We start from the raw sequence: 288,358 nt of genomic DNA, 5'->3' as shown, positions 1-288,358 counted from the left end.
TCTTGGCTTGAGATTGTACTAGTGTTCAATCCAAGCCCAAGGTAAATTATAGTCAAACATTACATAAATTTCAAAGAAAAAATTTTAGCTTTAAGGTGATTAACTGAGCTAATTTGGGGACCCTATTACTGAACTTGGATGTTCTTGTTTACAGCAACTATGATAACTAAACTAAAATAATGTTATTAATTGGGGAATGAGGTACCTAACAATCTCAGTTTGTTTATGTTTCTTCTTTATATTCTAATAACTCCGCAAACCTTGTGGTCCCTATGGATTTTCTGCTTCTATTTGAGTTACAAATTATTGAGTACTTTTGGATTTTTTTCTTTTTCATTTTCATTTGTAAATTCTATTGATTGTGCAAAGCAAAAGTAGTTCTAACTATCCTATTCTAAATATGCAAATGAATTTTTGGAGGAATTTGTAAAACAAAATTTTCTTCCTCTATCCGTGCCTATAAACCATGACACACTGAAGTTGCTGAAAGATGATAAAAGGAAAATTGTTCTAACATTGGTGGAGGATGAGGCTGATGAGAAGTCAGAGAAATTGATCAAGCTGTTGAAGGCTGCTGCTTCTGCAAATCATGACTTAGTTTTTTCATATGTTGGAATTAAACAGTGGGGAGGCTTTGCTGATACATTTGGGGTCAATAAGAAGTCAAAATTGCCAAAAATGATCGTTTGGGATGGCGACAAGGAGTACTTAACTGTAAGTATTTAATTTTGAAATCTCTCTAACTTTCTTGCTACAAGTTTCTGAATGATAACTTTTGCATTCCTGTAAAATAAATAAAAGAAACATGAAACTTTATGGAGTACTGAGTTATCAATTAAAAAAAAAATTAAGTCATAGTGCATAATTGAGAGAGAACCCTCTTGGCTGAATAATTTTTTTTTTCCTGATGTGTTGGCATTATTTTCTTAGACACATAAACCAGAATACATACTTATATACTACATTTGTTTTATGGAAGGTTGCCCCCTCTACTATGCTGACATTGTTATTAGCCTTTCTGTTTATATTTTAAGGTGATGGATTTGGCAATGTCTAGTAACCTGTGAAGTTGGTTTATGTCGCAAGTGAGACTTCTTTTCTCTTTTTCTTCATTTATTGGAAGAAAATAACTCAAGTTCCCTCTTATTAATGTTTGACAAACCTTATGATCAAATACTTATTGTTTCACTTCCAAGAATATTTTGTTTTGTGTTTTTTTTCTTTTACTCTACATTATAGTATTGCAATATAATTACTTTACCCATGTAAAATGGTGTGTTTTTTATTATATGTTGTATAGTTCAAATAGGGTTTGAGCTTCATTATTTCCTATTGAGGTTGAGTTATAACTTAGAAACTTATTGTTGCTCTTTTAAATTATTGGATGCAGGAAATTTTGGGCAAGGTTTTACTCCTCATGCATTAGTGTAGCTGTTGGTGAGGTATGCATTATCTGAGTATCTAAATTTTCTTATGTTGAGGTATATATGTATTCAATGCTTTAATTGTATGAACACACAGTTTATGTATAGAGTTTGATCTATCTTCAAAAGTTTTTAATTTTTATTTAAATTGTGTAGCATGACATGAAATATATCTGAGTAGGTCACTCTACTGTCTTTGTAAAACTTTAAAGGTTTTGCACTATACCATAATAATGTGTTCTTTGTTATTTAATTGAGTGAAGAAAGATTCTTGATGGTGTGCAAACTGTAATCTGCAATTTTGCAGTCGACATTTTTGCAAAAATGTTCTTTGCAAATATTATAATATTGTAACATATATTATAATGATATAATTTGGAGATAAGATTTGAAAATATGATCTTTAAACTTGCATGGTGTCATTTTTTAGAACTAGTGATCGTGAAGTTGAAGATTTAAACATGTTCTTTTCCTTTTTCTTTTGCATTAAATATTTGTGGTGCTTTTGTCTTAATCTTTTCTTGAATTTACAATATATATGTGTTGTCATCTTTGAGAATATACATGGAAATTGAAGATGTTTTTTGCATTAATAGTTTTGTAGGTTGTGAAAATGCAAGAGTACTTTTTTGATAAAGCACAATTGGGAGTGGAAGATGGTATGCATGATGATTTTTGTTGTTAGAATTTTTTGAATGATTGGAAAGTATTAACTATTGTTCATAGTTAATTTTCCAATCATCTAGGTATTATAATGTCAAAATGATTGGCGCATATTTGTTAGGCATATATAAAGCTTTTTGTATATGAAGATTTATATGTTACAAAATATGAATATGAAGCATATTAGATTTTATGGATGTAAAGGATGTTGGGTGCCTATTTATTAGGCATATAAGCAAACTTTTTGTATATAGAGATTCACCATCAATGAAATGTTCTTTAGAAAATTAGTGTATCATTGTTTATAATTTGTATTATTAAAATAACAATTGTAACGGTTTTTATATATGCTGTAACAGTTTTTATATATGCTATAATAGATACATTGATAGCGCTTTTAGAATGTTATAGAAAACTAAACTGTAACAGGTTAAAAATGTTACAGAAAACTTATTTATAACATTTTGAGAATATTACAGAAAACTAAACTGTAACAGGTTAAAAATGTTACATAAAACTTATTTATAGCATTTTGAGAACAATAATGCTACAGACATCGAAAAAATTACACCGAAATCGTGTACCGGTCTACGTGTAACACGTTTCTCACTTTTTTTACAATTTTTTTCTCACATGGACGGGCGTCCATATACAAGGGACGGGCGTCCCCATTTAAAGGACGCATGTCCATAAGTAAATTATGAAAATAAAAAAAAAAAAACTTTGGGAATGGCCGTCCATAAATTATGGACGGCCGTCCCTTACATTTGGACGGACGTCCATTCATCCATACTTTAAAAAAAAAAAAAAAAAAAATTTGGACGGGCGTCCATTCCTAATGGACGCTCGTCCATTATTTTGGTTTCTACAAATTACCAATGGCTTCTTCAATCACCAATGGCTTCCCAGCTTCCCACACCACAGCAACTACATAAAAGAAAACAAAACTCATTAGTTACAGTAACAAGTGATAACTGAGACACATAAAAATCTTAACTCGAGTCCACATTAAACATAAAATTCTTGAACTGTATTCATGGAAAAAGAAGAAAATGACGTACCTTTGCAGTGAATGACCTGACTAGCAGTGCATGCCATCTCTTCTTAAACTTTGAAATTGAGAACAAATTAAACACAGAACTGAAAGACTAATTTCTTATAAGCTTTATGACTCTTTTTGTTTCGGTGGGTAATGGTTCCAGTTTGAGGGGATATTTATACTCCATGAAAGTAGACAAAGAGTTAAATTGAAGGTAATATATTAATGAGATTCTTACTAGCTTAATTTAGACTTTTCAAATGAACAGTTTTTTAAAACAACATGCAATTGGCGGTTGTGACAAAACCATTCCAAGATGNTGGTTATTAAATTTGAATTGAAAAATGTCATGTTTGGTTGCAAAAGTAATATATTCCAATATCCAATTGGAATAGAGTTTTAGTCTACACTATTTAAGTGCAACTTTTAGTGTGCACTATTTAAGTGCAACTAAAATTAATTCATTAAGTTGAATGAAATAATATATTGCAACAAAAAAAAGAAATCCTAGCCTCCTCTCTATCTCTCAAAACATGAGCCTCCATTGGTGAGAGAAGAATTTTTCTCTCAAAGAAAAAATCTATAGTTTTTATTCTTTTAGTTGAGTGAGTTACCTAGCTTAATAATTCATCAACGACGTTTGTCCTGTCTTCGTGTGGATACCGAGAGTTCATTCATAACTTGGAGTGTGAGCGAATCACATCAATCGGAAGAGCCTCCAAACGTTGGTATGACATTTAACTTGATTTAAATATTTTTCTTGTATTAAAATGATGTAGATTCGTAATTGGATCATTGGTTTTATGGTTTTTGTGATCGAAATTTTTTTCTATTTTTGCGGCGTAAATGATCCTAAAACCAACAATTGTGGTGAAAACAACTCCTTGCTGCGGCAAAGTCTGGAAATTTGCTCTTCATGCTAAACTTCAATTTTTCACCTGAAACACTAAAAGAAAAACAAAAATTAATTACTTTCTAAATCAAATAAAGCATAAACAAACTAAAATCACACAAAATGAAAAATGCTTGGGTTGCCTGCCAAGAAGCGCTTGTTTATTGTCAAAAGCTCGACTTTCTCCTTGGATCTCATTTTGGAATGTCAAGCTTGATGCGCAATGTATTGCAACTCAAAGCTCCATCAATGTATGGCTTCAATCTCCGCCCATTGACTTTAAAAATGCCTTTTTGCTCATGAAAAATCTCAATTGCTCCATATGGATGCACTTGAGTAACTATGAAGGGTCCAAACCATCTTGATTTAAGTTTTCCAAGGAAAAGCCTAAGTCTTGAGTTGTAGAGCAAAACTTTCTGGCCCACTTCAAAGTTCTTCTTCACTATATGCTTGTCATGCCACATTTTGGTTTTCTTCTTATAAATTCTTGCATTTTCATATGCTTGGTGGCAAAACTCATCCATTTCATATAGTGGAAGCGTTTTTCTTTCTAGCGGCTTGTAAATCCATATTTAGCATTTTCATTGTCCAATAAGCCCTATGCTCCAATTCCACAAGCAAATGGCACGCTTTACCAAAACAAGACGATATGGGGACATTCCAATGGTATTTAAATGTTGTCCAATATGCCCACAATGCATCATCTAACTTCCGTGACCAATCTTTCCTCGATGCATTTATCGTCTTTCTAGAATTTTCTTCAATTCCCTGTTTGACAATTAACTTGTCCCCTGTTTGAGGATGGTAAGGTGTAGCCATCCGATGTGTCACCTATTTTCCCATAGAGCTTCAAATTGCCGACTGCAAAAGTGCGTCCCCCATCAACTTATAATAGCTTGTGGTACTCCAAATCGAGAGAAGATATTCCCTAACAAAGCTTACCACTACTTTAACATTATTGGAAGGTAATGCAACTGCTTCTACCCATTTTGACATGTAGTCCACCGCAACCAAAATGTAGGTGTTCCAAAATGAATTTGGGAAGGGTCCCATGCAGTCAATCCCCAAACATCAAAAAGTTTCACAACCAAAATATTGTTCAAGGGCATTTCATTCCTCCTTGAGGATATTCCTACTCCTTTGACATTGGTCACACTCTGAGAAAATCTAAAGGCATCCTTGAATAGATTCGGCCAATAGAATCTAGATTGAAGGACTTTAGTTATAGTTCTGTTCCTCCAAAGTGACACCAACTTCCTTTTCGTGACAATGCTGGAAATATGTTTCCATTTCTTCTTCTGGCACAACCTGGTATCATTTGATCCACACAATGCTTATATAGAAAAGGTTCTCCCAAAAATAAAACTTCAAATCAGAAAGAACTCTTTTTGTTGGAAAGTCATATCCATCGGAAGCACTCGAGATGACAAGTAGTTTGCCATATCAGCATACCATGGTGCTTCTTCAATTTTCATCAATTGTTCATCTGGGAATATGTCTTGAATTTGGACCTTTCTCATCCTCCTTTCCGGTTGCTCAGTCTTGACAAGGGATTTCCACCACATTCTTTGACCTTTTTTATCCCGGATTTCCAAATCAAATTCTTGGAGTAGAATCCATCATATAAGTCTGGTTTTGCTTCTTGCTTTGCCAAAAGATGGTGACCACTGAATGATCCGTGTAGATAATGACCTTGGCACCAACAAGTAGAGCAAATTTTTCAAATGCACAAACCACTGCCAAAAGCTCTTTTTCAGTGGTAGTGTAATTCAATTGTGCATCAGTCAATGTTTATTGGTATATTGTATCACATGCAAAACTTTATATTCTTCTTGCCCTAAGACTACCCCTATTGCATAATCACTAGCATCACACATTAGTTCAAATGGAAGTTCCTAATCAGGAACTGCAATAATAGGGGCAGATACTAATAATTGCTTAAAAGTTTGAAAAGCATGCATGCAATCATCATTAAAATCAAATCGTGCATCTTAAGTACAAATTGCAAAAGGGTTTGGAAATCTTAGAGAAATCCTTGATGAATCTTTTGTAGAACCCCGCATGTCCCAAGAAACTCTAGATAGATTTGACATTTGTTGGGGTGGCAACTTTTAATCACTTTGTTTTGGCTCAATCCACTTCAATCCTTCTTGAATCCGATGCCTAAGAACTACGCCCTCTTAAACCATAAAATGACCCTTCTCCAGTTAATACTAAGTGTTGACATCACTGCAAAACAAAAGAAAGGTTAGAAAGACAATCATCAAAAGAAGAGCCAAAAATAGAGAAATAATCCATGACCACTTCGAGAAATCATTCCACCATATCACTAAATATGGACATCATGCATTGCTGAAAGGTGGCTGGTGCATTACACAACCCAAAGGGCATCCTTCTATATGCAAATGTACCTATGGACAAGTGAATGTCATCTTTTCTTGGTGTCCAGGAGCAATGGAAATCGGTTTACCCTAAGTAGGAAACAGTAATAGGCATGTCCCACTAGTCTTTCAACATCTAATCAATGAATGGTAGCGGAAAAGGATCCTTCCTTGTTGCTTCATTCAATTACCTATAATCCTACACATCCTCAGCCCGTAAATGTCTTGGTCGGGGTCAATTAATTGCTCTCATTTTTCATCACCGTGATGCCGCCTTTCTTTGGAACCTTGTACAGGACTCACACAAGGACTATTCTGAAATGGGATATATGATTCCGCATCTAAGAGCTTTACCACCTCTTTCCTTACCACTTCCTTCCTAGAAGGGTTCAATCATAGTTGTGGTTGCACTCTTGGCTTGATATCATCTTCCATAAGGATCGTGTATGCAAAAAGTGAAACCCCCCTCCAGTCAGGCATCCTTTGAAATCCCTCAATGAGAAACCGAGGATACATGTTTGGAGAACGAGTTGTATTTAGAAAAAATCTGTATAAGGATAATAATAATAATATCCAAAACATGCATATAAAATATCACGCAGGATCTAAACTATAATTTCAAAACTTTAAGAAATTAAACAATCAAAACATATTTATAGGGTGGAAGCTTCCAAAGGTATTTCACAAATTTATCATTACATATTTACATCAAGATAAAAACATCGAGATGATAAAATCATCTCCCTCACGTGGTCCGCTGTCTCTAGCATCCCTCGCTTCTAGTCTACCTGCAAAGCAATCAACAATGAAAGGGTGAGCGCTAATGCTCAGTAAGGAATGATCCGTTTCATTCTAAATGTACTATTTGATCTTATTTAAACATATCTATTAACACATCTTATCTTTTACATCTAGGGATACTTCCCCTTTATTACTAATTCATATGTTTTCACCATTTTATCCCATGGCTATATAAACATCCATGTGTACACACACATCATATATCAGACATAACATCTAAAATCATCTAACATGAGTATAAATCATCTCATGATGTAAATAAAATCATAACTCATGTAATGCAACTAAATGCATATGAAACATTAACGTCTAGCGATCGGACCTTTCTTAGCATCTTAAGCACTTCATATCATCTAGCCTCGAATTTCATCTAGAGCTCATATCATCGGGAGGCGTGCTTACACGTTATTTAGCATCTAAAGCATATATTCATCTTTCCCCAACCGGTATACGAGGATATGCTACGCGTTTTCCATCATGTCTATATGCATATCTATCATGTCTATTTGCATCTCTAACATCTTATGGCATGTAAATACATATTTTGGTGAGCTAATACTTTTAATTCATCTATGGATTATCAATCATTTATTACTCTGCTCACATACATCATCTTAAGCATGTATTATATTGCATCCTCATGCCATTTCATAACATTAATCATGTATTGACATCATGACCATGTATATCTTTCAAAGATCATCTAACTAATGGTTAAACATTAGTACATGGCATACTTACAATAATACGAATAATCAATTCATAATCATAAGAATTGATCATGTTAAATCTTAAACTTTAATAACCAGTTTATACTTCAGGCCATTTTCCATCCTTTCTCAAACGAATTGGCTTGGCTTAAACATAAAAGTTATAGGTCTGTGTCTTAGCTTTCTAATGCTTTAAGAATCATCTCATTTCGATTTTTAAACTCAAGTTATGGTCGAAATACAGAAGCAGGGTTAACAAAACCTCCAAGCTCACTAAATCCGAATTTTCATATTAACTATGCCACATCAATTCCTATTAACATTAACCAATAGGTTAACTATGGATCAAATAAACCTCCCCTTAATAGTCTTTAACATCTTAAAGGAAGTGTAAAATCCCATTCCATAATCATCCATATTGACTAACATTGTAAGCTAATGCAAACAACACATCAACTTCAATAGCAACCATTCAACACCATGTGGCTCCAATACTACAATTTTTGCCACAATCAGTATCCACACTTCATTTTCTTCAATCAAACATCACAACTCATAAAACATAAATAGCAATAACTTCATGTAAATGAATTCAAGGCAATAAGTAGATAAATGAGTTCAACTACACTTGCCATCAACTATTCTATGCCTTAAAGCCTTAATTTAAGGTTTCATAAAAATCTACAAACCCTAGCATAAACCTAAAGTCATGGGAGGTTCTTCCTTACCTTTTTAAAGACTTCCTCCAACAAATCCTTTGCCTTTGACTTCTTTTACACCTTAATCCCATATATAACATATACCTCAACATCTACTTCAAATCTTCAAATCACATCAAAACTAAAGTTTTAATCCTTACCTTAAACCCTTCTATTGAAGATCCAAGGGCTATCTTGTTCTCCTTGAAAAATTATGCAAAACTCCTTGAAAACCTAGAGAAAGAAAGCTTGCTTCATGGAAGATTTGAGAGAAAATGGAAAAAAATGTTGAAGAAGGCTCTCTCCTTTGGCTGAACAAATTCTTCATTTATAGGAAAATATTTCATTTATTTTCCAAAATTATGCAATTGGCCCAATTATTTTAATTGTATAACTCATAAGTCCTTAATTCTTCATATAAGGGCATTTTGGTCATTTCACACTAGACATAATTATTACTTAATTAATGCCATTAAATGCAATGAAGCCTACTCATCCTTGACTTTTTCAATGCTTATCCATAGGCAAAATAACCATTTTTCCCCTAAGCCTCTTTATGGATAATTGATTCATACCGTTCCAAATGAATTGACTATTTTGCCCTTAGTTAGATTTTATGCTTTTTAACATAAAATAAACATTTAAAGGACTATTTTGAGTTAGGAACATACCTTTGACATCTTGGGTATTACAAAAAGATGGAGAAATGCCCTTTATATCTGAAATGGTCCATCCAATTGCGCATTTGTACTCTCTCAACACCCGAATCAATTTCTCTTCCTCCAAATTACTTAAGTTTGCATTGATAATCACTAGAAAAGAATCAGATTCATCAAGATACACATACTTGAGATGAGACAGTAAGAGCTTCAATTCAAGCGTGGGAGGTTCTTCCAACTTTGCCTTGTTCTTCTCCTTACTCATGTCCAAGTCTCCAAATTCTGGATCCTGGATGGTGCTCATTGATTGAGGTGCTTCCAAATATGTAGCACGCTCATTCTTCCTTGGCTTATCTTCCTTGGTAGTTTTGGATTGGGAAATGCATGCTTCAAGAGGTAGTTGAGGATTCATCTCTACAAATGTGTCTTTTACTACTCTATCAACCACATCAACCCCGAAATATGACTCTACTTTTGATGGAAATTTCATGGCCTCAAACACATTAAAAGTTATCGTTTCATCTTTGATAATCATATTTTACACTATGATTTTGCATTGAATTTTGATAGGATTTAGGATACTTTTCATACAATTTAGGCCATAATTGCTACCTAATTCTATTAATTTGTCTTGACAGGCCCAAACGATGATTTTTAGCATAAATGACAGTTTTGAGCATAAATTGTCTAACTTGAGCTTGGAAACTCGGAATGACCTGAATTTAAAAGCTTTGGAAAGCTAAGGAGAAGAGCTATAACTTTCATGTTTTGGGTTTTTCCTAATTCTGACTAGACAAGGGCAAAAACTTGGCTTGAAGTCGTGAACAATACGCTGGGAACTGAAGAAAAATGTCTTTGGACATGCTTCAGTTTTTTTGCCATAACTTGAGCTGTAGACCTTGGATTGTACTGATTCTTGAACGAGTAGAAAGATGATTTAAAGGGATACAATTAATTAGTTTAACACTTCTTCATATTCGGACTCTATCATGCTCACATTTGGCCCAAACGTCTTCGCCATGGCGAGGAAAAATCTTCGCCACGGCGAAACCTGCATCAGATGTAAAAATAAAACGATGCGTTTTGGCTTGCTAGGGCTTGGTCCTTAAGTGAAAGAGGTATAAATTAGAGTGAAAAGGAAAGAAAAAGAGTCTTGGTTCGTCATTTGGGAGTCAGTTCATGGAGGGAGAAGATTATTGAAGATTTGGGCTTCAAATGAGAGAAGATTTCTCCATCTTTTGCTTGTTTTTCAATGATGAGTCTTGATTCAGTTTGTTTTTGTTATTTTAATTCGTTTTTGAGTATGAACTGAGTTGTTTAGCTAGGGTTTGATGTAACCTTGATACAATGATTCAAATTTATATGAATTGATTTACTTTGAGTTTTAATTTCATGATTGAGTGTTTATCTCTTTGCTTAATGACTTTTGGATGTTTGATCACCATTCAAATGTGTGTTGTTCATAATGAGACTAAGAAGTGATTTCTGATTGTGCCTCTTGGGATAAATACCATAGATTAGGAAATGCTAGAGATAGGTTTAGCAATCTATGAAATCTAGATAGAATTCCATAAAGCTTAAAAGGCTTTGAACTGTTAATCTTCATTTTGTTGGGTGCGGAAGCTTAATAGGGGTGAGTAGGGAAATGTAGCCTAAGAAGGTATGTTTTACAACTTAGAGAATTCGATTTTCAATCAAGGAATTAGAACTTGGGTAATATATTCTATGAATTGGGTTAGCATATCTAGGTGAAATCAACACCCTAACATTTTTTAGCATTGTTTAATTAGTTAAGTTGTTGGGTTTTGCTTTAATTTCATTATCATTCATTTATATTTTGTTAATTTGTTTTTAGTTGTTAATTTTCCATCAATCCAATTTATTGTTGCTTTAATTAGGACTTAAACTAAGGAAATCGGTACTTAGTAACACTATCCTCGTGGGAACGATACTCACTCATCACTTTATTACTTTGTGCGACTAGTATACTTGCTATTTTTGCATGTTGTAGTTCAACGCATCAATCTTCGACCCTCAAAATCAATTTTTCTTCCTGTACATCAATTAAAGTTCTTCCCGTAGCAAGGAATGGTCATCCCAAAATGAGCAGAATCTCTTTGTCTTCCTCCATATGCAATACAACAAAATCCGTAGGAAATATTAATTTATCCACCTTGACTAGCCCATCTTCAATAATACCCCGTGGATGTTTGATCGATCGATCGACAAGCTGCAAGGAAATCATTTTAGGTTTCACTTCATCGATCCCCAATTTCCTGAAAATAGAAAAAGGCATTAGATTTATGTTAGCACCTAAGTCACACAAAACTCTATCAAATGTAACATCTCCTATAACACAAGGGATAGTGAAACTCCCTTGATCTTTGAGCTTTGGTGGTAAATTCTTCTTCAAAATGGCGCTACATTCCTCTGTAAGCATCACTGTTTCTTCCTCTTCCATCTTCCTCTTGTTTGAAAGAATTTCCTTCAGGAACTTAGCATAACTCGGCATCTACTACAAGGCATTTGCAAAAAGAATGTTAATATGCAGTTTTTTGAAAACATCAAGAAATTCAATAAACTACTTATCCTGATTTTGCTTCCTTAATCTCTGAGGGAAAGGAACTGAAAGAGTGTGGTGGGCCAACTCTGGCAGTATTTCAGGAAATGGAAATTTTTCCTTCCTTGTCCTTGGTATCTTATCCTTCATTGGTTCTTCTTTTCTTGGACTTGTTGGCTTCTCTTCAACAATGATCTCTTCATCAACTTCTTTCTCTGATTCTTCATTCTTCTTGGGCGGGTTCTCATCCTTCCCTTTTGGTTCAACTTCTTCTAAGACTGTTCCACATCTTAAAGTTATGGCATTTGCTTGTTCACATGGATTTGTCACTGTGTTACTTGGTAAAGAACCTTGAGCTCTCTTATTCAATTTTTTTTTTTTTTTTTAAATTTGACCTAATTGCACCTCCAAGTTTCTAATAGACACACCTTGATTTTTGAAATTTGACCACGTTTCATTCATAAAACCAGTGGTTTCTTGCATGAATTTCCTAAACATGTCTTCTAATTTTGACACTTTTTGGTTCAACTGGTTGAAAATTCACCCCTAGTTGATGGTTTAGCACTGTCCTTTGATTTAATTGATTGTTTTGATTGCCCTAAGACAAGTTTGGGTGATTTCTCCAACCAGGATTGTAGGTGTTGGAGAATGGATTGTTCTGCTGTCTCTAATTCCTAGCCAAATAGTTGATTTGCTCTGATGATGAGGAGGATGAGGCAAAGGTGTTTCCCACTTGGCAGTCAATGCTTGCATGGTTACCTGCACAAAAATCACAAGATACTTGAGGTGTCTAAATAGAATTAACACGCCTACCTCCTATTTGTTTTTTAAGTGCGGCAAGTTGGGCTGAAATGGTTGTGTAAGCATCAACTTCATGAATACCCATGGACTTCTTAGGCACTGTTCTCTCATCCAGTCTTTGGTAGTTGTTACACTCTAAAACTTCAAGTAACTCTTGAGCTTCCACCGGTGCCTCGGTCTATAAAGCTCCCCCAGCTACTGCATCTACCATTGTTCGAACATTTGGTAGCAAACCCAAATAGAATGTTTGGACTTGCATCCAAACATGCAAACAATGGTGTGGACACTTCCTTGACATTTCCTTGAATCTCTCCCATGCTTTATATAATGATTCATGGTCGCCTTGTACAAATAAGGTGATGTCATTTCTCATCTTTGTCAAAAGAGTTGTGGGTAATACTTGTAAAGGAACTTCTGTGCTAGATCATTCCATGTCATGATAGTTCCAACAGGTAATGACATTAGCCATCCTTTTGCCTAATAGCATCATCTGTCACCCCGTTGTGCTTGAATGTGACACAGATTTCCAAGAAGCTGACTATGTCCAGATTAGGATCATCTTTTGGATCACCCCCAAATTGTACTGATTGTTGAATCATCTGGATTATAGCCGGCTTTATTTTAAAGTTATTTGCCTCAACAGACGGTCTCGTTATGCTCAGACTACACCCATCAACTTGTGAAAATGAAAACTCCCTCAAGGTTCTATTTTCAACCATCTCAATGATTCTTGCCTCTCTTTCACTTCTCTCTCTGATAAGTCTTCTCGTTGTTCTTTCAATCTCTGGATCAATGGGAACCATAGGATGATTTCTTGCTTTTCGCATAAACTACAAAGGAAAGAAAAAGAGCGTGAGATCACAAGCAAACAAAAATTAAACTAAAATAATTAAAACTGAAAATTAAAATTCTATTTAGCAAAAACTAGAAAACTTCAATATTAACACAAAATCAATCCCCGACAATGGTGCCAAAAACTTGATGCGTGAATTGACAAACATGCATGTATATCAAGTGTACTAGTCACAAAAAGTAATAATATGATGAGTAGAGTATCGTTCCCACGAGGATTGAGTGCTAAGTACCGATTTTCTTAATTTTATAAATAATTGAAGAACACAAAAATGTTGGATTTAAAGGAGCTAATAAAACTAAATTAAAACAAAATAAAAGAGACAACTAAAATTAACACAATAAAAGCAATTTAACAATGAATTTCAATTCACGAAGAGAGGTTAGGGTTTCGATTTCACCATGTTACTCCAATTCAACCCAATAATCCTATTATCCTCAAATTCACATGCAAGGATTACAAATGAGGCTCCCTAGGTTGTAAAATATGCCTTTTCAGACTATAATTCACTGCTTATCCCTATTAAACTTTCACACCCAACAAATTGAAATTCAATAGTTCAAAGTCCTTTAAGCAAGTGGAATCCTATAAAGATTTCATAGATCGTGTTTGTCTATCTCTTGTTTTCACTCAATCTATGGTGTTTATCTTAAGAAGCTAACACACGAATCACTTTTTAGTCTCATCATGCTCAACACTCATTTGAATAAAAAATGCCAACAATCAAATGCATTAAGAACAAAGATAAACACTTAATCCATGCAATAGAACCCAAAAACAACAAGATATTATAGATTAGATCATTGTAAACTAAGATCCATCAAAACCCTAACCCAAAAACGAGTTAGTTCATGTTCAAAATGGAAATAAACAGCAAATACATAAAGAAATCAGAGTTCAACATCATAAAAGAAGAAAAGGAAAATAATACTTCTCTATTTTGGAGACCCAAATTCTTCCAATCTTCTTCTCGTCTCCCTATTTCCTACAATGTCGACCTTCCTCTAAAAAATGGGCTAACTTTTCTTTAAATAGTAGCCAAAAACCCTAGGACTAAAACACTATAGAAGGAAAACGTATCATTTAAAAAAAAAAAAAAACATATAATTGCAGTTTTTGCTGCAGCGAAGAAAAAATCTCGTTGCGGCATCGACTTGAGTTGATCTGCTTCGTGATTCTAGAGGCTAGCTTGCCACGGCGAACTTTTGATCTTCTTTGCTAAATTTATAGAACTGCCCTCCGCTTGCTTCTTCACTTGAATCTTCGATCTTTTTTATCTCTTAAAGGAACAAACTCCGAGGGTGATTCCAATCAGCATCAAAATTTTCCCGATCTTCTAAATTGCGCTCGATTCCGGGTCCAGAAACTCATTTTTGCTCTATTTACCTCCAACTGTATGTTTTGGCCTAAAACATAAAATATGCAGAATTAAGTAACAATTCATGCACAAAACTCATAAGAAGTATCCGAAAATTCTACAAAAATCATATAGAAAATAGTATAATCCTAAGATTATCAGTTTCACACTAAGCAATTTGAAGGGAAAAGGGTAAAGAAAACTAGTGGTGTTTTGGTAAAAGGAATGAAATAATTGAACTTCAATATTTGAATGAAAAACAAATTGTGTTATTTAAATGTGATTGGTGGGATGTTCATGGGATTGAAAGTGGTGTGAAGAACGATAAGTATGGTTTTGTTAGTGTTAATACAACTTGAAAATTATATACGGATGAACCATTTGTGCTTGCATCTCAAGCACAAAAAGTATTCTATGTTAATGTTGGTTCCAATCCTAATTGGCTTGTTGTTTTAAAAGGTCATCCATATAGCTTTTATGACGTACCATGTGGTGAAAAATCATCTATTGATGAAGAAGCTTTCCAACAGGACAGCTCTGAAATAGATCCTCAAATTAAAAATATGTTTGAAGATGATGGTGACTTAATCAATTGGAAGAGAAATGAGATATGTGCTTCTAGTAGTGCAGTTGTTGATAATGGTCATAGTATTGGTGAAGAGAGAGATGTTGAAGACATTGATGATAGAGACATTGATGATGAAGATTTGCTCATATAGATTATTTGATTGTTTGTTACATTTTTTTAATCTTTCATATGATGTTTGTTTAAAAGCTTTGAGATTTCTGATGAAGTTTTTTTTTTTTTAAATGATTGTGCGACTTGAGTTCAATTCCTTTATTTTACAAATTATGCTTTCAGTTTTATAAAATTTTATGGTTATACAATTCAATTAATTTGCTTTGCACATTAATACTTTGTGAAGAGAGGTAGGTTTTGATAAATATATTAATGGTGGTTTTGGTTATTTCGATATATGCACTAGGTTTTATATAAAACTGATCTTCCATACAACCAAACATTCTTTTTATCAAACATATAAATAATTTAAATAGGTATTACATAAGCTTTCGATGTTCTAATTGTTGCTATTGACATCTCTGATCAGGGACATTTGTGACTCCACCATTCTTAATCTCTTCTTCTTACTTTATTCTTTTACAATAGTCTTGTACCATTGTATTAAATTTTTTATGAAAGTATTAAACCAAACACATGAACAATGAAAAAGTTTTAAGAAGGTAATTTTACAGTATTTTATATGATTTAATTTGTATCATATCTCTTATAATTTTAACCGTATTTTATATGATTTAATTTGTATCATATCTCCTATAATTTTAACTGTGTTTTATATGATTTAATATGTTTTTTTCTATTTTCTTGCATTTTCTATATATCATTAACAATAAACAAATGCTATCATTCTCAAATATTACTAGTATTATTAACGCTATCATCGTCATCATCTAAAATATACATACAAGCCCATATATACAAATATGTAGCATTACCAATTTTTATAATATCTCACATCTCATATATAAAATCATCTATATTTCATAAAATGTTAGTTTTAAATCATCATAGAAAAGACAAAAACCTCAGAGATCTTGTAAAATAAAATTCTATTTTACAAAAGCCCACACTCTTAGCTCGATGAAGAGTTCTTTTAAGTTAGCTATTGATTAAAGGTTTCATTTACTATTGACCTTAGCGGTCTGATTAATACTATGTTTGATTGTAACTATTTAATTCATAAATAATAAAAAATATAATTACTCACAGGATAAATTAGAATATCTATAGTTGCATACTATAAGGATTGTGGCAAATTAATTTTCACATTTTTTATTTGTTGCAAATTCAAATAATTTATAGCTAATACACACATATTAGCTATATATTTAAACTAGTAGCAAATAATGATACTATAATATTATTACTACCATGAAAATAAAATTTGTATATCTAGATAACTTAATTAGCTACAAATTTCAATATTTTATTGCCAATGCACAAATAATAACTATATAGTTAATCATGTAGCTAATAATGATACTATATGTCATATAAATAAAATGTTTATAGCTAATGACGTTAATTAGCTACAATGTTTTACCATAGCTAATACATTGTAGCTAAATGACTAGTTATTGCTATGATTTTAATAAGTTAAAACAAGAGATGAATATTAGCTTTGAGGGAGGAAATATTATCACGAAGGGTGCATTTGGTTAAGGGAATATTGGATTACTGGGAATGTTATATAAATAGAAAGTTAGATTACCTCGAAGATTATTAGTAATCTTTAAGGAAATGTGTTTGGTTAGTTGGAATAAATTGGTGGATATGTTATGTTGAGATGTTTGGTTGGGAGGAATAAATTGGTGGGTATGTTACTTAAAAGATTGGAAAATATGATTATACCTAACAGCAGCATCACCAACGATTCTGATCGCCATACTCGTAGAGACACTAGCGAGGCCATAAGCGAGACCAGAAGAAAGATGGGCATAGCCATCAAAGAGGCAATAAGATTTAGCCTTAGGGTTAATCCTAGTACTAATAATAACAGCAATAATCAAACCGTAAATACCCAACACTCCACAGCAATTCTGGCCTTATCACTGCCACACTTACTCCATTTTTCACTGTTTATATGCAGCTCCCATACCTGCGGTACACCCAATTAAAACCCCAGATCAAAACCTAAATCAATCACTAAAAAACTGGATTAATTTGATATGTGTTTGGTTTTTACAGGAGATGACGATGGCAGTAGCAGCGCCGAGGAAGCCAAAGAAATGAGCAGTTTCGTCGCCACTGAATGTTGAAGACATGTTGATTTAATTTGATGATTGTAGAGAGATAGATCAGATCTGAGAATGTTGGTCTTCAGTCCCTCTACAGAGAATGTCTTCGAATTGAAGTCTTTTCAACCCTTTTTTTTTTCCTCAGTTGTCGTTGTATACTAACCATCGCAAATAAAGCCCTTTGTAAGATATTTTAAAAACTGATTTTCAAAATAAGAAAGACAAATAAAGCCCTTTGTAAGTTACCAAATTATAAAGTAATCTTATTAAAAAACCAAATTAAACAAATAAATTAAGTTAATCATTCTTTTTTTTTTTTTTTTTTTTTTTACATTATAAAAATTGGATTACACAATGGCAATCACTGTTAGAGCCAACAATGACTATCTGGCTCTGACAAGCCACTACCATATTCCGATTTGATGTTTGATGCAGGCAGAGGAAATATATTTGCCAGCTACATGCGCTCAACCGCCACATCAACTTCTAGCAAAACCATTGGGCTTACATAGATCGACATATTCCAATCCTAACAACACCAACTGTGTTGTTGGATGTGCCCTTCAGTGGTAGCCAAAAGTTGATCGTCGATGGCGATTACCATTATGCAGACCAATTTTTTTAAGTTTTATTTCTATAAATTATTATATAAAAATATTTATCTATAAAATGAATTAAATAGATTTATTAAAATATTTATCCAAATACTATTTATAGTTATAAATGTATCTAAGAAAGAATATATACTTTTTGGTCATTATACATATCATGCTAATATGAAAATCTAATTTACCAAACACATATGTGGTATATAGCTTTTGAAACTCATGACAATATCAAAAAGTAAATTTACCAAACACATTTCTAATTATTTTTAAAGTTTGGTATAAACTGATTAAACTCATAGCTACAATAATCTGAAACTAGCCCTTAAATGACATATTTTACTCATAAAAATATATGTATAATCATAAAATATACTTTAGTATATATTTAATAAATATTAGAAAATATACTAAAATAATTTTTCTTAATTAAAATTTATTAAATCAAATATTAAAAAAAAATCATTAGAAAATAGGCTGGTCGACAACCAAATGTTAGAATTCGACAATAACTTGTCGAAATCAAGCAATCTCTGACAAGACACATCAGCATCACAACTAGTCGTCTAAGGATCGACATGAGCTGACCTGTCGAAATTTGGTGGTTTCATCGGATTCTGACAAGTCATTTGGCCACAAAAGGCGATCGAATGTTTTGCCGCCTTTTGTGGCCAAATAGCTTGTTGTAATCCTTTTATAAATCAGATTATTTCATAATCATCTTTAAACTTGATCAGTTTTAAAAGTTATTTACTAGATACTTTTATTGTTGTAGCTTAAAACTTAATTGATTATTTTTAAGCTACAACAATCTCAACCACACTCTTACTTTTTTTTCAACTTAATTACAATTTTACCATTTTTAAAAATTATAGGATATAATTTTTTTATATATATAATTTGTAGCTAAATATTATAATTATTTGCAGTGGAACAAATAATCTATATCAAGAATATATAATTTATTGCTTTGATAAAATTAATTGTAACAAATATTGCTATAATTAACAAATTTAATAATAATTACAAATTTATAGCAATATTTTTATATTAAATAGATAATGTGACGCCATAAGAAAAATTCTAATATAAAAACTAAGACTTTAATAAAGTCATTTTCAATTAAATAATTGTCTACTCATAAAATCCTTCATCCTAGTAATTTAAAATGTTATCAACTAATTCTTTTACAAAATATGAATGCTTCAATGTCATTCTACTAGCCTCAATTTAAATAGGTATTAAATCAGATGTCGATTTTCTAGTTGCTACTATTGCCATCTCCGGTCGCTAACATTTGTGACTCCACCATTATTAATCTCTTCTTCTTACTTTATTCTTTTACAATAGTCTTGTACCATTGTATGAAAATTTGTATGAAAGTATTAAACCAAACACAAACAATGAAAAAGTTTTTAAGAAGGTAATTTTGCATTATTTTGTATGATTTAATTTGTATCATATCTCCTATAATTTTAATCGTATTTTATATGATTTAATTTGTTTTTTCTATTTTCTTGTATTTTCTATATATAATTAACAATAAACAAATGCTTGTTATTCTCAAATATTAATAGTATTATTAACGCTATATATAATCATCATTATCTAAAACATACATACAAGTCCATATATACAAATATGTAACATTACCAATTTTTATAATATCTCATATCTTATACCTAAAATCATCTATATTTCATAAAGTGTTAGTTTTAAATCATCATAGAAAAGAAAAAAACCTCAGAGATCCTTTAAAATAAAATTTTATTTTGCAAAAGCCCACACTTTTAGCTTGTTAAAGAATTCTTTTAAGTTAGATATTGGTTGAAGGTTCCAATTTACTATGGACCTTAGTGGTGTGATTTACATTATGTTTGACTATAACTATTTAATTCATAACTAATAAAAATGTAATTACTCACAAGATAAATTAGAATATCTATAGTTGCATACTATAAAGATTGTAGCAAATTAATTTTCACGTTCTCTATTTGCTACAAATTCAAATAATTTATAGCTAATACACACGTACTAGCAATATATTTAAACTAGTAACTAATAATGATACTATAATATTGTTACTGCCATGAAAATAAAATTTGTATAGCTAGATACCTTAATTAGCTAGAAATTTCAATATTTTTTAGCTATTGCACAAATAATAGCTATGTAGTTAAACTCGTAGATAATAATGATACTATATGCCATGTAAATAAAATGTTTATAGCTAAATACATTAATTATCTACAATGTTTTACCATAGCTAATACATTGAAGCTAAATGATTAGTTATTGCCACGATCTTAATAAGTTAAAGCAATAGATGAATATTAGCTTTGAGGGAGGAAATCTTATCACTAAAATTATTTCAATTAGATATAAATATTGACTTTTATAGTTGTAAATATGTATTTGCTACAGTTTTCATTTCTGCAGCTAATTTTCGCAGCTATATGTGTATAATGTTCTAGTGACGACTCGTGCAAATTGCTTCCTTTTTTTTTTGGGTTAGGTTCCTTGAATTTTTCTCCACCACCATGCAAAAAACTAGATAAAAATGAGAACCTTCGAAAAGTTCATACCTTGGTGTGCACGCCCTTGCCGTGCACCAAAAACCTTCTTTCCAAAAGATCATACCCCACAAAGTTCAAGATCTCCCTACCAAATGTATACACCAAAATTCAAATAGGGATTTTAGGAGTACAACAAAATAAACCCCGACCCAAAATGCATAGTATGTGATTTTTTACGATTTTCCAAAGTTTTAATATTAAAAAAATCATTAAAAAAAATGGCTTGTTCAAATTGCTTCCTTTTTTTGGGCTAGGTTACTTGAATTTTTCTTCACCACCATGCAAAAAACCAGATCAAAAGGATAACCTCCAAAACAATCATACCTTGGTGTGCATGCCCTTGCCGTGCATCAAAAACCTTCTTTCCAAAAGATCGTCCCCAACAAAGTTTAAGATCTCCCTACCAAATGTATACATCAAAATTTAAATGGAGATTTTAGGAGCACAACAAAACAAACTACGACCTAAAATGAATAATATGTGATTTTTTACTATTTTCCAAAGATTTAAAATTCAAAAATTAATTTAAAAAAAAAAAAAAAAGCTATTGCAAATTGCTTCCTTTTTTTTGGGTTACGTTGAATTTTTCTTCACCATCATGCAAAAAACCATACCAAAAGCACAACCTCCGAAAAGAACGTTCCTTGGTGTGCACGCCCCTACTGTGCACCAAAAACCTTCTTTCCAAAAGATCATCCCCCAGAAAGTTCAAGATCTCCCTACCAAATGTATACACCAAAATTCAAATGGGGATTTTAGGAGCACAAAAAAAAAAAAAAAAAAAAAAAAAAAAAAAAAAAAAAAGGGACCCAAAATGCATAGTATGTGATTTTTTATGATTTTCCAAAGTTTTAATATTCAAAAAATCATTAAAACAACGGCTTGTGCAAATTGCTTCCTTTCTTTTGGGTTCGGTTCCTTGAATTTTTCTCTACCATCATGCAAAAAACTAGATCAAAAGGACAAACTATGAAAAGATTGTACCTTGGTGTGCACACCCAAAAACCTTCTTTCCAAAAGATCGTCCCCCACAAAATTCAAGATCTCTGTACCAAATGTATATACCAAATTTCAAATGGGGATTTTAAGAGTACAACAAAATAAACTCTGACCCAAAATGCAAAGTACGTGATTTTTTACGATTTTCCAAAGTTTTAATCTTAAAAAAATCATTAAAAAAAACGGCTCGTGCAAATTGCCGCCTTCTTTTTGGTTAGGTTCCTTGAATTTTTCTCCACCACCATGTAAAAAACCAGATCAAAATGACAACCTCCGAAAAGATCGCAACCTGGTGTGCACGCCCTTGTCGTACAATAAAAATTTTCATTCCAAAAGATTGTCCCACACAAAGTTCATGATCTCCCTACCAAATGTATTTACCAAAATTCAAATTGGGATTTCAGGAGAACAACAAAACAAACCCCGACCCAAAATGCCGAGTATATAATTTTTTACAACTTTTCCAAGTTGTCATATTCAAAAAAATAATTTAAAAAAAAAAAAAAGGCTTGTGCAAATTGCTTCCTTTGTTTTGCGTTAGGTTCCTTGAATTTTTCTCCACCACTATGCAAAAAACTATATCAAAAGGACAACCTTTGAAAAGATCGTACCTTGGTCCGCACGCCCTTGCTGTGCAGCAAAAACCTTCTTTCCAAAAGATTTTCGTCCCCTACAAAGTTCAAGATCTCTCTACCAAATGTATATACCAAAATTCAAATAGGGATTTTAGAACCACAACAAAACAAACGCTGACCCAAAATGCATAGTCTGTGATTTTTTTATGATTTTTTAAAGTTTTAATCTTCAAAAAATCATTAAAAAAGGGGGCTCGTGCAAATTGATTCTTTTTTTGGGTTAGGTTCCTTGAATTTTTCTCCACCATCATGCAAAAAACCAGATCAAAAGGACAACCTCCGAAAGGATCATACCTTTGTGTGCATGCCTCTGCCGTGCACCTAAAACTTTCTTTCCAAAAGATTGTCCCCCATAGAGTTCAAGATCTCCCTACCAAATGTACACAACTTGGTGTGCACACACTTGCCGTGCACCAAAAACCTTCTTTCCAAAAGATCCTCCCTCACAAAGTTCAAGATCTTAGTACCAAATGTACACAAAATTCAAATGCAGATTTTAAGAGCACAACAAAACAAACCCCGACCCAAAATGCATGGCATGTGATTTTTTACGATTTTTTCAAAATTTTAATCTTAAAAAAATCATTAAAAAAGAACGGCTCGTGGAAATTGCGTCCGTTTCTATGGATTAGGATCCTTGAATTTTTCTCCACCATCATAGAGAAAACCATATAAGAATAACAACCTCCGAAAATATCGTATCTTGGTGTACACGCCCATGCCGTGCATCAAAAACCTTCCTTCCAAAAGATCGTCCCCCATAAAGTTCAAGATCTCCCCACCAAATGTACACACCAAAATTCAAATGGGGATTTTAGGAGTCCAACAAAACAAACCCCGACCCAAATGCATAGTATGTGATTTTTTATGATTTACCAAAGTTTTAACCTTCAAAAAATCATTAAAAAAAGAGGTTCGTGCAAATTGCGTCCTTTTTCTTGGCTTAGGTTCCTTGAAATTTTGTCCACCAACACACAAAAAACCAAATCAAAAGAACAACCTGCCGAAAGATCATACCTTGGTGTGCACGCCCCTACCGTGCACCAAAAACCTTCTTTCCAAAAGATCATCCCCCATTAAATTCAAGATCTCCCTACCAAATGTACAAACCAAAATTCAAATGAGGATTTTAGGAGAACAACAATACAAACCCCGACCCAAAATGCATAGTATGTATTTTTTACAATTTTTCAAAGTTTTATTCTTCCAAAAATCATTAAAAAAAGGGCTCGAGCAAATTTCTTCCTTTTTTTTGGGTTAGGTTCCTTGAATTTTCTCCACCACCATGCAAAAGACCAAATCAAAAGGACAACTTCTGAAAAGATTGTACCTTGGTGTGCATGCCCTTGCCGTGCACCAAAGGAAGGTTGTTTGCAACAGATCGCTCCCGACAACATTCAAGATCTCAGTAACAAATGTACAAAATATTCAAATGTGGATTTTAGGAGCACAACAAAACTAACCCCGACCCAAAATGCATAGTATGTGATTTTTTACGATTTTCCAAAGTTTTAACCTTGGAAAAATCATTAATAAAAGGGGTTTGTGCCAATTGCGTCCTTTCTTTTGGGTTAGGTTTCTTGAATTTTTCTCCACCACCATGCAAAAAAACAAATCAAAAGAATAACCTCCGAAAAGATCGTACCTTGGTATGCTCGCCCTTGCCGTGCACCAAAAACCTTCTTTCCAAAAGATTATCCCCCACAAAGTTCAAGATTTCCTAACCAAATGTACAAACCAAAATTCAAATGGGGATTTTGGGAGCACAACAAAACAAACCCCGACACAAAATGCATAGTATGTATTTTTTATGATTTTCCAAAGTTTTATTCTTCCAAAAATCATTAAAAAAACGGCTCGTGCAAATTTCTTTCTTTTCTTTGGGTTATGTTCCTTTAATTTTTCTTCACCACCATCCAAAAGATAAGATCAAAAGGACAACCTCCGAAAAGATCATACCTTGGTGTGCCTGCCCTTGCCGTGCACCAAAAACCTTCTTTCCAAAGGATCGTCCCTTACAAAGTTCAAGATCTCCCTACCAAATGTACACACCAAAATTCAAATAGGGATTTTAAGAGCACAATAAAACAAACCCTGACCCAAATTGCATAGTATGTGATTTTTTACGATCTTCCAAAATTTTAATTTTCAAAAAATCATTAAAAAAAAGGCTTGTGCAAATTGCTTCCTTTTTTTGTGGTTAGGTTCCTTGAATTTTTCTCCACCACCATGCAAAAAACCAAATCAAAAGGATAACCTCTGAAAAGGTCTAACCTTGGTGTGTAGTGCTGTACACCAAAAACCTTCTTTCCAAAAGATCATCCCCTAAAAAGTTCAAGATCTCACTACCAAATGTATACACCAAAATTAAAATGGGGATTTTAGGAGCACAACAAAATAAACCCCGACCCAAAATGCATAGTATGTGATTTTTTACAATTTTCCAAATTTTTAAACTTCAAAAAATCGCTAAAAAAAGGGCTCGTGCAAATTCCTTCTATTCTTTTGGGTTATGATTCTTGAATTTTTCTCCACCACCATGCAAGAAACCATATCAAAAGGACAGCCTCCGAAAAGATTGTACCTTGGTGTACTGTGTCGTGCATTAAAAACCTTCTTGCTAAAAGATCGTCCCCCACAAATTTCAAGATCACCCTACCAAAGGTATACACCAAAACTCAAAATGTGATTTTAGGAGCACAACAAATCAAACCCCAACCCAATATGGATAGTATATGACTTTTTACGATTTTCCAAAGTTTTATCTTCAAAAAATCATTAAAAAAAAACGACTCTGCAAATTTCTTCTTTTTTTGGGTTAGGTTCTTTGAATTTTTCTCCACCACCATGTAAAAAGCCAGATCAAAACGAGAACCTCTGAAAAGATCGTACCTTAGTGTGGACGCCCTTGTCGTGCACCAAAAACCTTCTTTCAAAAAGATCGTCCCCCACATAGTTCAAGATCTCCCTACCAAACGTATACACCAAATTTCAAATGGGGATTTTAGGCGAAACAAAACAAACCCCAGCCCAAAATGCATAATATGTGATTTTTTACGGTTTTCCAAATTTTGAATCTGCAAATGATCATTAAAAGAAAACGGCTCGTGCAAATTGCTTCCTTTTTTTAGGGTTAGGCTCCTTGAATTTTTTTCCCCACCATGCAAAAAACTAGATCAAAAGGAAACCTCCAAAAAGAGCGTACCTTGGTGTGCACGCCCTTGCTGTGCACCAAAAACCTTTCCAAAAGATCATCCCTGACAAAGTTCAAGATCTCAATACCAAATGTACACAAAATTGAAATGCGGATTTTAAGAGCACAACAAAACTAATCCCGACCCAAAATGCATAGTATGTGGTTTTTTACAATTTTCTCAAGTTTTAACTTTAAACAATTCATTAAAAAAAAGAGGTTCATGCAAATTGCATCCTTTTTTTTTGTTAGGTTCCTTGAATTTTTCTCCACCACCACGCAATAAACCAAATCAAAAGAACAACCTCTGAAAAGATTGTACCTTGGTGTGCATGCCCTTACCATGCACCAAAACCCTTCTTTCCAAAGGATCGTCCCCCACAAAGTTCAAGATCTCCAAACAAAATCTACAAACCAAAATTCAAATGGGGATTTTAGGAGCACAACAAAACAAACCCCAACACAAAATGCATAGTATGTATTTTTTACGATTTTCCAAAGTTCTATTCTTCCAAAGATCATTAAAAAAAAAAAATGGCTCGTGCAAATTTCTTTCTTTTTATTGGGTTAGGTTCTTTTAATTTTTCTCCACCACCATGCAAAAAACCATATCAAAAGGATGACCTGTGCAAAGATCGAATCTCGGTGTGCAGTGTCGTGCACCAAAAACCTTCTTTCCAAAAGATCGTCCCCCACAAAGTTCAAGATCTCACTACCAAATGTATACACCAAAATTCAAATAGGGATTTTAGGAGCACAAAAAAAACAAATCCCGACCCAAAATGCATAGTACATGATTTTTTACGCTTTTCCATAGTTTTAAACTTCAAAAAATCATTAAAAAAAAAAACGGCTTGTGCAAATTACTTCTATTCTTTTGGGTTATGTTTCTTGAATTTTTCTCCACCACTATGTAAGAAACCAGATCAAATGGACAACCTCCGAAAAGATTGTACTTTGGTGTGCTATGTCGTGCACCAAAAACCTTCTTGCCAAAAGGTCATCCACCACAATGTTCAAGATCTCACCACCAAAAGTACACCAAAATTCAAAAGGTGATTTTAGGAGCACAACAAAACAAACCCCAACCCAAAATGCATAGTAAGTGATTTTTTACAATTTTCCAAAGTTTTAATCTTCAAAAAATCATTAAAAAAAAGGGCTAGTACAAATTGCTTCTTTTTTTGGGCTAGGTTCCTTGAATTTTTCTCCATCACCATGCAAAAACCCAAATCAAAACGAGAACCTCCGAAAAGATTGTACCTTGGTGTGGACGTCCTTGTCGTGCACCAAAAACCTTCTTTCCAAAAGATCGTCCCCCATAAAGTTCAAGATCTCCCTACCAAACGTAGACACCAAAATTCAAATCGGGATTTTAGGAGAACAACAAAACAAACCCCAACCCAAAATGAATAGTATGTGATTTTTTACGATTTTCCAAAGTTTTAATCTTCAAAAGATCATTAAAAAAAAATAATAATAACGGCTCAGGCAAATAGCTTCCTTTTTTTGGAGTAGGTTCCTTGAATTTTTTTCGCCCACCATGCAAAAAACTAGATCAAAAGGACAACCTCCAAAAAGATCGTACCTTGGTGTGCACACCCTTGTTGTGCACCGAAAACCTACTTTCTAAAAGATCGTCCCCGATAAAGTTCAAGATCTCAATACCAAATGTACACAAAATTCAAATGCGGATTGTAGGAGCAGAACAAAACTAACCCCGACCCAAAATACATAGTATGTGATTTTTTACGATTTTCCAAAGTTTTAACCTTAAAAAAATCATTAAAAAAAGAGGTTCGTGCAAATTGCGTCCTTTTTTTTTGGTTAGGTTCCTTGAATTTTTGTCCACCTCCACACAAAAAACCAAATCAAAACAACAACCTCTGAAAAGTTCGTACCTTGGTGTGCACGCCCTTGCCGTGCACCAAAACCCTTCTTTCCAAAAGATTGTCCCCTACAAAATTCAAGATCTCCCTACCAAATGTACAAACCAAAATTTAAATGGGGATTTTAGGAGCACAACAAAACAAACCCCGACATAAAAAGCATAGTATGTATTTTTTACGGTTTCAAAAGTTTTATTCTTCCAAAAATCATTAAAAAAATGGCTCGTGCAAATTTCGTTCTCTTTTTTAGGTTAGGTTCCTTCAATTTTCTCCACCACCATGCAAAAAACCAAATAAAAAAGACAACCTCTGAAAAGATCATACCTTGCTATGCACGCCCTTGCCGTGCACCAAAGACCTTCTTTCCAAAAGATCGTCCTTTACAAATTCAAGATCTCCCTACCAAATGTACACAACAAAATTCAAATAAGGATTTTAAGAGCACAACAAAACAAACCTCGACCCAAATTGCATAGGATGTGATTTTTTACGATTTTCAAAAATTTTAATCTTCAAAAAATCATTAAAAAAAAAACGGCTCATGGAAATTGCTACCTTTTTTTTTGTGATTAGGTTCCTTGAATTTTTCTCCACCACCATGCAGAAAACCAAATCAAAAGGATGACCTCCGAAAAGATCGTACCTTGGTGTGCAATGCCATGCAGCAAAAACCTTCTTTTCAAAAGGTCGTCTCCCACAAAGTTCAAGATGTCACTACCAAATGTATACACCAAAATTCAAATGGGGATTTTAAGAGCACAACAAAAAAAAACCCTGACATAAAATGCATAGTATGTGATTTTTTACGATTTTCCAAAGTTTCAAACTTCAAAAAATCATAAAGGGGGGGGGGGGGGGGGGGGGAAGGTGCGGGCTTGTGCAAATTGCATCCTTTCTTTTGGGTTAGGTTTATTGAATTTTTTCTCCACCACCATGCAAGAAACCAGATCAAAAGGACAACCTCTGAAAAGATCGTACCTTGGTGTGTTGTGTAATGTACCAAAAACCTTCTTGCCAAAAGGTCATCCCCCACAATGTTCAAGATCTCACCACCAAATGTATGCACCAAAATTCAAATGGTGATTTTAGGAGCACAACAAAACAGACCCTCAGCCAAAATGCATAGTATATGATTTTTTACGATTTTCCAAAGTTTTAATCTTCAAAAAATAATTAAAAAAATAGCTCGTGCAAAGTGCTTCTTTTTTGGGGTTAGGTTCCTTGAATTTTTCTCTAGCACCATGGGAAAAACCAGATCAAATAGAGAACCTCCGAAAAGATCGTACCTTGGTGTGCACGCCCTTGCTGTGCACCAAAAACCATCTTTCCAAAAGATCGTCCCCCACAAAGTTCAAGATCACCCTGCCAAATGTATACACCAAAATTCAAATGGGGATTTTAGGAGCACAACAAAACAAACACCGGCCTAAAATACATAGTATGTGATTTTTTTATGATTTTCCAAAGTTTTAATCTTCAAAAAATCATTAAAAAAAACGGCTCATGCAAATTCCTTCCTTTTTTTTCGGGTTAGGTTCCTTGAATCTTTCTCCACCACCATGCAAAAAACTAGATAAAAAGGACTACCTTTTCATACCTTGGTGTGCACACCCTTGCCGTATGCCAAAAACCTTATTTCCAAAAGATTATCCCCCACAAAGTTCAAGATCTCCCTACCAAATGTATACACCAAAATTCAAATGGCGATTTTAGGATCACAACAAAACAAGCCCCTACCCAAAATGCATAGTATGTGATTTTTTACAATTTTCCAAGGCTTTAATCTTCAAAAAATCTTTAAAAAAAAAAAATGGCTCGTGCAAATTGGTTCCTTTTTTTTGGGTTAGGTTCCTTGAATTTTTCTCCACCACTATGTAAAAAGCAAATCAAAAGGACAACCTCCGAAAAAATCGTACCTTGGTGTGCACGCCATTACTGTGCACGAAAAACGTTCTTTGTATAAGATTGTCCCCCACAAAGTTCAAGATCTCCCTACCAAATGTACACTTTGAAATTCAAATGGAGATTTTAGGAGCACAACAAAACAAACCCCGACAAAAATTGCGTAGTATTTTTTACGATTTTCCCAAGTTTTAGTCTTCGAAAAGTCATTATAAAAAAAGGTTCGTGCAAATTTCTTCCTTTTTTCAGTTAAGTTCCTTGAATTTTTATCCACCACGTGCACAAAACCAGATCAAAAAGACAACCTCTGAAAAGATCGTACCTTGGTGTGCACGCCCTTGTCGTGCACTAAAAACCTTATTTCCAAAATATACTCCCCCACAAATTTCAAGATCTCCTACCAAAAGTATACACCAAAATTCAAATGGGGATTTTAGGAGCATAACAAAACATACCTCGACCCAAAATGCTTAGTATTGTGATTTTTAACGATTTTCCAATGTTTTAATCTTCAAAAAATCATAAAAAAAAAAAAAGGCTCGTGCAAATTGCTTCCTGTTTTTTGGGTTTGCTTCCTTGCATTTTTCTCCACTGCTATGAAAAAAAAAACAAATCAAAAGGACAACCTCTGAAAAGATCGTGCCTTAGTGTGTCGCATGCACTTGTCTTGCACAAAAAGGCGGTTTTTGCTGCACACCAAGGGTGTGCTCACCAACTGTACACAACACAATTTAAATGGGGATTTTAGGAGCACAACAAAACAAACCCTGACCCAAAATGCATAGTATGTGATTTTTTTACGATTTCCCAAAGTTTTAATCTTCAAAAAATTATTAAAAAAAAATTGCTCGCACGAATTGCTTCCTTTTTTTTGTGTTTGGTTCCGTGCATTTTTCTCCACCAGGACAACCTCCAAAAAGATCGTCCCCTGGTGTACCACATGCCCTTGTCAATCACCAAAGGAAGTTTTTTGTGGCACACCAAGGGTGTGCACCAACTGTACAAAACACAATTCAAATGGGGATTTTAGGAGACCAACAAAACAAACCCCAACCTAAAATGCATTGTATGTGACTTTTTATGATTTACCAAATTTTTAATTTTCAAAAAATCATTAAAAAAATTTACTTGTGCGAATTGTTCCCTTTTTTTTAGTTTGCTTCCTTGCATTTTTCTCCACCACCATGAAAAAAAAAAAAGATAAAAAAAACCTCCGAAAATATCGTCCCTTGGTATGCCACATGCCCTTGTCGTGCACCAAAGGAAGGTTTTTGCTGCACACATTTGCGAGGGTGTGCACAACAATTGTACACACCACAATTCAAATAGGGATTTTAGGAGCACAACAAAACAAACTCCGACTGCAAATGCATAGTATGTGATTCTTAAAAAAAATCTTTAAAAACAATCCACTCGTATGAATTGCTTCCTTTTTTTGTGCCTGGTTCCTTGCACTTTTCTCCACCACCATGAGAAAAAATAGATCAAAAAGATCCTCCCCTGGTGTGCCCCACGCCCTTGCCATGCACAAAATTAGGGTGTTTGCTACACACCGAGGGCGTGCACACCAACTATGCATACCACAATTCACATGGGCATTTTGAGGAGCACAACAAAACAAACCCCGACCCAAAATGCATTGTATGTGATTTTTTACGATTTTCCAAAGTTTTAATCATCGAGAAATCATTAAAAAAAAATCCGCTCGTGCTTCCTTTTTTTTGCGTTTGGTCCCTTGCATTTTTCTCCACTACCATGAAAAAAAACAGATCAAAAGGACAACCTGCGAAATGATCTTCCCCTGGTGTGCTGCACGCCCCTACTATGCACCAAAGGATGGTTTTTGCTGCACACCAAGGGCGTGCACACAACTGTATACACCGCAATTCAAATGGGGATTTTAGGAGCACAACAAAACACCGACCCAAAACGCATAGTATGTGATTTTTTACAATTCTCAATAATTTTAATCTTCAAAAAATCAATAAAAAAATTCCACTCATGCAAATTGCTTCCTTTTTTTTTTTTTTTTGCGTTTGGTTCCTTGCATTTTTCTCCACCACTATGAAAAAAAAGGGATAAAAAAGACAACCTCCGAAAAGATCATCCCTTGGTGTGCCGCACACCCCAACTGTGCACCAAATGAGGGTTTTTGCTGCACACCAACTGTGCACACCACAATTCAAATGGGGATTTTAGGAGCACAAAAAAAATCCCAACCCAAGATGCACAATATGTGATTTTTTACGATTTTTCAAAGTTTTAATCTTCAAAAACTCAATAAAAAAATCCGCTCGTGTGAATTGCTTCCTTTTTTTTGCTTTTATTTACTTGCATTTTTCTCCACCACCATAAAAAAATAGATCAAAAGGGCAACCTTCGAAAATATCATCCTTTGGTGTGCCACACATTCCTGTCGTGGACCAAAGGAAGGTTTTTGCCGCACACCAAGGGCGTTCGCACGAACGGTACACACCACAATTCGAATGGGGATTTAGGAGCTCAACAAAAGAAACCCCGACCCAAAATGCACAGTATGTGTTACGATTTTCCAAAGTTTTAATCTTCAAAAAATCATTAAAAAAAATTTGCTCGTACGAATTGCTTCCTTTTTTTTGCGTTTGGTTCCTTGCATTTTTCTCCAGCTTCATGAAAAAAAAAAGATCAAAAGGACCACCTCCAAAAAGATCATCCTTTGGTGTGTCGCACACCCCTTTCGTGTACCAAAGGAAGGTTTTTGCTGCACACCAAGGGCGTGCACATCAATTGTACACACCACAATTCAAATGGAGATTTCACGAGCACAACAAAACAAACTGCGGCCCAAAATGCACAGTATTGGCTTTTTACGATTTTCCAAAGTTTTAATCTTCAAAAAATCATTAAAAAATCTGCTCGTGCGAATTGCTTCCGTTTTCTTGCATTTGGTTCCTTGCATTCTTCTCCACCACCATGAAAAAAAATAGATCAAGAGGACAATCTCCAAAAAGATCGTCCCTTGGTATGCCGCACGCCCATACCTTGCACCAGAGGAAGGTTTTTGCTGCACACCAAGGGCGTGAATACCAACTATATAAACCACCATTCAAATGGGGATTTTAGGAGCAAAACAAAACAAACCCCGACCCAAAGTGCACAGTATGTGATTTTTTGCTATCTTTCAAAATTTTAATCTTCAAAATATCATTAAAAAAAATCCGCTCCCGCGAATTGCTTCCTCTTTTTTGCATTTGGTTCCTTGCATTTTTCTCCACCACCATGAAAGAAAACAGATCAAAAGGATAGCCTCCAAAAAGATTCCCCTTGGTGTGTTGCACGCCCCTACCGTCCATCAGAGGAAGGTTTTTGCTACACACTAAGAGCATCCACAGTAAGTTTACGCACCACAATTCAAATGGGGATTTCAAGAGCTCAACAAAACAAACCTCGTCCCAAAATGCATAGTATGTAATTTTTTATGATTTTCCAAAGTTTTAATCTTCAAAAAATCATTAAAAAAATCCGCTCGTGCAAATTGTTTCCTTTTGCGTTAGATTCCTTGATTTTTTCTCCAATACCATGAAAAAAAAAACAGTTCAGAAGGACAACCTCCAAAAAGATCATCCCTCGATGTGTCGTACGCCCTTGCCGCGCACCAAATGATGGATTTTGCGGCACACCAACTATACACACCACAATTCAAAAGGGGATTTTAGGAGCACGACCAAAAAAACCCGACCTAAAATTCACAGTATGTGATTTTTTACGATTTTCTAAAATTTTAATCTTCAAAAAATCATGAAAACAAAAAATCCACTCGTGTGAATCCAGTATGTGATTTTTTTTTTTTTTTTTTTTTTTTGCGTTATGTTCCTTGCATTTTTCTTCGCCACCACGAAGAAAAACAGATCAAAAGGACAACTCCGAAAAGATCATCCCTCAGTGGGCTGCACACCACTATCATGAATCAAATAGGTTTGCTGCACACAAATGTACATACCACAATTCAAATGGGGATTTTAGGAGCACAACAAACTAAACTGTGATCCAAAATGCAAAGTTGTGATTTTTTACGATTCTCCAAAGTTTAAATTTTCAAAAAAATCAATTAAAATCCACTCGTGCGAATTGCTTCCTTTTCTTTTTTTTTTTTTTTTTTTTTTTTTTTTTTTTTTTGCATTAGGTTCCTTGCATTTTTCTCCACCACAATAAACAGGACATATCAAAAGGGCAACCTCCGAAAAGACGTCCTCAGGTGTGCTGTACGCCCTTACCGTGCACCAAATGAAGGTTTTGCTACACTCCAAGGGAGTCAACACCAACTATGCACACACACAATTCAAATGGAGATTTTAGGAGCACAAGAAAAACCCCAACCCAAAATGCACAGTATGTGATTTTTACGATTTTCCGAAGTTTTAATTTTCAAAAAATCATTAAAAAAATTGATTGTGCAAATTGCTTCCTTTTTTTTTTTTTTTTTTTTTTTTTTTGAGTTTGGTTCCTTTAATTTTCCTCCACCACCTCGAGGAAATAGATCAAAAAGACAACCTCTGAAAAGATCGTCCCTTGGTGCGTTGCACACCCTTGTCGTGCAACAAAGGAAGGTCTTGCTGCATACCAGGGCATCAGACCAACTGTAGACCCCAAAATTCAAATGAGGAATTTAAAAGCACAACAAAACAAACACCGACCCAAAATGCACAGTATGTGATTTTTTACGATTTTCAAAGTTTTAATTTTCAAAAAATCATTAAGAAAAATCCGCTCTGCGAATTGTTCCTTCTTTTTGCATTTGGTTCCTCGCATTTTTCTCCAAAACCATGAAAAAAAAAATAGATCAAAAGGACGAAACCGAAAACATCATCGCTTGGTGTGTCGCACGCCCTGTCGTGTGCCAAAGGTAGGTTTTTGCTGCACACCAAGGGAGACCACACCAACTGTACACATCACAATTTAAATGGGGATTTAGAAGCACGAAAATAAACCCTGACCCAAAATGCAGACTATGTGATTTCTGTGATTTTCCAAAGTTTTAATCTACAAGAAATCATTAAAAAAAAATCGCTCGCGGACCTGCTTCTTTTTTTTCATGTTTGGTTCCTTGGATCTGTCTCCACCTCCATTAAAAAACATATAAAAGAGACAACCTCGAAAAGATCGTCATTTGGTGTGCCGACACCTATCGTGCACTAACGGAAGGTTTTTGCTGCACACAAGGGGTGCGCACCACAATTTAAATAGGGATTTTAGGAGCACAACAAAATTAACCATGACCAAAATGCACAGTATGTAATTTTTTACGATTTTCCAAATATCATCTTCAAAAAATCATTAAAAAAATCCACTCGTGCGAATTGCCCCTTTTTTTTGCGTTTGGTTCCTTCCATTTTCTCCACCACCATGAAAAATAAACAGATCGCACGCCCCTACCGCGCACCAAAGAAAGGTTTTTGCTGCACACAAGGGGTGCACACCAACTATATGCACAACATTCAAATGGGGATTTTAGGAGCAACAAAACAAACCATGACCAAAATGCACAGTATGTGATTTTTTTACGATCTTCCAATTCTAATCTTCAACAAAATCATAAAAAAAACCACTCGTGCAAATTACTCCTTTTTTTCGCGTTTGGTTCCTTGTATTTTTCTCCACCACCATGAAAAAAAAAATAGGTCAATAGGACAACCTTTGAAAAGATCGTCCCTTGGTATGCGACACGCCTCTACCGTGCACCAAAGGAAGGTTTTTGCTACACACCAACTACACACACCACAATTCAAATTGGGATTTAGGAGCACAATCAATAAAACCCGACCCAAAATGCATAGTATGTGATTTTTTACGATTTACCAAGTTTTAATCTTCAAAAATCATTAAAAAATACGCTCGAGCGAATTGCTTCCTTTTTTTTTTTTTTTTTATGGTTCCTTGCATTTTTCTCCCACACCAGGGAAAACACACAGACCAAAAAGACAACTTCCGAAAAGATCATCCCCTGGTGTGCTGCACGCCCCTACCGTACACCAAAGGACGGTTTTTGCTGCACACTAAGGGCGTCCACACCAACTGTACATGTCACAATGCAAAGGGGATTTTAGGATCACAAACTAAAAAAATCCCCGACCCAAAATGCATAGTATGTGAATTTTTACGATTTTCAAAGTTTTAATATCGAAAAATCATTAAAAAAGATTGTCCCTTGGTGTGTCACACGCCCCTACCGTGCACCAAAGGAAGGTTTTTGTTGCACACCAAGGGCGTCCACACCAACTGTATACACCATAATTCAAATGAGGATTTTAGCAGCACAACGAAACAAACCCCGACCCAAAAGTACAGTGTGTGACTTTTTACGATTTTCTAAAATTTTAAATTCAAAAAATCATTAAAAAAAATCCGCTCATGCGAATTGCTTTCTTCTTTGCGTTTGGTCCCTTGAATTTTTCTCAACTATCATGAAAAAAAACAGATCAAAAGGACAACCTCTGAAAAGATCGTTCCCGGGGGGCCACACGACTGTCGTGCCCCAAAGGAAGGTTTTTCTGCACACAACTATACAACCACAATTCAAATGGGGATTTGGGAGCACAATAAAACTTCGACCCCAAAATGCAAAGTATGGATTTTTTAAGATTTTTCAAAGTTTTAATCCTTGAAAAATAATTAAAAAAAATTCGCTCGTGTGATTTGCTACTTTTTTTCATGTTTGGTTATTGCATTTCTCTCCACCACCATGAAAAAAAAAAAAGATCAAAAGGAGAACCTCCGAAATGATCGTCCCTTGGTGTGCAGCACGCCCCTGCCGTGCGCCAAAGGAATGTTTTTGTTGCACACCAAGGGAGTCTACACCAACTATGCACACCACAATTCAAATGGGGATTTTAGAAGCACAACAAAACAAACCCTGGCCAAAAATTACAGTATGTGAATTTTTACGATTTTCCAAAATTTTAATCTTCAAAAAATCATTAAAAAAAATTTGGTCGTGCGAAAAACTTCCTCTTTTTCGCGTTTGGTCCTTGTTTTTTTCCCCACCACCATTAAAAAAAAAAAGATCAAAAAGACAACTTTCGAAAAGATCGTCCCTTGGTGTGCCACATGCCCCTACCGTGCACTAAATAAAGGTTTTTGCCACACGCAAGGAGTCCACACCAATGTGCACACCACAATTCAAATAGGGATTTCAGGACGCACAACAAAACAAACCTCAACCAAAATGCATATATAGATTTTTTTAGAATTTTTCAAATTTTAATATTCAAAAAATCATTAAAAAAATCCGCTCGTGTGGAGTTGTTTCCTTTTGCATTGATTCCTTGAATTTTCTCCACTACCATGAAAAAAACAGTTCAGAAGAACAAACTCCAAAAATATCGTCCTTGGTGTACCGTACTCCCCTATCGTGCACCAAAGGATGGTTTTGCTGCACACCAATGTACACACCACAATTCAAATGTGGATTTTAGGAGCACAACAAAACAAACGTGACCCAAAAGGCAAAGTTTGTGATTTTTACGGTTTTCCAAATTTTAATTTTCAAAAAAATCAATAAAAGAAATCTGCTCGTGCGAATTGTTTCCTTTTTTTTGCATTGGTTCCTGCATTTTTCTCCACCACCATAGAAAGAAATATCACAAAGGCAACCTCCAAAAAGATGTCCCCTGGTGTGCCGCACGCCCTGTCGTGCACCAAATGAAAATTTTTGCTACACACTAAGGGAGTCTTTCTTCTTTGGGTTAGGTTTTCCAAAAGGAGAACCTCCGAAAATGACGTCCCTTGGTGTGCAGCACGCCCTGCCGTGCGCCAAAGGAATGTTTTGCTGCACACCAAGGGAGTCCACACAAACTATGCACACCACAATTCAAATGGGGATTTTAGAAGCACAACAAAACCAACCCGGCCAAAAAATTACGTATGTGAATTTTTACGATTTTCCAAATTTTATCTTCAAAAATCATTAAAAAAAATTTGCTCGTGCGAAATACTTCCTCTTTTTCGCGTTTGGTCCCTGTATTTTTCCCACCACCATTAAAAAAAAAGATCAAAAAGACAACTTTCGAAAAGATGTCCCTTGGTGTGCCACATGCCCTACCGTGCACTAAATAAAGGTTTTTGCACACAGCAAGGGAGCCACACCAATGTGCACACCACAATTCAAATAGGATTTCAGGAGCACAACAAAAACAACCTCAACCCAAAATGCTACTATATGATTTTTTTAGAATTTTTCAAATTTTTAATATTAAAAAATCATTAAAAAAAAGCCGGTGTGAGTGTTTCCTTTGCATTTGATTCCTTGAATTTTTCTCACTACCATGAAAAAAAGTCAGAAAGACAACCTCCAAAAATATCGTCCTTGGTGTACCGTACTCCCCACGTGCACTAAAGGATGGTTTTTTGCTGCACACCAACTGTACACACCACAATTCAAATGTGGATTTTAGGAGCACAACAAACAAAACGTGACCCAAAAGGCAAAGTTTGTGATTTTTTACGGTTTTCCAAATTTTAATTTTCAAAAAAATCAATAAAAGAAATCTGCTCGTGCGAATTGTTTCCTTTTTTTTGCATTTGGTTCCTTGCATTTTCTCCACCACCTGAAGAAAGACATATCACAAAGGAACCTCCGAAAAGATTGTCCCCTGGTGTGCCGCACGCCCCCTGTCGTGCACCAAATGAACATTTTTGCTACACACTAAGGGAGTCCACACCAACTGTGCACACCACAATTCAAATGGGCATTTTAGGAGCACAAAAAAAAAAAAAAAAAAAAAAACGACCCTAAATGCACAATATGTGATTTTTACGATTTCCGAAGTTTTAGTTTTAAAAAATCATTAAAAAAAATCCGCTTGTGCATATTGCTTCGTTCTTTTTTTTTTTTTTTTTTTTTTTTTTTTTGTGTGTGTTTGATTCTTTTAATTTTCGTCCACCACCATGAAAAAACCAGATCAAAAAGACAACCTCTGAAAAGATTGTCCTTTGGTGCGTTGCACGCCCATGCCATGCAACAAAGGAAGGTCTTTGCTGCACACCAAGGGCGTGCAGACCAACTGTACACACCACAATTCAAGTGGGGTTTTAGGAGCACAACAAAACAAACCCCGACCCAAAATGCATAGTATGTGATTTTTTATGATTTCCAAAGTTTTAATGTTCAAAAAATCATTAAAAAAAATCTGCTTGGGCAAATTGCATCCTTTTTTTAACGTTGGTTCCACGCATTTTCCCCACCAACATGAAAAAAAAATAGATCAAAAGGACAAACTCAAAAAACATCGTCCCTGGTGTGTCGCATGCCCTTGCCGTGCACCAAAGGTAGGTTTTGGAGACCACATCAACTGTTACACACACAATTTAAATGGGGATTTCAGAAGCATGACAAAACAAACCCTAACCCGAAATGCACAATATGTGATTTTCTATGATTTTCCAAAGTTTTATCTTCAAAAAATCATTAAAAAAATCCACTGCGACTTGCTTCCTTTTTTTTTTATGTTGGTTCCTTGGATTTTTCTCCACCAGTGAAAAAAAAAAAAAAAAGATAAAAAGGACAACCTCCAAAAGATCTTCCCTTTGGTGCCACACGCCCCTGTCGTACACTAACAGAAGGTTTTTGCTGCACACCAAGGGCGTGCTCACTAACTATGCCACCACAATTTAAACGGGGATTTTAGGAGCACAACAAATAAACCACGACCAAAATGCACACGTATGTAATTTTTTACGATTTTCCAAATTCTAATCTTCAAAAAAATCAATAAAAAAATCCGCTCATGCGAATTGCTCCTTTCTTTTGCGTTTGGTTCCTTCCATTTTTCTCCACCACCATGAAAAATAAACAAATCAAAAGGACAACGTTCAAAAATATCGTCCCTTGGAGTGCCGCACGCCCTTGCCATGCACCAAAGAAAGGTTTTTGCCACACACCAAGGGCGTGCACAACAACTCAAATGGGGATGTTAGGAGCACACACAAAAACAAACCACAACCCAAAATGCACAGTATGTGATTTTTTATGATTTCCAAATTCATATTCAAAAAATCATTAAAAAAATCAGCTCGTGCAAAGTTCCTTTTTTTTCGCGTTTGATTCCTTGTATTTTTCCCACCACCATGAGAAAAAAACAGATGAAAAAGACAACTTCCGAAAAGATCATCCCGTGGTGTGCCGCACGCCCCCTGTCGGGCCCAAAGGAAGCTTTTTGCTAAACACCATGGGCGTGCACACCAATTGTACATGTCACAATGCAAAGGGGGATTTTAGGAGCACAACAAAAAAATCCCTAACCCAAAATGCATAGTATGTGATTTTTTACGATTTTCCGAAGTTTTAATCTTTGAAAAATCATTAAAAAAAAAAATATGCTCGAGTGAATACTTCTTTTTTTTTTTTTTTTTTTGGTTCCTCGCATTTTTCCCATCACCATGAAAACACAAATCAAAAGGACAACCTCCAAAACGATCGGCCTTGGTGTGTCACACGCCCTTACCCTGCACCAAAGGAAGGTTTTTGCTGCACACCAACCGTACACACCAATATTCAAAGGGGATGTTAGGAGCACAATAGAAAAATCCCTAGCCCAAAATGACAGCATGTGATTTTTGACAATTTTTCCAATTTTAATCTTCAAAAATCGTTAAAAAAAAATTGCTCGTGTGAATTGTCCCTTTTTTTTGCATTTGGTTCCCTGGATTTTTCTCCACCACCATGAAGAAAAACAGACCAAAAAGCTACCTTCGAAAAGATTGTCCCTTGGTGTGCCGCACGCCCCGACGTGCATCAAATGAAGGTTTTTGCTGAACCAACTGTATGCACCACAATTCAATTGGGGATTTTAGGAGCACAACAAAACAAACCAAGACCCAAAATTCACGTATGTGATTTTTACTATTTTCCAAATTCTAATCTTTATAAAATCATTAAAAAAATCTGCTCATGTGAAATGTCTTGTTTTGCGTTTGTTCCTTGAATTTTCTCCACCACCATGAAAAAAAAACAAATCAAATGGACAACCTTCAAAAAGATCGTTTCTACTCTGCCGCACGCCCTTGTTGTGCACCAAAGGAAGGTTTTTGCTATACACGGAGGGTGTGCACACCAATTGTACCCACACAATTCAAATGGGAATTTTAGGAGCACAACAAAAAAAAAAAAAAAAAAAAAACCCCGACCAAAATGCACAGTATGTGGTTTTTACGGCTTTCCAAATTTTAATCTTCAAAACATCAATAAAAAAATGCGCTCGTACGAATGCTTCCTTTTTTACGTTTGCTTCCTGTGTTTTTCTCCACCACCATGTAAAAAAAACAAATGAAAAGGACAACTTCCGAAAAGATTGTCCCTTGGTGTGTCGCACGCCCTACCCTGACCAAAGGAAGGTTTGCTGCACACCAAGGGGTCCATACCAACTGTACACACCACAATTCAAATGAGGATTTTAGCAGCACAATGAACAAACCCCGACACCAAAATGCACAGGGTGTGACTTTTACAATTTTCCAAAATTTTAATATTTAAAAAATCATTAAAAAAATCCGCTCATGCGAATTGCTTTCTTTTTTTGCGTTTGGTCCCTTGAATTTTTCTCACACACATGAAAAAAAAAAAAAACAGATCAAAGGACAACCTCCGAAAAGATAGTCCCTCGGTGCACACGACCTGTCGTGCCCCAAGGAAGGATTTTGCTGCACACCAACTATACACACCACAATTCAAATGGGGATTTTGGGAGCACAAGTAAATAAAAAAAAAAAAAAAAAAAAAAAAAAAAAAAAAACCCAACCCAAAATGCAAAGTATGTGATTTTTTAAGATTTTTCAAAGTTTTAATCTTCGAAAAATAATTAAAAAAAATTTGCTCGTGCGATTTGGTTCTCTTTTTTTTTTTTTTTTTTTTTGTGTTTGGTTTATTGCATTTCTTTCCACCACCATGAAAAAAAAAAGGATCAAAAGGAGAACCTCCGAAATGATCGACCCTTGGTGTGCCGCCCGCCCCTGCCGTGCGCCAAAGGAATGTTTTTGCTACACAACAAGGGAGTCCACACCAACTATGCACACCACAATTCAAATGGGGATTTTAGAAGCACAACAAAACAAACCCCGGCCCAAAATTCACAGTATGTGAATTTTTACGATTTTCCAAAATTTTAATCTTCAAAAATCATTAAAAAAGATTTGCTCGTGCAAAATGCTTCCTTTTTTCCGCGTTTGGTCCCTTGTATTTTTCCCCACCACCATTAAAAAATCAGATCAAAAGGACAACCTCCGAAAAGATCATCCCTTGGTGTACCGCACGCCCCTGCTGTGCACTAAATAAAGGTTTTTACTGCACAACAAGGGAGTCCACACCAATTGTGCACACCATAATTCAAATGGGGATTTTAGGAGCACAACAAAACAAACCTCGACCCAAAATGCATAGTATGTGATTTTTTTAGAATTTTTCAAAGTTTTAATATTAAAAAAATCATTAAAAAAATCAGCTCGTGCAAATTGTTTCCTTTTGCATTTGATTCCTTGAATTTTTCTCCACTACCATGAAAAAACAGTTCAGAAAGACAACCTTCAAAAATATCGTCCCTTGGTGTGCCGTACGCCCTTGCCGTGCATCAAAGGATGGTTTTTGCTGCACACCAACTGTACACACCACAATTCAAATGGGGATTTAAGGAGCAAAACAAAACAAACCGTGAACCAAATGCAAAGTTTGTGATTTTTTACGATTTTCCAAAGTTTTAATTTTCAAAAAATCAATAAAAGAAATCTGTTCGTGCGAATTGCTTCCTTTTTTTTGCATTAGGTTCCTTGCATTTTTCTCCACCACCATGAAGAAAGACATATCAAAAAGGCAACCTTCGAAAAGATCATCCCCTGGTGTGCCGCATGCCCTTGCCATGCACCAAATGAACGTTTTTGTTGCACACCAAGGGAGTCCACACCAACTGAGCACACCACAATTCAAATGGGGATTTTAGGAGCACAAAAAAACAAAAAAAAACCCAACCCTAAATGCACAGTATGTATTTTTTACAATTTTCCGAAGTTTTACTTTTCAAAAAATCGTAAAAAAAAAAAAATCCGCTTGTGCAAATTGCTTCCTTTTTTTTTTTTTTTTTTTTTTTTTTTTTTTTTTTTTTTGCGTTTGTTTCTTTTAATTTTCATCCACCACCATGAAAAAAATAGATAAAAAAGACAACCTCCGAAAAGATCGTCCCTTGGTGTGTTGCACGCCTATGCCATGCAACAAAGGAATGTCTTTGCTGCACACCAAGGGCGTGCAGACCAACTGTACACACCACAATTCAAATGGGGTTTTAGGAGCTCAATAAAACAAACCCAGACCCAAAATACACAGTATGTGATTTTTTAGGATTTCCAAAGTTTTAATCTTCAAAAAATCATTAAGAAAAATCCGCTTGTGCGAATTGCATCCTTTTTTTTACGTTTGGTTCCACGCATTTTTCTCCACCAACATGAAGAAAAAAAAAAATAGATCAAAAGGAAAAACTCTGAAAACATCGTCCTTTGGTGTGCCGCACGCCCCTGCCGTGCACCAAAGGTAGGTTTTGGGGACTACACCAACTGTACACACCACAATTTAAATGGGCATTTCAGAAGCATGACAAAACAAACCCCAACCCAAAATGCACAGTATGTGATTTTCTACGATTTTCCAAAGTTTTATCTTCAAAAAATCATTAAAAAAAATCTGCTCGTGCGACTTGCTTCCTTTTTTTGTGTTTGGTCCCTTGGATGCTTCTCCACCACCATGAAAAAAAAAAAAAAAGATAAAAAGGACAACCTCCGAATAGATCGCCCCTTTGTGTGCCACACACCCCTGTCATACACTAATGGAAGGTTTTTTATGCACACCAAGGGCGTGCTCACTAACTGTGCACACCACAATTTAAACGGGGATTTTAGGAGCACAACAAAATAAACCATTATGATTTTCCAAATTCTAATCTTTAAAAAATCAATAAAAAAAATCCGCTCGTGTGAATTGTTCCCTTTCTTTTGCGTTTGGTTCCTTCCATTTTTCTCCACCACCATGAAAAATAAACAGATCAAAAGGACAACGTTCGAAAATATCATCCCTTGGAGTGCCGCACGCCCCTACCGTGCACCAAAGAAAGGTTTTTACCGCACACCAACTGTATGCACAACAACTCAAATGGGGATTTTAGGAGCACAACAAAATAAACCACGACCCAAAATGCACAGTATGTGATTTTTTATGATTTTCCAAACTCTAATCTTCAAAAAATCATTAAAAAAAATCTGCTCGTGCAAATTGCTTCCTTTTTTTCGCGTTTGTTTCCTTGTATTTTTCTCCACCACCATGAGAAAATAACAGATGAAAAGGACAACTTTCGAAAAGATCATCCCGTGGTGTGCCGCACGCCCCTGTCGTGCACTAAAGGAAGCTTTTTGCTAAACATCATGGGCGTGCACACCAACTATACATGTCACAATGCAAAGTGGGATTTTAGGAGCACAACAAAAAAAATCCCCGACCCAAAATGCATAGTATGTGATTTTTTACGATTTTCCAAAGTTTTAATCTTCGAAAAATCATTAAAAAAAATACGCTCAAGTGAACTGCTTCCTTTTTTTTTTTTTTTTTTTTTTCGTTCCTCGCATTTTTCTCCATCACCATGAAAACGCACAAATCAAAAGGACAACCTCCAAAAAGACCATCCCCCGGTGTGCCACATGCCCCTACCCTGCACCAAAGGAAGGTTTTTGCTGCACACCAAGGGCGTCCACACCAACTGTACACACCACAATTCAAATGGGGATCTTAGGAGCACGACAAAATAAACCTTGACCCAAAATTCATAATATGTGTTTTTTTATGATTTTCCAAAGATTTAATGTTCAAAAAATCATTAAAAAAATTCTACTCGTTTGAATTGCTTTCTTTTTTTGCGTTTAGTTCCTTGCTTTTTTCTCCAATGCCATAAAAAAAAAAAAAAAACATATCAAAAGAACAACCTTCGAAAAGATCGTCCCTTGGTGTGCCGCACGCCCCTACCGTGCAACAAAGAAAGGTTTTTACTACACAACAATTCAAATGGGGATTTTGGAGTCCAAAAAAAAAAACCATGACCCAAAATGCACAGTATGTGATTTTTCACGATTTTCAAAAGTTTTAATTTTCAAAAAATCATTTAAAAAAAACTCCTCATACGAAATGCTTCCTTTTTTTCGCGTTTGGTCCCCTGTATTTTTCCGCACCACCATGAAAAAAAACAAATCAAAAGGTTAACCTCCGAAAAGATCGTCTCTTGGTGTGCCGCACACCCCTACTATGCACCAAATGAAGGTTTTTGCTACACACCAAGGGAGTCCACACCAATTGTGCACACCACAATTCAAATGGGGATTTTAGGAGCACAAAAAAACAAACCCCAACCCAAAATGCACAGTATGTGATTTTTTACGATTTTCCAAAGTTTTAATTTTCAAAAAATCATTAAAAAAAAATCTGCTCGTGAAAATTGCTTCCTTTTTTTGCGTTTGGTACCTTTAATTTCCTCCACCACCATGAAAAAAACATATCAAAAGGAAAACCGCCAAAAAGATCATCCCTTGGTGTGCTGCACGCCCCAGCCATGCAACAAAGGAAGGTGTTTGTTGCACACCAAGGGCGTGCAGACCAACTGTATACACCACAATTCAAATGGAGATTTTAAAAGCATAACAAAACAAACCCTGACCCTAAATGTGCAATATGTGACTTTTTACGATATTCCAAAGTTTTAATCTTTAAAAATCATTAAAAACAATCCGCTCGTACGAAACGCTTCCTTTTTTTTTTTGCATTTAGTTCCTTGCATTTCTCCCCACCACTATGAAAAAAAATATCAAAAGGACAACCTCCGAAAAGGTCATTTCGTGGAGTACCGCACCCCCTCACCGTGCACCAAAGGAAGGTTTTTGCTGCACACCAACTGTACACACCACAATTCTAATGAAGATTTTAGGAGCGCAACAAAACAAACCCCGACCCAAAATGCATAGTATGTGATTTTCACGATTTTCCAAAGTTTTAATTTTCAAAAAATCATTAAAAAAATCTGCTCGTGCAAAATGCTTCTTTTTTTTCGCGTTTGGTTCCATGTATTTTTCCCTACACCATGAAAAAAAACAGATCAAAAGGACAACCTCTGAAAAGATCGTCCCTTGGTGTGCCGCACGCCCCTATCGTGCACTAACGAAAGGTTTTTCCTGCACACCAAGGGCGTGCTCACCAATTGTGTGCCCCCACACTTTAAATGGGGATTTTAGGAGCACAACAAAATAAAAGACGACCCAAAAATGCAAAGTATGTAATTTTTTACAATTTTTCAAATTCTAATATTCAAAAAATCATTAAAAAAAAAATCCACTCATGCGAATTGCTTCCTTTTTTTTGTGTTTAGTTCCTTCCATTTTTCTCCACCACCATGAACAATAAACAGATCAAAAGGACAACCTTCAAAAAGATCATCACCGTGGTGTGCCGCACGCCCCTACCGTGCACCAAAGGAAAATTTTTCCCACACACCAACTGTACGCACAATAATTCAAATGGGGATTTTAGGAGCACAACAAGAAAATCCACGACCCAAAATGCACAACATATGATTTTTTTATGATTTTCCAAATTCTAATCATCAAAAAATCATTAAAAAAAATCCGCTTGTGGATATTGCTTCCTTTTTTTCGTGTTTGGTTCCTTGCATTTTTCTCCACTACCATGAAAAAAAAAAATAGATCAAAAGGACAATCTCCGAAAAGATCGTCCCTTGGTGTGCCGCACGCCTCTACCATGCACCAAAGGAAGGTTTTTGTCGCACACCAATGACGTGCACACGAACTGCACGCAGCACAATTCAAATGGGGATTTTAGGAGGACAACAAAAAAAAACACGACCCAAAATGCACAATATGTGATTTTTTACGATTTTCAAAAGTTTTAATTTTAAAAAAATCATTAAAAAAATCCACTCGTCCAAATTGCTTCCTTTTTTTTTTTTTTTTTGTGTGGGTGTTTGGTTCCGTTCCTTGCATTTTTCTCCACCACCATTAAAAAAACAAAGATCAAAAGGACAACCTCTAAAAAGATCGTCCCGTGGTGTGCCGCACGCCCCTACCGTACACCAAAGGAAGCTTTTTGCTACACACCAACTGTACATGTCGCAATTCAAAGGGGGATTTAAGGAGCACAAGAAAACAAACCCCAACCCAACATGCACAGTATGTGATTTTTTACGATTTTCCAAATTCTAATCTTCAAAAAATCATTAAAAAAAATCAGCTTGTGCAAATTGCTTCCTTTTTTTCACGTTTGGTTCCTTGCAATTTTCTCCACCACTATGAAAAAAAAAAAACAGATCAAAAGGACAACCCCCGAAAAGATCGTCTCTTGGTGTGTCGCGCCCCCTGCCATGCACCAAAAGAAGGTTTTTGCTGCACACCAGCGGCGTGCACACCAACTGTACACACTACAACTCAAACAGGGATTTTAGGACTGCAACAAAAACAACCCCAACCCAAAATGCATGGTATGTGATTTTTTTATGATTTTTCAAATTTTTAGTCTTCAAAAAATCATTTAAAAAATTCGCTCATGCGAATTGCTTCCCTTTTTTTTTTTTTTTTTTTTTTTGTGTGTGTGTGTTTGGTTCCTTGCATTTTTTCTCCACCACCATGAAAAAAAATAGATCAAAAAGACTACCACCGAAAAGATAATCCCTTGGTGTGCCGCACACCCCTGCTGTGCACCAAATGAAGGTTTTTTACTGCAAACCAAGGGTGTGCTCACCAACTATACACACCACAATTCAAATAGGGTAAATAGGGATTTTAGCAGCACAACAAAACAAACCCCGGCCTGAAATGCGTAGCATGTGATTTTTTACGATTTTCCAAAGTTTTAATCTTCACAAAATCATTAAAAAAATCTGCTCTTGAGAATTGCTTCCTTTTTTTTAGTTTAATTCTTTGCATTTTTCTCCACCGCCATGAGAAAAAAAAAAGATCAAAAGGGCAACCTCCGAAAAGATCAGCCTTTGGTGTGCCGCGCGTCCCTACAGTGCTACAGAGGAAGGTTTTTACTGCACACCAACTGTACACACCACAATTCAAATGGAGATTTTAGCAGCACCAAAAAAGAAACCCCCACCCAAAATGCATAGTATGTGATTTCTTATGATTTTCCAAAGTTTTAATATTCAAAAAATCATTAAAAAAAATCTGCTCGTGCGAATTGCCTCCTATTTTTTGCATTTGGTTCCTTGCATTTTTCTCCACTGCCATGAAGAAAAACATATCAAAAGGGCAACCTCCGAAAAGATTGTCCCTTAGGTGTGTCGCATGCCACTCCGGTGCACTAGAGGAAGGTTTTTTTGCACACCAAGGGCACGCGCACTAATTGTACATACCACAATTCAAATGGAGATTTTAGGAGCACAATAAAACAAACCCTAACCCAAAATGCATAGTATGTGACTTTTTTACAATTTTCCAAAGTTTTAATCTTAAAAAAATCAGTTAAAAAAATCCGCTTGTGCAAAGATCTTACTTTTTTTGCATTTGGTTCCTTACATTCTTCTCCACCACCATGAAAAAGAACAGATCGAAAGGGCAACCTCTGAAAAGAACGTACTTTGGTGTGCTGCACAGCTCTGCCAAGCACCAAAGGAAGGTTTTTTGTTGCATACAAAGGGCTCGCACACCAACTGTACATACCCCAATTCAAATGGTAACTTTAGGAGCACAACAAAACAAACCGCAACAAAAAATGCATAGTATGTGATTTTTTTACGATTTTCCAATGTTTCAATTTTAGAAAAATTGTTAAAAAAAGTATGCTCGTGCGAATTGGTTCCTTTTCTTTTGCCTTTGGTTCATTGCATTTTTCTCCACCACCATGAAAAAAAAAGTTCAAAAGGACAACCTCCGAAAAGATTGTCCCTTGGTGTGCCACATGCACCTGCCATGCGTCAAATGAAGGTTTGTGTTGTACACCAAGGGCGCGCACACCAACTACACAAACCAGAATTCAAATGGGGATTTTAGGAGCAGAACAAGACAAACCCGACCCAAAATGCACAGTATGTGATTTTTTACAAATTTCCAAAGTTTTAACCTTCAAAAAATCATTAAAAAAAATCCGCTCTTGCGAATTGCTTCGTTTTTCTTGCGTTTGGTTCCTTACAAAAAAGATCAAAAGGAGCACCTCTGAAAAGATCGTCCCTTGGTGTGCCGCACACCCCTACCGTGCTCCAATGGAAGGTTTTTGCTGCACACCAAGGGCACGCACACCAACTGTATACACCACAATTCAAATGAGGATTTTAGGAGCACAAAAAAAACAAACCCCGACCCAAAATGCATAGTATATGATTTTTTTCAATTTTCCAAAGTTTTATCTTAAAAAAAAAAAAAACCATAAAAAAAACCGCTCAGGCGAATTGCTTCCTTTTTTTTGCATTTGGGTCCTTGCATTTCTCCCCACCACCATGAAAAAAAAAACAGATCAAAAGCACTACCTTCGAACAGATCGTCCCGTGGTGTGCCGCACACCTCTATTGTGCACCAAAGGAAGGTTTTTTTCTAAACAACAAGGGCGTGCACACCAACTATACACACCGCAATTCAAATGGGGATTTTAGGAGCACCACTAAACAAACCCTAACCCAAATTGTATAGTAAGTGATTTTTTACGATTTTCCAAAGCTTTAATCCTCTAAAAATCATCAACAAAAATCCGCTCATGCGAATTGCTTCCTTGCATTTTTCTCCACCACCATGAAAAAAAATAGATCAAAAGGACCACCTCCGAAAAGATCATCCCTTAGTGTACCGCACGCCCCTGCCGTGTACCAAAGGAAGGTTTTTTCTGCACACCAAGGGCGTGCACACAAACTATACACACCACAATTCAAATGGGGATTTTAGGAACACAACAAAACAAACCCCACCAAAAATCCATAGTATGTGACTTTTTACGATTTTCTAAAGTTTTAATCTTCAAAAAATCATTAAAAAAAATATGCTCGTGCGAATTGCTTCCATTTTTTGCGTTTGGTTCCTTGCATTTTTCTCCACCACCATAAAAGGAAAAAAAGATCAAAAGACAACCTCCGAAAAGATCGTCCCTTGGTGTGCCGCACACCGCTATTGTGCACTAAAGTAATGTTTTTGCTGCACACCAACTGTACACGCCAGAATTCAAATGGGATTTTAGGAGCACAACAAAACAAACCCCAGCCCAAATGCTTAGTATGGATTTTTTACTATTTTCCAAAATTTTAATCTTAAAAGAAATCATTTAAAAAAAAACCGCTCAGGCCAATTGCTTTTTTTTTTTTTTTTTTTTTGCGTTTGGTTCCTTGCATTTTTCTCCACCACCATGAAAAAAAATAGATCAAAAGGACAACCTATGAAAAGATCGTCCCGTGGTGTGTCACATGCCCCTGTTGTGCACCAAAGGAAGGTTTTTGCTTAACAACAAGGGCGTGCACACCAACTGTACACACCATAATTCAAATGGGGCTTTTAAGAGCACAACTAAACAAGCCCTATGTCACGGGCTAGGAGTTTCACACCCAAAAGGCTAACCTATTACGTGGAGGGACTCCCCCCATTTATAAGCCCAAGACCTCTCCAATACACTTCCAATATGGGATTTGTTACATTCTCCCCCACCCAATCCTGTGACGCCCTCGTCAGAGGTAGGGCCCCCTACCTACCCATCCACCTCATTCTTGTGTGGACCCACAATCACACGTGGACGCCCCTGCGTGGGCGCTTAGTAGGACATCGAAAGACGGATTGGGTCTGCTCTGATACCACTTGTCACGGGCTGAGAGTTTCACACCCAAAAGGCTAACCTATTAGGTAGAGGGACTCCCCCCATTTATAAGCCCAAAACCTCCCCAATACACTTCCAATGTAGGTTTTGTTACACCTGGCCCAAATTCAATAGTTTCTGATTTTTTACTATTTTCAAAAGTTTTAATCATCGAAAAATCATTAAAAAATCCACTCATGCGAATTACTTCCCTTTTTTTGTGTTTGGTTCCTTGCATTTTTCTCCACCACTATGAAAAAAACCAGATAAAAAGCACAACCTCTGAAAAGATCGTCCCTTGGTGTGCCGCACGCCCTTGTCGTGCACCAAAGGAAGGTTTTTGCTACACACGAAGGGCGTGAACACCAACTGTGCACACCAAAATTCAAATAGGGATTTTAAGATCACAACAAAAGAAACCCCAACTCAAAATGCATAGTATGTGTTTTTTTACGATTTTCCATAGTTTTAATATTCAATAAAATAATTTAAAAAAATCCGCTCGGGCGAATTGCTTCCTTTTTTTTGCATTTGGTTTCTTGCAGTTTTCTCCACCGCCATGAAGCAAAAAAGATCAAAAGGAAAACCTCAGAAAAGATCGTCCCGTGGTGTGCTGCATGCCCCTACCACGCACCAAAGGAAGGTTTTTGCTGCACACCAACTGTACACACCACAATTCACATAGGGATTTTAGGAGCACAACAAAACAAACCCCGACCCAAAATGCTTAGTATGTGATTTTTTATGATTTTCCAAACTTTTAATCTTCAAAAAATCACTAAAAAAAATCGGCTCATGCAAATTGCTTCCTTTTCCTTGTGTTTGGATCTCTACATTTTTTTTCCACCACCATAAAAAAAAAAAAAAAAAAAAAAAAAAAAAAAAAAAATCAAAAGGAAAACCTCCAAAAAAGTCATCCCTGGTGTGCCGCCCGCCCTAATGCACCAAAGAAAGGTTTTGCGCACACGAGGGCGTCCACACAAACTGTCCCACCACAATTCAAATGAGGCTTTAAGAGGACAACAAAACAAACCCTGACCACAAGTTCATAGTATGTGATTTTTTACGATTTCAAAGTTTTATCTTCGAAAAATCATTAAAAAAAATCTGCTCGTGTGAATTTTTTCCCTTTTTTTTTTTTTTTTTTTGCGTTCGGTTCCTTGCATTTTCTCCACCACCATGAAAAAAAAAATCAAAAGGACAACCTCCGAAAAGATCGTCCCTTGGTGTGCCGCACGCCCCTGCTGTGCACCAAAGGCGTGCACACCAACTGTACACACCACAATTCTAATGTGGATTTTAGGAGCACAATAAAACAATCCCCGACCCAAAATGCAAAGTATGTGATTTTTTACGATTTTCCAAATTTTTAATCTTCAAAAAATCATTAAAAAAAATCCGTTTGTGCGAATTGCTTCTTATTTTTGCATTTGGTTCCCTGCATTTTTCTCCACCACCATGAAAAAACAGATCAAAAGGACAACCTCCGAAAAGATCATCCCTTGGTGTGCCACACGCCCCTACCATGCCCCAAACGAAGGTTTTTGTCATACACCAAGGGTGCGCACACCAACTGTATATACCATAATTCAAATGGAGATTTTAGGAGCACAACAAAACAAACCCTGAACCAAAATGCATAATATGTGATTTTTTATGATTTTTCAAAATTTTAATCTTCAAAAAATCATTAAAAAAAATATGCTCGTGCGAATTTCTTCCTTTTTTTTTTTTTTTGTGTGTTTTTCGTTCCTTTCATTTTTCTCTACCACCATGAGAAGAAATAGATCAAAAGAGCAACCTGTGAAAAGATCGTCCCTTGGTGTGCCGCACGCCCCTGCCTTGCACAAAATGAAGGTTTTTGCTTCACACAAAGGGCGTGCACACCAACTGTGCACACAAAAATTCAAATGGGGATTTTAGGAGAACAACAAAACATACCCAAACCCAAAATGCACTGTATGTGATTTTTTACAATTTTCCAAAGTTTTAATCTTCAAAAAATCATTAAAAAAAATCCGCTCGTGCAAATTGCTTCTTTTTTTTTTTATGTTTGATTCCTTGCATTTTTCTCCACCACCATGAAAAAAACATATCAAAAGGAAGGTCGTCCCTTGGTGTGCCACATGCCCTTGCCATGCGCTAAAAGAAGGTTTTTACTACACACCACAATTCAAATGAGGATTTTAGGAGCACAACAAAACCAACCCCGACCCAAAATGCATAGTGTGTGATTTTTTACAATTTTCCAAAGTTTCATTTTTCAAAAAATCATTAAAAAAAATTCGCTCATGTGAATTGTTTCCTTTTTTTTTTTTTTTTTTTTTTTTTGCGTTTGGTTCATTGCATTTTTCTCCACCACCATGAAAAAAAATATCAAAAGGACAACCTCCGAAAAGATCTTCCCTTGGTGTGCCACACGCCCCTATCATGCACCAAAGGAAGGTTTTTACTGCACATCAAGGGTTTGTGTTAGCGTATGTTAGTGTATGCCCTAGAAACCATTCGTATTATCGGTTTCAGAGCATTTTGTCTTGTATCAGTATATCATAAATAATAGAAGAAAGGGTTCTTCAATTCATATATATAAATTACTTCCTTTATTCAGTCATGCATTTAAAATAAAGTATGCATATGAATTGTCTAGATGATTCATTTAATCGGTAAATGAATTTATCAAAAAGTTCTCTACGGAGGCAATATAATTTGGGCAACTATATTGCATAGTAGGCATACTGGATGCCTCCGAAAGATATCATGAGTTGATATAAGTACGGATGACGATTATAGTCTTGTCGTTGGGGCATTAGTATGGATTAGCGGTTGGTGAACTGTTTTTCAAACATGATCGATTAATGACAAATCACTTGGAAAAACATGTAGTCAATGATTTATTGTTTGGTTATATCATTGCACAATGTAGTCGTTTGATCTGAGACATTATGGTCAGATCCGATACGAATGTGTATAGTTCATACGGTGTATAAGTACAAGACTAGTCATGTTTCGTATGATAATACCTATTTGGTCATGCGTTGTTCATATGCGGAAATGAACGATGGTCAAGAAGGGATCCATTGACTAGAAAATATAGGATCAGGAGTACTGCTAACTCCATCCGGATTTGAGTTTCTGGATGAACGTCAATAAATGTTGAAAATCAGAATCTCTGGCTAGAGTCTATTATTAGTCATACGAAAGCAAGCTTGTGATAACAAGTTTCGGACATATTGATCGATGATTAGGTAGAAGATCGAGTTTAGGATTTCGGCGTTCCATCAATCCGTACTCAATCAAGATATACAATGGAGGGACTTTACCTACATGGTACATATGATCTGAAAAGGGTTCAATGAAGTATTTCTTCATCGTGGTTTGGAGACTATGGCACATTGCTAGATGTTTACCATAGTTGTTGGGCCTTCGAACAGGTTTCCAAATTCATCCAAAACCGGCTTACGGCTAATCCACAGTGGACCTACATGGTCACACCAATTGCCTTGAGAAGTTAGAGAAGGATAAGAGCGAGAGATGATTATCCGAATAGGGCTAGCACCTTCCGAGGGTAATGACAAGATTTCTATTGTAATAGTTACATAGCAAATTATTTGTGACATTTTAAAGGTTAAAATGGTCAAGCAATAATTAATTGTATTTAATTATTATATATTGACACGTTAAGATAAATGAGATGAACTAAAATAACCTTTTAATAGTTAAAGGGCAAAAGGGTAAACTTATGGGTTGTTAGTGTAAACTAGTTTAGTTTACATAGGCCCTTGAATAATATTGATTATTCAATGGGCAAATTAATAAATGCGTGGGCTCTTTTTAGAATAAGATTTTATTGGGGCATGCAAGTGAAAAACAAGTAATTACAAAATGACCCATGTATATATAAATGCAAATGGTTGCATTTTAGGTTAAGTGTTCATTTGTTCACTCAAAAGAAAAACAAGCTCTCTCTCTTAGGTTCAGCCACTCTCTCATTCTCTCAAGGTGAAGTGTGGAGGATTCATACTTTTGAATCTTGGCTTCATCAAACCTAAGCACTAGGAGAAGGTATAATGTTTTTATGCTTTATTTACGGTTTTTGAATCCTATTAATCCATATCTTTGCATGCATGTCTTGTTCACATGCTTCCCATCAACATTTTCCACCACCTCTTCATGGTTCTTTCATATGGTATCAAAGCTTAAAAGCTACTTGCGTGTTGGTTTTGAGCAAAAGTCATGTTATTCCATGTGTTCACATGTTCATCATACAAGGTTGAGTTTGCATGTTAGTGCTTTGGTTCAAAAAATGAGTTTTCCATCCCAACTCTTTACATGCATGTCTCGGCCACAGCTAGATCAAAGGTAAATGTTTGTTTTTCATGTCATTCTCATGTGTTTTGAATGATAGTAATGTTGATAATAAGCATACCTTTGTATTGAATGAGTTGTTAGTTGGAATAAGCATGTTTGATGCATGTATATGATTCAGCCATCTCCTTACTTTGTGAAAATGTGTTTTTCATCTTGCTCTAATATGATTAGATGTGTTAAAATGTGATAATGTATGCATGGATGATGGTTATTGCATGAGATGTATTGAGAACTACATGCATGTGTTATGTTATGGCTTTCTTCTTTGTCATGTTCAGCCATGACTATTTTTTGGGAAAATAATACAGTCACCAACGGTAGTGCACCGAATTTGTGCACTGAATGACATGGCAAAATCCTGACCGTTGATTAATTTTAACTTAATATTAATAAACTGTCAGGATTTTGTTACGTCATTTGGTGCACAAATTCGGTGCACTACCGTCAGTGGCTGTAGCATTACTCCTATTTTTTGCCATAAAATTTGTCATCTCATTCATGCTTTGATGAATAAAGTTTTGGGAAATGTTGCATGATGATTTATTTGAAGAAATAATCATGCATGTTCATTTCCATGACTTTGATTAAATTGTTTATGCTTTGACATGCTAAAAGTGTTATCCTTTAATTTGACTAAAGTGTATTTTGTATGAAGAGTATGCAAGTGTTGCAAGTGTTTAATGGTGGAAAATAATGTTGGCATGAAGTTATGGATTATTAATTCATGTGATGAATTATGATATTATGTATACATGATGATGATAATTACTCTTGAAGTAATAAAACTCATTTATCTATGTCATGCATGACTTTTCTGAAAAGTCTTAAAACGATGTTAATAGTTAAATAACAAAATCATTATTATATCTTTGGGTGGAATATGACAAAATGTTTGTGTAATGATTCCCTTGTGTAATTGTTGCGTGCCCCAAAGTTATGATAAAGTTACCACATGCGTATATATAATATCTATTTATATATGAGATATATGTGTGTGTGTGTGTGTGTGTGTGTGTGTGTGTGTGTGTGTGTGTCTATGTATGTGTATGTTTTAAATTGTTTATATTCATGCCTTTAAATAATTGTTTATTATATTTGGTATAAATGTTTAATATTTACTTATGTGATGGATGAATATTAGATTAGAGGGTTGATCATGGGTGCCATTTAGTTTCAAAATATTCAAAAGTGTTTGTAATATTCTTTTATTAAATGGCTTGTAATAGTTAAATTTTATTTATTTATTTTAATCGGGCATGCATGCCTAAGATCCAATTTGTAATTGAATCGGCTAGACGGGAACCCGAAGAGCATCCGGATGACGATCTGATCAAAGATATAGGATTAGGGTAAAGTTTACCTTTAGGATGTATTTTCAAAAAGCCCAATGGTCAACCCACATGCTTTAATTTATGCATATATGTGATATGTATGGAAAGTTAGTTAAACATGGCATGTTAAAAAAAAAATTAATTAACTAAGGTTAAACCTAAATCTCCCCAATTAAAATTATTAAATCCAAGTCTCTCATTATGGGATAACTAAATTCTTTAATACAAATTTTAATATCCCAAGATTTCTATTATGTGAGGGATATGATCTTTATATTATAGAATTAAGTTAACCTTGTTCTTGGATGGATATTTTCACCTTGACCAAGATTTCTATTATGTGAGGACATGATGAAAAATGTCATCCTAAGAAAGCACAATGGTTTGGATTTAACTAGCCTAGGGTACCAAGAATTCTATTATGTGAGGTATCTGAAGCTAGGACAAGGAATATGGATCAAATCTTATATAGTGATATAAAAGGAAAATAGTTTCCCACTTATTAGACTTAATTGACCAAGAATTCTATTATGTAAGGTTAATTGAATTTAACAAGAAATTGATTCCCCACTAAGAAATTTAATCCAACGAAAATTTTCGGATCCTATCTAAGGGAGTGTAGGACTCGAATAAAATAGTGAGAGCTAATTTGATTATGCAATAAAAGGTTTAAAAGTACTACAAGACACTAATAAAATTATTTTTCTTTGCAGTTTCATCTTTGTGATATATAATAAAAAAAATGGCCATCAATGTTCTCCTAAGGATAATGGATAATAACATGTTAACCAGACCCAACCTTAAGGATTGGCTAAGAAATCTCATAATCGTTCTAGATTTCGAAAGGATTGCTTATGTCTTGGAAGCACCTCTTCCACTTGATATTGGACCCGATGCTCCACAAGCTGAGCTTAATGCTTTTGAAAAATGGAAAGAGGATAGTAGGAGGGCTAGAAATTACATGCTAGCCTCAATGAATAGAGAACTTCAGACTAAGCATGAAAAGGTTTCGAATGCTTATGATATCCTAATAGCTCTAGAAGAGTTGTACAGCAAAAATCCAAGAGTGGTTAAGTATGAGTTATGTGCATCCCTCTTTAGCATGAAGTTAAGGGAAGGGGTACCTCCAGATGATCATACTATTAAGATGATCAATGGATTAGGTCGACTAGATGGATATGGGGTGGTCATGCTAGACCGCCTCAAAGTGAATTTGATTCTACAATCTCTTCCTTCAAGTTATAAACAACTAACTACAATCTCAATATGATTGAGCAAAACCTCTCTGAATTGCTAAATGAGCTTCAAGAATTTCATAGGCAGAATGTGAAAGGGAAAGAACATGAGGATGTCTTTGTCGCCTCTACCAGCAAGGCCAATAAAAGGCCCAAAAAGCAACAAAAGAAAGGTCCAAAAGTTGGACCCAAGAATAAGAGCTTTAAGAAGCCAGCTGCAAAGGCAAAGAAGGCCAATGCAAAAGGAAAATGTTTCCACTATGGAGAAGATGGACATTAGAAGAGGAATTGTCCTTAATACCTAAACAGTCTGAGGAAAGGCAAAGGAAAAGTAGATACGAACCAATGTCTTATGATCGAATATGAATTAAGTGTTAATTCAGATAGTCATTCCTGGATATTAGATTCAGCAGCAACATCTCATGTTTGTATGTCTTTGCAGGTACTTCATAATATTTTTTAGGTGACAAAGGGCGAGATCATTTTGAGAATGGCAAATAGGGCACGAGTTGTAGCCGAGGCCATGGGGACTTGCCCAATAGGACTACCTTCAAGACATGTTTTGAATTTATTTAAAGTATTGTACTTTGAAAAAGCCACTAGAAACATCATTTCTATTTCTGCTTTGTGTAAAGCAGGTTACCATGTACTGTTTAATGGAAATGAACGTTCAATACATTTTGGAAATGTTTTAGTTGGTAAAGCTATGAATAAAAGTGGTTTGTATATCTTAGAACTAAATGACTATGCTTCAATCAATACCATCTCCAATAAAAGAACTCGATTTGAATCAAATCCTAAAATTCTATGGCATCATAGATTGGGTCATACAGGAGAGAGAAGATTAGTACAACTTGGAGAAAGTGGGATCATGAACTCATTGGGTTCTGAACCCTATCCAACCTGTGAATCGTGTCTCCAAGGAAAGATGACCAAGTCTCCCTTTAAGAATAAATGACAGCAAGGAATCATACATACAGATGTGTGTGGACCATTCAGTACTTTAGCCATGGGAGGATTTGAATACTTCATTACCTTTACAGATGATATGTCACGATATGGGTATTTGTATTTAATGAAATATAAATCTAAATCCTTTGAAAAATTTAGAGAATTCAAGAACGAAATAGAAAATCAAACTGGAAAAAGTATTAAAATACTACGATTAGATCGTGGGGGGTGAATACTTGAGTACAGAGTTTCAGGAGTTCTTAAAAGAAAATGGGATCATCTCACAATTGACTCCTTCCTATATACCCCAGCTTAATAGAGTGTCTGAAAGGAGAAATCGTACCCTCTTAGATATGGTACGATCAATGGAAAGTTTTACAAACTTGCCAATGTCTCTGTGGGGGTACACTCTTCAGACCGTTGTGCACATCCTTAATAAGGTCTTGTCTAAAACTATCCAGAAAACACCGTATGAGATATGGTATGGAAAACGTCCAAGTTAGAATTATGTGAAGATTTGGGGTTGTCCAACTTATGTTAAATTACTTAAATCTGATAAGCTGGATGTTAAATCTAAGAAGGTTCAGTTCATTGGATATCCTAAAGATTGTTTAGGATATTACTTTTACTTCCCAAGTAATCAAAGAGTTTGGATCAGTAGAAATGCGCGCTTCCTCGAGAACGATTTCTTGGAGGAAGGCGGTGTTAGAAGAAATATTGAACTCAAGGAAGAGTTTGAAAAGCCAAGAACCGAGATTGTTGAAGCTGGAATGTCCACTCAGCGAACCTCAGTATCAGATACTATGGTTCCAATGCGAAAGTCTTCTAGAATATCAAAACCTCCAAAAAGATATGGGTTCCTACATGAGCAAGATTTTGAATCTTACTTAGTGGGAGTAGATAATCATGGTGATGATCCTAGAAGCTAAGAAGAAATAATACTGGATAGAGATTCAGGAAAATGGCTGGAAGTGATGGATTCTAAGATAGAATCAATGCATGCCAATCAAGTATGGTCACTTGTGGATCCATTAAAGGGAATAGTTCCTATAGGTTGCAAATGGATCTACAAGAGAAAAGTTGGCAAGGATGGGGAGGTAGAGACCTTCAAAGCTCGACTGGTGGCAAAAGCTTATACTAAGAAACAAGGATTGGATTATGAGGAAACCATCTTACTTGTAGCTATGATTAAATCCATCCGTATAATGCTAGCCATCGCAACATATCATGATTATGAAATTTGGCAGATGGATGTCAAAACGGTTTTCCTTAATAGGTTTATTGAGGAAAACATCTATATGGAATAACCAATAGGTTATGTATCCTCTACTGAAAAGCATAAGGTATGCACGATCCATTTATGGATTGAAGCAAGCTTCAAGAAGTTGGAACATTCATTTGACGACATAATCAAATCGTTTGGTTTTGTCAAGAATCCGGATGAGCCCTGTGTATACAAATGGGTTAAAAATCATGCCATCACATTTCTCATATTATATGTAAATGACATACTTTTGATGGGAAATGACGTAGGCATGATGACAGAGGTTAAAGTTTGGTTATCCAAAACCTTCTCAAGGAAAGACTTAGGAGAAGCGACCTATGTCCTTGGCATTCATGTCTACAGAGATAGAACAAAAACGGTAATTGGATTATCCTAGAAATTATACATAGAGAAAATGCAGAAAAGATTTAGCATGGAGAACTCTAAGAGGGATCTCTTGCCCTTCACTCACGGTCTTTATCTTTCCAAAAAGATGGGTCTAAAGACTGATGAAGAGTAACAGCGGATGTGTAATGTCCCTTATGCGTCTGTCTTAGGCACCTTAATGTACGCAATGCTATGTACAAGGACTATCTATAAGTGTTATGAGCATATATCTGTCAAATCCAGGGGAGAAACATTGGTCGGTTGTAAAGTCGATCCTTAAGTACTTAAAAAGATCTAAGGATCTAGTTCTGAGTTATGAATATTCAGAATTAAACATTCAAGGATACTCAGATTCTGATTTCCAATCAGATATTAATAATAGAAAGTCTACATTAGGGTATATTTTTATATGTAATGGAGGTGTTGTTAGTTAGAAAAGTTTCAAACAGACAACTACAGTGGACTCCACTGCAAAAGTTGAATACATTGCTGCTTCAGAAGCAGTAAAGGAGGCTGTTTGGATGTGAAAGTTCATAACTAAACTTGGTGTGGTTCTGAACATGGCTTACCCGATAAACATGTTCTGTGACAATATTAGAGCTATTGCACAGGCAAATAACCAAGGGCATACCAAAAATCCAAACACATTCAGCGCAAGTATCACATTTTGAGAGAATTCATTGGAGCTAGAGAGATTATAATTCTGAAGACACCTTCAGTAGAAAATGTAGTTGATCCACTGACTAAGGCGATGACACTGAAGCAATTGGACCATCATCTTGAGAAGATGGGTAGGAGATACAACAACAAATAGCTTTAGTGCAAGTGGGAGTTTATTAGTGTATGTTAGTGTATGCCCTAGAAACTATTCATGTTGTCAGTTTCAGAGCATTTTGTCTTGTATGAATATATCATAAATAATAGAAGAAAAAGTTCTTCAATTCATATATATAAATTACTTCCTTTATTTAGTCATGCATTTAAAATAAAGTATGTCTATGAATTGTCCAGATGATTCATTTAATTGGTAAATGAATTTATCAAAAGGTTCCCTATGGAAGAAATATAATTTGGGCAACTATATTGCATAATAGGCATACTAGATGCTTTCGAAAGAAATCATGAGTTGATATAAGTACAGATGACGATGATAGTCATGTCATTGGGGCATTAGTATGGATTAGCGGTTGGTGAACTATTTTTCGAACGTGACCAAATAACAACAAATCACTTGGAAAAGCTTGCAGTCAATGATTTATCATTTGGTTAAATCACTGCACAATGTAGTCCTTTGACCTAAGACATTGTGGTTGGATCCAATACAGATGTGTATGGTTCATACGCTGTATAAGTACGAGACTAGTCATGTTTCGCATGATAAATCTTATTTGGTCATAGGTTGTTCATATACGGAAACGAATGATGGTCAAGAAGGGATCCATTGACTCGAAAATATAGGATCAAGAGTACCGCTGACTCTATCTAGATTCAAGTTCCTGGACGAATGTCGCTAAATGTCAAAAATCATAATCTCTTGTTAGAGTCTATTATTAGTCATACGAAAGCAAGTTTGTGATGACAACTTCCGGACATATTGATCGATGAACGGTAGAAGATCGAGTTTAGGATTTTGACGTTCCATCAATTCGTACTTGATCAAGATATACAATGAAGGGACTTTACCTGCATGGTACATATGATCTGAAAAGGGTTCAATGAAGTATTTCTTCATCGTGGTTTAGGGACTATGGCACATTAGTAGATGTTTACCATAGTCGTTGGGCCTTCGAACAGGTTTCCAGATTTATCCAGATCTGGCTCACGGTTAATCCACGGTGGACCTATATGGTCACACCAATAGCCTTGAGAAGTTAGAGAATGATAAAAGAGAGAGATGATTATCTGAAGAGGGCTAGCACCTTCCGAGGGTAATGACAGGATTTCTATGGTAATAGTTACATAGAAAATTATTTGTGAAATTTTAAAGGTTAAAATGGTCAAGCAATAATTAATTGTATTTAATTATTATATCTTAAAGCGTTAAGATAAATGAGATGAACTAAAATAACCTTTTAATAGTTAAAGGGCAAAAGGGTAAACTTATGTGTTGTTAATGTAAACTAGTTTAGTTTACATGGGCCCTTGAATAATATTGATTATTCAAAGGAAAATTAATAAATGCTTAGGCTCTTTTTAGAATAAGATTTTATTAGGGCATGCAAGTGAAAAACAAGTAATTATAAAATTACCCATGTATATATAAATGCAAATAAGTGCTCATTTGGTCACTCAATAGAACAACAAGCTCTCTCTCTTAGGTTTGGCCACTCTCTCATTCTCTCAAGCTGGTGTTAAAGTGTGGAGGATTCATTCTTTTGAATCTTAGCTTCATCAAACCAAAGCACTAGCAAACGTTTAGTTTAGTTTTTATGTTTTATTTAGTTTTTATGCTTTATTTATGGTTTTTGAATCCTATTAATCCATATCATTGCATGCATGCCATGTTTACATGCTTCCCATCAACATTTTCCGCCACTTTTCATGGTTCTTTCAGCGTGCACACCAACTGTACACACCACAATTCAAATGGGGATTTTAGGAGCACAACAAGAAAAACCCCGACCCAAACTGTATAGTATGTGATTTTTGACAATTTTCCAAAGTTTTAATTTTTGAAAAATAATTAAAAACAAATCTGCTCATGCAAATTGCTTCTTCTTTTTTGCGTTTGGTTCCTTGCATTTTTTCCACCACCATGAAAAAAAAATAGATCAAAAGGACAACCTCCAAAAAGATCATCCCTTGGTGTGTCGCACACCCCTACTGTGCACCAAAGAAAAGTCTTCGTTGCACACCAAGGTCGTGCACACTAATGGTACACACTACAATTCAAATGGGGATTTCAAGAGTACAACAAAACAAACCTCGACCAAAAATGCATAGTATGTGATTTTTTACGATTTTCCAAAGTTTTAATCTTCAAAAAATTATTAAAAAAATTCGCTGCTGCGAATTTCTTCCTTTTTTTTTTGCATTTGGTTCCTTGCATTTTTCCCACCACCATGAAAGAAAACAGATCAAAAGGAAAACCTCCGAAAACATCATCCTTTTGTGTGCCGCACGCCTCTACTGTGCACCAAAGGAAGGTTTTTGCTGCACACCAAGGGCGTGCACACAAACTGCACACACCACAATTCAAATGGTGATTTTAGGAGCACAACAAAATAAACCCTAACCCAAAATGCATAGTATGTGATTTTTTATGATTTTTCAAAGTTTTAATCTTGAAAAAATCATTAAAAAAATCCACTCGTGCGAATTGCTTCCTTTTTTTTGCGTTTGGTTCCTTGCATTTTTCTCCACCACCATGAAAAGAATCAGATCAAAAGGACAACTTCTTAAAAGATCATCCCTTGGCATGCTGCACGCCCTTGTCGTGCACACCAGTTGTACACATCACAATTCAAATGGGGATTATAGGAGCACAACAAAACAAACTCCGACCCAAAATGCATAATATGTGATTTTTTACAATTTTCCAAAGTTGTATTCTTCAAAAAATAATTAAAAAAAATTCGCTCGTGCGAATTGCTTCCTTTTTTTTTGTATTTGGTTCCTTACGTTTTTCTCCACCACCATGAAAAGAATCAGATCAAAAGGACAACTTCTTAAAAGATCGTCCCTTGGCATGCCACACGCCCTTGGTGTTCCGCACGCCCTTGGTGTGTCGCACGCCCCTGCCGTGCACCAAATGAAGGTTTTTGTTATACACCACAATTCAAATGGGAATTTTTGGAGTACAACAAAACAAACCCTGACCCAAAATGCATAGTTTGTGATTTTTTATGATTTTCCAAAGTTTTAATCTTCAAAGAATCATTAAAAAAAATCCGCTCGTGCGAATTGCTTCCTTTTTTTGGTGATTGGTTCCTTCTATTTTTCTCCACCACCATGAAAAAAATCAGAACAAAAGGACAGCCTCCAAAAATATGATCCCTCGGTGTGCCCCATGCCCCTACTGTGCACCAAAGGACGGTTTTTTCTGCACACCAACTATACACACCACAATTCAAGTGGGAATTTTAGGAGCACAAAAAAAAAACCTTGACCCAAAATGAAGAGTATGTGATTTTTTACGATTTTCCAAAGTTTTAATCTTAAAAAAATCATTAAAAAAAATCTGTTCATGTAAATTGCTTCTTTTTTTTTTTGTGTGTGTTTGGTTCCTTGCATTTTTCTCCACCACCGTGAAAAAAGTCAGATCAAAAGGACAACCTCCGAGAAGATCATCCCTTGGTGTGCCGCACGCCCCTGTCGTGCACAACAAGGGCGTGCACACCACAATTCAAATGGGGATTTTAGGAGCACAACAAAACAAACTCTGACCCAAAATGCATAGTATGTGATTTTTGGCGATTTTCCAAATTTTTAATCTTCAAAAAAATATTAAAAAAAAATCGCTTCGTGCAAATTGCTTCCTTTTTTTTCGTTTGGTTCCTTGCATTTTTCTCCACCACCATGAAAAATATTAGATCAAAGGGACAACCTCTGAAAAGATTGTCCCTTGGTGTGTCGCGCGCCCCTGCTGTGCACCAAAAGAAGGTTTTTGCTTCACACCAAGGGCGTGCACACCAACTGTACACACCATAATTCAAATGGGGATTTTAGGAGCACAACAAAACAAACCCCTAGCCAAAATGCATAGTATGTGATTTTTTATGATTTTCCAAAGTTTTAATCTTCAAAAAAATATTAAAAAAATCTACTCGTTCGAATTGCTTCCTTTTTTTGTGTTTGGTTCCTTGCATTTTTCTCCGCCACCATGAAAAATATTAGATCAAAAGGACAACCTCTGAAAAGATCGTCCCTTGGTATGCCGAACGCCCCTGCCGTGCACCAAAGGAAGGTTTTTGCTTCACACCAAGGGCGTGCACACCAACTGTACATACCACAATTCAAATGGGGATTTTAGGAGCACAACAAAGCAAACCTAGATCCAAAATGCATAGTATGTGATTTTTTACGATTTTCCAAAATTTTAATATTCAAAAAATCATTCAAAAAAATCTGCTCATGCGAATTGCTTCCTTTTTTTTGTGTTTGGTTCCTTGCTTTTTTCTCCACCACCATGAAAAATATTTGATTAAAAGGACAACCTTCGAAAAGATCGTCCCTTAGTGTGCCGCACGCCCCTGCGGTGCACCAAAGGAAGTTTTTTGCTTCACACCAAGGGCATGCACACCAACTGTACACACCACAATTCAAATGGGGATTTTAGGAGCACAACAAAGCAAACCCCGACCCAAAATGCATAGTATGTGATTTTTTACGATTTTCCAAAGTTTTAATCTTCAAAAAATCATTCAAAAAAAATCTGCTCGTGCGAATTGCTTCCTTTTTTTTGCGTTGGTTCCTTGCCTTTTTCTCCACCACCATGAAAAATATTTGATCAAAAGGACAACCTTCGAAAAGATCGTCCCTTAGTGTGCCGCACGCCCCTACGGTGCACCAAAGGAAGTTCTTTGCTTCACACCAAGGGCATGCACACCAACTGTACACACCACAATTCAAATGGGGATTTTAAGAGCACAAGAAAGTAAACCTCGACCCAAAATGCATAGTATGTGATTTTTTACAATTTTCCAAAGTTTTAATCTTTAAAAAATCATTAAAAAAAATATGCTTGTGCGAATTGCTTCCTTTTTTTTTTTGTGTGTGTTTGGTTCCTTGCATTTTCTCCACCACCGTGAAAAAAAACAGATCAAAAGGACAACCTCGGAAAAGATCGTCCCTTGTTATGCCGCACGCCCCTACCGTACACCAAATGAAGGTTTTTTCTGCACACCAACTGTACACACCACAATTCAAATGGGGATTTTAGGAGCACAACAATACAAACCGCGACCCAAAATGCATAGTATATGTTTTTTTACAAGTTTCCAAAGTTTTAATGTTCAAGATATCATTAAAAAAAAATCTGTTGATGCGAATTGCTTCCTTTTTTTTTTTTTTTTTTTTTTTTGTGTGTGTGTGTGTGTGTTTGGTTCCTTGCATTTTTCTCCACCACCATGAAGAAAAATAGATCAAAAGGACAACCTCCGAAAAGACTGTCCCTTGGTGTGCTGCATGCCCCTGCCGTGCACCAAAGGAAGGTTTTTGCTACACAGCAACTGTATACACCACAATTCAAATGGGGATTTTAGGAGCACATTTCTCCTCAAGGTACCATTCTTACTCTGATTTGTTTACATCTTGTACCTCTACCTCCATCTCCTCCACATATGCATCTGTGCGCTTGCTACATGCTTTTGGTTGGCCCACAGGCGCATGTCTATCGGCATAATGCTTGTACATGTTAGAAAACTCTGATAGAGTATTATGTAAATTGTTTTATAAGATTTAAGTTTTTTTATTTACATTTTGAGTTGTATGACTGTCATTAAAGTTTTATGAATGGAGTTTCATAACTTGTTTTTTGAAAAAATTTCACCCTCCTCTCAAGATCATGAGTCCTTTGGCGCACCTGAACCCAACATAATAGAGACCACCGGGAGGGATGTGACATAATCCATATGTGTTGTTCTCTTAAAACTCATAAATTGAAAATAACAAGACTGTTTAGTTATTTTTAAACTGGGCATCTATCCGTCTATAGAGGAAAAAAATAAAGCTTTCAATTTAACAAAGATCCCAATCATCATAGTTTGAGAAGGAATGGGCAAAACATCCCCCGGATCCTACAGTGCAAGGCACCGTATGCACCCATACAATTAATGGGGAAACCAACTCAATAGCCTAAGCTAGTAGGTGGTAAGGTTGAAGAGGTATACCGTATACAAAACTATAAAAAACTAAAGATTTTAAATATGTGGTATTTCCAAACGAGCCTTCTAAGATGCAGGCCCAGATTAAAGACATATCTAACATATATAGCATACAAATAAGGGAATAAATTATCTATGAAATGTGTTTAACAAAAATGATAACATGATGGAGCAACCAATCCAAAAGTATTCAGTTATAAAGACCTTAGAACACCAATTATAACTATATAATAGTAGTTAATACATATACGTATTATATGTTCTAAGATATGAAGACCTTAGAACATTAGTTATGAACCTCAAGTCCAAGATTCCCATGGACAGGACCACAATCAGTATTCAATCATATGTTTTTATTATGCCTAAAAAATAAAATAAAACTTCACATTATATACTACACTTACAGAGCTCCAGTAATTGCCTTCCTAAGGAAAAAGCAAAGTCAAATGCTCACTCCAACCTCTAGACCAAGGGCACGACCAATGGGATAATGAGTAATGCTAGGTCCACAACCCAATCTCACAACCTTCTTTCACAACCCCCGATGTGGCAACTCGCTATTGGTCAATTCACAAAATGGGTCTCACCTACTTTTATGGGTCCCACGTCAGAGGTTGTGAGTAGGGGTGAGCAGTTTCGAGTACCTTGCATTTTTGGGGGGAATCAGAACCGAAACTAGAACCGCACAGTGCAGGTTCCCAAAAAGAAGGAACTAGAACTGGAACTGACAAGTTTTGATTCCTAAATTAAAGGAACTGGAACCTGAAATGCAGGTTCCGGTTCCTTACCGAGGTACCTTGCAAAAAATTAATTACCCTCCTATTAGTTTAAAAAATGACAAAAATACCTTAAAAGTTTACAAATACACCTCTAACAAATTAAGAAAACCTACATTTAGTAGCTTTCAACTTTTGATTACTCATTCATTTGTCTCCAATGTGACTCATAAATCCTCTAATCTCTAGGCAACACTTGAATTCAATCAATTCATCACAATTCACATAAACTTTCTCAATGAAAGCCAAAACACAAATAGGTTCCAAGTAGGTTCCAAGCAAGTTCCAAGTGGGGTACCCGCTTCAGTTCTTTTCCTAGGTTTTGGTTCTAGTTTTGAAACCTGTAGGAACCGAAACTGGAACCACACAGTGTCGGTTCCAATAAAATGGAACCAGAACCTACCCTCACAGTATTGGTTTCAAGTAGGTTCTGATCTACCCGCAGGTTCCAGTTCTACCTGCTACTCGTGCTCACCCTTAGTTGTGAGATTAGGTTGTGGACCTGTCATTATTGATGGGATAATATGATCCTCCACCTTGCAAGTGAAAATTCGAAAAGCAATTAGTAGTCAAACCAAAATGAAATACTTAGAAAAGGTGTAGTAATTTCTGAAACCCAATATAGAAACAGGAACAAAGTACAAGTAAATTATCAAAAGAAAAGCATTACCCAATTACACCAAAATAAAGTATTCTTGATAAGAAACAAAACTTTGATTAGATGTATGAGAGATTACCAAAGGGAGTAACCTATCTAGAAAAACCATGATCATGTTAACAAAAAACACATTTGGACAAACCTAAATCAAAATAAAAACCCTAAATAAAATTTTTTTAAATTCTATTCATACCTTCGTTGGAGACAATAGCAAACTGGACGAACAATGAATAGGAGAGAATGCTAAAATGGACGAACGACGAATGGGAGAGAATCTAGACAGAGTGGACGAAGAACGACGAACCTATATATATATATATATATTCTCTCCCAGAGTGGACGAAGAACGACGAACCTATATATATATATATATATATATATATCTATATTTATTTATTTATTTATTTATTTATTTATTTTGTGTTTTCCCCAAATGTTAATCGAATTCTAAGACCCACCATTTTTTAATACTATTTCATTTTAGTCTCGATTATTAATGGGTTCCGGGTCTGGTTCTGATCGAACGCTAATGGAACCTATATCGGACCTATATAGTACCAATTCCACCAAATAGGAACTAAAAACCGACCACGAGTGGGTCGATTCCGGGTAGGAATCGGAATCGGCACCCTGAGTACTAATCGGTTCCAGTTCTACCCCATTTTCATGCCAACCCCTAACTGGAAGCAATATTGACTTGTGTTTTTACTAAAAAGGAATCATTCTTTGCAACAGAACAAATTGTTTGGGGGAGAGATTACGATCTCAATAGTGACAGTTATTAAGCTAGCAATATTTTAAAGAGTAAAATATGTCCTTTTAAGTCATTATACATATAATTTTTTTTTTTTTTAAATGTCCTTTTAAGATTATGAGTTATCAAATATATTTTAAATTATTTCTAAAACTATTTAGTTTCACTACAATAATCTCAAATTAGTCCAAAGGCTAAATTATATTCTTTATAAACAGATCAAACTACCCTGAAGGATAAGTCATATTGTTTACAGACATATGACATCTGTCACTTATTAAACCCATACATTAAAAATTTTGAAACGTGTAATAGAGGTGGAGTTTGAAATTTTAACACATACAGACACCCCTAAAAGCCCAATCCGTCTTCTTAATTGTGAGACTAGGGATGACAACAGGTGGGACAAGGCCAATTTCCCAATCCCCGTCCCTGTCCTTGTTAACTAAACCCATTCCTCGTCCCCCAAGGGTGTAGCCAAAGTATACTCAATGGGGTCACTTGACCCCACTAAAATTATGAAATTATTAAAAATAGGTATATATTTTACAGTAATTAATAATTTTGACTCCACTAAAATTTATATTAACCCTAATAAAATTACTTATATTTTATTAACTCCACTAAGATATTTCCATATTTTATTGATCTCGAGATTTGAAAATACCCTTTTTTTTTTTTTTACGTTTTCTTTCTTTCTCAGTTCCTCTCTTTTCTCTTATACTTTCATCTTCCTTTGGTTGGATTAATCAAGAAAGACTACTCTTTTGGAGGTTACAAGGTAAGATGATGCTCATTTTTTATTATTTTGCTTTAAAATGTCTTCTTCTACCTTTCTTAATTAACGAAAGATCATGAGCTTTGTTGTCATAGGTTGCTTTTATCATTTTATGTATGTAATTTACATAATTGTATGTTGAATGCGTTGGTTTAGTTAATTTTGCATAATACGTTTTGTTTTTGTTGAGTTTAATAAATGGGTTTGAAATTAGAAGATGAAATTCCTTTTTGATATGAGTTTTGATTTAATCTTGTTTATGTTGAGGTATGGATATACTAGTTGTTGTTTTAAGTTGAGTTTGATAAATTTTGGTTAGTTAGTAAGTTAATTTTAAATGGGTTTAAAGAACTGATCAAACCCTAAGTTGAAAAGATTAGATTTGGTTTAATTTTGATATATTGGTTAATTGCTTGATATTAGAGTTGGATTTGATGAGTTTTCAAAGGGTTTATGAGTTGAATTTTATTGGGCTAGTAGAAATTGTTTGAAAAGCCTAACTTATAAGTTTTGGGGCTTCGGTTTATAGTTGTTGATTTTGATAAATTAAGTTGTAATTGTTGTTTAAGTTGAGGAATTGGAAGGTTTTAAGGTTAGCCCATGTTAATTCTTGGATTTTGTGTTGGTTTTTTTGGATTTGTAATTGCAAATTAATTATTTTTCTGATAATAAAAAATCTTTTCTTTTTTTAGTTATGAAAAAGTTTGTGGTCAAAAGAAGGTTTTTTTAATGAGGAACCATTAATTGGACAAAACATAAGGCATCACAATAGTGTTCACAATGAGCCTATGGAATCTAGCTCAAGACAAAAATATGTTGAGCTTAACTTGAGTGGTCTTCCTTATATGTTGAGTTTAACTTGAGTAGTTTTCTTATAGATCATGGATTGAGGATTAAAATTTTAGAATATCATCTTAATAATAGAGAAAAAGTGAGAAGGGTCTACTTGTAAAAAGGATCTTGCCAACCACACAATCATAATTTTAAAAAACAAAAAACTAGGAATTTAATGCGTCATTTTAATCCTAATCGGTATAAAGAATATGCAAATTGGTTGGAGTGCAGTGCAGAAAAGGAGGTTGCTTTTTGTTTGTGTTGTTATCTTTGTAGACCTGAGATTGGAAAACAAGCAAGCGGTGACTATTTTATTAGTGAAAGTCTTGATGCTTGGAATAAAAAAGGTAGATTGGATAGGGGTGGGAAAATCCGGTTAATTGAACTAGTTTGGGCATTTTCCAAACCGAACCAAAAGCCGGTTCAAGACAAAAATCCAATCCAATCCAAATCGAACCAAACCGAATTATTGATTGAACCGGTTTTAAACCGAACTGAATAACCAGTTTGGAAGACCGGTTAACCAGTTTTGAATCGATTTTTAAATAAAAAATTAGTTTCTAATTTTTTTATAGAAGATTGGTTAATTTATATAGTGACAAAATTTAGAGAGTAAGCATTTAAATAACTTGTAAACTAGTAAGGAAGAAAACACAAATGAACGTGTTTGCTTAAGAGGTTAAAATGGAAGACTTCACATAAGAGTGCGTGGGTTCAAACCCCACAACTTGCATTTTTTTTTTGAAAAATCGGTTTTTAAAATCGGCTTCTGTTAACTGGTTTCAAAAAATGACTGAACTGATAACCCAATCAGAAAATCGTTTAAGCCAATTTTTTGAACTGATTTTCAAAAAAACTAGTTTTTCGGTTTGGTCTCGATTTAGTTTTCCAGTTTGGTTTGGCTTTCTGTTTTTTTTTCCACCCCTAAGATTGGATATTCATATAGGAGGTCCTAATAGTGCCCACAATCAAGCATAAAAAAAATGTGAAGCTTTGATGAGACAAGATCAACATATTGAAGTTGCTCTTAATAGGCATTCCAACCAAATGAGAAAAAAATATTGACATCATTTAGGTGCCTCAGTCGATTGTCTTCGGTTCCTTTTACGGCAAGGTCTTGCTTTTCATGATCCATGATGAATATGATGATTTAAAAAATTAGGGAAATTTCCTTGAGCTTTTAAAATTTCTAGCTATGCATGATGAGGAAATTGATGGTGTTCTTGGATGAAATGCTCTAATTAATTTTAATCTAACTCCCATGATATTCAACATGACATTATTAATGCTTCTGTTTTTGAAACTATTAATGCTATTATTCATGATCTAGGAGATGATTTGTTTGCAATTTTGGTGGATGAATCTCACGATATATCTATGAAAGAGAAAATAATTGTTATGTTACGTTATGTTGACAAAAGAGGACATGTAGTTGAGAGATTTCTTAGCATATTGTTCATGTTAATGATACAAATGCTTCTCTTAAGTTATCAATTGATTCATTATTTTCCAAGCATGGACTTAGTATATCAAGGATAAGAGGGCAAGGTTATGATGGAGCTAGTAACATGAGAGGTGAAGTAATTTGGTTAAAAAGTTTGATCATGAGGGAGAATGAATCAACATATTATATTCACTAGTTTGCTTATTAGCTTCAACTTACAGTTGTTGCTATTGCAAAAATATGATGTTCAAGTTGGAAGTCTTTTCAACATTGTAGCTGATCTAGTAAGAGTTGTTGGAGCTTCTTGTAAGCGGCGAGATATCCTTCGAGAACGTCAAACTGCTTATGTTTCTGAAGCATTAGCAAATGGTGAACTTACAAACGGGCATGGACTGAATCAAAAAGCTACGCTTAAAAGAGAAGGAGTTACATGTTAGGGTTCACATTATGGTACGCTTGCATCTTTGATTGTTATGTTTCCATCTTGGTAGATGTTTTTGATAATGTTGTTGAATATAGTTCAGATCCTAAACAAAGAACTCAAGCTTCTACTTTGTTAGAGTTTATATAGTCTTTTGATTTCATTTAGCTTACATTTGAAGAAGATTATGTTAGACATTACAAATGAATTATCAAATGCCTTACAAAGAAAAGATCAAGATATCGTTAATGCCAAGAAATTAGTGAAGTTATAAAAACAAAGTTACAAATGTTAAGAGATAATGGATGGAATGGTTTGTTAAATGAAGTTTCTTCATTTTGTAAAGAAAATATATTATTGACTCAGATATGAATGACAATTTTCAAATGAAAAGGCGATCATGACACAAAGTTCATCAAGTTACAAATTTACATCATTATCAGGTGGAATGTTTTTATGCTACCGTAGATTTACAACTCCAAGAGTTTAACAGTCGTTTTAATTAGTGAATACAAAGTTGCTTCTTTGTGTGGCATGTTTAACTCCAAATGATTCATTTTCTTCTTTTGACAAAAAGAAGTTGATTTGTCTTGCTTAGTTTTATCATGTGACTTTTCACCAGTGGAGCTTGTGTTACTAGACCATTAGCTGGATACTTATATTCTTGACATGTACTCTAATAATGAGTTTTGGTCATTAAATGGAATTGGTGCTCTTGTTGAAAAGTTGGTTCAAACAAAGAAGATCATGTGTGTATCAATTGTCACTTTATTTATTTATTTGTGAAATTAGCATTGATATTACCTGTTACAACTGCAAGTGTTAAAAAAGCATTTTCTGCAATGAAGATTGTGAAAAATCAACTACGGAATCGAATGGGAGATCAATTGTTAAATGATTGTCTTATTGCATATATTGAGAGAAAGATATTTGATGACATTGTCAATGTAACAATTATGCAATATTTTTAGAATATGAAAAATTGTTGAGGACAATTATAGAATTGATAATTTGGTATGTATAACTTTTAAAATTATATTTTTAGATTATATTTTTTTATGCTTATTACTTCAGTATATATTTATTGTAAATTTATCAACTTAGATCTTTTGACCCGTTGACTAGAAATCCTAGCTACACCCCTGTTGTCTCTACTATAGGGATGATGAGGAATCCCCATCCTTGCCCCGCAAGGAAAGAATGCCCCACATCCCCCCTTCCCCACTCCAAACTAGATAGGGATTTTCCCTACAATTCGGGCCTTCTTGTGGCCTATTTTGTTATTTTTGTCGTTGTTCTGGCTATTTTTGTACGCTAAACCAGCCGTTTTTCTTCTCCAATAACCCTACCCAGCAACTATTGTGCCATCGATCTGAACCAATTTTTGCCTACTGCCCTCTCCACTCTCTATCACACACCAGTAGCCACCAATCACCCTAACCACGCCTTTCACTTGCTGCCTATCCCCATAGGCCAGCCAACTTATAATAGCCATTGCCCACAACCACCCACTGTTGCACCACCTTGACCTATCCAACTGCACACGATTCTCGACAACCCACTACTACTACAACCCCCCCTCTCCCACACACTTTGCAGCCCAGCAACACACAACTTGTCCCTGCCTCCCCAAAGCCGACCGCACACTATAGCCTTGAACAACCTACACACCCGCATGTACAACCACACAACTACACCAACTGCAATTTCCTACAACCTAACTTTTTTCCTAGCCATACACAACCTACAACCCTTCTCTCAAAATAATCGAAACCAAGAGACTTAGATTTGAAGACGGAAGCAATAAAAAAAGAAAAATAAGGAGGAGAAGCTGAAGAGGAAGGACGATGTCAACCTGGAGCAGTGGAGCTAGAGGTGAGACTGAAGCGGCTATTGTGGAGGTCTAGGGTTGGGTGTGTGGAAAAATTACATATATACACATAGGGCATTTATGTAATTATATAAATATATAAAGGGTAATTTTGTAATTTAACTAGGTTTAGGGTAGGGCAAGGTAGGGCGAGGAGGCATCTATCCTTGTCCCTACCTGTCCCTGTTTTCGGGAATAAATCCGTCTCTATCCATGTCCCCACCAATTTCTGTGAATCCTCATTCCATAAAGGCGGGACGAGTCCCCAAAATTTCGGGGCCCATTGCCAACCTCATGTGAGACCATTTGGTACAACATGCTTTTATATTTAGATTCTCTCTTCATTTCACTTATTCCAAAGTGTACTACACCCACCCCATCCGCGAGTTGCTGCAAAAATTTCTCAAATATAATACATGCATGAAACAGTTGGCAAAATGTAAAAGAATTCCATATAAGATACTTTTCTATACTTTGACTTATTGACTCATAGTTCCCATTTCATATTATCATATTATAAAGAGAAGTTATATCAAATGTCCTTAACCCAAGGACTATATTGAAATCTAGCCAAAAAAAAAAAAATTCTTACCAAATATCTCTTCCACTTTTTCAAAGATCATAATACCCCTTGATATATAAGTAACCCAAACTTACCCTAACCCTAACTTTCTCCTTACATTCAAACTCTAAACAAATTCAAACTCTCTTCATTCACCAATCGGATTTTTTCCTGTAATTTGAAGTGCATGCATTTGGTGGAGATTAAATGAAATCAATCTGCTTGATTTAAAGAGTTTAGGTTAAGATTATGTTAGGTATAAATATGGGCAATTTTTAATTATTATTATTATTATTGAATATTTGTTTCATGGTTTATTGCTTGATTATTGTGATTGGGTGTTTATGAAGAAGTTATTTTATTGGAAAAAACTAATAAATGGGAGTGATAGGAAGCCGTGAAAAATTGCGAAACGAACTGCAAATTTCACCTGGTAGCATTTATCGAGCACAATCAGGTTATCGGGTGATGATTTGAAGTGGTGACAACACCCCCACCGACCCCCCCCCCAGGGCGGAAGGTTTATCGAGCACTTGGTATTCTCTAATTTAGCCCAATGCCTTTTGATATGATCCTATCGGGCATTGTAGGGCATTTTCAAAAATAACCAGATATGGGTATCAAGTGGTTTAGGCCATATTCGGGCACTTTACATGTTAACAAATGGGGTTAATCTGATGGTATAGCGTATAGGGCATGTTCTAAATGGCTAGATAGGGGAATATCAAGTAGTTTAGGCCCCTTAGGGCATATTCGGGCACTTTTACATATTAGTAGGTGAGGGTGATTGGGTGGTTTAGGGCATTAAGTAATGACTTGCTTAGGGGTACTGGGTGGTTTCCATCATATTCGAGCACTTTCATATGACATTATTACCTGTTTGAAACTATTTTTTTTTTTTTTTTATGTTTATTTCCAACATATATGTTATTATAAATTGTTTTCATGTGATTACTAGAAGCATAAATTACTACTTTGTAGGGTGTAAAATGACAATTATTAAGATTATTTTCGTAACACCAGAAGATGAGGAATACTATAAAGCATATGTTACCAACCAATGCAAGTTATCATTCCTTGCTTGTTGAAAAAGATTAGTTACTTTGAAAGGTACCCAAATCATGATTCAAAAATGGAAGAATTTGAGGTAAAGAGTTTACACAATGACAAACCACTACAAGATACAAACTTTAATGATTGTGGCACATTTACATTAAGTTTATAGAGTATCTTATGCACAACATCCCGCTTTCCTATATTGAGAGACACGATGGACCCAAACTTAGGATACGTATTGTGTATTCTATTTTTCCATAGAGTAATGCTTCTATAGTATTAAATTAATTAAAATTGTAATTGTACATGCTTTTATTAAAGTTTGATGATAATATTTGCTTTTGTATTGGCACTTATATAAGTTTATTGTGTTTACAATGCTTTCAAATGGTATGATTAATTATAATTACATATATCAATTCTTTTAAATTGAAAACTTATATTTACATTGATTATCATGCTTTATTGGTTTACAATGTTATAGATAATGATCATTACAGGGAAAAATGCATTCAAAATACAAGCTACAAAGCATTAATCACACCGCTTTTGTATGGTTAAAGTATAAGTAATCAATACATTATAAGCTACAAAGCATACTCATTAAAATGTAAGTCATTTATACATAGCAATCTTTAAGAAAAAATCTTCCCTTGCCATATTGTACTGAACCATCGGGCTTAGATTCCTAACGTCCTCCATACTTCACAATAACCCAAATAACATCCATATTTTTACGCAAAATTAATGTAAGAGATTAATATATGCACAATTATAAACAATTTTTAAAATTCAAAATATAGAAAAGATAAAACAAAGTAGCCATTCAACCCAATAGTGCCTGATAGCGTCTAATACATATCAATCTGGTATTTTTCTAGAACCCATAATACCCAACATAAGCCAATATTGTCCAATCAACTTTGTCAGGTGTTTCTATTTCAAATGTGTCCTATACCCTCTTATTGGGCGTTTATCGGGTTGTTGAAAATGTATGCTCGATAGTGCCTGATTGTCGAGTATTGAGCATTAGTTGTCTTCTACCTCTAGCGTACACCAAGCTAAAACTACTCAAAATTCACAACCTTAACTATATTATATACATTTATACTTACAAATTAACATAGCAAGCATATATATTATCCAACCCAAGCTTATATACAATATTTAGGATCAAACCTATAAGAAAATTTCAATTACATTCAAATTTTCCAAATTCATATCATAAATAACATTCATTTTGGATTGTGGCACCTAATGGATGGAAAACTCAACAAATGAGCTAAATAATGTCTTCTTCTCAACAAATTAAGCTCTAATAACGTTGGATGGTGTGAGAACTTGTTGATTAGAGAGAGAAATTGAGAGAAGAGAAAAGAGGTGTTAATTGCTAAACTAAATGTTACTAGGAGAAGAAAGAGGCAATTTTGTGCAAATTAAGAACTAAATATGTGAAAGGAATATTTTGCGAGAGACTTTTTTTGGGCTATTTTTCAATTTAGTCCGTCAGTTAGGGACGTGTAATATAATTTCTCTATTATAAATAATAATGACATTAGCATCATATGTTCAAAATCATAGATGAATATCTCCAACAAATAGTATCTTTGTTGATATAACTGTACGAGATTTTTATAAATGACATTGATGTCAAAATTGCCATTTTTTTTTATGTGCAAATTAACTTATTGGAATCTCCAGTGCACAATAAATAGACTTGCCTCTCCTCAGTATATGAACAAGCAAGTGGTTGCCTTAAGAGTCCTCTTTAAAGCAAATATGATTGAGGTATGATTAGCATTAATTAGGCAAGCTGAGAGAATCGACTTCCCAAGAGTTTCCCATTAATATTATTGTTATGCCAAAAATACACACTGATGTCAGCACCATCAATTAGAGCTCAACAAGCACTTAAAGGCAAAGTGGTATTAGTTGTCAAAACCCAAACCGCCTCAAAGAGATATTATATAACACATGTCCCACCTTTATCAAAATAAAGGATTAGGATGAATAAGAGCTCTCCATGTGTCAAGGTAACTTGCAAAAACACTCATTACATTGAGCTCAAAGGTATAAATAGGTACCTCTTTTAATTAAATGAAGAGGTTGAACATATGTGAGCTGAGCATACATTTGAGCTTCAACCTTTATTTTGATTTGTAAAAAAAGTATTACTCCATCTTTGTACGCCTCAAAGGCAATATCAGAAAAATAGTCAAAAAAAATAAAATCACAGTGGATGTAGGATTCGATTTAAGCAGCCAAACCATTATAAAAATCTCTCTTATCAATCTTTTATTTATGTTTCTTCAAACATATATCATCTCAACACCATAATCAACTCTCATAATCATTTCACGTGTAATTTCTAAGACTTTCTTAGCACTTTGCACATGCAAAGTCATTGGTGTAAAAATCCAGCATCAACAGTTTGACACTAGAAGGAGGGTATATGATTCACATCAGCTCTCCATGTTTTTCCAACAAGTCTCAACTTCTTTCAGTAAGTTTTAACTTCTTTAGCAAATTCAGTTTCCTTTTCTAGAATCACGTTATCAGATGTGAAAATTTGAGTAGGATAAAGTCTGAATCTAAAAAAGCAGTAAACACAAGAATTGTAGCCCTTCGAGTTAGCTTTCCGGTAGTCTAATAATCATCCAAATACGAGGTCTACAGCTCAAGTTATTGTGAAAATACTTAAGCCTATTCCGTATCAGCTCTCAGATCTCTCAGATCATGTGCATCAGATCACTCAACTAGATTGCCTAGATCGCATGCAACATAGCTCTTAGTTCACGTGGTCAAATCGCCTAAATCACGCGCATCAAATCTCACAGAACATGCGGGCAAATTGTTGAGATCACATGCATCAAATCTCTGAAATTGCGCTTCTGAGTGCCCAGATCATGCGCTTCCAATCATTCAGATCGCACACTCAAATCACTTAGATCATGCATTCAAGATTGTTCAGATTACGCGCCTTATGCTTTCTAATTCGAGCTCCTTGTGCTCTTTGATCAAGATCTGTGAAGGTTAGTTGAGGATTTCCTTTTTCATGACTAACTCATGATCGCTTTCTGTTCTGTAGGCTTCTTGTGCCTTGAACGTTTACTTCAACAAGACAAAGCTCGATGCTTGAGAGAAGAGCAGCGAGGAGTTCATGAAGGAAGAACTCATGAAGCTGAGAGGAGCTCTCACAACAACTAACATGGTCGCAAGAGAGGCTTAGGATCTGACTAGGAAGCGACTAACAGAAAACACTTATCTTGCCTCAAGCTCTCAGATCGAGCCCTTATCAGATCGTGATAAGCTCTTAGCTCTCGAATCACGATCAACTCTTAGCTCTTAGACTTTAAACATCCCCGGATCGTGTTCTTAGCTCTTCGATAGCAATCAGTTCCCAGTTTTCATATTGTGATCAACCGCCAGCGTTAGGAAAAAAAGCATAGAAAACTTGAAACAACCCCAAAACATGCCGAAATTATGGATTTTGGCCCCGAAAATGACCCTAACCAAGGTTTCCAGTTGCCACAATATAGAGCTTAGAACGAGATTTTCGTGGATATCTTACGGGCTCCAAAACTCCTCCTAGATCAAAAGTTATGGTTGTTTTATGTTGGCATGTCCATTTAGGACCTTTGAGCTATGTGCTTGGGCTTATCTGACGCTCTACTCTCTCTAGGAATTTATCTACTTGACGGTTTACTCAATTATTAGATCACACTCAGTTTCAGATCGCTCCTAGCTCTCAGATTACAGTCCTAACTTTCAGATCGTTATAGCAGATCGAGTCTTAGCACCCGATCACGCTAAGTATAATTCAAGCTTAAGACTGCAACCTGTAGTGCAACAACCATTTAGACCAAAGACATGAGTTTTTGAAGTGCAATTACACACTAAAAAAAAAAAAATTGTTTGGGCCGGGGGGGGGGGGGGGGGGTGTTTCTGTTATGCCAAAAATACACACTGATATTAGCACCACCAATTAGAGCTCAACAAGGACTTAAAGGCAAAGTGGTATTAGAGTGGTATTAGTTGTCAAAACTCAAACCGCCTCAAAGAGATATTATATAACACCTATCCCACCTTTATCAAAATAAAGGATCAGGATGAATGAGAGCTCTGCATGCATCAAGGCTACTTGCAAAAGTACTCATTACATTGAGCTCAAAGGTATAAATAGGCACCTCTCTTCATAAATGAAGAAGTTGGATATATGTGAGCTAGACAAACATTCGAGCTTTAACCATTATTTTTCTCTGTAAAAAAAGTATTACTCTATCTTTGTATGTCTCAAAGGCGATATCAGAAAAATAGTCAGAGAATAATAAAATCACAATGGATGTAGATTAGATTTAAGCATTCGAACCACTATAAAAATCTCTCTTGTCAATCTTTTATTTACTTAGCACCATAATCAACTCTCATAATCATTTCACGTGTAGTTTCTAAGACTTTCTTAGTGCTTTGCATGTGCAAAGTCATTAGTTTCAAAATCCAGCATCAGCAATTAACTTTACTTAAAATTGATCCATTGAATTATTTATATAGTAAACATTACACGTTATACTTATAAATCCAAAACACATGAACATATTCAATTTATAGTGTATAATGTATAGTGTATAGACACACAAAAAACCAGTGTTCTAAAACCCGACCTAGGGTGTCACTCGACCAAGGGGTCGGGTCTTGGGTTGATCGGTCCGACTGGTTTAACCGGTAGTCTGTTGGTGATTTAGCAAGTTTGAAATCTAGCAAACACACCCTTGATAAATACGCATTAGTCCCTATAGGTTTGAAATCCAACAAACATAACCTTGTGATCTGATCGCACAGTTATGGTTTCGCTTTTCTAGGCCAAATTTTGGTTAATTCTGACGGCCAAAATTCAATCAGATACTACCATCTGAACCACCGGCCTCCACTCTATAAAATCCCTCTAACCTCGGCACTTGGTAGCCCCCCATTCGTTAGCCATGACTCGCATATACCATTGTGATTGGGTTGATTTTTCTAGCCAAATTCTGGCGTTCAAAATTCAATTCGACACCACCACCTGAACTACTAGTCTCCACTCTACAAAACCCCTCTAACTGCGACACTTGGTAGCCTCCCGTTCGCCAGTTGTGACTCGCGTATACCGTTGTGGTTTGGTTGATTTTTTCACCTCGATTCCAGTTGTTATTGACACCAAGGGGTGGCAGTGGTAAGGTGAGAGTGGGGGGTGAGTAGGAGGGGACAAGAGGCATCAGAAAGTAGCTAGAAGTGGTTGGCTTCCAGGTTAGGGATTTTGAAATAGTGGAAAGTAGTAACCCAACTTGGAGAAGGCCTGAGTCCAAGTCCAACAGGTAAAACCGGTCGGGCCTGGCCAGGTTTCATAACAGTATAAAAAAACCACAAATTTATATAAGAAAAACAAAAATTTGCATATAAAAGGTTGTTTTGAGAAGTGAACTTAACAACCTTGTCACTACAAGAATTTAGGCTTTTCGCAACAAAATAATGTCACTATAAGTATCAAAATTGTGACAATTTTGCTAATGTGATTAGTCACTAGGTTAGTCACATTAAGCTCGTACTTTTAAGTGTATGGTGACGAAAGAGCATTTGGTAACCATAGCCTAATTATTTATTGTGACAATAATAATTTGTCACTTTAAACTAGTTTATTATGATAAATTATTTGTAACAATAAAAGACAATTTTTATCACTACAAGTAATATTTTGTCACAATTGATTTACATTTAAAGACCAAATGATAAACTTTATGGTGAGAAAACAATATATTATGACAAAATTGATTTTGTCAAAATTGTAAATAATGACTAAATTATTTGCTCATAATTTTAATAATGACAGAAATTTATTTGTCATTGACTTTATTGTGATAACATTTATTTTGTCACATGTTTGTTTATATAACAATATTATTTGTCAAAAATTGTATAGTGACAGAAATAATTTTTGTAAAATCTTTTTCGTGAAAAGAATATTCAAGCGAAAAAAATAATTTATGCGGAAATTAAAATCGCGATAAAATATATTTGTCAAATGTTGTTAATAAGGGCAAAAATATTATTAAGAAAGCTTCCTTCTTCTTCATCATCAAGAACATTTTTTCTTTTAAACTTCCTCTTCCTCCTTAAAATTATTATATCTATATTCTAAGAGTAATGCTACAGTTACCAAAGGATGCGCATCGAATGACTTGACGTTATCCCGACTGTCGATTAATTATGAATTAATATTAATCAACGGTCAGGATTACGCCACATCATTCGGTGCATCCTTTAGTAACTGTGTTATTTTCCATATTCTAATACTTTTCTTATAGCAAACTATCAGCCTCCCTTGTTTTTATTTTTTTCATACCCTTCTAACCTTGAAATTTCTTTTCCTTTTCTAAAAAATTCCCAAAGAACAACACAAATTATAAAAGACCTAAAAGTTGAACAGTTCAATAAGTCCACTCCTGCGGCAACCAAATCTCATGGCTCATTCCTTGCTGCTGCAAGAGATTGCGCTTCTGATAACCATTTTGATACCTCCAATTAGCATCTGCAAATTCAAAATAGGTACCCAAAAACAATCAATAAATAACGTATAATAAATAATGATTACCACAAATATCAGAAATGAAGATTGGAAGAGCATAATACTACCAGTTTCCGATGCAAGGCTGAAACAATGCACAAATGTCGTCGAAATTCAGATTTAAGGCCTGCACCACTTTAGCGGGAATTAACACCATGGAACAAGCTGTTAAAAAGAGAAACAAACAAATACCATCAAGATACTTTTTACATTATGGTCCTACACTTTTAATATAATTGCATTATGGTCCTACACTTTTATACTGATGTGCACTGATGTGGTACGGTTGTGTCTCTTCCCTTGAGCAGTTGTCTTTGATGGAAAGACAACTGCATAAAAGGAGACTTTACATGTCCCCATTTGACGCAGTTTTTATTTTTAGTTTCAAAATCATCACTCCAAAAATTGCAGTCAGTGGAAGATCTTGTAATTTATAAAGGAGCAAGAAGAACAAACAACAATTGCTATGGCTGGAGGTTTGTCATTTACTTTCGCATATATTCCATGAAGATTTTATATTGAAATTGATTGTATTATCACTTTTATATGAATATTGGAATATGAATGTATTTTACATTTAGTATCAGAGCCATTATTTGAATCTCTGCCTAGCATGAAGTTGTTTGTTGCAAATCTGAAAAATATTGCATAAAATTTGGGATTTTTTCCATTAAAACCTGTACTGTAAATCAAGCATAACTTTTATTATAAATAGAATCTATTTTCAATTTTGGTGTCATTGGAATCCTTGTTGAAAAAGCTTTCCAACGGTATATTATTTGTCAAAAATGAAGTTCTGGATGCAAAGTTATGCTAGTTTAAAGTTTTGGTTAGAAATTATTGTTTGGGTGTTTTCGGAAGCCATTTCCGGAATCGATTTAGGACGAAATTGTTATTTGGGATGTCACCGATTTAGGTTATATGGCCACATTCAAGTTTCCCGTCGAAAACGCCAGAAAAATGGCCAGAAACGGGCTATTAAAAATCTGAAAAAACTAGGTAAAAAGTTTCTCGACCTGGTCAAAGTCAACAGTCAAAACGGGTCAACCAACCCAGTCAAACAAACCCAAAACCCGTTAGGTCAACCCAACTCGGTCAACATGGTCAATGGTCCAGACCAATGGTCCAGACCTGTCAATAAACAGATCGACGGTCCAGACTGGTCAATGAACCAGTCCAATGGGCCAATCCGGGTCAACATGACCAGGTCAAACGGGTCAAACCGACCCACATTTAGACCCGACGTGTGCTGGCACGTGAGGATGTGTGCTCAGGCACGTGTGAGCACGTGACGGCGCGTGGTAGCGCGTGAGAGAGCTTGTGATTGTGTCAGGCGCGTGGGAATGTGTCCTAGGCAGGTGCTAGAGCGTGAAGGAGCGTGAAGGAGCGTGACGATGCGTGGTCGTACCGTGTGGGCGCGTGACGGCACGTGGGAGTGCGTGCTACCTTCTGGCGACGCGTGTAAAGCATGTGGGGGTGATTTATTATTTGTTTTACATTGGTAAACTTATAATTGTTATTGATGGTTTGTGCCTCATAATTTATTTAGTGAGCATGTCTATTGATATACCTACAGTTGGTCAAACTTTGATGATGGTTGAGGATAAGGTTCCTAATTTAAATGGTGATAACTACAAATCCTGGAGAGAAGTTGTCCTTCTTCATTTAGGGTGCATAGATCTTGACTATACTCTTCGTAAGGAAGAGCCACCTACACCTACAAATACTAGCTCTCAAGCTGAGATTGCTTTGTATGAACAGTGGGAGCGATCCAACCGTTTAAGCATGATGTTTATCAAATCTCACATTACGACTAGTATCCGTGGGTCGATACCGGAGTGTGAAAATGTCAAGGATCTAATGGATACAATTCATGCACAGTTTGAAACATCAGACAAGGCATTAGGTAGAATCCTAATGAGTAGATTAACATCCATGAAGTTGACTGGTATTAAAGGAGTCCGTGAGCATATTATGAAAATGAGGGACATAGCTGCTCAGTTGAAATCCCTTCAGATGGTGATTAATGATGATTTCCTGGTGCATTATGTCCTGAACTCTCTCTCGTCTCATTATACTCCTTTCAAGATATCTTATAACACACAGAAGGATAAATGGTCAATCAATGAGCTTTTGACCATGTGTGTTCAGGAGGAGGAGAGACTGTTTCAGGAAGTGAATGAAACTACACATCTGGTGACAGGAAATGTCAAGTACACTTCAAATAAGAATAAGAAGTAGAAGAGAAAAGGCAAGCTGCATGAGGTTGTGAGCAAAGGTAATAAGGACAATATCAGGTGTTTTTTTCTGTAAAAAGACGGGACACATGAAGAAGGATTGTCCTAAGAGGAAGGCCTGCCTTGACAAGAAAGGTAACCTCTCATCTCTTGTGTGTTATGAATCTAATATGATTTGTGTTTCACATAATGATTGGTGGATTGATTCTGGTTCTACAATCCATGTTTCTAATACCATACAGGGTTTTCTAGATCAAAGGAAGCCTTTGGGAAGTGAATGCAGCATCTATTCAGGAAACAGGTTGCCTTCACGTGTTGAAGCTGTTGGAACATTTAGACTTATTTTAAGTACTAATTATGTTTTGGATTTGGAACGAACCTTTTATATTCCTAGTTTTTCTAGGAATTATTGTGTTTCTAAACTCATACCTTGTGGATACTCTTTCAACTTTTAGGTAATTCTTTTAATTTAATTAAGAACTCATCATTGTTGGAAATGGTACTTGGTTGATGGTTTGTTTAAAATTCATTTAAGTGATACTATTCCTTATAGTCTAATGACTTCACATGCTACACTGGTATGAAACGTTATTATGTATGAAAACTCTTCCTTTTTGTGGCATAGAGATTAGGACACATCTCCAATAGGATTAAAAGGTTGATAAATGCCGAGTTCTTGAAACTCTTGACTTTACTGACTTTGATACTTGTGTAGACTGCATTAAGGGAAAGCAGACTAACAAATCCAAGAAGGATGCCAAAAAGAGTTCTGAACTTTTAGAAATCTACACACAGATATTGTTGCCCTGACATGGCTCTAGTGGTCAGAAATATTTCATCACCTTTATTGATGATTACTCACGATATATGTATCCTATTTGCTTTATTACAGGATGAAGCGTTGGATGCTTTCAAAATATATAAACAGAATAGAGAAACAATGTGGAAAACAAATTAAGATTGTGAGATCTCGATAAGGTGATGAATATTATGGTAGATACACTGTTACAGGACAAGCACTTGGTCCATTTGCTAAATTTCTTCAAGAGCAAGGTATTGTGGCTCAGTACACCTTGCCTAGCACACCATCTCAGAATGGTGTAGCAACGGAGAATAGAACATTATGATATGGTACGGAGTATGCTGAGTAACTCCAACTTCCTCATTCTTTATGGATTGAAGCTCTCAAAACTGTAGCGTATTATTAAACCAGTTCCAACTAAGGCAGTTCCCAACGTCATCGAATTATGGAAAGGTTGGAAACCAAGTTTAGTCATTTACGCATCGGGGGTTGCCAGTTGAGTTAGAGTTTATAATCCACAGAACGGAAGTTAGATCCTAGGACTATTAGTGCATTTTATTGAGATGCAGAAAAACCAAGGGATTAAGTTTTATTGTCCGAACCATTCCAGTAGAATGTTGAATCAAGAAATGCCAAATTTCTTGAAAATGATGTGGTCGTGGGAGTGATCAAATCAGAGACTCAATCCTGAGAAAATTGATGTTTTAGACATGCTCCTACATTCAAGTAAGATTGGTTGTTCATCTAAACAGGGTGAATAATGAGGAACCACTTAATCAAAATCCACATTCTGATGAGATTGTTTTAGAAGATCATTTTGAACAACCTCCACTACAGTGGAACAACCTCTACTAAAAGTGGAACAACCAGTTGTGCAATAGTCTCAAGAGACTGCTGATATACATTAAAAGATCTACTAGAACAAAGAAATCAGTAATTCCTACTAATTATGAAGTGTATATGCAAGAGCTGACTGTGACATAGGTATTGAGGATGATCCAGACACGTTTTTACAAGCTGTGAACAGTAGTAAATCTGAATTGTAGTATAATGCCATGATTGACGGATGAATTCTATGGCGGATAATAAAGTTTGGGACCTTTGAGTTACCTACTAAAAGAAACCTATGGTTGTAAATGGGTATTTAAAACCAAAAGGGATTCATTAGGCAACACTTGAGAGTACAAGCTAGACTTGTTGTTAAGGGGTTCACGCAAAAGGAAGAATAGATACAAGAAACATTTTCTCCAGTTTCTAAAAAGGATTCCTTCCGTATCATAATGGCATTAGTTGCCCATTTCATTTAATTTACATCAATGGATGTTAAAACAGATTTTCTCAATGGAATTTGGAGGAAGAGGTTATATGAAACAACCTGATGGGTTCATTTCAAGTGTGGTGAGCATTGTTTTGCAAGCTAGAAGTCCATTTATGGACTTAAACAAGCCTCCCGACAGTGGAATTTATGATTTCACACTGTTATCTCTCATTTGGTTTTGTAGAGAATGTCTGGATCAGTGTATATACCACAAGGTGAGTGAGAGTAAAATCATTTTCTTGTTTTATATGTAAATGATATTCTCCTTGCAACCAATGATTTGGGTTTGCTACATAAGTGAAACAATTTCTCTCTCAACTTTTAGTAGGAATGATATAGGTGAGGCACTTATGTTATTGGCATTAAGATTCATAGGGATAGGTCTCAACATATTTTAAGACTATCTCAGGAAGCCTATATTATAAAATTCTTGAGAGATTTAGATGAAAGATTGTTCACCCAGTGTTGCACCCATTGTTAAGGGTGATAGGTTCAATCTGAACCAATGTCCTACACTTGAGATTGAAAAGGAATAAATGAAAAATATTCCTTATGCTTCAGCTATTGGAAGCCTAATGTATGCTCAGGTCTGTACCAGACCTGACATTGCTTTGCAGTTGGCATGTTAGGATGATATCAAAGTAATCCAAGTTTGGATCATTGGAGAGCTGCAAAGAAGGTCATGAGTATCTTCAAGGAACTAAGGGTTTCATGCTTACTTATAGACGGTCAACATTTTAGAAGTCCTCGAATATTCGACTCACTTTGCTGGCTATGTTGATTCTCGCAAATCAACATCCGGATATTTTTTATGCTCGCCGGAGGTGTTGTATCTTGGAGAAGTGCCAAACAATCTTTAGTTGTGGTGTTGCTGTCGTAGGCAACCAAGATTAAAAACCTTCCTAACCTAACTACTGAACTGTAAATAGGGTAAGCAGGGTCGATCCCACGAGAGTGTCTAGTCGAATTTTCGATGATGTGAACAATGGGTTTTTGAGTAAAATAGAAACAATCTTAGCAAAAATAAAAACAAAAACAATTCAAATCGAAATCAATTAATAAACAAAACTGGTCTCAGTCAACATCCGCCATCGGAATCTTACAACTGATCATTGATGCAAAATTAAATCAATTCATACCTGAATTTCACCGTTGGAACTATTTTCCTATCTCTCCTTAATTGTAATTAATTAAGAAACAAGCGATCTTAATTAATCTTACCACTAAACAACCCTAGACAAGCACTCAAGATTTAATCTAGTGGCAGCCTTAAGAATAGAGAAATCGATAGCTAAACAATACAAACTCAAGCGGTTGAATTTAATTTAGTTGAATGTCTTCTTAAGATTACTAATTCCTGACGCAGCAAATTATTAACCCTAATTGCTTCACAAGTTGAGGGATCAAACAATTACGATTTGATATCTAACTTAGCGGTAGATTGCAACAATTAATAAACTAGGGCCTCCCAGTAATTAAACAAACAATCATAAAATTAGGCACAGAAGAATATCCAATACTCAAACACGAAAATTGAACACTAAGAAAAATATATAGATCTCACAGTTTATTGATTCCGAGGCCTCTGTTTCCTTCGACCAAGTTATAAAAATTAGCCTCACATCCATAAACAAAAACTCAAAAAGAAAGAAAAATTCCAGAGAGGAGAAGAGAGGCGTGGTCCCCCCCTTTAAAACCTAATCTCATCTCTCCTTTTAAAATCCAATTCAAATCTAGAAAAAACCACTCAATCTCCTAAACAATTCTAATATCCTAAAATAACACTTATCCTAATCTGATTAATTGGAAATAAAATAGAGTCCTAATAAAATAGGAAATTGGTGTTTCCAGCTGTAATTTTCGTGCAGCATGTATGTCTTCAAAACGGCAATAATAGACTGACTTGCATGACAAGTCGAATGCTCCAGGACATCCAATGCAGATGCGTCAACTTCAAGCCCGATTACAACCTTGTGCAGCGAGTACTCTCCAAACTCAAAACTAAAAAGTTGTAGATCTCTTTCTTATGGTTTACAGCATTTTGAATCATCTCAATCGGAGCTCGGATGAGAGAGTTATGCCCAATTACGAAACAATGTCGAAACTGTCCGAATTCACTTAATTAGTTCCGTTTTGCAATTAACGCTCCCATTTGCTTCCTAAATCAAAATAGAATATAATCAATACATTTTAAGAAACAAATAATGTAAAGACTAGACATTAAGAGGGGTAAATATGACATTCGCATTCTCATCAAGTTGTTACTTCTACCATAGAAGCTGGATTTGTTTCCTGTTTTGAGGCCACTACACAGGGTATTTGGTTGAGAAGTTTCATTTCTTGGCTTGGAGTTGTTAGTCTATCTCTAGGCCAATAAAGTTATATTTGCAATTCAGCTACTGTATTCTTTGCTAAGAATAATAAGAGTGGAAGTCGAAGTAAACACATCGACATTAAGTACTTAGCAATAAGGGAGCACGTTAAAGCCAAAGAAGTGCTCATTGAACATATACATATCGAGCATATGATTGTTTATCTTTTTACAAAAGGCATGCCACCAAAGACGTTCAAGGATCATGTTGTTCAAATGGGACTATGTCCTGCTTTGTCATTATGAGAGGTAATACTTTCATTGTCTGAAACCTTGTAATTTAGTTTGTTTTCTCTTTTACGTTGTATACATTTTGGTTGGAGACAAACAAACATTCTAGAGGACCTAGAACAAACATTTGAGGTTTGTTCATAAAGTGTTATTCTACATTTAAGCGTTTATTTAGAAAGAGAAAAATTACATTGTAATACATGGAAGATAATACTTGTTTAAAAGGACTTACTGCTATGATTCATGTAACTTTTCCTCTTTCTAAATTGAACATACCGCATATACATCTCTTGTGTTCTGGATTATATTATAAAAGTTTGGACCAAGTGGGAGAATGTTAGACTTTTTACATTATGGTCCTACACTTTTAATATAATTGTATTATGGTCCTACAGTTTTATACTGATGTGGACTAATGTGGTACGGTTGTGTCTCTTCCCTTGAGCAGTTGTCTTTGATGGAAAGACAACTGCATAAAAGGAGACTTTACAGGTCCCCATTTGACGCAGTTTTTATTTTTAGTTTCAAAATCATCACTCCAAAAATTGCAGTCAGTGGAAGATCTTATAATTTATTAAGGAGCAAGAAGAACAAACAACAATTGCTATGGTTGGAGGTTTGTCATTTACTTCCGCATATATTCCATGGAGATTTTATATTGAAATTGATTGTATTATCACTTTTATATGAATATTGGAATATGAATGTATTTTACATATCTCTCTCAAAACGACAATAAATCAACTAATAAAACCAATTTTAAAACATTATTAAAAAATGGTAATAAATCAACAATCAGATTTGTGAACAAAACGAGTAACTAATTTGGTAATGAATCTTCATTGTACCTGCCTTCTTGCGGGTCTTAGTAGGCGTGTTCACACGACGAGGCAAGAAAACACCAGTACCAGCACATTCTCTTTTACCATTGGGAGCTTCAGGAAACATAGCTCCAAAAGTCTGTAACGAAATATTGTGATAGAAATATGTTTCTTCACTATATTTATTACATTTTTTTTTATTTTGATAAAGTATTATGATAATATTTTTTTTAGTCACAATATATTTTTTTTGTCATACTTAATATTGTGAAGTTTCTTTATTTTATCATAATATTTATATTATTCGTGACAAAATAACTTTTGATAAAATTATTTTTATCATAATATAATAAATTTCTTGTAATGTGTTTGTAAAATTTAAGAAATTGATATAAAAATGATTAATAAATTGAACAAAAAGTCTTCAACGGAGCTTGGATTGAGTATTTAATCAAAAGTAGTTCTTTCAAGTTGGTAAATGATGTAATGATAAAACATACTTTTGAATTTAAAATTGAATGAGCCCTAGTACAGTACATCACTAAGGATAGAGGTGTCTTTACTACTTTCTAGTTTCTAGATGAAGCAGATGATGAGAAAAATCTTAATTGATCTTACAACCTACAAGGGTTGAAAATGAAATAAACCCTATTTTTCATTTTGCAATAATAAACTTGACTCGACAAAACGAGTAAACGACCGCATATTCGTTGAATAAATATGTGTATTGTATCTTCGAGACCGGTCCGAGCCAATCTTAATCTTGATTTGTTAAATAATAATTTATAATCTTAATCTTAATCCCTCACTGACTCAACCCCCTTAAGAAACTCGTGTGAACTCCGCAAAACAAACGACAATCCAAACAGATTCAATTTGCACTCGAGGTGATGACCGATCTCTCTCTTTCTTATTTCATTTTCTGTTTGTTTCTCGAGAAAACGTTGGAATTTTATTTTCAATTTTCGCGACTGAATTCCTCTTCTCATGTTTTCATTACGCTTCGTTTAAGTTCTAGATTCAAATTAGGGTTTATTGCGGTTCCAATTAGGGTTTGTTGTGGCTTTTTTTGTGTTACCGAGATGTTTCTAAGCTTTTTTTATGAATTGCAGGTGAAGTTATGTGTTGAGGAAGGTCCTGGAGAGTTCGGGAGGTTTTCTGAGGAGAGGGTTCAGCTGAATTATAAGTGATGTGGACCAATGTTTTCAGAATTGTATGTGTTTCTTTCTTGCTCTGATTGTTGAATTTGGTTTGTCTGTATTGATTTAAGTTTGTAGTGGTTGTGGTGTTGGCGAAAAAGCTGTCTGCTTTGCTTGCGAAACTTATATAGGTTTGTTTGATTAGACTATGAATGTGGTTGAGCATTGTCTCGTCTTTCTTAGGAGTTTATTGAGTGACTAACATCAGGTTTTGATCAATATGACTGGAGTTATGGTGTTTTGGGGTTTTAGATTGTCTGGGGATGGGCCGACCAACAAACTAACTAACTGTTTAGTATTATTTTTAGTGTGTAAGAGGTTTATATATAGTTGGGAGATTCTAGTTGCTGCTTCTAGATAAAGCCAATTTTTGCATATTAATTGCCACACGTAGAGCTGTCAGTTTGTGGTGGTAGACTACAGGGTGATTTGTTTGGGATCAGCTGAGCATAAGCACATTACGCCCATTAGTGTAATGACCAGTTAATTGCAGCATGTCTTTTTGAGAAGGCTTAACTATTCTTGTCATTATGAATCCCAAGGGGTTGGGCTGGTGACTGTTCAACCTGGATCCAGGCTTTCAATGCAGTGCAGTGAGAGTGAGGAGATTGCTTATGCCAGCTATAAAAGTGAAAATTTTCATGCTCCTTATTTATTTTATTTTTTTTCCTAAATGGGGATGGGACCTGTGCTTGAAATGGACAGGTTTATAGATATTGAATATTGATCGGTTATAAGTTAAAATTTCATCTCAATATTGGTAGATGTCATGACTTTATGAAAAATTAGGCTGGATGCATTAACAGAAACCATCTTTATGTGAAGGGTCTACATCTTGGTCAACAAAAGATTTTACTGATTGGTTCTTTCATTCTTGAGAAAAAGACTAATTAACTAAAAATGATAGCCAAAATAGGGAAAAGCATCATGTATAACATGTGTAAGCTTTGCACATATGGATAAATCTAGGATATACTTTTGCTGGAGATTGAGGCTTAAGCATTTGAAAGAGTTTTGACTACCGGATTGCTTATTTATGACAGTTTTATGTGTAATGAATATGGAAACTATAAGGAATACAATGTTCTTATTACTTGGGGTGGTCATGTATGACCTTGTAATCTGACTTATTAGTTTTAAATGTTTCATCAGTGTTGCCATTATGTGCATGTCTGAAATTTGTTGTGATCTAGTCGTATCAACTTTTAATACATCTTCTTTTTATCAATATAATAATACTTACGATTTATACAGGGAGGTCTTCATCATGTATCATGGTTCCAGTTTCTCCCCAATGAATCTGATGTGAATACTCTTCCTGATAAAAGGTTGGAACCTAGGGGTGATTTATATCCTCAGTTATTTTTTATTTCAAGTGAAATGAATAATGAGTAGGTACTTCCTTTTACCTATTTGAAAGACCACTAAAGTTAGATTTCTTTTGAGGTGCAACAGTGTGAAACTGGACCAGAAAGATGCTGCTACCTTCCTGGTACTTACTTCTCATCTTCAGTTGCAGAAGGAGGGATTTCTCAGCACATGGACAAATTCCTTTGTTGGACCTTGGGATCCATCTCAGGGTCTGCACAATCCTGGTAAGAACTGCAGTTAGTGGTTATCAAACAACTATGTTTTTTCTGTAGTCTTGATTTGGAGGAAAAAAGAAATAACTGAAACTTATGAGGATTTTTGTGCTAAAGTTCACAATACTTTTAAATGTATCCTTGGAAGAGAAAAGAAAGAAAAAAAGGGGGATAATTTACCCTTTTTGTGCTATTCCTAACCATTGTTGTTCATCATGTATTTTTGCATAGATGAAAAGATTAAGCTCTGGCTATTTCTTCCTGGGCGCCACTCATCTGTTTCAGAAACCGCTCAAGCTGCTGTATCAAGATTAAGAGGTATTATGTACTTCTGAGTAGTTGTTAATTTTTTTTTCTCTTTATTTATATATATAGTGTGTGGTTTACTCAAGCTCGCAAAAAAAAATCCTCATATTTTCTTTTTTGTTTTTGATAAAGCAATATATCATTTCTAGTTATGGTCTGTGATGGTGATTATATTTTATTTTATCCTCAATTCAATTTTGTGAAGTTGTTGCATCTGGGCTTTGGGTTGCTCCTGGGGACTCAGAAGAGGTTGCAGCCGCCCTTTCTCAGGCTTTAAGGAACTGTATAGAAAGGTTTGTTTTTATTTATTTTGCAGATACTAATCGGTAAAATTTGAACATTGTAATCTCATGACAACTATTATATTGGAATTTACAGAGCACTTATTGGACTTTCCTACATGAGATTTGGAGATGTATTCTCAAAGTATCATCAATCTCAAAGTGAAGAATCTTTCAGGTTTGTTATTGTTTGTTAATTAGTAGTACTATTAAAGGTTGAAGTAGAATTGAATGGAGACATGAATTTTGGCACGAGACTTGAAAATAGCATGTGTTGTCATGGAGTTTGATCTTTCTTTGGTCCCTGTAAAAAACTGATTTACTTCTGGATGTCGTTGTTTTCATTGTTTCTTATACTTTGCTTCTGCTAGCTTTGCTGGCTTACTATGTCTGTGGTAGTTGAATTCAGCAGATAAGGTCAAAGTTTTTATTTGGCTTATTTTTGGCTGGTATTTTTTTAGGAGAGGCCATCCAACAGTTGAGTTCGTCTTTGCTGCCACTGAAGAGGCAATCTTTGTGCATGCTGTAGTATCTGCAAAGTTCGTGAGAGCTGACACTTTTTTTTTTCTTGAGATCCTGGCTTTATAGTGTTGCATTTGGTCTGGTTGATATTTTTCCTTCTATGCGTGTCAAATTGATATCAAGATCTTTGTTTATTTCTAGGCATATACGTGCGCTTTCCGGTGGTGATGTGGAAAGAGTATTAGCACATTCATCTAACAGCAGTTCCAATTTCAAACTTCCAGGTCAGTATACAGTTTATGTTCTTGAATTGAATTTCAAACAGTCTTTTTTTGCCAGGTCATGTTAGTTTACAGTTTGCAAATTCTTTGAATAATTGGTGACATACTGACTTGGTGCAAGTTTATGGCACTATGTGGAGAAAAAAGGCGGAAACGAGTATTGGTTGTTCTGAAATGGAAAATTATGTATTTTCTGTTTAGTAAAAACTATTGTCCTTTGTCCTTATACAATTGTGAAAGAGACTGATTTCAGTGGACCTGAGTAGTTGGTTTTGATGTTCATCATGTCTTTGTGATGTTCAACTATAGATATCTCTGTCATTCTGATGTACAAACCTTTTTTAGTTTATGATCTTACTGATTTCTCAGATCGCAAAATACTCCGCCTCCTATGTACATTTAGCCTAACTTTTGCACCTTTTCATTTTATGTGCTTGTAAGAACTTTTAGCACTTATCCCTCACTACAGTGAGATGACATTTTTATTTCTAGGCCTTCATTCTTTTTTCTACCTCTCTTGGACCTCCTCTTTCCTAATAAATAACGAGGTTGGTCATCACATAACTGTTATCATTTAAGGGAAATTAAAAGGTCTTTGTTTCCTTGTCACCTTCATTGTGTTTAAAATGTTTGCTACTATGCTTGCAGTGATAGTTTCTCCTCATGGTATGCGTGGTAGGCTCACTGGATTTTGTCCGAACGATCTTGTCAAGCAAGTATATTTTAGGTGAATGATTTCTATTTTTTTTATCTGTAAAATTTTCACACCTTTACATTTTTCTTCTATTGGATCTATTTATAAATTATATGTCTCTAATATATTCTTCTACTGTTTTATCTTCTTAGTGCTGGCAAGTCTAGGACTACAAATGGATGTATAGGTCTACCATATAATGTTTCACAAGGTTCTGGTTGCCAGCTGAATGGGCAAAATTGCTACGTTGAAGTTACCCTTGGTTGCCCTAGATCTTGTAGTGATAAAACATCGCAAGCAAACTCAAATTCAGTAAGGAATTTACCCAAGCATAACTCTGCTGAATCTCCTCCAGTTGGAAGAAGTGATCAGAAGGGACCACCAGATCACTTATCGGTGTATGAAAAGACATTTATCTATCCAGTTGAAGCCGTGCTTGTCCCTGTCTTGCAAACATCATTCTCCAGATCTTCTTTGAGAAGGTACAATAAATTCTGTGCTAATTCTGAAGCAGTTTTATTGACTTGTTTAGAAGCATTTTGGTGCTTTTTGGCTAGATATAGTGCTGGTGTTTTTGAAAATTTTGTTAGAAGAACTTCAGGGTCTTGGCCCCAGATTGAAGGCAGTACCTTTGGTGGCACTACCGAAGGTGTCTGAGTGGGCACTCATCCGCCCCTCCCCCCAAAATTGTCTCAAGGCTATTAAGAGTGCTTGCAGTTTAGCTTCATTGCCTTGTCCCTCTGCTTATTCATATAAGTTCTCTGTTTATCACCTTGTTATCTGTTTTGTTGCATCTTTTCTTCCTCATTTTTGTATTCACTTTTCTTATTTCTTTCTTAACCAAAATGCTTTGCCTCACAATTAAATCAACCCAGTGTTTCGTCTTCATGCCAATTATATTTAATCTACTTATCGTTCTTAAACTTCTCGAGCATTGTTATATTTCGAATTTTATATTGAAATTTTTAGTCTTATATTTGTTTCTCGTGTTCTAGGGAATTGATAAATTATCTGGTTTAGATTTAAAATGTCATTCTTGTTATATTTATTCCACTTGGTTAAGCATATGTGATTTTGATTCTTAATAATTGATATCTATTTTTGTTTCCGTATTTTTGAGATCTCTTGGTGATTAGTTCTTTCTTCATTATTTTTAATTAGATAAATTTTTGTTAACTTTCTCTCAGAATTGTTTGTCTTCTATTGATTTTGTATATGCAATTATAACCACAATTTTTTTGCTGTGCTCTATTTTGTTTTATTTGATACTAAAGAAGAGATGCATATGATTTGTGGTTTTGAGTACTTTGAAACAGTCATTTATCTCATATATTTGATTACTTTTTTGAGTTTTAATATGATTTTTTTTTATGGTGGTTTGGATGTTAAATGTTGATGACTGTATGAAAAGGTGATGCTTTTTGGATGGCTATTGAGTTTAAACATTAATTTGGTTTGGTATTTATCGTTTGTTATGATCAGTTTTTTAATCGATATTTTCGTTGTTACAAACAGAGAACTGATTGTGATTTTCTTATTTCTGTATTGATAAATTATACATCAATATATAGGAAAATAAAGAACTAATCTAGGAAACAATTAATCTAATCTAGGAATTGAATAATCTAACTTCCTATTTTGCAGATTTGTTCCTAATATATATTGATTACAATCCTAATATCCTATTATAGATTTATACACTTAATCATGTAATATCTGTAAGATTTTGCATGATTATCTACAACACTTCCCCTCAAGATGGAGCATAGATGTTAATCATGCCCAGCTTGTTACAAATATAATCAATCCGAACCCCATTCAAAGCTTTACTGAAAACATCTTCTAGTTGCTCTCCAGTCTTCACATATCCTGTAGAGATTAAACCTTGCTGTATTTTCTCACAAATGAAATCACAGTCAATTTAAATGTGCTTAGTTCGTTCATGAAATATGGGATTAGAAGCAATATGAAGAGCGGTTTGGTTATTACACCACAATTTCGCTGGCAAAAAGGTCATAAGACCAACTTCAGTCAAAAACTGATATATCCATAGTATTTCACACACAGACTAGGTCATGGCCTTATATTCCGATTCTGCACTAGATCGGGACACAACTGTTTGCTTCTTACTTTTCCATGAGACCAAATTTCCACCAACAAAAACATTGTAGCCTATAGTGGATCTCCTATATATCTTGGAACCCACCCAATCTGTGTTAGAGAAGCACTCAATATTATTATGTCCATGATTTCCGTACAAAATACCACGTCCTGGAGCTCCTTCAGATAACATAGAATCTGTTCTAACACTGCCCAATGGTCAACCTTAGGAGAAGACATGAATTGACTTACTACACTGATAGAGTATGCAATATCAAGATGAGTGACTATTAAATAGTTCAACTTTCCAACCAGTCTTCTATACCTCTCAGGATCTTCAAACAGTTCACCATCTTTGGTAAGTTGCGAATTAGGAAGCATTGGTGTACTGCATGACTTAGCTCCCAATCTTCCTGTCTCAGTTAATAAGTCAAGTATATATTTCCTTTGAGAGAGGAAGATGCCTTTCTTTCTCCTTGTTACCTCGACCTCCAAGAAAGATTGTTTTAAAACCCGACCCGACTTGGTCGGTTGAGCCGGTTTAACCGGGACCCGGCAGCTTCAATGGGTCGGGTTTAACTTTTCCAATTCACCCCAAAAACCCTAAGATTTGGCAGGATGATCGGCGAACAATCGACGGCCGGAAGGTTAGGGCTTTTGAAGACTAAGTTTTGGTGAATGCAATGGTGGTGACGACGTTGATTTCCGATGAGTAAATCGACCGGAAATCAAACAAACCTGGCAGCGGCAACAATGGGATTTTTCTGGCGATTGGCAAGGCTAACGAGGGTGGGGTGAGGTGGGTTTTGGTCGGGAGGAACAAGGGAGTAATTCCTGGGTGATGGGGAGGTTTGTCGCCGCTGACGTGGATGAGATCTGGCCTGAAATACCCACGCCAGCGTCGGTGAGATCTAGCCGAAATCGAACCTATTTCAGCCAGATCTTGGGTAGATTTTAATAGAAATGGGCTCAGGGGACGATTGGGGTTGCATCTGGGGTGTTGTCGCTGCCGATCAGTTGCCAGTCGATTTTCATTTGGGGTGTGTTTGATAAAGTTCAAACATGTAGGGACTTGCAGGTAATTTTTAGGGCCGTATTTATTGAGTTTTAAAATTTTACTGGGACTTGGAAACTTTGTCGGGTTTCACCCTGGGTTAGGTTTTAAAACATTGCCAAGAAATACTTCAACACTCCTAAATCTTATGTATGAAACTAGGTGTGAAGAAAAGACTTAAGTAATGGAATCCCTGTAGTGTCACTTCCAGTGATGATAATATCGTCAACATGTATGACAAGAAGAATTATGCCCATTGCCGATTGTTTGTAAAAGACTGAGTGATCAGACTTGCTCTTTGTCATTTTGAACTTTTCAACTACCTGATTGAACTTTCCAAACCAAGCACGTGGACTCTGTTTCAAACCATACAACGATTTGTGAAGATGACAAACTTTCCCATACTCCATCTGAGCAACAAACCCAAGTGGTTGCTCCATATAGACTTTTTCTGAAGGTCACCATGTAAAAAGGCATTTTTTATGTCCACCTGATGTAATGACCAAGAATGAGTAGCCGCCATAGAGATAAATAAGCGAACAGAAGTCAATTTAGCCACAGGGAAAAAATATCAGAATAATCCATTCCATAAGTTTGAACATAGCCTTTAGCAACAAGACGAGCTTTAAGCCTAGCTACTGACCCATCAGGATTTACTTTAACAGCAAACACCCATTTGCATCCAATATCTTTCCAGTAGGTAAGTCAACCGAGGTCCAAGTACCATTAACATCTAAAGCATTCATCTCTTCTATCATAGCATCACGCCAGCTAGGATGAGATAAGACTTCATGAACAGTTGTAGGAAGGGAGACAGAGTCTAGTGAGGCCACTAAAGAACAAGAAGAATATGATAGGTGATCATAAGAAACAAATGAAAAGATAGGATAAGTACACTGACGTTTACCTTTTCGAAGAGCAATAGAAAGATCAAGATCAAGATCACTCAAGGCTAGATCCAATGACGAAGAGTCTTGGGCAGGACATGAATTCTGAGGGTCTTCTTGATGAGGAGCACAGGTATCAGGATCACTGGAGATGGGATCTGACGACGAAGGGACTGGTATAGGAGGTTCCTGTCAACGAGAATAGACAATGCGAATTGGAGATAGTGGACGGACAAGAGGTGGTGCTGGAGGAGGAACAGTAGGTGGGGAAGCCTCAGGTGTAGCAGTAGCCGGTAGGGATGTGGCAGTGTAGATTAGTAAGTCATCGTCCTCCCTCTGACTTGTATAGGTAGACGAAGTAGCAAAAAAATGGGTGTTTTCTAAGAAAGTTACATCAGGTGACACCAGATATCTATTAAGACTAGGACAATAGCATCGATATCCCTTTTGAAGGCGAGAGTTACCTAGAAAAGCACATTTAAGAGATTTGGGATCTAACTTGGTTACCTGGGGTCGATCATCACAAACAAAATAGATACTACCAAACATCTTTGGTGCAATAGGAAACAAAGGCTTAGACGGGAAGAGGACACTGTAAGGAGTGGAACCATTCAGGATAGATGAAGGCATGCGGTTAATTAGAAAACAAGCCGTGGAAACTGCATCGGCCCAAAACTGTTTAGGAACTTGCATTTGAAATAACAGGGCTCGGGCGGTTTCAAGAAGGTGCCTATTTTTTCTCTCAGATACTCCATTTTGGGATAGTGTGTCAACACAAGAGGATTGATGAAGAATGTCATGCTAACTCATATAAGACTGAAAAGAACTCGAAAAATATTCTTTGGCATTATCGCTTCTTAATGTCTGGACAGAAGTATTAAATTGAGTTTTAACTTAAGCACAAAAGGCACAAAAATGAGAAAACAACTTAGAATGTTTTTCATTAAATAAAGTTATGTTACACGAGAGTTGTCATCAACAAAGGCAACAAAATATTTAAATCCAGGTTTAGACATTATAGAACACGGACCCCAAACATCTTAATGAACTAATTCAAAAGGGACACTAACCCATTTATTGACTCTTGGACTTGAAGGAAGACGGTAGTGTTTGGCAAATTGACATGACTCACAATCTAACAAAGATAAATTATTAAACTGAGGACATGGTTTCTTTAACAATGGTAAAGAAGGATGTCCTAACCGACAATGCGCATCAAAAGGGGTCGAAATACTGGAACATGCAATGGTTTTGGGCACCTGTGTGTCAAGGATGTAGAGCCCTCCAGATTCATGTCTTTTACCAATAATCTGCCTCGTCGTAAGATCCTGAAACAGGCAATGATCAAGGAAAAATGAGATGCAACATTTAAAAGCATGAGTGAGTTTACTCACATAAATTAAATTAAAAGCGAACTGTGGTAGACTCAATACAGAGGAGAGGGAAATTAACGGAGTAGGGTTAATAAACCCAAACCCAAGAACACAAGAAGTTGACCCATCAGCTAAAGTAACATTAGACAAGGAATTATGTGACTGATATGTTGAAAAGAGACTAAGATTACCTGTCATATGATATGTGGCACCAGAATCAATGACCCATTTGGAGGATGAGGAAATAAGATATGTATTTGGTTTACCTGATTCGGCGAGAGCAGTGATGGAAGTAGATGAGGACTTCAATGATTCTTGATACTGAGAAAACTTGGCAAACTCATTAGATGAAATCATAACCGTTTTCTCAGAAGTATCAATAGCGGCAACATGAGCTGTCTGAGTGTTTTGGGCCTTACTTTGCAACTTTCTACACGTGCGCTTTGTATGACCAGGTTCATGACAGTAGTAGCACACAATCCCTCCTGACTCTTGACTCCAATTATCACGATTATTCGAACCCTTTCCTCTATTATTGCTCCTGTTATATGAACGTCCGGTGTCATTATTCTGACTTACAAGAGCACTACTCAACTGAGCAGATGGCGTGCTCTTTGTACGAAGATTCCTAGTAAATATGTCTTGGAGGGAGGTGATCTCAGAACTGGCGAGAACCTAAGATTTAGCAGATTCAAACTCAGAAGGGCGTCCAGCTAGGAAACTCATAATCGCCATTTTCTCTCGTTGAGCTTGTTGACCTTTCACATCAGCACTCACTGGTAAACGGACGTTAAGTTCTTCATGTATCCTTTTAAAGTCCATAAAATAGGCCGTAAGAGACATATCTTGTTTCTCAGCTCGATAAAAGGCTTTGCATACATCAAAAATACGAGAAACATTCCTTTTCCCATAATATAAAAAATCTAGATAGTCCATCAACTCTTTCACATATTCACAATGATTAATTAAACCAAGTACTTCACTGTTGATGGAGTTCTGTATCTGCAAGAACAACCGGGCATCCTCTCTCAACCATATTTGCTTTGAATCGTCTTCTGACGGATCTTTTGTGAGATGATCATCCTTACCAATGCTTCGTAGGTAGAGATGAATTGTCTTACTTCAATCAAAATAGTTGTCAGACCCATTAAGCTTATGTTCCGTAATTTTTGACATTACAGGAACCATATCAGTTATAGGCTTATCAACCATGGTAAGAAGACGAAAAAATGATCTCAACACAACTTACAGACGAAAATCAACAAACTGATATCAACACAAATAGCCAACAAAACTCTTCAAAGAAGAAATCTGATGCCAACAGAAATCAACAAAACTGATCTAACCTAGTTGAGATATTGAGGAACTGATCACACAGACTTGTCGGAAATATCAAGACGAAGCCGGGAAGGGTGATCGGGGCACTATCCTCCATCACACGTGCCTCCACGCGCTGGCGCGTGAATATTGCCGTAGATGAAAAGGGTGGCGCGTGAGACTCACGCGTTGCTCCTTTGGTGACCGGACTTAAGGGAATGGTCGATCGGCAGGAGGGGCTTCTTCCTAGGCAAGCGGTGAGAAAAAAAAAGGCCACTCTACAGGGTGACTCGCAAATAATACTCACTTGGGCAGAGAAAAAAAAAACGAAACAACCTAGAATTGCTCTAATACCATGTTACAAACAGAGAACTAATTGTGATTTTCTTATTTCTTTATTGATAAATTATACATCAATATATAGGAAATTAAAGAACTAATCTAGGAAACAAATAATTTAATCTAGGAAATGAATAATCTAACTTCCTATTTTACAGATTTGTTCCTAATATATATTGATTACAATCCTAATATCCTATTATAGATTTATACACTCCTATTTTACAGATTTGTTCCTATTACGTATTGATTACAATCCTAATATCCTATTATAGATTTATACACTTAATCATGCAATATCCGTAAGATTTTGCATGATTATCTACAACAGTCGTAAAGCCTGCTTCTATTTGTTCTTCAAATATTTTTCTATGTTCCTTAAACTGACACAGATGATGTAAATTGCAGATTTTGGCTGCAAAATTGGATAGGGCCATCAATGGCTGGTTCATCTTTCCTCATGCATTGGTTAGTGTTTGAGTCATCAGTTCTCACTGTTTGTTTTCTTTTCCTCGTCACTATAAATGATAATGTTGAGAGATGGTCCCTGAATTTTTAATTTTCTGTCATGTTATTCTTTTCTGCAGTTTTGGTAATTTAGACTCAATGGAAGGATCTTGGGTTGAAACCAATGGAATGCATACTCGTGGTTATAATAGTAGTAGCAATAGCAATAATAGTAGCTTTAACTCCGTAAGTGGCAGCTCCAGTGATAGTGATTACAAGATGACCATAGGAACTGGTGATCTTGAGGCAGATGCGGATTCTTTAACGTGTAGGCAGTCTGGTTTATCTTCTAGTAATCAGCTACAAAATGATGGCCCTAAATTGGTACTACTTTCTATCTTCATTCATCAAGTACATTTATTTCATCTTTGATATTAGTACCCTTACATGCTTATGACAGTAGAATCTGTTTTTGCAGTTCAATTGTATTTTTATATATAATGTTTAGATGTGATTCTATGTTTGCAAGAAGCGGTACCTGTTCGTTGTTGGGAATGGGAATTAGGGAATGGTATTTTAGATTTAGTAGCTTGTTTTGTTAAAAAATTAAGGGCAGTTTGTCTTTTCTCCTTTCTACATTGGTTTGGGTAAATGGTGTGGCTATTAGAAGTAGATGTAGTTCGAAACAGGATGTGCTTATCACGTATTTTGCTGTAAATTGTAATTTCCAAGTGGGTATCCATATCCTATTGTTGTGCCTGGGCAGGTTGCCTGCTCTTTTATGTTTCTTCAGGAATAGGGTTGATGGAAAATCTTAAGAATTTGTTCACTAAATTTTCATGTTTTTTCTGCCTTCTGTAGAGATTTATTATTTTAATTTGTTATTGTTATGATTAGAAGTATGCAGTTGGAAACGTCAATACTGTTTTCTAAGTTCTATTGTTGTTTATTTACAATTATTTTCAGATAATCAGCATAATAAATCAGCTGTAATTTCTATGCAGGGTTCTAAGCGCCCTCGAATGGGGATGGCAGACTCATTTGGTCAACTGGGTACAGTTACAAATGCTTCTGATTTAGGTTCTGTAGAAAATAATTCAGGGATTACTGGAGTTACAAATGATCAGATCTGGGACTGGGATGATGATGACAGAGGCAATGGCATGGATATCCAAGCTCTTCTATCAGAGTTCGGAGATTTTGGTGACTTTTTTGAAAATGATGCCTTGCCTTTTGGGGAGGTGATTTCTTTTCTTTTATCTATTTCAAATGTTACCTCAAAAATAGTGCATGCTTTTAAGATATTATATTTCCTCTGCTTCCTAAGAGTTTGTGTCCTTAAAAATAAAACCCGTCTCTTTCAAGAAGAATTATATGTTGTAATAATTCTTCACTTCGATTAAGTTCTTTCAAATCTTACCTGTGATGGTTGATATTCTAATAAATTAATATTCTGAGTGATGAGGTTGGTATTATAGAGAGGGTAATGTGCAAAACTAAAAGGGTGTTGACTTTCTTCTGAATGGACTGGTGTTATTGAGTGGGGGTGGATGGGTATGGGACTCTATTCATGGGTTACTTAATATTGTGGTTTCTCCTTAAAGTTGGGAAACCTGAACGTCAGAACTTAGAACTCTTACTGTAACTGTAGCTTGATTGGGTTTGAAACTAGCCAGTACATGCATGTTGAAATGAATTGACTGTGTTTAGCCCTCTCAGAAGATTTGACATGGCTGAAGTGTGACTCTTTTGACATGGTTGAAGTGTGACCCTTGTTCTCTGGTTGCAACACAACATCAATACTAGGTTCATGTTTTATGTTGGCAATGCTAATCAGTGTTTTGAAAACCGGACCGAACTTTGACTTGGTCAAGAGTCCGATTCCTGATTTGACCGGTCTAACTGATTCGACCGGTCGGTTGGACCGCTGACATCATTAAAAAAAATAATTTATTGAATACATAAAAAGTTCAATCTTTTTCACTTTCTCCTTCTCACTCTTTCTTCACCATTTCTCTCTCTTTAATTAATTTCTTTTCAATACATATTCCCAAATCCCAAGTCCCAACACTTTTTAATTTCAAATCTCTATTCTCCAGCCGCCTCTTTCATGCAAAAAGCCTCTTCTTTTTCTCTCTCCTTTCCTCCACCACTCATTCTTCTCTCTCATTAATTAATTTCTTTCTTTTCATATCCCAACACATTTCAATTTCAAATATCCAAGCTTTTCCCTTATATCAATAAGTAAAAATAAAAAAAGCAACAATTGTCAATTAATTTTCACGATGAAGACTGAAGAACGGAGAGGGAAGTGAGAAAGGAAGCCAGGGGAGGCGCGTGGATAAAAGGTGAGGGGAAAGTTGGGGTTCATTTTACAGATTTGATGGCTTCTCTTGTATCAATCAATAAAAACAAAAAAAACAGCAATTAGTTCTCACAAGGAAGATTGAAAGCAGCAAACGGAGAGGGAAGTGAGGAAGAAATGAAAATAGAATCCATGGGAGAAAGAAGCTAGGGGAGGCGTGTGGATAAAAAGGTGAGGGGAAAGTTGGGGGCCATTTTACAGATTAGTGAAAATTTTCATGGGGAAGACTAAAATGGGTAAGTTCTGAGAATTGGAGAGAGTTAGGAGTGAAGATGAAGATGAAAGTGGGCTTTTCCTTAGTGACCCAGTTTGTCCACTGGACTGGTTGGACCGGCGGTTCGACACTGTTCCACCGATTCAAATCCGGTCCAATCCGAGCCAAATGTTATTATGTCTTAGACCGGATAAAGGACTGGTCGATGGTCCAACCGACCGGTCTGGTCCGGTTTTTAAAACATGGATGCTAATCTTTATGACATGAATGTAGGTTCATATATGTTATTGTTATTCTAGGATGTGTACTCTTCTTTTGAAAAGTTGATTGCTTAAAGTTCTATTTCAGTGAAATTTGGAATCTTTTTTGTTCTTCTGTCTGTTTCCATCTTGTTCTTATCTTTAACTTTTAGAAGTTGATGTGGCATGCCTCCCGTAATCTTATGCCTAACTACTATGCTTTCTTTAATGCTTTTTATTTTGATTTCGTTTAACTTTCTTTCAATCTCATTATTGCTCTTTGTTCTGTGAAGCCCCCAGGAACTGCAGAGTCTCAGGCTCTTATTTTTTCTGCTCCAGACAGTGGAGATGTAGGTAGCAGTCCAGTTGTGCTAATGGATGTTTCAGATCAGATGCTAGTGCCTGTTAATTTTCCCTCTTTTGAGAGCTTTAATTCGCAGCCTCCAGTGGCCATAGAGGAGTGTGTCAGCAAAAGCCAAGAAGTCACGAACAGTGCTCTGACATCAGGTCCAGTGAACCATACTCCAGCTTCTTCCACGGGTGAGTTTGATCATCTAATGAAAGCTGAAGCACTGATGACCTTTGCACCAGAATATGGAGCAGTTGAAACTCCTACAAGTGAGTTGTCCTCAACGATCTTCAGAAGCCCATATCATCCTAAGTCTCATAAAGTAGAAAGTTCAAATTCAAGCACAAATAATTATGTATATGGTGCAACCCCACCCTCCTCTCCTTGCATTGATGGATCAGATGAGAAGAATGGCATGCCTGTGAAGTCGAAACCAAGTACTGGAAAGCATGATTCAAGTGGTTTCCTCCAGTCAAAGAAATATTACACTCATGTGGAGAGCTCTAGAGACCAACATGACAGGAAATCATTAACACATAAAGACAGCAATGCTCCAAGCGAGGGGGTGCTTTTATCCCCATTCTCTAATTTCAGTTCTACAAACGCTGTCACAGCTGTCTCAAGGAAAATGAATGAGGGCACATTAGGAGCGGAGCATTTTTTTATGCCTCTGAAGAATGTGCTTGCAACTGAAGTTGAATGCATTATGTTCCAAGCTTCCATGTGCAGGATACGCCATGTACTTCTATTCTCCAGTAACCCTTCACCTATGAGCTTGAGTAGGTTCGCTGGAAGCGTGGTGTTGAATCAGTTGCCTGGTGACTCAAGTACCATGACAGAAAGCATGTCTGGCAGGTATGAGGTCAAGAAGAAAGAAAACATTCCTGTTAGGATTGCTGGTGATATTGATGGAGGAATACTTGATGGGCACCTTAATGCACCTGTTGGTGTATGGCGTACTGTTGGAGTTACTAAAGCTTCAAAAGCTACTAATTCACCAAGCATTGAAGCTAGTCCATCTATGCCTCATAATTCATTCAGTGAGGAAGGTATGCTCTCCTATGGGCATAGGCAACCCCTTCAAGAACTTCTTGATGGCATGGCATTTCTTGTCCAACAAGCTACCTCCTTTGTTGATGTGGCCCTGGATGCGGATTGTGGTGATGGTCCTTATGGTTGGCTTGCATTGCAAGAGCAATGGAGGCATGAATTTTCTTGTGGACCTTCCATGGTCCATGCTGGTTGTGGAGGGACTTTGGCTTCTTGTCACTCCTTGGACATTGCTGGCGTGGAGCTAGTAGATCCACTTTCTGCTGATGTAAGTTTCTTTGTGTCACTGAAATCCTATTTATGCTGATCGTTGTTTACCAATGTAGTTGATTTAACTTGAGCTAAAGATCATATTGACAGTGATATCTTGTAAACATCATTGTCAGATTGCATGGATAGCTTTTAATGCAGCACTGTGGTAGAACATGAATTTGTATTTGTTAGTAATTGTTATGTGTTACTTCCCATTACATCCCTTTTTTGTACCTTTCCTACATTTATCAGTTTCCAAATCATGTGTAAAATTTGGAAAGTGAATCTATTATACATGGTTAGAGTTTTTCATTATTACATTAAGTTTTTATTATTACATTAAGTAGAGATGTTAATCACTATGAAAGAAAAATGAAATAAAATAGTTTACTGATTTTGCTCATTTTGAAGAAAGCACCCTTGCAGTTTGGTTTTGAGATCTTAATTCTTTTTTATCTTTTAATTTTATTAATTTTCTGTCTGGTATCATATGTGTGTATTTGTGTATGTATTAATTGATGTTTCATCACATAGCTTTCTTGATCTTCACCACATAATGTTCCTTCATTTGCTTTTTCAGATTCATTCTTCTTCTGTAATTAGTTTGCTGCAGTCTGAAATTAAATCAGCCTTAAAATCTGCTTTTGGCGTTTTGGATGGTCCGTTGTCTGTCACTGATTGGTGCAAAGGCCGTGCTCAATCAGTTGATGCAGGAGCCTTAGCTGATGGATCTGCTGAATCTATTGTAAGTGAAGGCAGAGATTCTTCAAGTACTGTTACTTTATCTGTAGGAGAAGCAATGAGTCCATCCCAATCTTCTGGTGGCGGAACTAAGATGGATGAAACAAGCCAAAGGAGATTAAACCAAGATATTGCCAATTCAGAGTCAGAACAACAATTGTCTGCCCGTTTAAGGCCCACACTTTATGTCCTTCCTTCACCTGCTATACTCGTTGGGTATGCATCCTGAATTCTTTATGATTAAATTTGTGCATAGACATCTGAGAAAATATTAAGGAGCCACAAACTTGTAAAATAGAAAGAAAAGAAGCAAAGTAACAAGTAGGAGACAGTAATTGTTCATATTGATAAGTGCTCTAATGTAATGACATTCTTGATGCTTGTTTGTTCATCTATTTCTCTTTCCAAAGGGGGTAGGGGAAGTGGGAGGTTGTTTCAGATAGATCTCTGGTGATCACATTGTATGTTTTTGGGATTATACTTGGATTAAGTTTGATGCAGTGAACTGAAATTTTTATGCAAAAGTAATAAATTTGATGGTTTACTTTATGTATAGAGAAACAAAAAATTCAAAAACAGTGTACAATTAATGTTGAAATAATAAATTTTTCATGATTTATTGGGTTAATTTAGAATTATTACTCGGTATTCTATCCTAAGATGGCTTGCATTTGTTAGCTTAAAGGTTAAACTGTTAATGTATGTAGAGATCACTAATATGCCTTTTATCAAGTGCATGCAATCAGCTGCAAGCATCAGTTGTATCATTTGACTTTATCATATTTTTATCATGCCCAGAAGTTTAATTAGTGACTTTTTGTGAATAGGTACCAGGATGATTGGCTTAAGACGTCAGCAACCTCTTTACAGTTCTGGGAGAAGGCACCTCTTGAACCATATGCTTTACCAAAACCAGTAAGATTCTTGAAAGCAATTACAAGCCACATCAATGAAACACTATTGCTATCTGTTTTTCATCCTTTTAACCTTTTTGCTGAATGAATTTTAAAAAATTGTTTTCCTCTGGTTTGTGCATAAATTGTTGCAGGTCACTTATAGTGTTATATGTCCAGACATTGATCCCCTTACTTCTGCTGCGGCCGATTTTTTCCAACAACTAGGAACTGGTGAGCTAGTGAGATTTTTGCTTTAGTTATATGTATAATTGCTGTTTTTGAAATTAAACATGATATGCAGAACGTTTGTGTATTCGCTCTTCCACTTGTGCAAAACAAAGGAGGTTTTGTATTTTTGTTCTACCGTGGATGCATCAATTGAAACATTCTTTTTGAACTTAGTAAAATACTTCAATCTTTTCTCTTAGAGAAGTGAATCTGCTTTGCCTCTGCCTGATTAAAAGGAATTATCTCTAACATAAAAAAGTCCCTATTATTAGCACTTCATTTTCAACTCTGGGTTCTATGCTATAAGTTTAAAGCATGTGTGCACTTTCCCGTGACTGCCATGACATTGCAAACCAGTAAAACACATCAATTATGTGCTCCCAGGTTTTCACACTTTTCCCTGAGTGCTGATACTTTTTTTTTTTTTTTTTCTGTTGATAATGTTGCCCTTTTTCTTTATTCAGCAGAATGAAAATGAAATGCAATGATTATTTCTTCCTTACTCTTACAATTTGTATTTCTCCCATTTAGTTTATGAGACCTGCAAGCTGGGAACTCATTCACCACAGAATTTGGGAAATCAAATGGAGATAGATTCGGGGAAATCACCATCTTCGGGTTTTGTTCTACTGGATTGTCCTCAATCAATGAAAATAGAAAGCAGTAATGCGTCACTTGTGGGATCGATAAGCGATTATTTTCTCTCACTGTCCAATGGCTGGGACTTGACAAGCTTTTTAAAGTCTCTCTCGAAGGCTCTCAAAGCTTTGAAACTTGGTACAAGTTTGTCCACAAACCTAAAAGAAGGAAATAGTGGTCCTTGTACGGTGAGTTTAAGTTCTCTAATTTCTTCTTGCTATTGTAGTTTGGAGCGCATGTGTCTTTAAAGGGTTCCCACTGGTGTATTTCTCAAGCAGTTGTGAACTTGTGATGCATGAAACATCATTATTGATTATGCTTTGTTATTGATTGAAACCAGGATTTTCATTTGCATTGAGTATCATTATTATTGCTTAGCTTTAATGTAATTTTTTAACAATTATATATGTGGAAACTTTTTCCTTAGAAGGTTAGCATTTTGTATGGACCCATGGTACCTGGAACACTGATATGCTCTGTAGAAAGTATGAAGATACCGGTTTCAGATGCTAAAAGTTTTGCAATTTTTAGTTTTATTCAATAGTCACTTGGTTTGTATCCGACAATGGGCCTATCAAAAAGTTGAATTCTGTTTGCTTGTTTATGGATGGATAGTTTCATACCACCTCTATTACATGTTACAGAATTATCATATTTATTCTGAAGCTTTTGTGTCATACATGCTCTTTATTACTAGTTTATGGCTGAATGATTTTGGTATTGCCAATTATACATCTTTTATATATGTTTAGGTAATCTACGTGGTGTGCCCCTTCCCGGAGCCTATGGCCGTTCTACAAACTGTTATTGAATCTTCTGTTTCTCTTGGATCAATTACAAATTCATCTGACAGAGACAGGAGATCTATTTTGCACAGTCAGGTTGGGAAGGCATTAAGCTGCTCAGCTGCTGTGGATGAAGCATCTGTATCCAATGTTCTAGTGATTTCTGGTTTCAGCATTCCCAAGTTGGTACTGCAAATTGTGACAGTTGATGCCATTTTTAGGGTTACAAGTCCAGGTTTTAATGAACTTCTTGTTCTCAAGGAGACTGCATTCACCATATACAACAAGGCTCGGCGAATTTTACGAGGATCCTCTAATGATATGGTTAATACATCATCATTTTCTGGTAGATCTCATTCGGTTTTAACTCAAATGACTTCTATTCCAGGGATGTGGAAGGATTGTGTTGGTTCTCGAATGACAGGACCTCCCCTTCCTAGAGAGGGTGAAATCGATGCTACCTTGAGGCCTAATACTTGGGATAATTCCTGGCAAACTAGAACTGGTGGATTAAGTTGTGATCCTAACAGAAACGGAGATTTTATTCTTCAAGATGAAATTCGTTTTTTGTTTGAACCACTTTTTATTCTTGCGGAACCTGGCTCCCTAGAGCATGGACTTCAATCTACAGTTTTTGGTAATCCAACTTCTGAATCATCAAAGCAATTGTCCGATGATGTTAGTGGAGGCTTCATGCCTAGTGGAAGTTCGGTGGGAAGTGTTGAAGCTGGATCAAGCTCTCAGCTTGATGGATCTGAGTCTGATGGCTTTGGGTCTGCCCATCAAAAGACTCTTCCAAGCCTACATTGCTGTTATGGGTGGACAGAGGACTGGCGTTGGCTTGTATGCATCTGGACTGATGCTAGGGGAGAATTGCTTGACAGCCATATATTTCCATTTGGTGGAATCAGTAGTAGGCAGGACACAAAAGGTCTGCAATGCCTATTTGTGCAAGTTTTACAGCAAGGCTGCCAGATATTGCAGACATGTTCTCCTGATTCCGGTGCTGCAAAGCCAAGAGATTTCGTGATTGCACGCATTGGAAGTTTCTATGAGCTTGAATACCTAGGTATACCTTTTTTCTTCTCATCATCTTATATTCCGGCTTTCCATATTTTTGCTGATCAATGCAGGAATGATCACTGCCATTTACTTGGTAGCTAACCATGGAATATTATTCAATAAAACTACTATATGATGTAGGACAAGGAGAGAGGTAAGAGAAAGGAAGAGAACAGATAAGAAAGAAGAGAGAAATTTAGAAGAAAATAGAAAGAATTTAGGGGAGGGAGTTTTCAATAATTTGTATTAATAATCAAAGTCCGAATAACATATAAATCTAAGGCCTATTTATAGGCTTGAAATCACACTACTATTAATAGAATATGAAATCATTATTCTAATAGAATAAAAAATCACTCTCCTAATAGAATAGGATAACCTAAAGTAAAAGGAAAACAAGCATAAAATTAAATACTAAAAGAAATAAAATCCAAGAACCTATAGAATCCTGTAACATATTTACTACTATAGCCTTTCCTAATGTCTTTAGGCGGGGGATCTACATCACTGTGTTTTTACTCTTGGCTGTTTTTCACCAGTCACATGCTTTTCATGGTAAAAAAAAAATGAGTTGCCACTTCTGTTCAACAATTTATCACCATCAATGTCAACCGGCAACTTAGAATATTCTCTTGTGAAACCTTCTGCTATGCCATTGGAGACTCGTCACCCACTTAAAATTATTTGTTTAGCCTATGAGGCAACAAATAGTGTTTCTTTCTGTTTTCTTGGCATTGAGTTGTGTCTAATTTGGTGTGTCATATGATTAAACAGAGTGGCAGAAAGCCATTTATTCAGTTGGTGGGTCTGAGATGAAGAAATGGCCTTTGCAACTACGTCGATCTGTGCCTGATGGGATGCCTTCAAGCAGTAATGGCACGTCCTTGCAGCAGCAGGAGATGAGTTTGATCCAAGAGAGGGCACTGCCATCCTCACCTAGTCCATTGTATAGCCCTCACTCAAAATCTTCTGGCTTTATGAAAGGTGGTTTAGGACAACCTGCCGCAAGAAAACAGCTTATTAGTGGACATACAATGGTTGACAACTCAAGGGGGTTGCTTCAGTGGGTACAGAGCATCAGCTTTGTTGCAATTTCAATCGACCATTCTTTACATTTAGTTCATCAAGCAGATTCACCATCTCCTGGTAAGCTTTCAGTCTTTCATCATTTTAATTGTTTGCATTCAGCTGCTGTGAGAACATTAAAGTATTATTGTTGAACTCCTACCTAATAGCTTATGCTTTTGGGTTAACTGGTACATTAACGAATTAAAAGACAAATGCTTAGAAATTTTTAGACATCCTTGGATTTTTGAAATCTGAAGATTTATTTTAATGGCAAGCAGTTTCCATTAACATTTTCTTATAAAAGATATTCAAGTATGATGCTGGAAACAAAGTTCACTCTTATATCAAAGATTGCCTTAAGAAAGATTTTGAATTCTAGTTTCCAAAATGATGTGCTTAACATTTTTTTAAGCACCTTGTTGGCGTTCCCTTGTACCAGCACAGTCATGTAACTTCTTTTGCCTTTTAGATGAACATAATATTCTGCATGATGATGCATTCTTTTGTTTTCTGAATTCCTACCTATATTTCTGCAGGAGGAAGTCAAGGTAGCAGTGCTGTGGGCCTGTCAGGCTATTTGGAAGGTTTCACCCCTGTAAAGTCCCTCGGTGCTTCATCTGCATCATACATATTGATCCCATCACCCAGCATGCGCTTCCTTCCTCCAACACCTCTCCAGCTCCCCACATGCCTTACTGCCGAGTCTCCCCCCCTCGCTCATCTCCTTCACAGTAAAGGCTCTGCAATTCCCGTTTCCACAGGTTTTGTGGTCTCCAAAGCTGTACCATCTATGAGAAAAGACCGCAAGAACAACTTGAAAGAAGAATGGCCTTCTGTACTTTCAGTTGGTCTAATTGATTATTATGGAGGTAATAACATTACCCAAGATAAAATCGTAAGGGGAATTATCAAGCAGGGAAGAAGGACTGTAAGCTCAGAAGCTAAAGATTTTGAAATAGAGACCCATTTGATTCTCGAGTCTATTGCAGCAGAACTTCATGCCCTGTCATGGATGACTGTGAGCCCTGCTTACTTGGAGCGTCGAACTGCACTGCCTTTTCACTGTGATATGGTTTTAAGATTGAGAAGGTTGCTTCATTTTGCTGATAAAGAGCTTACACAGCAGGCAGATAAGTCACAAGTGTAGGATAGTCTGATAGCAGCACATCACACGCTTGTTCTCTTACTGCATTTCTCAATGAAAGGGGAATGTACAAGCTAGCTCTGTTGGTCATGCGAGACTGCTTTTATGCTTGGATGTCCAATAACATGTACATGTATTTATGTATTTAATAGTATCTCACTGATCAGTAGTTGTGCTTTTAGAATTTCCAGAAAGAAATCAGTCTAGGAAGCGAGATAGTTAGGCCTAACTTATGTAGTTACAGTTATCAGATTACAGAAATGTTAATGAGCCTTGTTGGAAAGCTCTATTTTACTCTAATCACTGTGATTAGTAGATTCGCCCATTTTTAAGAGATCTTGTATCATCCAATTTTGTTACTCAATTCTTTCATAGATGTTTGTAAGAACTACAATAATCCTTTTCAGAATCGGCGATGGGTAATCTTATCAGGTGATTATTTAGAGGTCAGAGAACCTCACATTTTCGCCGAATTTGTACTTGATGCTCCTTTGATGGATAGGTTTTTTTTGAAAATGATATTGAAGACCTGAAACAGTCTTCGGTTCCGAGATTATGTCTATGCATGATTGACTTGTCGATCAGTGGAATCACCCCTTTTATGCCTAACATGTGAATCATATTTTGTGAGTGTAGCTGAAGCAGAGCCAGCCATGATTCAGATCACATTATTCTTCAAGGCTAGGGTCCATCTGAGCTTAAATCCAACAAAATATCAGGTACTCATTTTCGAAACACCTTTTCGTAATTAGCCTAATAAAGATGGTAGTTTACTTTAGTTTGAAGATTAATGATGTTGGTCACCAACTGGGTTCATTTTCCAAGTAAGCCTCCTAGTTTCTACTAAAGATGAAGAAGAGAGTAATTAGGAGGAGAAAAAGTACAGGGACATGGGGAAGCAAAGGAACATGAATGACATTGATTTCTGGGTCCCATACAAGTCTTGGAGTATAGGCAAAGGTTACTTCAACCAACTCTTTCTTTGCTGTTCCTGCGGTATTTTCTGCCTTTGATGGGGGCCATGTGCAAAGCATATGATGTGATTTGGCAGGTGTCTGTTTTTGTTTAGTTATTCATATGGAAACAAACTAGAAGAAATATCCTCTTTGATTAGTACATGTGGTGGTTAGAGTCTATAGAAAAATGAGTTAAATCCCTGAGGTTTAGTGTAAGTAACGTTAGAATCTGAAAGGAACACTTGGGTCTTCATCAGTTAACAAAAAATACCCCTAAATCTTGTCTTATATTAAAAACAAATAGAATTACAACAATTAGGGGTATTTTAGACTTTTGGAAAAATCTTTAAATAGTTGATGACTAGTAAGGATCTAAGTGTTACTTTCAGATTCTANCATAAAAGTGTTAGAGATTGAATAAGGAATTGGAGGAGTTTATACAGAAGAAATTAGGTAGCCTTATTATACAAAAACGGTTGTAAGCTAGTAATCTAAGTAACAATCACAATCATCTTTCGATGCCAGTGAACAAAAATCAAAGCAAAATTCATGACAGATGAAGACCATGCAAGAATCAACTTGGAGAAGAATATGTCAATGCGTGAAGAGGAGATGAAAATAGTTGAAGAGAGAAAAAGGGGTTTGGATTGTCGAACCGTGTCTTGAAATATCAAAGATGAGTTTGAGCAAGTGGAAAATGAATGGTTATACACTTATTGGAGGGTGGAATGAAGTGAAGAAGAGGAATAAACTGAGAAAAAACCAGATGATTCAAATTTGGTCTTTTCGGGTTGATGAAATGCATGCTTTGTTTTGCTTTTGTGAGAGTGAGTAAGAAGGGTGAAATTGCTGCAATTACAAGTCGAAGTACAGGATTCATAGAAGCTAAGTGTCATTCACCTGAAACGCACATCTATTAAGTTAAAAAGACATTAAACTGGCCTATAATGGAAGCATAGAGGACTCCCAAATAACTACCAAAAGCTAAATTTAGTTAAAATCCAAAATCTGCTCCATCTGAACTTTTGTACACTATTGGCTTGAGGCAGTGATATATTGTAAATGCAAAGTTTACATAAAAAGAACACAAACAGAGAAAATTATGAAACTTCCCCTGTTGATACTTAACCGTGCTTATACTTGCTTCTATAAAGGCATCTCATGGAAACTAAAGTATATTGTCCTCTATTTTTGTGTTTTTTGCTTCTCCAATCAGTAAAGATTTACATAAACTGTTGTTGTTTCTACTTTTAGAAATTTTCACAATGAATATCACTTTTTCTTTGTAATAAGTACTGCTACATGCGCATAACATGCGAAGAAGACTTTATTCCATTTTCAGAATTCAGATTTTACAACAATATATTCTGGATTTATTGTTACAACAAAGTTAACACTTCGAAATTAAAAAAAATACATTTCCAGAATTGAAACCAACAACATTCTCAACAAACATACTCATACAAACACATCAACTCAAATATAAAACCATGACGAGAAGTTCTTGGCTGCCTTCCTGTCTCAACCAAACATCACCTGCTGAAAAAAACAAAATAAAAAAATTACTCTGGCTTCAACCATTCTTACGAGCCACCAAGGTTTACCCGTTGAGAATACAATGTATCCTATGGACAACCCAATCACCACCCCACTTCCATAACCCATCATCGCAATTTTCCAATCAAATTCACTTGTATTATCATCTTCTCCTTCTGAAAATGCAGGTGGTAATTGCGGCCTCGGATCATTGTTGCATTTCGTTGGCAATGGCCTTCCACACAATCCTTTGTTCCCGATGAAGTAATCACTTTCAAATGTCTCAAATTGACCGCCTTGAGGGATGGGTCCCGAAAGTTGATTATGTGAAAGATTTAATAATGAGAGGAATGTAAGACTTACCAATTGCACAGGAATTCTTCCACCAAGTTTGTTTGAAGAGAGATCTAATGATTCAAGAGCAATTGAATTCCCCAATGAAGATGGAATATTACCCGTTAGGTTATTGTGAGCAAGACTGAGCACTATGAGTGATTTGAAGTTTCCAAGAATTTCAGGAATCTTTCCCTCAAAATTATTTTGTGACAGATCAATGGATGTAAAAATCGTTAGTATCCTAGTCATTTCAATATCCCGCCCTTTCATTGTCACAACTACAGAATCTTCATAATAATCATCTCCAATAAATCTGACGTCAGCTTCATTATTCGAAACAAGCATCATTGTTCCCAAAGTTTCAAACAATTTTCTGGGCAAAAAACTTTTGAATTCATTGTGAGAGAGGTCTAGAATCTGCAAGTTGGAGAGATCAAATTAAGTTTTGGAATCCTGTATGGGACCATATAAAATCTATTAGACCTCAAGACAATAACTTTCAGATTCCAAAGAGTTCCAAACCAATAAGGAAATATATCACTTATCTTGTTATTTCCTACATTCATAACCTCCAGTGGGCTGCAATTTACCAAGGATCTAGGCAAACGCCCTTCCAACTCATTACCATGTAGATCAAGACTCACCAACGAACTTCCCTTTGCAAATGTATCGGGAATGCTACCATGAAGATTATTCTGCTGCAGGTGCATCAAAACAAGCACAATGCTCCACAAACATTGTGGAATTCTTCCATTCAAACTGTTATTAGACAAGGAAAGATACACAAGGGAACTCAAATTGCAAATAGATGGAGGAATCAACCCAGTCAAGTTATTATTAGAAACTAGGAAAATATGTGTTCCAGGTGGTGGAGCCAAAAGTGATCCTTGGAGCATGTTGTTTGAAAGATCAAGAATTTGAATATCTCTCCAAGGGTGGTCCTCTATATATGTCAGGAAATTGTTGGCAAGATTCAGAGAAAACAAATTCTTAAATCCTCTCGACTCAGATTTCAAAATCCTACCGCGAATGTTATTGTTGGAAAGATCTAAATACAACAAATTCTCTAAGGTTCTCAAGTTACTCGGGAATTCACTTATGTTGCAAGAAGACATTTCGAATGATTTAAGAATGGATGAGGTATTTTTGACACGGTTGTTGGAACTTAATGATAATAGGCTATTATATGAAAGAGAAATCTGCTGAAGGTATGTCGGTTGTAGTAATATGTCCAATTGGAGAGTGCCACTGAAGTTATTTGATGAAAGATCAAGAGAAGTGAGTTTCTCAAGTTTAAACATGGAACTTGGAATTAAGCCACTTATCTTATTATTACTCAAATCAACATCAGACAATGAATTAGACGGCTCGAATTGGTCAATAGGAGCGGAGAATGTATTATCACTGAGTACTAAACTCTCCAAAGATGGCAAACTGAACAACTCCGGTGGTACTTTACCGCTGAGAAAGTTATGAGACAAGTCTATGTCAGTTAAATACGGAAGACGACTCACATGATAAGGGAGAGGACCACTAAAATTATTCCGTGAAAGGCTTAAAAATGTCAGCTTACTAAGGTTACCAAAATTTGGAATCTGACCTGCCAACGAGTTCCATGAAAGCTGTATATGGGTAAGCTGCTCTAGCTTTGATATTGATGATGGGACTTGATCGGTTAAAGCATTTTCATCGAGGCACAAAGCGGTGAGTTGAGTGAGGTTCCCAAATGATGCTGGAATTGGCCCTGTGAAAGAACAATTTGAAAGAAATATTCCTTCCAAGAATTTTAAGTTTCCAATTGAATGTGGTATTTCTCCTTTGAAACTTGTGTAAGAGAGATCCAACAACCTAAGTGGACTGCTCCAATTGGACTGCGGAAAAAACCCCGTTAGATCGCTGTTATAAGATAAACGGAGTATGTGAAGGTTTGGTAGGCGAAAAACATTAGCTGGGGTTTTCCCATGCATTGTAGTGTCGTCGAGTGAGAGAGTTGAAATCGAAGAAGATAATTTCGATAACAAAACAGGAGATACTAAAGACATATCAACACCAGTAAGACAAAAAACACTTAATTTTGTAAGATTTTGCACCAGCAACGCGAAATTTTGTGGCTCAAATCTCAGCGAGCGGGATTGAAGGTTATCACTAAGATCAAGTGAAACCAATTTGGATAGGTGAGATATTTCAGAAGGTACTAGGCCAGAAAATCCAGAAGTAGAAAGGTTAAGATGCGTCAAATCTCTTAACAAACCAAACACAGATGACATTGGGGAAACTTCAAAAAAATTATAATCAAGATTGAGCCATTGAAGGTGGGAAAGTTGGAAGAGAGTGTTGTTGTCGAGGATGGTACCGCTCAAACAACTGGAACTGAGGTCCAAGCCAATTACATTACCTGTTACATTATCACATGTTACTCCTTTCCAAAAGCAGCAATCTGTACCCTCCACCCAAGAGAGTGTCTGAGGAGTACAAACTTCTTTAGGATAAGTAGACACAGTAAGATTAAATGCATTGGTGTTGTTAAATTGGAGCAAGGCAAGACTCTCTTTGGGATTGCATATGACTGTTGGATTGACTTCAAAATCAGCATACAAGAACAAGAAGAGGAGGCAGAGAACTTGATTATAATGAAATTTGAATCCCATTATTCTTTGAGAATTCAAGAGAAAATGGCAAGTTATGTTTAATAGGTAAATGAGATCATGGAGTTTAGATATGTAATTTTATAAGAAGTGTGGGATGAAATGTTACTGTATCATTGACTTAAAGAAGACTTGATACAAGATCCTCCATCACGTAAAGAAGACATACTGCAAACTTTTTGACTTTTTGAAATTTTGAAAGGCTGCAGGAAATTCACTCATTTCAACTTTTCATCTTTTCCACATTGAACGTCCTTTCCATCAATCGATTTTTCATCGAGTAAATTAAGAAATGCTTATTGATATTCATTTCAAAATTAAAATAATATTAATCCATTCTAAATGGAAGCACAAAGGACTCCCAAATTATTTTCTCTGGTTCTTGTTGCTGTAGAAAGAGTTTTTATCCTTATTTTGGAACATAATTATCAATATCTTCATGTGTATGAAGTTGAAGCTGGCTGGACAGAAAATACGATAAGGTTGTTTCAATAAATGTGAAATCATCATACTTAGAAATTGTCAATTTTCTCTATATAATCAGTTTATTTTTTATATAATAATTCAAAAAGAGTTGTGAATTTTTAAAATGAATAGTAAATGTTATTCATATTATGATTTAATATGAACCTAATGTTTCATAATTAAACAGAGACGTGATCCTTTGATGTGCAATTAATATACTCAGTAGAAAATCGATTAATTAATGCTAATGCATTCTATATGTGGGAAACAAAAAATGAATAATTAGAATAAATGAATTTCACAACAGTAAAAAAGTCACACCATAAAAAGCAAGACCTAGTAAAGTGGATAGATGATTGTCAAAAAGTTTGACAGCAGATTCATAAATTTCCAATCTTTCACACAGACTTGGGAATTATTAATTCCAAGTGATATTCATTTCTGAATGTTTGGAAATTGGAATGCTAGCTGCAGGAAATTCCATTCATTTCAACTTTTCATCTTTTCCACATTACACATCATTTCCATTGATATTCATTTCAAAATTAAATTCATATTAAACCATTCTAAACGGAAGCACAAAGGACTCCCACAATATTTTCTGTCGTTCTTATTACTGTCAAAAGATTTTTCTTTTTTTTAAAGCAATAAACACGTGTGTCATGAACTATTACCGTATCTTTGACCTTAAGGAGACTTCATACAAGATCCTTCATCACGTAAAGGTTGTTCAGTGTCTCAAGTCTTTGCGAAGACTGGAAATCACCTATCCACTTTATTAAGACTTGAAATTTGCGCCATCAGACTCTGTGTGTTGCAAGAGTTCATCAATTCAGGACTTTTTGATTGTTCCGAAGCATGTTGGAAATGTCAAGGAAACTGCCATTAACAACTCCAAAATCAGCTCCACCGGCTCATTGTAAAAAACAGAAGGAGGATGAACATGATCTCCCAAGTTTGAGTCTCCACAAGAGCAAGAAGAGGATTTAACATAGTTTTCCGAGTTCAAGTCCTCACCCGCGTGCCCTAATAGGGGTGGCTACTGAAGAGATTTACTCTATTGTTAACTTTAGGATCTTGGGATTAGTTGAGGTGCGTTCAAGCTGGTCTTGACACCACCGGTGATAATAAAAAATGCTAATTGATATTCATTGCACATCAAGGATTACTTCTCTGTTTAATGAAAAATTAGATTCATATTTAGACCATCAAATGCTTATTGATATTAATTGCACAGTAAGGATTACTTCTCTGTTTAATGAAAAACTAGATTCATATTTAGACCGTCCCGAATGAAACCGCAAAGGACTCCCAAATAATTATAAAAAATTAGGGGTTGTTTGGTACATTATTTAAAATATGATATTTTGAAAAACTATTTCTGAATAAGATAGGATATGATTAAATCAAATAAGATAGGATTCTGAGAATGTGTTTAGTACAATATCTGAAAATTTATCAGAATAAAAATATAAAATAGTTGTTTGGTACATTTTCTGAAAATATTTAGATTTTTTTGACCCCTTATATTTGTTAATTTAGCTAAACACCCCTCACAACAAAAGTTTATAAATTAACAAAAATAGCCACACCCATCTAAGCCACTGCCGGCAATCGGCCACCACCGCCGGGCGATAGTCGGCTATCGTTGGAATGGTGCACGATTGGCTGGATCTGGTCTGTCGTGCTTCAATCTAGCCTTTTCCAGTCAAATCTAATACCCGAATCTGGCTGTCGTTGATGGCCAAGATATGACCATCGTCAATAGCCAAATCTCTGGTCGTAAATCTAGCTGTTCTCAATCAAATGAATCTGGCTGGAAACAACCAAATCGACGCACAACTTGCCAGATCCAGTCGGTCATGCGTCGTTTCGGCATCGACGCACAACCAGCCAGATCTGGCCAGTCATGCGTCGTTCTGGCATCGACGACCGACGGTGGCAATGGCAACGGCAACGACTGGTGGGCAACGGTGGTTGCTAGTGACCGACAGTGGCTTGGGTGGGTGGGAGTGTTTTTGTTAATTTATAAACTTTTATTGTGAAAAGTAATTGTTAAATGTTTTAAATTGAATATAATTGAATAATAGAAAACAAGTCCCACACTTTTCCAACTCTAGACAAAAAATCATATTTGAGTTAGATTAATTTTCTGAATGAAATGACCCAATAATTAAACAAACACATATTCTGTTTTTCAATCTAAATAGGATAACAGAAAAGTCACTCGAAAAGAGTGAAACAAATAGGCCCTAAATTTAATCCAATTCCAAAATCTGCTCCACATGAACTTTTGTACGCTACTGATTTGAAACAATATTAAGGTTACATTAAAAACCCAAATGAAAAATTATAAAAATTCCCCTCTAAGCACTAAACTATGTTTCTACTTGTTTCTATATATAAAGGATCCCACAGAAAGGAAGTATATTGTTTTAATTATCAATATTTCTGTAAAAAAAGTTTTTCTACTGTCCGATTATATTTATTTTAAAATATTATATCAATATCTTCATGTGTATGAACTCCAATGGAAGTTGTGTTCATGTGTATATTGTTATTTATCTTTGAGTTTTTTGCTTCTCCAATGAGTAAATGTTTAACACTTTGTTGATGCGTGATTTTTGGCACCAACTAATCGACACTTGCGTAACGTTGATTGGTCAAGAGACACACGTGATTATGGGTTGAATGTAGAGTAAATGCAATGAGAGCCTTTTAAAGTGGATCGGATGCTAAGGTAGCAAGTCCTACGTCCACTGATTTGTATTAATATAGTGGGTCAGGTCGCAACAGCGGACTGACTTACAAATGATTGGTAAAAAGTAAATACAAAGTTATCAGAGAGAGAGAGCTAATTCCAAATGTAAAATAGCCGAATCCCCTTAATGAAGGGGTCTTCCCCTTTTTATAGTGAGGTGAGTGCAAGTAATCATCATTAAATCCATGGGTTGGTGTGAATGTCAGGATTAAATCCGGCTTTATGTCACATTTCCCACCTTCCAAACTGATTTCACGCGATTTGGAGCAGGGAAAGGGACACGTGGGAGCTCTGTAGCTATTGGCAGGCCTGACGTGTGCTTACCATTCTGACAGAAGCAGGTCAACCCCCGCCCCCCAATCACGTGATCTCCTACGTTAGCCCTTGGATTTCCAGGCATAACAGAAGTCCCCTAGTTTTTAAGGTTTGAGGATCGAACCTTGGAAACTAAATCATGCCGCAATTAGAGGTTCGGATAATTTCGACCCGAATGGAAGGAGCTCGGGACAAGGCCTTTTGTGAACACATCCTCGCACAAACTTCGCCCGAACGACCTGACAATCATCCCCTAAGTGACCTAGCCTCATCGGGCACTCCTTACTGCTTTAGAGATGAACTAAATGAGGTCGTCTCTACGCTGATAGGCGCTCTGCGCATGTCAGGCGTCTGTCAAGAGCATTAAATGCGTTGTGTGCTGACCCAAAGTTGCTTTGACAGAGCATTAATTGCGCGATATATTCGAAACGACAACCCTCATCACAACATTGAATGCGACGTGGGGCGCATTTAATGTGGAGAGAGAGAAGCGCGTCGTTTCGATTCTGAGGGGTGGTAACCATCGATTCATAGTCTATATATAAAAGCCGAACTTTTTTCAGATGATGCCACCAGAACCCTTTTTGCCTCGAGTGAAAGACTTTTGCAAACCGAAAGTTCTTCTTTTTCGATCAGCATCTCTCCGATATCTGAAACAGGAACTGTCCTCAGTCACGTGCCCCAGAAGGTAAGGTCTTTTTTTTATTTTATTTTTTTTAATTTGGGGGTGCAACGGCGTTGGGTCTCCTGGTGTTTCATCAGAGACACAACGCCGGAATCAGGTTCGAGTCGTGAATGGTGGCTCGAGCTACTGTTAGGGTTTAGGGACTTTGTTCCACGCCGCCGTGCTAGGCAACGTGCGATGGCTAAAATGACTTTCTGTCTGTCGGTGTTGCAGACTCTAGAATGGAACTTTCAACGTCCCGACCCGCGGAAGGAGCCTGTTCATCTTCGCGGGATTTTCCCACGAACGCATCCCTCGATGTCTTCTTTGTTCTCACCCGAGAAGAGTTTGAGAGGATAAAAAGACAGTTCGACGTCTGAGCAGAGGTGTTCCTCAACGCCACCCGGTCGTCGCGGCATCTTGCTGATGGCCTAGCCGCGATCTCCGAAGAGATCTTCAAGGGTGGGGGGACGATTCCTTTCCACCCTTTTGTTAGGTCGGTCCTGGATCACTTCGGGATCGTACCAATGCAGTTGACGCCAAACGCGTATGTCATCGCAGTCGCGATGTACATCGCGTGCCGCGAGAGTGGCTTGGGCGAGCTACCGGCAGCAGAGCTTGGCGTCGCATACTTTCTTAAGAAAAGTAAGGACAAGGACTCCTATTACTTGTCCCGGTGACCTACCATCGCCGAAGGGATACATAGCTATCCCAGCAACGCGGGGGCCTATGAGACGAAGTTCTTCTTTTTCTGCTACGACGGCCACTGCCACTTTCAAAACCCAAGTAGGTTCTTCTTCGCTAGGTTCATTGGCTGTAGGCCTCCTTTTATTCTAACGACCTGCATTCTTTTGCAGTTAACAAGACGACCAGCCAAGACTTGCACACCGACCAGGACAGGCTCGTGTCTTTTGGAGTCCTCCTCAAAGAAAGCTAGGACGCGAGGAAGCTCGTGACGACCGCGAACTTGCGAAAGTACGATTTTCTTAGTGAGAACGCGTCTTTAGAGTCCCCAGAATGTAAGTTACACTGATCCCCTTCTGGTCGTAGAATAGTTTTTGTTTGGTTACTAACGTACTTACATGCAGCGACCATGCCTCCGAAAGAGTCCGGACAACCCCGACGAGCACCATTCAATTTCCCCCGATCGAGGAGAGAAAGGGAGGCCTAAGCTGCTCTCCCCACGACGGTACAACCGACGCGAACTGCCGTGCCTTCCCAGACTCGTCCTGAGCAAGAAGCGACTATAACAGAACAGGTCGCACAACCACCACCTGTTCACCCGAAGCGGAAGGCTCCGGCCCAGCGGTCAAAGAAGAAGAAGCAGATTCAGGCCGACGAGTCAGAGACCGAGTCTGAGGAAGAACCACTGAGGTCGAGGTGGGACTTCAGAAGGAGGTCAGGCAAGGAACCCGAGGAAGAGATGGTGGCCGCCGACAAGGCGAAGGACACACTAGTGCTAGACGCACTTGGGAACCTACTTGAATACCTGCAGCCGATAGTCTACTCTCTACTTGAGTGTAGGCTATCGGAGTCATATGATCAGTTCGTCGATTCGGGCGACGTCGACCTGATGACCACGTCGTTTCAACATTTAAGCAAGGTAAACGAATTGTTCTTGTAAGAATGTCTGCCTTCTGCGTTCTAACTCTTTTTTGCTCGCAGGCTCTGCTCGCCATGAGAATTTCCTTGGAAAAGGCTCGCCTAGGGGCCGCGAAGGGAGAAAACGACCTGAAAGATGAGATCGCGAAGCTCAAACAGAGCCTAAACAACGTCGAGTCGGAAAGAGCACTGTCCACTGAGGCAGCGAACAGATATCTGAACCAGAAGTTGGCCGCTATGCGGACAGTTGACTTCCAAAAAGCGGAGCTTGAGCGACGTGCGGAGAAAATAAAAGAGCTCCAGAGGACAACAGCTAGGCTCTCCAAGGAGGTCGGAGAGAAAGACCAAGAGCTCCAGACGACCTTCACACGGGCTCAGCGAGCAGAGCAAAAGAGAGAGGCCTCTGAAAACGAAAAGCTAGCTCTCGAAGCTGAACTCCAGGAGAGTCGGGGAAAAATTGCTTCCCTGACCGAAGAAATACGGATTCAGTCCGAGGAGATCGAGGATAAGGCCGCCGACTGGGCGATCGGGTCCATTTATACGCTGCGACCAAAGAACTCAGATCTGGATATGTCCGACCTCCCACCAGGGTAGCAAGAGACCTTGCAGATCTTGGCGAGGGAAGTTGATGAAGCAGCAGCAGCCGCCGCCCGGGGATCCGACCAGGCAGAAGGTTCGGGTCTTGCTTCGAAGGATCCCTCCACCGACCAGGCATAACGTAATGAGACCCCCCCTTTTTGGAATTAACAGGGTCTTAACAATTTTTGTTGTACATAAATGAGAATACATTTAGCTTTCAATTGTTGTTCGCTTTATCATATATGAGTGTTATTTACAATTTAGTTTATTTACATAGGCAATATTATACGCGAATTGCTACAAGCGAGCAGAATAAATTCGAACTGTTGTAAGCGAACAGAATAATACTTTACAATAAAAAGGAACTAACAAAATCAAACTAATTTATAACGAGGGTTGAGTTCTGGATTACTGATAGTATGGTCGAAGGTGCTTGGCATTCCAAGCTCGGGGTACTTTGGAACCGTTCAACCTTTTGAGATGGTAAGTCCCCGGTCTGATCACCTTGTCGACTCGGTATGGACCATCCCAGTTAGGTCCTAATACCCCCGCACTTGGTTCCCTGGTTCCAATGGGAACTTCTTTTAGCACAAGGTCTCCAACCTGGAAGTCTATTCGCTTGACCTTTGAATCGAAGAACCTCTTCGCACGTTGCTGGTAGGCTGCTATCCTTAGCGAAGCCTTGGTGCAGTGCTCTTCAACAAGATCCAGACTCGCCCTCATAAGTGCTTCGTTTTCAACCTCATCGTACAAGTCTCTCCGAAGAGAACCAGTTCCCACCTCCACGGGAATCATTGCTTCACAGCCATAGGCTAGCGAAAAGGGCGTCTCTGAGGTGGAGGTTCTTGGAGTTGTCCTGTATGCCCATAAGACTTCGGGGAGATCGTCGGCCCAATTTTCCTTAGCTACCCCAAGTTTGGCCTTTAGAGTGTGCTTGATGGTCTTGTTGACAGCTTCAACTTGGCCATTTGCTTGCGGTCTGGCGACTGAGGCAAATTTTTTATGAATGCCCAGCTCGTCGCAGAAGAACTTGAACTCCTTGTTGTCGAATTGTTTCCCATTATCCGAAATAAGGGTGTGAGGAATTCCGTAGCGGCACACTATGTTCTTGAAAACGAAGTCTTTTAGCTTTCTGGTCGTGATCGTTGCCAGTGGTTCAGCTTCCACCCATTTTGTGAAATAATCTACCGCGACCACGGCATATTTAACTCCTCCCTTTTCGACCGGCGTGGGGCCGATAAGGTCGATCCCCCACATAGAAAATGGCCAGGGGCTAGACATCGTTACCAATTCGTGAGAGGGGGCTCGTGGAATGTTCGCAAACCTCTGACACTTATCACACCTCTTGATAAACTTGTGGGCATCTTCTTGGATTCGGGGCCAATAATATCCTTGGCGAACAACCTTGTTCGCGAGAGATCGTGCGGCGGTGTGATTACCGCATATCCCTTCATGGATTTCTCTCATGATATAATCTGCCTCTTCGCTGGTTACACATTGGAGGAGAGGGGCACTGAATCCCTTCCTGTACAGCTGATCCACGATGAGCGTGTAACGAGCAGATCTTGTTCGCAGGACCCGTGCCTCGATCTTGTCATCGGGCAAGATGCTATCCTTGAGATACCTGTAAACGGGCGTCATCCAGGAGTTTGATTGTGTTACATTCACGGCATGTTCGATTGAACTGATGCTCGGGGTCTCGATGAATCGAACAGGAATGCTATCAGGTGCCTCAAAGTCCAACGACGAGGCTATTTTTGCCAAGGCGTCAGCCACAGAGTTGCTATCTCTAGGGATCTGGGTGATCATGAAATGCTTGAACTGCTCGAGCGCGGCCTTGGCTTCTTTTAGGTAACGGATCATGTTCTCTTCCTTGGCTTGGTATTCTCCTAGGATTTGGTTGACGACCAGCATAGAGTCGTTGTGAACGCTGATTGTGGTTGCGCCCATTTCTCTGGCCAACCGTAATTCGACGAGCAGAGATTCGTACTCAGCTTTGTTGTTGGTCACCTTGAATCCGAACTGCAGGATGCCGTGAATGCGAGCCCCTTCAGGACTCAACAGGAGGAGGCCTGCTCCTGCCCTTTTTCGGGTCGATCATCCGTCGACATAGAGGTTCCAGGTCGATAGGTTCTGGATGCTCTCTTGGATGACTTCACTGGGCTGTTGGTCTGACTCATTCGGGAGATAGGAGAATTCTGAAATAAAGTCAGCGACAGCTTGTCCTTTGATGGTCGACCTGGGCTTGTACTTCAGGTCAAACTGGCTTAATTCCATTACCCATTTGAGCAGTTTACCCAAGGCTTCCGGCTTTTGGAGGACCTATCTGAGGGGGTAATTAGTCATTACATGGATTGTATGGGCGTGGAAGTAAGGTCGTAGCTTTCTGGAAGCGATCAGCAGAGCATAAGCTAACCGTTCCATTTCAGGATACCGCATCTCGGCATCCGACAGACGCTTGCTCGCATAGTAGACAGGCCATTGAACTTTTTCTTCTTCTCGAACTAGGGCTGCACTGACCGCGGACTGCGAGACGGACAGGTATAGAGGCAAAATCTCTTGTAGGAGAGGCTTAGAGAGGAGAGGTGGCTTCCCGAGGTGTTCTTTTATACTTTGGAACGCCTGTTCACATTCGGGAGTCCATTCGAACTTCTTATTGGCCTTCAAAACATTGAAAAACGGCAAACAACGATCTGTTAGTCTCGATATGAAGCAGCTTAGTGCAGCTATTCGCCCATTTAGGCTCATGACCTACTTTTTGCTAGTCAGACTCTCCATATCAAGCAGAGCTTGAATCTTCTCAGGGTTTATTTCTATCCCTCGCTGATTAACCATGTATCCTAGGGACTTTCTTGATGATACCCCGAATGAACACTTGAGAGGATTCAGTTTCATTCTGTAGAGCCGAAGGATGTCAAACATCTCAGCGAGATGTTCAATGTGTTCTGAGGCGACCTGGGATTTGACCAGCATGTCGTCCACATAGACCTCAATTGTTCTTCCGATCTGGTCAGAGAACATTCGGTTAACCAGCCGCTGGTAGGTTACGCCAGCATTCTTGAGGCCGAAAGGCATAACTTTTTAACAGTACAGTCCCCGGTCTGTAATGAAGGACGTGTGTTCCTCGTCTGGGCCATACATAGGGATCTGATTGTATCCCAAGTATGCATCCATGAAACTTAGCAGCTCGTGCCCCGAGGTGGCATCCACGAGCTGGTCGATTCTCGGCAGAGGGAAGCTGTCTTTCTGGCAGGCCTTGTTGAGGTCGCTAAAATCAACGCAGGTCTGCCATTTTCCGTTTGGCTTCTTCACCAGTACCCGGTTGGCAACCCACGTCGGGTAGAGTGCCTCTCGAATGGATCCGTTTCGGATGAGGTTTTCCACTTCTGATTTCAATGCAGTATACCGCTCCGAATCCATTACTCTTCTTTTTTGGCGAACTGGCTTGGTCTCGCTGTTGATATTTAACGCATGGCAAATAACGTCCGGGCTGATCCCGACCATATCTGCATGCGACCAAGCAAACACGTCGATGTTTTCCCTGAGGAAACCTGTCAGTTCGTTAGCGAGCTAGGGGTTGAGATTTTTACCGACTCTTAACACCCTGCTTGACTCTTTCTGGTCGACCTGAACTTCAGTCAGGTCCTCAATTGGCCCATTGGAGGGGTAGTCTTGAATGCGAGGGTCTAGGTTGTCCTCAACCGGGCCAGGTCATGGATCGATCCTGTTGATCGCCATGGCCTGGCGAGGTGCATTTCGTGGAATGCCCTTTCCTTTGTGCGCCATCTGGACTGATTTTACATAGTAGTCACGCGATGCGCGCTGAGTGCCGCTGACTTCCCCGATCCCCGTCGGGGTGGGGAACTTCATTTTCAGATGGTAAATTGAAGTGACCGCTTTGAACTGTCTTAGTAGAGGTCACCCAAGGATCCTATTAAAGGCTGACGGGCAGTCCACCACTAAGAATTCAATCATTCTGGTCACTTCGTCAAAATCGCCCAGCGTGACTAGGAGTGAGATTGTTCCTTTGGGGAGTAGATGGTCTCCTGTGAATCCGTATAGCGGGAACGAGGCAGGCTTTAGGTCGGCCTCGTCCAAATTCATCCTTTCGAAGGTGGATGCGAACAGGATATTCACAGCACTCCCGTTATCCATCAACATTCTCTGGGTGTTATAGCGCCTTATCAGGGGAGTGATTACAAGGGCGTCATCGTGGGGATGGTGTAACCTGGCCGCATCCTGCTCGGAGAAGGAAATCTCCTCCTCCCGACGAACCTTTTGTGGTCGTCGATCCGTACTTATCACTCTAATGGGGTCATGATGAGCTTCACGAGCATACCTTTCTTGGGCACCTCGTGAATTTCCAGCGAATTGCGGTCCCCCGAAAATCAAGTTGAGACCGAGCACCCCTTTCTAATCGCGATGCTTCTTACTTGGCTCCCCTCGATCTTTTTCTTTTGAGGGAGCAGAGTCATCGATGTATTCCTTGAAGTGCCCCTTCTTGATAAGTTCTTCGATTGCTTGTTTCAAGGCTCGGCACTCATCAGTATGGTGCCCATTGTCCCGATGATAGCAACAGTACTTTTTATTATTTCTAGCTATCGCAGGGGTTTTCATGGGTTCGGGTTCTCCGAGCAGACTGGCTTCTTCGGATTTATCAAGAATGGCAAATACAGAGGCATTCAGTGGAGTATATTAGGGCCTGTCGCGGTCACGATGAGGAACCGGGGCATAGGATTTGTTGTGCTCGTAGCAGGGTTTCTTTCCTTTTCGCTGATCGTCAATGTCTCCTTTGCGATCAGCTCTTCTACTTTCTCCCCGACCAGACATACTGCCCGAAGATCCGTGATTGCGACGTCGTAGTGTCGCCAATGAATTTTCTATGCGGAGGTACTTTTCCGCGAGGTTATAGAATCTGGTGAGGGAAACATCGTCCTCAGCCTATAATTCTTTCCACAGGTCAGTTTACGGGCGAACTCCGGCTATTATGAGAGTTCGGATTGACTCTTCGGGGGCGTGAGCCACCTTGTTGAGTTCCCTGTGGAAACGGTCGATATAAGATTGTAGGGACTCATCCCTTTCTTGCCTTATATTGCTGAGATAGCTCTAAGGCATCGAGAACTTTCGATTTGCTTGGAAATGCCGTAGGAACGTCGTGCTCATCTGAGGCCACGAACTGATCGTTCCCGCTGGGAGTGACCTTAGCCACCGCTTGGCATGAGAGGTTAGAGTCACAGCCAGGCAACGGCATTTTGCAAGATCCGAAACCTGGTGGAGCTCCATCAGGTCATTGAACTCATACAAATGATCTTGCGGGTCATGGTTCCCATCGAACGGCCGCATGTCGGGCATTTTGAAACCTGGTGGGAGTGGAGCAACTAACACTTCGAGAGAGAAGGGGGATGCAGAGGCGACCTGGGCCTGCTCGTTCTGCTGCTCTCTCAGCCTGTCCAGAGCTCACTGTAACTCCTCAATTTGCGGTAACGGAGCCAGTTGGGGATTGCTTTCACCCATGCAAGTCCGGCCCTCGTGATTACGATTCAGGAGAGTCCGAAGGTCAGACTCCTCTTAGCCTCGGCCGGCGTTTCCAGCTGCTCTCGACACACGCTGGCTAGAGGCGTGTGAAGGCGATGGATAGTGCGAGGTATTTTCACGACCCTCGCGGTGGTACGAACCGCCCCGCGAGGTGTAAAGACCATCCTCACAATAGCGATCAGGATCGTTCCACTGGCGGTGATAAGAATCGCCCCGCCCAACACTTTTGTTTGGGTTCACCTGCAACGTGGCATGGGACAGCTCGGGATTTATTTTTTCACCGAGTCTCAGTTTTGCCGGCGCCCTGCTCAGGACACGGTTTGTGTTCGCTGGCCCTTTGGAGCCTGTAGGCTTGCTTTTTGCCACTTGCTTACCCTTACGTCTACACGCTGCAGTGCTCGCGGCACGGGCTATTTCCCTTTGCCACGCTTTCACGTGACCTGCAGGCGTTTTTGGCGGTTGCACCGCCCCAACTGTTCTAGATCTGTTGCTGTAGGACCAGTAGGTTAGAGATTCTCCTGATGAAGGATGAACACTAAATCTGGCCCTCTTTCTCGCGCCAAACTGTTGATGCGTAATTTTTGGCACCAACTAATCGACACGTGCGTAACGTTGATTGGTCAAGAGACACACGTGATTATGGGTTGAATGTAGAGTAAATACAATGAGAGCCTTTTAAAGTGGTTCGGATGCTAAGGTAGCAAGTCCTATGTCCACTGATTTGTATTAATATAGTGGGTCAGGTCGCAACAGCGGACTAACTTACAAATGATTGGTAAAAAGTAAATACAAAGTTATCAGAGAGAGAGAGCTAATTCTAAATGTAAAATAGCCGAATCCCCTTAATGAAGAGGTCTTCCCCTTTTTATAGTGAGGTGAGTGCAAGTAATCATCATTAAATCCATGGGTTGGTGTGAATGTCAGGATTAAATCCGTCTTTATGTCACATTTCCCACCTTCCAAACTGATTTCACGCGATTTGGAGCAGGGAGAGGGACACGTGGGAGCTCCGTAGCTATTGACAGGCCTGACGTGTGCTTACCGTTCTGATGGGAGCAGGTCCCATCCCCCCCCCCCCATCACGTGATTTCGTACGTCAGCCCTTGATTTCCCAGGCGTAACACACTTGTTTCTACTTTTAATCTGAATTCATCATACTAAGAAATTGTCAAAATGAATCTCAGTTTTCTCTATGTATTCAGTACTGTTACATGGCCATAACATGCGCAGACTTTATTCCATCTTAGGAATTCAGATTAATTTTACAACAATGTATATATTTTGGATTTATTAATATCATAAAATTAACAATTTGAAATAAAAAAAAAAAAAAAAAAAAGACACTTCCAGAATTGAAACCAACAACATGCTCAACAAACATACACATACACAGACAAAGACATCAACTCAAATACAAAACCATGACCAGAAGTACTAAGTTCTTTTCTGTTACATATGAAAGTCGACTCACGTGATAAGGGAGAGGAAAACTGAAATTATTCCATGAAATATCTAAATAAAACATCTTATTAAGGTTTCCAAAATCCGTAAGCTGCTCTAGCTTTAGTATTGATGATGGGACTTGACCGATTAAAATATTGCCATTGAACGACAAAGCAGTGAGTCGAGTGAGGTTCCCAATTGAGGCTGGAATTGGCCCTTTGAAATGATAATAGGAAAGAAATATTCCTTCCAAGAATTTTGAGTTTCCAATTTTATCTGGTATTTCTCCTTTAAATTTTGTGTGAGAGAGATCCAACAACCTAAGAGGAGAATTCCCATTAGATCAACGTATAGATGCAAAAAATCTACCGTCATGAAAATAGGGTCTGATCCCATGAGGTTGAGGCTACTGACAATCTACTAGACCAGCACACATGAAAGGACAAGCGTGAAGCTTACGGAAAACACCGGGGTGGTGTTTGCCGTAGGCACTCCGACGCTCAAGTCAGCAAGGCTAAAAGAGATTATTTGATAAGAATAAAGGAGAAGAATGATTACCATGAGTCTTGTCGGAGGCTAGGACTACAGCGGAGGCGTCGAGTTCTTGAGAACAAGAACTTTAGGAGCAAATAAATGGTTTTGAGTAGTATAGATTGACTATGGGAGATTCCTCCCATAATGAGAGGGCAGACCTCTGTTTTTATAGTGAATCTAAGGGGTTGGAATCCTAGTAGGACACTAAGTCCTATTTTGGGACATAATCCCTAGCAGGACAGAAATATGATTTCTTGACTTTACGGGGGCGTTTGGTTCAGGAATGTTAAATTACTGGGAATGTTGGATTACTGGAAAGATATATTACCTTGGAAGATTACTGGGAATCTTTAAGAAAATGTGTTTGGTTTTTGGTGGGTATGTTATATTAATATGTTTGGTTATGGGGAATAAATTGGTGGGTATGTTATTTAAATTACTAAATTGTCCCCCTTTTAAATATTAATATAATATTATTTTTATTATTAATTTTTGAATAATTCTTTTAATCCCCAATATTTCAGATTTAGCTAAAACACCCCCGCTTATATAAAACTTTAATTTATGACAAAATCACCCCCAGCTCTTGCCGCCACCGTAAACCACCGTCGGAAGTTTCCGAAAGTCCCCGTGAGTACCTCGCCGTGACCAAGAGGCTCCGATATGGTTGTTTCTAGCCATATTGATGGCCGAAAATGGCCATATCAGGCCAGATCCCTGGCCATTATCGGCCAGATCTGGGCGAGATCTGGCCGTTAACAGCCATGGACCTGGCTGTTAATGGCCAGATCTCGCCCAGACCTGGCCGTTAATGGCCAGTTCCATCGATCTGGACGGAAATGGCCAGAATAGTTCTGGCCATTTCCGGCCAGATCTTGCCTGATATGGCCGTTTTAGACCATCAATATGGCCGAAAACGGCCATATAGAAGCCTCCCATAGAATCCCGTTCTTATTTAGGGACTCTGGCAATTTTCTGGCAGCGTTCTGTGGTGGTTGGCTCGCTGTCGGCAGTGGTGGCTAGGTGGCAGTGGTGGTGGTGGTGGTGGCTAGGATCAAGTGGTGGTCTATAAATTATTTTAAATATAAGGGCATTATTGTCTAAAATTTTAATTAAACAAGGGTAAAATTGAAATAGGATATTAATGTAAATTTGTTTTAAAGTAGGGGTATTATTGTCCAAAATTTTTATTAATAAGGGATAAAATTGTAACAAAAAAAGATAACCCTGGTAATCTCAGAATACCTAAGAAAATGGAGGTAATCAGATTATCTCTGATATTACCAATAGTAACCACTATTGGTATTTGAAGATTATCGGTATCTTATATTGCTTGACAACCAAACATGGTAATCAAGTAATATAAGATGACATAACCCCAATAATCCCACATATCCCCCAACCAAACGCCCCCTATCAAGTTAAGTTTAATAGTTTGAGTAAGATTTGGAATCTTAGTAGAAGAGGAAATAGAATGGGATTCTGATTTCCTATTTATAGACTGTTGCAAGCTAATGGGCTGAAACCCAATTTAGCTTAACTTATAGGATAGCTCAACTCATAGAGTGGGTAGTTCACAAGGTGATTTTAAGCATAGGCCCAATTGGGATTGGGCTGAGGCCTTGGGCCGTGACATGTTTATTTCGTTATTGGGTCTCATCATGCTCAAGACGATTTTTGGCCCTAACACAATGTTGGCAAATAAATCGAGTGTGTGAAGGTTTGGTAGGCAAGAACCATCAGATGCGGTTCTCCCTTCCAGTCAGTATGTCGAGTGAGAGATATGTAATCGAAGAAGATAAGTTCAATAGCAAATTAGTAAAAACCAAAGATATATTTTTATCTTTCAGATAAAGAAAACTTAATCTTGTAAGGTTTTGGACTAGCAACGCGAAAGTTTGTTGCTCAAAGCTCAGCCCATAGGAATCACAAAGATCAAGTGAAATAAATTTAAATAGGTGAAATATTTTAGAAGGTATGAGGCTAGAAAATCCAAAAAGAGAGAGGTTAAGATGCGTCAAATCTTTGAACCAACCAAAGGCAGATAATAATAGGGAAACATCAAATTGATTATAATCAATATTAAGCGTTTTAAGGTGTGAAAGTTTGAAGAGAGTGTTGTTGTTGAGGATGGTGTCACTCAAACAACTGGAACTAAGGTCCAACCCAATTACCTTACCTGCTACATTATGACAGGTTACTCCTTCCCATAAGCAGCAATCTCTACCCTTCACCTGTAACACCACGACCCATAGTCGACCTAACACTGTCTAGATATTATCCACTTTGATAGCTTGGGTGGCTCGACTTCAAAGCCTAACCCCTTACGATTTTGTTTTCAAGACCAAGAACCCTTGTTTAAGCCCAAAATGCATTTTGACATTTGAGAGATCTCTTGGTATTTAACTAGCTTAGGTATCTCTTTCCCTCAAACAACATCTCCCCCGCCCACACCCACCCCCCCCCCCCCCCCCCCCCCGCCCGGGGCTCTCAAATAATCCAATGTCCTCACTGCGATCCCTCTTCGGTCAGGCGAGACCTCTTGACCATCCGTACACTTCTGGTTGAGATTGGCTCTGATACCTCCGCACACCTCCAATTGGGATTGGCACTAATACCAATTGTGGGCTTGGATTGGCTCTTATACCAATTGTAACACCCCTACACACTTCCGGTTGGGATTGACTCTGATATCAATTGAAACAACCCAGCCCACAGCCGACCCATCACTATCAAGATATTGTGTCCAATACTATTAAAATATTGTCCGCTTTGGCAACTTGGGTGGCTCGACTCTGAGGCCCAACCTCTCACGGTTTTGTTTTTAGGCCCAAAAACTCTTGCTTAAGCTCAAAACACATCCCCCTCACGGTTTTGTTTTTTGGCCCAAACACCCTCGGTTAAGCCCAAAACACATCTTGACATTTGGGGGAATCCCTTAGTATTTAACCAGCTCAGACCCCTCCTTCCCAAGCAATGTGGGATGTCTCATCACCTAAGAGAGTGTCTTAGGATTACAATGATATTTAACAGAAGAAGACACATTAACATCAAATGCATTGGCGTTGTTAAATTGGAGCAAGACAATACTCTCTTTGGGGTTGCAAATAATTGTTGAATCAACTTCAAAACCAGCATGCAAGAAGGAGATGAGGAGACAGTGAACTTGATAATGAAATTTGAATTCCATAATTCTCTCTCTGAAAAATCAAAAGGAAATGACAAGGAGATGAGACTCATATATATGTTATTTATTAGTCTTATCCATATTCTTAACAGGACAGTTGTGTCTCCATTGCCAAGCAATATCACAAGTTTGAATGCTAGAATCCTTTGTGCATATATATGAACAATAAAGACAACATGCTGCAATTGCAAGTCTGTGAAGACCCACTATCAAACCTTTTGACTCTCATCTAAACACTTTATTAGTATTGCATTTACACCACCAGAGTACTTTTCGACTGTCAGTAACAATGTGATAAAAGAGATTGGGTTAGTGATGAGACCATTAGATATTTGGTATACAATAAGAAATCCAAGAGAAGCAAGTAGGAGATTAGGTGGGGGATTTTGTGCGTAACAAGAAGATTCCAACGTATGAGGTGTTAGGGTGAGGTGCTAAAAAATCAGTTTTGGGATGGACAGATGGCCGCAAGATATGGGATGAAGGAATAATTTTGTTAGGTGAGAAATAGTATAAAAAGAGAGGCAAAGGGGCGGTGAAGGCATCAGAAAATAGATGGGAAAATAGGGGAGGTGGCTGACCCTCGAAGCTCAGCGGGGATGGAAACACTTCACTGTTAATTTCTTGTTTTTTTGTTTTATTGTGAATGAAGGGTTACTGATTCCTACTCTTGAATCAGTTTTAATCCACATCTTGTTAATATATAAAGCAGTTGCATTTCCAGTTCATTAATACTGTCATAATCCATTTCATTATCTTCATTTTTTGTCTGATTTAATTGCCTTAATATTGCTGTATTGCTTGAATTCGTGAGGTCCCCAAGAGTTAGCCATTTAATTATGTAAATCAAAGTGTGTTAACAACATTACACGAATGCCTGTAGCCCAAAAGCAGGCAAATCTATTCCTTTTATTAACCATGAAAAGTGTTCAAAACCTACAACAAATTTAAAAAAAAAAAAAAAGACTTTCCTTTCTGACAAAAATTACAATTTCAGTATAAGGAATGTAAGATCCCACGGGATTTGGGTTAGTGCTCCTTGAGGAGAAACAATGACTGTGTTGTGTGTATCCTAATTCATGAATTTTCGACAATTTGGCGCTTTACATAAACACGGGACTTTGGATTCATCAGGCTCATCAGGATCAAACAAGTAGTCATACCTGCCAAATACAATAACATAATCAATAAGAGTAGTGAAATTTCTCAATACAATTTTTGATAGAAGGGGAGAGAGAAATACGTTAGCTCGTCACCAGCAGATACACTAGTCTTGGCAATGAGGACAATCCGACTCTCATCATCACCCACACTCATAATCCTCGCATAGCAGTTGGGCATACACTGTATCAATAAAGGGAATTAGGGACCCATAATAAGATATGATAACTGGTAGAGAAACAAGTAGCTATCTCAGGGCTGGAGATTCATAGCAAGGAGGTGAAATCCTGCATTATATATTAACTTAAATATGCATAACTTACCGAATGATTGATTAAGCGAGCTATGTTCCCTTTATCAGTGGCATCAACAACTACCTCTTCACTGATCTTGAAAAGCTGCAAAATAAAAGCTTGCACATTTTATCTCATAAGAAATAAAGGGGCAGATGACAGAAAAATTGTTTGCTGTTTTATGATCATGTTATGTTTTCTCAAAGGTGCCAAAAGAGTGAACTCAGGGACTCATCTCAACATCAACACAACTTCTACATTTTAACTTAAAGAGAAAAACTTGCAGATTACAAGAGCATAGGAAAGTTAACTCACATAGCAGTCTTTTCCTTCTAATCTGTAGCGGACCTCTCTCAAGTCTGCAATACTGCGCCTCACCTGTTCACCACGATACTCAAGAACCTGAAAAAGACATGTGGCTGTTAATCTGTTTAAAGGAATCACATCAAAACAAATACAAGCATAAAAATAATCTGTGTTCCATTCACACAGTTTCTCGTAGCTAGGACCTCTGAAATGGCACATCAAATATGTTTTGGTAATGCTACTAACAAACAATAGAAGAATTCCAAGCCATTGGACCTTCACTGACACCATAGACCATGATAGAAACATGAGAAATTCATCCCAGAGAAAGTTTCCTTAGCAAACAAGCACTTGAAAAATGAAAAACATGCTTTTAAAAACCATAAATTGTTGACTCTTTTAATTCACACACCATTTCTCCTTCTTGAATATTTCTACGCGCAAAGAGGCCCCAGCCATGTATCCCAGATCTACCAAAGCAAACCCGGTCATTTTCGGTTCTCTGAAGAGGATGTGTATCCATAAAATAGTTAGAAAGACAGCTCAATGAGATAATAATTAAAGAGGTAAACGGATGAAGATAAATATTTGCCTGTAAGTGGTAAAGGCGTTCACGAAAAGAGGAAAAACTTTTAGGCTCCTCTACCACCTGTAAGAGGAAAAGAAAATGAGCAGAAAGCAGAAAACTACCATATTAATTTCTAGAAAATTCCAAATTTAAACAGCAAATGAATGAAACAAACAATCACATAAAACATAAAAGGGACAAGACATTTACTCTGAATGTGTTCAAACTTTGTATTGTGCATAAAGGATGATGGCAAGGTCCCATCACTTGGTGGGATGTGGCTTCTTCTTCTGCTCTCTAGCAAACAGAAACAAAATGAAGGTGAGAAGAAGAAACAGGTATACATACGTAGTCAAACAGATAAAACTTTCAATACATTACAAGTGTAACAACCCGGCCCACTGTCAAGATATTGGTACTCATGATTCATTTCTAAAGATGAAGTCCTAAGTTCCGAATCAAGAGGATGTGTATAAATACACAATATCTTGACAATGGACTGGGTTGTTACAATAAGACTCAAAAATGGTAGATGACTAAGCAATTAGCTAAGCATACAAAGATGAAAAAAAGTGAGAATTCATGAATAACACCACACAATTTTCATCATAAAAATAAGGATAACCACACTACATGAATATGATACCACACAAGTTCTATAATAGCCACAAGGATAAACCGCACTTCATGTATGATACATAATAGTTATTTCAGCACAATAGGGAAAACTAAATTAAGCTGCATGTTTTATTAGGATTGTCTTCTACTTGTAGATCTAGTTTGACATTCTAATGTCATCCATCAAAACAGATATTCATCCTCTGTTTGATTTAGATATTGACTAAAGAAAGAAAATCAACTTCATGTTCTACTCTCCTATCAGAAAAGCTTAAAGAATTTTCTACTCCCTTTTATTCCAATTAACCAACCAGAGACCTAAGATCATCTCTTAGTTGATCATAATCTGGCAACATCCACAGAACTCTTCCAAAAGGCAATTCCAAAATCAACCTCAAGACCCCAAAACCCTAAAAAATAAAAACTTAATAACAATATAAAGAGGAAAAAAGAAAACACAGAAGAACAAAACCCAGTAGCACCCTTTGGACATAATGTACAATACAATATAGAATATTTCTTAAACTAAAATATTCTTGGAACTGAGCCTCTGGATTCTATAATTGCATGATCATTCACCGAAAAGAGGGAAAAAAGAAAAAAGAGTAATATGCTTAAGCCTTAAACAGATATAAAAATGTTAGCTACCTTCTTATTATTATTCGATCTTTTAAATACACGGCACCTAGCAGCAGAGAATGGCTCAATCTCAGCAGATTCCACTGGAGAAACCTCTTCGAGCTTTACTCTGTTAGATGAAATAAGCCTTGAACCAGCCTTCTTCTTATTTTGAACAAGGTTTTTGGCAGAGAAGACGCCTAGAGGAGTTTGAATAATTAAAACAGTATCCGGATTTGGAGCCCTGCATCAAAAACAGAACCATGAAAATGAACATAGAAATAGATACACACATATATTTCCATGTAAATATGGCCCTTTCCAGAGCAGTGAAGGCAAACCTGTGATAAGCGCAATATGACACCATTTTTGTGATCTGTCTTCCATTTTTCTCCAAGGAGTGCAACTGCAATTTAAACAATATAGATGAATACAATGATTATTGAAAGATCAGCTAATTGATTTGACATTTGAGACAAACAGATGCATTCAGCAAGAGCTGTTGAAACCAAATTAAAAGTACACAAAAACTTAAGAAAAAATGAGGGGTTACAAATATACACTAAATAAGTAGTGCTTAATATTATTTTGTTGCAGATTAACAAATCCATCACATTATTGCTGCAGTATTACGGGCTTGTCCATACGTTAAATAATATATATCTTTTGTTTACGAAAAATTTTCATGTTGTTTCACATTTATTTCAACATTATTTCATTCTTTTAGTTATATATAACAACCATTACAATTAAGACTATAAGTGATTCAGCAAAAATAAAATGAAATAAAATAAAACAAAAAAGTACACTTGGAGACTAAAGAGAAAGAAACACAATTTCATTGACATGGGACCTCCATATAACCCTTCACAATATTGTCTAGTCTATACTGAGTTATCTTTCCATAATTTTTGTTAAGGGTCACATGAAATGAATAGCAGTCAATGGCTTCTATTTTCTTAGTAGATGGCTTTATTTCATCCCATTAGCATTTTAAACTTCAAGAAGATATTGCATACCAACAAAGCATCCACATCTATAAGTTCAAAAATAAAATAACACACCAAATGAACATGTCTTGATGTCCAGAAATGAGAAATATGATCATCAATACCTTCAAACCTTGAAAATTTTACAAAGGTAATGAACAAAACAATAGTTTCAAGCAACTATGACTAGAAACAAGAAGCACTGAGCAACCCACCTCCATCCGGTACCCAGCCCTTGATGCACACATTGCATGATAATAAGTAGAACACTTGCAACATTGTGTGCACGAGCCATGAATTTGTTTACAAATAACACAAATCTGAAACAAGATAATTCAGAATGCATTAGCTATATTAATCTACTCCATTCTCAAAAACTGCCAGCATCACAGCAAAGGCCATCTGACTCATATCTAAGAGACGGCAGTTACAAACATACATAGACTAGGGAAAAAGAAACTTTTAAACTTTCTTATATTTCTTTAAAAGATGATTAACAATATGATTTGGCTGCAGGCAAGCCCAGTTACTTTAAATTTACAAAAGAGCCTGAGCAGGCTCCATCAGAGAAAAGAATTTGATGTAATACTCAAAAAACTTTACCTTTACAAAAGAATTTGACGGAATACTTAAGATCCCAAGAGCAGGCTCCATCTTCTCATCACTTGCAAATGAGACTTCAGGTTGGAACCATGCGCAAGTCACATGAACCCACAACGTATCAACATCAGTTGGCTTTACAGCACCGCCTGATGAGAAAGAAAATACAGATGTAGAACCATAATAAGGTCACTGAACCCACTCAAAATAGAAAATTGCTTCAGTAATAATATCCACACAAAATGACAACTTTTTGGCAAAGAAGTTGTATAAAAGGAGTTCCAAAATCATCTTTAAGGGAGAATATGTACTTATTGCATAACTTCAATCGTTGTAAGTAATTCAGCAGTTATTACAGGCTCAACCCAGATGAGGGGAAATTGTAGGAAATGCAGAATATAGCTTATAGTGAAGATGTATGACACCACAAGAAACAGGTGCTTCATTAAAGACAACTTTATCTGGTATCATACTACACAGACATCAACAACCTAAACACACAACAAAAAAATTGATGACACATGAAATTCCAAAAATCTAATAGACTTACCTTTAACAGGACAAAGACAACACTCCCGCTTAATATCAGGTGTTTCACAGGCTTTGCAAACCCATGAAGTGAAATCCCGAACATTTCTTGCCCCATAGCATTCTTGATGTACTGCTATTTGACATCTGATAAACATATAAATACCAAAATATCATTAATATTACAAAAACTTTGAAAATACAAATATTAGAATCTGCTGCCAACAAAGACGACTTGCTTGCTCAGCAAATATGTTGGCGAACTATCTAAAGGAATAACCTTTGCTAAAACATCATTCTGTAAGACTATACTGTAAAAACGTGGCTGACAGCTCGCAAGCAAGTGTAAGTGCAATATGCCACAGTTAGAGTAATATAAAGCATGATGATGATAATGTGAAAGTGTCACTGTCAATACCATGCCAGATTATCTAATCTCAGTGCCATAAATCATCAATGTATTAGGTGCCCCTGAATGGTGCTAAATCACCATGAAATAAGACAAAACCCCCATTAAGAATACCTGTTGCAGATAATGATTTTGTTGTAGTCCCAATCTTCAACCCATCTGCATACAGCGCAGCGTTCTGTTGTCCATTTGGCATAAACAGGTTCATATTTCTCTGTGATAGAAGAAATAAGAGTTAATACAATCAACAAGAAGAAAACTTTGAACAGTGCAACAAAACAGAAAATACCCTTCTAATTTATCTATTTGTCAAATTTATATATTTTAAAGCCCAGAAGTACCTCGCAGAAAAGCCAGCAACTTCTGCTTCCGCTCTTTTATAGAGGGTCGCTTATGAGGTTTGACAGAAACCAGAGCACTTTCATGGAACTCTGCCAACTTCAACATCTGCAAGGTCAAACAAGAACTTATTTTATTCTTTTCCAGAATAAATTGGGGCTTTTTGCAAGGAAAAGAAGGGGCAGCCAGGCAGGAGCAAAATTTATACTGAGAATGCTCCAAAAATGGAACATGAGAGTTGAATGCCAGAGATATCTGTAGTTATCATGTTAATTTTCAACCTATTTTACATCCTGTGATCAGTAACCATTACAATGGATTTGCTTCACAGATCTTCAAAGATAGATACTATTTCAAGAATGATAAGAATTCACCTAAAAACCTTTATATGTAAAAACAAATAATAATAATAATAAGTTTGGTGCTTTTTTCAGGACTTCTTGGTGATTCAAATCAAAGGCACTAGACCAAGTTACACCACCACCATAGCATTAGGCCCCCATACTTAATGCAAAACACACATTATGGATTTACGAGAAATCAAATATATATAATTTTTTAACTGGAGATACCATACATGTCAAAAGATAGCACTGTCCATGACAGGGATCTTGATAGATCAATATTTTATAAGGGTCTAACCAAAAGACTATCCTCAAATGATACATATACCTCCAACATGTAGAATTTGACAACTACACCATCAGTCAAAAATATTTCGATATTATATAACATGATACCGCAACTTTGAACCTAAAGCTAACATTATTACATAAATCAATAATAACTATTAAAACAATTATTTTTTAGCACAGAAATGATTATGTCAACTAGCTATCCATCCACAATAAATTCAATTTCATATAATTGATCATTCCAAACATCTAGAGACATGAACTTGACCAAGTGATAATCAATGTGAATGAATTTAGAAATAAATAAAGAATTGCTGTACAAACCCATTGTTCTAGTGGTAGCATGGAACCTTTCACCCTAACGCTAATCCGCCAATTTCTCAATTTGGAACCTGTATGTCTTTCCCATTCACTGAGAGCTAGTTTTCCTGTTCCACAAGACCCACATTTGCATACAACTCTGAAACAGAAAATATAAAAGTGAACTTAGAACACACAGACTTTTCTAGGTAGGGCAGCTAAAGGCCCAAAAAGATAAACCAATCATTATAAGATACTAAAAGCCATTAAATTATTTTTTCCTTACGAGTGAAGACTTGGATAGTATATGCCTTCCACACCTGAGCAGAGAACAGTAACCTTATTGGGTAGTGCCAATTGATCATTGTTTTTGTTGCATCTGTATCAAAGACTCTACAATTTTCAGATATAGAATGGTAAAATAAAGCATCCAACTTCAGTCAGAATGCCACACAAAATTTTTCAGGAAAAATATACAAGATCATGGCTTATGGATCTACAATCATTAGATATCGATGCAAAGGAAAACAACCAACTTCAAACAAAAATCAGATCACATATTGCTGGGAAAGAGAATGAAATAAGATGATGAGTTCAAAAATAAATGTTAAATATAGATGACATAAATCACTTACTTGACTTTTGACTGCCATTTTTCCGAATCTGATAATTCGAAGTTAAATTTTGCTTTGCAAGCAGGGCAGTAATAATCAGTGCCCACCAGATCCTTTAGAAAAGAAAAAGAAAACCTAGTCAAGGGAGTCTGAATTCATGCGCTAATCTTGCAGGCAGAACATGACAGTTACACAATATTTATACACGATGAACGGACCTTAAAACGGCTGCCAGAAATTTTGTCACATGCAGCATGCACCCAAACTTTACAACCATCACAGCGCACCTAATCCAGTGAGAAGATACAAACAATAAATAAATAGAAATTTGCCATTCCATTCAAGAAAAAAGAAGAAGAAAAAACCACAACTCTAAACAGACAGTAGATTGCCTCACCCAACTCCCACTATCGGAATGGTTCCAAACTTTCTTGCATATGCCACAAAAATGTTTTGACTTTGTTAACTGGCATAACAATGCATATGGTTGTGAGAAAATACAAAAACTAAGCACAAAAACGACTTGAATCATAATATAGGCACATTATACTTTAATAAGGTAAGCAAGATGATAACACAGCTACTACATACCTTAGCACATGTTTTACATAAAAATTGGCCTCTAATAGTTGAAGCCTTCATTTTCTTATTTGATTTAAAAGGAAGGCTCATGCCACAGCCATCACAGGGTCTTGTATCTTTACTCTTTCCAAAAACACCCTGCATGGATAGAACTAAATTCAATTTAAAGATGCTAAGGCAGGAAATTATTTCATGAAAAACTGAATGCCACCCTCCAACTGGATCCTTAAATAATGGAGTAAACAAAGGTTTTAAACTATAGGGTAAAAACTGTAATGCCTACTATAGAAACGGAAACTCCTAAGTAGAAAGAAATAAATATTACATCTGATAGAAAAGAAGTATTTTTCTCAGATCCCAACCAATAAAATGTTCAAAGTTTTCTGGATGAAAAGATGTTTCAGATTTTTAGGACATTGCTTGATTTTACTCTCAAATACCAATTAGCCAACGCATGTTTCAGAAACTGATGACAGGAAAGAGAATAAAAATGTTATCTTAGCAGCTTTGTTCTTATTGAGCATTTGTAAGAAAACAAAATAGAAGAACATCTCTTAAATGACCCTCAAAATTTTGGTAGCACTATTCCTGAAACCAGACAGAGTTTATAGCACCATCATCACTTTAGTTTAGAATTCTACGATATAACGTCCAAGCAAGTTTGAGGTAACTATCATACATAGAAAAATTTTGTAATACAGGGTTGGCTGAGGTAAGTCAAGCGACTCCATAAATACAGTTACTAGAAGTTAAAAAGAATAAGGTCAAGAAAAAGACAACACTACATAGACACTTGCCTGGTTTGAAAAGGGATAGTCCAGATCCTGGTTTGAACCAGTAGCCTCTTGAACCCATCGAAGAGCGGATTCATCATAAGTAGGGTTCCCAGCTGCCATGTTTATATCATGCATCAACTTCTCTATAAACCCCTGATCTGCCAAAACAGCCTCCTCGAGTGCCATCTGGAAGTCACTGGGGTTGTAGTCAATCAATTCAGACTGCTCTTGGAACCTATATCAAGCAAATTCGCACCTAAGCACAAAACGACATAACCATAAATTAAAACGTTACATGAACCGACACTGCTGCCCACCTGTCCATGAAGTCTACAAATGGAAATATCATTCCTCGTTTGACCCAGGCATAATCCTGTTCATTGATCATTCAATGCACCACAATTAAAAGCCAAAATCTCCTAAACATATTAATAACATCATACAAACTCATAAACTGAAAAGGTTAAACATAAAAAGCAATACCCTTTGATCTTCATTCCCCGCATGCCCGAAAAACATCACACAAGCTGCATCGGGTATGCAAGACCTCAAAACCAGCTCTGGCGCTTGAGTCATTGGATCAATTACAATAGCCGGCCAATAAGGGTCATTCTTCCCTGACTTTGCCCACACTATGTCACACGAATAAAAATCCTCTGGCCCATATAACCCATCATCTTTTCTCTCACCATTCAAAAAAGCCTCCTCACTCGTTAAATCAACAATTTCCTCAGGTTGGCACTTGTCATTATCAACATCAACCAACTGTTGCTCGTGTAACGACGTCAAGGAACTTCGAGAACTTGAGTACTTCCTAATATCAAAACTCTTACTAAACCTAACTTCATCCCCCTCCTCTTCTTCACACAATGTACCATATCTACGACTCTTACACCCAACTTTATCTTCTTTCAATTTAGTCTTCACATTGTGACTATAACTCTTAGGTGTTTTAAAACTAAATTTTTCCTTTTTACATTCAGTTTCATCATCAAGACTATAATCACGCAAGCTAGTCTTACTCTCCTTCTTCCAATTCTCAATAACCGAATCATTAAACCGTGAAGGAAGTACCTGAACTCGCCCACGTGACGTTCTCACCAACGGCGGTCGTGAAACCTCCACTGTCCGCTTCTTCAATTTCCTCGAATCTGAGACCTTCGACTTCGACACCACCTCATCCGGAGAACAGGATACTTCAGTGCACCAAGACGCAGCAAATCCTTTCTCAGCCAGAGCACCGTTAAGAATTCCGTGAAAACTGACCGGAAGAATACCGGCAGCCACCTCACCAAGTAGATTAAGCGGATAGTAACCATTAGTTTTGCGTTTCTTCCTCTTTGCTGAGTTCTCATCGTCCTCTTTAGCCGAGACGCCGAGTTTACACCGTTTCAAACTCGGCATTTGAGATTTTAAGTTCCGCTTGATTATCATTCTCGAAACAAAACGATCAAACCAATCACCACATCAATCAAAAACCAAAAGGACCTCGCTTCTTCCCACTCCCCCGCAATTCCAAACCCTCAAAACCCCACTTCTACGAATTCGCAACGTAAACCCTAAATTCCAATCGGTTTGGCCTTCAACAGCAATAGAGAAATCCAAAAAAAACGACGCCAAGGAGACAATCTCTCTCAGTCAATCTCCAAAACAACCACACTAGAGCTGAATTGAAAAGGAGAAATCAAGATTGCGAGAATTTGAGGAGAAATAGATGGAATTTCAAAGATTCAGAGAGATCTGTTTCGTCGAGTCGACGAGCCTCTCCATCTAACTGCTTTAAAATAAAGAATAAAATAAAATTTAGACGATAATATTCAGTAAAAAATTAACTGAAATATATAGGGGTTTAATTAATAATTAATTTTTTGAGTTTTGTTTGTTTAATAGGCAAGTTTTTTAGAGAGAGAAAATAAGGGAGGAGTGACAGAGAGATGTTTGGGTCGGGCGTTATCTAAAATGGTGAGATGTGAATGAATATTTAAACATGTGATGGTTTCGGTTTTGGTAATGGGCTGTGGCTAATTTGCGCTATGTGTTGAATGCGCGCATTTCTTCTTCCTCTATCTCGTGTGTATTGGTGGATTGCTTTATTGTGTTGTGTTTCTTTTTTTTGGTTATGGATTTTGAAGTGTTGTGTTGGTGTGTGGTTGGTTCCAAGAAAGTTGGAAATATGAGAATTCGACATGTCGGGTTTTATTAGTGTTTTAAGGTTTGGACTATTTGATTTGGTGGTGAAATTTGTTGATTTAATGGAAGGAAAGATGATGTTTGTGAATTGTGACTTTGAGGTGGATTTGTGTGTTTATTATAAGTCTGCAAATTTGAATATGGCGAAGGTGGAGGGGGCCAAATTTTGTGCAATTTTTTGTATTTTTTTTGGTTTGGTGGGTGTGGGATTTTTTGCAATTTTGAGATAATTACGATATGGGTTTGGGGTTTAGATGTAGTGATTTTTGTGTTGAATTTTCTGCAAGATTTGGATATGGAAAGAAAGATGATGGCCACTGTGAACGAAGTTCAAATGAAAAGGTCGCTTTATATGAATATGAATTTGTTTTTTAATTTATTTTTTTATGAAGTATTGGCTATTATGTCCTTTTGCCATTATTGGGTAATTTTTTTTTTTTATATATATAATATGAACGGGATGATCTTGATGTTGTTTATGTAGTGAAAGATTTTCATTGTTTCCAATAGATCTTGACATAAATCCGATTCTTGGAAGAGATGTGCGATGGAATTAAGGAACTTCAACTATCATGATAAATTTGGGGGGGCTTTTTGATATATGGGTTTATGGATCTGTGTTACTCCCAAGTCTGGATATGATATGAAGAAGACAAATCGACAAAGCATTTGAAGAATACAGGAGTAGTCAGAATAGAATAGTGAAGAATCGACGTCTGTTCAAATTTTATGATGCTGGAATGATTGAAAGTAATTAGCTATTTCATAAATGGGTTTGTTTTGTTGAATTAATTTTATGGTGGATGTTCAGGGAAGAGAGAGAATGTGATTTGTTTGTTAAGTGGTACCACCTTTATTATGTGAATTTTTTGTTAGGTATTTTGGTAGATGGGTGGGTGTATTGTAATTTTGATGGCAGAAGCATAAGGGATTTTGTTTTTGAATACAGAGAAAGTCGAGCAAGAAGAAGGAAGAACTGTAGCATCTGTTGAAGAGGAAGAGGAAGAAGAAGAGTAATTAATGGGTTAAGTTGGGGTAAACAAAACGAGGCAGCCGGCCAACAAAATGGACTTCGTAAGTTTCAGACCTGAAAAAACAGCTGATTTGGGCGGTGAAATAGCCGGGAAGTAGTTGGTGTTGCCGAACATCGATCCATAAGTGGCACATATTTCCGTGGTTTTACTACTTCAACTTCTTGTTCATGTTGATATTTACCCTTTGGATACGTGTATTATATGATTTGTTATTTTAGTTGCATATAAAGTTTGGATGATGAAATCATGAAATGTTTTGATAGTGAAAGCATGTTTTTGGTTCTGCTTATGCTGAGAAGCAGAAGCAATGGAAGGAAGTGATTGCGAGTGAGATGAGTTTTCTACAAATTGGGTTTCAAATCTTTTAACATATGTTTAATGTTTATAATGTTAATGAATAAGAAAAGAATTTGGAAGAAGATAGAAATAATAGATGAAGGGAAGAAAGAGTATTCAAGGAGAAGAGAAGAAGATGGTTTGGTTTTGATTGACCAATGTTAAGATTTGATTATGCTGCAAACCACGATTTAGCCAATGAATCTGCAACTTGATTACCCAAAAATCTTCATTTATTTATGAGTAAACGACATTTTCCCACCCAAGGTTTGGAGAATCTAAAGTTCCCACCCCTGGTTTCATAAATTACAGATTCACACCCTTAAATTAACAGATAACTGTTTAATCTAACAGTTAAAAGGGTAAGATGGTCATTTCAAAGATGAAAATTTCAAAATAACCCTTCACTTCTCTAATTCACCGCACTAGTGATTTCAAGTCATTCCGACCTGTTTCCAGCACAATTGACCCCTCTTGACACCACTATTACAATCCCCTTAACCCCCACATCAAAACCCTTAACCTCCCCGCTTAATTAAACCCCCCAATCGTCGACCGTCGCTTTTAGTGTCAATCAACATTTCATCCAAATTATGGCAAGTCCCTACACCGAAAACCACCCCTAAGACCACCAATAGCATCGTCGGCTTCCCCCCACCAAAACCTCCAATATTTCCGACTGCAATTGCCCATCGATCGCTGTCGCCTCTCCCTTAAGTTTTTACATTTTTTTGCCCTTTTTCAGCCAAGAATCAGGCCAGATTCTTGGCTTGGCCGGGATCCTCTAGGGGTTATTTGAGAGAAATTTGAGATTAAGGGGTTATTTTGAGAAAAAAGTAATGGCATTAATTTAAGAGTGGGAATTTGCAATTTATGAAACCAGGGGTGGGAACTGAAGATTCGCCAAACCTTGGGTGGGAAAATGTTATTTACTCTTTATTTATTTAATACTTTGGAAGTGAATCATTGTATAATGAGACCAGCCCAATTGCAATCTTGTTGAAGAAATTTATAACAAGACAAATTAATTTGATTTGGCTTTAATACATGAAAGCAACAATAAGGGAGAAGAGACCAACCAATGAAGCAAGTCAATTAACTTAGACTTGTCTCCATCTCTTGGTTATTATAATTTTCCTCAATACAATTTTGATAGCAAGGGGAGAGAGAAATACGTTAGCTCGTCACCAGCAGATACACTAGTCTTGGCAATGAGGACAATCGACTCTCATCATCACCCACCATCAAATCCTCGCATAGCAGTTGGGCATACACTGTATCAATAAGGGAATAGACCCATAATAAGATATGATAACTGGTAGAGAAACAAGTAGCTATCTCAGGGCTGGAGATTCATAGCAAAGAGGTGAAATCCTGCATTATAATTAACTTAATATGCATAATTACCGAATGATTGATTAAGCGAGCATGTTCCTTTATCAGTGGCATCAACAACTACTCTTCACTGATCTTGAAAAGCTGCAAAATAAAAGCTTGCACATTTTATCTTAAGAAATAAAGGGGCAGATGACAGAAAAATTGTTTGCTGTTTTAGATCATGTTATGTTTTCTCAAAGGTGCCAAAAGAGTGAACTCAGGGACTCATCCAACATCAACACAACTTCTACATTTTAACTTAAAAGAAAAACTTGCAGATTACAAGAGCAGGAAAGTTAACTACATAGCAGTCTTTTCCTTCTAATCTGTAGCGAGCTCTCTCAAGTCTGCAATACTGGCCTCACCTGTTCACACGATACTCAGAACCTGAAAAAGACATGTGGGTGTAATCTGTTAAAGGAATCACATCAACAAATACAAGCATAAAAATAATCTGTGTTCCATTCACACAGTTTTCTGGTAGGGACCTTGAAATGGCACATAAATAGTTTGGTAATGCTACTAACACAAACAATAGAAGAATTCCAAGCCATTGGACCTTCACTGACACCATAGACCATGATAGAAACATGAGAAATTCATCCCAGAGAAAGTTTCCTTAGCAAACAAGCACTTGAAAAAGTGAAAAACATGCTTTAAAAACCATAAATTGTTGACTTTTTTAATTCACACACCATTTCTCCTTCTGAATATCTACGCGCAAAGAGGCCCCAGCATGTATCCCAGATCTACCAAAGCAAACCCGGTCTTTTCGGTTCTCTGAAGAGTGTGTATCATAAAATAGTTAGAAAGACAGCTCAATGAGATAATAATTAAAGAGGTAAAGAATGAGATAAATATTTGCCTGTAAGTGGTAAAGGCGTTCACGAAAAGAGGAAAAACTTAGGCTCCTCACACCTGTAAGAGAAAAGAAATGAGCAGAAAGCAGAAAACTACCATATTAATTTCTAGAAATTCCAAATTTAAACAGCAAATGAATGAAACAAACAATCCATAAAACATAAAAGGGACAAGACATATTACTCTGAATGTGTTCAAAATTGTATTGTGCTAAAGGATGATGGCAAGGTCCCATCACTTGGTGGGATGTGGCTTCTTCTGCTCTCTAGCAAACAGAAACAAAATGAAGGTGAGAAGAAGAAACAGGTATACATACGTAGTCAAACAGATAAAAATTTCAAACATTACAAGTGTAACAACCGGCCCACTGTCAAGATTGGTACTCATGATTCATTTCTAAAGTGAAGTCCTAAGTTCCGAATCAAGAGGATGTGTATAAATACACAATATCTTGACAATGGACTGGGTTTACAATAAGACTCAAAAATGGAAGATGACTAAAGCAATTAGCTAAGCATACAAAGATGAAAAAAAGTGAGAATTCATGAATAACACCACACAATTTCATAAAAATAAGGATAACCACACTACATGAATATGATACCACACAAGTTCTAAATAGCCCCAAGGATAAACCGCACTTCATGTATGATACATAATAGTTATTTCAGCACAATAGGGAAAACTAAATTAAGCTGCATGTTTATTAGGATTGTCTTCTACTTGTAGATCTAGTTTGACATTCTAATGTATCCATCAAAACAGTATTCATCCTCTGTTTGATTAGATATTGACTAAAGAAAGAAAATCAACTTCAAGTTCTACTCTCCTATCAGAAAAGCTAAAGATTTTCTAATCCCTTTTACTTCCAATTAACCACCAGGACACTAAGATCATCTCTTAGTTGATCATAATTTGGCAACAGCCACAGAACTTCTTCAAAAGGCAATTCCAAAATCAACCTCAAGACCCAAAACCTAAAAAATAAAAACTAATAACAATATAAAGAGGAAAAAAAAAAACATAGAAGAACCAAACCCAGTGACACCCTTCGGACATAAGTACAATACAATATAGAAATTTCTTAAACTAAATATCTTGGAACTGAGCCTCTGGATTCTATAATGCATGATCATTCACCGAAGAGGGAAAAAAGAAAAAAGAGTAATATGCTTAAGCCTTAAACAGATATAAAAATGTTAGCTACCTTCTTATATTATTCGATCTTTTAAATACACGGCACCTAGCAGCAGAGAATGGTCAATCTCAGCAGATTCCACTGGAGAAACCTCTTCGAGCTTTACTCTGTTAGATGAAATAAGCCTTGAACCAGCTTCTCTTATTTTGAACAGGTGTTTGCAAGAGAGACGCTAGAGGAGTTTGAATAATTAAAACAGTCCGGATTTGGAGCCCTGCATCAAAAACAGAACCATGAAAAAACATAGAAATAGATACACACTATATTTCCATGTAATATGGCCCTTTCCAGAGCAGTGAAGGCAAACCTGTGATAAGCGCAATATGACACCATTTTTGTGATCTGTCTTCCATTTTTCTCAAGGAGTGCAACTGCAATTTAAACAAAATAGAGAATACAATGATTATTGAAAGATCAGCAATTGATTGGACATTTGAGACAACAGATGCATTCAGCAAGAGCTGTTGAAACCAAATTAAAAGTACACAAAAACTTAAGAAAAAATGAGGGGTTACAAATATACACTAAATAAGTAGTGCTTAATATATTTTGTTGCAGATTAACAAATCCATCACATTATTGCTGCAGTATTAGGGCTTGTCCATACGTTAAATAATATATATCTTTGTTTACGAAAAATTTTCATGTTGTTTCACATTTATTTCAACATTATTTCATTCTTTAGTTATTATAACAACCATACAATTAAGACTTAAGTGATTCAGCAAAAATAAATGAAATAAAATAAACAAAAAAGTACACTTGGAGACTAAAGAGAAAGAAACACAATTTCATTGACATGGGACCTCCATATAACCTTCACATATTGTCTAGTCATACTGAGTGATCTTTCCATAATTTTTGTAAGGGTCACATGAAAGAATAGCAGTCCATGGCTTCTATTTTCTTAGTAGATGGCTTATTTATCCCATTAGCATAAACTTCAAGAAGATATTGCATACCAACAAAGCATCCACATCTATAAGTTCAAAAATAAAATAACACACCAATGAACATGTCTTGTGTCCAGAAATGAGAAATATGATCATCAATACCTTCAAACCTTGAAAATTTACAAAGGTAACGAACAAAACAATAGTTTCAAGCAACTATGACTAGAAACAAGAAGCACTGAGCAACCCCCCTCCATCGGTACCCAGCCCTTGATGCACCCATTGCATGATAATAAGTAGAACACTTGCAACATTGTGTGCACGAGCCATGAATTTGCTTACAAATAACACAAATCTGAAACAAAAAATAATCAGAATGCATTAGCTATATTAATCTACCATTTCAAAAACTGCCAGCATCACAGCAAAGGCCATCTGACTCATATCTAAGGGACGGCAGTTACAAACATACATAGACTAGGGAAAAAGAAACTTTTAAACTTTCTTATATTTCTTAAAAGATGATTAACAATATGATTTGGCTGCAGGCAAGCCCAGTACTTTAATTTACAAAGAGCCTGAGCAGGCTCCATCAGAGAAAAGAATTTGATGTAATACTCAAAAAACTTTACCTTACAAAGAATTTGACGGAATACTTAAGATCCCAAGAGCAGGCTCCATCTTCTCATCACTTGCAAATGAGACTTCAGGTTGGAACCATGCGCAAGTCACATGAACCACAACGTATCAACATCAGTTGGCTTTACAGCACCGCCTGATGAGGAAGAAATACAGTGTAGAACCATAATAAGGTCACTGACCACTCAAAATAGAAAATGCTTCAGTAATAAATCCACACAAAATGACAACTTTGGCAAAGAAGTTGTATAAAAGAGTTCCAAAATCATCTTTAAGGGAGAATATGTACTTATGCATAACTCAATCGTTGTAAGTAATTCAGCAGTTATACAGGCTCAACCCAGAGTGAGGGAAATTGTAGGAAATGCAGAATATAGCTTATAGTGAAGATGTATGACACCACAAGAAACAGGTGCTTCATTAAAGACAACTTTATCTGGTATCATACTACACAGACATCAACAACCTAAACACACAACAAAAAAATTGAGACACATGAAATTCCAAAAATCAATAGACTTACCTTTAACAGGACAAAGACAACACTCCGCTTAATATCAGGTGTTTCACAGGCTTTGCAAAAAATGAAGTGAAATCGAACATTTCTTGCCCCATAGCATTCTTGATGTACTGCTATTTGACATCTGATAACATATAAATACCAAAATATCATTAATATTACAAAAACTTTGAAAATAAATATTAGAATCTGCTGCCAACAAAGACGACTTGCTTGCTCAGCAAATATGTTGGCGAACTATCTAAAGGAAAACCTTTGCTAAAACATCATTCTGTAAGACTATACTGTAAAAATGTGGCTGACAGCTCGCAAGCAGGTGTAAGGCAATATGCACAGTTGAGTAATATAAAGCATGATGTGATAATGTGAAAGTGTCACTGCAATACCATGCCAGATTATCTAATCTCAGTGCAAAATCAATCAATGTATTAGGTGCCCCTGAATGGTGCTAATCACCGAAATAAGACAAAAACCCCATTAAGAATACCTGTTGCAGATAATGATTTTGTTGTAGTCCCAATCTTCAACCCATCTGCATACAGCGCAGCGGTCTGTTGTCATTTGGCATAAACAGGTTCATATTTCTCTGTGATAGCAGAAATAAGAGTTAATACAATCAACAACAAGAAAACTTTGACCAGTGCAACAAAACAGAAAATAACATCTATTATCTATTTGTCAAATTATATTATTTTAAAGCCCGAAGTACCTCGCAGAAAAGCCAGCAACTTGCTTCCGCTCTTTAAGAGGGTCGCTGTGAGGTTTGGACAGAAACCAGAGCATTTTCATGGAACTCTGCCAACTTCAAAATCTGCAGACAAACAAGAACTTATTTATTCTTTTCAGAATAAATTGGGGCTTTTGCAAGGAAAGAAGGGGCAGCCGGCAGGAGCAAAATTTATACTGAGAATGCTCCAAAAATGGAACATGAGAGTGAATGCCAGAGATATCTGTAGTTATCATGTAATTTTAACCTATTTTACATCCTGTGATCAGTAACCATTACATGGATTTGCTTCACAGATCTTCAAAGATAGATACTATTTCAAGATGATAAGAATTCACCTAAAAACCTTTATATGTAAAAACAAATATAATAATAATAAGTTTGGTGCTTTTTTCAGGACTTCTTGGTGATTCAAATCAAAGGCACTAGACAAGTTACACCACCACCATAGCATTAGGCCCCATACTTAATGCAAAAAACACATTATGGATTTACGAGAAATCAATATATATAATTTTTTAACTGGAGATACCATACATGTCAAAAGATAGCACTGTCCATGACAGGGATCTTGATAGATCAATATTTTATAAGGGTCTAACCAAAAGACATCCCAAATGATACATATACCTCCAACATGTAGAATTTGAAAACTACACCATCAGTCAAAAATATTTCGATATTATATAACATGATACGAAATTGAACCTAAAGCTAAATCATTCATAAATCAATAATAACTTTAAAACAATTATTTTTAGCACAGAAATGATTATGTCAACTAGCTATCCATCCACATAAAATTCAATTCTATAATTGATCATCAAACATCTAGAGACATGAACTTGACCAAGTGATAATCAATGTGAATGAATTTAGAAATAAATAAAGAATTGCTGTACAAACCCATTGTTCTAGTGGTAGCATGGAACCTTCACCCTAACGCTAACGCCCAATTTCTCAATTTGGAACCTGTATGTCTTTCCATTCACTGAGAGCTAGTTTTGTTCCACAAGACCCACATTTGCATACAACTCTGAAACAGAAATATAAAAGTGAACTTAGAACACACAGACTTTTCTAGGTAGGGAGCTAAAGGCCCAAAAAGATAAAACAATCATATAAGATACTAAAAGCCATTAAATTATTTTTTCCACGAGTGAAGACTTGGATAGTATATGCCTTCCACACCTGAGCAGAGAACAGTAACCTTATTGGGTAGTGCCAATGATCATTGTTTTGTTGCATCTGTATCAAAGACTCTACAATTTTCAGATATAGAATGGTAAAATAAAGCATCCAACTTCAGTCAGAATGCCACACAAAATTTTTCAGGAAAATATACAAGATATGGCTTATGGATCTACACATCTAGATATCGATGCAAAGGAAAACAACCAACTTCAAACAAAAATCAGATCACATATTGCTGGGAAAGAGATGAAATAAGATGATGAGTTCAAAAATAAATGTTAAATATAGAGACATAAATCACTTACTTGATTTGACTGCCATTTCGCAATCTGATAATCGAAGTTAAATTTTGCTTTGCAAGCAGGGCAGTAATAATCAGTGCCCACCAGATCCTTTAGAAAAGAAAAGAAAAACCTAGTCAAGGGAGTCGAATCATGCGCTAATCTTGCAGGCAGAACATGACAGTTACACAATATTTATACACGATGAACGGACCTTAAAACGGCTGCCAGAAATTTTGTCACATGCAGCATGCACCCAAATTTACAACCATCACAGCGACCTAATCCAGTGAGAAGATACAAACAATAATAAAATAGAAATTTGCCATTCCATTCAAGAAGAAAAGAAGAAAGAAAAAAACTACAACTCTAAACAGACAGTAGATTGCCTCACCCAACTCCCACTATCGGAATGGTTCCAACTTTCTTGCATATGCCACAAAAAAGTTTTGACTTTGTTAACTGGCATAACAATGCATATGGTTGTGAGAAAATACAAAAACTAAGCACAAAAACGACTGAATCATAATATAGGCACATTATACTTTAATAAGGTAAGCAAGATGATAACACAGCTTACATACCTTAGACATGTTTACATAAAAATTGGCCTCAATAGTTGAAGCCTTCATTTTCTATTTGTTTAAAAGAGACTCATGCCACAGCCATCACAGGGTCTTGTATCTTTACTCTTTCCAAAAAAACCCTGCGGATAGAACTAAATTCAATTAAAGATGCTAAGGCAGGAATTATTTCATGAAAAACTGAATGCCACCCTCCAACTGGACATTTAATAATGGAGTAAACAAAGGTTTTAAATATAGGGTAAAAACTGTAATGCTTACTATAGAAACGGAACCTCCTAAGTAGAAAGAAATAATATTAGATCTGATAGAAAAGAAGTATTTTTCTCAGATCCCAACCAATAAAATGTTCAAAGTTTTCGGATGAAAAGATGTTTCAGATTTTAGGACTGCTTGATTTTACTCTCAAATAACAATTAGCCAACGTGTTCAGAAACTGACGACAGAAAAGAGAAATGAAATGTTATCTTAGCAGCTTTGTTCATTGGCATTTGTAAGAAAACAAAATAGAAGAACTCTCTAAATGACCTCAAAATTTTGGTAGCACTATTCCGAAACCAGACAGAGTTTATAGCACCATCATCACTTTAGTTTAGAATCTACGATATAACGTCCAAGCAAGTTTGAGGTAACTATCATACATAGAAAAATTTTGTAATACAGGGTGGCTGAGGTAAGTCAAGCGAATCCATAAATACAGTTACTAGAAGTTAAAAAGAATAAGGTCAAGAAAAAGACAACACTACATAGACACTTGCCTGGTTTGAAAAGGGATAGTCCAGATCTGGTTTGAACCAGTAGCCTCTTGAACCCATCGAAGAGGGATTCATATAAGTAGGGTCAGCTGCCATGTTTATATCATGCATCAACTTCTCTATAAACCCCTGATCTGCAAAACAGCTCCTCGAGTGCATCTGGAAGTCACTGGGGTGTAGCAATCAATCAATGTCAGATGCTCTTGGAACCTATATCAAGCAAATTCGCACCTAAGCACAAAACGACAACCATAAATTAAAACGTTACATGAACCGACACTGCTGCCCACCTGTCCATGAAGTCTACAAATGGAAATATCATTCCTCGTTGACCCAGGCATAATCCTGTTCATTGATCATTCAATGCACCACATTAAAAAGCCAAAACTCCTAAACATAGTAAACATCATACAAACTCATAAACTGAAAAGGTTAAACATAAAAGAAACATAACCTTTGATTTCATTCCCCGCATGCGAAAAACATCACAAAGCTGCATGGGTAGCAAGACCTCAAAACCAGCTCTGGCGCTTGAGTCATTGGATCAATTACAATAGCCGGCCAATAAGGGTCATTCTTCCCTGACTTTGCCCAACCTATGTCACACGAATAAAAATCCTCTGGCCCATATAACCCATCATTTTCTCTCACCATTCAAAAAGCCTCCTCGCTCGTTAAATCAACAATTTCCTCAGGTTGGCTTGTCATTATCAACATCAACCAACTGTTGCTCGTGTAACGACGTCAAGGAACTTCGAGAACTTGAGTACTTCTAATATCAAAACTTTACTAACCCAACCATCCCCCTCTCTTCACACAAGTACCATATCTACGACTCTTACACCCAATTTATCTTCTTTCAATTTAGTCTTCACATTGTGACTATAACTCTTAGGCGTTTTAAAACTAAATTTTTCTTTTTACATTCAGTTTCATCATCAAGACTATAATCACGCAAGCTAGTCTTACTCTCTTCTTCCAATTCTCAATAACCGAATCATTAAACGTGAAGGAAGTACCTGAACTCGCCCACGTGACGTTCTCACCAACGGCGGCCGTGAAACCCACTGTCCGCTTCTTCAATTTCCTCGAACTCGAGACCTTCGACTCGACACCACCTCATCCGGAGAACAGGATACTTCAGTGCACCAAGACGCAGCAAATCCTTCTCAGCCAGAGCACCGCTAGAATTCCGTGAAAACTGACCGGAAGAATACGGCAGCCACCTCACAAGTAGATTAAGCGGATAGTAACCATTAGTTTTGCGTTTCTTCCTCCGCTGAGTTCTCATCGTCCTCTTTAGCCGAGACGCCGAGTTTACACCGTTTCAAACTCGCATTGAGATTTTAAGTTCCGCTGATATCATTCTGGAAACAAAACGATCAAACCAATCACCCCATCAATCAAAAACCAAAAGGACCTCGCTCTTCGACTCCCCCGCAATTCCAAACCCTCAAAACCCCAATTCTACGAATTCGCAAGTAAACCCTAAATTCCAATCGGTTTGGCCTTCAACAGCATAGAGAAATCCAAAAAAAACGACGCCAAGGAGACAATCTTCTCAGTCAATCTCCAAAACAACCACACTAGAGCTGAATTGAAAAGGAGAAATCAGATTGCGAGAATTTGAGGAGAAATAGATGGAATTTCAAAGATCAGAGAGATCTGTTTCGTCGAGTCGACGAGCTCTCCATCTAACTGCTTTAAAATAAAGAAATAAAATTTAGACGATAATATTCAGTAAAAAATTAACTGAAATATTTAGGGGTTTAATTAATAATTAATTTTTGAGTTTTGTTTGTTAATAGGCAAGTTTTTTAGAGAGAGAAAATAAGGGAGGAGTGACAGAGAGATTTGGGTCGGGCGTTATCTAAAATGGTGAGATGTGAATGAATATTTAAACATGTGATGGTTTCGATTTTGGTAATGGGCTGTGGCTAATTTGCGCTATTGTGAATGCGCGCATTTCTTCTTCTCTATCTCGTGTGATTGGTGGATTGCTTTAATGTGTTGTGTTTCTTTTTTTGGTATGGATTTTGAAGTGTTGTGTTGGTGTGTGGTTGGTTCCAAGAAAGTTGGAATATGAGAATTCGAATGTCGGGTTTACAACCCAATTACCTTACCTGCTACATTATGACAGGTTACTCCTTCCCATAAGCAGCAATCTCTACCCTTCACCTGTAACACCAAGGCCCATAGTCGACTTAACACTGTCAAAATATTGTCTATTTTCGGTTTTGTTTTTTGACCCAAACACCCTTGGTCAAGCCCAAAACACATCTTGACATTTGGGTCCTTCCTAAGCAATGTGGGATGTCTCATCACCCAAGAGAGTGTCTTAGGATTACAATGATGTTTAACAGAAGAAGACACATTAACATCAAATGCATTGGTGTTGTTAAATTGGAGCAAGACAATACTCTCTTTGGGGTTGCAAATAATTGTTGAATTAACTTCAAAGCCAGCATGCAAGAAGGAGAAGAAGAGACAGTGAACTTGATAATGAAATTTGAATTCCATAATTCTCTCTCTGAAATATCAAAAGGAGATGAGAATCATATATATATATATGTTATTTATTAGTCTTATCCATATTATTAACAGGACAGTTGTGTCTCCATTGCCAAGTAATATCACGAGTTTGAACGCTAGAATCCTTTATGCATATACATGAACAATAACGATAACATGGTGCAATTGCAAGTCTGCGAAGACCCACTATCAAACCTTTTGACTCTCATCTAAACACTTTATTAATATTGCATTTACACCACCAGAGTACTTTTCGACTGTCAGTAAGAATGTGATAAAAAAGATTGGGTTAGTGATTGAGACCATTAGATATGTGGTATACAATAAGAAATCCAAGAGAAGCAAGTAGGAGATTAGGTAGGGGATTTTGTGCGTAACAAGAAGATTCCAACGGATGAGGTGTTAGGGTGAGGTGCTAAAAAATCAGTTTTGGGATGGACAGATGGCCGCAAGATATGGGATGAAGGAATAATTTTGTTCGGTGAGAAATAGTATAAAAAGAGAGGCAAAGGGGCGCTGAAGGCATCAGAAAATAGATGGGAAAATAGGGGAGGTGGCTGACCCTCGAAGCTCAGCGGGGATGGAAACACTTCACTGTTAATTTCTTGTTTTTTTGTTTTATTGTGAATGAAGGGTTACTGATTCCTACTCTTGGATCAGCTTTAATCCACATCTTGTTAATATATAAAGCAGTTGCATTTCCAGTTCATTAATACTGTCATAATCCATTTCATTATCTTCATTTTTCTGTCTGATTTAATTGCCTTAATATTGCTGTATTGTTTGAATTCGTGAGGTCCCCAACAGTTAGCCATTTAATTATGTAAATCAAAGTGTGTTAACAACATTACACGAATGCCTGTAGCCCAAAAGCAGGCAAATCTATGCCTTTTATTAACCATGAAAAGTGTTCAAAACCTACAACAAATTTAAAAGAAAAAAAAAAGACTTTCCTTTCTGACAAAAATTACAATTTCAGTATAAGGAATGTAAGATCCCACGGGATTTGGGTTAGTGCTCCTTGAGGAGAAACAATGACTGTGTTGTGTGTATCCTAATTCATGAATTTTCGACAATTTGGCGCTTTACATAAACACGGGACTTTGGATTCATCAGGCTCATCAGGATCAAACAAGTAGTCATACCTGCCAAATACAATAACATAATCAATAAGAGTAGTGAAATTTCTCAATACAATTTTGATAGAGGGGAGAGAGAAATACGTTAGCTCGTCACCAGCAGATACACTAGCTTGGCAATGGGGACAATCCGACTCACTCACCACACTCATAATCCGCATAGTAGTTGGGCATACACTGTACTCAATAAGGGAATAGGGACCATAATACGATATGATAACTGGTAGAGAAACAAGTAGCTATCTCAGGGCTGGATTATGCAAGGAGGTGACATCGCATTATATATTAACTTAAATAGTGCATAACTACCGAATGATTGATTAAGCGAGTGTATGTTCCCTTTATCAGTGCGCATCAACAACTACCTCTTCACTGATCTTGAAAAGCTGCAAAATAAAAGCTTGCACATTTATCTCATAAGAAATAAAGGGGCAGATGACAGAAAAATTGTTTGCTGTTTTTGATCAGTTATGTTTCCAAGGTGCCAAAAGAGTGAACTCAGGGACTCACTCAACATCAACACAACTCTACATTTTAACTCTTAAAGAGAAAAACTTGCAGATTACAAGAGCATAGGAAAGTTAACTCACATAGCAGTCTTTTCCTTCTAATCTGTAGCGGACCTCTCTAAAGTCTGAATACTGCGCCTAACATGTTACCACGATACTCAAGAACCTGAAAAAGACATGTGGCTGGAATCTGTTTAAAGGAATCACATCAAAACAAATACAGCATAAAAAATAATCTGTGTTCCATTCACACAGTTATAGCTAGCTAGGACCTCTGAAATGGCAAATCAAAGATGTTGTGGTAATGCTTACTAACAAACAATAGAAGAATCCAAGCCATTGGACCTCACTGACACCATAGACCATGATAGAAACATGAGAAATTCATCCCAGAGAAAGTTTCCTTAGCAAAAAGCACTTGAAAAATGAAAAAACATGCTTTTAAAAAACATCAAATTGTTGACTCTTTAATTCACACACCATTTCTCCTTCTTGAATATTTCTACGCGCAAAGAGGCCCCAGCCATGATCCAGATCTACCAAAGCAAACCCGGTCATGTTCGGGTCGCTGAAGAGGATGTGTATCCATAAAATAGTTAGAAAACAGCTCAATGAGATAATATTTAAGAGGTAAACTGATGAAGATAAATATTTGCCTGTAAGTGGTAAAGGGCGTTCACGAGAAAAGAGGAAAAACTTTAGGCTCCTTACCACTGTAAGAGGATAGAAAATGAGCAGGAAAGGAGGAAAACTACCATAAATTTCTAGAAAATTCCAAATTTAAAACAGCAAATGAAGTGAAAAACATAAAATTCTCATAAAACATTAAAGGGAACAAGACATTTACTCTGAATGTGTTCAAACTTTGTATTGTGCTTAAAGGATGATGGCAAGGTCCCATCACTTGGGGGATGTGGCTTCTTCTTTGCTCTCTAGCAAACAGAAACAAAATGAAGGTGAGAAGAAGAAAAGGTTACATACGTAGTCACAAACAGATAAAACTTTCAATACATTACAAAGTGTAAACAACCCGGCCCACTGTCAAGATATTGGTACTCATGATTCTTCTAAAGATGAAGTCCTAAGTTCCGAATCAAGAGGATGTGTATAAATACACAATATCTTGACAATGGGAAGGGTGTTACAATAAGACTCAAAAATGGTAGATGACAAAGCAATTAGCTAAGCATACAAAGATGAGAAAAAGTTGAGAATTCATGATGACACCACACAATTTATCATAAAAATAAGGAAACCACAATACATGAATATGATACCACACAGTTCTATAATAGCCACAAGGATAAACCGCACTTACATGTATGATACGTAATAGTTATTTCAGCACAATAGGAAAACAAATTAAGCTGCATGTTTTTAGGATTGTCTTCTACTTGTAGATTCGTTTGACATTCTAATGTCATCCATCAAAAACAGATATTCACATCCTATTTGATTTAGATATTGACAAAGAAAGAAAATCAACTTCAAGTTCTACTCTCTATCAGAAAAGTCTTAAAGAAGTTTCTAATCCCTTTTATTCAATTAACCAAACCAGAGACCTAAGATCATCTCTTAGTTGATCATAATCTGGCAACATCCACAGAATCTTCCAAAAGGCAATCCAAAATCAACTCAAGACCCCAAAACCCTAAAAAATAAACTTAATAACAATTAAAGAGGGAAAAAAGAAAACCCAGAAGAAACAAAACCAGTAGAGCACCCTTTGGACATAATGTACAATACAATATAGAATATTTCATTAACTAAAATACTTCTTGGAAACTGAGCTTGGACTCTATAATTGCGCATGATCATTACCAAAAAGAGGGAAAAAAAAAAAAAGAGATATGCTTAAGCCTTATTAAACAGATATAAAAATGTTAGCTACCTTCTTATATATTCGATCTTTTAAATACAAGGCACCTAGCAGCAGAGAATGGCTCAATCTCAGCAGATTCACACTGGAGAAGCCTCTTCGAGCTTTACTCTGTTAGATGGAAATAAGCCTTGAACCAGCTTCTTATTATTTGAACAGGTTTTTGGCAGAGAAGGCCTAGAGGAGTTTTGAATAATTTAAAACAGTATCGGATTTGGAGCCCTGCATCAAAAACAGAACATGAAAATGAACATAGAAATAGATACACACATATATTTCCATTAAATATGGCCCTTTCCAGAGCAGTGAAGGCAAACCTGTGATAAGCGCAATATGACACCATTTTGGATCTGTCTTCCATTTTTCTCCAAGGATAGCAACTGCAATTAAACAATATAGATGAATACAAGATTATTGAAAGATCAGCTAATGATTTGAATTGAGACAAACAGATGCATCAGGCCAAGAGCTTTGAAAACCAAATAAAAGTACACAAAAACTTAGAAAAAGATGGGGGTTACAATATACACTAAATAAGTAGTGCTAATATTATTTTGTTGCAGATTAACAAATCCACACATTATGCCGCAAGATTACGGGTTGCCATACGTTAAATAATATATATCTTTGTTTACGAAATTTTACTGTTGTTTCAAATTTATTTCAACATTATTCATTCTTTGTAATATAACAACCATTACAATTAAGACTATAAGTGATTCAGCAAAAATAAAATAAAATAAAAAAAGTACACGTGGAGACTAAAGAGAAAAAAAAAACACAATTCATTGACATGGGACCTCCATATAACCCTTCACATATTGTCTAGTCTTTATTGAGTTATCTTTCCATAATTTTGTTAAGGGTCACATGAAAGAATAGCAGTCAAGGCTTCTATTTTCTTGTAGATGGCTTATTTAATCCCATTAGCATTTTAAACTTCAAGAAGATATTGCATACCAACAAAGCATTCCACATCTATAAGTTCAAAAAATAAATAACACACCAAATGAACAGTCTTGATGTCCAGAAATGAGAAATATGATCATCAATACCTTCAAACCTGAAAATTTACAAAGGTAAGAACAAAACAATAGTTCAAGCAAACTATGATAGAAAACAAGAAGCACTGAGCAACCCACCTCCATCCGGTACCCAGCCCTTGATGCACACATTGCATGATAATAAGTAGAACACTTGCAAATGTGTGCACGAGCCATGAATTTGTTTACAAATAACACAAACTATGAAACAAAATAATTCAGAATGCATTAGCTATATTAATCTACTCCATTCTCAAAAACTGCCAGCATCCAGCAAAGGCCATCTGATTCATCTACGAGACGGCCAGTTAAAAACTAACATAGATAGGGAAAAAAGAACTTTTAAAATTTTATTATTTTTAAAAGATGATTAACAATATGATTGGCTGCAGGCAAGCCCAATTACTTTACAGTTACAAAGAGCTGAGCAGGCTCCATCAGAGAAAAGAATTTGATGTAATACTCAAAAAAACTTTACTTACAAAAGAATTAGACGGAATACTTAAGATCCAAGAGCAGGTCCATCTTCTCATCACTGCAAATGAGACTTCAGGTTGGAAACCCATGCGCAAGTCACATGAACCCACAACGTTCAACATCAGTTGGCTTTACAGCACCGCCTGATGAGAAAGAAAATACAGATGTAGAACCATAATAAGGTCACTGAACCCACTCAAAATAGAAAATTGCTTCAGTAATAATATCCACACAAATGACAACTTTTTGGCAAAGAAGTTGTATAAAAGGAGTTCCAAAATCATCTTTAAGGGGAGAATATGTACTTATGCATAACTTCAATCGTTGTAAGTATTCAGCAGTTATACAGGCTCAACCCAGATGAGGGAAATTGTAGGAAATGCAGAATTAGCTTATAGTGAAGATGTATGACACCACAAGAAAACAGGTGCTTCATTAAAGACAACTTTCTGGTTATACTACTACACGACATCAACACCTAAACACACAACAAAAAAATTGATGACACATGAAATTCCAACAATCCAATAGACTTACCTTTAACAGGACAAAGACAACACTCCCGTAATATCAGTGTTTCACAGGCTTTGCAAACCCATGAAGTGAAATCCCGAACGTTTCTTGCCCCATAGCATTCTGATGTACTGCTATTTGACATCTGATAAAAATATAAATACCAAAATATCATTAATATTACACAAAACTTTGAAAATACAAATATTTAGAATCCGCTGCCAACAAAGACGACTTGCTTGCTCAGCAAATATGTTGGCAAACTATCTAAAGGGATAAACTTTTGTAAAACGTCATTCTGAAGACTATACTGAAAAACGTGGCTGACAGCTCGCAAGCAAGTGTAAGTGCAATATGCCACAGTTAGCACCAGAGTAATATAAAGCAACGATGATGATACTGTGAAAGTGTCACTGTCAATACCATGCAGATATCTAATCTCAGTGCCATAATCATCAATGTATTAGGTGCCCCTGAATGGTGCTAAATCACATGAAATAAGACAAAAACCCCATTAAGAATACCTTGCAGATAATGATTTTGTGTAGTCCCAATCTTCAACCCATCTGCATACAGCGCAGCGTTCTGTTGTCCATTTGGCATAAAACAGGTTCATATCTCTGTGATAGAGAAAAATAAGAGTTAATACAATCAACAAGAAGAAAACTTGAACAGTGCAACAAAACAGAAAACAACCTCTAATTTATCTATTTGTCAAAATTATATATTTAAAGCCCGAAGTACCTCGCAGAAAAGCCAGCAACTTCTGCTTCCGCTCTTTTATAGAGGGTCGCTTGAGGTTTGACAGAAACCAGAGCACTTTCATGGAACTCTGCCCAACTTCAACATCTGCAAGGTCAAACAAGAACTATTTTATTCTTTTCCAGAATAAATTGGGGCTTTTTGCAAGGAAAGAAGGGGCAGCCAGGCAGGAGCAAAATTTATACTGAGAATGCTCCAAAAATGGAAATGAGAGTGAATGCCAGAGATATCTGCATTTACATGTTAATTTTCACCTATTTTACATCTGTGATCAGTAACCATTATAATGGATTTGCTTCACAGATCTCCAAAGATAGATGACTATTTCAAGAATGATAAGAATTCACCTAAAAACTTTATATGTAAAAACAAATAATATAATAATCGTTTGGTGCTTTTTCAGGACTTCTTGGTGATTCAAATCAAAAGCACTAGACCAAGTTACACCACCACCAAGCATTAGGCCCAATACTTAATGCAAAACACACATTATGGATTTACGAGAAATCAAATATATATAATTTTTAACTGGAGATACCATACATGTCAAAAGATAGCACTGTCCATGACGGGTCTTGATAGATCAATATTTATAAGGGTCTGACCAAAAGACTATCCTCAAATGATACATATACCTCCAACATGTAGAATTTGACAACTACACCATCAGTCAACAAATTCGATATTATATAACATGATACCGCAACTTTGACTAAAGCTACATTATTACATAAATCAATAATAACTATTAAAACAATATAATTTTTAGCACAGAAATGATTATGTCAACTAGCTATCCATCCACATAAATTCAATTTCATATAATTGATCATTCCAAACATCTAGAGACATGAACTTGACCAAGTGATAATCAATGTGAATGAATTTAGAAATAAAGAAGAATTCTGGACAAACCCATTGCTTAGTGGTAGCAGGAAACTTTCACCCTAACGCTAATCGCCAATTTTCAATTTGGAACCTGTATGTCTTTCCCATTCACTGAGAGCTAGTTTTCCTGTTCCACAAGACCCACATTTGCATACAACTTGAAACAGAAAATATAAAAGTGAACTTTAGAAACACACAGAGTTTTTGGTAGGGCAGCTAAGGCCCAAAAAGATAAACCAATCATTATAAGATACTAAAAGCCATTAAATTATTTTTCCTTACGAGTGAAGACTGGATAGTATATGCCTTCCACACCTGAGCAGAGAACGTAACCTATTGGGTAGTGCCCATTGATCATCTTGTTTTGTTGCATCTGTATCAAAGACTCTACAATCTCACGATATAGAATGGTAAAATAAAGCATCCAACTTCAGTCAGAATGCCAACACAATTTTTCAGGAAAAATATACAAGATCATGGCTTATGGATCTACAATCCTTAGATATCGTGGCAAAGGAAAACAACCAACTTCAAAACAAACAATCAGATCACATATTGCTGGGAAAGAGATGAATAAAGATGTGAGTTCAAAAATAAATGTTAAATATAGATGACATAAATCACGTATTGACTTTTGACTGCCATTTTTCCGAATCTGATAATTCAAATTAAATTTTGCTTTGCAAGGCAGGGCAGTAAATCAGTGCCCACCAGATCTTTAGAAAAGAAAAAGAAAACCTAGTCAGGGAGTCTGAATTCATGCGCTAATCTTGCAGGTAGAACATGACAGTAAACACAATATTTATACACGATGAACGGACCTTAAAACGGCTGCCAGAAATTTTGTCACATGCAGCATGCACCCAAACTTTACAACCATCACAGCGCACTAATCAGTGAGAAGATACAAACAATAAATAAATAGAAATTTGCCATTCCATTCAAGAAAAAAAGAAGAAGAAAAACCAAACTCTAAACAGACAGTAGATTGCCTCACCCAACTCCCACTATCGGAATGGTTCCAAAATTTCTTGCATATGCCACAAAAATGTTTTGACTGTGTAACTGGCATAACAATGCATATGGTTGTGAGGAGAAAATACAAAACTAAGCACAAAAACGACTTGAATCATAATATAGGCACATTATACTTTAATAAGGTAAGCAAGATGATAACACAGCTACTACTACCTCCTTAGCACATGTTTTACATAAAAATTGGCCTCTAATAGTTGAAGCCTTCATTTCTTATTTGATTTAAAAGGAGAGCTCATGCCACAGCCATCACAGGGTCTTGTATCTTTACTCTTTCCAAAAACACCCTGCATGGATAGAACTAATTCAATTTAAAGATGCTAAGGCAGGAAATATTTCATGAAAAAACTGACGCCACTCCCAACTGGATCCTTAAATAATGGAGAAACAAAAGGTTTTAAACTATAGGGTAAAAAACTGTCAATGCTACTATAGAAACGGAAACTCCTAAGTAGAAGAAAATAAAGATACATCTGATAGAAAAGAAGTATTTTTCTCAGATCCCAACCAATAAAATGTTCAAGTTTTTGGATGAAAAGATGTTTACAGATTTTTAGGACATGCTTGATTTACTCTCAAATACAATTAGCCAACGAATGTTTCAGAAACTGATGACAGGAAAGAGATAAAAAAGTTATCTTAGCAGCTTTTCGCATTGAGCATTGTAAGAAAACAAAGTAGAAGACATCTCTTAAAGGACCTCAAAATTTTGGTGGCAGATTCCTGAAACCGGACAGATTTTATAGCACCATCATCACTTTAGTTAGAATTCTACGATATGACGTCAAGCAAGTTTGAGGGAACTATCTAAATAGAAAAATTTTGTAATACAGGGTGGCTGAGGTAAGTCAAGCGACTCCATAAATACAGTTACTAGAAGTTAAAAAGAATAAGGTCAAGAAAAAGACAAACATACATAGACACTTGCCTGGTTTGAAAAGGGATAGTCCAGATCCTGGTTTGAACCAGTAGCCTCTTGAACCCATCGAAGAGCGGATTCATCATAAGTAGGGTTCCCAGCTGCCATGTTTATATCATGCATCACTTCTCTATAAACCCCTTGATCTGCAAAACAGCCTCCTCGAGTGCCATCTGGAAGTCACTGGGGTTGTAGTCAATCAATTCAGACTGCTCTTGGAACCTATATCAAGCAAATTCGCAACTAAGCACAAAACGACATAACATAAATTAAAAAGTTACATGAACCGACACTGCTGCCCACTGTCCATGAAGTCTACAAATGGAAATATCATTCTCGTTTGACCCAGGCATAATCTGTTATTGATCATTCAATGCACCACAATTAAAAGCCAAAATCTCCTAAACATAGTAATAACATCATACAAACTCATTAACTGAAAAAGGTTAAACTACAAGCAATACCTTTGATCTTCATTCCCGCATGCCGAAAAACATCACACAAGCTGCATCGGGTATGCAAGACCTCAAAACCAGCTCTGGCGCTTGAGTCATTGGATCAATCAATAGCCGGCCAATAAGGGTCATTCTTCCCTGACTTTGCCCACACTATGTCACACGAATAAAAATCTCTGGCCATATAACCCATCATCTTTTCTCTCACCATTCAAAAAAGCCTCCTCCTCGTTAAATCAACAATTTCTCAGGTTGGCACTGTCATTATCAAACATCAACCAACTGTTGTCGTGTAACGACGTCAAGGAACTTCGAGAACTTGAGTACTTCCTAATATCAAAACTCTTACAAACCAACTTCATCCCCTCCTCTTCTTCACACAATGTACCATATCTACGACTCTTACACCCAACTTTATCTTCTTTCAATTTAGTCTTCACATTGTGACTATAACTCTTAGGGTTTTAAAACTAAATTTTCCTTTTACATTCAGTTTCATCACAAGACAGTAATCACGCAAGCTAGCTAGTCTTACTTCCTTCTTCCAATTCTCAAAACCGAATCATTAAACCGTGAAGGAAGTACCTGAACTCGCCCACGTGACGTTCTACCCAACGGCGGTCGTGAAACCTCACTGTCCGCTTCTTCAATTTCCTCGAATCTGAGACCTTCGACTTCGACACCACCTATCCGGAGAACAGGATACTTCAGTGCACCAAGACGCAGCAAATCCTTTCTCAGCCAGAGCACCGTAAGAATTCCGTGAAAACTGACCGGAAGAATACCGGCAGCCACCTCACAAGTAGATTAAGCGGATAGTAACCATTAGTTTTGCGTTTCTTCCTCTTTGCTGAGTTCTCTCGTCCTCTTTAGCGAGACGCCGAGTTACACCGTTTCAAACTCGGCATTTGGATTTTAAGTTCCGCTTGATTATCATTCTCGGAAACAAAACGATCAAACCAATCACCACATCAATCAAAAACCAAAAGGACTCGCTCTTTCCCACTCCCGCAATTCCAAACCCTCAAACCCCACTTCTACGAATTCGCAACGTAAACCCTAAATTCCAATCGGTTTGGCCGTCAACAGCAATAGAGAAATCCAAAAAAAACGACGCCGAGGAGACAATCTCTCTCAGTCAATCTCCAAAACAACCACATAGAGCTGAATTGAAAAGGAGAAATCAAGATTCGAGAATTTGAGGAGAGAATAGATGGAATTTCAAAGATTCAGAGAGATCTGTTTCGTCGAGTCGACGAGCCTCTCCATCACATGCTTTAAATAAAGAATAAAATAAAATTTAGACGATAATATTCAGTAAAAAAATAACTGAATATATGGGGTTAATTAATAATTAATTTTTTGAGTTTTGTTGTTTAATAGGCAAGTTTTAGAGAGAAAAATAGGGAGGAGTGACAGAGAGATGTTTGGGTCGGGCGTTATCTAAAATGGTGAGATGTGAATGAATATTTAAACATGTGATGGTTCGGGTTTGGTAATGGGCTGTGGCTAATTTGCGCTATGTGTTGAATGCGCGCATTTTTCTTCCTCTATCTCGTGGGTATGGTGGATGCTTTTTGTGTGTGTTTCTTTTTTTGGGTATGGATTTTGAAGTGTTGTGTTGGTGTGTGGTTGGTTCCAAGAAAGTTGGAAATATGAGATTCGACATGTCGGGTTTTATTAGTGTTTTAAGGTTTGGACTATTGATTGGTGGTGAAATTTGTTGTTTAATGGAAGGAAAGATGATGTTGTGAATTGTGACTTTGAGGTGGATGTGTGTGTTATATAAGTCTGCAAATTGAATATGGCGAAGGTGGAGGGGGCCAAATTTGTGCAATTTTTGTATTTTTTTTGTTTGGTGGTGGGTGGATTTTGCAATTTTGAGATAATTACGATATGGGTTTGGGGTTTAGATGTAGTGATTTTTGTGTTGAATTTTCTGCAAGATTTGGATATGGAAAGAAGATGATGGCCACTGTGAACGAAGTTCAAATGAAAAGGTCGCTTTATATGAATATGAATTGTTTTTTAATTTATTTTTTTATGAGTATTGGCTATTATGCCTTTTGCCATATGGGTAATTTTTTTTTTTTTTTTTTTTTTTATTATAATATGAACGGGATGATCTTGATGTTGTTTATGTAGTGAAAGATTTTCATTGTTTCCAATAGATCTGACATAAATCCGATTCTTGAAGAGATGTGCGATGGAATTAAGGAACTTCACTATCATGATAAAATTGGGGGGGCTTTTTGATATATGGGTTTATGGATCTGTGTTACTCCCAAGTCTGGATATGATATGAAGAAGACAATCGACAAAGCATTTGAAGAATACAGGAGTAGTCAGAAAGAATAGTGGAAGAATCGACGTCTGTTCAATTTTATGATGGGAATGATGAAAGTAATTAGTATATTCATAAAAGGGTTTGTTTTGTTGAATTAATTTTATGGTGGATGTTCAGAGAAGAGAGAGAATGTGATTTGTTTGTTAAGTGGTACCACCTTTATTATGTGAATTTTTTGTTAGGTATTTTGGTAGATGGTGGGTGTATTGTAATTTTGATGGCAGAAGCATAGGGATTTGTTTTTGAATACAGAGAAAGTCGAGCAAGAAGAAGGAAGAACTGTGCATCTGTTGAAGAGGAAGAGGAAGAGAATAGGAAGAAGAAGAGGAATAAATGGGTTAAGTTGGGGTAAACAAAACGAGGCAGCCAGCCAACAAAATGGACTCGTAAGTTTCAGACCTGAAAAAACAGCTGATTTGGGCGGTGAAATAGCCGGGAAGTAGTGGGTGTTGCCGAACATCGATCCATAAGTGGCACTATTTCCGTGGTTTTCTACTTCCACTTTTGTTCATGTTGATATTTACCTTGGATACGTATATTATATGATTTGTTATTTTAGTTGCATATAAAGTTGGATGATGAAACATGAAATGTTTGATAGGGGGAATAGTGATAATGAAAGCATGTTTTTGGTTCTGCTTATGCTGAGAAGCAGAAGCAATGGAAGCAAGTGATTGCGAGTTAGATGAGTTTTCTACAAATTGGGTTTCAAATCTTTTAACATTTGTTTAATGTTTAAATGTTAATGAATAAGAAAAGAATTTGGAAGAAGATAGAAATAATAGATGAGGAAGAAAGAGTATTCAAGGAGAAGAGAAAAGAGATGTTGGTTTTCATTGACATATGTTAAATGTACAAGTAGGATTGATTATGCTGCAAACCATGATGAAAATTTCAAAATAAACCTTCATTTCCAAACACCAACTAGAAATTTAAAAATAACCCTTCATTCTCAATCACCCACAGCAATTTCAGGTCATTCCGGCCTGTTCAGCACAATCAACCTCCTGACACCACAATTACAATCCCCTCAACCCCCATCAAAACCCCTAACCTCCCCGCTTGATAAACCCCAATCCCGGTCGTGATTTTAGTATCAATCGCATTTCATTCAAATTTCAGCAAGTCTTACACGAAAAACACCCAAGACCACCAATAGCATCTTCGGTTTCCCCCTACCAAAACCCCAACATTTTCGACGCAATTGCCATCGATCGTCGTCGCCTCTCCCTTAGGATTTGCATTTTTTCGCCTCTTTCCGGCCAAATTTCAGCACCTCGCCGAGGTGCACAGGTGGAAAAGTGGGGTTTGGTGAGGAAGATAAGGGGATGGTGATGGTGATGTCAGGAGGTCCATTGTGTCAGAATCAGGTCGGATTCTTGGCTGATCGGGATCTTCTAGGGTTATTGAGATATAGATGTTATTTTAAGAAAGAAAAAAAAAAAGGGCGTTAATTAAGGGTAAGAATTTGCAATTTATGAAACCAGGGGTGGGAACTTTAAGATTCGCCTAACCTGGGTGGGAAAATATCGTTTACTCTTATTTATTCAATACTTTGGAAGTGAATCATTGTATAATGAGACCAGCCCAATTGCAATCTTGTTGAAGTAATTTATAACCAGACAAATTAATTTGATTGGCTTTAATACAAGAAAGCAACAATAGGCAGAAGAGACCAACCAATGAAGCAAGTCAATAACTTAGACTCATTCTCATCTCTTAGTAATGTAAAGTATGTATTATAATTTATAAAAGTTTTTTATGCAAATCCGTAAATTAATTTTTTATTTTTTATTCAAAGCAATTCAATGGTCTTAAAAAATGCAATCTTCCAATATTACTTTTATTTGCAAAAGATTCAATTGATTCTTTTCTTTTTTTATTATTGAATACATCATTGAAAGGGGTTATATAGAAATGAATGGGGTTCATTTGCATAACTTAAAGCGTGCAGAAGAAAATGGGCTAGCCCGCTATAAAGCCAAGCAAATTGAAGGATTAATAAAGTCCGTCTCTTAAAATTATAGTAAATAATATAAAGAAAAAATATTATTAAATTAGATTATTGAGAATGGAAGATAATTAAAGTTTTGATCATTTGTTCCTATACAACAAAGCAGCTAAATGGCGGCTCATCTTCATTCAACCAGCACTAAGATTTAAAGCAATTTTATTTTTATTTTTTGATATAAAAACCTTATAAAAGAGACAATTTTATTTTTTGATCATAAATTAAGGCCATCAAACAGAATCTTTACACTCTCTATAATTACTTCTGTCTTCTCTGTAGAAAATTTCATAACATTTAACCGAATCATGAATATGTGTGAGAAGTGAGCGGTGATCCGAATTCATGAATCTTTACACAAAACAACATCATCCAAATAAAAAAAATTTAAAAAAAAAAAAAACTGAAAAAATGGCCGAAATCTTCGACCTTCTCACACCAATGGCTGGAATCGCACCCAGCCACACCAATCTTCTCACCCAAGATCCAGTTTGAATTTGGCGGATGCGATTTGGCCGAATCACACCAGGCCGAGTGCGATTTTGGCTGAAAAGCATCCTACTAAATTCTAAGCATTCTTCAACCTTGTCTGATCTGTCACTCTATTTGAAATCAATTCAAGCAAGTGGGATAATTTCGGTTTCAAAAAATCAACACCTGGATTTTTACCAGCGTGATCTAAAAACAATCATAAGTAGAAGTGACAAGAAAATGAACAGCAGGATATGAGTGACAAAGTTGTTGCATGCCACCATGCTAGAGAAAATCATAAATGACCAAATCAAGGTTGAGTTTTTTCAAGATTTGGTGGAAATCAGGTGCAGCCATGTGAAGAGCTTCCTTGAGAGTGGGCATGAGTTGTGATAGAGAGGAAGAAGGTCAGGTGAGGTGAGGTGGAGTTTGGGGCGATGTGATGGGGTGGGGAAGAAAGTAAATGGGATTGAATTAGTTTAGTAAAATGACATAATTACCTTCAACAGTTTTTTTAAATTACTATTTTATCCTTCTTCAGTTAAACTTAACGGACGGATGTTAACATAGGTGGAAAAGTGTTGTTTGAAACTTGATGGGTGGGAAAGTGTTGTTTTGTTAAACTTGGGTGGGAAAATTCCTTCTCCCTTTTATTGTTGCGGAGAAATTAATTTTTATATATATTTATCAGTGCTATTAGCTAGCCTTAGCCATTGACTTTTTTTATTTTACGAGATTTACTTCTTCCAAAAATCTCAAGATCTACCTTAATATTAATTGTTTTCAATCACTTTGCTTTGAAATTTTGCCAAGAATGCGAACACCAAGAAAACTTTTCAACCATCTTCTGTAAAAGGCCTCTGCCTTCAACTTTGACTATCATCACCGGCTTCACAAAAATATTAGGATATAATTATAACAATTTATTTACATTATATTAAAACTTTTAGGAAGGGTACTGACACTCTCGTCTATCCTGCTTCCGCCATTGATTATTTAATTAAAATACAAATCCCGGAGTTCTGACAATCCCAGCTCATCTGCATGCCTATATGAATGAAAGAGCTGATAAATACGCCACAATGAAAGAGAGAGCAACAGAGAGGAGAGAGAACAAGAAGATATCAAGTTTCTAGCTAGGCATCGATTATCGTATAGCTTAATTTCCTGAAGAAAATGGTGAACTAAAAGCTGAAGTACCTTTGAGTCCGGCAGCTCAATTGTTCCATGCGCCGAGTTCAACTGCTACATCATCGCGATTGTTGGGTGCAAAACTAGAGTTAATCCAAGTGTTACAAGAAGGATTGAAGAAGACTTTGATCAAACATCCTCGTTTCTCCAGCAAGCGGTGAGTTTTCTTCTTTGTTAGTTTTTTATTGGTTACGTAACAATTTGAATAAACCATTCACAAGTTCTTTTATTCTATGTTTGACTTTCAAATTATGAATAAACATTATAAAATTAATGTTTAAACGATCCTATTATATGAATACTAGGATTCTCTAGAGATTTTCGGCAGATATTAATTATTATATGTATTACAAATAATTATTTGTTCTGAAAAGATATTTACCTATTTTTGATTTCTTCTCTTTTTATTATTAGTTTAATGTTATCTACTTTTGCACTTCTGTGCTGATCTTGATTATTTGATCTCATTCACTGTAAAATTCTATCGATCAAATAAATTTGTTGCTTCATTTATTTCATTCAATATATTATTATGTCAATCATGTTCGTAAACTATTAAATTTATCTTATTAGGCTGAAAATATATACTATTCAGATCTAATGGTGTATATGAATCATCCTACAAAACAAAATATATCAAGACGCTCTGGTGACGCCCTCGACTCTGAGTAGAGAATTACCGTGTACCATATATATGTCCATAAAAACGTTCAGACTAGAATAGTCTGTTTTTAATTTCTTTAGCAATTTGAGTAGAGTCTGAGTTTTATTTTTTTTAGAATATTTTTTTTCTATCATTAAGTTTTTATTTCTATGTTTGAAAAAAAAAAGGTCACCGAAGGAAGGAAAATGAAATGGAGTCAAACAAAAGTAAATGTCGAAAAAACATGTTATTGTTCGGATATAGATCAGAAATGGAAAATCCTGAACAATTTGTTGAAGACTACATCTCCCATATAAACACACACCAACTGGATCTCTCAAAACCCTTATGGGAACTTCACATCCTGAATGTTAAAACCTCGGAGGCAGAAGCCATAGGAGTGTTTCGGATTCACCACTCAATTGGAGATGGAGATCTCTCATTTCTCTTCTGCTTGCATGCACCAGAAAAACCTCTGACCCAGAAGCGTTGCCAAGTGTTCCAGTGCAGAAAAATGAAGGTTCAGGTGCTCTGAACGGGAGATTGGTGGTTGTTTTTGGCAATATGGTCAGGAATAATGTTAATTTGGAATAGCGTCGTGGATTTGATTATGTTTTCAGCAACAACGTTATTTTTGGAAGATACAAGGAATCTCTGAAAGGTGGTCCTGGAGATGAGAATGCTCCAAGCTGTTTGTTACAGAAAATTGAATTTGGATGACATTAAGTTGTCAAGAATGCAATGAACATGGTATCTTACTATTCCCTTTAACGTTAAAACCAGATAAAATTTATTATTTCGAAGTATTATATAATAAAAAGAAAAAAAATACTTTTAAGCATTAATATAATCAATTTTTTGTTGTTATGATCTTAATGTGTACCTTCTTAACGGCGCACATTATTATGTTGATTTGTGCTTTAAGTGCCATATTAAAGCTAGCTTCACCATCGAAAATTTATGACCATGAAAATTGATTGTCATAGATGCCTGAAATGATCAGACAATCCAGAGTATTGGCAGCGAGCTCATCCCCTTTTATTGTTCTATTCTTAATTTCCTTGCGCTTTGTATCATTAAATTGTTATAATTATCTGTTCTTGTTGTTTGATGTGGGTGAGTTAATTATTATTAGACCATCAACGATGTATATGGGAGTTACACAAGCTGCTCTCTCGCGGTATCTCATCGGATCAACTGTCAGTTCTCTTTCAAACCCTCATATCTTTTTTTTTTTTTCAATCATATATATAATTATTAAAATAATTGACCATACTGTATTTACACTAAAATCCCAAGTAAACTATCCAAAACTTAGATGTATTAATTAATACTTAACGAGTTTCTCCCTCAGCAGCTGAAATGATGGAGAACACAGTCAAGTAATCTTCCAAAAAACATCCGCCTTAGGGCATCTGTTCTTGTCAACCACCAAAGGGTATCCAGGTGAATTATCTCTCTTGTTATGATAATATTTCTAATCAAAATCAGTTAATACTAATAATAAAGAAAAAATTATCCCATGCCATTCTAAATATATGCTAGGTTATAGGTATTTAGCGAAACTTCAGAAAAAATAAATAAAAATAACCTCTAGTTTATCTAAAGTATTAATATTAATCTGTGTTTTATGAACTTATTTTTATCATAAATTTTTTTTTTTTCTAAAACAGGCATTGGCGTGATATGATGGAGAAGGGATCCAAGGGCGGGTGGGGAAATAGGATCGGATATGTTCTTCTTCCCTTCAAAATAGGTTTGCAAAATGACCCATAGAGTATGTTCGTGGAGCTAAAGCACAATCGATAGAAAGAAGCCTCTCTTGAAGCTCTATGCACATTTCACTGACAGTTAGTACAGGGCATTTGGTTACAGGGTATGGATATAATCAAACATGTTCATCCGAAATTAAATTAAACTACTTTAAGCATTGAACTAATTTTAAATGCTTAAAATAGGTGGCTGCTGCTACGGCGGTGAGAGTTCTTTCAAACACTACAATGGCTTCTCAAATGTGGGTGGCCCTCAGAGGAAATTAGCTTTTATGGCCACCCCAATCCTTATATTGCTCCAAGTGTTATGGACATCCGCAGGTAAATACTCTTGATAATACAAAATAGATGGGTGGTTCACGATTTCATTTTGTTGGCGCCCGTCAAACCTGCAAGATCAGTAATATTAGATTGACGGTTTGCAGGCATTGACAATCCATTTCCAAAGCTATGTGAATAAGATGATCGTTGTTGTAGCTGTTGACCCAAATGTGATTCCGAATCCTCACCAACTTTGCGAGGATATTGATGAATCTCTCAATATCATCAAGAAAGCTTTTATAGAAAGAGGATAACTAATCATATGATGTGTCTAATAGTACTAATAATTTTTGATTGAACGTAATCAGATCAAGATTTGTGCCGTAAATTGTATTACCATTATATGAAGTATTTGATTTTGTAAGTCAAAAAGTGGTTCTCTTGGTTAAGCAGTACAAGAACTAAAACTGAAGCGAGGCGGAAGCCTTATAGATGAAACTGGGCTACTTTGTATTACAGCCCAGCAAAATTAAAGCCTTATAGATGGAATTTTTCTCAATTTAAATTACATAATAATAAAAAAACCGTTGGAATGAAATAGCTGAAATTTTATATTAACAGATGCAGAATATTGTTTTATGTTATTTTATATTACGTGTGAGTATTTGCTTGGTTGTAATATGTCATGGGTTGTTTTTTCTTTTTTCAGGATTTTTTTTTTTTAATGTGTTTTGGAAATAATTTTTTTATTATTTTCAAAGAAAAAATAGAATAATTTTTATAAATATGTGAGATTTAGTGGTGTTAAGAATAAAATTTAGTTTTAATTTGTAAATAAAGAAGTAGAGCTGCTTAGCTTGAAATAAGAGCCAGTAGAACCACTCACTATTCTGGATTACTCATCTTAAAACATTATTTGGTAGTTAGTATTGACTCCATGGAGTTAACCAAGTGCCTAAATTATGTAGTCATTAAATATGAAGCTTTGAAACAGTCGGCAAAATGATTCATTTTGTAGGTGGTGTCGATTACAGAGAAAACCAAGTGAAATTGGGTTGGCTCTCTTATTTCAAAGATTTTGTGATAATGACTATGTAATTATGTCACATCCGGAAAATAAAGCTTGCATTCAATTGGAAAACAAATTCATGAAGATTTGTTTCACAAATTGTGCTGCATTCATGTACTTGACTAAAGTACTTTTGTTTGATTCATAATAATCAGCCGATCAGCCATTTTGCAGCAATATAAACAGATTGAATCTATCTATCCGTGGAAGCATTGCCATTTCGTTAAACATATATATGAACAAGTACAATTCTTGCTTCATTTTATTCAACAAACCTTATATACAATCCTATCGCCGTTTTACTTAGTAGGTTATTACAGAAAATAAGAGATCGACTACTTCTGCAGGAGTGGGAGGGGGGTGCTTGTTTATTTAGGCTGTCCACTAATTCTTTGCAGGCTTCACTACTACTCATTCATTGCATTGCACTTCATCAAACTTAGCTATTCATTCCTATTCTTCTTCTTACCGAATTAGTTATGAGTTATTGCCTCCTGGACATGTCTGGTTCTTCTGTCTTTGCAAAACGTCCACGAATTCTTGGTTGACTGTCTGCAAGAGCCTTCCTGCAAGCATACTGAACAAAGACATGTAAAAAGCTTTAGTAATGAGTCTTCCATAGAGTCCGTTGCCAGAAGCAACGCAAATTTATGTTGCTAAGTTAAGAATAGACATGTGCATACACATGCTAAAAGTTCGCATAGAATTGAATGGGTTTGTAGTTTGTTTTTGCCATAACAACAATAATCTATGGAAAAAGCAAAAAGCATAAGTATTACTAATCAATCTTACCTTGATTCTTCTGCCAAAGTTCCTCTTTGTCTTTTTATTTCTGTATCTGGAAAGCTTTTCCCTGCGGTCCTCAGTAGGGCAGGTGGTGATCATTACAGGCTGTTCGTGAGGGGAGTGGATGAAGCTCATATTGTCATTACCAAGAGTCTGTCATAAAAACTCAGTATCAATGACCCAGCCCCATCCTGTGGAAATGACCAGAAACATCTAAACATTTCTCAGTCCATAGACTACTATGCAAAGCTAATACTCGGTGGGTCATGCCACAAGTATGAGCAAGGAGAAAACGAAGATGCTAACAAATGAGCCATGTTGCCCACGGCAAGACCTCTAATAAGGAGTAATTGCCTATACGTGGTCTAGAATTTATAGAGGAAAAAGATTTAACCCACCCAACTCTGTCCATGGGGAGAAAGATTAAAAAACCTATTAAACAGAAGGGTCTATCCAGTGGTATTTTCATCTTCTTATGATACACGGACACACCACAACCGTGGACTACAGGATATATTCAGCGTTGGCTTTCAAGTAACTCATAGGTAGAGGCTTTAAATTGCTAAAGTCTAACTGGATTAGTCGTTACTTTGGAGACATGATCAATATACTACAATGTTTATAGAAAAATAAACCGTCAACCATTGTTCACTCAAAGAACTAAGTGCACAACCTTGATATCAATCATTTGAAAAGTAAGTCTCGCAAAAAGACCCTCCCCATCTACCCCATCTAAGGTGACTTAAAGAAATGGAGAAAAATAAATCCAAAAAATGCAAATGCTTTAGGAAACCCACTGCCCAAACATGTAGAGTAAAATTATAGAAGCACATACGGGGAAGAGAAAAGGTTAAAAACATTGCAAAAATTAAGTCTGACCTTTATGTCTCCTTCACTGAATGCTCTCCGCATGCCATAAACAGATCCAAAATCCATACCCGGAATCTCCAGAAAACTTGGTTTCATCATAGTCCCACGCACCCATTCCATTGAGGTTAAGCTTCCAGAGCTCACACTTTTCTGAAATGGTATATCAGGAAGCAACTTGCTTTCTTGAATTTGGTTTTCATCAGTCCTCATAACAGGAATTTTGACATCAAGGACCTCAGAAAATGGTGCATCTATCACTCCTTTGTCCACAAGATCCTTCTCCCACTCAGAGAAAACCTCACTCAAAAGCTGTTCATGGTGAATTGAGTCAATATTTGCAACCTTGAGTCCTTGGGAGGCGATGACATCTTCACCACAAGAGATCATTGAAATGGCTGATGTCACAGGATCTAGCTCCCCAAGTGGTTCTTCCATGATTGGCTCTGGAGCTTTGAATAAATCCCCTTCGTCTCCCAGGTCAAAGTCTAACATGGTGGGGATCTTGACATTGTTGCTCTACACAAGAACACAAAATTAAAAATCAGTAATTATTGCAGGAGATGCCACATGAAGCTGCTCTGCATTAGAACACTTTACCAATGACATTAGTCACAATTAAGGATGCTGAAATTATCGTGTACAAAACTTTAAGAAGAATCGGAAACTGTAAATTAAACCGCTACTCCTAATAATCACAAATCAAGCCAATGCTGAATTGACCAATCACGAAAACACCTCATTTCGAATGCCCCAATACCATCTCATAACTGTCTTCTGAAATCTAAGATGGATAACAAATTTAAGAATGAAATTAACCACATCAAATGTATTATAGACACACTCAATCCACAAGTTCAAGAACAAAAATCTACAATTACCATCATAATTTTTTACACGACGATCATCTAGTCCCCACGCCACCAGACGGACATGCATCAATGTACATAAATGAACCATAAGAGGTATTGGCAGTTTTTGTAATCTATTTTATCAACTTTTTAGACCCTAATCAGATAGTCTGCTACTTCAACATTCATACTTTTACCAAAGCAATTCAATCCAACTTCAAAAGCACAGCATCCCTTTAACTTGACCAAACTAAAATATCATTTAAAAATAATAATAAAACTAAAATCTTTTCTGTCAAATATTTCCGTATGACAAATTCTATTTCAACAAGAAATTTCCATTATAATCAAACCACCAAAAAGAACAAAAAAAAAAAAGGAGTTTAGTTAACTTAATCTCAATGAGGATACAATTCACTTTTACCTAATTTACCTAAAGTAAACATCTAACATTACTTCTCATGGCAATTTGCAATTCTTCAACTTTCACAAAATCACTTTCCAAAACAAAACTAAATAATAATAAAATTGGAATAATAATAAAGGCAGAAATGAACTTCTGTCTTCCTTTAGTCTCATAAAAAAAAATTAAAAATTAATACAAAAACAAAAGGTTTTGCTTTTCAAAGTGCTGTAAAAAAGCTAAAAACCAACTAATACTGCACCTCAAAAAGTTATAAAAGAACGGAAGAATCCTTGAAGAACACGGAACTTGTGACTGTGAAATCATTTCTAATTTATATTCTCACTTTTCTTTTTCTTTTTCAATTATGATTGTTTATACCCTGTTTGGCTTCCAAGAAAATGTGCACAAAGAAAAGTCAGGATATTAAAAAAGCTTCGTTCTTTGTAAAAACCCATATAGCATATTCCACAAACTTTTAAAATTCTATAATATTTCGAAGAATTAGAGAAAATAACAGAATCAATCAAATTTCTAAACAAAAATTGAATCTTGATGATCAAAAACTAAACTTTGCAACACCAACTCAGTAAAAAAAGTATAACCAAATGTAATTTGCATTCAATTTTCAAGATTTTGCTCCATTTTCAAAGAAAGAAAACATAGAGTACAATAAAACTACAAACACAAAATTGAAAACAAGTGAAACCCGGTTGAAAACAAGTGAAAGAAATGCAGATCACTTGAAATTAAAAGAGAGAAGACATGGAGAAAAAGACAAAGAGGGAGAGGGGAAGAGTACCAAAGAAGAATTGGGTTTATATGATTTACAATATTCTTCAAGTTGCTGAAAATCTTGAGAAAAATTTTGCATGTAGGGGAAGAAAAGGCCGGTTTCTGCATACATTTCTGGAGAGAGGAAGCAAAATGATGAAAGAAGAAAAGAGGAATGGAAGCAGAAAACGAAGAGAGCAGAGAAAAATGTGAAGTATAGAGTAGAAAGAAAGAGAAAGAGAAGGAGAAAAAGAGTAGGTCTGAGCTCTGATATTGGGACTTTAAGAAGAGAGAGAATTTATATATATATATAATAATCTTAAATTTAATTAATAATAAATTAAAATTATTTTTTTATTAATTGAATAGGAATCATGTTATATGTCATATTAGCATACCCGCATACCGCCCTATAGGAGCCCTTTGTTTATGGCGGTGGGAACTGTGAAATATCGTTATTTTAATTTAAATTACGTATTTTACTTTTGTGTTTATTTTTTGGGTCAATTTCCAAACTGTTTATTTAAATTTTGAAATTATTTAGGTTTTGATTGATATAAAGTTCAAGTACAATTTTTGTTTATGAAAAGAAGGAATACAATAAAAATATGTTGGATGAAAAAGAGTTAGCTGTCTTCAAAAATAGTTTTTGAATACAATTTGTGTAAAATCCAAAAACTAATTAAACAGTCATTTTCATAATTTTCTATAGTTTTTAAATATTATATCAAACTTAATTAAAAATATTAAGATATAATTCAAAATTTTGAATTCCAATTTTGAACATTATTTTAAATTACAAATAAATAAACCCTAAATATCTGTTAATTAGGATATTAAGTTGAAGTTAACCTTATTATTTTTGGAGTCGACCTTGATTTATATGAATTTTTATTTGTTGAAAGACAGATGCAAAGGGACAAATAAATAAAATAGTGTATTGCATCATTGAATTTTGTGGGTGTTAATCAGACGAGATCATAGTTTATGATGTAACAAAAATAATAAATATTTTGTCCTATGCTATATAATATAATTTTATAAATCACGGTTGGGATCCCGTGATTAAGAAAATAAAATAAATAATACTACACATACATCATTCTCATACAACATTATGTGGCAAGATGTGATTGAGTAAAAGTTTAATTTTAACTTTAAATTAACCAATAATATCTCACCACATAATGTTGTATGAGAAATATTGTGTGAAAATGATGTATGTGTAGTATTACTCAAATAAAATTACTATTTAAACTCATAAATCTCCAAATCATCTGTGTATTTAAGCTAAGTAATGAAAATTTTGAAGTAAGAAATAACAATTAACAGTGAAAGATTAAAGTAAATAAATAAAAAATTATAATTTAGAGTAATAAAAAGAAGAAGAAAAGGTGAAAAGAAGACAAGATATAATAAGGACAAAGTGTAAAAGGACATGATAAAATTGTCGAGTGTCCCCATGTCTCTTATCATGCTCATTATTTTATATTGTTTTATTTATTTAATTATTTTAACTGCAAATTGCACAGGTGAATGCACCCACTCTCTTGTCATCTTTGCCTTTTGTGGCCTACACTGTTAATGCATCAGTCTTTCACATGTCATTCTTTACCCCCTCACGCTCCTTTTCAGCGCGTCTACCCTCCCTTCTCTTGCATCTTCATGGTAACTTCCCTTTATTATTTATTGTTTCTTTTTTGCCCTTTAAACTTCATCATATATTATTATTACCCTAAAAATACTGATTGACCAACACAATCATACATTAATAAACGACTATCCTTAACGTTTTTATTTGGATGATTGAGTTTGAATTTTATACTAAAAAATCTTCTAAATACGAGACTGTATCGTTGATACAATCAAAAACTTTAAGAGTTGGTTTTTTTTTTTTTTTCCTAAATATCAATCTAACGATTATAAAAGATCCGATAAAATTTTCATTTATCACGTAACCAATCCCTTAGTTTTGGTGGTGGGGTAAAGATTCAAAGCCAATATTTGTGGTTAGGAGTTTGGCACAATTTAATTCATTATAAGCATAATTACTGTCAATGATGATTAAGTGATAAAAGACGGAGAATAACAGTGAGATTGGAGGAAGGAATATATGAAGCAAAAGCAACAATTATGTTGTCTAAGTTTGTTTGGTTCTATTATAAAAGGTAATTTTATCAAGATTAGGTAAATTATAAGTTAATTGAGATGATATTATTCTGGTCTAAGTCTCGACCTTTGATAATCATTGGATCCAAAATATTTATTTTTTAAATATTAATATAATAATTTTGTTTTTAATAAAATTTATAGGATGAACTTCACCAATGAAATTGTAGATTTAATCATAACAAATTAATTCATAAATTAATCTCCACTAAGCATGATTATTGCTTCTTTCGGCAGCTTAAATATTCCACTAATTTTTACCTAAAATTATTATGGTTTGAAATAATTTATTAACTTTAAATAGTGATTATAAAATTAAACATTATAAGAGATGTTGAAAGGTTGACCTCCTAGCTTTTCTCAGGTACATTGAATTGTGATTCGACAAAATTAATTAAAAATAATAATGAACTTAAAGATTAGAAAGATTAGACCTTAACCAACTTGATCAACTTCCCATAATTTTGACTGCAATTTGCAAGTGCCTAATGAGTTAAATTTGGATCCATCATGATTTGATTTAGCTTTCAAATTTATTATTAATTTAATCATGATGATCTAATTAACATTAATTGAGAATTAGTTTAAGATAATATACTTTTAAGCTTGTATTTCTTTTGTTGACCCCGTAATGTTGTCCACCACGGTACTTGTTTTTTAAATAATAATAACCCTTTTAAGTAATTTCCTTTCAAATTCAACATAACACACTAATATTTTTAGCATTATGTATATATTATTGACCAGGGTATTCGGGTCAGCTTACGTACACCTCAACTAATCTTTCAAGACGCTAAAACTATCAGCCCGGTAAGAGCTCTAGTATCTACCCCCATTAGCAACCGAGTAGGAACTCAAACTTAAAACCTCTTCAGTAATACACCCAAGAGTATTTATCGAATCACTCGGCTACTTAGGACAGGGTAGCTTTTAGTAAATATTTTCATGATTAAAGGACTTTTTCCCCCCTAAATAATGGTTTAATGATACTTTCTTACCCATAGACTTTTAAAATATCAATTTACTACTCAAATTTATATTCCATTTCCGATTTCAGCATCATTGCGACTCTACACCACCATCATTCTATTTCTTGATCATCATTCACCAGAACCCCCCAAACCCTACTTCCCCCAACCCTGCCAATCATCGGCAATTGAGTGATTAGAGTTTGCGCAGCTGTCCCTCCCAAGTCAAATTTTGATCAATCTCAACCACCAAAATCCAACATTCCACCACCAAAAGAGTCATCGACCTCCTCTCTTTAAAAGTCCTAATAGGTTGGATCGAATTCACTCTCTATTCGCTACCATGATATAAATTTGGATAGTAAAATAGAATTTTAAAAGTTTATGGGTGAAAAAGTGTCATTAAGCCATTATTTGGGTGGAAAAAGTTCTTTAACTCTATTTTCACTATCTTTAAAGTTGGAGTTTATTAATTGCATTTGAATGTGTCAAGCAGGGTAGATTTCAAAGTCTTACCCTAAAATTTTTATATTTGATAATATGTTATCTTATTTGATATTATAACTTTTGGTGAGACCTTAGAGAAAATCAGTGAAAGGTAATATTGGTAATTTATTAAGTTTACAAAATTAATATATAAATCAAGAACACAAAGTTGTTATATATAGATAATAATTTTGAAATTTGTTTTTACAGTGGAGTTAATTATTAACTGAAAAATAGTATATCCGGTGGATAAACTTTGGGGTATTGCTAAGAAGAGACTCATGGAGAGCGACTCCTCAACTACCTTATAAATAATGGACTTCCCCAAATATCTTATTGCTTCCGCCAAAGTCGACATTGTTATGATACTATCGTCACATTACTGCTCATAAAAGATCTTTGTGGATTTGTCTGACATAGAATTTAACTGTAACTTTTCATTTTTAAAAACAAAATATACAGGAGATCTTTTCATTGAAAAAAGTTTAAATTCTTTTAAAACAATTTTCAGATATAAGTCTAGAAGTTCGTGTAAAATTAGAAAAAATGATATCGTTTTATCAGTTTTCTACAACTTTTACTTATTATCATCCTAAACCCTCCAATAATACTAGCCGGTGAGCCTTATAGGTGTCTTTAATGTTACTGTAAACCCTCTTATCACAGGTGTCCTTCGTCGGTGAGCCTTATAGATGTCTTTAGTATTACTCTAAACGTTCTTATCACGGTGTCCTTAGTCGGTGAGCCTTATAGATGTCTTTAGTATTACTCTAAACCCTCTTATCATAGGTGTCCTTTGTCGGTGAGCCTTATACTAAATTCCCAAAGGCCTTTAACACAATTGACAATCTATAGACTTGGAAAGAGCAAAGCCATGGTCTTGCATAGGGGAAAAATAACACTAAAGATCACAACTCAAGAACATACATGTACCTCTTATATCATTTTTTCAAGTATAAATAGAAAGATACACCCGAAGAGAACTCCAATTTTAGTAAGTTTGTCAAGTGAATATTGAAAAAGCAAAAAATTCTCTTATTTTCAAATTGTAAACAATGCATGTACTCTCCAGAATCCGAATACCCTAGTCCCTAGTGAAATATAATGTTGATTTGAGCGTAAAAATGGACATGCTAACATACACCCTTATTGGCTTCTTTGTTAACGCTTTTTTCGCTCATTTTGCAAGTATTGAAGTTTTGTTCGCAGGCCCATGCTTGTCTTTTCACCTTGCCTAAGCTTAGTTTTTTGAAACTCGGCCTGGCCTTGTTGGTTCAACCGATCGAACTGAGACCCGAGACCTTCTCTGGGCTGGGTTACCCCTTTCCACTGTTTCAAAATCCCTAACCTGACCATCGGCTACTTCGAGCCACTTTCTGGCGCCCTCTGCCCCCTCCTAACTGCCACACCACCCTCACCTAACTGCCACACCACCCCTTGGTGTCTATAACGGCCAGAATCTAAGTGGCACAAAACATCAAGCGCTTGGTGTGTGCCAACAAAGGAGAAGCAAATGACTGTCGCCAGCAAGGGAAACAACTTAGAAAACAAACCCAATTAAGCACCAAATCAATTAAAAAAAATTATCAAATCAAAACCAATTCGGCTGTAAAAATCAACCCAATCAAGATAGTATACACGATCATGGCTGGCAAACGAGAGGCTACCAAGTGTTTGGGTTAAATTTATTTTTTATAGTGGAGTCCGATGGTTCAAGTGGTGGTGTCGGATTGAATTTTTTCCTTCGTAATCATCCGAAATTTGACCTAGAAAAGCTAAGTCCTAATTGTGCAATTAGATTACATGGGTGTGTTTGCTTGATTTCAAACCTTTTTTGACTTATGTGTATTTATCAAGGGTGTGTTTGCTAGATTTCATACTTGCTAGATCATCAATATACTGCCAATCAGACCGGTCAACCCGAGGCCCAAGACCCGACCCTTTGGCAAGGTGACACCTCAAGTCGAGTATCAGAACACTGTCCACGCCTGCAATTTGAACAACTCAATTCTAACTCAATTATAGTTGATCGATGCCACCCAAAAAACAAGATCAACATTACTTAAAAGACTTTGCGTCCTTGTAATTGCAAGACAATTTTCTTCTAATTCCTTAAAATACTACATTTATTGTTAAAAATAACTGTTTTTTAACGAAATAAAATTCAAAGTATGATTTTTGTTTTCATTTCATTAAACAAGATTTTACAAAACATAATCCAACCAGATTTTCCGCCTTTCTTTCTTTATAGATTGAAGAGATACCAAAAAAAAAAAAAAAAAGAAAAGAAAAGAAAAGGTGAATAATAAAGAGAAGGAAACTGAAATGAAATTTCTTTCAAGTCCAAATCAAACCCAGCAATGCCTGGGTGGTGGTCACCTTCATTCCGCATGTCGTAATCTGTTTTTATCTAAACCTCAGATTATTTTTTATATCAAACCCTACTTATCACAGTTTAGAATTTTCTGGTTCACACTCAAACTTGATTAATAAAATATTATCAATTTTGTTTTCCGTAGTAAAACCCTAATTAATAAAATAAAAATTAAGAAAAATTAATTAATAGGTAGATCTTGTTTGTATATGAGAATATTCAAATATAAATGATGCGTTTAGTTGAATTATTCGGAATTTTATGCATAAACCATGTATTAAAGAGTTAAAATAAATAAATAATTAAAATCTTATAAAATTTAATAGAAACATCTATTTGGAAAGTGAATGAAATCAAATCACAGAGAAAAAAAAAATGAATGAACATAGCTTTAGAATGTAGCTTTGGTGTGATGGATAAACTCCTGTTAATACAATAATTGAAGCTTAAATTAATAAAACTTTTTAATTAGATGAAATAAAAAAATAAACAAGCGGTTCGTTCCTATCCCTTTCCCGAAATTTAGAAGCTTCTGCCTGAATTCAGAAAAGGTATCATGGAGATGTAAACCAAATAACAATAAATAAATAGAAAGATATTTATAGCTGTAAAATTAATTAAAGTAAAGAGAAAGACACAGATTCTGTCTTCCAATTTGATCAAAATTATTCAAATTCCTCTTTTTAAATGTAATATCCTGCTTCCGCCATTGATTAATTAATAAAATACAAATCCCCGGAGTTCTGACAATCCCAGCTCATCTGCATGCATATATGAAGAAAGAGCGAATAAATACGCCACAATGAAAGAGAGAGCAACAGAGAGAGAGAGAGAGAGAGAGAGAACAAGAAGATATCAAGTTTCCAGCTAGGCATCGATTATCGATATAGCTTAATTTCCTTGAAGAAAATGGTGAGCTACAAGGCTGAAGTACCTTTGAGTCCGGCAGCTCAATTATCCATGCGCCGAGTTTCAACTGCTACATCATCGCGATTGTTGGGTGCAAAACTAGAGTTAACAAGTGTTATCAAAGAAGGATTGAAGAAGACTTTGATCAAACATCCTCGTTTCTCCAGCAAGCTGGTGAGTTTCTTCTTTGTTAGTTTGCTTATTGGTTATGTAACAATTGAATAAACCTAACCATTCACATGTCCATTTTATCTATGTTTGACTTTCAAATTATGAATAAACATTATAAAATTAATGTTTTAAACGATCCACTATTATGAATAGTAGGATTCTCTAGAGATTTTCGGCAGATATTAATATTATATGTATTACAAATAATATGTTGTCTGAAAAGATATTTACCTTATTTTTGACTTTCTTCTCTTTTTTATTATTAGTTTAATGTATCTACTTTTGCACTTCTGTGCTGATCTTGATATTTGATCTCATTCACTGTAAAATTCTATCGATCAAATAAATTTGTTGCTTTATTTATTTCATTCAATATATATATTATGTCAATCATGTTCGTACACTATTAAATTTATCTTATTAGTCTGAAATATATATACACAGTATCTAATGGTGTATATGATCAATCCTACAAGACAAAATTATATCAAGACGCTCTGGTGACCGCCTCTGAGTAGAGATTACCGTGTACCATAAATAGTCCATAAAAAATGTTCAGACTTAGAATAGTCTGTTTGATTTTTCTTTAGCAATTTGAGTAAGGCTGAGTTTTCAATTTTTTAGAATATTTTTTTTTTCCATCTTTAAGTTTTTATTTAGTTTGAAAAAAAAAAGGTCACAGAAGGAAGGAAAATGAAATGGAGTCAAACAATAGTAAATGTCGAAAACCATGTTATTGTTCCGGATATAGATTCAGAAATGGAAAATCCTGAACAATTTGTTGAAGACTACAATCTCCCATATAGCAACACAAACCTTGGATCTCTCAAAACCCTTATGGGAACTTCACATCCTGAATGTTTAAACCTCGGAGGCAGAAGCCATAGGAGTGTTTCGGATTCACCACTCAATTGGAGATGGGGCATCTCTCATTTCTTTCTGCTTGCATGACCAGAAAAACCTTGACCCAGAAGCGCTGCCAAGTGTTCAGTGCAGAAAAATGAGGTTCAGGTGCTGAACGGGGGATTTGGTGGTTTGTTTTGCAATATGGTCAGGAATAATGTTAATTTGGAATAGCGTTGTGGATTTGATTATGTTTCAGCAACACGTTATTTTTGGAAGATACAAGGAATCTCTGAAAGGTGGGTCCTGGAGATGAGAATGCTCCCAAGCTGTTTGTTCACAGAAATGAATTTGGATGACAATTAAGCTTGTCAAGAATGCATAGACATGGTATGATTACTATTCCTTTAACGTTAAAACCAGATAAAATTTATTATTTCGAAGTATTATATATAAAAAAGAAAATATATATATATATATATTTAAGCTTAACATAATCAATTTTTTTTGTTTTATGATCTTAATGTATACCTCCTTAACGGCACATTATTAATATGTTATTGTGCCTTAAGTACCATATTAAAGCTAGCTTCACCATCGGAAATTTATGCCATGAAAATTGATTGTTATGGATGCCGGAATGATCAGACAATATATGTTATTTGTGCTTAAGTACCATATTAAAGCTAGCTTCACCATCGGAAATTTATGACCATGAAAAGATGTTATAGATGCTGGAATGATCAGACAATCCAGAGTATTGGCAGCGAGCTCATCTCTTTTATTGTTCTATTCTTAATTTCCTTATGCTTTTGTATCATTAAATTGTTATTAATTATCTGTTTTGTGTTGAGTGGGTGAGTTAATTATTATTAGACCATCAACGATGTTATATGGGAGTTACACAAGCTGCTCTCTCGCGGTATCTCAATCGGATCAACTGTCAGTTCTCTATCAAACCTCTGATCTTTTTTTTTTTTTTTAATTTCATATATAATTATTAAATAATTGACCAGCTACTGTATTTTACACTAAAATCCCAAGTAAACTATCCAAAACTTAGATGTCTTAATTAGTTACTTAACGAGTTTTCCCTCAGCAGCTGAAACTGATGGAGAACACAAGTCAAGTAATTCCAAAAAACATCCGTCTTAGGGCATCTGTTCTTGTCAACCTCAGACCAACTACGGGGATCCAGGTGAATATCTCTCTTGTTATGATAATATTTCTAATCAAAATCAATTAATACTAATAATAAAGAATAAAATTATCCCATGCCATTCCAAATATATGCAGGTTATAGGTATTTTAGCGAAACTTCAGAAAAAATAAATAAAAATAATCTCTAGTTTATCATAAGTATTAATATTAGTCTGTGTTTTATAAACTTATTTTTATCATAAAATTTATGATTTTTTTTTTTTAAAACAGGCATGGCTGATATGATGGAGAAGGGATCCAAGGGCGGGTGGGGAAAAGGATCGGATATGTTCTTCTTCCCTTCAAAATAGGTTTGCAAAATGACCCCATTAGAGTATGTTCGTGGAGCTAAAGCCACAATCGATAGAAAGAAGCTCTCTCTTGAAGCTTTATGCACATTTTCAACTGCCAAGTTAGTACTAAGGCATTTGGTTCAGGGTATGTAAGTATTATATATTCAAACATGTTCATCTCGAAATTAAATTTAAACTGCTTTAAGCATTGAATAATTGTTAAATGCTTAAAATAGGTGGCTGCTGCACGGCGGTGAGAGTTCTTTCAAACAACTACAATGGCTCTCTCAAATGTGGTTGGCCCTTCAGAGGAAATTAGCTTTTATGGCACCCAATCACTTATATTGCTCAAGTGTTTATGGACATCCGCAGGTAAATACCTCGACAATAGATGGGATGGTCTACGATTTCATTTGTTGGCGCCGTCAAACCTGCAAGATCGTATATAGATTGACGGTTTTGCAGGCATTGACAATCCATTCCAAAGCTATTTGAATAAGATGATCGTTGTTGTAGCTGTTGACCCAATGTGATTCCTAATCCTCACAATTTTGCGAGGATATTGATGAATCTCTAATATCATCAAGAAAGTTTTATAGAAAGAGAATAACTAATCATACTGATGTTGTCTAATTAGTACTAATAGATTTTTGGATTGAACGTAACAGATCCAGATTTGTGCCTTAAATTGTATTACCATATATGGAGGAAGTACTGGATTTTGTAAGTCAAAAAGTGGTTCCTTGGGTAAGCAGTACAAGAACTAAAACTGAAACGAGGCCGAAGCCTATAGATGAAACTGGGCTACTTTGTTAACAGCCCAGCAAAATTAAAGCCTACAGATGCAATTTTTCTCAATTAAAATATAATAAATAAAAAAAACCGTTGAAAATAAAATAGCAGAAATTTTTATTAACAGATGCAGAATATTGTTTTATGTATTTTATATTACAGTGAGATAGTTGCTGGTTGTAATATGTCATGGGTTGTTTTCTTTTTTCAGGATTTTTTTTTTTTTTAATTGTGTTTTGGAAATAATTTTTTTATTATTTTCAAAGAAAAAATAGAATAATTTTTATACTATGTGAGATTTATGTGATGTTTAGAATAAAATTTAATTGTAAATAAAGAAGTAGTGCTGCTTAGCTTTGATAGTAAGAGCCAGTAGAACCACTCACTATTCTGGATACACCACTGGAGTTAACCAAGTGCATAAATTTTTGTAGTCATTAAAATATGAAGCTTCTGAAACAGCCGGCAAAATGATTCATTTTGTAGGTGGTGTGATTACAGAGAAAACCAAGTGAAATTGTGTGGCTCTCTTTTCAAAGATTTTCTGTGATAATGACTATGTCATTATGTCACATCCGGAAAATAAAGCAACCAAACAAGCTTGCATTCAATTGGAAAACAAATTTATGAAGATTTGTTTCACAAATTGGCTGCATTCAGTACTTCACTAAATACTTTTGTTTGATTCATAATAATCAGCCGGTCAGCCATTTGCAGCAATATAAACAAGTTGAATCGATCTATCCGTGGAGCATTGCCATTTCATTAAACATATATATGAACAAGTACAATTCTTGGCTTCATTTATTCAACACAACCTTAATACAATCCTACTCGCCGTCTTTCGGTTTACTTAGTAGGTTATTACAGAAAATAAGAGATCGACTACTTCTGCAGAAGTTGGGAGGGGGGTTCTGTTTATTTAGGCTGTCCACTAATTCTCTTTGCCAGGCTTCACTACTAATCATTCATTGCATTGCACTTCATCAAACTTAGATATCATTCCTATTCTTCTTCTTACCGAATTAGTTATGAGTTATTGCCTCCTGGACATGTCTGGTTTTCTGTCTTTGCAAAACGTCCACGAATTCTTGGTTGACTGTGCAAGAGCCTTCCTGCAAGCATACTGAACAAAGACATAAAAGCTTTAGTAATGAGTCTTCCATAGAGTCCGTTGCCAGAAGCAACGCAAATTATGTTGCTAAGTTAAGAATAGACATGTGCATACACATGCTAAAAGTTCGCATAGAATTGAATGGGTTTGTAGTTTGTTTGCCATAACAACAAAATCTATGGAAAAAGCAAAAAGCATAAGTATTACTAATCAATCTTACCTTGATTCTTCTGCCAAAGTTCCTCTTTGTTTTTATTTCTGTATCTGGAAAGCTTTTCCCTGCGGTTCAGTAGGGCAGGTGGTGATCTACAGGCTGTTCGTGAGGGGAGTGGATGAAGCTCATATTGTCATACCAAGAGTCTGTCATAAAAACTCAGTATCAATGACCAGCCATCCTGTGGAAAGACCAGAAACATCTAAACATTTCTCAGTCCATAGACACTATGCAAAGCCAATACTTGGTGGGTCATGCCACAAGTATGAGCAAGGAGAAAACGAGATGCTAACAAAAGAGCCATGTTGCCACGGCAAGACCTTAATAAGGAGTAATTGCCTATACGTGGTCTAGAATTTATAGAGGAAAAAGATTTAACCCACAACTTGTCCTGGGGAGAAAGATTAAAAAACCTATTAAACAGAGGGTCTATCCAGTGGTATTTTCATCTTCTATGATACACGGACACACCACAACCGTGGACTACAGGATATTCAGCGTTGGTTTCAAGTAACTCATAGGTAGAGGCTTTAAATTGCTAAAGTCTAACTGGATTAGTCGTTACTTGGAGACATGACAAACTACAATGTTTATAGAAAATAAACCGTCAACCCTTGTTCACTCAAAGAACTAAGTGCACAACCGTATCAACATTTGAAAAGTAAGTCTGCAAAAAGACCCTCCCCATCACCCCATCTAAGGTGACTTAAAGAAATGGAGGAAAATAAATCCAAAAAATGCAAATGCTTTAGGAAACCCACTGCCCAAAATGTAGAGTAAAATTATAGAAGCAAATACGGGGAAGAGAAAAGGTTAAAAACATTGCAAAAATTAAGTCTGACCTTTATGTCTCCTTCACTGAATGCTCTCGCATGCCATAAACACGATCCAAAATCCATACCCGGAATCTCCAGAAAACTTGGTTTCTATAGTCCCACGCACCCATTCCATGAGGTTAGCTTCCAGAGCTACACTTTTCTGAAATGGTATATCAGGAAGCAACTTGTTTCTTGAATTTGGTTTTCATCAGTCCTCATAACAGGAATTTTGACATCAAGGACCTCAGAAAAAGGTGCATCTATCACTCCTTTGTCCACAAGATCCTTCTCCCACTCAGAGAAAACCTCACTCAAAAGCTGTTCATGGTGAATTGAGTCAATATTGCAACTGAGTCTTGGGAGGCGATGACATCTTCACCACAAGAGATCATTGAAATGGCTGATGTCACAGGATCTAGCTCCCCAAGTGGTTCTTCCATGATTGGCTCTGGAGCTTTGAATAAATCCCTTCGTCTCCCAGGTCAAAGTCTAACATGGTGGGGATCTCGACATGTTGCCTACACAAGAACACAAAATTAAAAATCAGTAAATGCAGGAGATGCCACATGAAGCTGCTCGCATTAGAACACTTTACCAATGACATTAGTCACAATAAGGATGCTGAAATTATCGTGTACAAAACTTTAAAGAATCGGAAACTGTAAATTAAACCGCTACTCCTAATAATCACAAATCAAGCCAATGGAATTGACAATCACGAAACCTCATTCGAATGCCCCAATACCATCTCATAACTGTCTTCTGAATATAAGATGGATAACAAATTTAAGAATGAAATAACACATCAAATGTATTATAGACACACTCAATCCACAAGTTCAAGAACAAAAATCTACAATTACCATCATAATTTTTACACGACGATCATCTAGTCCCCACGCCACCAGACGATGCATCAATGTACATAAATGAACCATAAGAGGTATTGGCAGTTTTGTAATCTATTTATCAACTTTTTAGACCCTAATCAGATAGTCTCGTACTTCAACATTCATATTTTACCAAAGCAATTCAAACCAACTTCAAAAGCACAGCATCCCTTTAACTTGACAAAACTAAAATCATATTAAAATATAATAAAACTAAAATCTTTTCGTCAAATATTTCCGTATGACAAACTCATTCAACAAGAAATTTCCATTATAATCAAACCACCAAAAGAACAAAAAAAAAAAGGAGTTTAGTTAACTTAATCTCATGAGGATACAATTCACTTTTACCTAATTTACCTAAAGTAAACATTACCATTACTTTTCATGGCAATTTGCAATTCTTCAACTTTCACAAAATTACTTTCAAAACAAAACTAAATAATAAAGGCAGAAATGAACTTCTGTCTTCCTTAGTCTATAAAAAAAAAAAAAAAAAAAAAAAAAAAAAAAAAAAAAAAAAAAAAAAAAAAAAAAAAAAATTTAATACAAAAACAAAAGGTTTTGCTTTTCAAAGTGCTGTAAAAAAGCTAAAAACCAACTAATACACCTCAAAAGTTCAAAAGAACGGAAGAATCCTTGAAGAACACGGAACTTGTGACTGTGAAATCATTTCTAATTTATATTCTCACTTTCTTTTTCTTTTTCAATTATGATTGCTTATACCCTGTTTGGCTTCCAAGAAAATGTGCACAAAGAAAAGTCAGGATATTAAAAAGCTTCGTTCTTTGTAAAAACCCATATAGCATATTCCACAAACTTTAAAATTTCATAATATTTCGAAGAATTAGAGAAAATAACAGAATCAATCAAATTTCTAAACAAAATTGAATCTTGATGATCAAAAACTAAACTTTGCAACACCACTCAGTAAAAAAGTATAACCAAATGTAATTTGCATTCATTTCAAGATTTTGCTCCATTTTCAAAGAAAGAAAACTAGAGTACAATAAAACTACAAACACAAAAATGAAAACAAGTGAAAGAAATGCAGATCACTGAAATAAAAGAGAGAAGACATGGAGAAAAGACAAAGAGGGAGAGGGGAAGAGTACCAAAGAAGAATGGGTTTATATGATTACAATATCTTCAAGTTGCTGAAAATCTTGAGAAAATTGCTGTAGGGGAAGAAAAGGCCGGTTTCTGCATACATTTCTGGAGGGGAAAGCAAATGGTGAAAGAAGAAAAGAGGAATGGAAGCAGAAAACGAAGAGAGCAGAGAAAATGTGAAGTAGAGAGTAGAGAGAAGAGAGAAAAGAGTAGGTCTGAGCTCTGATATTGGGACTTTGAAGGAGAGAGAATTTATATATAATAATCTAAGTGCTATTTAAATTAATTAATAATAAATTTAATTATTTTTTATTATGAATATAAATCATGTTATATGTCATATTAGCAACCCGCATACCGCCCTATAGGAGCCTTTGTTTATGGCGGTGGGAACTGTGAAATATCGTTATTTTAATTTAAATTACGTATTTTACTTTTGTGTTTATTTTTTGGGTCAATTTATACATTCACAATTTCAATTATTTATTTAAATTTTGATTGATATAAAGTTCAAGTACAATTTTTGTTTATGAAAAGAAGGAATACATAAAAATATGTTGGATGAAAAAGAGTTAGCTGTTTTCAAAAATAGTTTTTGAATACAATTTGTGTAAAATCAAAAACTAATTAAACAGTCATTTTCATAATTTTCTATAGTTTTTAAATATTATATCAAACTTAATTAAAAATATAAGAATAATCAAATTTTGAATTCCATTTGAACATTATTTAAATTAAAATAAATAAACCCTAAATATCTGTTAATTAGGATATTAAGTTGAAGTTAACCTTATTATTTTGGAGTCGACCTTGATTTTATGAATTTTTATTTGTGAAAGACAGATGCAAAGGAAAATAAATAAAATAGTGTATTGCATCATTGAATTTTGTGGGTGTTAATCAGACGAGATCATAGTTTATGATGTAACAAAAATAATAAATATTTTGTCCTATGCTATATAATATAATTTTATAAATCAAGGTGGGATCCCTGATTAAGAAAATAAAATTACTATTTAAACTCATAAATCTCCAAATCATCTGGGTATTTAAGCTAAGTAATAAAATTTGAAAGTAAGAAATAACAATTAACAGTGAAAGATTAAAGTAAATAAAAATAAAAAATTTAATTTAGAGTAATAAAAGAAGAAGAAAAGATGAAAAGAAGACAAGTATAATAAGGACAAAGTGTAAAAGGACATGATAAAATTGTCGAGTGTCCCCATGTCTCTTATCATGCTCATTATTTTATATTGTTTTATTTTATTTATATTAACTGCAAATTGCACAGGTGAATGCACCCACTCTCTGTCATCTTTGCCTTTTGTGGCCTACACTGTTAATGCATCAGTCTTTCACATGTCATTCTTTACCCCCCACGCTCCTTTTCAGCGCGTTACCCTCCCTTCTCTGCATTTCGGTAACTTCCTTTATTATTTATTGTTTCTTTTTTGCCCTTTAAACTTATCATATATTATTATTACCTAAAAAATAGATTGACCAACACAATCATACATTAATAAACGACTATCCTAACGTTTTTTATTTGGATGATTGAGTTGAATTTATACTAAAAAATCTTCTAAATACGAGACTGTATCGTTGATACAATCAAAAACTTTAAGAGTTGGTTTTTTTTTTTTTCCTAATATCAATCTAACGATTATAAAAGATCGATAAAATTTTCATTTATCACGTAACCAATCCCTTAGTTTGGTGGTGGGGGTAAAGATTCAAAGCCAATATTGTGGTTAGGAGTTTGGCACAATTTAATTCATTAAGCATATTACTGTCAATGATGATTAAGTGATAAAAGACGGAGAATAACAGTGAGATTGGAGGAGGAATTATGAAGCAAAAGCAACAATATGTTGTCTAGTTTGTTTGGTTCTATTATAAAAGGTAATTTTATCAAGATTAGGTAAATTAAGTTAATTGAGATGATATTATTCTGGTCTGTCTCACCTTTGATAATCATTGGATCAAAATATTTATTTTTTAAATATTATATAATAATTTTGTTTTTTAATAAAAATTTATAGGATGAACTCACCAATGAAATTGTAGATTAATCATAAAAAATTAATTCATAAATTAATCTCCACTAAGCATGATTATTGCTTTTCGGCAGCTTAAATATTCCACTAATTTTTACCTAAATTATTATGGTTTGAAATAATTATTAACTTTAAATAGTGATTATAAAATTAAACATTATAAGAGATGTGAAGGTTGACCTCCTGCTTTTCTCATGACATTGAATTGTGATTCGACAAAATTAATTAAAAAAATAATGAACTTAAAGAATAGAAAGATTAGACCTTAACCAACTTGACAACTTCATAATTTTGACTGCAATTTGCAAGCTGCCTAATGAGTTAAATTTGGATCATCATGATTTGATTTAGCTTCAAATTTATATTAATTTAATCATGATGATCTAATTAACATTAATTGAGATTAGTGTAAGATAAATACTTTTAAGCTTATTTCTTTGTTGACCCATAATGTTGTCACCACCCGGTACTTGTTTTTTAAATAATAATAACCCTTTTAAGTAATTTCCTTTCAAATTCAACATAACACACTAATATTTTGCATTATATATATATTATTGACCAGGGTATTGGGTCAACTTACGTACACCTCATAATCTCCAAGACGTAACTATCGGCCGGTAGAGCTCTAGTATCTACCCCCATTAGCAACCGAGAGAACTCAAACTTAAAACTCTTCATAATACACCCAAGAGTTTTATCGAACACTCGGCACTTAGACAGGGTAGCTTTAGTAATATTTTCATATTAAGGACTTTTCCCCCAAATAATGGTTTAATGATACTTTTTTACCATAGACTTTTAAAATATCAATTACTACTCAAATTTATATTCCTTTCCGATTTGCATCATTGCGACTACACCACCATCATTTCTATTTCTTATCATCATTCACCAAAACCCCCAAACCTACTTCCCCAATCCCTGCATAATCGGCAATTGAGTGATTAGAGTTTGCCGAGCTGTCCCTCCCAAGTCAAATTTTGATCAATCTCACACCAAAATCCAACCATTCCAACAAAAGAGTCATCGACATTCTTCTTTAAAAGTCCTAATAGGTTGGATCGAATTCACGCTCTATTCGCTACCTGATATATAAATTGGAGTAAATAGAATTTTAAAAGTTATGTGGTAAAAAATGTCATAACCATATTTGGGTGAAAAAGTTCTTTAACTCATTTTTCAATCTTTAAAGTTGGAGTTTATTAATTGCATTTGAATGTGTCAAGCAGGGTAGATTTCAAGTTTACCCTAAAATTTTCATATTTGATAATATGTTATCTTATTGATATTATAACTTTTGGTGAGCTTAGAGAAATCAGTGAAAGGTAAATTGGTAATTATTAAGTTTACAAAATTAATATATAAATCAAGAACACAAAGTTGTTATATTAAATATATATAATTTTGAAATTTGTTTTTACAGTGAGTTAATATTAACTGAAAAATAGTATATCCGGTGGATAAACTTTGGGGTATTGCAAGAAGAGACTCATGGAGAGCGACTCCTCAACTACCTTATAAATAATGGACTTCCCCAAATATCTATTTGCTTCCGCCAAGTCGACATTGTTATGATACTATCGTCACATTACTGCTCAAAAAGATCTTTGTGGATTTGTCTGATAGAATTTAACTGTAACTTTTCATTTTTAAAACAAAATACAGGAGATCTTTCATGAAAAAAATGTTAAATTCTTTAAACAATTTCAGATATAAGTCTAGAAGTTCGTGTAAAATTAGAAAAAATGATATCGTTTTATCAGTTTCACAACGTTACCGAAAATATTATTAAATTAGATATATTGAGAATGGAAGATAATTAAAAGTTTTGATCATTTGTCCTATACAACAAAGCAGCATAAATGGCGGCTCATCTTTCATTCAATCCAGCACTAAGATTTAAAGCAATTTTATTTTTATTTTTTGATATAAAAACCTTATAAAAAGAGACAATTTTATTTTTTGATCATTAAATTAAGGCCATCAAACAGAATCTTTACACTCTCTATAATTACTTCTGTCTTCTCTGTAGAAAATTTCATAACATTTAACCGAATTCATGAATATGTGGTCAATTTAATGATAAGAAATATTGCAAATTAATTAACAAGTCTGTGGCTCTTAGCCTCCACAGTATATTGCATGAAGAACTACCTCAGATAGTCAATAATTTAATTAAGTTACGTAAAGAAAATTTATACATAAAAACATATATGTTTTATATAAGACCGAAAACTTTTAATCTATTTTAAATAGGAAAATGTTCATATAAAATCTATTTATATGAACATTTTTTTTAATCATTAATACTGCTCTTCTCAAACTGTTAATAAAATTATTTATTTGAGACAAAAATGTTATGAGAAAATTATGTAAAGAGCACTTGCCTATTTTAAAATGACCTATGCAATTATAATATAGTTAATTACTTCTCTGTATCCCATCTACCTAGCTATCAATGGCAATGCCAATGAGTTAAATACCAATTAATAAGGGTTTTATTATTTATTTTTAAAGCATTGTAAATTGAGAAAAGTTTATAATATCAAGATGGTCAGTAGTATTTTATACCAAAATTCAATACATGAATCATATGTGGTATGGATAAAAATAAATATTAATGAGAAAAGATAAATTTGAGATAACATAAATTTATGTCACCCTGTGCTATTCTGGGTTTTTTCAAACCAACAAAGCCCATGAAATTTTTTTTGGGGGGGGGGGGGGGAACGACCTTTTCCCACACAAGGTTTGGCAAAACGACAATTTCACACCCGCCCAGTTTCAAAATAACACTTTTCCCACCCTTCAAGTTTCAAAATGACACTTTCACACCCGCCCAGTTTCAAAATAACACTTTTCCCACCCTTCAAGTTTCAAAATGACATTTTCCCACCCACCGTTATGTTTAGTTAAGAAAATATGTTCTCTGACACAGTAAAAACAATGTAAAATCGAAAATACCCTTCTTTTATATTCTTTTCTTTCTTCTTCTCCACCTCTAATTCCGGTTGCGGTTTCGACTAATCGCAATTGCCTTCTCACCACTCACTTCTCACACAAATCCACACACAAAATCTCCACCTGGCCTTATCCAAATCAACACACAACATCATCACTCTTATCCAAATCAACACAAAACAACATCATCCAAATCAAAAAAATCAAAAAAAAAAAGGTCGGAATCTTCTAACCTTCTCACACCAATTAGCTGGAATCACACCCAACCACCACAATCTTCTCACTTTCTCACCCAAGATCCAAGTTTGAATTCGACTGGATGCGATTCTAGCCAAATCCCACCAGGCCGAGTGTGCTTCTGGCTGGAAAGCATCCGGCCAAATTCTAAGCATTCTTTAACCTTGTGTTAATCTTTCACTCCATTTGAAATCGATTCAAGCAAGTGGGATAATTTCGGTTTCAAAAATTCAACACCTGGATTTTTACCAGCATGATCTAAAAACGCAATCATTACGATAGAAGTGACAAGAAAATGAACGGCAGGAATATTGAGTGACAAAGTTGTTGCATGCGCCCATGACTGGAGAAAATCATAAATGACCAAATCGGGGTTGAGTTTTTTCAAGATTTGGTGGAAATCAGGTGCAACCATGTTAAGAGCTTTCTTGAGAGTGGGCATGAGTTGGAGTGATAGGCCTTTTTTTGGGGTGATAGTGAGGATGAAGGTCAGGTGAGGTGGAGGATTTTAGGGCGATGGGATGGGGTGGGGAAGAAAGTAAATGGGATTGAATTAGTTTATGTAAAATGACATAATTACCTTTAACAGTTTTATTAAATTACTATTATATCCTCCTTTAGTTAAACTTAACGGATGGATTTTAACATGGGTGGGAAAGTGTCGTTTTGAAACTAGATGGGTGGGAAAGTGTCGTTTTGGTAAACCTTGGGTGGGAAAAATCCTTCTCCCTTTTATTGGTTGCGGAGAAATTGATTTTTTATAATATTATTTATCAGTGGCTATTAGCTAGCCTTTAGCCATTGACTTTTTTTATTTTTTACGAGATTTACTTCTTCCAAAAATCTCAAGATCTACCTTAATTACTTACTTGTTTTCAATCACTTTTGCTTTGAAATTTTTGTCAAGAATGCGAACACCAAGAACACTTTTCAACCATCTTCTGTAAAAGGCCTCTGCCTTCAACTTTGACTATCATCACCGGCTTCACAAAACTATTAAGGATATAATTATAACAATTTTTTATTAATTATATTAAAACTTTTAGAGAAGGGTACTGATCCACTCTCGTCCTATCCTGCTTCCGCCATTGATTATTTAATTAAAATACAAATCCCCGGAGTTCTGACAATCCCAGCTCATCTGCATGCATATATGAATGAAAGAGCTGAATAAATACGCCACAATGAAAGAGAGAGCAACAGAGAGAGAGAGAGAACAAGAAGATATCAAGTTTCCAGCTAGGCATCGATTATCGATATAGCTTAATTTCCTTGAAGAAAATGGTGAGCTACAAGGCTGAAGTACCTTTGAGTCCGGCAGCTCAATTGTTCCATGCGCCGAGTTTCAACTGCTACATCATCGCGATTGTTGGGTGCAAAACTAGAGTTAATCCAAGTGTTATCAAAGAAGGATTGAAGAAGACTTTGATCAAACATCCTCGTTTCTCCAGCAAGCTGGTGAGTTTTCTTCTTTGTTAGTTTACTTATTGGTTACGTAACAATTTGAATAAACCATTCACAAGTTCCATTTTATTCTATGTTTGACTTTCAAATTATGAATAAACATTATAAAATTAATGTTTAAACGATCCTATTATTATGAATACTAGGATTCTCTAGAGATTTTCGGCAGATATTAATTATTATATGTATTACAAATAATTATTTGTTCTGAAAAGATATTTACCTTATTTTTCTGACTTTCTTCTCTTTTTTTATTATTAGTTTAATGTTATCTACTTTTGCACTTCTGTGCTGATCTTGATTATTTGATCTCATTCACTGTAAAATTCTATCGATCAAATAAATTTGTTGCTTTATTTATTTCATTCAATATATATATTATGTCAATCATGTTCGTAAACTATTAAATTTATCTTATTAGTCTGAAATATATTATACCATTCAGATCTAATGGTGTATATGAATCATCCTACAAAACAAAATTATATCAAGACGCTCTGGTGACCGCCTCTGACTCTGAGTAGAGAATTACCGTGTACCATAAATATGTCCATAAAAAATGTTCAGACTTAGAATAGTCTGTTTTTAATTTTTCTTTAGCAATTTGAGTAGAGTCTGAGTTTTCAATTTTTTTAGAATATTTTTTTTTTCTCATCATTAAGTTTTTATTTCTATGTTTGAAAAAAAAAAGGTCACAGAAGGAAGGAAAATGAAATGGAGTCAAACAATAGTAAATGTCGAAAACCATGTTATTGTTCCGGATATAGATTCAGAAATGGAAAATCCTGAACAATTTGTTGAAGACTACATCTCCCATATAACAACACAACCTCTGGATCTCTCAAAACCCTTATGGGAACTTCACATCCTGAATGTTAAAACCTCGGAGGCAGAAGCCATAGGAGTGTTTCGGATTCACCACTCAATTGGAGATGGAGCATCTCTCATTTCTCTTCTGCTTGCATGCACCAGAAAAACCTCTGACCCAGAAGCGCTGCCAAGTGTTCCAGTGCAGAAAAATGAAGGTTCAGGTGCTCCTGAACGGGGGATTTGGTGGTTGTTTTTGGCAATATGGTCAGGAATAATGTTAATTTGGAATAGCGTTGTGGATTTGATTATGTTTTCAGCAACAACGTTATTTTTGGAAGATACAAGGAATCCTCTGAAAGGTGGTCCTGGAGATGAGAATGCTCCCAAGCTGTTTGTTCACAGAATATTGAATTTGGATGACATTAAGCTTGTCAAGAATGCAATGAACATGGTATGCTTACTATTCCCTTTAACGTTAAAACCAGATAAAATTTTAATTATTTCGAAGTATTATATAATAAAAAAGAAAAAAAATACTTTTAATGCATTAATATAATCAATTTTTTTTGTCTTTTATGATCTTAATGTGTACCTTCTTAACGGCGCACATTATTAATATGTTATTTGTGCTTTAAGTGCCATATTAAAGCTAGCTTCACCATCGAAAATTTATGACCATGAAAATTGATTGTCATAGATGCCTGAAATGATCAGACAATCCAGAGTATTGGCAGCGAGCTCATCCCCTTTTATTGTTTCTATTCTTAATTTCCTTGCGCTTTTGTATCATTAAATTGTTATTAATTATCTGTTCTTGTTGTTTGATGTGGGTGAGTTAATTATTATTAGACCATCAACGATGTTATATTGGGAGTTACACAAGCTGCTCTCTCGCGGTATCTCAATCGGATCAACTGTCAGTTCTCTATCAAACCCTCTGATCTTTTTTTTTTTTTTTTAATTTCATATATATAATTATTAAATTAATTGACCAGCTACTGTATTTTACACTAAAATCCCAAGTAAACTATCCAAAACTTAGATGTATTAATTAATTACTTAACGAGTTTCTCCCTCAGCAGCTGAAACTGATGGAGAACACAAGTCAAGTAATCTTCCAAAAAACATCCGCCTTAGGGCATCTGTTCTTGTCAACCTCAGACCAACTACGGGTATCCAGGTGAATTATCTCTCTTGTTATGATAATATTTCTAATCAAAATCAATTAATACTAATAATAAAGAATAAAATTATCCCATGCCACTTCTCAAATATATGCTAGGTTATAGGTATTTTAGCGAAACTTCAGAAAAAATAAATAAAAATAATCTCTAGTTTATCTATAAGTATTAATATTAGTCTGTGTTTTATAAACTTATTTTTATCATAAAATTTATGATTTTTTTTTTTCTAAAACAGGCATTGGCTGATATGATGGAGAAGGGATCCAAGGGCGGGTGGGGAAATAGGATCGGATATGTTCTTCTTCCCTTCAAAATAGGTTTGCAAAATGACCCATTAGAGTATGTTCGTGGAGCTAAAGCCACAATCGATAGAAAGAAGCTCTCTCTTGAAGCTTTATGCACATTTTCAACTGCCAAGTTAGTACTCAAGGCATTTGGTTACAGGGTATGATAATGTATTATATATTCAAACATGTTCATCTCGAAATTAAATTTAAACTGCTTTAAGCATTGAACTAATTGTTAAATGCTTAAAATAGGTGGCTGCTGCTACGGCGGTGAGAGTTCTTTCAAACACTACAATGGCTTTCTCAAATGTGGTTGGCCCTTCAGAGGAAATTAGCTTTTATGGCCACCCAATCACTTATATTGCTCCAAGTGTTTATGGACATCCGCAGGTAAATACTCTCTGACAATAGATGGGATGGTCTCACGATTTCATTTTGTTGGCGCCCGTCAAACCTGCAAGATCAGTAATATTAGATTGACGGTTTTGCAGGCATTGACAATCCATTTCCAAAGCTATTTGAATAAGATGATCGTTGTTGTAGCTGTTGACCCAAATGTGATTCCGAATCCTCACCAACTTTGCGAGGATATTGATGAATCTCTCAATATCATCAAGAAAGCTTTTATAGAAAGAGAATTAACTAATCATACTGATGTTGTCTAATTAGTACTAATAGATTTTTGGATTGAACGTAATCAGATCAAGATTTGTGCCGTAAATTGTATTACCATTATATGAAGTATTTGATTTTGTAAGTCAAAAAGTGGTTCTCTTGGTTAAGCAGTACAAGAACTAAAACTGAAACGAGGCCGAAGCCTTATAGATGAAACTGGGCTACTTTGTTATACAGCCCAGCAAAATTAAAAGCCTTACAGATGCAATTTTTCTCAATTTAAAATTATATAATAAATAAAAAAAACCGTTGAAAATAAAATAGCAGAAATTTTATATTAACAGATGCAGAATATTGTTTTATGTTATTTTATATTACAGTGAGATAGTTGCTTGGTTGTAATATGTCATGGGTTGTTTTCTTTTTCAGGATTTTTTTTTTTTTTTTAATTGTGTTTTGAAATAATTTTTTTATTATTTTCAAAGAAAAAATAGAATAATTTTTATACATATGTGAGATTTATGTGTGTTAAGAATAAAATTTAATTTGTAAATAAAGAAGTAGTGCTGCTTTAGCTTGATAGTAAGAGCCAGTAGAACCACCCACTATTCTGGATACACAACTGGAGTTAACCAGTGCATAAATTTTTGTAGTCATTAAAATATGAAGCTTCTGAAACAGCCGGCAAAATGATTCATTTTGTAGGTGGGTTGATTACAGAGAAAACCAAGTGAATTGGTTGCTCTCTTTTTTCAAAGATTTTCTGTGATAATGACTTGTATTATGTCACATCCAAATAAGCACAAAAAGCTTGCATTCAATTGGAAAACAATTTATGAAGATTTGTTTCACAAATTGTGCTGCATTCATGTACTTCTAAGTACTTTTGTTATTCATAATAATCAGCCGGTCAGCCATTTTGCAGCAATATAAACAGATTGAATCATCTATCCTGGAAGCATTGCCATTTCTTAAACTATATATGAACAAGTACAATTCTTGGCTTCATTTATTCACAAACCTTATATACAATCCTACTCGCCGTCTTCGTTTACAGTAGGTTATTACAGAAAATAAGAGATCGCTACTTCTCAGAAGTTGGGAGGGGGTTCTTGTTTATTTGGCTGTCCACTAATTCTCTTTGCAGGCTTCACTACACTCATTCATTGCATTGCACTTCATCAAACTTAGCTATTCATTCCTATTCTTCTTCTTACCGAATAGTTATGAGTTATTGCCTCCTGGACATGTCTGGTTCTTCTGTCTTTGCAAACTCCACGAATTCTTGTGTGACTGTCTGCAAGAGCCTTCCTGCAAGCATACTGAAAAAGCATAAAAAGCTTTAGTAAGAGTCTTCCATAGAGTCCGTTGCCAGAAGCAACGCGAATTTATGTTGCTAGTTAAGAATAACATGTGCATACACATGCTAAAAGTTCGCATAGAATTGTGGGTTTGTAGTTTGTTTTTTGCCAAACAACATAATCTATGGAAAAAGCAAAAGCATAAGTATTACTAATCAATCTTACCTTGATTCTTCTGCCAAATTCCTCTTGTCTTTTATTTCTGTATCGGAAAGCTTTTCCCTGCGGTCCTCAGTAGGGCAGGTGGTGATCATCACAGGCTGTTCGTGAGGGGAGTGGATGAAGCTCAATTGTCATTACCAAGAGTCTGTCATAAAACTCAGTATCAAGACCCAGCCCCATCCTGTGGAAATGACCAAAACATCTAAACATTTCTCAGTCCATAGACTACTATGCAAAGCCAATACTGTGGGTCATGCCACATATGAGCAAGGAGAAACGAAGAGGCAACAATGAGCCATGTTGCCACAGCAAGACCTCTAATAAGGAGTATATGCCTAAGTGGTCTAGAATTTATAGAGGAAAAAGATTTAACCCCCCAACTCTGTCCGAGAAAATTAAAAAACCTATAAACAGAAGGGTCTATCCAGTGGTATTTTCATCTTCTTATATACACGGACCACACACAACCGTGGACTACAGATATATTCAGTTGGTTTCAAGTACTACTAGGTAGAGGCTTTAAATTGCTAAAGTCTAACTGGATTAGTCGTTATTTTTGGAGACATGATCAATATACTACAATGTTTATAGAAAAATAACCGTCAACCATTGTTCACTCAAAGAACTAAGTGCAACACCTTGATATCATCATTTGAAAAGTAAGTCTCGCAAAAAGACCCTCCCCATCTACCCCATCTAAGGTGACTTAAAGAAATGAGAAAATAAATCCAAAAAATGCAAATGCTTTAGGAAACCCACTGCCCAAACATGTAGAGTAAAATTATAGAAGCACATACGGGGAGAGAAAAGGTTAAAAACATTGCAAAATTAGTCTGACCTTTATGTCTCCTTCACTGAATGCTCTCCGCATGCCATAAACAGATCCAAAATCCATACCCGGAATCTCCAGAAAACTTGGTTTCATCATAGTCCCACGCACCCATTCCATTGAGGTTAAGCTTCCAGAGCTCACTTTTCTGAAATGGTATATCAGGAAGCAACTTGCTTTCTGAATTTGGTTTTCATCAGTCCTCATAACAGGAATTTTGACATCAAGGACCTCAGAAAATGGTGCATCATCACTCCTTTCGCCAAGATCCTTCTCCCCATCAGAGAAAACCTCACTCAAAAGCTGTTCATGTGATTGAGTCAATATTTGCAACCTTGAGTCCGTGGAGGATGACATCTTCACCAAGAGATCATTGAAATGCTGATGTCAGGATCTAGCTCCCCATGGTTCTTCCATGATTGGCTCTGGAGCTTGAATAATCCCCTTCGTCTCCCAGATCAAAGTCTAACATGGTGGGGATCTCGACATTGTTGCTCTACACAAGAACACAAAATTAAAAATCAGTAATTATTGCAGGAGATGCCACATAAGCTCTCTCATTAGAACACTTTACCAATGACTTAGTCACAATAGGATCTGAAATTATCGTGTACAAAACTTTAAGAATCGGAAACTGTAAATTAAACCGCTACTCCTAATATCACAAATCAAGCCAATGCTGAATTGACCAATCACAACATCATCATCCATACCATCTCATAACTGTCTTCTGAAACTAAATGGATAACAAATTAAGAATAAATTACCCATCAAATGTATGACACACTCAATCCACAAGTTCAAGAACAAAAATCTACAATTACCATCATAATTTTTTACACGACGATCATCAGCCCCACGCCACCAACGACATGCATCAATGTACATAATGAACCATAAGAGGTATTGGCAGTTTTTGTAATCTAGTTTATCAACTTTTTAGACCCTAATCAGATAGTCTGCTACTTCAACATTCATATTTTTACCAAAGCAATTCAATCCAACTTCAAAAGCACGCATCCCTTTAACTTGACCAAACTAAAAATACATTTAAAATATAAAAAACTAAATCTTTTCTGTCAAATATTCCGTATGACAATCTATTTCAACAAAAATTTCCATTATAACAACCACCAAAAAGAAAAAAAAAAAAAAGGAGTTTAGTTTAACTTAATCTCTGAGATACAATTCACTTTTACCTAATTTACCTAAAGTAAACATCTACATTACTTTTCATGGCAATTTGCAATTCTTCAACTTTCACAAAATACTTTCCAAAACAAAACTAAATAATAAAAGGCAAATGAACTTCTGTCTTCCTTTAGTCATAAAAAAAAAAAAAAAAAAAAAAAAAAAAAAAATTATACAAAAACAAAAGGTTTTGCTTTTCAAAGTGCTGTAAAAAAGCTAAAAACCAACTATACTACACCTCAAAAAGTTTAAAAGAACGGAAGAATCCTTGAAGAACACGGAACTTGGGACTGTGAAATCATTTCTAATTTTATTCTCACTTTTCTTTTTCTTTTTCATATTAATTGTATACCCTGTTTGGCTTCCAGAAAAATGTGCACAAGAAAAGCAGGATATTAAAAAAGCTTCGTTCTTTGAAAAAACCCATAGAGCTATATCCACAAACGTTTAAAATTCTATAATATTTCGAAGAATTAGAGAAAATAACAGACAATCAAATCTAAACAAAATTGAATCTTGATGATCAAAAACTAAACTTTGCAACACCAACTCAGTAGTAAACCAAATGTAATTTGCATTCTGATTTTGCTCCATTTTCAAAGAAAGAAAACAAGAGTACATAAAACTACAAACACAAAATTGAAAACAAGTGAAACAAAATGCAGATCACTTGAATTAAAGAGAGAAGACAGGAGAAAAAGAAAAAGAGGGAGAGGGAAGAGACCAAAGAGAATTGGTTATATGATTACAATATTCTCAAGTTGCTGAAAATCTTGAGAAAAATTTTGCTGTAGGGGAAGAAAAGGCCGGTTTCTGCATACATTTCTGGAGGGAAAGCAAAATGGTGAAAGAAGAAAAGAGGAATGGAAGCGAAAACGAGAGAGGCAGAAAAATGTGAAGTAGAGAGTAGAGAGAGAGAGAGAAAAAGAGTAGGTCTGATCTCGATATGGGACTTTGAAGGAGAGAGAATTATATATATAATATTAATTTTAAATTTAATTATATAAATTTAATTTAATTTTTTATTAATTGAATAAAATCATGTATATGTCATATTAGCATACCCGCATACCGCCCTATAGGAGCCCTTGTTTATGGCGGTGGGAACTGTGAAATATCGTTATTTTAATTTAAATTACGTATTTTACTTTTGTGTTTATTTTTTGGGTCATTTATACTATTCAACAATTTAAATTATTTATTTAATTTGATTGTATAAAGTTCAAGTACAATTTTTGTTTATGAAAAGAAGGAATACGATAAAAATATGTTGGATGAAAAAGAGTTAGTGTCTTCAAAAATAGTTTTTAATACAATTGTGTAAAATCAAAAACTAATTAAACAGTCATTTTCATAATTTTTAATATTTATATTCACAATTAATTAAAATATAAATATATCAATTGATTCCATTTTGAACATTATTTTAAATTACAAATAAATAAACCCTAATATCTGTTAATTAGATATTAAGTTGAAGTTAACCTTTATTTTTTGGAGTCGACCTTGATTTATATGAATTTTTATTTGTTGAAAGACAATGCAAAGGGACAATAAATAAAATATGTATTGCATCATTGAATTTTGTGGGTGTTAATCAGACGAGATCATAGTTTATGATGTAACAAAAAATAAATATTTGTCCTATGCTATATAATAAATTTTATAAATCAAGGTTGGGATCCCCTTGATTAAGAATAAAATTACTATTAAAACTCATAAATCTCCAAATCATCTGTGTATTTAAGCTGAATATGAAAATTTTGAAGTAAGAATAACAATTAACATTGAAAGATTAAAGTAATAAATAAAAATTATAATTAGAGTAATAAAAAGAAGAAGAAAAGTGAAAAGAAGACAAGATATAATAAGGACAAAGTGTAAAAGGACATGATAAAATTGTGAGTGTCCCCATGTCTCTTATCATGCTCATTATTTTATATGTTTTATTTTTTTTATTTATGCAAATTGCACAGTGTAATGCACCCACTCTCTTGTCATCTTTGCCTTTTGTGGCCTACACTGTTAATGCATCATCTTTCACATGTCATTCTTTACCCCCTCACGCTCCTTTTCGCGCGTCACCCTCCCTTCTCATGCATCTTCATGGTAACTTCCCTTTATTATTTATTGTTTCTTTTTGCCCTTTAAACTTCATCATATATTATTATTACCCTAAAATACTGATTGACCAACACAATCATACATTAATAACGACTATCCTTAACGTTTTTTATTTGATGATTGAGTTTGAATTTTATACTAAAAATCTCTAAATACGAGATGTATCGTTGATACATAAAAAACTTTAAGAGTTTTTTTTTTTTTTTTTTCCTAAATACATCTACGATTATAAAAGATCCGATAAAATTTTATTTACCCGTAACCAACCCTTAGTTTTGGTGGTGGGGTAAAGATCAAAGCCAATATTTGTGGTTAGGAGTTTGGCACAATTTAATTCATTATAAGCATAATCTGTAATGATGATAAGTGAATAAAGACGGAGAATAACGGTGAGATTGGAGGAAGGATATATGAAGCAAAAGCAACAATTATGTTGTCTAAGTTTGTTTGGTTCTATTATAAAAGGTAATTTTATCAAGATTGTAAATTTAAGTTTAATGAGATGATATTATTCTGGTCTTCACCTTTGATAATCATTGGATCAAATATTTATTTTTTAAATATTAATTAATATTTTGTTTTTAATAAATTATGAGGATGACTTCACCAATGAAATTGTAGATTTAATCATACAAATTAATTCTAAATTAATCTCCACTAAGCATGATTATTGCTCTTTCGGCAGCTTAAATATTCCACTAATTTTACCTGAAATTATTATGGTTTGAAATAATTTATTAACTTTAAATGTGATTATAAAATTAACATTATAGAGATTTTAAGGTTGACCTCCTGCGTTTCTCAGGTACATTGAATTGTGATTCGACAAAATTAATTAAAAAATAATAGACTTAAAGATAGAAAGATTAGACCTTAACCAACTTGATCACTTCCCATAATTTGACTGCAATTTGCAAGTGCCTAATGATTAATTTGGATCCATCATGATTTGATTTAGCTTTCAAATTTATTATTAATTTAATCATTAGATCTAATTAACATTAATAGAATTAGTTAAGATAATATACTTTTAAGCTTGATTTCTTTTGTTGACCCCTAATGTTCCACCACGGTACTTGTTTTTTAAATAATAAAACCCTTTAAGTAATTTCCTTTCAATCAACATAACACACTAATATTTTTAGCATTATTATATATTATTGACCAGGGTATTCGGGTCACTTACGTACACCTCAACTAATCTCCAAGACGCTAACTATCAGCCGGTAGAGCTCTAGTATCTACCCCCTTAGCAACCGAGAGAACTAAACTTAAAACCTCTTCATAATACACCCAAGTTAGTATCGATCACCGGCACTTAGACAGTGTAGCTTTTAGTAAATATTTTCATATTAAAACTTTTCCCCCCAAATAATGGTTTAATGACTTTTCTACCCATAGACTTTTAAAATATCATTTACTACTCTAAAATTTATATTCCTTTCCGATTTCATGCATCATTCGACCCCATACCACCATCATTCTTTTTATCATCATTCACCAAACCCCCAAACCCTACTCCTCCAACCTGCCACGCAATGATTAGTGATTAGAGTTTGGACAGTCCCTCCCAAGTCAAATTCTGATAATCTCACCACCAAAATCCACATTCCACCACCAAGAGTCTCGACTTCTCTTAAAAAGTCTAATGGTTGGATCAATTCGCTCTATTCACCATGAATATAAATTTGGATAGTAAAATAGAATTTTAAAAGTTTATGGTGAAAAATCATTAACAATTATTGGGTGGAAAAAAGTCTTTAACTCTATTTTCACTTCTTTAAAGTTGAGTTATTAATGCATTTGAATGTGTCAACGGTAGATTTCAAAGTCTTACCCTAAATTTTCATATTTGATAATGTTATCTTATTTGATATTATAACTTTTGGTGAGACCTTAGAAATGAAAGGTAATTTATTAAAGTTTACAAAAATTAATATATAAATCAAGAACACAAAGTTGTTATATATAATATATATATTTTTGAAATTTGTTTTTACAGTGAGTTATTATTAACTGAAAAATAGTATATCCGGTGGATAAACTTGGGGTATTGCTAAAGAGACTCATGGAGAGCGACCCCTCAACTACCTTATAATAATGGACTTCCCAAATATCTTTTGCTTCCCCAAAGTCGACATTGTTATGATACTATCAGCAATTACTGCTCATAAAGATCTTTGTGGATTTGTCTGACATAGAATTTAACTGAACTTTTCATTTTTAAAAACAGAGATCTTATGAAACACATTGAAATTCTTTTAAAACAATTTTCAGATATAGTCTAAACTTCGTGTAAAATTAGAAAATGATATCGTTTTATCAGTTTTCTACAACTTTTACTCATTATCACCTAAACCCTCCAATAATACTAGCCGGTGAGCCTTATAGGTGTCTTTAGTTACTTAAACCCTCTTATCACAGTGTCCTGTCGGTGAGCCTTATAGATGTCTTTAGTATTACCTAACTTTCATCACGGTGTCCTTGTCGGTGAGCCTTATAGATGTCTTTAGTATTACTCAACCCTCTTATCATAGGTGTCCTTTGTCGGTGAGCCTTATCTAATTCCAAGGCCTTTAACACATTGACAATCTATAACTTGGAAAGACAAAGCATGGTCTTGCATAGGGGAAAATAACACTAAAGATCACAACTCAAGAACATACATGTACCTCTTATAATCTTTTTTCAAGTATAAATAGAAGATACACCCGAAAGAGAACTCAATTTTAGTAAGTTTGTCGGTGAATATTGAAAGCAAAAAAATTCTCTTATTTCAATTGTAAACAATGCATGTACCTCCAGAATCAATACCCTAGTCCCTAGTGAAATATTGTGATTTGAGCGGTAAAAATGGCATGCTAAAATACACCCTTATTGGCTTCTTGTTAACGCTTTTTTCGCTCATTTGCAAGTATTGAAGTTTTTGTCGCCAGCCCATGCTTGTCTTTTCACCTTGCCTAAGCTTGTGTTTTTGAAACTCGGCCTGACCTGATTGGTTAAACGACGAACTGAGACCCGAGACCTTCTCTGGGTGGTTACCCTTCCACTGTTTCAAAATCCCTAACCTGACCTCGCTACTTCGAGCCACTTTCTGGCGCCCCCTGCCCCTCCTAACTCCCACCACCCTCACCTAACTGCCACACCACCCCTTGTCTATAACGGCCAGAACTAGTGGCCAAAACATCAAGCCTTGTGTGTGTCGACAAAGAGAAGCAAATGACTGTCGCCAGCAAGGGAAACAACCTAGAAAACAAACCCTTAAGCACCAAATCAATTAAAAAAATTATCAATCAAAACCAATTCGCTATAAAAATCAACCCAATCAAGAATATACACGATCATGGCTGGCAACGAGAGGCTACCAAGTGTGGTTAAAAATTTTTAAAGTGGAGCCGATGGTTCAAGTGGTGGTGTCGGATTGAATTTGACCATCGGAATCACCGAAATTTGACCTAGAAAAGCAATCCTAAGTGTCAATAAAATCAGGGTGTGTTTCTGATTTCAAACCTGAAGACTTATGTGTATTTTCAAGGGTGTTTTGCTAGATTTCATACTGCTGGATCATCAATATACTGCCAATCAGACCGGTCAACCCAGCGCAAGACCCAACCCTTTGGCAAGGTGACACTCAGGTCGAGTATCAGAACACGGTCCAGCGCAATTTGAACAACTCAATTCTAACTCAATTATAGTTATCGATCCGCCACCCAAAACAAGATCAACATTACTTAAAAGACTTTGCGTCCTTGTAATTGCAAGACAATTTTCTTCTAATTCCTTAAAACTACACTTTATTGTGTTAAAAAAAACTGTTTTTAAACGAAATAAAATTCAAAGTATGATTTTGTTTTCATTTCATTAACAAGATTTACAAAACATAATCCAACCAGATTTTCCCCTTTTCTTCTTTAATATTGAAGAGATACCAAAAAAAAGAAAAAAAAAAAGGTGAATAATAAAGAGAAGGAAACTGAAATGAAATTTCTTTCAATCCAAATCAAACCCAGCAATGCCTGGGTGGTGGTCACCTTCATTCCGCAGGTCGTAATCTGTTTTTATCTAAACCTCAGATTATTTTTTATATCAAACCCTACTATCACAGTTTAGAATTTTCTGGTTCACACTCAAACTTGATTAATAAAATTTTCAATTTTGTTTTCCGTAGTAAAACCCTAATTATAAAAAAAAATTAAAAATTAATTAATAGGTAGATCTGTGTTTATATGAGATATCAAATATAATGATGCGTTTAGTTGAATATTCGGAATTTTACATAACCTGTATTAAAGAGTTAAAATAATAAATAATTAAACTTATAAATTTTAGAACACATTTGGAAGGTGAAATCAAATCACGAAAAAAAAAAAGAATAATGACATAGCTTTAGAATGTAGCTTTGATGGTGATGGATAATCCCGTTAATACAATAATTGAAGCTTAAATAATAAAACTTTTTAATTAGATGAAATAAAATAAACAAGCGGTTCGTTCCTATCCCTTTCCCGAAATTTGGAACTTCTGCCTGAATTCAAAAGGTGTCATGAGATGTAAACCAAATAACAATAAATAATAGAAAGATATTTTAGCTGTAAAATTAATTAAAGTAAGAGAAAGACACAGATTCTGTCTTCCAATTTGATCAAAATTATCAATTCCTTTTTAAATGTGGTGAGCCCTATTCTCTCACATGCAAACTGGACTTTTTTTTTTTTTTTGCATTTTTGTATAAAGCATTCGACATCTCTTACGATAAGCAAAATAAATAAGAAAATTGACTTGTTATATAAACTTTTTTTCTTCTGGAACTTAGTTCTAAAAGGAAATTTCATTCATCCATGTTTCGTTTTCTTTTGGAGGAGCTAGCAAAACTTATTAATTATGAACTAATTAAATTAGATATTGACAATAAAATTAGGTGATCAATATCCAATCAAGTTTCGAAAACTATGATATACCTTCTAAAATTTTAAAAAAGAATAACCCTTGTAAAAGTATTAAACTCTTTTGTAAACATATTAAAAAGTTCAAAATTATTAGAACATTTGAGAGAGAAGTTTTTTTCTTCTCTACTGATCTCTATTATTCTGTCATCAGCATAACGGATAAAATTATATCTAATATTTCATATAAAATTTATATATGGTAAAGAGAGGATTTTTTAACAAACCCTTACACTGATATATAGTCAGTGCAATAAATATTTTTCATAGAGAATATTGTTGAAAACCATATTTAAGCATAAAAACTTGTTTCTTTTCTTCGAGTTTGGTTGGTTCACGCACTGGTTCATCAAATTCAACAAAGGACAATTGTGATAAGACTTGTCCTTTGGAATATCAATTCTGGTGTTCCTTGTAATTATATAACATTTTTTGGACCTTTATCACTATAAAATCTTAAAATCATTTAATTCTCAGACGGGCAATTTCAGTAGCATATTAGATTAATTATTCGAAAGATTAATCTTTTTACCCACTTTGGAATTTAATAAATTCTCATAGATTAATTAAAAAAAAATTATTAATAGCTAATAATGAAGGTCAAATGGTTGAAGTTTGAAAGAAAAAGGAAGGAATATGGAGTTTGGCTGTAAGTAAAAAAAGTTTATGGAGAATTTCAACCAAAGTGTTTTAAAAAGCAAGGTGTATGCCACTTTAGGCATTTAGAAATAAGGGGCGGAACTGTACATTTTGGGACAGCTACATATAATACAGACCTTAAATTCCCACATCGGGAAAAAGAAATTGTAAAAGGAACCTAAAAATAATTAAACTTTAAGTACCGGTTCCATTTTGGATGTCTATGTCTAGGGTGGTAAAATTTGACCAATTAGAGGCTTCCATGTGGTGCCATTTTGGTCTCAACACTTGGCGTATTAAGCCGCAATTTCTCTGCAGTGGACCTTAGCGGACAAGAATGATTGATTGTCCTTGCTTATTATGCCCTTCGAAGCTGTGGTCCACAATAAGAAACGTGCTTATTTGGGATTTTGTTTTCAGTTATTTACCGTGTGAAATTTCTTCATAAAAAGATGGATCAATTTTTCTTATAATGACAGTTCTTGGTATTTTATTAGGTTTTTCCCTATCACTAGAAACTGAACGACATCCACCATGCAAGATCAACACCACATAGCTGTTTCCTGCTTGTCGTCTACTTAATTCGACGCGATTTAAAGCATCACAAAACCATATTAATTGCAAACTTCAAATCAATTAATACGCTCTCAAATTTTTTTTGGTTGATGTGATTTTTTTCTTAAAATAGTTTGGACAATAATGAGTGGTTAGACTGTTTAATATAAAAACTTACATATGTAAGAGCTTGAAGGAGAAGAAGTGTGGCAAATAGAGAATCCATATTGATAATTGGGTTGACTTAAGAGAAAATTGTCATTGAAGTTCTGTTAATGGGAGTAGAGATGGCACCCTAATTATGCTTCTTAATAACAAATTAGTGCTTTTCTGCCAGCTAATTAAATTATTTGTCATGAGAATCCCCATGACAGAATAATATGTCAAATCGTAATAGTTTACTGCATCCGTAACCTCGAGAAACATGCTCTAAATCAATGCACAAAAACCAGAATTTTAGTGGAGAAATGGGGCCATTTATGATGAAGCAGAGTAATTTTTTTTTTTTTTTTTTTCAGTAACAAAGAAAACTTCCCGAAACATTTCTTACCAAATATTATGAAGCAGAATAATCCTTAAAGAAAAGCTCACTACATTGGTGGGTAACTTGGTTGTAGGACATCAGAAATTGGAAATTGTGAGAAAATGGACAAAGTGTGAAAGAGATAGGGGCTTTGAATTGAAAAACAGCTGGAGTGGATTGTCGGGTAGTGGGTTTTTGTCTTGTTGCGAAATTATAATGCGAATTGCTTTGAGGAAATGGGACCCTTTTGCACCCCTTTACATGGCCGAATCTTGAAAGAACTTTTTGGATTCTTTTGGGATGTTAACATTCAAATGATGTGAGACTAACAAATGCTTCTATTCTAACTAGTTGACATTCAGTCATTCACATTCACAACACTAGTTCAATTCACTTTAACCTAGTGCCATCTTTTGTTGCATTCAAACTTGATTCTACCTTTTATTTTTTTGTTATTTTAATATTTCTAATATAATTTCATAATTGCGCTTAGTGAATATCTTTTGGGTGTGTTTGGTTGGGGGTAATCCCCTGTTACTGAAGTAATTTTATCTTATATTACTTAATTATCACATTTGGTTGTTAAGAAATATAAGATTCGGTTAATCTTTCAAAAGCAATAGGAATTACTTTTGGTTATATAGGAGATAATCTGATTACCTTCATTTTCTTATGTATTTTAAGATTATTTTATAATCTTACTTTTGTTATAATTTTACCTTTAACTATTAATTTTTTTTGAAAATAATGCCCTTATTTTGAAAACAATTTACAAATATATTAATGGACTATTTTATTCTTATATACAAAATTGTTAGGATATAAATACCCTTGAACTTGAACAAAATTACCTAAGACTGGTGGTCGAATCTGACCAGAACGGAGCACGACTGACCGAATGTGGTCGAAAATGGCTAGATCTACAGCTTCTAGCCATTAACGACGACCAGATCTCTAGCCGTCGTCAATGAACAACGGCCAGATTTATGGTCGTCAATAGAGCCAATTCTGGCAATAGATTTGGCCATTTTTAGCCACTTCTGGCAATAAATCTGGCCATTTCCGGTTAAATCCATAATGGATCTGGCCGAAAATGGTCGGTCGTGCGCTGTTCCGACCACTGTTGTCGCAAACAGCGGTGGTGGCAAGCGGCTAACAATGGCTTGGGGTGGGTGGACGTGATTTGGTTAGAAACTAAACTTTTTTGTGGCTGTGGTGTTTTACCAAAATCTCAAATGTAGGAACTTAAAAGTAATGATTCAAAAAATAATAATTTTAATAATATTATATTAATATCTATAAAGAAGGGCAATTTAATAATTTACATAACATGTCCACCGATTTATTCCTCCCAATCAAATATATCAATAAAGCATACTCACCAATTTATTTCAACTAACCAAATACATTTCCCTAAGCATTCATGGTAATCTTCAAGGTAATTTATCTTTCTATTAATATAACATTCCTAGTAATACAATATTCCCTGAACCAAACACACTCTTACTTCAGTAACGGTGTATTTGGTTCCCATTACTCCAATAATGACATCTTATATTATTGTCATTATCATGTTTGATTGTAAAATAAAATAAAAAATCGATAATCCTTCAGTACCAATATCAATCACTGTAGATTATGTATGGGTAATCTGAATACTACCCCTTTCTTAAGTGTTCTAAGATTACTTGGTAATCTTAACTTTGTTACAATTTTTTCTTAATTAATAATTTTATATATTATTAATAATAATATTAAAAAAGAAGGGTATTTCAATAAAAGGCTTCTCCCAGAATTCTTTTTTTTTTTTTCTCCCAACCAAACTATTAATTATTTATACCCACCAATTTATTTTAATCTAACCAAGCATATTTAATATAACATTCTCAATAATCTTCAAAGTAATCTATCTTCTCATTAATATAACATTCCTAGTTATACAACATTTTCTTAACCAAACGCCCCCTTAAAAGGAAATATTAACATTTTATTGATGTTATAAAAGAGGAAAAAGGAAAATAGGATTTTGATATTCAATATACAGTGCATGATTAAAAATTTAACTATGTAAACTTTAATTTAATGCTATCTTTATTAGCATTCAAACTTCATTTTACCTTCAATTTTTATTATTTTCAATCTAATTTCGTATTAAGGTGGTCTTAATGTGTGATTTAAAGATATTTATAAATGATATAATCATAATTTTTGTTTTTAAGCGAGTTTAAGCTGATACCCTTTAAGGGAAACGTCAACGTTTCATTGATGCTATAAATTAAAGAGGAAAAAGAAATAGAATTTTGATATTCAATATACGGTTCATGAACAGTTACAGATGTTCACATATTCTAAGGTCTTATATATTATTGAGACAAAGAATTGTGAAATTTTCGCGTGAGTCATGATCAAATTAAAAGTGATTACCTCTACTCTTGTGGTCGAATGACAAACATTTTAACTATTAGCGTTAGTTATATTCAGAGAGTCTTGTGTTTAAGTCGTAAGAGAGGTACAATAACATTTGTGCAATTATTTTGGTCTATTGGGTTTATAAGGTGTTTCGTGGTTCTGAGGATTAAACAGACTACAATGTGAGCCTAAATACTTCAGATGCCCTAAAAAAAAAAAAAAATTTAAAATTTAAAAGTGATTAGAGATTAATTTAAATAATGGAATCCCTAAAGTCGAAGTGATGTTAGATGCATGAAGGTCCTAATTTCTCGCACTTCTTCATAGTTTTGTAATAGAAAGGCTACTTTGATTTGGAAATTCATAGTCTTACCAAAATTAATCTAAAATTGTATCCCATTTGACAATTTAAAGGAATCATATCATTTATAATTAAATTAAAATTTATTGTCCAATATTTCCTACAAGTATCAAGTGTCAATCTATATTTTCAGTAGAGTTTAATAATTGATTCTATCCTATCTACTTTAAATTTTTTATGCATAAAACTTTACAAACATATATATATATATATATATATTAAAAAAAAAAAAAAAACCCTAAATAAGTAGTCCAATTGTGTTTGTGCATGAAGTTGTTCACAAAAAGAAATGGGATTTATTGGTTGATTTTTTTTTTTAGCTTTTGAGCATCATTTAAAACAAGACAAGATTTGAAGGAAGAGGCTGTGTGTGAGTGGGAGTCAATTTCATTTCATTCAAGTAAATTTAATAATTGTAATATTTACACAGGTGGGTCCATTTGTCTGTATTCTATATTTCATCATTCCAACCTAACATAAATAAACTCTATGTAATCAACAAAAGAGACATGTGTAAATCACGTATAGGGACATTTATTTTTCTTAATTTTCATATACCTCCTCCTCCTTTTCAGTGACGAAATCATAAAATTATGTTTCGGGGACCAAAGTGTAATGTTTAAATGTTTAATGAATGATGGGAAATCAAAATATAAGATTTTATTTAAAAAAGTTGGACATTATATTGTTTTTTATTTTAGATGATTTAACACTAATCAATTATCATTTAATCTTATTTAATCATTGTAAAAATATTAATCAATTAATGATTTAACACTTGCGATCTAAAATTTAGGATACAAACTTGATATTGACTGAGTTTGTGGTATTATTATGTTATATGACCATAATTTATGAAAATCCAAGTATTAATTATTAATGGGCATGTTTTGTGAATAAATATCCAACATTAAATCATATTATCAATCTCATCAGGAGAATTCTATAAGATTGATGATAGATTTAGTGATTTTCTAATACAATATAAGTGGCTGCAACTGCAAGTGGACGAGCAGCAAATTGAATTTGGCATACATAAATAGATACATGCAGGCATCCTATATGGATCAACGTTAATTTCTCAAATGCATCATATATAATTTGTTTGTTTCCACTTTTATCTTGAAAATGAAATATGAATTTGTCTTCTTCCTCAAAACAGTGTGAATTGGTTGTTCTCTATAAAGCTTGCCCTAATTTACATTACATGCAGTACAACAAAAATTAAGCCATAGATGAGAATTACTTTCGACCATTCATTTAGAATATATCTGGCGTTTTTGGCCATATCTATGGCCATCGATTTGGCTGGAAATGGCCAGATTGGCACACGGTTGACCAAATTTGATTTATCGTGTGCTCTTCCGGCTACTGCTGTCTACGGTAGTCTTAAGTGACATGTAATTTGTTTTAAATATAAATGCATTATTGTCCAAATTTTTTATTAAAAAAGGATAAAATTATAACAAAATTAACATTATCGAATAATTTTAAAATACGTAAAAAAAATAGAGGTAGCCATATTACTACCTATATAACCAATAACAATTACTATTGGTTTTGGAAGATTTATACAGTAAAACTTCTCTATAGTAATAATGGGGGGACTAACTAATTTTATTATTATAAGGAAGTTATAACTTAATAGAGGTATAGTTACAAAAATTTAATATTTCATGTTTCAGTAGTATAATATTAAGATTTGAATTCATGTTTTAATAGTATTAAGGTTTTAATTCAATGCTTTAATTGCTTACTTTTGAAACGGATAGAAGATCGTGTCTTGGAACCAACAAAGATAAGTGTCATTGATGAAATTGTAAAGGCAGTTGTTGCATAGTTAATTGATGTAAAGCTACAGATAATTGCTAATTGTTTTAAGCATTACAAAATTATGATCCCTCGATGTCGATGAATTGCAAGTTACAAATGAAGTGAATGAGGAGAATCAAAGAGTCATTGTAAAATTAAATAATTAGATTCAACAACTTTAATATACTAATCGAATGGATATTAATGTCTTTCTCAATTATCCAAATGAGCAACAAGTCGTGTATGTTTTAACTGAAGAAAAAATCATTGTTACAATTAGAGAATAAAAGAAAGAAAATAATCATAAAGATGATAGTGCAGAAATATAAAAGATTTCGTGCCAAGAAACTTAAATATACTTGAGAAGTTAAAAATATTTTGGCTTCAACAAGAAGATGTCCATGCTAACGAGTAATGTACTCGCAAAGCAAAAGATATAGTAACAACTCTAGCGTATAAATTATTGTCTCAAACAATTTTAGATAAGTATTTTAGTTCATCTTAAACCTTTAATATAATATAACATATTTTTTTTTTATAATATACAAGTAATTATTACTATGTGGAAGCAACTTTTCTTAAGACGAAAATTAAAAAAATTATAACTTATTACAATATGGAGTTTAGTTTTATTAATAACTATCCCAAATAAAGAATAAATTTTTTTATGATTATGTAAAGTTTATTTCTATATAAAGTATCACTATAGAGAGATTTTACTGTATTACTTGATAATCAAATGTAATAATTGCCTTAGTAATAAAGATACCCTTAACCAAACAACCCCTTAATGATTTTCTTGAAAACTTTAAATATTTCTTGAAAAAATCCAATGCCTGTCAAAAAACTCTCTAAAATATATTAAAAAACCCCTCTAAATAAGGGGATATTCAATCATTTTCGAAAATAATTCAAACGTCAAAGACTTAGCAATCTCGGATGGATTCACCCAAAATAAGGATTAATTACAAAAATAAGGATTAATTACAAAAATCTCCCTTAAGTACAACTAAATAACAAAATCCCCCTATGATTAAATAATTTAAGCTAGCTCCGAGAATTAGAAGTGTCGGTAAAATAGTAAATGACAAACTCTTTTTCATTTGTTAAAGATTTTAAACAGTTTTTGGTCATCTCTTTGAGTTGGAACCAATTAGAAATAAATTGATGAAGTGATTATCATTTTCTTAACGAAAATGACAAAATAAGTAGGAAGGATTAAGCATTTAATTGGACATAGACAGAACTGGGGTCGGTCCATTGAAGGTGAAATCCACTTGTACTTATAATACAAACTTTAGGTGCAAGTTGCCTGCCATTTCCAATTTATCAAAATTAATAATGTCCACCATATTATATATTATGATAATTATAATAAAACCAAGATTGAATATGCATTCTCTTGTTTAGTCATGTCCTTTCCCCAATTTTGCATGGTGACTTCTTGTCGTTTCTGCCATGTCAATATAAATACCCTTGAACTTGAACAAAATTACCTAAGACGGTGGTCGAATCTGAACAGAACGGAGCACGACTGACCGAATGTGGGCGAAAATGGCTGATCTACAGCTTCTAGCCATTAACGAAGACCAGATCTCTAGCCGTCGTCAATGAACAACGCAGATTTATGGTGTCAATAGAGCCAATTCTGGCAATAGATTTGGCCATTTTTAGCCACTTCTGCACAAAATCTGGCCATTTCCGGTTAAATCCATAATGGATCTGGCCGAAAATGGTCGGTCGTGCGCTGTTCCGACCACTGTTGTCGCAAACAGCGGTGGTGGCAAGCGGCTAACAATGGCTTGGGGTGGGTGGACGTGATTGGTTAGAAACTAAACTTTTTGTGGCTGTGGTGTTTTACCAAAACTCAAAGTAGGAACTTAAAAGTAATGATTCAAAAATAATAATTTTAATAATATTATATTAATATCTATAAAGAAGGGCAATTTAATAATTTACATAACATGTCACCCGATTTATTCCTCCAATCAAATATATCATAAAGCATACTCACCAATTTATTTCAACTAAACCAAATACATTTCCCTAAGCATCATGGTAATCTTCAAGGTAATTTATCTTTCTTTAATATAACATTCTAGTAATACATATTCCCTGAACCAAACACACTCTACTTCATAACGGTGTATTGGTCCATATCCAATAATGACATCTTATTATTGTCATTATCATGTTTGATTGTAAAATAAAATAAAAAAATCGATAACTCAGTACCAATATCAATCACTGTAGATTAGTATGGGTAATCTGAATACTACCCCTTTCTTAAGTGTTCTAAGATTACTGGAATCTTAACTTTGTTACAATTTTTTCTTAATATAATTTAATATTAATAATAATATAAAAAAGAAGGGTATTTCAATAAAAGGTTCTCCCAGAATTCTTTTTTTTTTTTTCTCCCAACAAACTATTATTATTTATACCCACCAATTTATTAATCTAACCAACATATTAATATAACATTCTCAAAACTTCAAAGTAATCTATCTTCTCATTAATTAACATTCCTAGTTATACAACATTTCTTAACCAAACGCCCCTTAAAAGGAAATATTAACATTTTAGATGTTATAAAAGAGGAAAAAGGAAAATAGGATTTTGTATTCAATATACAGTGCATGATTAAAATTAACTATGTAAACTTTAATTTAATGCTATTTATTAGCATCAAACTTATTTTACCTTCAATTTATTATTTTCAATCTAATTTCGTATTAAGGTGGTCTTAATGTGTGATTTAAATATTTATAAATGTATAATCATAATTTTTGTTTTTAAGCGAGTTAAGCTGATACCCTTTAGGGAAACGTCAACGTTTCATTGATGTATAAATTAAAGAGGAAAAAGAAATAGAATTTTGATATTCAATATACGGTTCATGAACAGTTACAGATGTTCACATATTCTAAGGTCTTATATATTATTGAGACAAAGATTATGAAATTTTCGCGTGAGTCATGATCAAATTAAAAGTGATTACCTCTACTCTTGTGGCGAATGACAAACATTTTAACTATTAGCGTTAGTTATATTCAGAGAGTCTTGTGTTTAAGTCGTAGAGAGTACGTACATACATTTGTGCAATTATTTGGTCATTGGGTTTATAAGGTGTTTCGTGGTTTGAGGAAAACAGACTACAATGTGAGCCTAAATACTTCAGATGCCCTAAAAAAAAAAAAAATTTAAAATTTAAAAGTGATTAGAGATTAATTTAAATAATGGAATCCCTAAATCAAAGTGATGGTAGATGCATGAAGATCCTTATTCTCACACTTCTTCATAGTTTTGTAATAGAAAGGCTACTTGATTGGAAATTCATAGTCTTACCAAAATTAATCTAAAATTGTATCCCATTTGACAATTTAAAGGAATCATAATTTATAATTAATAAAATTTATTGTCCAATATTTCCTACAAGTATCAAGTGTCAATCTATATTTTCAGTAGGTTTAATAATTGATTCTATCCTATCTACTTTAAATTTTTTATGCATAAAACTTCACAAACAATATATATTAAAAAAAAAAAAAAAAAAAAAAAACCTAAACAAGTAGTCCAATTGTGTTTGTGCATGAAGTTGTTCACAAAAAGAAATGGGATTTATTGGTTGAATTTTTTTTAGCTTTTGAGCATCATTTAAAAAAGACAAGATTTGAAGGAAGAGGGCTGTGTGTGAGTGGGAGTCAATTTCATTAAGTAAATTAATAATTGCAATATTTACACAGGTGGGTCCATTTGTCTGTATTCTATATTTCATCATTCCAACCTAACATATATAAACTCTATAATCAACAAAAGAGACAGTGTGAAATCACGTATAGGACATTTATTTTTCTTATTTTCATATACCTCCTCCTCTTTTCAGTGACGAAATCATAAAATTATGTTTCGGGGACCAAAGTGTATGTTTAAATGTTTAATGAATGATGGGAAATCAAAATATAAGATTTTATTTAAAAAAGTTGGACATTATATTGTTTTTTATTTTAGATGATGTAACACTAATCAATTATCATTTAATCTATTATCATTGTAAAATATTAATCAATTAGTGATTTAACATTGCGTCTACATCATATAAAATTTAATATATGGTAAAAAAGGAATTTTTTACCAAATCCTTACACATGATATATGTCAGTGCAATAAATAATTTTATCATAGAGAATATTAGTTGAAAACCATATTTTAAGTACTAAAAACTTGTTTCTTTTCGTTCGAGTTTGGTTGGTTCACGCACTTTGGTTCAATCAAATTAAACAAAGGACAAATTGTGATAAGACTTGTCTCATTTGGAATATCAAATTGCTGGTGTCCTTGTAATTTATATAAACAGTTTTTTGGACCCTTATATCACTATAAAATCATTTTAAGTTATCAGACGGGCAATTTCAGTAGCAATATTAGATTTAATTATTCAAAAGATTAATAGCTTTTTACCCACTTTGGAATTTAAATAATTAATCTCATAGATTAATTAAAAAAATGAATTAATAGCTTAATAATGAAGGTCAAATGAGGTTGAAGTTTGAAAGAAAATAGGAAGGAATATGGAGTTTGGCTGTAAAGTAAAAAAAGTTTATGGAGAATTTCAACCAAAGTGTTTTAAAAAGAAAAAGGTGTATGCCACTTTAGGCATTTAGAAATAAGGATTGGAAATGTACATTTTGGGACAGCTACATATAATACAGAACCTTAAATTCCCACATCAGGAAAAAGAAATTGTAAAAGGAACCTATAAAAATAATTAAAACTTTTTAAGTACACAAGTTCCATTTTGGATGTCTATGTCTAGGGTGGTAAAATTTGACCAATTAGAGGCTTCCATGTGGTGCCATTTTGGTCTCAACACTTGGCGTATTAAGCCGCAATTTCTCTGCAGTGGACTTTAGCAGACAAAGAATGATAATTTGTCCTTGCTTATTATGCCCTTCGAAGCTGTGGTCCACAATAAGAAACGTGCTTATTTTGGATTTTGTTTTTCATTAATGTTACCGTGAAAATTTCTTCATAAAAAGATGGATCAATTTTGTTCATTATAATGACAGTTTCTTGGTATTTTATTAGGTTTTTTCCCTATCACTAGAAACATGAACGACATCCAGCCATGCAAGATCAACACCAGCATAGCTGTTTCTTGCATTGTCGTCTGCCTAATTCGACGCGATTTAAAGCATCAGCAAAACGTGATGATTGCAACATCAAATTTGGCGGTTTTCCCATAGCGTCCTTGCCTTAAAAAATTAACGATGCGTTAGGTTATGTCTATATTGATATCGTAGTCTAGAGCTCTCAAAATTTTTTTGGTTGATGGTGATTTTTTCTTTAAAATTATTTTCGAAAAATAATGGAAGTGGTTAGACTGTTTAATATAAAAACTTACATAATGTGAAAGAGCTTGAAGGGAGAAGAGTGGATGGCAAATATGAGAATTCCATATTGATAATTGGGTTGACTTAAGAGAAAATTTTCAATTGAAGTTCTGTTAATGGAGAAGATGGCACCTAATTAATGGCTTCTTAATTAACAAATTAAGTGCTTTTCCTGCTAATCTTGGACTTCCAGCTAATTAAATTATTTGTCATGAGAATCCCCATGACAGAATAATATGTCAAATCGTAATAGTTTACTGCATCCGTAACCTCGAGAAACATGCTCTAAATCAATGCACAAAAACCAGAATTTTAGTGGAGAAATGGGGCCATTTATGATGAAGCAGAGTAATTTTTTTTTTTTTTTTTTTCAGTAACAAAGAAAACTTCCCGAAACATTTCTTACCAAATATTATGAAGCAGAATAATCCTTAAAGAAAAGCTCACTACATTGGTGGGTAACTTGGTTGTAGGACATCAGAAATTGGAAATTGTGAGAAAATGGACAAAGTGTGAAAGAGATAGGGGCTTTGAATTAAAAAACAGCTGGAGTGGATTGTCGGGTAGTGGGTTTTTGTCTTGTTGCGAAATTATAATGCGAATTGCTTTGAGGAAATGGGACCCTTTTGCACCCCTTTACATGGCCGAATCTTGAAAGAACTTTTTGGATTCTTTTGGGATGTTAACATTCAAATGATGTGAGACTAACAAGTGCTTCTATTCTAACTAGTTGACATTCAGTCATTCACATTCACAACACTAGTTCAATTCACTTTAACCTAGTGCCATCTTTCGTTGCATTCAAACTTGATTCTACCTTTAATTTTTTTTATTATTTTAATATTTCTAATATAATTTCATAATTACGCTTAGTGAATATCCTTTGGATATGTTTGGTTGGGGGTAATCACCCGTTACTAAGGTAATGTCATCTTATATTACTTGATTACCACGTTTGATTATTAAGAAATATAAAATTCTAATAAATCTTCCAAAAGCAATAGGAATTACTTTTAGTTATATAGGAGGTAATCTGATTACTTTCATTTTCTTATGTATTTTAAAATTATTTGGTAATCTTATTTTTGTTATAATTTTACCTTTAACTATTAATTTTTTTTTAAAATAATGCCCTTATTTTGAAAACAATTTACAAATATATTAACGGACTCTTGTATTCTTATATACAAAATTGTTAGGACATAAATACCCTTGAACTTGAACAAAATTACCCAAGACTGATGGTTGAATCTGACTAGAATGACGCACGACTGGCCGAATGTGGCCGAAAATGGCCAGATCTACAGCTTCTAGCCATTAACAACAGCCAGATCTCTAGCCGTCATCAACGAACAATGGTAATATTTATGGTCGTCAATGGCTAGAACTCTGGCCATTAATGACAGCCAATTCTAGCAATAGATCTGGCCATTTTCAGCCACTTCTAGCAATAGATCTGGCTATTTTCGGTCAAATCCATGATGGATCTGGCTGAAAATGGCTAGATCGACGCACAACTGGCCAAATCCAGTCAGTCGTGTGCCGTTTTGCCCACTTTCGCCATTGACAGCGGTGGTGGCAAGCGGCCGACAGTGGCTTGAGGTGGGTGGGGGTGATTTGATTAGAAACTAAACTTTTTTGTGACTTGGGTGTTTTAGCAAAATCTCAAATGTAGGGGGTTAAAAGTAATGATTCAAAAAATAATAATTTTAATAATATTATATTAATATCTAAAAAGGAAGACAATTTAATAATTTATATAACATACCCACCGATTTATTACTCCCAGCCAAATATGTCAATATAGCATACTCACCAATTTATTTCAACCAACCAAATACATTTCCCTAAGCAATCATGGTAATCTTCAAGGTAATTTATCTTTCTATTAATATAATATTCTCAGTAATACAACATTCTCGGAATCAAACACACCCTTACTCCACTTCAATGATGACATCTTATATTACTGTTATTATTATGTTTGGTTGTAAACTAAAAAAAAAATTCGATAATCCTTCAATACCAATATCAATCATTGTAGATTATATATGGGTAATATGAATATTACCTCATTCTTAAGTATTCTAAGATTACTTGATAATCTTAACTTTGTTACAATTTTTTCTTAATTAATAATATTAAAAAGAAGGGCATTTCAATAAAAAGCTTTTCCCAAATTTTTTTTTTCTCCCAACTAAACATATTAATTATTTATACCTACCAATTGATTCCAATCTAACCAAACATATTTAATATATCATTCTCAGTAATCTTCAAAGTAATATATATTCTTAGTAATACAACATTCTCTTAACCAAACGTCCCCTTAAAAGGAAATATTAACATTTTATTGATGTTATAAAAGAGGAAAAAGGAAAATAGAATTTTGATATTCAATATACAGTGCATGATTAAAAATTTAACCATGTAAACTTTAATTTAATGCTATCTTTATTAGCATTCAAACTTCATTTTACCTTCAATTTTTATTATTTTCAATCTAATTTCGTATTAAGGTGGTCTTAATGTGTGATTTAAAGATATTTATAAATGATATAATCATAATTTTTGTTTTTAAGCGAGTTTAAGCTGATACCCTTTAAGGGAAACGTCAACGTTTCATTGATGTTATAAATTAAAGAGGAAAAAGAAATAGAATTTTGATATTCAATATACGGTTCATGAACAGTTACAGATGTTCACATATTCTAAGGTCTTATATATTATTGAGACAAAGAATTGTGAAATTTTCCCGTGAGTCATGATCAAATTAAAAGTGATTACCTCTACTCTTGTGGTCGAATGACAAACATTTTAACTATTAGCGTTAGTTATATTCAGAGAGTCTTGTGTTTAAGTCGTAAGAGAGGTACAATAACATTTGTGCAATTATTTTGGTCTATTGGGTTTATAAGGTGTTTCGTGGTTCTGAGGATTAAACAGACTACAATGTGAGCCTAAATACTTCAGATGCCCTAAAAAAAAAAAAAAATTTAAAATTTAAAAGTGATTAGAGATTAATTTAAATAATGGAATCCCTAAAGTCGAAGTGATGTTAGATGCATGAAGGTCCTAATTTCTCGCACTTCTTCATAGTTTTGTAATAGAAAGGCTACTTTGATTTGGAAATTCATAGTCTTACCAAAATTAATCTAAAATTGTATCCCATTTGACAATTTAAAGGAATCATATCATTTATAATTAAATTAAAATTTATTGTCCAATATTTCCTACAAGTATCAAGTGTCAATCTATATTTTCAGTAGAGTTTAATAATTGATTCTATCCTATCTACTTTAAATTTTTTATGCATAAAACTTTACAAACATATATATATATATATATATATTAAAAAAAAAAAAAAAACCCTAAATAAGTAGTCCAATTGTGTTTGTGCATGAAGTTGTTCACAAAAAGAAATGGGATTTATTGGTTGATTTTTTTTTTTAGCTTTTGAGCATCATTTAAAACAAGACAAGATTTGAAGGAAGAGGCTGTGTGTGAGTGGGAGTCAATTTCATTTCATTCAAGTAAATTTAATAATTGTAATATTTACACAGGTGGGTCCATTTGTCTGTATTCTATATTTCATCATTCCAACCTAACATAAATAAACTCTATGTAATCAACAAAAGAGACATGTGTAAATCACGTATAGGGACATTTATTTTTCTTAATTTTCATATACCTCCTCCTCCTTTTCAGTGACGAAATCATAAAATTATGTTTCGGGGACCAAAGTGTAATGTTTAAATGTTTAATGAATGATGGGAAATCAAAATATAAGATTTTATTTAAAAAAGTTGGACATTATATTGTTTTTTATTTTAGATGATTTAACACTAATCAATTATCATTTAATCTTATTTAATCATTGTAAAAATATTAATCAATTAATGATTTAACACTTGCGATCTAAAATTTAGGATACAAACTTGATATTGACTGAGTTTGTGGTATTATTATGTTATATGACCATAATTTATGAAAATCCAAGTATTAATTATTAATGGGCATGTTTTGTGAATAAATATCCAACATTAAATCATATTATCAATCTCATCAGGAGAATTCTATAAGATTGATGATAGATTTAGTGATTTTCTAATACAATATAAGTGGCTGCAACTGCAAGTGGACGAGCAGCAAATTGAATTTGGCATACATAAATAGATACATGCAGGCATCCTATATGGATCAACGTTAATTTCTCAAATGCATCATATATAATTTGTTTGTTTCCACTTTTATCTTGAAAATGAAATATGAATTTGTCTTCTTCCTCAAAACAGTGTGAATTGGTTGTTCTCTATAAAGCTTGCCCTAATTTACATTACATGCAGTACAACAAAAATTAAGCCATAGATGAGAATTACTTTCGACCATTCATTTAGAATATATCTGGCGTTTTTGGCCATATCTATGGCCATCGATTTGGCTGGAAATGGCCAGATTGGCACACGGTTGACCAAATTTGATTTATCGTGTGCTCTTCCGGCTACTGCTGTCTACGGTAGTCTTAAGTGACATGTAATTTGTTTTAAATATAAATGCATTATTGTCCAAATTTTTTATTAAAAAAGGATAAAATTATAACAAAATTAACATTATCGAATAATTTTAAAATACGTAAAAAAAATAGAGGTAGCCATATTACTACCTATATAACCAATAACAATTACTATTGGTTTTGGAAGATTTATACAGTAAAACTTCTCTATAGTAATAATGGGGGGACTAACTAATTTTATTATTATAAGGAAGTTATAACTTAATAGAGGTATAGTTACAAAAATTTAATATTTCATGTTTCAGTAGTATAATATTAAGATTTGAATTCATGTTTTAATAGTATTAAGGTTTTAATTCAATGCTTTAATTGCTTACTTTTGAAACGGATAGAAGATCGTGTCTTGGAACCAACAAAGATAAGTGTCATTGATGAAATTGTAAAGGCAGTTGTTGCATAGTTAATTGATGTAAAGCTACAGATAATTGCTAATTGTTTTAAGCATTACAAAATTATGATCCCTCGATGTCGATGAATTGCAAGTTACAAATGAAGTGAATGAGGAGAATCAAAGAGTCATTGTAAAATTAAATAATTAGATTCAACAACTTTAATATACTAATCGAATGGATATTAATGTCTTTCTCAATTATCCAAATGAGCAACAAGTCGTGTATGTTTTAACTGAAGAAAAAATCATTGTTACAATTAGAGAATAAAAGAAAGAAAATAATCATAAAGATGATAGTGCAGAAATATAAAAGATTTCGTGCCAAGAAACTTAAATATACTTGAGAAGTTAAAAATATTTTGGCTTCAACAAGAAGATGTCCATGCTAACGAGTAATGTACTCGCAAAGCAAAAGATATAGTAACAACTCTAGCGTATAAATTATTGTCTCAAACAATTTTAGATAAGTATTTTAGTTCATCTTAAACCTTTAATATAATATAACATATTTTTTTTTTATAATATACAAGTAATTATTACTATGTGGAAGCAACTTTTCTTAAGACGAAAATTAAAAAAATTATAACTTATTACAATATGGAGTTTAGTTTTATTAATAACTATCCCAAATAAAGAATAAATTTTTTTATGATTATGTAAAGTTTATTTCTATATAAAGTATCACTATAGAGAGATTTTACTGTATTACTTGATAATCAAATGTAATAATTGCCTTAGTAATAAAGATACCCTTAACCAAACAACCCCTTAATGATTTTCTTGAAAACTTTAAATATTTCTTGAAAAAATCCAATGCCTGTCAAAAAACTCTCTAAAATATATTAAAAAACCCCTCTAAATAAGGGGATATTCAATCATTTTCGAAAATAATTCAAACGTCAAAGACTTAGCAATCTCGGATGGATTCACCCAAAATAAGGATTAATTACAAAAATAAGGATTAATTACAAAAATCTCCCTTAAGTACAACTAAATAACAAAATCCCCCTATGATTAAATAATTTAAGCTAGCTCGGAGAATTAGAAGTGTCGGTAAAATAGTAAATGACAAACTCTTTTTCATTTGTTAAAGATTTTAAACAGTTTTTGGTCATCTCTTTGAGTTGGAACCAATTAGAAATAAATTGATGAAGTGATTATCATTTTCTTAACGAAAATGACAAAATAAGTAGGAAGGATTAAGCATTTAATTGGACATAGACAGAACTGGGGTCGGTCCATTGAAGGTGAAATCCACTTGTACTTATAATACAAACTTTAGGCGCAAGTTGCCTGCCATTTCCAATTTATCAAAATTAATAATGTCCACCATATTATATATTATGATAATTATAATAAAACCAAGATTGAATATGCATTCTCTTGTTTAGTCATGTCCTTTCCCCAATTTTGCATGGTGACTTCTTGTCGTTTCTGCCATGTCAATTCATGCGTGAGATAACAAAGTCCTATGCCTTCAAATTATCCACCCTTAATAGACCTTTCCCAAAATTACAACTCTTCCTTTCAATTTTAATTTAAAATTTTTTTTATGTTAAATTAACGGTCGAATAAACATCCATGACCACTTTTATTAACAACTAAGGTGAGTCGAACTCAGAATTTTTTGATAATATCTCAAGAATTTATTTTCAACCACTCGATCACCCAAAGATCATTAGTTTCAATTTCAATTGTTAAACCGTAAAAACTTGTAATATAATTATTCAATTTTGTTCTTCTCAATTATGCTGCTGTCATAATCACATTAATTGTTTATTTTCTAATCAAATTGATAGACGATTATGTTCAATTTGAACCTTAACATTTGCATAACCCAAAATTGATATGGACAAATTAATAATATATTTTTTTTTTTTTTTGGACCTTGTCTTTCATGCCAAACTCGAGATAAGATGCATAATTTATATTATATATGAAATCTCGTAGTATCTAATCTTAATTTTAATCTTATCTTATGAACCAAATATCACCTATATATTAGGCAAAAAAATGTAAAAAAAAAAAGAAAAGATTAAATTGGAAATTAAAAAAAAAAGGGGGAGATGGATCCTGAGATTGATGGCAAAAACTGATTCCAAACGAAAGAGAATGAGCTGTTGAACAAAAACAGGAGTCGTTATCATAAAGCTTAAATGGACCTTCCCCAATTAAGGACAAAGGATGGTGGGGGCCCAATTACGGCCCATTACCTTTTTCAGGAAAATGGCATTTGAGATTGACACACGTGACTTATTAGAAACGTGTCAAGCAATAGTTGATTTATGAAAGAGGGTTTGAAATGAAAGGTTCGGTTTATTATTATTCTTCATTATTTAATTTAATAGATTTTCCCCACCAAGAAGGCATCATGGATCCCCGGTCCACTTCTCAATTGATTTTTAGACACAGGATAATATTATTCTATTTAATTGTATCATTCTTTTCGAATCTTAAATAATGTGATGATTATCAGTGCTACTTGTAATATTTTTTACATCTTATTATGTGAGTTCATAATTTATAATTATTCTTTTTTAGAATTTAAGATTGGCAATGTGTTATATACTCTAAACTATAGGGATGGCTACATAGTTCTACTTCTCATAACATTATTGATATTATAAATTATTTCAAATATTATAATATTTAATTCAATTACTTAATAAATTTCGGAAAGAGAAAAATTGTTATCTTTATTCTAAACCTAATTAGGAAAATATTGTCCGTTTAGTGTTTTACACACACGAGTTTTTCATCCTTACAAATATTAATTTTAGATTTCATGCAAGTAAATCTTCACCCTGAGTCATCTATCTAATTTATGGATTCAAGTCTTAACTAACTCAATAATTACCAATATGTGACGTGTTATGTTATTTATGAGTCTAACTAATAAAACACCTCTTACGACTTAAGGGTTGTTTTTTTTTTCCTCTTTAAGTCTAATGCAATCAATTTTAATAAATTAAGATGTTTTATGTTTGTTTGTTTTTTAGCTTTTATCTGATAATCAAATATATGTTAAAAGCCAAAATATTTTATTGTTATTTTAATACAATAATGTCTTAATAAGTAATAATTTTCATTTGTCAACAATATCTTTACCGAATTCATATAATTTCAATTTTAATAAAACCTTTGTACATTATATTTTTTTGGTTTTCTTTTAGGTTTATTTTTCTATTTTTTGTTAAAATAATATTTTAACATTATATCAAAACAATATAATAACATATATAATTTTAATTTATAGCATTTGTTTTTTTTATTTCCATAATTTAAAATGTTTAAAACAGGTAAAATCATATAATACTTAATAGGGATATATGTATCAAATATCAATACACTAGTTTTAATTTATTTACTGGATATAAAAACAAACAGTTTAGCACATATAATCAGACAATGAAAATAAAAAACAAACATATCCATCAGATTTATATATTTAGATAAATTTAGTTAACTTTAAGATAAAAAAACAAACACCACCTTAGTATAAATATATCATATATTCAAGAAGATATTTATCTTATAAAATTTGAAATATCATAAAGTAGTTTAAAGATTAAGAATAATACAAGATTTGAATCATAAAATCAATTGTATTCAAGAAGCATCTTGTGATTCAACAGCCCCTACATCATAGTCTTAACATTCAAACTAGAAAGCCAATCAAAGTAATTAAACCTAAAGTTAAAATTGATGATATACACTTCCACGGGAAAAAAATAAAAAATATTCAACTGACTCTTTCATGAAAATGTTGAAATGTGAAAATGATAACAAACTTATCATAATTATATGTCTATTTTAACGGGTTTGTAATTTAAATTTATTCAATATGTTTTTTATTATTATTATTTTTTTTGATCTTTTAATAAAATTGACCACATAATTAATAGATTAGTTTAGTTGCGGGTCAATTTTAAAATTCTGTAAATTAGCACCGACTTGGGTTTAATTATCAACATCGAACGTATCAAAACCCAATTTGGATTCGGAGACAAATTCAATTTTTGTTTATAGGTTTATTTTTAAACTTTAAAGAATATTTAATAGTTTTTAAAATTCTTGGGACACTTAAGAGACTTAATAGTTGATAAGCTTTCATGAGCTAAATAAATTAATCCCGCCTAATTGATGGGCATACATATATTTTATATCATGTAAATCAAAGCCAATATAGATTGGTGGCATCGACCGCAATATTTAGACAATTAGATAGATAACAAATATGATAATCAGGAGAAAAAATGAACTCAACATACTTAGATCTGGATTCTTGGTTGTGAAAACTGTGTTAAAAGGGTGTTGGAACAAAATATCGACGGTTTGGTGAATAATAAGGTGAAAGAAAGCATTACACAGAAGAAATTGAGAGAGGAAAATGCATGTTTGGATTATGGGAAAAATAAAATTTGAAGGAAAAAAAAGGACTGATTCAAAAATGAGTGCTACTAATGAAGAACAGAAAGAAGAAAATCAATGGACATGAACATGAACATGCTCATGATTTAATTTGAGTTCTTAAATTTCTAATCCATATTATATTTCACTTAATTTTACTTTAGATAATATATAATTAAAATTTCTTATTGGTTCATAAAACCACTGAACATCAACACAAATGCAACCCTTATCTTCAAGAAAATCCAGAAAGAAAACTGAAAATCAAAGAAAGTACACAAGATCACCAATTCTTAAGATATAAAAGAAAGACTCTTCACCACAGTAAGCATCATAAAAAAGAAAAAAACGCATTTGTCCAAGATTATGTTAACAAAATATAAACAAATACTTAACCCATATTGGCCTGCAAAACTTATAATCCACGACAAACTTTAATGTTAACTACATCATAATCTGTGTATTAACTAACAGACGGTTCTCAACTGCTGTATTTATGAGATCTTAGCCCTTGAGAAGTCCATCTCCGGATGCTGCACCAAATCAAAATTAACAACACAAATTTAGAAGATTTCACAAGACATAGAAAGTTCGATAGAAGTCGATGTTTAATCGTGTAAAATATTCACCTCAGCCATGAACTTCTTTAGAACCTCTTGTTTCTGCATCTCATCGCTGGTTGGGAGACCCATGGACTTCTGCCTTTGATCAAACTGCAGAAAAACATAAGTGAAACAAATGTAAGCAAGCAGCACTACTCTAAATGCCAAGTTAATACAATAGAAAGGGAAATAAATCATTAAGGGATATGCAAATAGATGTTCTTAATCACAAACCAAGGATATATTTCTGCTTTCAGAGCACTAATTCTTAATTATCAGGAGTTCCCAAATGTGCAGATGTTGTCATTTAGATGACGTAATCAGAAGACTTGAACAATAATTTGAAACTCATGTTCTTAGATGATAATACAACATCATGAATAAGGTAGAAAACAGAAACTGAAAATAGATCAACGAATTACCATCATCTTTTCGACTGTCTTCCTAGTTTCTGGATCCAGGTCAGATAATTTACTGTTCTCAGGTTCAACTTTCTGAGTGTCAATTTCAGGACCTCCTTTCAGCAATGATTTCCACCATTCCATCTGATTCTGCTTGGTCAAAAGAATAGAGATGGAGTTCTGATCCTCTGCAAACAAGTTATATAGTTTATACGTGATGAGCTACTCATAAATACAAGTTTAGCAAATAGCATTTTACAATTCAAACTAGGAAGGGCCTCCAGAAAAAAGCAACAGGTAAGAAAAAAAAAATAATGCAAACAAAATGCTGTGAAAAGAATGTGCAAGAATCAAGGAAAACATTAAGCTTTATAGATTCATCAGTTCTTGCAAATTGCCAAAACATTTTCCAAGTATGTTACTACTGTTTAAAATCACAAATTTCTATTCACTGTGCATACAGAATGGTAACATACCTATGCTCCAATAACAATCATCAGGCTTGATACTCTGACTAAGTTCCCCCTGCAAACATTTGTTGTAGATAATTAGAAGTGAAGAAAAATCCAGCAAACTGGCAGAGACGGATAGAAGATAGTGATATAAGTCTCATTACCAAACAGTTGAAATAACTTACATCAATGATTGGAGGCTGACCCTTGAGTCCAACTTTTAGATGGTTCTTCTTTATCTCACACACAACAGACCTTGATTTAGTCCCATTAGGGACTGGAATAATAATAGTTAACTCTTGCAGGGTCTGTGTCCAGGAGTAGTTATCCAGATCAAGGCCATTACCTTTATTTGGAACTGCATGATATTAACAAGCAGAAGAAGTGAGTATAACAATAAGCTTGATAAATCATAATAACATCACAGATTTATAAAATAAATGAAACATGATAAAACATGACATCCATCAATTTTGAAAAGAGTAAGCTTGTAAATCACAATAACATCGCAGATTTATAAAATAAATGAAACATGATAAAACATGACATCCATCAATTTTGAAAAGAGTAAGCTTGTATATCACAATAACATCACAGATTTATAAAATAAATGTAACATGATAAAAGAGGCAGGCCATCCATCAATTTTGAACGAGGCATGCATCCCACTGTCATTCACTGAGATTAACTCAACAAACCAAGACAATGATCAACAGGGCAAGCAAAAAATTACTAATGTCCAATATTTCCGCATGCAAGACAAGTGAGTGACTTCAAGGTGGTCAACGAATAACTATATATTTCACCTTTGGTCTGATAAGGTATAAGACAGAGATATGCAGTCTGGTTCCAAGGAAAATAATTACAGTTGCCAACCATGCAATAACAGTATCACATACAAGAAACTCCAAATTCTAAAAATAACAATGAATATTAACCTTTTCCCACTATCAATTAAACATAAATACTTGCACCTCAAACATAACTCCCGACTAAACCCATCAAAACTTCCTTAAACCATCTAAAAGTTTAAATATATTTTCTCTTTATATATATTTTTTTAATTTTAAGCTTCTAGAAAGAGGTTTGTGTTTGAATGTGTTCATATACATTGTCCATAAAGCCACTAGTAAACGAGCTAAATGGCTAAATTTTTTACTATTCATAGTTGTTTCAACATCTCCTTATTCGCATTCTCCGAAAGAATCAATCTTTACACTATTCATCGGATAAACCCTCAAGAAATAGCAAGAAAATCATAAAAGCAAGTTCCATCAATCCAAACAAATAAAAAAGTTATAACCAAACGAACCAAAGCTTTAAAGAGAGAAAAAAAAAAAAAAATCCAATTATATCAACATTAATAAAACCAAAAATAAAATCAGTCAACAAATTTATGTTCTCAGCAACCAGAAAAATTATGCCATAAACTACAAAATAAATAGATAAATCCAAACCTATAGCTGGATTTCCATCGGAATCGCGCTGCGGCTCCTGTGGCGGAGCTTTCTTAACGTCGATCGTCGGCAAGTTCTCCAAATCCTGATCTTCATCCTTCCCCTTCTTAACTTTCTTAGGTGTGTCATCCTCCACCGGCTTCTTTCTCTTCTCCTTGGCCGCTTGCACCACCGCCGTGATTTGCTTCTCCGCCGTGTCCTTGGTCAGAAAGTCGCTCTCATTCGCCACGAATTCAAACACCTTCTCCAGAAACCCTAACGGATTCGAAGCATCAAATGTCGCACTAAACGGCGTCGTCTTCGAGGAGGACGATGTGGACGCAGAAGCCAAGGGCTTCTTCTTGACCTCCGGCTTCTTCTCTTCTTCCGTATAATCGGAGATAATCGCCATGACTAAGTTAGTAAGTTTCGAATCGTCCGAGTTAACTCGGCGAGTGAGAAAGTGAGAGATTGTAAGAGAGAAATCGAGAGAAGAGGGAGTTTAAATGAAGTGAGTTGAAGAGTGTCAAAGATACCGAGATTAGGAGAAGAGAAGAGTTTAAATACGAGGAGAAAGAGAGTACAAGAGGAAAATAGAGAGTTCGAGAACAAATAGAAGGGCAGTTTTGGATAATTTTCATATTGGTCCCTATTAAGTTTTAATTGGACAATCCTTAACCTAAGAAATCGGTATTTTTGTTGAAATTGTCTCCCATTTCATTCCAATATTTCATCTCGTCTAGGTTGTGGAAGCCAACTAGGAGGAGTGTTTTAATTGGCATGAGAAAAGAGAAAAATTAAACAATAAAAGATTTTAAAATTTGTTTATTTGAAAGGGGAAACAGAGGGATAATTTCTATTTCTCATAGATTTTTGGCTTTTCTCGTAAGAATCATACTTTTCTTTGTCATTACGGTTCACTTTCTATTGTTATTAGTGGAAGAACTCTTCCTGCTGAAGCAGCTGCTGCCTGTTTTAATCAAAATTATTTGAAGAATTTAATCGGATCTTACCTTCTATTTCTCAATTAATAAACATGATTCAGCATTATATTTACTCTAACTTCTTTAGAGGCTCAAGTCCTGAATAGTTTTGATTAATTAATTATTTCAAATTACTGAAAAATATATATAATAAACTATATTATACCTATTAATAATACTGTTGTTATTGAATATTTTATGAGCACATTCTTCTTCTAGTCTTGAAAATATTCTTCTTATTAAAACTGTATCATATATAATAAAACCTTAAACCTTAAATATAACGCAATCTATGGATATAAATATAACTTCAACCCATCAAATGAAATTTAAAATAATAAATTAAAGGATCATTACCCATTTGCAATAAATAATTTCTCTATTGCCGTAACATCGTAAACCAATGGAACTCAATTGGAGGAGTTTTTTTATTTTATTTTATTTTATGGAACGGAGTATCAACTGAAGGTGGAGCTAATTGAAGAGAAAATTTGATTTGAAAATTGATGAGTAGTGCATTCCCCGAATTTGTGTTATGGATAATAATAGAAATGTTATTTAAAATCTATCTATTCATTTTCGATCAAAATACTTTGGACTGTGTGATTATTTAGAAGAGAAATAAGAGATGCCCCATCTCCGAGTGAGTGGTGAATGGTTTTAACACTCCATGAAATGAGTTACAATAAAGAAAAAATAGATTCTTCAGATGGGATAATATATATTATATACAGTATCTATATTGTTATCTAATTAAAAAAAAAAAAAAAACAAGGAGAAGAAGGACAAAGAAACTAATAAACAACTCTTCGAATTAAGAACAAACAATAATTGTGTTTGCTTTAGATTAGACTGATATAAGATCTAAAAATTAATTCTCCTCATAAAGAAGAATCAGTAAGTAATTTGATCCTATAAATTATTATTTACTTATGAAATTACGAATTTTGATTGATCTAATTTTATTTTAATTTTTTTATAAGTTTAAATATAGAGCTCCGAAATAAACTCATAGAGGAAGAAGATTTTTTTTTTTTTTTTTTTTTATGACAATTATATCCCCATTTAAAGTAGAAATGAGGGCTAAAGATAAAAATAATTTCCCACACTAAGTCCAGCTTTAACTTTTTGAAAGCCCAGTGGGCAAAAGAGGCGTAAGTGCCTCTAAATTATATCAATGATATGGTCATATACCAAACACATCACTCCGTTGGAACTGGGAAAGGGTGAATTATCTATAATTGAAAAGTAAGGGGCAAGAAAGAAAAATGCTATCCTTACTTACTTTTTTTACTCACTTCTCTTACTCACTTTTGTTAAAATGACATATGGTACCTGTACCTATAATTGAAAAGTAAGGGGCAAGAAAGAAAAATGCTATCCTTACTCACTTTTTTTACTCACTTCTCTTACTCACTTTTGTTAAAATGACATATGGTACCTGCATTATTCGGCAAGAAAACCATGTAGAATGAGAACCCTATGTATTCCCATATAAAGCAGCAGGGAACTCTGATCTCCTTTTGAAGCATTATTATATGCAATCTTGTACTCTTTTGTGATTAAAGTGAATTAAAATTCGAGGCTTCATTTTGAGCATTCAAAATTTCGCTCAAAAAAATATCTAATTTAAATTTTTTAGAATAGAAAGAGCATATAATTAATGGGTATTCCAAGGGCAAGGAACGGGTGGAAATTCCATCCTTGCCCCTATTTCAAACAAATATTATCACTATATTCTTTTTTAATTTAATATAATATTAGTCATTTTGCAAATAAATTATTATTAAATTAAAAAATAAAGTAATAAATAAATTAAATTTTATTTAAGAATTAGAAAATTAAAATTTATGTAAAAATATAAATTATTTTATTTTATTGCATTTAAAAAATTTCAAAATTTTAATACCACTAGTGTGTGAAGGATCTATGACTAGTGATTTATCGATCTGGATGGAAACATGACGCCTACGACCGGTGTGTGGATGTCATTCATGACGGTCGTATTTCCTGTCATTGTGATTGACATCCATATGCCGATATTCAATGACGCTAGAAATGTGAAGAACTGATCGGTTTTGAAATTTTTTTATTTAAATAAAAAAATTATTTATATTTATGAAATAAAGTAAGTCGATATTATATCAGTTTTAATTATAATAATTAATTCCATTTTAATTATTTTATGAAATATATAAAATTATGGAGTGATTTATGTTGAATTAATCGATTATAAATTTTAAATTGTTTTAAAATATACATAGATGATAATTTAATCTTGAGGGTAGTTTTGTTCAAAAAGTATAACTTTCACTCCATTCCATCACTATTCATTGTTACAAGTAAACAAAGTATGTTGTGAAGTCTCACATTCCCATGTGAGAAGGGGTGCGTGTATATATGGGGCTATAGGCCTTAACCCAACATGTTGCGTTTTTGGCCTAAAGCTCATAAACAAAATCGTGAGGCCTTGTAGTGCCAAAACGGACAATATCATGTTGGGCCATTTATAACACATTATCAGCACGAAGAGTTTAACAAGTGTACCATTGCACCTCTATTGAAAATAAGTACTTTGATCTTATATGTGTTCTTTAATCTTTGTTTCTGCCTTTATGGCTGGATTTACTCGTTATTATTAAATTCCGTCTCTATAATCAGATTTATTCATTATTATTAAATTCCGTCTCTATGGTCGAATCTATTTATTATTGTTAAATTCCTCCTCTATGGTCGGATCTATTTATTATTTAGTTATATTTCGTTTCTATGGTCAGATCTATTTATTATTTAGTTAAATTTCACTTCTATGGTCGAATCTATTCATTATTGTTAAATTCCGCCTCTATGATTGGATCTATTTATTGTTAAATTTTGCCTCTATGGCTGAATCTATTTATTATTGTTGAATATCGCCTTCATGGTCAGACTTGTTTATTCTTTTTTAATACAACCTTTATAGCTGGATTTGCTTTTATTATGTTTTCGATAACTAATGTTAATAGTTGTGTTTCCATCTTATATATGATAAATGAACTTGAAGTTTCATAAATAAATATTGTTTTAGAACTTGAAGTTCTAAATACTAATTACAAACATGAAGTTTATATAACGGAGACAAAAATGGACTTGAAGTTCCATATCATGAGGAAGAAGTTCTAAATTTTAATTTTGATCTTAAAATTTGAAGTTTCAAGATTCTGATATTGGAACCCGAAATTCTGAAGATGGACTTTAGAATTGAAACCAGTAATGGTGGAGACATTTGTATAGTAGACAATGCAATGACGCACATTGTCCTTCGAGATAGAAAATATTTCTCAGTTTTGACCTATACCGAGGCTTAAATAAATACCATATTTGGATCTACAAACATAATTGAGGGCTCCAGAAGAGCAACACTCTTGTTACCAAGCGGAACTAAATTAAGTATCCATGATACTTTATATTCTAGCAAATCTAGAAGAAATTTGTTTAGTTTCAAAGATATACGACTTAATGGATACCATAGTGAAACTTTAAGTGAAAATAATGGCGAGTTTCTATGCATCACTACTAATATTTCATGCCAGAAGCATGTACTGGAGAAACTCTCTGCTTTCTCATCAGGGTTATCTTACACATTCCTAAAAAATGTTGAAGTTTATGTAGTTATGAACTAGAAGTTCACTGATCCTGAACTTCTTAAGATTTGGCATGACCGCCTTAGTCATCCAGGATCTACTATGATGCATAGGATCATAGAAAACTCACATGGGTACCCATTAAAGAACCTAAAGATTCTGTCACCTAATGAGAGTGCTTGTATTGCTTGCTCACAAGACAAATTGGCACTTAAGCCATCCATCACTAAAGTTGGTCTAGAACCTCCATCATTTTTACAAAGAATCCATGGGGACATATGTGGACATATTCATCCACCAAGTGGACCTTTTTGCTACTTTATGATACTGATTGACACATCGACATGATGGTCACATATTTGTCTACTATCTATCGGTAATGTTGCCTTTGCTAGATTGCTAGCACAAATTATCAAATTACAAGCACACTTTCCAGATTACCCAATTAAAGCAATTCGTTTGGACAATACTGGTGACTTTACCTCAAAGACATTTGATGATTATTGTACAATAATGAGAATTGATGTTGAGCACTAGTACCACATGTACATACCCAGAATGGTATGTTGGAGTCATTTATAAAGCTTATCCAATTAATTGCAAGAACTTTGCTATTACGTATGCAATTACTGACTTTTGCTTGGGCTCATGTTGTTTTACATGCTGCGACATTAATTCGCCTAAGACCCACTGCATGTCATCAATAATCTCCCATATAGCTTGTATTTGGACATCAGCCTAATATATACCATTTAAGAACTTTTGGTTATGCTGTGCAAGTTCCAATTGCACCCCCTCAACGCACCAAAATGATACCCCAACGTTGTTTGGGAATATATGTTGGCTATGATTCACCATCTATCATCATATATCTTGAGCCCCTGACAGGCGATCTGTTTACTGCACGTTTTGCGGATTGCCATTTTGATGAGACAATATTCTTTAGGGAAAAAGATAAAGCCTCCTGAAGTAAGGCCTGAACTATTTTGGAAAATGAATTCTATATCTCATTTAGATCCTTGCACATATCAATTTGAAATTGAAGTGCAAAGAATAACAAATTTGCAAAATATTGCCAACCAAACGCCTGATGCATTTACAGATGCAGCAAAAATAAAAAGATCATACATTCCTGCTGTCAATACACCGTCAAGGATTGATGTTACCAATGAACAATCCATACGGGTAGCGATCGATTCATCTGTTACATGTCAAAAGCTTGGTAGGCCGGTTGGATCCAAGGATACTATTCCTAGGAAACAAAAAGCACATAACCAAATAGGTGCCAATGTTGACAATATTGGAATAATAGATAATTCCACATATTCTAAACTAACTCCAAAAGAGTTAATAGTCCCTGAGTGGACACAAACCCTTGAAGAGGAACAAATCCCTAAAGGAATGCAAGAACATAGAAATGAAGAAATTTCTATAAACTATGCTCAGAGTAAAGAAATGTGGAACCGTGAAACAACTATTGTCGATAACATATTTTCATATGCAGTAGCTACTGAAATTATGAATGATGAGTTTGAGCGGCGTTCTGTTGATGAATTTTGACAAAGACATGATTGGCCAAAATGGGAAGAGGCAGTTCAAGCAGAATTAACCTCCCTAGCAAAATGTAATGTATTTGGATCTGTAGTCCAAACGCTTGAAAACGTGAAACCTGTAGGATACAAGTGTTTATTCACAAGGAAATGAAATGAGAAAAATGAGATTGCTAGGTATAAGGCCAAACTAGTGGCTCAAGGTTTCCTATAGAGACCTAAAATTGACTTTGATGAGACGTATTCACTAGTGATGAATGCTATCACATTTCTATACTTGACTAGTTTATCAGTCTCAAAAGGACTCCATATGCGTCTCATGGACGTTGTCATTGCGTATTTGTATGGTACACTGGATACTAATATCTATGTGAAAATCCCTGAAGAATTCAAAGTGCCAGAAGCAAATAAAAGAAACATGTATTCAACAAAATTGCAAAGATCGTTATACAGGTTGAAACAATCAGGACAAATGAGGTATAATCGTCTCAGTGAATATTTGATGAAGGAATGATACATCAATGATCATGTATGCTCGTGTGTCTTTATAAAAAAGGTCAGAATCAGGATTTATAATTGTGGCAGTATATGTCGATGACATGAACTTAATAGAGACTCCTAAAGAGCTCACAAAAGCTACTGAGTACTTGAAAATAGAGTTTGAAATGAAGGATCTAGGGAAAACAAAGTATTGTCTCGGCCTACAGATCGAGCATTGTTAAATGGAGTTTTGCTCCATCAATCAAATTATACCAAAAAGATCCTCAAGTGATTTTATATGGATAAATCTCACCCCTTGAGTACACCAATGGTAGTTCAGTCTCTTGATCCTAAAAAGGATCCATTTTGTCCTAAAGAAGATGCCGAAAAGATACTTGGTCTTGAAGTACCCTATCTAAATGCAACAGGTGCATTATTATATTTAGCACAATGTACGAGATTGGACATAGCATTTGCAGTGAATCTATTGGCAAGATTTAGCTCTACATCAACTCGCCAACATAGGAATGAGATCAAACATGTCTTTCGTTACCTCAGTGGAACAAAAGATTTGGGATTATTTTATCCAAGGAAATTTGTTAATGATCCTAAATTAGTTGGCTATATAGATGCCGGGTACCTTTCTAATCCTCACGAAGCTCGCTCACAGATGGGATATGTTTTCACTCATAATGGTACTGCAATATCATGGCACTCTACAAAATAGACATTGGTTGCTACTTCCTTTAACCACTTCGAGATTTTTGCGCTTCATGAATCTAGCCGAAAATGCGTATGGTTAAGGTCTGTCATCCATCATATTGAAAGTACGTGCAAATTTCCATGTACCTCAGATGCTCCCATAATTATAAATGAAGACAATGCAACATGTATTGCTTAAGTCAGGGGAGGATATATCAAAGGAGACAGAACCAAGCATATTTCATTGAAGTTCTTTTACACTCACGAACTCTAGCAAAATCGAGAGATTGATGCAAACAAACACGCTCCAGTGATAATCTTGTAGATTTGTTCATTAAGGCCTTACCAACATCAACATTTGAAAAGTTAGTGTATAGCATTGGTATGCAGCAGCTCAATAAGTTACTAAATTAATTCTACCATTATGAGGGGGAGCATTGATCAAGAGGAGTATCAATTAGGGGGAGTTTTTAGAATGGTTTATTGTCCTGTTTATTGTACTAGACATATGTGCCCTGCACTCTTTTTTCCTTGATCAGGTTTTGTCCCACTGGGTTTTCCTGACAAGGTTTTTAATGAAGTAGTATGAAGCACGTCCAACTTCATATTACCGTTTCATTATAGAGTTGCATTTCTTTACTAGGGTTTTTTCCCACTGGGTTTTTCTTGAGTAAGGTTAAATATAGTTATCTGTAAGCGGTGGATGTCCAAGAGGAAGTGTTACAAAATATGTCCATCCACCGCCTTAACATGAGGCGGGGAAAAGGGAANGACGAAGCAAACCGTTGACGGTGAAGGCTGCAGCGACGAGTTTCGACGGTGAAGGGAAGACTCTGGCGGTAATTTTCAGAGTTCAGTGAGAGTGAAGCTTCAGAGTTCAGACTTTCAAAGCAAAGTGTGGGACGCGTGAAAATTGGGGGGGTGGTGGGGTGGGGTGGGGTGGCTATAAATACCTCCCATCCGTTTTCATTTGAAATCAATCCAAAAGTTTGAGAAAGTAAACATTACTCACACCTCTAAATTCTCTCACTTTAGTCCTATTATTTACTTTACATTTCTTGAGTTATTATTAAAGAGCACCACTAAAATTATAACATGTTATAAGCACGATTGTGATGGGGTGGTGTGTTGTGAAGTCCCATATCGCTCTCGTGTGAGAAGGGGTGCGTGTATATATGGGGCTATAGGCCTTAACCCAACATGATGTGTTTTGGGCCTGAAGCCCAGAAACAAAACCATGAGGCTCTGTTGTGCCAAAGCAGACAATATCATGTTGGGCCATTTATAACAAGGTAACATATTTTATTCCTTCACATATTTCTATTCCCATCCCATTATTATTCTCATACAATCCACAAAGTAAACGCTACCATATAGGCTTGCACTTGTTACGTTGCTAAGGACTCAAAAAGTTTGGTGGGTATGCACAAAATAGAATTGATGTTCAACCAAGTCAATATAGAAGTGATGGATAACCAATAACCTTACAAGATTAAGTTTCCTTTGTCTCAACAGTGTACATATGTCTTTGGTTATGACTGCTTCTTTGTTGAACTAATCTTCTTCGATTACCAATCTCACCATCTTTGATAATGTAATTCAAGGGAGAATGCTAGCTGATATTTTTCACCTACCAAACCTTCAGACACTAGATTTATCTTGGAACGGTGATCTCACGGGTTTTCTCCCACAGTTAAATTTGGGCAGTTCTCTTAAGGTCTTGTATCTCTTTTCTACAAGTTTCAAAGGAGAAATACCTAATTCAATTGGAAAATTAAAATTCTTGGAAAGATTATCAATTGAAGCATATTGTTTCACTAAGTCAATTCCAGTTTCGCTCGGGAACCTCTCCTGACCCACTGTTTTGTCATTCGCAGCAAATCATTTAACCGGTGAAGTCCCATCATCATTATTGAAGCTGGAGCAGCTCTCTCCTTTAAACCTTGCACTTAATTTGTTGGTAGCTCAACTTCCAGATTTTGGTAACCTTAGTAAACTCATTTATTTAGATCTTTCAATAAATAATTTCAGTGGTCCCCTTCCTCGTCATTTAAGTCGGCTTTCATAATGACCACTTTACACTTGTATAGTAACTTTCTAAGCAGTAGAATACCATCTGAGTTAGGGGTGGAAAAAAAAAACCGAAAACCGAACCGAACCGAAAAACGGGACCGAAAATTAGGTTTTTTTGGGGATTCGGTTCGGTTCGGAATAATGGGTAAACTGAATATTCGGTTCAATTTCAGTTTTTAGAAAAAAATAAACCGGTTAACCGGAACCAGATTGCTAAACCAGTTTTAAAAAATATATATTTTTTCTTTTATTAAATACCTCTCTCTTTCTCGGTTTCTCCATCATTTTATTTTGTTAAATACCACTCTCTCTCTTTCTCGATTTCTCCACCTTTTTCTTTTATTAAATGCCTCTCTCTCTCTTTCTCGATTTCTTCATCTTTCTCTTTTATTAAATACCTCTCTCTCTCTGTCTCGATTTTTCATCTTTCTCTTTTATTAAATTCCTCTCTCTCTCTCTACAAATACAGATTGCAATTCAAATGACATCCACTTCTCTATCTTTTCCTTCTCTGCAACTTCAGTTCCATACTCCACATAAAACATCATCATCAAAACCATAAGCCATCTGTACAAGCACCACCAACCACGGTTTCACCATTTCAACCTGCCACTCAACCTCCAATCTGAAAAATCCCAGGAAACTATGGTCTCCCTTTTATTGGTCCGATCAAAGACCATCTTGAGTGGGTGAGTGGCATTCTGAGTTATAGTAAATTGGGCCAAAGTGGAAGGTTTTATTGAATTGGGCTGACTGGTCCAAGCCATTTTAAAAAAGGGGTTTAAAACTAGTTAATGGGTTAACTGACTGAATTTTTGGGTCGGTTACAAACCGATTTAAGTGAAAAACAGGTCTAGTTTCGGTTTGGTTTTTCACCTAAACCAGAATCCAGTTCGGTTCAAATATAGGATAAAGCGGTTCGGTTAACCGGTTTTTTCCACCCCTAATCTGAGTTGTTTAGTAGGGGTGTTCAAAAAAATATAGAAACCGAATTGAACCGGTAACCGAATTGAATTTTTGATTATCCCAAAAACCGGTTTGGTTTCGGTTCAAAGAAATTAAAAAACTAAATTTTCGGTTTGGTTACTGGTTTGGGAGAATATGGGAAACGGTTAACAGAAACCGGTTTTATTAATTGGTTTATTATAAAAAATATTAAATTAAAAAAATTCAGTTTATTACAGGAATATATAAAATATAAAATATAGAATTAAAACTGGTTAACCGGTTTTTACTAATCGGTTAACTGGTTTTTTGGTTAATCAAAAAACCGGTTTTCCCCTTAACTGGTTCGAGTTTAGTTCTAGAAAACTCTTGAATCGAAAAACCGGTTTGGTTTAGAAAATCGATTAACTGGTTTCGAACACAACAATTTGCCATCATCTTTAGCTCATTTAAGACTATAAAACCTATTCACTAGTCCTATTGACTAATTCGAACAGTCTAATTCACTACACAATTTTTGAGTAGTAATAAGATAAATGGTTCAATTCCAAGTTCCATCATTAATCTTGTGAAACTCATTCATCTTGATCTTTCATCGAACAACTTGAGTGGTGAAAAAATTAGAAATTGAAAGAAAAGAAATTCAGAGTAAAAAGTGAACAAAATTACAATTGAAGAAGAAATGAGAAACATATATTGCAAGTTGGTACATAATCTGTTTATATAGTGCAGTTACATATTGACAGCTCATTATCATGTTATGATCTTATCATCACACGTGAAGTAGTATGTGATGCGGGACAAATCTTGCACGTAGATGGTGATTGTGCATCGTTTGAATTGCATGATCATCTTAGGCACCTAGGTTCTCCATTTTGTAGAATTTTGAATAACATCAAACACTTGTAACTATCAAGATGACAAACAATGTTATTTCTTCTAACTATCTTCTTTAAAGCTTTTTTTCAAATGAAGGACATAAGTCTTCAGCTGTTAGTTGATTCATACTTCGTAAGAGTAATATAACTTAACTATATTTTGAAATCCCTTTTTTTTCTTTTTTTTTTTTGATCTTTAGTGAATAAACTGACACCCCCCCATAAGCTAAACTAGGTAGCGAGTTGAAGCTTGTCACGAAGCACAGTGAATCAAGAACTTGCCAAGGGTTTGGTTAATATGTCTACAACTTGATAAGTAGAGGAAACAAATTGTCTAGCAAGATGTTTTGAAACCACCAAATCACACACAAAATGAACATCAATCTCGATGTGTTTTGTCTGGGCATGGAAAACTAGATTGGCAGCTAGAGCTCTAGTACTTTGATTATCACATGACATAATGAGTGGAGTCACTTATAAACCCAATTCAGTAAATGAATGTTGAATCCATATTAGCTCTATAGTAGCTTGAGCTAATGAGCGATATTCTACTTCTGTTGAACTCAAAGCAACAACCTTTTGCTTTTGGGATGCCTAGCTAATCAAATCATTTCCTAAAAAATATACAATGATCGCGTGTGGATCTTCGATTATCAACATTATTCGCCCAATCAGCGTCTGCATATCCCTCAAGATTAAGTAAAGTACTGCATTTAAATATGAACAAAGAAAATATTGAACTGGTAAAATAATGGTGTATATTTTGTAAAGAAGAAAGAAAAAGAAATTTGTCTTTTATACAAGAAGCAAGATTGCTAGCTCAGCAGTTTGCTAGCTCAACTAACAAACTAAAAAAAATATTAATTAACTAAATTAATTATCTGTACAAGCCCAACTTGGACATGAATTGATTAAACAAAAGACCAGTCAAGGACTTAGAGAAAATGTCTACAACTTGGAGCTTTGAAGGACCATGCTAGGGAGAAACAAATCCTACCTTGTATTGATCTCAAACCAGGTGACAATCAATTTCAAGATGTTTTGTCCGTTCATGAAAAACATGATTTGTTGTGATGTGAAGAGTAACGCGGTTATCACACCATAAAGGAATGAGAAGATGGACAGGAACATGAGAGTCTCTAAGAATGTAGGAACTCCATTGTAATTCACAAATAGTAGAGGCTAAACTTCTATATTCAACTTTTGTAGAAAATCTTGAAACAATAGTCTGCTTTTTAGTTTTCCAAGAAATTAATGAAGAACCAAGATACACACAATAACCAATAAGAGATTTTCTGGTATCTGGACAAGATGCCTAGTCAACATCACAAAAAGCCTTTAGATTGAATGAATTGTGAGTAGGGAAAAATAAACCTTTTGAAGGACATTCTTTCAAATATCGGAGAACATGTAAGGTAGCTTCCCAATGACTATGACAAGGTTGTTGAAAAAACTTAGTTGTTGAACAACATAAGTAATATATGGTCTAGTAAATCCTAATATAGTAATCTTCCAACCAACTGTCTATACTTATCAAGCTTACAAAGGAAATCATCACCAATAGTTGAGAACTTGAACCCTTTTGGAAGTGGAGTGAAGGCAGGTTTGACTCTAGATAGTCTTGCATCTTGAAGGATATCTAAGGTATAATTCCTTTGATAAATGTATGAACCATGTGAAGACCTTGCAACTTCAAGACCTAGGAAATATTTAGCATATGCAAGATCCTTTATGGTAAACTTGTCATGAAGGAAAACTTTCACAGCTTGAATGTCATCTTCCGAGGAACTAGTGATAATGACATCATCAACATAAACTAAGAGTGTAAGAAATGATGAAGTAGTTGATTTAATGAATAGATAGTGGTCATGAGCTAACTGAGAAGAAGCATATGCAATCAAGTGAGAAGTGAATTCATTATTCCACTGTCTGGAAGCTTGTTTCAAACCATATAATGATCTTTTCAACCTGCAAACTTGATCTTTAGCAGCCTTAGTATATCCATTAGGAGGTAATATGTAAACTTCTTCATCTAGATGTCCATGTAAAAAGGCATTGTTTATGTCTAGTTGGTGAATAGGCCATAATTTCGCAGTAGCCACAGCAATGAAAATTTGAACAGTGACTAACTTAGCCATAGGTGAGAAACTATCAAAATAATCAATACCTTCAATTTGATTGTATCCTTTTGCAACTAATCTAGCTTTGTACCTTTCAACTAAGCCATCAGGTTTAAGCTTAACCTTATAAACCCATTTAGAGCCAATTGCTTTCTTTCCTGTAGGTAATGATGTTAGATCTCATTTATTGTTAAGTTCTAAGGCACTGAGTTCATTTTGCATAGCTTGAACCCAATGTGCATTAAGTCTGGCTTGATTATAAGAATTAGGTTCTTGGACATTAGACAAATTTGCCAAAAATGTCATGTAAGGTGAAGTGAAAAAAGGAGAGTGAACATAAGGGAAGGTGGGTGGGGTATGAGGTGATGATGTAGCAAGTAAAGTAGTGTTGGCAATGGAAGACTGTATAAGAGATATAACACTTGAGACAAAATCATCCAACCATGTAGGCTTCTTTGATATTCTAAAACTATGTCTTAAAGGGGTTATAATAGGAGTAGAAGAAGATGACTCAATGTTGGTAGTTAGGGCTAAGGAGTGAGAAGAAATAGAATGGAAATGAGAGGATGAATCTGCCAAAGAATTGTTAAAACTATGATCAATAGAAGTATATAGGTTAGGATCAAAAGACATAGAACTATGATCTGCAGAAATAGGAATAAGAGGTAAAGGAACTTGTGCTTAAGAAATACAAACTTGTTTATATGGGAATGAATTTTCATGAAATATTACATCTCGAGACATAAAAACTGTTTGAGAATGAATGTCAAAGACCTTATATGCCTTTTGACCAGGATTGTACCCTATGAAAACACATTTATATGCTCTTGGTGAAAATTTGTCTTGTGAGGATGTGTGTTTGTAGCAAAACATAAGCAACCAATTGAAGCAAGTGTTTATGTTTTCTTTCCACTAACCCATTTTGTTGAGGGGTATAAATGCATGACTTTTGATGAAAAATGCCAAGTTCAAGGAAAAGATTTTGACAGTGTTTGCTGAGAAATTCAATACCATTGTCAGTATTGATATTTTTAACCGACGATTGGAACTGATTTTTAATCATTTTGAAAAATGCATTTAATCTTTGAACAATTTGACTTTTATGACTTAAAAGAAAAGTCCAGGTTGCTCTACTAAATTCATCAACTACAGTTAAAAAATAATGAGCACTTGAAATAGATGCAATTTTGTATGGTCCCTATAAGTCTGCGTGAACTAATTCAAAAGCAACTTGAGAGTGAGTTATGTTAGTAGGAAAAGGAAGTCTGTGATGTTTTGACAGAGGACAAATATCACAAATGATGCCATCAAAATTAGAACACTTATTAATAAAATAAGATTTTTAAGAACAATATGAGAAAGAGGACAAATATCACAATAAGATTGTCTTTGGTGCCATATAGCAGAAGTATTAGAATTGTTATTGATATTGCAAAAAGTATTACAAGTATGATCAATAACAGAAGGATCAATGCTAGATACAGATTTGGAAGAATATGCTCTTATTGTCTCTAAAGTAAAAGATGGCTTGTTTAAAATGTATAATCTCCTAACTAACTTGCTAACAGCCAAAACTGCTATAGTCTGCAGGTCCTGTAGAAGAAAATGGGTGGGATAAAAAACAAATTTGATAGGCACAGTCTCAGAAAGTTTATTGACAGATAATAGGTTGAACTTAAAATTTGGAATATGCAAAACCTTAGTAAGTTTCAAATTTGACTGTAAAACAACTGTGCCAATATGATGCACTGGGTTGATGGATCTATCTGGTAAGTATACAAGTGTGGGTTTATTGACTAAGACATAGGTATCTAACATTTCAAGGTCAACACATATGTGACTAGAGGCTCCTGTGTAGATAATCCAAGATTATGAATCTTATAATTCAATAAATCTTAATGCATGTTCAAGAACTGTACCTGCAAAATCTGCAAAGTGTGCAAAGTTAATTGCAGAGCCATCAACTGATGCTTTTCCTTTCATAAACCTCGTTAACTCTTGTTTAATCAATTCAGACAGTGCATTGTTCCATTCAATCCCTTTGCTAACTTGTTCACCTTAAATTTCCAAAGGAGTTTCTGTCATATTAGCATAATTCTTAGGCATAGATTTTCCCTTTTGATCCTTCAACTCTTTGTACCATTCTAGATAGCCATGAAGTTTAAAGCAGGTTTCCTTTGTATATCCATCATTGTTACAGAACTGACAGTGCCTTTCAGATTTCTTCATCATGTCATTCCTTTTATACCCATTCTTCCCTATTGTCTCCTTCTTAAAATTCCGTGTCTTAGCAAACATAACAATATTCTTAATATTTTCTGTAAATGTTATATGCACCTCTCTTTGCTTCTCAACTCTCAAAACCATTAAATATGCCTTATTTACACTAGGCAAAGGATCCATAACCAAGATTTGGTTTCTAATATGATCAAAACTTTCATTCAAGCCCATAAGAAACTGCATCCATCTATTAGAAGAAGTCATATCTGCTACTAACTTAGCAACACACAACTACATTGTGGTATAGGCATCAAACAGGTTAATTCATTCCACAACTTCTTAAGCTTTGTATAATACTTCATAACATGCATATTTCCATGAGTAATAGAACTAATTTCCCTATGCAACTAGTACAATAGAGGTCCATTACACTCACCAAATCTTTCCTCTAACTCTCTAGTAGAAGTTGTGTATGGAATGCTTCAACAATCTCTTTCAAGATGGAATTCAATATCCAGGAGGTAACAATACAATCCACCTTATTCCATTGTTCAAAGTTCGGGGATTCTTCACTAGGCATCTCGCATTTCCCATTCACAAACCCTAATTTTACTTTTGAACCTAATGCAATCTTCACACAACGACTCAAGACAGATAGTTATTGTTACTTGTAAGTGGAGTAGAAACAAGAATCATTCATGGATGGTCAGAACTTTACAAATACAGAGGCTCTCCATTTCGTATCTGATCGAATGCCATTTCTCTTTCACTTCAAACATTTGAGCTCCTTAATTCACCATCCATGGCTATCAATTCAAAGTATTATCAAGCTAAAACAAGTATTGTAAAAAAAAAAAAAAAATCAGGTTTCAAAAGATCTGCAGGATCTAATGCTCTGATACCATGAACAAAGAAAATATTGAATTGGTAAAATAATGGTGTATATTTCGTAAAGAAGAAAGAAAGAGAAACTTGTCTTTTATACAAGAAGCAAGATTGCCAGCTCAGCTAACAAACTAACAAAAAATATTAATTAACTAAATTAATTATCTCTACAAAATATTTAGCCAAGATGTTAAGTACCTTTTATATATCACAAAACATGCTTGTAGGCTTGCTAGTGACTAACCAATGGAGCTTGCAAATATTGGCTAAGTTTGTTAACCGGGAAGGCAAGATCTAGAGGGGTCATTAGGAGGTACTGAAATTGTTAGAGTTGGTGAACTCTATTTAACGGTTAGGTACCCATTTTAAAGTGTAGCTGAATATTTACCAAGTAGATTATGCAATTCCAATTTGAACACATCAAACATAAGTGCTGAAAATAAAGAACATAGCCATATACATGGTTCGACTAAATCCACTTTTAGCCTACATCCATAGGACCTTGTCCAAATCAAAGCAATCCATTAAGTTAAAAACACATTACAAGATATAGTTCAAAGCTGATCTAAGTTACAATAAAAAGAACTCCCTGTTCAACTTTACACTTAGCTCCACACTCTGAATCCTTAACGTGTAGCAACTCCTTGGATCTTCTTCATGCCAGGAACACACTCGAGAACAGCTTGTAAACCACCAAGCTTCAAGTACTAACTCTACGCACTAGCATCAGCAAAGGAACCATGTTCCAAGAGCCATCAAGTCTATGTTTGATATGGTGAGGTTTTGGCACAAAATGGAAAAGAACCTTGAACCTTAAGAGATAAAAAAAAATACTCTAAGATAATCAGAGTACAATGAAAACAAAGTGTCAAAAGGTTAAATTCATACATGCAAGAAGGGGTATTATATAATGAAGGATTTCTTGCTCAATAATATATTGCCAAGTCAGCTAATAAGGGACTGACCAATGTTTGTCCAAATAAGGAAAGTTTTCCTTCTTTTGGTTTGGACCACAAAACAAATCATAAAGAAATATTTCACTCCCTAGGACTACTTAAGGATGTTATGACACATGTAGAAATGTCCTAAAAAATGAGAGACAAAGATAAACTGTATCTTTTTCGCTTTTTCAAACATACAACTCGTGCTGGGTTGCAAATATCTAAAGCGAGAGTGAGAGCACAAACTGTTGTGCACAAAAACTCTAAACGAAACAAGCCAAGACTCAAGTCTGGCAATTAGTGTGCATGCAAAACATTTGTGCACACACACAATTCATAAGTTTGACAAATATGAGTTTTTCACAGTAATGCTCCAATGGTGCTACAATATAAGGTTGGATTTTAAAAAGAAGTGTCAGGATTTGCAACTAAATTTACACTAGTGGACATAGGAGTATCACTTGAGTTTGCATCAGCCATTCTAGTTTTTGATAACAAGTCAGCTGAATACTTAGATTGTGTAAGTAGAATTCCGTCATCACACTTAGTAGCTTCAAATCTTAAAACAACTCCCCCAAATCCTTTAAGACAAATTGATGATTCAGATCTTTGCTAAGAGAATTAACATAGCTTAAGTCATTGCCAGTTATAACGATGTCATCGACATAAACGAGCAAATAAAAAACTTTGGCTACAGAGGTAGAAAGAACAAGCTAGAATCTGAAAGTTGAATTTTGAAAACCCAAGCATGAAGAGCACCTCTGCGTTTATCGAACCAAACTTAAGGAGCTTGCTTTAGCACATACAAGGCTTTATTTAGTTTGCAAACATGGGAAACTGATCACTTATAAATCCCGTAGGTTGCACCAGGTAGACGCTTTCAATCAAATTGCTATTGAGGAATGTGTTATTTATGGCAATTTGTTGTATCTTCCATCCATAAAACATGGCTAAGGTGAGAATAATTTGAATGGTACATGGCTTTACAATCGGAGAAAACATTTCAAAATAATCGAGTCCAAGAATTTGTTGAAAGCCTTTGACAACAAGCTTGCTTTAAATCTTTGAACACTCCCATTAGGATGATATGTAATCTTATTGTCATGTTTCTATGTAAGGGATAAGAGTCCAGGTATTATTTGTCATGAGAGTTTCATATTCAGCTCTCATGGCTGCTATCCATTCTGGAGATTGCAATGCTTTATTCACTGAGTTGGGTTCTTCAAAAGTGAGAGTATGAGCAATGTGAGCTTGATGCCATGCAAAATTATCAATTTAAATTGTTTCATTCTAGTAAGCATGGGATGAACATTCTGAGCATTAGAAATTGGCAGGTTTGAAATTGAAAAACAATAGTGCTATTATAATTTAGTGCTTATGTAGGAGATTGTAAACCAACGTTAGTGTAGTGAATAATAGCCAATAATAAAGCTGATAAAATTTAAAGAATACACTAAGAATTTACACGGAAACCCTTTCGGGAAAAAACCAGGGCAGAGGCAAAGAAATCACTACGTAATATTTGGAGAGTACAATATCTTTCTCACACACCACTCACAATAGAGTATTTATTATGTTCTTCACTCTTTCTCTCATTCCAGCAGCTAATGCTGCCCTTTTATGGAAGAGAAGAAGGTTTCTTCAAAGTGAAGATTTTGGCTCCTCACTAGCTGTCTTCATGAGTAGTCACCACTCCAGCCGCCTTTAGCCACTCCGATTGTCTTCCTTTCAAGCTACCACCAGCATCCAAGCCAAAAATCTGGACTTTCTTTGTTGAATATCTAGATAGGTTCGTGTGATTTCAAGACATATTTACAATTCTCCACCTTGGCTTGAAATCCACCAAATGTTACATATCTTTCTCCCTTGCCTCTCCACGATACTGTAGCTTATTTGTAACCTCCAATGGTGTCTAAGCAAAGCTTGAACTTAGTTATTTGGAATTGGTTTGGTAATCATATCTGCTAGATTCTTTACTATATGTATTTTCTCAGCTGTGACCTTTCTCACTTCAATGATCTTTGGCACAAAACGGTAGTTGACTTCAATATGATTGGTCCTTTCATGAAACACTTGATTTTTAGAGATAAAATGGTAGCCTAAACTCCACCAAACATGGCAGAGCTAGTATGTTCTTTAACACATTAGCTGTCAAGATTACCGCGATGAAAGTTGAAAACCCTGCCGGCTCAGTAACGCGAGCTTGTCACCCGAGTGGGGGCTGAGTGATGAAACATTGGTCCCCACCCACTGAGAACCACTTGGTTCGTGGCTGGATGGGAAGACCTGAGGTTACCCAGAGGTCTTGTGTTTGAATCCCACGAAGTGGCCACCTATCACATTTGTAACTTACCTGATTCATTAGGCTTATAAGGTGTTCAATGGATCTTGAGGATTAGTCGACGTGCACGCAAGATGGCCTCGGACACTTCGGTCACAAAAAAAAAAAAAATTTGAAACCCCCACTTAGCCCATGAAACTTATAAACATTGATATAACATTATTGACCTATTTAAAGGCCAACGCAAATGAGTGAGCCACATTCTCAATTTGCATCACCCTATCTTTATTGCTTTCTCTTTGCTTATTCTTTGTCCTTGAAAATTTATTCCACAAAAATGGCTTCTTTTGCATCCCAAAATATGAATGCCATGATTGTGGCTAACCATTAAGATTATGCTAATCACCCAAAATCACTCAATCAATCAATTCCCTTATTGAGTGTAATTACATTATTTTATTTCCTTATTATATAGCTAAACTTTTCTATAAATAGGTGATATATTCACAACTCAAAATTTTTCAATACAATACAATTGAATTCATTCAAAGATATACTCTGACCTTTCAATTGTCTGTCTTGCCCTTTCAAAGATATCTCTTGGGCATACTTTGACTTTCTTCAAATTGCCTCTCTTGCCCTCTCAATTCTGACATGGTATTAGTGCTTCCAGGTAGAATCAGCTTCCGCTTAGCTAGTCTCTCTTTCCTGTCCCTGCAATTCAAACAAATACTTGGTTAGCACAATACTCAACTAGCCTCTCTTTCTATACTTGCAATTCAAACAGAAACTTGTTTAGATTTTCCAAGGACAAACAACCAAAGCTCAAGCTCTGACATAATCACCAACATTTGTATCTTTTACACAAGCTTGTAGTTTATGACCACAAGCTTGAGGGGGAGTGATGAAATATGAATGCCATGATTGTGGTTAATCGCGAAGATAATGCTAATCATCCAAAATTACTCAATCAATCAATTCCCTGATTGAGTGTAATTACATTTTGTGATTAGCGATCATCCAAAATCACTCAATCAATCAATTCCCTGATTGAGTGTAATTACATTATCTTGTTTCCTTATTGTATAGCTAAACTTTTGTATAAATATGTAATGTATTCACAATTCAAAACAATTCAATATTGTACAATTGAATTCATTTAAAGATATCTCTCGGGCATACTCTAACCTTTCAGTTGTCTCTTTTGCCCTCTCAAAGATATTTCTCAAGCATACTCCAGCTTTCTTCAAATTGCCTCTTTTGCCCTCCCAATTTTGACAGCAGAACTTGATGTCTTAAAACTCAACAATGTATTTCTCATGTCCCCATTGGACGAGTCACAAGGTGAAGAGTACAATGAGAATAGTTGAATACCATAATCCAATCTCTAAAAGTAGAGATAAACTCAGAAAGAATGGAAGATCAGGATTCTGTAATGGATAATATTCACAATTGTTTGGAGTCAATCGATCTTGATTATGAATTTGCATGGGATGATATGGAGCTAGCGAGAGGCTTCCTAACGAAGTGATGAATTGAACTCGTACATCGATTCGTATGAGTTTGGAGAAGTTGGTGATCATTTTCAAGTTTAATATGGAGTGCACTTAGAAAACCATGGCTGCCACGGCTTTGTGTGGCATGAAACACAGGATACTCGTATGCTGATAACTTATTCAATTTTTTCTTAGTTCAATTTTGTTATGCCTAAAAAATCAGGGCTGATGCGAGCTTACGTCAACCAGCACCAATAAGAGTTCAAGAAGGCTTTGTGCCACCCAAGAGCTACCACGTAGTCAAAAAGAAAGAAGGAGTATAGCTGTCATCAATTTGGAAGACTTTGGCTTTATCTATGAGTGGATAGGAGTCGCCCACCTATCCAAGCCTTGCATGATTTGAGGATATCTGCCATGTAATCAGCCAATGGGAAGCGCGATAGGAATTGCACTATACCTGCCTACTTACAGACTTGTAATTATTACTCTGAAACCTTCTACTATAAATAGAGGGCTCCCCCTCTCATTTTCAGGATTGAGATAAAAAAAACCCGCATTTTGATTGTAACCTTTTATTCTCAAAACACAAATAACCTGCAAGAAATAGATTGACTTGATATTCTCTCTGAATAATCAGTCACTTGTACCTCTACTCGTTGTTTGCTATACGCGACCTCTTGTAACCTCATATATATAAAAGAACAGTGGACATAGGATTTGTTTTAAGCATTCGAACCACTTTAAAAATCATCTTCCATTTTCTTCATTGCATTTTCCATTCAAGTGTAATTTCTAAGCCAGCTTAGCACTTTACACGTGCAAATCGTTGGTGTCAAAATCAAGCATCAATAGTTTGGCACCAGAAGAAGGGCCTGATTTAGTATTCGCTCTTCATCCAGAATCTCTGATAAATTAGTTCTACTTGCTGACAAATGGCTCATGATTTCGAAACCAAACGAACTAGCCCCAACCTTGAGGAGATCCCCTAGGTACAAGATGATACTTATTTTGAAGTACCTCCCATTCTGTAAAATACTGCGACGAATTTTCCCTCGAGCTCACAACTCGATCCAGCTGTGAGGAGTTACATGGAAAGGTTTAACAATACTCTCAAAACAGTTAGCTGAAGGCTAGACCGTTTGGATTAGGTCGTACTGCTCGATTTTGATAAGGCAGTGCCATCGCCAAAGACACCTGTAGGTCGTGCTAAAGCACGAAAATAGGCAAAAAACCCATGATGCGTGCATTACAGTGCGTAAAGACAAAGGGAAAACAGGTGGCAGATAATGGGCCAAAAGGCTCTAAGGGCCCAGTGAATGCCAATCGTGCAGTAGGTAGAATACCTGGGGCTTTACGACTTGGCAATATGTCGCATCATGAGCCATCCCATGCCACATCGCATGGGCACCCCCCTAAGAGTGCAAGGTAGGGAGATTCTTTTCATCGCTGGCGTGATGGTCTTGACCATCACCATGAGGGAAATGCCCACCATACACGGGTCGGTTTTGACCACCGTAGAGGTCTGGACAGCTCTCTTGGCCATTCAATGCCTACACATGGCTCCAGCCAGCGTTTGTCGAGGCATGTTGAAGGCTCTAGCCAAGTTGAGGAAGAGTCCAACCTGCGATCTTTCCTCAACCGCAATAGTGAGGATTGAACCCACGTTGCAGAAAACGATCCCCAGATATTTTTGCTTCCTCAGATTGAGGAGTTACAGCAAGCTCTGGATCAGCTTAGAGCTTAACAGAATGAGCAAGGGTGAGCTACTTAAGCATCCCCCTTTTCCCGAATAGTGTTAGCTGCTCCTCTCCTGTTAAGGTTTAGAATGCCCGATATGCGAGCATACGATGGGAATTCTGATCTGCAGGATCACCTCTATGAGTTTAACAACCTTATGGAGCTTCACCAAGTTTCCAGCTTGGCCAAATGTCGCTATTTGGCAGTGACTTTGATTGCCTATGTCAAGCACTGGTTTAGATCGCTTCCGCTAGGGTCTATCAACTCGTGGCGGCAGATAAGTTCGTTATTCTTAAGATACTTCCAAGCTAACAGGAAGTTCTCAATATCGTTGAGTTATCTGAGCAACATACGGTAGGAGAGAAATAAGTCCCTCTAGTCTTATATTGACAGGTTCCACAGGGAGCTGCACAAAGTGGCTAATACACCCAAGAAGTCAGTTCGGACTCTCATTATTACAGAGGTTTGTCTGCAAACCGACCTGTGGAAAAAGCTGCAATTCGAGGATGACATTTCCCTTACCCGCTTCTATAATTTTACTGAGAAGTACCTCCGAATCGAGAATTTCGTGGCTGCTCTAAATTGCCATGACCCTAGTCCTTCGACTCGTGCCCTTAGCCAAGGGGAAGAAGGCCGGAGGGAGAATAGTAGGAGAACTGATCGCATGTAGGCCAATGACGATCAGCGAAAATGAAAGAAGCAGTGGTTTGAGCCCAAGAAATCTTATACCCAGGTTCCCCGTCGTGATCATAACAAGAATCAGTATACTCTGTTGAATGCATCGGTATCAACTATTCTGGACAAGTTAGAAGAAGCTAGTCTTCTCGGAGAGCTAGAGCCCATGAATAATCCCTCATGCGACAACAAATATTACCGTTATCATCAGGATAACGGGACCATATTGACGAGGGCTGGGTTCTCAAGTAGGCAATTGAAGACCTCATCAAAAAGAGGCACTTCAAGGAGTATGTTAATGGTCCAACTCCCATTCGGGAGGAGGATCAAGGGGACGAGGGAAAGAAGCGTTGTGGTTGTAAAGGTCTCAATCTTGTTGAGATCATATTTGGAGGGCCACACCTCGCGGGGAATTCTTAAGGTGCTCTGGAAAGATACACTTGGGAAGCTTGTCATGACCCTATAAGTGTAACGAGCACGGTGCCACGACCTGGTAGAGTGCGTAGAGAAGAAGAGATTACCTTCTCAAAGAAAGAAGTGGTGCGATTGTATCATCCCCACGAGGATGCACTCGTTATCGCGCCTGAAATAGGTCAGTGTGAAGTCCATAGGATGCTCGTGGACAATGGTAGCGCTGTGAATATCCTATTTCAGTAAGCTTTTGAGGAAATGCAACTAGACGAGGCAGATCTGAAGCTTGCCTCTATCCCTCTCTATGGTTTTACTAGGGACCATCTGATTCCCAAGGGAACGATTGCACTTCCTGTCACTCTGGGTGATACTCACGAGGTGACCAAGATGATGGAGTTTTTGGTAGTAGATTGTCCGTCCACTTTCAACAGCATTTTGGGATGACCTCTACTATGGAACTTCAAAGTCGTCACCTTCATCTATCATCTAAAGATGAAGTTTTTCACCCCGACGGGGTATGAAAAAGTCAAAGGATCCCAGAGTGAATCCTGTGACTATTATGTAAGGGCAGTACAGATGGCATGCAAAGGGAAAGGGAGGCCAGTAGGCATTCCTGAGTAGGCTATGATGATCAGCAGGATCGAACCACAGCTGGGTCTAATGGAAGACAACATGGATCCTCGTGTTTAGGAGGAGTATTCCCATAGTGGACCTATTGAGACTCTATCTTAGGTATCGGTTGACCAAAAGAACCGACTTGGGTGTGAGGATCGAAAGCAATCTCAACCCTAGCTCATTGCTAATCTAACGAGCTTTCTCAGACAGAATATTGATGTTTTTGCATAGACTAATGCTGACATGGTCGAGATCAGCCCGAATGTAATGTGTCATGCACTCAACATCAACAACACAATCAAGCTGATTTGCCAAAAGAGAAGAGTCATTGACCTAGAGCGTTATGCTACTCTGAAAGTTGAGGTGGATAAGCTCCTCTCAAACGAGTTCATTCGCGAGGCTCATTACCTGAGTTGGGTCGCCAATCCTGTAATGGTGAAAAAACCCAACGGTAAGTGGCGAACTTGCTATGATTTCTCTTATCTCAATAAAGCCTGTCTTAAGGACAATTTCCCTCTGCCCAGAATCGATCAGCTCGTTGACGCCACCTGTGGGCATGAGCTATTAAACTTCATGGATGCCTATTCGGGGTATAATCAGATCTTGATATACACGTTCGACAAAGAGCATACCTCTTTCGTTACAGATCGAGGACTGTACTGTTATAAGGTTATGCCCTTTGGTTTGAAAAATACTGCGGCAACCTACTAGCGTTTAGTTAACCACTTGTTTTCCAAGCAGATCAAGAAAACAATGGAAGTCTATATTGATGATATGCTTGTCAAGTCGCGTGTCATTTCAGATGACATAGCCAATCTCGTAGAGATGTTTGATGTACTTCGAAGATATAGAATGAAGTTTAATCCTCTTAAGTGTTCATTTGGAGTATCCTCAAAGAAATTCCTGGGGTATATGGTTAACCACCGAGGAATTGAAATCAACCCTGAAAAGATCCAAGCTCTCCTAGATATGAAAAGTCTCGCCAATTGAAAGCAAGTTCAAAGCTTGAATGGGAGAATAGTGGCTCTCAGTCACTTCATATCAAGAGCAACAGATTGTTGCTTGCTGTTCTTTGATATACTTAGGGCCAACAAGAAGTTTGAATGGACCTCGAAAGGTGAGCAAACCTTCTAGAGTATAAAAGAGCATCTTGGAAAGCCACCTCTTCTGTCCAAGCCTCTTCCCAAAGAAATCTTATTTCTCTACCTATTTGTCTCGTAGTATGTGGTCAGCGTAACTTTCATTCGGGAAGCGGGCAGAGTTTAGTGGCTGGTATATTATACGAGCAAATGACTACTGGATGCTAAAATGTGGTATCTCGAGATGGAACGATTGGCTTGTGCCTTACTGATCGCTTCCAGGAAGTTGCGATCTTATTTCCATGCTCACACCGTCCATGTTTTGACTAACTATCCACTCAGACAAGTTCTTTAGAAGTTGGAGGCTTTGGGTAAATTGCTCAAGTGGGCTATGGAACTAAGTCAGTTCGATCTCCATTACAAACCGAACACAACAATCAAAGGGCAGGTTGTTGCTGATTTTATTTCAGAGTTCTCTTACTAGCTAGATCAGGAACCCGAACAGTCAGCCAACAGGGTTGTCCAAGAAACTGTTCGGAACTTATCAACTTGGAGCCTCTATGTTGACGAGTCTTTGAACAGAAGAAGAGCCAAAGCTGGTCTTCTGCTCCTCAATCCTAAAGGGACCCGCATGCATGGAATCCTTAGGTTTGGATTCAAAGCTATGAATAATGAGGCTAAATATGAAGTACTGTTTGCTGGTTTACGACTAGCAAGAGAAATGGGGTCGGATGCAATCGACATCAATAGAGACTCCCAACTGGTTGTTAATCAGATTTTGGGGGAATATCAAGCCAAAGAAGAAAACATGATCAGCTATCTGAAGAAAGCCAAGGCCGCACTCGAACCTTTCAAGTATTATATGATCAAGCAAATCCCGAGAGACAGTAACTCTATCGCGAATGCTTTGGCAAAAATAGCCTCATCGCTGGATTCTAATGTTCTGGACAGTATTCCAGTTCGATACATTGAGGTTCCCAACATCAACTCACCTGAGCATACTGTAGCTACAACTAAATCTACTTCCTGGATGACTCTAATCGTTTAGTATCTTTGAGATAGGACTTCGCCCAGTAGTAAAACTAAGGCGAGACTCTTATGAACACAGCTGCTTGTTACATACTTATTGGGGATCAGTTGTATGAGCGAGGGTTTAGCACTCCCCTCTTCCGATGTGTAACCGATGATGAAGTAGACTACATCGTGAGAAAGGTACATGAAGGGATCTGTGGTAATCACACTACTGCACGATCCCTTGCCAAAAAGATTGTCCGTCGGGGATATTATTGGCCCTTACTTCACGAGGATACTTTCAACTCGAGCTCAATCCCACCAGCTAACGACAATGACCATTCCCTGGCCATTCTCTATGTGGGGAATTGATTCTCATTGGGCCCATGCCAATCAAGAAAGGCAGCGTCAAGTACGTAGTGGTCGCAGTGGATTATTTCACTAAGTGGATCAAAGTAGAGCCTTTGACTGCTATCACTACAAAAAGCTCAAAGACTTCGTCTTCAAGAATATAGTGTGCCACTATGGGATTCCTCATACAGTCATCTCTGATAATGGGAAGCAGTTCGACAACGAGGAATTCAAGCAGTTTTGCAACAAGCTGAGAATTCATAAGAAATTTGCCTTAGTAGGAAAACTGTAAGCCAATGGTCAGGTTGAAGCTGTCAACAAGACTATTGAGCACACACTAAAGGCCAAGCTTGGTGCAGCCAAAGACAATTGAGCCGATGATCTCCCAGAAGTTCTATGGGCATATAGAACAACTCCGAGAATGTAAAACCCCCCTCCAATCAGGTATCCTCTGAATATCCCTCAATGAGAATCCCGGGGATACATGTTTGGAGAACGAGTTGTATTTAGAAAAAAAACCTGTGTAAGGATAATAATAATAATATCCGAAACATGCATATAAAATGTTATGCAGGATCCAAACATATAATTTCAAAACTTTAAGAATTTATCCATAAAATACACAATCGAAACATATTTATAGGGTGGAAGATTCCAAAAGGTGTTTCACAAATATTTATCATTTACATTATTTACATCAAGATAAAAACATCGAGATGACAATAAATCATCTCCCCTCACGTGTAGCCCCGCTGTCTCTAGCATACTTCGCTTCTGGTCTACCTGCAAAGCAATCAACAATAAAAAGGTGAGCGCTAATCGCTCAGTAAGGAATGATATGTTTCATTCTAAATGTGCTATTTGACCTTTATTTAAACATATTTGTTAACACATCACTTATCTTTTACATCTAGGGATACTTCCCCCCCCCCCCCCCCCCCCCTCTTTTGTTTCCTTTCTATTTCATATGTCTTTCATCATTTTATCCCATGGCTATATGAACATCAATGCATACACGTACAATTAAGTATGTAAAGATAGTACACGCACATTACATGTCATGATATAACATCTAATTATCATCTAACATGAGTATAAATCATCTCATGATGTAAATAATATCATAACTCATTTAGTGCAACTAAATGCATATGAAGCATTTAACGTGTAGCCGATCGAACCTTTCTTAGCGTCTTAAACACTTCATATCATCTAGCCTCAAATTCATTTAGAGCTCATATCATCGAGAGGCATGCTTACGCGTTATTTAACATCTAAAGCATATATTCATCTTTCCTCAACCGGTATACGAGGATATGCTTACGCGTTTCCCATCATGTCTATATGCATCTCTAACATCTTATGGAATGTAAATACATATTTTGGTGAGCTTAATACTTTTAATTCATCTATGGATTATCAATCCATTTACATTACCTCTTGCTCACATACATCATCTTAAAACATGTATTACATTGCATCTTCATGCCATTTCATAACATTAATCATGCATTGACATCATGACCATGTATATCTTTCAAAGATCATCTAACTAATGGGTAAACCTTAGTACATGGCATAAGTACAATAATACATTAATAATGAATTCATAATCATAAGCATTGATCATGTTAAATCTTAAACTTTAATAACTAGTTTATACTTCAGACCATTTTCCATCCATATATAAAACGAATTGGCTCTTGGAATAAACATAAAAGTTATAGGTCTGTGTCTTAGCTTTCTAATGCTTCAAGAATCATCTCATTTAGATTTTTATAACTCAAGTTATGGTTGAAATACTGAAGCAGATTTAACAAAACCCCTAAGCTTACTAAATCCGAATTTTCATATTAACTATGCCACATCAATTCCTATTGACAATTGACCAATAGGTCAACTTATGGATCAAATAAATCTCCCCTTAATAGTCTTTAACATCTTAAAGGAAGTGTAAAATCTCATTCCCATAATCATCCATTATTGTTATAACATTGTAAGCTAATACAAACAACACCTCAACACTTCTAATAGCAACCATTCAACACCATGTGGCCTCTAATACTACAAGTTGTGCCACAATCAGCATCCACACTTCATTTTCTTCAATCAAACATAACAACTTATAAAACATAAGTAGCAATAACTTCATGTATAATGAATTCAAGGCAATAAGAAGAATAAATGAGTTCAACTACACTTGCCATCAACTAATTCTATACCTTAAAGCCTTAATTTAAGGTTTCATAAAAATCTACTAACCCTAGCATAAACCCTAAAGTCATGAGAGGTTCTTCCTTACCTTTTTAAAGAATTCCTCGAACAAATCCTTTGCCTTTGTCTTCTTTTACACCTTAATCCTACATATATAACATTATACCTCAACATCTACTTCAAATCTTCAAATCACATCAAAACTAAAGTTTTTAATCCTTACCTTAAACCCTTCAAAGTGAAGATCCAAGGCTCCTATCTTGCTCTCCTTGAAAAAATAAGCAAAACTCCTTTAAAACTTAGAGAAAGAAAGCTTGTTTCACGGAAGATTTGAGAGAAAATGGAAGAAATGCTCTCTGCCTTGGCTTGAACGAATTTCATCTCATTTATAGGAAAATATTTCATTTATTTTCCAAAATTATGCTATTGGCCTAATTATTTTAATTGTATAACTCATAAGTCCTTAATTCTTCATATAAAGGTATTTTGGTCATTTCACACTAGACATAATTATTACTTAATTAATGCCATTAAATGTAATGAAGCCTACTCATCCTTGAGTTTTTCAATGCTTATCCATAGGCAAAATGACCATTTCGCCCCTAATGCCTTTCTATGGATAATTGATTCATACCGTTCCAAATGAATCAACTATTTTGCCCTTAGTTAGATTTTATGCTTTTTAACATAAAATTAACATCTAAAGGACTATTTTGAGTTAGGAACATACCTTTGACATCTTGGGTATTACAGAGAACCTCTACTTTAGAAACACCCTTCTCGCTGGCATATGGTTGCGAGGCGATGGTTCTAGTGGAAGTAGGAACTGGTTCACTCCAGAGGAAATTTTTCAATGAAATAGACAACGAGGCACTCTTATGTGCAAGTCTGGACCTAGTTGAGGAACACTGTGACAAGGCACGGTTAAGGATAACTTCCTACCAACAGCGGGCAAAAAGATTCTTCAGCTCTAAAGTCAGGAGAATAGATTTCCGGGTTGGCGACCTTGTTTTGAAAGAAGTTCTTCTTAGCACAAGGGAACCAAGTGCGGGGGTATTGGGACCCAATTGGGAAGGTCCATATCACATCGCTAAGGTAATACGACTTGGAGCGTATCACCTCAAAAGGCTTAATGGTTTTGAAGTGCTGCGAGCTTGGAATGTTGAACATCTTCGCCCTTATTATCAGTAATTCTGAACTCGCTTATAGTTCTGATCATTTTTACTTGTAAAGTTTTTGTTGTAGTAAATTTCATGAATAAGATTGTTCCAGTTAACACTTGTGTCGTAATCTCAAGTCTTTAATAATCTTGTTATTTGTAATTTTCTGCGAGTTCGATGATCAGATATATTATATTTGTTTTGTGAAGTGCTTAAGTATAAAAGTACTATCACAAGTAGTCAAAAAGTTCCTTTATATATGTTTGATGACTATGTACAAAGGAGCGACCAAGAGTTACAAAAAAGAAAGTAGGAAAGACTTAAAGCAAAAAGGGGAGGAATCATTGGTCTTCATTTTCGAGACCCCTGGCCGCGGCCCTGTGATCCTCTGGTTGGTCACTAACCTTCGGATCATCTGTTCGATCTACAAGAATGCCCATGTCTGACTGATCGTCTTCCTAGGGAGGTTCTTATTCCTCTTACTGTTTGGCCTTTTCGGCTTTGAGCGTAGAAATAAGAGTGGCCTAGTAATTATCAAGGAGGTCAGAGATGTCCATTTCAGGATTCCATGCCCGCAAGCTATAAATAGCTTGATTGCCCAGTGAGTAGCCTTCCTCTCAAGCTCGAGATTTTATCGCTTTATCTGCTCGATCAATGAAGTGACTCGCCCCTAAAACAACTCGAGGTCTGTCTGCAATGCCCTCTTCTGCTTTTCTGTGTTTACCCACAACTGAGCTCGATTCTCCTCTGCCACATTTGCGTGATCAAACTCACCTACAACTCATTTTCTCTCTCACTCAACTCTTTGGTGAGCCTTGCCACAGTTTGTTGGAGCCCTTTATTGTCATCATCTTTCCTCTCGAGCTCCCCCTTCTGAAAGTCTGCTACTTGAAGAGTAGCGTCTCTTTTAGTCAGGTACTGATCCACCTGGATACGAGCTGTTTTTTCCTCTACATCTATGGACATAAGATCTTGCTTCAGCTTGGCATTCTCCTTCTTCAGCTCGTGGAGTCTGCTGGTAGAGTCTATGTCAATCTTCTACTGGGCCACGATTAATGCGAGGAAGGACTGCATGAGAAAAAAGCCAAAAGTTAGTTTTTTTTTTTTTTTTTTTTTTTTAAGATCTTAAAAAACTAAGAGATCGGTTGGTATTGAAAAGTTCTCGAAGAGAACTGGCTGCTTTACTTGAATTAGCAACTGGAGCGTAGTGGCCACCAGGTTAGAAGGTCAAGAAGCCACAAACCCATCAAAGGCCGCGACAAGTTGGCATTCTAACAGGGTGTATACAATCGGCTGCAAATGTTTCGACAGTTGCCCTAGTGAATCCAACACAGACGGGTCTAGCCTCGAGAAGGTAGGCACCTCTTTGGCCTGTTGTTTGCCCACTCTCTTCTAGGTAGCTATGGTCGTTCCTTCTCCCTTACGATAACTCTTGGGGGCATCCGAGTATTGAGGGCATCCCCTAGCGAAAGATGTGGTAGGGCTGAGTTCTTTTTGGCAACACCGCGAGGCCCTTTGGTTCAGACCTCAACTTCTCCTCGGTGGGTAGTTGCTTTCTCTTCCTGGTCTTCTGGCCCATTGTCTTTTTCTTCAAAGCACAAGCAGCCGCAGGCTTGGGAGCTTCTTCGCGTGACTCCATGGTTGGTTGCCTTTCAACACCGATCTATATCCCTCTTGTGGGGACATCGGTGAAGGTCACTCCATCCAGTTCAATTGGGTCGATCCTAGGGAATGTGAATCCCCTAGTTCTCCTCGATGTCTTCAGAACCCTTGGTAGCATGGTTGCTATGCGACATGAAAGTGTGTCAACAAAGAAAGTTTTTTAATTAAAAGATAGAGTTCTCCTACATGGGAAGACACTTACGAATTGGAGCTTCCAAGGATGCCTCGGGGCTAAAGAAATCGTACTTTCGTAAATTGGCAGTGGTCATGAGCAGCTTCGCATCGTGAATTTGAGCCAGCAGTAGACCGAATGCCTCGATACGGCTAAAGTCTACTAGAGCCAATAACCTGGTCGTCTTGTTTCCTGTAAGAAAGCGACTTACTTATTAAAGAAAGGATAAAGATAAGGAATAAACAGTTTGGAAATTAAAGGGAAAACCTACTCGGCTCTCTAAATTTACAAGCACCATCATACTCAAAGAAGAAATATTTGGTTTCGTAAGCCCCAACGTTGCTGGGGTAACCAAATATCCCTCCCTCGATCATTGATCGTTTCAAGAGGTAGTATGAATCCTTATCTTTACTCCTTTTCAAATAGTAGTCCATAGCTGTCAGCTCACCGAGTCTGTGTTCGCCACATGCGATATACATAGCGACTGCTATCATATACGCATTGGGTGTCAACTGGAACGGTGCGACCTTGAAGTGGTCGAGGATCGACCTGATGAAGGGGTGAAAAGGTATCGTCACTCTGCATTTGAAAATTGCTTCAGAGATCGTAGCCATTCCCTCTAGAGGGTCTTCAGTAGTGTGTGACCTATGCTAGTAGATGTTTATGTTGATCGCAAACTGATCTACCGCCTTTTGAATTTCATCCATGGTGGCTGCTGATAGTACCGCCTGTCAGAGACCCACCAAGGTGCCCGGTGGTTGTAAGCTTGTCCCTTCGGCTGCTCTTATCTCAGGAAAATCCATTGCTCTTAAAGTCTGAAAATGTGCGACATGCAAAGATGACTCAGTCTCCGTATGCATTATCTCGTACTACGACTTATAAGAAAAAAAAGAAACCCTAGTTTCTCTTCCATAACCTTAAAAACCCTAAAAAAATTTAAGGATGATTTCCCAAAGATATGTGCCCTAATTTTTAGCTTTTAAAAGTGTTCCATTTGGAACACTGCCTGCGAATGTGCATTGTGTAATCCTAGCAGAAATCTGCTCCCACCATTACTGTGCGAAACTAAGGTTTTTTTTTTTTTTTTTTTTTTTAAACAGAAATGAATAAGAGAAAAAGAGAAGAAAATTTCTTTACCTTTGGATTGCTGGGAGTGAACGTTCTGTCGTAGCGACGAGTGCGCATCAATCGGGAAGAGGATAAACTGATTTCTTGAGTATGAAAACGCTATTTTTTTTCTCTCTGGAAACGCAAGTTTTGTGAAAAATGTGGAATGGGCTTAGGGTTTTATAGGGAAGAAGGCGACGCTTAGTTTCCCTTGCAAGAAACGTTTGGGTGGGACGCGTTTCTAGCCGTTGGATGCGACCACGTGTCGTCAATCCTTGTGAAGAGTAACCTTCACACTTTGTGGAGATCAATTGACGTTTCCCTCCATTGGAGACGCCAAATGTCGGCGTGGTTATCTCCTCCACATTAAATGTGCACTTATCTGCATTTAATGCTTTAAAAGAGAATGTCGTTTCAGCATGGCTTGCATTTAGTGCTCATGGTTGACACTTATTGCGCAAAAACATGTCTGTCAGATAAGGCTTATTTTAGTGACCATGACAACTATCAAGCGCAACGGATAACATCTGAAGAGGTTGTTCTAATAAAACACTCTTCCCCATATGTCAATCTCGAAGCGAAGTGATTTCCAACTTTTGACAGCAAAATACGCTAAGCACTTTCAAGTCGCGGATGAAAGATAGAGTTCGAAACACATTAGTATAGCACTGAGTAGGATCCGACATAGGTCGCTGAACCTTTTGGGACGATCACCTCAAGTCGCTTGTGTAACTCTTGAAGATCCATGTCGCAACCTCTATTCAGTTCGTTGGTCGAGTGAAGTCATCGACCTTGTTTCGTTCAGGCTGTTCTCAACTGATAGTTCGAGCAAGTGCTCTTCGAGACAAGTTAGATCGCGAGATAAACATGAAGTTCTCAAGATTCAATTTTTGAACCTTAAGAACTGGGGAGCTTCTGTTATGCCTAAAAAATCAGGACTGATGCGAGCTTACATCAGCCAGCACCAATCAGAGTTCTGGAAGGCTTTGTGCCGCCCAAGAGCTGCCACGTTGTCAAAAAGACAGAAGGAGTATAGCTGTCATCAATTTGGTAGACTCAAGCTTTATCTACGAGTAGATGGGAGTCGCCCACCTGTCCAAGCCCTACGTGATTTAAGGATATCTGCCATGTAATCAGCCAATGGGAAGCGCGATAGGAATTATACTACACCTGCCTACTTGTAGACTTGTAATCATTACTCTGAAACCTTCTACTATAAATAGAGGGCTCCCCCTCTCATTTTCGGGATTGTGATAAAAAAAACCCGCATTCTGATTGTAACATTTTATTCTCAAAACACAGATAATCTGCGAAAAAGAGACTGACTTGATATTCTCTCTGAATCATCAGTCACTTGTACCTCTGCTCGATGTTCGCTATATGCGACCTCCTGCAACCTCATATATATAAAAAAACAGTGGACGTAGAATTCGCTTTAAGCATTCGAACCACTTTAAAAATCTTTCATTTACTTCATTGCATTTTCCATTCACGTATAATTTCTAAATCAACTTAGCACTTTATACGTGCGAATCGTTGGTGTCAAAATCAAGCATCAACAAATTTTTTGCTTAATTTGTTGGAAGTGGTAAATATATAGAAGCCTATTTAACTTACCGTGAACACTGTTAAGAAGCCTCGTTCAGTTACTTTATATATATATAGACAGAGAAAGGTACTTCTTATGTCAACTTAAAATTTTGTTTAAACTTTTTATACAAATTTTAATTTCATATATCAATTCATTATAATTCAATGGTTTATTAATCGTTGAAGTGCCTATGATAATAACTATCTCTAACATGTTTTCTCACACATATGAGTTCAGATATACCAATTTAACAAAAAGAAAGACATGACTGTTTTACATTCAACTATCAATTCATCGCAATCCAAATGATTCAAATATTAACAGACGTTGCTGAGATGACAATATATATATTGTTCATAAAGAATAATTACACTAAAACTTAGCTACAAAGTCCCTAAACTATTAAGCTGTTTATTTAAAATATATATATGTATATATATCATTGTATGTTATGGTTGAAATAGATAAATAATTTAAATTTTATGATTTTTTATTTTTTACAAAGCTGATACAGTATATTCAATTTCACATCATTCACAAGTTTATTCGATCAAATAATATCTTTATATAACTTTTATTTCTTTTTCACTATAAATATCACCCTAATTCTTTAGATTAAAACAAATTCAAATGGAGATTTTACTAGTTATCTCATATGTGTTGTCGCTCTCTTCCAAATACTTGGGTAAATTCAACGCTATCATACAATACTATATATATGTTTCTAAGATTCAGTAGGAAATATTAAGACAAATTGGGGGTGTAGCTCATATGGTAGAGCGCTCGCTTCGCATGCGAGAGGCACGGGGTTCGATTCCCCGCACCTCCAAAGACCAAATTCTAAGTTTTTTGATAAACTCTGTAAACGCTTTGCTTTGCCAAGTGCAGCCAATCTCTCACTTCTGTTGTCTCTGTCTGAATTTATTTATCCAACTCCTTCAACTTCATCGATCTTGTTCGACAAATGCTAGGTACTTTTCTTAAAGTCACTCATTGTCTTTTCATGAATTTTCTAATTCCTTATCGATTAAAATCGTATATTATAAGCTCAAAACTTTACATTAAACTAATTTTCTTACTTAGGCCTTCAACTTACAGGTTCTTGAATATTAAATTCACAGTTGACTACTCTAATCAGTATCCCTATGTCAAAAAAATAAATATAACCCAATTGGTTGGCAACTTGTATTGTTGTTTTAGTCCCACCAACTCCCTTGATTCAAATTATGCTTCTCACGATCTTCCTTCTTCAGTTTTCTCTCGCTCTTTCAGAATTCCTCTAAACACAAGCAGTTGTTCAGTATCTCTGTTTGAATCACTTGATATCAAACCTCTTCTTGTTTAAAAGGTTCGGTTCGGTTGAATTCTTATTTATTGTTGCCATTTAAGTGCCTAATTTTAGAATTTTGCCCATATATGAAATTTCTTTCTTTTTTTTTTTGTTTTTTTTTTTGTTGTGTGTGTGTTCTTTGGTAGACGTAAATTCTCAATACCCCACTTTCATGTTAACAAATTTGTAACATAGAAGGTTAAATTTGTGACATGTTTAAATGTGGGTATAAATCAGTTAATGGCTGGTTTTTAGATGTTAAACGTTATTCAATGTTAATAAACTTTACATTTTTTTTTCTTTTTTCCGAAACTTTAGTAAACTTTACATTGATTAGATGTGAAACAGTCAATATTATTAGTCATTGAGTGTGTTAATATGGGTATATTCTTTTTTGAGTATATGGACGAACAACTAATTATAGAACGAGTACATCTCATATATTTTGACGTGGGATGGGATCTCTTGGTTGGTTAATTGTACGGCCGAGGGATGTAACAAATTTCTTTCCTTTGATAGAATTCAATTACAAGGCTTGATGATATAATGTGTTAGGGTATTTTATTTCTTAAAAAGAAATTGAACTACGACTTGACCAAAGCTTTGCAGGTATCATTAATGGTGATTGTATTTCTTTGTAAAAGGGTTGAAGGGATTTTGAAGGAAATTTAGAGTCATTCTACAGATTTTGCATCCATCCCCCAATTTTAATGTTTGTAATGAGAAACTTTGGCCTATATTAACCAAATAGGCTGTGCAAAGACTTGTTAAATAACTCGCAATAGACATTTCAGAAAATTCTTTTGGGATTTTTCTGGGGTTATCATCCCTGTAATCTGGGTGAACAATATTTTGTTGAGAGAAATTTTTATTTTATTTTATTTTATTGTTGAATTCCTATTTTCCGTTCTGCAGCGGCTTGTAGGGGGTATATGGAAGAAAGGGAAACGGGAAAACAAGAGGCAGTGGCATCTGTAAGGGAAATTTTTGGCCTTTCCGGACCTTTATACCTCACTGCTGTTGATTGGTAAGACCATTTCTTTCTCACATTGTTCATTGATTTGGAGTAAGTACATTTACTCGGTTGTTAAGATACTTGGGGCATTGAGCCTGCCAAGGTTAAACTTGATTTAAAAAATAAAAAAAATAAAAAAAAATAAAATTTGGAGCTTGACTCTTGTGCTTTATATTGATGTTGAAACCTGTTCTATTCTTTAACCGCTAAATGAAACCAGTTTTTAGCAGGGTTCTTGGTGTGCTTAGAATAGAATTGATAAGATAGCCGGAGTTGGGTTATAGGACGAATGTTTTCAAATGTAAAGTAGTATAATAATCAGGTCGTTGCACCCATTTTGGCTGGCTTCATAATGATAATCTGGCTGAAAATAGTGCACAATTCATAGATACATGTTTAATTGAAAAATTATACAGAAGTTTTGCAACAGCATAACTAGTATTCAGTTAAATGTCGTATAGGTAAAATCCAGTCAGGATTCATTTTTCAAAATTTTTAGGCTCTGCCTAATAGGAAGTTTCTTTTGCTGCTAGGAATATGTGATGGACTTTCTACCTGATTATCCTATGAATTAATCAATTGAACTTTTTGTAACAACTGTCTTCAGGTGTTATTCTCTAACTTATAATGTATTACAGGGAAAATTCACATCACCGAAGATCAGTTGCTGCAAGCTTGGTTCAAGGAGTGTACATTCTAGAACGCGACCGCCAACAGAAGCGCCAAGGGCATCAATCTCATGCTTCTCCATGGTGGAACTTCTTCCACTTTCAATTAATTAGTCCACTTATAGATGATGTTGATTTCTCAATCTTTGGTGCGATTTATGGATATAATTCATCTGTTTTTGAACATAATGCCCCAAAATATGTTATTGCCTTCCGGGGTACACTAAACAAGCCAGATTCCAGATTAAGAGATCTTAAGCTAGACATCCAGGCCATCCGCAGCAAACTTCATCAAAGCTCCCGCTTTCAGCTTGCAATGCAGGCCGTCCAGGATTTAGTTGCGGTAGTAGGAACAGCTAATATTTGGTTAGCTGGACATTCTCTGGGATCTGCTATTGCGTTGCTTTCAGGAAAGAATATGACCAAGCTAAATTATCCTATTGAAACTTACCTTTTCAATCCACCATTCTTTTCCCTCCCCATAGAATGTATTAGTAATCCAAAGGTGAAGCACGGGATTCGCATTGCAAGAAGTGTTGTTAGAGCAGGGATTGCTGTTGCTGTAAAGGGCCAACACCATAGTTCTAAAAAAGATGACTCTTTTTTTGTATTATCTGACTGGGTTCCTTACCTATTTGTTAACCCAACTGATCATATTTGCTCTGAATATATTGGTTATTTTGAGCATAGGAAGAAGATGAAGGAGGTTGGAGCTACAAAGATTGAGAGACTTGCAACACAAAATTCTATAGGGAATATGATCTTTGGTGTGTGTGTGAGGGATTGCGAACCCTTGCATCTGCTGCCTTCAGCATATCTGACTATTAATATGAGTCAGACTCCGGATTTTAAACGAGCACACGGAATTCACCAGTGGTGGGATCCAAGTTTTGATGGCCAGTCCGAGCTTCATTTGTTCAGGTAATGTATGAACTTTTCTCCTTTTAGGATTCCTTGGTGAAGAATTCTGTTTAATCACACTGCACAAATCTGGTGGGAACCTGCTATGTTCTCTATGAATTACTTTGGTTCTCTTAATTGTAACTATCTAACCAGCTAGAAGGCCGCCTAATGATGTTGATTGTTCATCACCAAGGAACTTCTTGTGTTAATTAAACATTACCATTAGTAGTTATAATGTATGGAGAAAATCATGAGTGGAGGAACTTTCTATGGTGTTTTATATATCCTTGTAATAGAAGATGAGATATTTTTGCACATTGACCTCTTCCTCTTTGATCTGAATCAGTTGTCTGAATTTAGTTTCATCAAATTATTTGGGTTTCTAAACTTTTCGGTTCATAGATTGTGCTTTAAGGACATATTTGGTGAGTCTTACTATATTATATAATAGCACGGTAATAAGTCTCATAGACTTGTATAATTACGAGTAAACGACATGTTCCCACCCGAGATTAAGCGAAAAGACAAGGTTCCATCCCTAGTGTCACAAGGCCTAATCTCGTCTCTAGGCACTGCACGGCACAAGCGCACCAACACTTGTCAGCCTTCATCCAGTTGTGCGTTTCCCTATTACAAAATTGCAAACACAATCCAACAGAGGCTAATAAGAGTAAATGCACAACAAATACGGGAAAACCCAGCCTTATATTATTTCAATCCGAATACAAGGAAACTCAAGTACTCACACAGTGTATCCCACTGTTTACAATCTGATCCCTCTATCACAGACTTAGCACTCAAGTTACAACAAGGTTTACAAACACATATAACCCTTTCCCTCTCACTCTCTCATGCATATACAGCCTGCCTGCCTTACTTATATACAAAGATGGCACAACAGTTACATAGGTTACAACAGCAGTTATAACCCTACATAGCAGTTACATAACAGTTGGCCTTTACATATAAGCTTATCTAGACAATAATAACCATCCACAGCATTTGTCCAACTATCATGTAGCCTGGTCTAATTGTTTCCATCATCTAGTGCACACTCCCATGCACCTCACACACGTTACTCTCTGTCTCATGCATGAATTCAGCTGCTCGTTATATAACTTGTATGTTCGCACACGTCGTAGCTCGTGTGCCACAGTCTAGCCTGTTCGTGGCACTGTCTAGCCTACTCGTGGCAGCCTAGCCTGCTCGTGGGCGCACCCACACCCACGTTAACGACATGCCTACTCGCGCACGTCTTAGCTCGCAAGTGTCCACACCCACGAGCTATCTCATTAGTAAGTGTTCGGCGTCCCAACACTCAAACACCCCACACCTGATCTCAACCATCCTTTTTCAGCGCACACTCGTGTGTTTTCTTAGCGAGGCTGTGGCTAAGGATGAAAGCCACACGCCTACCCTTGCCCTTGCCCTTGGTAAGGGTCTTACAAACCACCCCCACCAGAAGAGTCTGACGTCCTCGTTGGAATGGTGGAAATGTACTCCTGTACAACATCCTCAAACTGCTGCAGATCTATGTCTCTTTCCCACGAAACCTTGCTGTCTTTCCCCCTCTTCCACTTCACCAAATATTCAATTCGGCGATTCTTCTTATGCTGCCCCATCCTCCTGTTATCTAAAATTTTCTCAATCTCATCATCAAATTGTTTCCTGATCATGGGAGGAGCTCTCTTAGCTTGGGTCCTTGAAGAATCATCTTTATCTGCATGGAAAGGTTTCAAGAAGCTCACATGGAATGTGGGATGTACCTTGATCCGCTCAGGTAGTTTTAACTTGTAAGCAACAGCACCCACTTTACTTATAACCTCAAACGGTCCATCATACTTTGAAACCAATGCCCTATGCACCCGTTTGCTGTTGATTTTCTTCCAAATCTGAGGAGTGAGCTTGAGTAGCACCTGGTCACCCACATCAAACTCTAACGGCCTCCTCTTAGCATCAACATACTTTTTCATCCTCTTGCTTGCCTTCCGCAAGCTGTCTTGAGCTTGGTCAATTATCTCTTGTCTGTCCTTAGCCACCCTGTCAGTAGCAGGAAATTTCCCCTTTGCTGGCTGTCTAGCAATCTCAATTGGGGTCAAAGGTTGCTGCCCCAATACCAACTCAAAAGGACTCAGCTCGGTCGAAGATGACTTATGCAAATTGTAGCAAAACTGTGTAGAATCCAACAACTTTAGCCAATTTCGTTGACTAGCTGTAACATAATGCCGAAGATACTCCTCTAACAATGCATTCACTCGTTCAGTCTGACCATCTGTTTGTGGATGATTAGCTGTAGAAAACTGCAGTTCGGTTCCCATCATATTGAATACAGTAGTCCAAAACCTTCCAGTAAACCTTGCATCCCGATCACTAACCAAGTCTACTGGTACTCCAAAATATTTCACCACATTTTTATAAAACAAGGCAACAACTGTCTCCGTTGAACAAGCTTCTAGTGCTGTTATAAAAACTGCATATTTCGAAAATCTATCCACAACAACAAGGACAGAAGACATACCTTCTACCTTTGGGAACCCACTGATGAAGTCAAGAGAGGCTGACACCCACGGCCTCTCCGGAATGGGTAGAGGTTGCAACAACCCTGCTACCTTTCTCCTTTATGTCTTGTCCAGTTGACACACCAAACAAGTTTTCACATAGGACTCAATATCAGCTTCCATTATAGGTCAATAATAATCCTTTGTCAATAATGCCAAAGTTCTCTCCCTACCAGGATGTCCAGCCCAAGGTGAATCATGGACTTCTTTCAATAACACCCGTCTCAATCCACCCTTACTTGGAACATACAACCTGTCTCCTTTGGCATACAATAACCCATCCTCTAACCAGTAACGCCGTATAGTACCATCTCGAACTTGTGTCACCAAGTCCTTATACTCAGTATCCTGATTAGCCGCCACTCGCAACCTGTCTAACATGTCAGATTCAACCCGAGTTATTGCACATAGAGCAGCAACCACCTGTTTCCTGCTCAACGCATCAGCAACCTGATTGTGCCTTCCTGGCTTGTGTTGCTATGCAAAATCATACTCAGCCAAAAGCTCTTGCCACCGGGCCTGTTTTAGGGACAATTTCTTTTGTGTCTTGAAGAAAGTATTAGCCATATTGTCTGTCAGCACCACAAATTTTGTGCCCAGTAAGTATACTCTCCACACCTGCAAACAATGAACCACGGGCTACCATCTCTTTCTCATGAGCAGAATACCGTTGCTATGCCCCATTTAACTTTCGGCTCTCAAAAGCTATGGGATGTCCCTCCTGGACTAACACCCCACCGATAGCTTTCTCCGAAGCATTCGTATGTACTTCGAACGGTAACTCAAAACTTGGCAATCTCAACACCGGTTCAGAGGCAATGGCTTCCTTCAACCTTTCGAAAGCCTTTGAACATGATTCTGTCCACTCCCATTGTTGCCCCTTTTTCAACAAATCTGTCAACGATGCTGCCTTCTTTGAGTACCTTGCAATAAACTTGCGGTAATAATTTGCCAAACCTAAAAAGGATCTCAACTCAAGAACTTTTGTAGGAGCCACCCACTCCATAATCGCCTGCACCTTCTTAGGATCCATCCTTACTTGGCCCTTACTCACCAAGTGCCCCAAGAACATTATTTCTTGTTTAGCAAACTCACACTTTTCCATTTTCACATACAACTGACATTCTCTTAACCGCGTTAGTACCCTTCTCATATGAATCAAATGCTCATCCAAATTCTGACTATATATCACAATATCATCCAAATATACCACCACAAACTCATCCAAGAATTCATACAATACATCATTCATCAAATTGTAAAATGTAGCCGGTGCATTTGTCAAGCCAAATGGCATGACCAAGAATTCATAAGAACCATACCTGGTCGCACAAGTGGTTTTGGGCTCATCTCCTGTAGCAATTCTGACTTGCCAATATCTCGATCGCAAGTCTAACTTAGTGAAAACCGAAGCCCCACTCAGCCTATCCAAGAGGTCTTGAACAAGGGGAACAGGATACTTGTTCCGAATCGTCACCTTGTTCAATGCCCTATAGTCCACACACATCTGAAGGGAACCATCTTGCTTTTTCTGAAACAGCACAGGAGCACCATACGGAGCCTTTGAAGGTCTCACTGCACCTGCATCAAGTAAATCATCAAGTTGTTTTCGGAGTTCTTTCAACTCCATGGGTGACATTCTGTAGGGTGGACGAGCAGGTGGGAACGCCCTTGGTTCTAACTCAATATTTTAATCAATTGCTCGTCTTGGAGGAAGTTCTTTGGGCAACTCCCGTGGCATAACATCAGCAAAGTCTTGTAACAATTCTGCCACTGCATTCGGCACTTCAACCTTCTTATCAGGTTTGATTTCTATCAATACTGCCAAATATGTTTCCTGCTCTTTCTTCAACCCACGCTTTACTGCCGTAGCTGAGATAGTAGTAAGCTTAGCTTGTCCTGGTTTGCTACTCACTCCCAATGAACAGCAAGGTACAAAACAAGGACTTGATTCATGATTTATCATCATGCCATTCAAGTAAGGCACCATCGACACCTTGGCTGCTTTAAAAAATTCTATTCCCAAAATAACATCAAAATCATCTAAAGGAACAACAGTCAAATTAATCTTACCCGTCCAACAGCCCACACAAACCTACATGTTGTAAGCTATTCCAGTCACCCCACGTGCACTCGAATTCACAACCTTCACCGTTATAGGACTCTTGGAAAGTGCTAGCCCCAACTTGGAAACAACCCGATCTGCCACAAAGTTATGAGTTGCTACTGTGTCCAGCAAAGCTTTAACTTGGCTATCCCTCACTTTCAAATCCACAAACAGTAGAGCATTTCGAGCGGCACCCTTGCTCACAACTCCAAGGTAAGTATTACCCTTGTTTTGCTTTGAATCCATTTTTGCCCTCATAGCATTCATCAACTGCATCGGATTCATAGTGACTTGCTCACCACTAGACTCTCCCTCTACACCCATCAAAGCATTTAGCTTCTCTCTCTTTGGGCAATCCCTTGCCCTATATGGCCTTCCACATATGAAACAACTAGACATCATTTTTCCCTCCTTGTTTTCCTTGGAAAAACTACTGGTAACAACGACCTTCCCCTTTTCACTAGCAGAATTTCTCTTCTGAAAGTGGAAGTCCTTTTTCTTGCTTCCCTTAAATTCCTGATTGTCCTTCTTTTTGGCTTTCACTGCAACAACAGGATCTCTCTCCTTGCTACTTTTAAAATCAATCAACCCATCTGCTGCAGCAATAGCACTAGGCAGATCATGCACCTTCTGCCTTAGCAATTCCACTTGCGCCCAGCCTTGCAAACCTGACATAAAGTTAAACAATTTGCCCTCCTCGGACATATTTTGTATGTCTAACAACAAGGAACTAAACTCCTTGACATACTCCCTCACAGTACCCTTTTGTTGGAGCTTTTTCATCCGGTCCTTGGCATTCCATGATGTGTTCCCCGACAAGAACTGATCCTTCAATTCCTTCTTTAGTTTCTCCCAAATATCAACCTTGGGCCTACCTGCACTCACATCATCTGCTAACCTTGTGCGCCACCACAATTTCGCATCACCAGCCAAATACATGCTAGTGATCGAAACTTTCTCCACATCAGGGACTTTCGCTGCCTCAAAGTACTGCTCCATATCCCACAAGAAATTTTCCAATCCTTGGCGTTTCTAGCACCCTGAAAAGCCTTTGGTTCGGGCACTCTTATCTTGGCTGTACTTCCCCCATCAAGACTACGAGGAAGAGCATGTTTCAACAAGGCATTGTCATTCTCTAGGGCCTCCAATCTCCTGTTGGTTTGGTCCACCATTTCCATAAATTGATTATGGAGAATTTCGAAATTTTGATCAACCTGATCAAGTCTCTCATTGACGGTCATATTCTGGCCATCTTGAGTCTCACCCAGCATCTCCTCTAACCGCGTCAATCTTTCCCTTATAGCGTCCATCTCAACTCTTTTTGGCATGAAACAACAATAAGGAAATTAGAAAAACGAACTTGGTTAAAACGGGCTCTGATACCACTGTCATAGGGCCTAATCTCGTCTTTAGGCACTGCACGGCACAAGCGCACCAACACTTGTCAGCCTTCACCAAGTTGTGTGTTTCCCTATTACAAAATTGCAAACACAATCCAACAAAGGCTAATGAGAGTAAATGCATAACAGATACGGGAAAACCCAACCTTATATTATTTCAATCCGAATACAAGGAAACTCAAGCACTCACACAGTGTATCCCACTGTTTACAATCTGATCCCTCTATCACAGACTTAGCACTCAAGTTACAACAAGGTTTACAAACACATATAACCCCTGCCCTCTCACTCTCTCACGCTCTCACGCATATATAGCCTGCCTGCCTTATATACAAAGATGGCACATCAGTTACATAGGTTACACAAGCAGTTATAACCCTACATAGCAGTTACATAACAGTTGGCCTTTACATACAAGCTTATCTAGACAATAATAACCGTCCACAACCTTTGTCCAACAACCATGCAGCCTGGTCTGATTGTTCCTATCATCTAATGCACACTCCCATGCACCTCATGCACGTTACTCTCTGTCTCATGCATGAATTCAGTTGCTCGTTATATAACTTGTATGTTCGCACATGTCCCAGCTCGTGTGCCACTGTCTTGACTGTTCGTGCCACAGTCTAGCCTGTTTGTGGCACTGTCTAGCCTGCTCATGGTAGCCTAGCCTGCTCGTGGGCGCACCCACACCCACACCCACGTTAACGACATGCCTGCTCGCGCATGTCTTAGCTCGCAAGTGTCCACACCCGCGAGCTATCTCATCAGTAAGTGTTCGATGTCCTAACACTCAAACACCCCACACCTGATCTCAACCATCCTTTTTCAACGCACACCCGTGTGTTGTCTTGGTGAGGCTGTGGCTAAGGATGAAAGCCACACGCCTGTCCTAGCTCTTGCCCTTGGTAAGGGTCTTACACCTCGTTTTTTTATTTTAGATACCCACCTTAAAGTAACACTGTTTACGATGGTTTGGATTCTGACATATATACGCAAATGCTATTACCAAACTACCCTTCACCTCATTCCAAACCACCACCACAGCCCACTCTAAACCACCACTACAACCGGGGGGCAGTTTATTAAAAGGCCATCTGAAGTTTACATTTAATTAAAAGGCTATTAAGTTTTAAAGTGTTAACTAAATAGTCATATTATTGATTAAGGGTAATTAGTGCTTAATTAGGATTAATGAAGTATTATGTAATCTTTTCAAAATTATACTATATTCCCACAAACCCTAAATTGTTGCAAACAAACCCAAAC

The 288,358-nt window shown here is 35.6% G+C and overlaps 9 protein-coding genes, 2 non-coding genes and 5 pseudogenes across 17 annotated transcripts; 8 read left to right on the top strand and 8 right to left on the bottom strand.

Moving 5' to 3' along the window:
* The first annotated feature begins 12,897 nt into the window (after window positions 1–12,897).
* LOC116127431 lies at window positions 12,898–13,004 on the top strand. The gene has a single exon (XR_004127606.1). It is a non-coding gene; the product is annotated as a small nucleolar RNA R71 (small nucleolar RNA).
* Window positions 13,005–56,755: 43,751 nt separating this feature from the next.
* On the top strand, window positions 56,756–91,368 carry LOC116127316. Its single transcript, XM_031412970.1, has 2 exons — window positions 56,756–57,055; window positions 91,291–91,368. The coding sequence occupies exons 1-2, from the start codon at window positions 56,756–56,758 to the stop codon at window positions 91,366–91,368; spliced, it is 378 nt and encodes a 125-aa protein (XP_031268830.1).
* Window positions 90,939–113,816, top strand: LOC116127259 (mediator of RNA polymerase II transcription subunit 13-like). Of its 2 annotated transcripts, none has more exons than XM_031412902.1 (22): window positions 90,939–91,065; window positions 91,291–91,391; window positions 92,632–92,705; window positions 92,833–92,972; window positions 93,192–93,278; window positions 93,472–93,559; window positions 93,645–93,725; window positions 94,009–94,086; window positions 94,211–94,293; window positions 94,939–95,017; window positions 95,137–95,466; window positions 102,463–102,522; window positions 102,642–102,885; window positions 103,506–103,742; window positions 105,613–106,986; window positions 107,551–107,927; window positions 108,539–108,626; window positions 108,760–108,838; window positions 109,367–109,662; window positions 110,227–111,328; window positions 112,096–112,467; window positions 112,926–113,816. In XM_031412902.1, the coding sequence occupies exons 2-22, from the start codon at window positions 91,368–91,370 to the stop codon at window positions 113,534–113,536; spliced, it is 5,904 nt and encodes a 1,967-aa protein (XP_031268762.1). In that variant the 5' UTR covers window positions 90,939–91,065; window positions 91,291–91,367; the 3' UTR covers window positions 113,537–113,816. The 2 variants fall into 2 exon arrangements, with proteins under 2 accessions (XP_031268762.1, XP_031268761.1); XM_031412901.1 differs by having other exon boundaries at window positions 92,824–92,972.
* A 2,144-nt stretch (window positions 113,817–115,960) lies between these two features.
* Window positions 115,961–116,709, bottom strand: LOC116127315 (putative receptor like protein 25). Its single transcript, XM_031412968.1, has 2 exons — window positions 116,094–116,709; window positions 115,961–116,025 (listed from the first exon to the last, which is right to left on the bottom strand). Exons 1-2 carry the CDS (start codon window positions 116,707–116,709, stop codon window positions 115,961–115,963), a joined length of 681 nt encoding a protein of 226 aa, XP_031268828.1.
* A 62-nt stretch (window positions 116,710–116,771) lies between these two features.
* LOC116127314 (receptor-like protein 6) lies at window positions 116,772–119,009 on the bottom strand. The gene has a single exon (XM_031412967.1). The coding sequence runs from the start codon at window positions 119,007–119,009 to the stop codon at window positions 116,772–116,774; it is 2,238 nt and encodes a 745-aa protein (XP_031268827.1).
* A 17,995-nt stretch (window positions 119,010–137,004) lies between these two features.
* LOC116127265 (histone-lysine N-methyltransferase ATX5-like) lies at window positions 137,005–147,259 on the bottom strand. Of its 2 annotated transcripts, XM_031412914.1 has the most exons (23): window positions 145,911–147,259; window positions 145,745–145,800; window positions 145,449–145,662; window positions 144,661–144,789; window positions 144,467–144,535; window positions 144,288–144,356; window positions 144,091–144,182; window positions 143,742–143,834; window positions 143,480–143,615; window positions 142,523–142,628; window positions 142,296–142,395; window positions 141,795–141,919; window positions 141,248–141,393; window positions 140,860–140,964; window positions 139,997–140,061; window positions 139,686–139,899; window positions 138,630–138,716; window positions 138,444–138,500; window positions 138,264–138,353; window positions 137,861–137,947; window positions 137,576–137,650; window positions 137,335–137,435; window positions 137,005–137,254 (listed from the first exon to the last, which is right to left on the bottom strand). In XM_031412914.1, exons 1-23 carry the CDS (start codon window positions 146,859–146,861, stop codon window positions 137,164–137,166), a joined length of 3,258 nt encoding a protein of 1,085 aa, XP_031268774.1. In that variant the 5' UTR covers window positions 146,862–147,259; the 3' UTR covers window positions 137,005–137,163. The 2 variants fall into 2 exon arrangements, 1 of the variants encoding a protein (XP_031268774.1); XR_004127596.1 differs by lacking the exons at window positions 137,005–137,254; window positions 137,335–137,435; window positions 137,576–137,650; window positions 137,861–137,947 and having other exon boundaries at window positions 138,269–138,353; window positions 138,630–138,709.
* A 2,962-nt stretch (window positions 147,260–150,221) lies between these two features.
* LOC116127313 lies at window positions 150,222–160,536 on the bottom strand (annotated as a pseudogene).
* An 874-nt stretch (window positions 160,537–161,410) lies between these two features.
* On the bottom strand, window positions 161,411–171,104 carry LOC116127311 (annotated as a pseudogene).
* Window positions 171,105–177,098: 5,994 nt separating this feature from the next.
* On the top strand, window positions 177,099–179,174 carry LOC116127310 (annotated as a pseudogene).
* Window positions 179,175–180,285: 1,111 nt separating this feature from the next.
* LOC116127262 (zinc finger protein CONSTANS-LIKE 1-like) lies at window positions 180,286–183,830 on the bottom strand. 3 transcript variants are annotated; one of them, XM_031412905.1, is made up of 4 exons: window positions 183,639–183,830; window positions 181,595–182,101; window positions 180,722–180,868; window positions 180,286–180,506 (listed from the first exon to the last, which is right to left on the bottom strand). In XM_031412905.1, exons 1-4 carry the CDS (start codon window positions 183,741–183,743, stop codon window positions 180,414–180,416), a joined length of 852 nt encoding a protein of 283 aa, XP_031268765.1. In that variant the 5' UTR covers window positions 183,744–183,830; the 3' UTR covers window positions 180,286–180,413. The 3 variants fall into 3 exon arrangements, with proteins under 3 accessions (XP_031268765.1, XP_031268768.1, XP_031268766.1); XM_031412908.1 differs by lacking the exon at window positions 183,639–183,830 and adding an exon at window positions 182,464–182,720; XM_031412906.1 differs by lacking the exon at window positions 183,639–183,830 and adding an exon at window positions 182,183–182,206.
* An 8,811-nt stretch (window positions 183,831–192,641) lies between these two features.
* On the top strand, window positions 192,642–193,556 carry LOC116127309 (annotated as a pseudogene).
* Window positions 193,557–194,563: 1,007 nt separating this feature from the next.
* LOC116127308 lies at window positions 194,564–196,878 on the bottom strand (annotated as a pseudogene).
* A 7,397-nt stretch (window positions 196,879–204,275) lies between these two features.
* Window positions 204,276–207,702, top strand: LOC116127261 (O-acyltransferase WSD1-like). 2 transcript variants are annotated; one of them, XM_031412904.1, is made up of 7 exons: window positions 204,276–204,677; window positions 205,375–205,944; window positions 206,343–206,409; window positions 206,576–206,673; window positions 206,913–207,122; window positions 207,217–207,354; window positions 207,456–207,702. In XM_031412904.1, exons 1-7 carry the CDS (start codon window positions 204,501–204,503, stop codon window positions 207,627–207,629), a joined length of 1,434 nt encoding a protein of 477 aa, XP_031268764.1. In that variant the 5' UTR covers window positions 204,276–204,500; the 3' UTR covers window positions 207,630–207,702. The 2 variants fall into 2 exon arrangements, with proteins under 2 accessions (XP_031268764.1, XP_031268763.1); XM_031412903.1 differs by having other exon boundaries at window positions 206,573–206,673.
* Window positions 207,703–239,489: 31,787 nt separating this feature from the next.
* On the bottom strand, window positions 239,490–242,749 carry LOC116127285 (protein BOBBER 1). Its single transcript, XM_031412947.1, has 6 exons — window positions 242,168–242,749; window positions 240,896–241,068; window positions 240,735–240,783; window positions 240,280–240,446; window positions 239,885–239,968; window positions 239,490–239,788 (listed from the first exon to the last, which is right to left on the bottom strand). The coding sequence occupies exons 1-6, from the start codon at window positions 242,556–242,558 to the stop codon at window positions 239,750–239,752; spliced, it is 903 nt and encodes a 300-aa protein (XP_031268807.1). The 5' UTR covers window positions 242,559–242,749; the 3' UTR covers window positions 239,490–239,749.
* Window positions 242,750–277,864: 35,115 nt separating this feature from the next.
* TRNAA-CGC lies at window positions 277,865–277,937 on the top strand. The gene has a single exon. It is a non-coding gene; the product is annotated as a tRNA-Ala (tRNA).
* Window positions 277,938–277,998: 61 nt separating this feature from the next.
* On the top strand, window positions 277,999–281,324 carry LOC116127408 (GDSL esterase/lipase At4g10955-like). Of its 2 annotated transcripts, XM_031413055.1 has the most exons (4): window positions 277,999–278,079; window positions 278,362–278,456; window positions 279,354–279,465; window positions 280,092–281,324. In XM_031413055.1, the coding sequence occupies exons 3-4, from the start codon at window positions 279,371–279,373 to the stop codon at window positions 281,044–281,046; spliced, it is 1,050 nt and encodes a 349-aa protein (XP_031268915.1). In that variant the 5' UTR covers window positions 277,999–278,079; window positions 278,362–278,456; window positions 279,354–279,370; the 3' UTR covers window positions 281,047–281,324. The 2 variants fall into 2 exon arrangements, with proteins under 2 accessions (XP_031268915.1, XP_031268914.1); XM_031413054.1 differs by lacking the exon at window positions 278,362–278,456 and having other exon boundaries at window positions 278,002–278,079.
* Window positions 281,325–288,358: the final 7,034 nt, after the last annotated feature.

This window comes from Pistacia vera, unplaced genomic scaffold (assembly GCF_008641045.1).
Source record: "Pistacia vera cultivar Batoury unplaced genomic scaffold, PisVer_v2 Contig190, whole genome shotgun sequence".
Classification (NCBI taxonomy): Eukaryota; Viridiplantae; Streptophyta; class Magnoliopsida; order Sapindales; family Anacardiaceae; genus Pistacia; species Pistacia vera.
This window is presented reverse-complemented; position numbering and strand designations above follow the sequence as displayed.

Bases quoted from the DNA above. Each gene is read 5' to 3' on its own strand.
- LOC116127259 (XM_031412901.1), top strand. From the start codon at position 91,368: ATGTGGACCAATGTTTTCAGAATT. The intron at 94,087-94,210 runs GTTCGTGAGAGC...GTTTATTTCTAG, and splicing joins CATGCTGTAGTATCTGCAAA to GCATATACGTGCGCTTTCCG. The intron at 107,928-108,538 runs GTATGCATCCTG...TTTTGTGAATAG, and splicing joins TCACCTGCTATACTCGTTGG to GTACCAGGATGATTGGCTTA.
- LOC116127314 (XM_031412967.1), bottom strand. From the start codon at position 119,009: ATGGGATTCAAATTTCATTATAATCAAGTTCTCTGCCTCCTCTTCTTG.
- LOC116127316 (XM_031412970.1), top strand. From the start codon at position 56,756: ATGGATAATAACATGTTAACCAGACCCAACCTTAAGGATTGGCTAAGA. The intron at 57,056-91,290 runs GTTAAGTATGAG...TATGAATTGCAG, and splicing joins ACAGCAAAAATCCAAGAGTG to GTGAAGTTATGTGTTGAGGA.
- LOC116127265 (XM_031412914.1), bottom strand. From the start codon at position 146,861: ATGATAATCAAGCGGAACTTAAAATCTCAAATGCCGAGTTTGAAACGG. The intron at 144,357-144,466 runs GTGAGGCAATCT...TCACTGGATTAG, and splicing joins ATTCCGATAGTGGGAGTTGG to GTGCGCTGTGATGGTTGTAA. The intron at 143,835-144,090 runs GTAAGTGATTTA...TCTTTGATACAG, and splicing joins AAATGGCAGTCAAAAGTCAA to ATGCAACAAAAACAATGATC.
- LOC116127262 (XM_031412905.1), bottom strand. From the start codon at position 183,743: ATGTATGCAGAAACCGGCCTTTTCTTCCCCTACATGCAAAATTTTTCT. The intron at 182,102-183,638 runs GTACTCTTCCCC...GTTCTTGTGTAG, and splicing joins ATAAACCCAATTCTTCTTTG to AGCAACAATGTCAAGATCCC. The intron at 180,869-181,594 runs GTCAGACTTAAT...TTTTTATGACAG, and splicing joins TCAGTGAAGGAGACATAAAG to ACTCTTGGTAATGACAATAT.
- LOC116127261 (XM_031412903.1), top strand. From the start codon at position 204,501: ATGGTGAGCTACAAGGCTGAAGTACCTTTGAGTCCGGCAGCTCAATTG. The intron at 205,945-206,342 runs GTATGCTTACTA...AATTATTATTAG, and splicing joins TCAAGAATGCAATGAACATG to ACCATCAACGATGTTATATT. The intron at 207,355-207,455 runs GTAAATACTCTC...ACGGTTTTGCAG, and splicing joins GTGTTTATGGACATCCGCAG to GCATTGACAATCCATTTCCA.
- LOC116127285 (XM_031412947.1), bottom strand. From the start codon at position 242,558: ATGGCGATTATCTCCGATTATACGGAAGAAGAGAAGAAGCCGGAGGTC. The intron at 240,447-240,734 runs GTATGTTACCAT...ACTTGTTTGCAG, and splicing joins TGATTGTTATTGGAGCATAG to AGGATCAGAACTCCATCTCT. The intron at 239,789-239,884 runs GTGAATATTTTA...GATTTGGTGCAG, and splicing joins TAAAGAAGTTCATGGCTGAG to CATCCGGAGATGGACTTCTC.
- LOC116127315 (XM_031412968.1), bottom strand. From the start codon at position 116,709: ATGATGCTTGTTTCGAATAATGAAGCTGACGTCAGATTTATTGGAGAT. The intron at 116,026-116,093 runs GTAAACCTTGGT...TTTTTTCAGCAG, and splicing joins ATACATTGTATTCTCAACGG to GTGATGTTTGGTTGAGACAG.
- LOC116127408 (XM_031413054.1), top strand. The intron at 279,466-280,091 runs GTAAGACCATTT...AATGTATTACAG, and splicing joins TACCTCACTGCTGTTGATTG to GGAAAATTCACATCACCGAA.